The following is a 288,358-nucleotide window of genomic DNA, read 5'->3' as shown; positions in this document are numbered from 1 at the left end:
CCCTCTGTTTGCTTCAGTTCATGCATGTTCAGTCCCTCAGTTGTGTCCGACTCTTTTGTGGCCCCATGGATTGTAACCTGCCAGGCCCTTCTGTCTGTGGGATTTCCCACACAAGAATACTGGGAGTGAGTTCCCATTTCCTCCTCTAGGGGATCTTCCCAACCCAGGGATCGAACCGTGTCTCCTGCATTGGAAGGTGAATTCTTTACCACTGAGCCACCTGGGAAAACCCTCTGCTTACTTAACTTCAACCCTTCCTGCTCCATCCTCTGAGTTCCCTATCTCAGTAAATGGCGCCATCCTCCGCCTGTTTGCTTATGTTGGAACTTGGGAATAGTGTTGCATCAATCCTTTTGGGAGGGTTCGGCACAAAAATGTGCTTAACTCTATTTTGAAATAAAAAACAAACTAAAGCATATCATAACTGAAGTAACTCTTTTAAATTCTGCTTTTCCCATAGGGACTATTCTGATGCTTTTAAAACAGAATATCAGATCCTTTCCAAAATAATTTTGGGCCCTTCTTTTGCTGTTGCTATAAGAGCCCCTGGCCTGCCTAGGAGTCAATAGTCAGACACCATTTCCTGTTGATTCTCCTTCTTAAAATATTTTTGAACCTGTCTTCTCCTCTCAGGTGCCAATGTGCTGTATTTCAAGGCTGCATGACGATTATCTAAATTTCTGCAATAACTCCGAATCCTCCTCCCTGCTCCAAATTATTTTCTACAAAGCAGCTGGGTAAGGTGATAGCAGGAATTTATATACCTGATTCCATCAATTCACTGTTTACAAACCCTCAGTGGCTTCCCATTGTCCTCAGGATAAAATCTCAGATTTGCAACAGGCCCAAGATCTTGCCACTTTGCCATGGGCCAGTGTCACCTCTTTGAGCTCCTGGAAAGAGCCAAGCTCCTTATACATCTTTGTAGCTGATTTACTGTTTGCTGCGGAGCTCCCTCACCCCTCCCAGCTTCTCCTTCCTCAGTTCTTAGAGTCAATGTCCTTGCTTCAGGTAAGTTTTTCTTAACCTCTTGCTGCTGCTGCTGCTAAGTTACTTCAGTCGTGTCCGACTCTGTGTGACCCCATAGATGGAAGCCCAGCAGGCTCCCCCGTCCCTGGGATTCTCCAGGCAAGAACACTGGAGTGGCTTGCCATTGCCTTCTCTGTCTTAACCTCTTACTCCAGGTCAATGCTCCTGGTTTAAACACTTTCTTAGTAACCCCCACTTTGCTTTGTAAGTAAACAATTATTTGTATATTGGATAGTTTAATCTCCCCTCCTAATCTACAAACTCTAGAAAACTCAGGCAAACTCCCTGAGAAAGTCAGTACTCACTCCAATACACACAGGAAGTCTAGTATCCTTGAATTCAACCTTGTCTGATTTTAGAGCTCATGCCTAGAAGTTGAGAATTAGGCTTTATTTGGTGGACAAACCCGAGGACTTAAGCCCAGAAGACAGCCTCTCAGCTCTGAGGGACTGTTCCAAAGAGGTAAGGGAGGAGCCAGGATTATATAGGAGTTTTACAACAAAAACCAGATAGTCAAAAGTTTACTGTTAGATAGCTCAAATTAATGTGTGTGTGTGCTTAATCCCTCAGTCATGTCCGACTCTCTGCAGCCCTGTGGACTGTAACCCACCAGGCTCCTCTGTCCATGGGATTCTCCAGGCAGGAATGCTGGAGCAGGTTGCCATTTCCTCCTCCAGGGGATCTTCCCGACCCAGGGATCGAACCTGCACATTGGCAGGTGGATTCTTTACCACTAGAGCCAACCTGGGAAACCCAAGTTTATGAATTTAGCTCTCTTCTTTGTTTGGGTAGATGTAGGAGTCTGTGCTCAGGGAAATCATTCCTTTGATATGCACCTTAGCTCTCTAGGGCCAATATCCTGTTCTTCCCCATCCTGAGGCCCCTCAGGGTGCACCTTTGTGGGTGGCTGCAGTGGAGGGGTGCTTAGCTCTGGGTAACTCCTTTGTCTCCATCCTAAATTCCCTCAGGGCTCACCACTGGGGGCTCTGGTAAGTGCCTGATGGCTTGATGGCTATCCTTTGTTAACACACTGGCAACATTTCTCCTTCACAGGAGAAACTGGAGAAAAATGTTAACATACCTGGGTAATACTAGAACCCTGGTGTTCTAGTGTGGGTGAATCTCTTTGTGCAAGTTCAAGTCAATTGTAGATTTCAGGAAACCTCAGCCCTCTGTGTTTGGGGTGGGTAGGGGTCGGGGTGGAGGAGGTGTTCAGATTACCAGCAGGACTAGCTAAACTGGACCCCAGTTCTCCCACCATATAATCTTCACATCTCTAAACGGGGGTAACATTAACAAGCTTGCAGGGCTGTAGTAGGACTCATTCATCTAATACATATTTAATGAGCATCTAGTATATACCAGGTTTGGGGTTAGATGCTGCTGCTGCTAAGTCACTTCAGTCGCGTCCGACTCTGTGTGACCCCATAGACGGAAGCCCACCAGGCTCCCCCGTCCCTGGGATTCTCCAGGCAAGAACACTGGAGTGGGTTGCCATTTCCTTCTCCAATGTGTGAAAGTGGAAAGTGAAAAGTGAAAGTGAAGTCGCTCAGTCGCGTCCGACCCTTAGCGACCCCACGGACTGCAGCCCACCAGGCTCCTCCATCCATGGGATTTTCTAGGCAATAGTACTGGAGTGGCTTGCCATTGCCTTCTCCGTGGGGTTAGATGACGGGGATACAAATATGATTTAGGATGTTGGGCAGAGTGCCTATCTCATTTAGTTATACATGATCACAGGTACTAGTATTAACACAGCTGTGTGTTGACATTTGCCTGTGTCCCGTAGCTTGAAACGGGGTGTGACATTTGTGACGCTGGTCTCTATCCGGAGGCAGGCCTGAAGGATCCGCGTCTTCACCAACGTCAGCGCTCACTCTCCAGATTACCGCGCGGTGCGACCACACCTCCACTCCGGCCACCAGAGGGCGCGCGGCCTCTACCTTAATCGTCCACTGCGTCTGCGCCTGCGCAGTGCTGGCTGCCCGCCCTCCACTCCCCTCCCCCCGACGCCCACCCCGCCTCGCGCCGTAACGCCCCGCCCCCGTTGCCCCTAGCGGCCGTTTGTTGACTTCCGGGAACGCGGGAGTAGCGGATGCCCGGCGTGTCGCTATGGGGGCCCAAAGGTCTCCCGGCGCCCGCTTCGGAGCTGAGGCACTGCCTTAGGCCCAGCCGAGTCGACCCCGCCGACTTTCTGGCCGAGTAGCAGGCTTTCCATAGCGCCATTACCATGGAGGAACCCGATGAGACGGTGCCCGGTGAGTGGCGCCCGCGGCGGTGGCGGCGGGCCGAGAGGGAGGGTCAGCGGGCGGGCGGACGCCCAGGCTCCGCCTCTGGGCCGGCCCCGTCGGGGGACAGGCCTGGACCGCGGCCACCCGACTACGATCGGAGTCTGGCCGCACCCCTGCGGTTGACTGAGAGGAGAAAGAAAGGAGGGAGAGGGGGGGGACTACGGGGAAGGGGAGTGCCGGTCTTTCTTCTTCTAATTCTTTTAAAATAAGTTTTCGATGAGTTTCTTGAAGGCAGGGGCAGTTTTCACCTCCCTATGATCTTCCCAAAGTCCTTCCTGAGGTCCTCAGAACCCGGTTGTGTACTGAACGCAGTAAAGAGTGGCTGAACCGGGGACGTGCGGTAAAAGAGGTGGGAAACAAGTTGGAGAAAGGAGGGAGCCATTAGCGAGTGGTTTTTTGAGACTTTACCCCTGACCTCCAGAAATAACCTTTGGCGTTGCGACCGGGTACCATGTACGTTCTGTGTAACAGAAATAGACGTTTCAGGAAGCAGTACTTATTCTAGCCACTTGGGATGTGCTCAGATCTTTCCTGTAATACTTTGCTTTTTTAAAATGGTCATTATGACCCACTAAGTGGTTTTTCCCGTGGTCATGTATGGATGTGAGAGTTGGACTATGAAGAAGGCTGATCGCCGAAGAATTGATGCTTTTGAACTGTGGTGCTGGAGAGGACTCTTGAGAGTCCCTTGTACTGCAAGAAGATCCAACCAGTCCATTCTAAAGGAGATCAATCCTGGTTGTTCATTGGAAGGACTGATGCTAAAGCTGAAACTGCAATACTTTGGCCACCTCATGCGAAGAGTTGACTCACTGGAAAAGACTCTGATGCTGGGAAGAATTGGGGGCGGGAGGAGAAGGGGACGACAGAGAATGAGATGGCTGGATGGCATCACCGACTCTGTGGACATAAGTTTGAGTGAACTCCGGGATTTGGTGATGGACAGGGAGGCCTGGCGTGCTGTGATTCATGGGGTCGCAAAGAGTCGGACATGACTGAGCGACTGAACTGAGGTTGATTTGCTGACCCGCTCCTCATAACTCAGTTGGTTAAGAATCCGCCTGCAATGCGGGAGACTCCGGTTCGATTCCTGGGGTCGGGAAGATCTGGAGAAGAGCTAGGCTGCCCACTCTAGTATTCTTGGGCCTCCCTTGTGGCTCAGCTGGTAAAGAATACGCCTGCAATGCAGGAGACCTGGGTTCGAATCTTGGGAAGATCCCCTGGAGAAGGGAAAGGCTACCCACTCCAGTGTTATGCCTTGGAGAATTCCATGGACTGTATAGTCCATAGGGTCAGCAAACAGTTGGACACCACTGAGCGACTTTCACTTGTATGGGTCACGACCTACAGTTTGAAAAAAAAACACTAGAGCAGAATCGTTCCCTTTCTGCCAGGCTCTTAGGTTCAAACGTGATTCAGTTCCTGCCTCGAATTCACAAGGTAGTGAGACATACAAGAGACTAAACAAAATGACAGTATCGATTGACAGAAGATGCCACCAGGCCAGCACAGAGCCACTGGCCCCGTAGCTTGGGGTGAGGGTAGCTGGGGTAGGCTTCTTGGGGAGCCAGAGCAGGACAAAACAGTTGTAATTATTCATGCTATTAAAAACTCAGAGCCTGTTCTAGAACCTGGCCTCCTAAATCTGTCGTTATCAGTTTGAACTTGCACACCTCACTGCTGCTGCTGCTGCTGCTAAGTTGCTTCAGTCGTGTCCAACTCTGTGCGACCCCATGATTTCCCAGGCAAGAATACTGGAGTGGGGTGCCATTGCCTTCTCCTGCACACCTCACAGTTGTTCTCAAATGGTTTTTCCACAGTGGCAAGTCTCTTGAGCATTAGTATTTATTATTAATACTTAGGTTTGCTATGTCTTTCTTTCTGATACCTGTTTAGTTTCTTTGTGTGTAGTCATCCTCCTTGAGGTTTCCTCAAAAGCTGAATCTGGTCTCCTGTGTGTGTGTTTAGATAGTAATAGCTTTGGGATCTCATAGAAGTTTTTGGTCTCTCTCCAAAATGGTACTGGAGTAAACCAGTTTGTGAATACTCCTCTTATCAGGTAGTATTTAATGACTTCATTTAAGAATGTCCAAATCTCAACATCCTGCGTCCTCACGATGTTACTGATGAAACTCAATGCTGTCCTGTTTCTGTGTGTGGAGAAAAGCCTTCAGTCAGAGGCTAAGCTATGCGGCATTCACCAATGTGAGTGAGAGGGTATCAGCTTATTTCCAAGGAGTAGATAGTCTGCCTAGTGGCAGCAGGACTCTTAGTCATGTGACAGTATATTTCTTACTTTATACCAGTAAGCAGTTAATATATACTTGATTTATTAGATCTTATAAGTAAAATTAGAATGACGTCTGAGGAGTAAAACTGAGTTAAGTTGGAAGAAGGAGGGTGTAGGCTGTGTGGAGCAGATAAAGTACTGGAAAAATATTTTAGTTAACAGGCAACATAATAAAACTTGTGAAATCAAAACTCTCATTTATTTGCAGATTCGGGTGCTGTGTTTACATTTGGAAAAACTAAATTTGCTGAAAATATTCCCAGCAAATTCTGGTTTAGAAATGATACACCTATATCTCTTTCATGTGGAGATGAACATACTGCTATTATTACAGGTTGGTGTTAAAATCTTAAGTGAAGATAGTAATACTTAGAGAATCCTAAGTATTATAGAAGTGTTGTTTGAAACATGTTGAAGATATACAGAAAGTGAATTTTTTTTTTTTTACTTTGCCAGAGAATTCTTGACAAATTGATATATCAGGGAAGACTTTTAAGTTCCCTTAGTATACTGACAGGTGATTTTCTATGCATATTGATTTCTTAGAATAAATCTATTTGAATATATTCATAACATCAAAAAACTGTTACTGTATAATCTTAGAAACTCTTCACAACTAACAGAATATAGCTATAGGTAGATGGGCAAGGTAACCTATAAAACGATAACATTGTTTACAGCTTTTTTATTGTTTTCTGATGACTTCATCTCACATTATGTTGAAGTGCTTCAGTTTATTATTTCTGTTTCTTTCCCACCAGAAAATAATAAGCTTTTCATGTTTGGCAGTAACAACTGGGGACAGTTAGGATTAGGATCCAAAGCAGCTGTTAACAAGCCAACATGTGTCAAAGGTTTGGGGTCTTTTCTTATCACTTTAAATACTTAAATTATATAAGGTACTTTTCTATTGATTGTGTAATTCTTTAATATAAATAATAAAGCCTTTAGTTCTTTATTCACTGAGATTTAGTTGAATATTATTGGCATTTAACTTTATTTTTCATGTGATATTCAGAACTACTTCTATATGTTATGATTTAAAAATCGCATTGATTTTAAACCCAGAGACCACAAAGGAAATCATGATTCTATAGTACTGTGCACTTGAGCATCGTTTTTTGTTTTCGCCTGTTTTGTGAACCTACTTAAATATTACTGTTATTGTATATATAGAGAACAAACAATATGATAGGATTTTGAGCTGTGTCTCACTTAGAGTTGTGAACATCATGGTTCTATGTAGTTGCAGGTTTTATAAAACACACTTTACCCTGCTGTATGTAGTTAGCAGATGTGCTGAAGAAAACATCAGGCCTAGGAGTTAGTACTAGTGTTCTTACAAGAACAACAGGGCAAAATGTTTCAAATCAGAATTGTCCGAGAAAATATAATACCTTTACAAAGCTTTCTCACCATTATGTGCAAAAGTTTCTGTTTGGTTTAACCCATGAACATCAGCTATACTTGAATGGTGATAGAGACTCCTTGGGATATGGCAGGAGCAGGATTCTTTATCTTTGTAGCCAGATTTTTAATTTGAGCTCAGAATTTCAGTGTAATTTGTCATATCCATGCTTCCGTGGTGGCTTAGATGGTAAAGAATCTGCCTGCAGTGCAGGAGACCCAGGTTCAATCCCTGGGTCAGGAAGATCCCCTGGAGAAGGGAATGGCAGCCCATTTCAGTATTCCTGCCTAGAGAATCCCATGGACAGAGGAGCCTGGTGGGTTCTATGGGGTTGCAAAGAGTCGGACATGACTGGGCGACTAACACACATATATACACACATGCTATTTGTAGATATTGTTGTGGAACTTGTAAAGTATTCCACTAAGTCAAAAAATATTTATTGAGCACAGGCAACTAAACCCTTGGGTTTATTTACAGTGCTTACTATGCTTAGTGTTCAAAATCTAATGAAAATGAACGTGTTAGTTGCTCAGTTGTGTCTGACTCTTTGTGACCGCTTGGACTGTAGCCCACCAGGCTCTTCTGTCCATGGAATTCTCCAGGCAGGATTTCTGGAGTGAGTTGACATTTCCTTCTCCAAGGGATCTTCTCGACCAGGGGTTGAACCCGGGTCTCCTGCACTGAAGGCACATTCTTTACCATCTGAACCACTAGGGAAGTCCAATATCTAATAGACAAGCCAACAAGATTGGACTGTGAGATCTTTGAGCAAGGGACTCTGTCTTAGTGATATTTGCAGCCCCTATGCTGAGCACTTAGGAGATGTTCTGTAAATGTTTTTAATATGTAAATGAATGAATGAAGAACTTTACTGTAGGTGTATGACTAAACAACAACAATAAATGCCTCTGAATGTTGAACTTAGTGTTTTGTTGTGTGAGGTAGAAAGTAAACTTGATGATGGTAATGCCAGATTAATAGATCAGGTTGGAGAAAAGGCAGCATAACAGTGAGGTGGACCTCAGCACATACTAATTACTTGTGGAGTTTTAAATAATACATAGATGCCTAGGTCTTACCTTAGACCTACTGACTTAGATTCTCCAGGGGTCAGGTTAAGCTATCTGTATTTTTTTTTCAGAACACCATTGGTTATTATGATGCACAACTACCTCCAAAAACTTTTGATTTATTAGTTATGAAAATCAACTTAGAAGTCAGAAAGGCCTGGGTTTAAATCTGTTCTACAACTTGATCATCATTTGACCTGGATTATTTAACATTTCCATATAATCATAAAATATCTTACTTGTCATATTTTTATATTTTTAGTTTTAAAACCGGAAAAAGTGAAATTTGTTGCTTGCGGAAGGAACCACACCCTAGTTTTAACAGGTATAGTATTCAATCTGTGGGCTTCCCTGGTGACTCAGCTGGTAAAGAATCTGACTGCAATGCAGGAGACCTGGGTTCGATCCCTGGGTTGGGAATATCCTCTGGAGAAGGGAAGGGCTACTCACTCCAGTATTCTGGTCTGGAGAATTCCACGGACTGTATAGTCCGTGGGATCACAAAGAGTCGGACACAACTGAGCAACTTTCACTTCACTTCACTTCATTCAATCTGTATGACTTCCTGTCCAATCTGAGGACAGAGGTCTCACTCCAGTCACATTTGTGACTTTGTAAAATTAATAGAAATGGTACCTTGGTAACAGTAAGATTAGGATTTTTAAAAAATGTAAATGGATAGTACACTTGTTTGCCTATGAAAATATGCAGATAAATATTAAGTGGATGAAGGAGAAGCTTCTTTTTTTGGATGACGTCAAGGGACAGCATCTCTTTACCTGTGTGCACACCTTCAGGGGCCGCATGCTCCTGATCTTGCTCTTCCCTCTTCTTTTCAGAGGGTGAGTGGAAGCCCTTCCTCAAAGACTTTTGATGTGAGTTAGCACAGTTCCAATCAAAATCCAAATAGGACATGTGTGTGTATGAGTGTGTGTGTAGAAATTCACAAGGTTATTCTAAAGTTTATATGGAAAAGCCAAGGACCTCGAATAGCCAAAACAGTTCTGAAAAGATAAAAATGGAGGACTACCTGATTTTAAGACCTACTGTGGAGCTACAGTGGGGCTTCCCTGGTGGCTCAGGAATCTGCCTACAGTGTGGGAGACCAGGGTTCAGTCCCTGGATTGGGAAGATCCAGGGATTGGAAAAGGGCATGGCAACCCACTCCAGTATTCTTGTCTGGAGAATTCCTTGGACAGTGGAGCCTGGTGGGCTACAGTCCATGGGGTCTCAGAGAGTCAGAAATGACTGAGCGACTAGCACACACACAAAGCTACAATGATCAAGACAGTGTGCGGTTAGTAAGTAGATAGACAAAGATTAATGGAGTGGAGTCCAGATATAAAGCCACATGTTTATGCCCAAGTAATATTTGACAAAGGTCCCAGGACAATTCCGTGAGGAAAGGTAATCTTCCAACAAATCCTGCTGGAGCAATCAGATATCCAGGCCCTGACCACCCAGCAGTCTTTGCCACCTCCATCCCCCACACAAAGCTTCTGTCTTCAGGCTGCTCTCACTGCTTCAGCCCCCACCTCACCTCTCTGCCCTCACTCAATACTTTCCCTTTGCTAAAGTGTCTTTTCTTTTTCTCTTATTCAGATTTTTGTCTTTTAAGATCCAGTGTATGTCTTCCTTCTTCCATAGAGCTTTTTGTGACTATTCAACTTTTTCCTTGTGTCATTCTCTGAACTGCTTCAGCATTCCACCAACTCTGATATGCTCCATATGTTTTAAATTGGTTCAATTTCATGTGGCCTTGGAACATCTTCCATTTGAAAGCTAGTCTTGTTTCCTCAATTAGGTTTCATTTCTTTCTAAAATAGTATCTAATTTAAAATTTTTACTGATACAGAATGATTTTGTCCTCAGTTTCCCCTATAATTTAGTGAGGTTTTAGTGTGTATTTTTATGACAGATTTGTCATTTTAATATGTATATCTTTATGTTTCATTACTTTAGAGTTACTGGCAGTGTTTATTATCTAGGAATGATACACTATGTGATTAAGAAAATTACTAGCATTTATGCAGTGCTTATAGTGTCCCAAATTCTATTCTAAGAATTTCATAAATGTTATTTCATTTACTCTTCATAACACCTCTATGAAGTAAACACTGTTATTATCTTGTTTTACGGATGAGGAAAATGAGACACTGAGACGTTAAGGATAGCTTGCCCAAAGTTACACAGCTGATAAGTGGCAAGCCAGAATTTGCACCCAGGAAGTCTGGTTCTGAGTACTCTTGCCTAGACACAATGCTGGACCACCTTCCTATTTAGGAAGGCAGAAAATTAAAATAATTTTGCAACATAGAGTTTCCACATTTCTAATTAAATTCTTCTTGTATTTGCCTTATTTTATTGTTACCTATTATATCTTAGCCTTAATGGTATGGAAGTTAAAATTAATGAACCACATCTCTTTTAAAAAGGTTTGATTTGAATTAGAAACTAATTTGGAAATTACTTTCCTCTCTTTTGCTCTGAATTAATAGTTCTGCATTTCGATTGCTACCTAAACCCTAGAATAATTTATAAAATCTCACAGAAATGTAGAGCCTTGCTTGTTTTGCGGTATTTTTGACACCAAAAGGAAGCTATTCATCAAATTTTAGAATAATGCCTGCTTTCAACTTTCTTCACTAGTAATAGTGAGATCTAGTATACACTGGACTATCTCCTAACAGTGACGACGGTGGTATATTGATGTTTTCTTTTCCATGTGCAGGAGATGGCAAAGTATATGCCACTGGAGGAAATAATGAAGGGCAGCTTGGACTTGGTGATACTGATGAAAGAAGTGCCTTCCATCTAATTAGTTTCTTTACATCCCAGCATAAGATTAAACAACTGTCTGCTGGGTCTAACACTTCAGCTGCACTGACTGGTAAGACTCTTTTCCATTTCAAACTGGGACATAGCTCTTTTTTTCAGACCAGGATATACAGAATCAGTAAACTGAAGACAGCAGTCCTGTTTCATTTTCTTTCATTGACCATGTGTTTTCAGAAGACATTTAAAATAGAACTGAAAATCATGGCAAATATTACAACTTTATGCTTACATACATTTAGAAGGTAATCGTTAAGTAACTTCTAAGCTGTACTATCCATCCGTTTCTTTAGATATTCTTAAATAGTACCTTCATTGCATGTTCTGAAAGTTATATTTCAGCTTTAGTGAAGTTGCTGTCAGAAACATCCCAGAAATCTGTGGGATATATGTTACTAAAATACAGTTTGTAATGGTCATTGCATTGCTCTGCTCTGCCTATCAAAAGCCCATATGAGAAATTTCTTTAAAATTTGGAGCCGAGATTAACATGTCTCACTGAAGAAGCTGCCAGTGTACTTCTTTGTTCCAGTCTAGAGAGGTGTGTCGGAGAAGGCAATGGCACCCCACTCCAGTACTCTTGCCTGGGAAATCCCATGGACGGAGGTGCCTGGTAGGCTATAGTCCATGGGGTCGCTAAGAGTCGGACATGACTGAGCGACTTCACTTTCACTTTTCACTTTCATGCATTGGAGAAGGAAATGGCAACCCACTCCAGTGTTCTTGCCTAGAGAATCCCAGGGACAGGGGAGCCTAGTGGGCTGCTGTCTATGGGGTCGCACAGAGTCAGACACGACTGAAGCGACTTAGCAGCAGCAGCAGAGAAGTGTGTGAGGTGTGCTGTCACTCTGGCCAGAGAGCCAGAGTCGGATCTGCAGGTCCATCCCTTCAGCTCTCTCACCCACACAGTTAGCATTTAGATCTCCTCCTTTTGGTTCTTATTTTCATATTTCCTTTTATTTGCTTTATCATGAAACACTTCAGATTTAAAAACTTTTAATTAAACGATACAAGTAAATAAGTCTTGGTCATTCTTTTCTAGAATATTTCCCTTAGGTTTTTTTTCCCCCTAACAACACAACCTTTATCAGAAAGCACAGAAGTTAGCCTGGTTTTGAGATGTTAGGTATGCTAATGTATCTCCTAGTCTCTGAAGTTAGATTATATATTTTCAACTGTAAAAAAAAAGTTAGCAAAATAAATTTATTTAATTTTTTCTTCCTCTAAAGCATCGTTCCCACAGTGTTCTCAGAGCAAAGTAGTCCCAGTCCTTCTGACCTGGGACTTGTCTGGGAGATGTGCAGTGTGTGACTCATGCCGGCATTCAGTTCAGTTACAAGTAGACTGCTTGAAAGGAGGGAACCATCTTCTGTTTAGAGACTTTAGAATAAGGAAAGGTTATTATAGGAAAGGACATTCTGTCTTTGCTATTGAGGTAGAAATATGTGCATGACTAATCCACTACTTTGGCCACCTCATGCGACAAGTTGACTCACTGGAAAAGACTCTGATGCTGGGAAGGATTGGGGGCGGGAGGAGAAGGGGACGACAGAGAATGAGATGGCTGGATGGCATCATCAACTCGATGGACATGAGTTTGAGTGAACTCCGGGAGTTGGTATTGGACAGGGAGGCCTGGCGTGCTGTGATTCATGGGGTCGCGGAGAGTCGGACACGACTGAGCGACTGAACTGAACTGACTAAAAGTGATATACTTTAGGTTATTCTCTATCCTTTATCATTATAGAAACATTTCATAATAGAAATAGTACTATTAAGTAGTTCCCTGGTATAAATGTCTTTAGTACCTTTCTTTCAAGATACATCATTTTTCTAAATTAAAAAATAACTTTTTTGTTGGGAATATAATAACTCGCTATGCCTGCTACCTCTTAAAATGTTTTTTCCTCTTCATGTTTTATCTATAGAGGATGGCGAGCTTTTCATGTGGGGTGACAATTCCGAAGGGCAAATTGGTTTACAAAATATAACTAATATATGTGTCCCACATCAAGTGACCATTGGAAAACCTATCTCCTGGATCTCTTGCGGATATTACCATTCAGCTTTTGTAACAAGTAAGACAGAACAGTTGAATTTCTTATGTTATCTCTCATGTTTAAGTTGTTACTAAATTAATAATAAAATGACATAACATTCTGCATTTCTATAGCGCTATCGCCATGGTACTCCATGTCATGAAATTATTGTGGTCTGGTTTAGGTCACAGTGTTTCTTCATTTTAATAATGAGTGTTTATAATTTCAAACTATCTGACATGTTAACTGATTTTAATGAATTAGATCTATTAGGAAAACAAATCTTATATATAAAAAACCCTTCTAAATGTTGGTCCTCAAATTTCTTTGGCATTAAAAACAAGTCCTATGAGCCTCTTTTCTCTGGATCTGCTTGGTTCTGTACTTTGACCTATTCTGATCTTGTCCTGACAATTTGCTTTTCAGCACATAAGTCATAGGTTTTCATTGTAGGAATAGGGTTGAAGATTTGATGGAAAAGGAGGAGAGTTCAGTATGGGATATGCTTTCCTTCAGTGGGACTTTTCTCAGTATCCCCAATTTCTCCTTTTCCTGGCCTCATTGGCAACCTTCTCTACCTTAATTAAAATATTTTAAATGCTGGACTCTATTATAGCCTACATCCACTCTAGTAGTAACAGCAAAAGTATGATCTTGGTTTTCCATCCTATTGATGGTTTTTCTAACGGTAAAGACACCTAGCAGAAAACAGTTTTATGAACCCTGTTAGATATCTAAGTATTTGTTATACATTCACTTCTTATTCTGTACACCTCAGATTCAGGTTTAGAAAATGCTTATTGTCCCATCTTAGTGCCCCCCAGGTTTACCAATGACTTGATAGTAGTTTGGTTCTAAGAAGGGGCAAACTCTGACTTGGCTAGTTTTGTTCACTACTGTGTCAGTTTGTGTCTTGAAGAAACTGACAATAAATAAGTCTTGCTGAAAGAGGAGGTAAGTGAATGAATGATAAATTGTTTTCCTTGGGCCAATACCACATACCAACTTATTTCCAACTTTAGGGCTTCTGGGATTGGTATAGTCTGTGCTCAGTTTGTTTATGAAACAAAAAATAGAAAAAAAAATATGGAAAAACAAATAAAGCATTGTCTTATATTTAGGCCTTAATAAAATTGCCAATATCAATTTTTATTTACTACTGCTTTAGCCAGTGGAGAAACAAGTGCAATTAATCATTTTAACTGATAAGGCATTACATTGAACTTTTTTGTTTTGTTTTGTGTTTTATGCCTTTAAAAAAATAGCTATATTGATGTATAGTTCACATACCATGCAATTCATCCATTGAAGGTGTGGGGAGCAGCAGGAATTTATAGACAGCAGTAGAAAGAGACTTGTCTGGACTTAGAAATTCCTTTCATATGAGAAGCAAGAAGCATGGGGAAAGGGGGAGGCGTGCTGACTTACTGAGCACTTCTGTGCTGAGTACTTCAGAAAAAATTGTGGTACAGAAAACTTCACTTTTGTACAAATCCATCTAGAAAATGAGTTTGGCTGTGTTTGCAGTATTTGAGTTTTAAGTGGCACCTACTCTGTGTCTTAGATGTCACACAACTTCCCTAAGTTCTGATTTGCTAGAAGGGATCTGTCCTCGACAGCTCGTTATACTCATAGCTAAGATTTATTACAGCAAAGGAAAGATCTGTATTCTTCAGAGAGGTCCCGTATGCACTTCCCAGTCCTTCCTCTTCCAGGGCCACACGAGATGTGTTTTCTCTTTGGCATTGAACTACAGGGATGTGTGTGTGATGTCTCTGCCCAGGGAAGCCCTGTTCTGTTCTCAGGGTTCGTGGCTTTTCTGTGGGTGGCTTGTCATGTAGGCACATCCTGCCGGCAACTCGTCATGGCACCTGCAACTCAGGCCCTTCAACAGTGAAACCAGGTGTACATCATCAGTGTTGAAGTTTGTGCACAGCAACCCTTTCTGAGCTTCTGGCTAAGCTGGCATAATTCATTTCTCCAGGTGTGTGTAACAGAATCACCTATCACCAGCTTAAAGAACACTCCCAAGGGCCGCATTCCCAGGGGTTAGTCAGCAGTCAGTCGTGGGGTGGTTCTTTTGGAGACCTGTGAGTAATACAACAAGATGTGCTGTGTTATCTCTTCTACATGAGTGATGTAGAAGCTTATGATTAGATTATGTATTTACTACAGTTTTTAAATTCCTCTCTATAAGACTCACTTCAGTTCATAGAAAATAGTTCCTGATTTCATGAAGCTCATTGTATACGGTGCTAAGTGTGGTAACAGAAGCAAATCAATAGTATTGGTATGGACAAGGCAGCAATTAAATGACATGAGTTCCTTAGTCAGAGCGTCTGTCTGGAAAAAGTGCCATCTGAGTAAAACCTGCCGTCTTTAGGCTCACTCTCCATATTTGCCTCACACATAAATAAGTTTTCTACAGAAAGTTTCATGAAAAGCAATTATTTATGCAATAAGTATTATATTTAATGTACTAGACACACTGCTAGGTTCTTGCAAATACTGTAGTGAGCAAGACAAAATCCATGTCCTTTTGGGGGTTTAATGTCTAGTGATTTTGCTTTATTAAAAGTAGGTGGAAGAAGTAAGATAATCTTGTCTATGTATTGTGAAACAGATAATAATTTTCTAGTTGTTACTGGTAGTGATAGTCATGAATTCTTCATGAAGATTTTGGATTAGAATAATCAAGAGGAAGGGAAAATCTACCTTTATTCCTTACTATTCAGTAAAAGTATCTCAAGAAATGTCAGATTTATTAAGTTTATATTTCTAAATTTTTTATCAAACGTAAGAACATGTACCAAAAAGACCAGTATTTGTTCATGTCTCTGTCATCATTGATCCCTCTTTTTCTTCTTCAATAGCTGAGGGAGAATTGTACACCTTTGGAGAACCGGAGAGTGGGAAGTTAGGTCTTCCTGAAAAGCTCCTGGTCAATCACAGAGTGCCCCAGCTAGTGCCTGGAATTTCTGAGAAGGTGATCCAAGTTGCTTGTGGTGGAGGGCACACAGTTGTTCTTACAGGTATGGGTGCGGCTCCATTCCCTGCTTTCTGTGGTACCTAACGAAAACCTTTTTTAACATTCGCTTATTTTTATTGTAGCAAGAACACGTAACATCTGATCCACCATCTTAACAGAATTTTAAGTGTATAATGCAGTAATGTTATCTGTAGGCACAATCTGGTATGACAGGTCTGTAGAACTTTCACCTTTGCATAGCTGAAGTCCATTAATTAGCAGCTCCCCTCTCCATCACCCTAGTCCCTGGCAACCATCATTCCAGTCTCTGCTTCAGTGAGTTTACAGGTACTTCCTGTAAGTTGACTTTGCATCTTTTTCCATTAAGATCTCTACTTTTTGTTCCTATAGTTAGTACATATTTCTGGCCTATGGAAGATATGTTAAGTAGAAAAAAATGGATCTTGTTGAATCGTTTTTGCTTACATAATTGACATTTTCATGACCTTAACACCTTTAATGGCAGCAAATAACTTTTTTAGCTCATTTTCAAGAACACTTTGTTTTCCTCATGTATATGTATTCCATATTTATTTAAAATTGACATTAATTTTTCTGAAATACTTTATTTTGAAGAAGCTCCTTGTTAATAGTCTTTTCCACTTGTCATTGATAATTCTTTTCTTTGATATTCACAATATCTAACTTGGTGATTTCTTTGTGATTTTTATGTCTGTTATAGTAATTCATTAAAGGGGGTTAAGATTTTAAATTACAGATAAGAATACAGAGTTAGAACCTTAATGATAATGTCCCTTTTGGCTTCTGAATTTTGTTTTTGGTATGACATGTGACTTCTTAGGATGCTAGTCAATATAATTAAAATATACTGCCTATTAATATGCTTACATTGATGCTCCCAGATTTGTTCAGCATTAGATTTATTTTAGATGAGTAGTATAGAGGTAATGCAGTTAGGTAGTGAATAATTATGATACTTTTTAGTAAAAAGAAACAGTTTTTGAAGTCACCATTTAATCTTCAGTAACCCAAAGCTAGAAGTGTTCTAGACAAATTTTTAAATAACATCTAATTCTTAGATGATAATGCTTAAATATTGCAAGGTGATTAAGCTGTATATTATCTTTAGATTTTCCTCTCTTACATCACTTTTCCTTGACTTCCTATTCTAGTCCTAGTCATGCTTATAAAGCTGTGGTTTCCCAGAATTGCAATTTCCAGATGGAATATTTTCAAAGTGAGAAATATTTTTTTCCAGGTCCTCCACTCTAAATTTGGAAATAATTCTGAAGTTTAAGATTTTTTTTTAAACTTCTGCTGATAAAGTGAATTTTTATATAATTTCTGAAAGATTTATTCTAGAAATTAAGCTTTAATCTTTATAAATTATTTGAAAACTTATTCTGTAGGCAGAAATGCAATTTATTCTTGTGTCATGTATCTTCTCTGGTTTATACAAAGATTATAGAAAGAGTTAATTTATTAGGTGATTGAAGGTTATTCTGAAGGACGCAATGTTGACTATATAATAATGTGTCATTAAACCATATATTATAAAATATTTTCAAGATCATCTTTTAATTATACTTAAAATTTTAAAAGTGCACATAAGTGCACATTAGTATGATATTTTCTTATAGTATAATAGACATTTAGCTTTCTGTGAACTTTGTTTTGAAGTTAAAAACCATGTTGCCAGAAACTGATTGTTTTCTCCAGATTTTTGGAGACTTTCAAATCTCACAGACCGTTAAAGTTTTTATATTTTAAGTTTTTTATTTTCTAAGAGAATATGAGGACCTGGAGAAGATTGCCAACTTCCAGTTTGCATTTGGCTAAATATGGACATTGCAAGAAAAATGCAATCTGTTTTCACCATTATATCATAAAATAAGGGTCATTTTCAAAACAAAAATGTAAAAGCTCTTAGTTTTATAATAAAAGACATCCCCTTAAATTGTATAAATTTATCTGTATGGAAAATTCACTACTTTGCCTATTTTTTTAAATTTATCCATGGACCTTTGAAGGCTTTATTATGAGCCAGTCCTGGTGAGAAACCTGTGTTCTGAAGCAGTATGGATAGAAATATTAAATATTTAGTCCTAATTGATAAAGAAATGGACCTAAAGACTGTATGATCATCAGTTTGAGTAAGTACTAAGTTAAATACCTAAGAGTTATTGATACTTTGCAAGACCATAAAGCCAAGAATAGCTGTTCTAAATGGTTCTCTTAACTAAAGGGAAGGGCTTGGATTAGATGATTCTCTAGGGGCCCTCCCCAGCTTTGTTTTTTCTTGTGTCTGTAATTCTGATCTTAAAGTTTATTTAGATCAGACTTTATTGATCTTAAAGTCAATAAAATACTTTAAAGGTAATATTAATTAGTTCATTGTTGATATTTATTTAAAACTTGATATTTTGGTATAACTGCGATAGACTACACAATACAGCTACTGGTTGTAGCGATAGTCAGGGAAACAATTGCTGTTGAGAAAGTATCAGACTGGAACTGGGACAAACTAAGTGAGACTGAGTGATCCATGTCATTTTGTATGTCATCCACAGCAGTTATCAGAAGACAAGAAAGGCTTGGTTATTAGATTGGGTCCACAATGAAGCCTGGGCCCCAAAGAAGATAAGAACTTAACTTCTCCAGATTATATTTAGACACACTTAAGATCTTTACAGGGCTACACAAGTATCTAGTTGTGAAATGAAATATATTCTGTGAAATTAAGAGTAATATTTATCTGAAGCCAACTAATCAAATCTGTTTTCCTAAGACAGTATTGTTTATTAACATTGAATTACATTGTTAAAAATGTTACAAAGGTGGGATGACTAAAAGTTATATTGATTTTTGTATATAATGTCCTTAGATAAGAGTCTTCAATCATTTAAAAATAATAGAAACTATTATCATTACTAATCATTCAAGCACACAAGGGAATAGAATAAGGGCAAAACTTTTGTAACTTGATTCAGTCTCCCTGAATGGCCTAATTTCACAGGCTACTGTCAGACAACCCAAGAAACTTGGAGTGATTGTTGGCCAGATTGAGATAGACAGTTTTTTCACTTACCCAACATCCTCCTATTAAGCTGAACATTCAAAATTGGAAATATGCTGTGTGATTATTAGTTTTACTAGAGATAGTGTTTTTTACACTAAAATAAAGGTCTGTTTGCCGATGCTTCAGTGTGGCTTCATATCCTGACACACTGTGTTGTCTTTAAGAAATAATATCTTTGTGTCCTTCATGAAGTAAACATTAGAAAGAAAAATGTAAAACTATATGACAATAGTTATGTGTTCATCAGTATCCTGTGTTGTCACAATAAGGTGAGTTGATTAATTACTTTTTAGAAAAATGTTCTTTTACGACTGACTGTCCCATTGTGTTTTTAAACCTTCCTGTATGTTTTCTCATTTAATCCTCGCAGCAGCTCTTTTAGATAGGGATCATAGCATTAGGGAATTTAAGTAGCTTGTCAGCTTGCCGCAACTAGTAATAATGAAGGTTTGGGCTTCTCCCTGAATCTGAAACTTTTGCTTCTATAACTGCAGCAGGAGAGGCAATGTGTTGCACTGCAGAGAAGCACACAAATGCAGTAGACACTGTGCTTCCTAAGGCAGGGGCCCGGAAACATTGGGTGTCTAAAAGGACACTTACATCACCACTTGTTTATCCTGTTCTTGTGCTTTTCCATTTCTCAAGACTATATGAGCTAATACTTACTAAATTATTGGAGTCCATTTGGAATCACTTCAAAACTACTAATATCGCATAGGATGGATAAACAGCAAGGTCGTATTTTAAATTCAGTATCCTATGATAAACCATAATGGAAAAGAATATGAAAAGAATATATGTATATGTATAACTGAGTCACTTTGTTATATAGCAGTAATTAGCACAACATTGTAAATCAACTATACTTCAATAAAATTTTTTTAAAAATTTAAATAATATAGAGGAAAGGCTTTTCCCCTCCTCTGATTATTATTGCACTTCCTAATAAATGAGCTTTGTGCTGTGCTTAGTAGCTCAGTCGTGTCCAGGTCTTTGCAACCGCATGGACTGTAGCCCACCAGGCTCCTCTGTCCAGTGGGATTCTCCAGGCAAGAATACTGAAGTGGGTGGTGATGCCCTCCTCCAGGGGATCTTCCCAACCCAGAGATCGAACCCAGATCTCCCGCATTGCAGGTAGATGCTTTACCATGTGAGGCACCAGGGAAGCCCAAGAACACTGGAGTGGGTAGCCTATCCCTTTTCCAGTGGATCTTCCCAACCCAGGAATCAAACTGGGGTCTCCTGCATTGCAGGTGGATTCTTTACCAGCTGAGCTACCAGGGAAGCCCTAAATGAACTTTCAGTTCAGTTCAGTTCAGTTCAGTCGCTCAGTCGTGTCCGACTCTTTGCAACCCCATGAATCACAGCACGCCAGGCCTCCCTGTCCATCACCAACTTCCAAAGAATAGCTAGGAGAGATAAGAAGGCCTTCCTCAGCGATCAATGCAAAGAAATAGAGGAAAACAACAGAATAGGAAAAACAAGAGATCTTTTCAAGAAAATTAGAGATATCAAGGGAACATTTCATGCAAAGATGGGCTCGATAAAGAACAGAAATGGTATGGACCTAACAGAAGCAGAAGATATTAAGAAGAGGTGGCAAGAATACACAGAAGAACTGTACAAAAAAGATCTTCACGACCAAGATAATCACAATGGCGTGATCACTCACCTGGAACCAGACATCTTGGAATGTGAAGTCAAGTGTGCCTTAGAGAGCATCACTACGAACAAAGCTAGTGGAGGTGATGGAATTCCAGTTGAGCTATTTCAAATCCTGAAAGATGATGCTGTGAAAGTGCTGCACTCAATATGCCAGCACATTTGGAAAACTCAGCAGTGGCCACAGGACTGGAAAAGGTCAGTCTGCATTCCAATCCCAAAGAAAGGGAATGCCAAAGAATACTCAAACTACCGCACAATTGCACTCATCTCACACGCTAGTAAAGTCATGCTCAAAATTCTCCAAGCCAGGCTTCAGCAATATGTGAACCGTGAACTCCCAGATGTTCAAGCAGGTTTTAGAAAAGGCAGAGGCACCAGAGATCAAATTGCCAACATCCGCTGGATCATGGAGAAAGCAAGAGAGTTCCAGAAATTAACTTTACCTGTGAATAAATGTAGCATATCTGCTGTAAGTTTTAATTCTCATGCAAATTTTCCTCTGAGATTGTTTTCTAAAATAGGTTATTCCATTAAACGACTGTTAAAAGTAAGGACTTTTTCTGTGGGAAACACTATTCATTTATTTAAGTCAGTGAAATGAATTAGCTTAATGAAAATTGATGCTTTTTGCCTGAGTGGTAATTATAGGGACTTTTCCGGTTTCACTGACTTTTGTGTATTTAGCAGTTCCTTCTATCATTAATGTAAGAGATATAATTAGGCCCATGACATAATTGTTACAACTGTGTACCTTGTCATTTTTCTCTTCCTTTATCGAAGGTATAGGTAAGTATTGGGTAATCTTACATGAGTGTTTCTTTGAGAGACCCTTAACGTACTTTATAGCAGAGGGAATATCACCGTTTTTCCAGATATAATGATGACAGTGTCTGTATCTCTGAAATCCTTTTCTTGTTTTTGCCTCTCCCCTTTCAGAGAAAGCCGTGTACACCTTTGGGCTGGGACAGTTTGGTCAACTGGGTCTTGGCACTCTTACTTTTGAAACTTCAGAACCTAAAGTCATCGAGAGTGTTAAGGATAAGAAAATAAGTCATGTTTGCTGTGGAGAAAGTCACACAGCTTTGATAACAGGTACAGATCAAATTTCTGTTAATATACTTAATGGAACTGGGTATATTTGATTACAAAATAAATACTATATAGAATGAATGTATCTAACTTAAGCAAAGGAATTAATAAGTGAGAAAATGTAATTCCTTGTTTAATATACCAGTGTATAAAGTTGTGAACTCCTTGTTCATATTTTAGTTCAATTTAAAATCAGTGTAAATGATCCGAAGATTTAGAGACTCAAAATACGTCAGTGCTCTCAGAGGTGAGACCATAGTATTATACTTTGGCAGAAAGCTGGAGTCTTTTTGAAACTATTGATTTGAAGGCTCTGAACTCTGCTCATGCCAAGGGGAAAAATCTCCTAAGAAGGAACTTATTTTAAAAAAATTCTCTGTATTCAGTCTGACAGTACCATTCAGGATGAATAAATTCTTAGAATGCTTCTGCCACTAGGAGGTGTTTTCAGGAGTAACTTTCATACTTTCTCCACAGTGCTAGCAGTGCTCGCTCTTCTGCTTAATAGTTTCTCCTTTTATCTGGGAAGATGCTGCTTTGAGCCTACTTCTCAACCTCAGAAACTAGGTGCTGCCAGTGTAGGACTCAGTAAAGGTGCTTCCCTAAAATGACTGACTCACCCATAGATAATTAATACACTGCACAATTTTAATTGCTTTGGAATAAAAGGCTCTGTAATTTTTGTATTTGTAGCTCACATTTCTATCAAAAAAGCAAAGCATTAGAAAGTCGTAACTCATATAATATTTTGAAATAATCCAGATACTGGTATTTCTGTGTTTTCCTCCTTCTTTTACAAAAGTTTCTGCTACGATCGAGCTCTTCTAATGGTATCTGGTTAGGGGAAGTAGGGATCAGCAAATACAAGGTACTACCATGTGCTGGCCCTTCTTCCCCAAAGAACCTTTCAGAGAGCACTGGGTGCCCATTTTCTAGTATCAGTGTCTTTGTTAAAAGTTTAGTCGAAAGTGTAGTCACTCAGTCATGTCCAACTCTTTGTGACCCCATGGACTGTAGCCCACCAGGCTCCTCTGTCTATGGGATTCCCTAGGCAAGAATACTGCAGTGGATTGCCATTTCCTTCTCCAGGGGATCTTCCTAACCCAGGGATCAAGCCTGGGTCTTTTGTATTACAGGTAGATTCTTTACCATCTGAGCCACAAGGGAAGCCCATTATATTAAAGTCCTTGTTAATGTACATTCTTGCTACTACATTAAAGTCCTTGTTAATGTAGCATGAAATTGAACTATATAGAATGTAAAGAATTATTCATTCATAGTCCCAGAAAACTTGTTGATATGTATGCCTTACTGCTGGGCCCTTAAGCTCAGTTTATCTGTCCTTACTGTCATTTTCCATCAACTCTTTAAATTGCCACTGATAGTTGTTGTGGTCCGGGCGCAGGCTGGAAAAGAATTTCCAGATGTGAGACAGAATGAGAGGAAAATAAAGTTTATTAGAGTAGGAGACACTGTTAGAACAGTGGGCCAGCTCAAGGAAGAACCGACGTTGAACAGGGATCTTCAGTACACTTTTATACCCAGTGTACAAGGAGTGGGATAGGAAATCTTGTGGGTCATTTGCTGATTGGATGAGGCATGTATACTGGGTGGGAGAAGTGTATGGATGTGAGAGTTGGACTATAAAGAAAGTTGAGCACCGAAAAAGTGATGCTTTTGAACTGTGGTGCTGGAGAAGACTCTTGAGAGTCCCTTGGACCACAAGGAGATCCGACCAGTCCATCCTAAAGGAAATCAGTCCTGAATATACATTGGAAGGACTGATGTTGAAGCTGAAACTCCAGCACTTTGGCCACCTGATGCAAAGAACTGACTTAAAAGACCCTGATGCTGGGAGAAATTGAAGGTGTCAGGAGAAGGGGATGACAGAGGATGAGATGGTTGGATGGCATCACCGACTCAATGGACATGAGTTTGAGCAAATTCCAGGAGTTGGTGATGGACAGGGAGGCCTGGCGTGCTGTGGCTCATGGGGTCGCAAAGAGTTGGACACGACTGAGCGACTGAACTGAACTGAATGGGGTAGGAGGGGAGACAGGTTATACTGTTCCATTAATAGTTACAACATGGGGGAGGGAAGGATGATAAGGGTCTGGTTTTTCCATTCTTGCATTACAAGACCCTCCTTGGTTGTATCTGCTCTTTCGTCCTTGGGTCACCACAATAGTAAATATACACTTTTTACAGATCTTCTAACATATATTTAGGTTATTTGGTTAAAATTTTGTAATACCTTTCCTCCTGATGAAAGAAATTATAGCGCAAATAATTGAATTTTAATTTTGTTTGACTTTTTTGGTCATGAATCCTCTGCTGGGGTAGGTGTTATGAATTTTTTTGTTGCTGTTGTTCAGGACCAATGAGAGATATGTAGTGAGTTAGCAGTAAGTTCTTACCAGTTCCCAATTATAGACAGTGGTTCATGTTTTTAAAAAGCTCTCTGAGGTTGGAAGTGTGATCAGGCAGCTTGATCAGAGCTTACTTTTTCTGGCTAAAGACACTCAAGTTTAAAAAAATAAACCTTAACATTTTGAACAAGGGAAGTGAAAGTCAGTCATGTCTGACTGTTTGCAACCCTATGGACTACAAAATCCATGGAATTCTACAGGCCAGAATACTGGAGTGGGTAGCCATTCCCTTCTCCAGGGGATCTTCCCAACCCAGGGATCGAACCCACGTCTTCCGCATTACAGGTGGATTCTTTTCCCACTGAGCCACCAGGGAAGCCCTGGTGAATAAGGAAGTCAGGGTCAAAAAGAGGAGGAGGAAAGCAACAAAAATAGGGAGTACACATAAAGAAAGGAAACAAATATCTAGTAGTAAGAATTATAACAATCTAAATTGAGAATCTAAATGCTGGTTTATTGATTATTTATAGGGAATCTATTTGTTTTTAGTATATTAAGTTTTGAACTTGCCACTTCAGTGAACTATGGTTATTTTTTCAGATAATTCTCTTGGCTTTTTTTTAGTATACAGTTACTTTTCCATCTTAATGTGCAAGTTCCCAAATATGATCTTGTCATTTCCCAGCTTAAAACCATTCATTTAAGTTATTGGTGTTCTTAATATCTGCCTTAGAATCCACCTGCAAATGCAGGAGACCTGGGTTCGATCCCTGGGTTGGGAAAATCCCCTGGAAAAGGGAAAGGCTACCCACTCCAGTATTCTGGCCTGGAGAATTCCATGGATTGTATAGTCCATGGGGTCACAAAGAGTTGGACATGAGTGAGCAACTTTCACTTGTTCTTAATATAGAGTTCAAGAATTCTTAATATGAGCTAATAAGATACTCTGTGGTGTGGCTCCTTCTTACCTCTTCAGACTCATCTCATACCACTCTCCCCTTTGTGCTCCAGACATACTGATTACCTCTCGGCTTCTTGACTGTGTTATGCTTTCTATGCTTGATATGTACTGCTGGCCTCTGCCTGAAAAATTCTTTGCTCCCTCCTTCTTGTAGCTAAACCCTAATCCTTTCAGCTTTGGTTTGAAAGCCTTTCCTAATCACTGGATTAGAGGGGAGCCCTCCTCTGTACCTGTGCTGGCACCATTTCCTTTATTTCTGCTTCCATGGCTCTTACCTCACTTGAGATGGAGAGTATGAAGGAAAGGCTTGAGGAGTAAAGGTTCAGACTAGCTGCTATGGCCGCAGACAAAAAGATTAACTGGCGAGGTGACAAAATTACTCATCATTATCTTGGGCCTAGCTGTGCAGGGGACCCCCCCCCAATATTGGTATCCCCAAAAAGCAGCTTGGTTGGTTTATGGTATTTCCTTCAGGAGCTTTCCAGAATCCTGAAGCAGAAGTAAGAGAGAGGACTGATCTAGTCTAGTGGTGTTTTGGTCTCCCCAGGGGACACATGGCAATATCGGAGATATTTTTGATTGTCACAGTTGCAGAGGCGGGGTATTGTATGGGCATTTAATAGATAGAAGCCATGGATATTGCTGAATATTCCACAAGGCACAGGACAAACCCATACAGTTGGGAATTATCCAACTTTAAATGTCTGTAGTGCCAGAGTTGATAAACCCTCACCTAATCAATGACCTGAGGAAAAAAGAAAATAAATTGGGATGTAGAAGGTCAGGGTACAAAAATTTCCTTCTCTTTAAAAAGGTGGTATTTACCATGAGAGCTCATGCTGGATTGCTGCTACTCCATACAATACCTCGCAGGACTGGGTCTCAGCTTCACAAGCCACCAAGGGCTAGTTATTTATTCTCGCGGTATCTATTGCCTAATGTTATGTGTGGACAACAGAAACCATAGAGAGTGTGGAAACATCAATGGACCAGAGTAAATTCAATGCAGAATACGAGGGGGAAATTGCAATGTCAGTTAATATATTTGCTGTTTACAAATAGATCCATCAAAGTAACACTTTGATAATTCTCTGTTTTTTTCATTTTAGAATCAGGCCTTTTGTATACTTTTGGAGATGGTCGACATGGAAAACTCGGACTTGGAATGGAGAATTTTACCAATCAGTTTGTTCCCACTTTGTGTTCTAATTTTTTGAAGTATAAAGTATGTTTGGTAAGGGCTTCACATTTCCCTGTTTACATGTTCATATTCCTATATTCGATTCTTTTGGGATTTCGTAGAAAATGAGTCCTTTTTCATTTAGATGAAATCATATCATGGCCCTATCTAGTGAATACACTTGTGTCCTAAAGGCCAAATGTCAGACATCACAGCAGTCTGAAAATCTGTCCTTTTCCTAGTGTTTTTCCTCACTCGTAGTAGTCATCTGTAAATGTCTGTTGGGTTAGATACCATTCAGACCCTCAGATCCTGCTGATAATAAATGATGAGTTTTGAAAATACTTTTGTTTAGCTAAGTGCTATTTGGATAAAGTGTTGTTTCAGTATTGTCTGCATCAGGCACCATATCTCTGTTGTTTCTAACACTTGCCAATTAAGAACTATAGATGAAAATTTTGTTTAGTCTGTGATGATAATAAGGGCTTCCCAGGTGGCACAGTGGTAAAGAATCCACCTGCAATGCAGGAGATGCAAGAGACTTGAGTTCAATCCCTGAGTCAGGAATATCCCCTGGAAGAGGAAATGACAATCCACTCCAGTATTTTTGCCTAGAAAATCCCACAGACAGAGGAGCCTGGCAGGCTACAGTTCATGGGGTTGCAAAGAGTTGGACACGACTGAGCAACAGAGTGTGCACACACCGCAGACACATACACATGCACACACACACTGATGATAATATTGTTGCAGGAAGGGGGACCCCTTCTAGGGCCCAAAACTGGGCTCTTGTCTAACACTCTGAAATGAATTGTCCGAGGAGACACATGTGCTGACAAAGCAAGAGGTTTTATTGGGAGAGGGTGCCCAGGCAGAGAGCAGTAGGGTAGGGGAACCCAGGAGAACTGCTCTGCCATGTGGCTCTCAGTCTCGGCTTTTATGGTGATGGGGTTAGTTCCTCGGTTGTCTTTAGCCAATCATTCTAATTCAGAGTCCTTCCTGGTGGTGGACGCCTTGTTCAGCCAAGATGGATGCCAGCGAGAAGGATTCTGGGAGGTGGTCAGACATGTGGTGTCTCGTTTTGACCTTTCCCGAACTCTTCCGGTTGGTGGTAGCTTATTAGTTCCTTGTTCCTTACCAGGACCTCCTGTCGTAAAACAACTCATGCAAATGGTTACTATGGTGCCTGGCCAGGGTGGGCAGTTTCAGTCAGTGTGCTTCTCCTAAAAATATCACTTGAAATTTGTTCCCCAAAGGCTCAGAGCATCATACTGTGGAACACTTCCCGTTCCTTGATTTGACACTTATTTGGTACAAGATACTGAACTGAGGATGAGAAATACAGAGCATGCAATGATGAACACTGAGACCAGATTCTCACTCACTGAGCTTATAATCTTTGTGTGTGTGTGTGTGTATGTGTTGGTTGCTCAGTTGTTTCCGACTCTTTGCAACCCCATGGACTGTAGCCTGCCAGGCTCCTCTGTCCATTGGACTCTCTAGGCAAGAATACTGGTGTGGGTTGCCATTCCCTTCTCCAGGGGAATCTTCCCAACCCAGGGATTGAATCCGGGTCTCCCGCATTTCAGACAGATTCTTTATAATCTAGCCACCAGAGAAGCCCCTATATAATCTTATGGGGAAGATATTTTTTTTAATGCTATACATAAAACAGATCAGTTTTAACTTTGGAAATATTATGAAGGAAAGGTTCAAAGTATGCTATTCTATTGTGCAATGTAGAACTCTATGAAGATACCAGAAGTCTCTTTATTGTAAACACTACACAATGTTTTTTTAAGCATTTTATTGAAAATTACTTATTTCTTAAAGTCCTTAAGATGTTGATTACGTTTTTCATTCTTTCACTATTGTGCATGCTTGCATTTTGCTCTTGGGACTTTTAAGCATTAAACTTAACAAACATTCACATAAAGAGAAAGGCTTGAGGTCATGTTTATCCCAAGAGACTGATGTATTCTTGGGTCCCTTATTTTTATTTATTTATTAATGTGTTTATTTTAATTGGAGGATAATTACTTTACAATATTGTGATGGTTTTTGCCATACATCGACATGACCCATGGGTCCCTTATTTTTAAGTAGAACTTCTCTGATTTTTTTCAAGTTGTTAGTGTTGCTCCCAGATTAAAATAGCATTTTCTAACTTTTAGAGAGAAATATAATGTGCCAGATAGTTTTTTCTCTATACTATATATTCAGTTGAAAGTAAAATGATGTAATAAATTTGGTCTAATTTTCAGTACTAGTTTTTAAAGAATATATATTGTAATTCATGTGTTTTGTGTGTGTGTATGGAGGGAGAGAGGGAGAAAGAGAGATTCAATCATTCAGTCTAGGAAGTCTACTGCTAAGTTAATGTTTTGTAGCTAAAAACTGTTAAAAACCCATTTGTGTTTGAAGCCAATGTCGATTAATTTATCCATGAATTTATGCTGCAGGTTGCTTGTGGTGGATGTCACATGCTAGTTTTTGCCACTCCACGACTTGGTGTCTCAGAAGACGTTGAGTCAGATGAAATAAATGATTATTCCTTCCGTTCATCTATATCTGTGCCCGTCAGTGATCTGCCTTTAGAAAATGCACTGCAGAGATCTTTATCAGCACGCTTGCGCCGTAGAGAGAGGGTGCGTTTGTGGCCTTTTCTATATAATAACACTGTCTAGTGCTGCAAAGAAAACTGGAAGAAAACAAATTTATTTTCTTTTTAAACCAAAGAAGGGTCTTAGATAAATTTACTATATAAAATGATTAGAATTAATGGCTTACAAACTTTTAAAGAAGACTCAGAATTAAACTGTTAAACAAATTAGAAAATTGAAATGATCATAGATAACCTGTGTAGACAGTGATACTGCTAAAGTGTTGTCTCAGCCGTATGTGAATTGACTTCTATTTTGCTTTTGTCTTTTAAAGCTAATACCTCATGAGCAGTGAAAGGTTATATATTATAAATAATGAAAGGTTGAAAACAAAAAATAAGGACTTTGGGTTGAAAGGCAATGTTCTTTCTTAATTAAATTTAGGGATTCTCATTCTGTGCTTTAAAATGATCATTACAATGACACTTATATTTTAAAAAGTAAAATCCCAAGTAATTTTTAAAGGAGACATTCCTTTTTTAATAAGAATTACTTTAAATTCCCAAATGTATACCTTTAGAGGTAAAAAGTTACGTTTGGCTTTTTATTATGAAAAAGTATATATGGAAAAATTAAGAAATATCCTGTAAGTATTTTGTAGTTGGTTTGTGTTTCCTGAGTAACTGTTTTTTTCAGGGAAGGCAGAGAAAACACACATATACTTTTCCCCATCTTGTGAAAAATATACCTCCAGATTGATGATTTAGAGCAACTTAGATACAGAGTCAACAAAACGAAACATTTTTGAGCCCTTGGGGATTATTAAAGAGTGAACATTGTAGGACATTGGCCAATTTGAAGTCTCTCTCTTCAATAGTTTTTGCAACCTCAGGGTAGTTTACATCGATATTAAATATATAACATCATCTAACAGTTTATTTAACCTGTTTGCTTTAAAGGAGAAATCCCCAGACTCTATTCGAAGCATAGGAACACTGCCTCCAGTTGAAGGGACTTCCCCACAACCCATTCGTGCTTTGCCTCGTTTCATTCCTTTCTCTATGTCTGCAAGTAATCTGCTAGAGAAAATGATGCCTGAAAATGAGAACTCTATGCCCCCAATGGAACCAGGTAACATTTGATACTCTGCTTGCTCTCAGAAGAAATGTACCATTTATTCCTTCTGTTTTCATGTTCATCTTCAGATGTTTTCTCCACTTGAGTTGTTTTCTTCCTAGTTAGAGAATGACATCTCATTTGAACTCAAATCCAGGAATACTCTGACTAATAGAAAGCATCTCTGATGACCTTAAAAATCCCATGTGATGACAGCAGCGTATCTTTATAGAGCAGTATATAACATACAGATCACCTTCTCTTACATTATCACCTTTAAACCCAGAAGCAACCCAAAATAGGTGGGAGTTAGAGTCTTCATTTTTACATATGAGAAAAACAAGTCTTGAAGAGATTGAGTGACTTGCCCACGGTTACTCAGTTTTATAAATGAAATGAACAGGATTTGCATACAGGTCTTCTGGCCCTATGTGAAGTTATGTATTTAGGCAATATAGCATCATGGTTAGGAGTATGGATGTAGAGTCCAATTGATCTGGGAGCAGATGCCAGCTCCAACGTTTATTAACTATATGTATCTTAGGAATGTGTTTATGTTGCCACATGGCACGTGCTCAGACGATAGGGACGGGGCAGGAAGTTAGGACTAGGAGACCAGAGTAAGCAGTAGGTTTGGAATTAAGATAATCTGGGCATCTGGGATTAAAAACAGTGGGACAGATCATTTTAATATCTTTGGGCTCAGGAACCTACAGAAAAGTTGAGGTAACAAAGGATCAGGAACTCAGGCAAGAACTGTGGACCATGGGAATGGAATATTCCCTACATCTAGGACCTTGATAAGGAGCAGGGTTTCTTACATCTCACCACAACTTTTGTGTTTCCTTTGAAGATAAGAATCACTGGTACTCTTCAGCCCTGTACATGGGAAAAGTAGATTCTGACAACTGTGTGTGCAAGGAAAAGAGAAGTTTATGGTTTGGGGCAAGTTGTTTGCCACTTCCAGAGATTAGAATGTGAAGATAGAATTTTTTAGAGTAAAAGGAAAAGCCATCCCTTATCTTCTTGTGACTGTTTACTAAAACAAACTTAATAAGAAGTATTTTGAAAGTTGTATCCCTGGAGGAAGGAATGGCAACCCACTCCAGTATTCTTGCTTACAAAATTACATGGACAGAGGAGCCTGACAGTCTACAGTCCTTGGGGTCACATTGAATCAGACATGACTGACTGAGCACACATCCAACATATAATGTGACTTTTTCTAAATTATTTGCAGACTTCAGTGTTTCTTATGGAGATAAGGAGGTTAGGGAAGACATGGATGAGAAGGTGACATTTAAGCTAAAACAAAGGATAAGAAAATAACCACACAAAGAGAGAGGATGTGTCTATTCCAGGCAAAGAAAATAATGTAGTTTAAGGCAGTCTATAGGAAAAGGAAAAAAGATCATTGGGGTTGAAGAGAAAGTGAGTGAAGGAAAATCAAGAGTGAAGAAAAAGACAGGACAAGATGATGTTGGGAAAAGAGACAGCAAAAAAATATTCATGGTTCTATAGGCCATGAGAGGCCTAAGTGATTTGAGTGTTTTTCTTAAGTGTAATAGAAAGTCATTAAAGGATTTTAAACAGTGGAGTAATGTGCTCCAATCCCATTTATGGTTTAAGATGATCATTTTTACCTACACGTGGATGCAGGGATACCAGACTAGAGGTGGGAAGAAAACTTCAGAGCCTTTTGCAAGAGATGATGGTGTGCAGACCTGAGGTGTTCACAGTGGATATAAAAGGGAGCCCATAGGAAATACATTTTAGACATAGAACCAGGGAACTGGTTAAACTTGTTAATAAATGACACACAGATGTGTAGGCAGGAGGATGGTTGACTGCTTTGAAGGAAAAAAGTTAAAAACTGAGTTTGAGATCCCTGTGAGGCATCCAAGCAGACATATCAAGCAGGCTGTTGAAAAAGAAAGTGTAACATTCAGAATAGAGGTCTGGACATAGAAATAGAAATAGAAATTTGGAAACCATCAACATGGAGATGGTATTTATAATTCATGGAAGTTGGTGAAATCACTATAGAGAATAGAGCAGGAAGAAAAGAGTGCTCAGCATTTTGCCTCGAGACTGTCTGATGCTTAGAGGGTAGGAGAGGGAGGACCAGGAAAGCCACTTTTCTCAACCTTATCAGCCAGTAGGGCAGGAGGAGGGAAATGAGAGAGTAGGGTCACGAATTCAAAGTACTGCTCAAACCTCAAGAAAAAGGAGTGCAAAGAAGCATCCCATGGATCTGGCATCATGGACATTTTGGTGATCCAGACAAGAGTAGTTCCAGGGAAGATCAGGACAGAAGGCAGAGTGTTAAAAATTGAGGCATGAAGGGGAAATGAGGAAGTGAAGGGGAGATAAAGTGTGTAGATAGTTCTTTTGCCTATTTTGGTCATGAAGAGGAACAGAGAAATGGGGCGGCTAGAGGGAGCTAGAGGGAGATGTGGAGGGAGTGGGAAATATGAGAGCGTATTTGTATGCTAATAGACATGAACCAGTAGTTCCAGAGAGACTGGCAGCACATGAGAGAGAGAGTGTAACCAAAGGTGCAAAGGTCTTGAGAAGACAGGAGGGGCTGGCATACAGAACAGTCTTTGTTAAGAGGAAAGACACATCCTACATTTTAACAGGAAAATATAGGTAAATGTGTATGTTTGTTGGTGAGAAGATAAAACAGATCAGGTCTGATGACAACTGTTTTCTCAGTCAAGCGTAAGGCCAAGACCATGAGCTTAAACAATATACTATTTTCTAAACTTCCTCTCTGCCATCTCCAGTCTGTCCTGGTTCATACTTTTCTACGTTAATCTCCTTCTGGTGCCATTTAGTTCCCATCTGCTCCAGTGTCTTCAGAGGATCCCTAATATTTTTTTTTTAATAAATGTAAATTTCCCATGTAACTCCCACCTGCTTTTCCAGCTTCATCTCTCTGTAGCCTTTTTCTTAAAACCATTCATTTATGTATTGTCTGTGGCTACTTTCACACTTCAGTTGCAGAGTTTGATTATTAGGACAGAGGCCATATGGCCACAAAGCCTAAAACACTTGCTGTGTGGCCTTTTACCAAAAAAGTTTACTGAGCCCTGATGTTGATCAGACTGAAGCTCTTCATAGTCAGACCAAGTGGAAAACCTATAAAGTCCAGGCAGACTTGAGATTGACACTTGATACCAAAGCAGTCACTGAACCTTAATGTATTCATTTGTGAAATGGGGATATAACACTTACCTCTCTTATTATCATGGAATTAACCTGACATATATAAAAGCCTTTGTTCCAAGCACATGGTAAGCTTTCAGGGCAGCTGTTCCACAGCTTCGGTTAGCACTAGACTTATTTTCTTTCCCATTTACCTCCATCCCTACCTCTCAGAATTCTACTCATCCATCATTCCCTGTAACTCCTTAGTGAAAAATTTCCTGAATGAATTTGTAAAGGAGAGAGCACTGTGGACTGGCATTTTCAGTGAAGACTTCATTAAGGAGCTCTTCTCAAATACGTATATATGTACTAAATAGGGATATGGTAATTGAGAAAAATGTAAGGTCAGATGAAGCTTGTAACTTTTCATCATCTGCTTTATGATGTAATAATCTTATGGTTTTCTGTGAAAGTTTCTAGGTCTTTGTACTATTTTTCTGTTGCTACATAAGCAATGACCCTAAAGGCTAAAACAACAAACATTTACTATCTCACACAGTTTCTAAGGGTCAAGAATCTAGGACCAGTCTAGCTGAGTGATTCTGGTTCAGGATGTTTCATGCTCCTCTTGCAGGAGGCTGGACTTCTTCATCACGTGGGCTTCTCCTTGGGTATACTCACAGCATGGCTTCCCCCAGAGCGAGTGATCCGAGAGAGAGAGAGGACTGAGACATAAGCCACAGTAACATCAGATTGATCTGCTTATTTTATTGGCCATACAGACCAACCTGGTAAAATGTGGAAGGGAACTACACAAGTGTATGCATAGCAGGAGGGTATAAGTTGATGGGGATCTTTTGGGCACTGGCCATCAGAGTACTTGATACCTGGTAGTATTTACCCCAAAGGAATAATGTTTCTCTGTTCATATGAATGAAGCGGTTGTTATCTTATCAGTGTCAGGATCTTTAAATTTTCAGAAAAATTTTAAAACCTGCTATCACTGAATGAATTCTGTTCAGTTCCCTTAATATGAGGTTAAAGGACCTTTGAAAGTGAAAGAAAGTGAAGGTCACTCAGTTGTGTCCGACTCTTTGTGACCCCATGGACTATATATATAGTCCATGGAATTCTCCAGGTCAGAATACCAGAGTGGGTAGCCTATCCCTTCTCTAGCAGATCTTCTACACCCAGGAATCGAACTAGGGTCTCCTGCATTGCAAGCGGATTCTTTGCCAACTGACCTATTAGTAAAATTATAACTGTACTTTTATATTACAGAGTAATTTCTGTGTATTGTCTAGTTGTCTTTCACTTTTCTGTTGAAACCTGGTTCTATCTTTTCTCTGTTAATCATTCAGATTATTTTCAACATAAAATGATCAAAGAGAAAGAGACAGACAGTCTTTCATCAGAGGATTCAGAAAGCCTTGGAGAAACTGCTGATGTCTTAAATATGGTACTGGTTTTCCTATTTGTGCAATATAGATACAAATTTGAGTTTTAGTTCTTCATGTATTTGTATGTGTACGTCTGTGTATATGTGTACTTCCTAAGCCATTCTATACATAGAAAAAAGCTTTTTGTTTTTGTCTTGGTTTCATTTATTATTTTAAACTTAGATTTAGTGAAGTATAGATTAAGTACTGTAAAATTAATTTCAGCCCTCACATTATTATTATGCAATTGAAAGTTGATTATATGATTGTCTGAACTGTTTTGTATTAATTTTATTTATATGTATTTTAAATCAACATATAATGATATATAAATATATAATCATATATATGAGTATATAATCAGTTATATAGTCTTTATTTTTTTAGAACATATTTTTAAAAATTTATTTCAGACACATATGTTGCACCTGAATTCCAACGAAAAACTAAAATTATCACCAATTCAAAAGCAAAAGGTATGATACAGAGAGTTATTTTCACTATGGTGGGAAGAACAGTTTAAATTATTTATATTTTTCTTGAAAGGTTTCTGGAAAGATCTCAAGAAAGGTAAGTATTCACTTACTTTAGGATTTAAAAGATGGGGATACAACATGTATAGTCTCCATTTGGGCTTATTCTGTTGGTATGTATTTTCTGTGATACAAGAAGACTGGCACTATTTCACTGCTGAAATTTGCTCTTTGGAGTCATTAATAAGTGACAATATCCATACTTTATTACAAGACAAAGGATATTTATTTATTACCGTGTTGGAAGAGGCTACAGTTGTTTATGAGTGCCTCTCACACTTTGTTTGAGTGTGACTTTGGGTGAGTTACCTTGCTGACCTTACAGGATGATATTAACCTCTTTTCCATTTCTAAAGTTTTGTGATTTTTAGTTAAAATATTTGATAATTGCTCTTACAATGTTTGGAATAGGCTTTAATTTATCAAGGAATTGGTAGCAAGATTAAACATTTGGAAATTAATCAGAAACCATGCATGAGTGATAGAGACTTTTAATGAATAGCAAATGAATAGAAGAGGAAGGAATATTCTGGTTTTTCACAACCCTGGAGAGATAAAAGCCTGTCCTGAAATTATTTGTATTTTCTGGCTTGAAGGACCAGTGAGGTGAAATGATGAAGGGTTCAGGATTAGAAATATAATTGGAGAAATGCAAATTGAAGGACAAAGGCTACAGAAAACATTCCATTCATATTTCTAGTACCTCTGCCACATTGTTAAACTAAAAATTCTTAAAATCAAAGTCACTGAAATGCAAGAGAATCTGGGTAAATTATAAAAATTTAGTGCCAATCCTCATTAGTCATATCTATATCTTACTGAGAGGCATATTGAGTAACAGCATTCTTTTTGAATATGGGAGAGCTTTTTTCCTAACACAGTTGTCGAAGCTCAGTGACTGATTTGTTGACTTGACTGTACTTCCAAGCAGACATCTTTTGTGTGTCTTTTCTTCCTCTTAGACTCTGGGCTTTGCCTCTTCTGTGCTGCTTTTTTGTGCTAAGGAAATAAAGGCACATGCATTTATAAATCATTTCTGGCATCTGGGCCTCTGTCTGTCTTAGGGCTATTGAAAGAATTGTGACTTTTTAAGAAGAGACCGAGAACAAACAGAAAACGAAAGCACTTTCTTTTAAACTAATATATATTTTATATTTCACGTAGTCCTTTTACGTAGAGGCCCTACCAAGCCTACTTTAGTGAATAAAAAAGATTTATTATCGTATTTCTATATATTTTTAACTTGTGCTGTTTTAATAATTTGTTTAGCAAAAAATGACCTCTTCCTAGGTCTAGCATTCTTCACAATTTATAAAACTTGATTTAGTGAGCTTTTACTATCTAAAGACTCAAATTCATCAACTATTTCAGTCTGTTAGCTTATAGAATTTGGATCAACAATTTGATTTGCCTTATTTTGTCCAGAAAGAAATTAATTTCATATTCTTAATGTATCATTGAAACCTCAATGGTTCATTATATAAGTTTTTATAGAAGTTTATAAAATTTTAGTAAAATTTTATATTTTATGTTAAATATTTTTCTCAGTTTTTTAGGTATGCAAATTATTATAATTAAAGAATATAGTAAATAAAAGGAAGAGGGTCAAAAATTTGAAAACTCAAATATTTTGTTTGAAAATATATTCATTATTATGTGGTGTATTGATAAAAATATTTCATTGTAATTTTCAGATTTTTTCTTCTAGAAATAAGCTTTTTCTTATTTCAAGTTTTTAAAAAATGCATATTTTCATTTAGTTTCTGTCATTTTGAGAATTTTGTGGACTCAAAAGACCAATCAAAATTTGACAAAACAATAGGGAAAGTAGAAAAGTGTGCATTTTTTAACAGTATTTTTCAAAATCAGTCTGGAAACATATTTAAGAGTTGATTCAGATTAAGAAAAGGGGCAGAGAATAAATATTGGTACTGTGAGTAATGGCAAAGTTAAGGCAGGTGGTAAATTTGAAAGTTAAACACAGATTCATGTTACTGAATCAAAATTAGGTGCTCCACAGACAGAGAATGGCATAAATTATCCCCCGCCAAAAAAAAAAAAAAAAAACTGAGGAAAATGTCTGCTAAACTTGGGCATTTTAATTTTCCAAGTGAAATGTATGATAATGGAAAATCTTGGTATTTTATAATAAATAAGTTACCTTTATCAACTAATAGTAGTATGACGATTACTTCAAAAAATTTACAGAAACAAGAAATAATTGAGAAACCGAAGCAGCATACAACTTATACTGAAAATGATGATAATAATGAATATGAAAATGAAGAGATGTCCCCAAAAGTGACAGAAGGGAGAGTATATAAACAAGTTTTGGCACAAGGAATGTACGCAATACCAGCGGCTGTATCTGTGGAAGCATTTTCAGATGAGGACGTAGGTAATAACTCAGACCAGCAAAGTCCTCAGATCAGCACCAGTGCAGAGGCCTTTAGACATGAAAATAAGTGTGGTGTCTATTCATTTAATAGTGAGGAAATAGAAAAGGAAAGTGATGAAGGACAAAGTCAGAAGGATTCAGAAGCAAGAGAAATAGTCTCTGAGATGGAAACTGATCTGGTGAAAATGACAGATCTGAAGGATATAAGAAAAACTGAAGAGAATAGAAAAAATATTGATTTTTTTGACGACTTAGCAAATAGAGACATGAATATTGAGGATGAAGAAGATAAAGATTTTGTTAAGGAAAGTAAAGGGAACAAGCAAGATACGATCTTTGACAGTGAACAAGGATCTATAGAGGAGGAAGACAGTTATTTTGAAGGTGAAAATGAAAGTCAGCAAAGTATAACTGATGGTTTTGAGCAGCCTGAGTCAATAGAATTTAGCAATGACGAGAAAGAGGATGATGAAGTAGAAACTGATCAAAATTTCTGGTATAGCAGAAAATTTATTGAACAAGGACATGAAGAGGCCAAACACAAGATATCCAAAATCATGGCAAAATTTGAGTTTAAGTGTGATCGCTTATCAAGGATCCCAGAGGAACAGGAAGGAGAAGAAGATTCAGAAGGAGGTGGAATAGAGGAGAAAGAGATAGAGGCAAATGAGGAGGAGTGTGGAGAAAAAGAGGAGGAGGAAGCAGAGCTCCTGTCAGATGACCTTACAGACAGAGCTGAGGTGAGTGAAGGCAAGGGAAAGCTAGGGGGAGAGGCAGAATACATGCCTGAAGGTGAAGGTGAGGGAATCAGGAAGGAAGGTAATTCAGGAGTGGAACAGAGAAGTAGAACAGGAAGTGAGGAAGGAGAAGAGGGGGAAGACATGGGAGAGGGAGTAATAGAGAGCCTGGGTAAGGGAGAGAAAGACCTGGAGGAGAAGGAACGACAGCAAAAGGAAAGGGAACAGGGCCACCAGGAGCAAAGAAGCCCAGGGAGGAAAGAAGCAGAAGAGAGGAAGCACGGAGGCTGGGAGGGAGAGGAGGAGGTAGGTGAGGAAGAAGGTGAAGAAGAGAAAGACAGGGAGAAAGAAGAAGGAAAAGAGAAAGAAGAGGAGGAAGAGCAGGAGGGGAAGGGAGAGGAGTTAGAAGAGGGGAGATGGCAGGAAGGAGAGGGGAAAGGAGATGAGGAGGGGCAGGAAGGAGGGGGAGAGGAGGAAGGAGATGGGGAGGGGCAGGAGGGAGAGGAGGAAGGGGAGGAAAAGGAGGAAGAGGATGGGGAGGAGCAGGAAGGAGAGGAAGAAGAAGAGGAAGGGGATGGGGAGGGAGAGGAGGAAGGGGATGAGGAGGAGAAGGAAGGAGAGGGGGGAGAGGAGGAAGGGGATGGAGAGGGAGAAGGCAGAAAGGGGGAAGGGGATGGGGAGGAACAGAAAGGAAAGGAGGAAGAGGAAGGGGATGGGGAGGGAGAGGAGGAAGGGGATGGGGAGGGAGAGGAGGAAGGGGATGGGGAGGAGCAGGAAGGAGAGGAGGGAGAGGAGGAAGGGGATGGGGAGGGAGAGGAGGAAGGGGATGGGGAGGGAGAGGAGGAAGGGGATGGGGAGGAAGAAGGGGGGAAAGGGGAAGGGGATGGGGAGGAACAGAAAGGAGAAGAGGAAGGGGATGGGGAGGGAGAGGAGGAAGGGGATGGGGAGGGAGAGGAGGAAGGGGATGGGGAGGGAGAGGAGGAAGGGGATGGGGAGGAGCAGGAAGGAGAGAGGGGAGAGGAGGAAGAAGATGGGGAGGGAGAGGAGGAAGAAGATGGGGAGGGAGAGGAGGAAGGGGATGGGGAGCAGGAAGGAGAGGAACAAGAGGAGGGGGGAGGGGATGAGGAAGAGGAAGAAGAAGGAGAAGAAGAAGAAGAGTTAGAAGAGGGAGAAGGAGAGGAGGAGGGAGAGGCGGAAGGAGAAGACCGGGAAGGAGAGGAAGAGGAGGGAGAAGACGAAGGAGAAGGAGAGAAAGAGGGGGAGGGGCTGGGGGGAGAGGGAGAAGAGGAGGGGGAAGACAGAGTGGAGGAAGGAGAGGAGGAGAGAGAGAGGGAAGGCGTGGAAAGGAGAGAGAAGGAGGGGGCAGTGGGGAAGAGGAAAGAGAAAGAGAATGGGAGAGAAGAGAAGGAAGAAGATGAGAACGATGAGGAAGAGAAGGGAAAGTGCCAGGAGACAGGCAGTGAAGAAAGTGGAAGGCAGGGAAGAAAGGGTGGGGGAAGGGAATCCAAAGTGAGCAAAATCAGAGGATCTGGGAAATATGATAAAGACAGAACACATCCAAAAACGTTTACTACTAACAGGGAGGGAAAGAGGAAAGGGCATGAAGTACAGAGGTTCAAAATACCAGTGCAGTCAAAACAACTTTTAGAAAATGGGCCACCAGATTCCAAAAAATTCTGGAATAATGTATTACCACATTATTTGAAATTGAAGTAACCAATTTTAAATTTGACCGGATTATGTCCAGCCAAACAATTTTAACATCTCACGCATAACAGGCACTTATTCTATTACATTGATTTTTGTGTCATGGTTACTTTACATGTGGTACAGTATAAATTCATAAAGATAACTTGAGGCACTGGTAAATTTTGGCTTCTCTTAAACTAATATTTTGGTGTCCCCCCAAATTATATAGCTAAAAATATCAAAAGGTCATAGTATATAGTTAATATTCTAATTCCTCACTGAAGACTGTTAGGAAGGAGTATATTATAAAAGTATTTTGTTTGTGTATATAAGTCCCTTTAAAAATGGCACAGATCTTTAAGGGTTATAAAAATGTTTAATCTCTTATGTTAGTATAGTTTTTTCAGTCTATGACTACAGTTTGCCTACCATAGAGAATGATTTTATAAGAATGGGTGTTATTTTAAAGCTAAATGAGGAATTCACATTTTTTTTAAAGTAGTGCTTTTTGCCTTTAATGTGTCCCTTTTGCAACAATCTACAAAGTGACAGCTGGGTTCAGAGTTTAGACTCTAATGTCTCTTTTAGTTACTGTTTGGTAAATGACAGAATATAAAATGAAATGAAAATGAATATATATTCTAGAAGTATGAAAATCTTTTAAGTGGTTACTGGCCAGGCAGAGCTACTTACTGGGCTTTGGTTTCCTTATCTGTAAAATAGATTAGATTTTAAAATGGATTAGATGGTATAATTAAAGCCCTTTGTAACTCTTAGATTCTTTCATTCTAACATGTTTGTTATTTGCTTAAGAAAATTTTTAAGGAAGAAAAATCATGTTTTACAATTAAGCCAGTTTTCTATAAAATGTTATTTACTCTTAAATTATGACAGCTTTAATATCTTTTGTCTTCTGTAATTCTGTATTTCCATCTCCTATAATTTCTGAGCTTTCACTGTACTGTCAGACCTTCGTTTCCAGTACTGCCATTCCCAATGTCTATTATTTACCTTCAATGTATTCTTGATTCACTATTCTGTAATTCTCTGTTTGCTGTTTGTCAGAATGTTTCAAGTAAAATAAAAATTAAATGTATACAGTCAGTAGTTGTTTGTGAAAAGGGAAACTTTTAGATACTGAATTTTAGAGAGGCTAGATTTCCACTAGAGTAATTCCATTGTATATAATGCAGCCAGTTGTTTCTTCATGGCTTTCCTTTCCCAGCCCCTTCAATATCTTAGGCATGATGGATTTCTTATACTTTCCTTTTATCAAGGAGGATTGTGATGGTAGACATCCTGTGAATTTTGTGTAGGTTGAATTCTTTACACATTTGATTTTCCATGAGGAGAAAGACTCAGATAGAAAGTGGAAAAATTCCTGAAGGTAGTTGTAAATCTTCTTTTAGCTGAGAGACTCTCTGGTAGCTTCCACTAACTAACCAAATATGTGGGTTTGGCATTGCAGTGTTCTACAACATTCATTAGTGTTAGGATTGAATTAATACCTAGATTAAAATGTATGTGTTGTGTTGATTCTAGTGCCAAACGTGGTTGCTTTAGAAGTAGACTTAGGATTAAATAGGATGGATGATAGAAGTGGAGCTCATAGAAGAATAACCTCCAAGGAGATGAGAAACTCTTAAGCTCAAGTACAGTGGTAAAGGTCTGGGTGTTCATCTTCCACTCAAGAGATAATCAGCCATCAATGCTGAAATGATGCTCTTAAAATATGTCCATCTCAGTATTTGAACCAGTTGAGATAACCATTTGTAAACAGCATTTCTTATCCTTTTCTTTACCTTTCTCTAGCCAAAGACAATGGAGAAGGCAATGGCACCCCTCTCCAGTACTCTTGCCTGGAAAATCCCATGGACAGAGGAGCCTGGTAGGCTGCAGTCCATGGGGTCGTGAAGAGTCAGACACGACTGAGTGACTTCACTTTCACTTTCACGCATTGGAGAAGGAAATGGCAACCCACTCCAGTGTTCTTGCCTGGAAAATCCCAGGGACAGGGGAGCCTGGTGGGCTGCCGTCTATGGGGTCGCACAGAGTCGGACACGACTGAAGCGACTTAGCAGCAGCAGCAGCCAAAGACAAAAAAATTGTGCTCTTTTAGAAGCAGTCATTCATGCAGGCCTAGTGCTCTGGTTAAAAGAGCACTGGCCTAGTCATCTTCAGACCTGAATTAATACTTGGCTAAGTAGATTGGAGTAACTAGTTCCCTCTTTATTGTCCACATCTGCTGGTTGATCAGGCTTTTAGTGTACTTTATCAGTGATCATTTCTGAGGCAATATCAGTGATCATTTCTGAGGCAAGTATGAGTTGTGTATGTAGAATCCGTTGAATTACAGTTTCAAATGAGCACTCTGGCAGAAAAATAAGGTAAGATACAAAGGAGGACCACAGAAACATCTGCCGCTGCGGACCAGCAGCACTCCAGGTGAGTGTAATTGAAATGTTCTCTATTATTTCACTATAGAAATCATTGATTTCTATATTGTATTTCTATTACTGTATACATGTAGGTTAAAAATAAAATGCTACCACTGAGGAAGGTGATGTAATTCCGTCCTTTCCTTCTTTCCATTGTGAAAGTTAAATGTGATATTATATGCCCAGTACCTGACACATAACTTCTATTTGGTGCATATTATTCAGTCAACAAATATTTATGTACCAAGCACCAAAAAGAGGACAGAAGCTACCCCAAATCAGGTGGATCTCAGGAAGTGAGGGCTGCTCTCAGTTAACCTCCTGTGGCCCTCCAACCTATCAGGGACTTTAGGTAAGTATCGATTTCTTGAAGGAACACCAGGGAGAAAGAGTTCCTATAACTCTGCCTGAACTGTTGCTTAACAGTGCCCTTGTATTTGCCGATACGCCTGTGTTCTTGGGCAGATAGTTTTCTATCTGCCCAATGATAAAAATATGATTTGAAGATGAATCTCTGGCTTTCCTCCATTAAATCCCTTAATTAATAAGAAAGACATGGTTTTTATACTCTAAGCTATTTCTACAGATTGACCAGAAAATTTATCAGCATAATAGAGTGCTTCAAGCGTGGCACTTCAGCTGCCACTGAGAAAGACAAGGCAAGGGCTTCCCGGGAGTGATAGTGAAATGGGAAATGAGTCATGAAAAGTAAAGCCTATCCAGGCAAAGAGTGGGCTGGGTGATGGAAGCCAGGAGAGTGTTTCAGTGTGACTGCAGCCTAGGATACCTTTGGACTAGATAGAGAGGCGTGAGACCTTCTGTGTTTGTAAAAGATGTTAAACAGGAGTAAGGTTGATCACACTTGGGCTTTTGTGGGATCCTTCTGTCAACAGGATGGAGGGTGGAATAGAAAGGGAGAGGACCAGAGTCAGGGATTGCAGTCAGAAGGCAGTTACAGTTGAAGAGGCAGAGACTGAAGGGGGGCTGGACTAGGACAGTAGGATGGAGAGTTGGAAATGTGTCATTACGAAAGATTAAGGGATAGAATTGGAGGGCTTAGAATTAGGTAAAGATACGGAGCTTGGAGGGAGGGAAAAGGCCAAGCTTTTCCTGTTTCTGACTTGGAGAATTGGGAAGAAAGACTGTCAGACATGGAGGCTGAGAACTGAGGAGTAGGGGCAAATCGAGGAGACTGCTTGTGGTTTTTTCATCCAGGAGATGTTCAATAGACAAATATACATCTGGGTCTGGCACCCAGGGAAGATGGTGAGTATCACCAGCTTATGCATGTAGTTAAAACTGTGGATTTGAATGAGAGGCAGCATTCAGAATGTGAAAAGAAAAGAGAACTGCAGAGAGAATTCAGGGAAACATGAGTAGGTAAGGGCAGGTTGAGAAAGGGAAGTCTGAGAAGGAGCAAGGGTAAGAACACTTTCTAGGAGACAGGGGTCCCCAAAGCCAAGGAATAAGGAGCAGTGGAGTGCCACAGGTCTGGGGCAGAGCCCACGTTGCATCAAAGAGTGAACTCCAAGAAGTCTGCCTTGCAGAGACATAGAATCAGAACTAGATTTTGAGAAATAAATATCAAAGCGCTCTGTTGGCATATTTCTCAATTCAGGAAGGGAGATGTATATTCCAGAGACTTTGGAGCTCTGGGGTGAAAAATTCTCAATTTTTATTTGCTATTACTATATATGATGATACATAAGAATAGGATATTACTGATGTGAGCTTATCAACAAAAAAGTCTGCAATGCTTTAAATACCAGTAAGGGTTTTTTAAAAAGAAAACAAAAACAACTCTGAGGGCAGCCATTACAGTCTGCAAATTATTTGGGCAGAGTTGGTTCAGAGCATGGGCTCTATAGTCCAATAGGCCTGAGTTCCTGTCCCAGCCCTTACTGATTAGCTGAGTGGACACCTGAAAAAGTTTTTTTTTTAATCTTTCTGAGTTTTACTTCCTTCTTTTAGTAAAGGAAGGGGGGTCTTTTAATAGTTAACATATGGAACATGTTAGGAATACTCAGCAAATGCTAATCTGTATCACTCTTATTATCCTCTCTGATCACATTGGGTTAGGTACAATGCTATTGTCACGAATCTCCAAGTCACTGGCTGATGTACATGAATATAGTTTCATGTGCCTGTAAGCCTTACTTTAATTTAAACACAACATAGCAACCGCTCAAAAATTAGCTTATGGAGGTAGATCCATGGGAATGAAATAGACTACAATAATGATAACCCTTAACTATGGGGTGGAGTGAAACTCCTGTTACACACCATAAATGAGTCAAATGCCGCCCCTCAGCATGTGAACCATGATGAAAGACTGATGGCATTCACATGGTTAGCCTCAGCCTAAAATTTAGATATTAGTGCTGTCAGGGGACCAGAGTTCCCTCTGTATCCTAATTTTTTATCAAATAGTTAAAAAATAAGGCACATAAATTTCAATCATGGATCATGTATTTGTTTAATGTAAAGAGGAAGATAAATCTTCTAAAGAAAAACAGGGGGAAGTAATAGAGTAAAGCTGAGAACAAGAATAAGACTACATTCCTTTTTTCAGGCCTCTTTTCAGAGTCTTACTGTAATGTATTTGCTGCTGAAAATATAGTATTAGCAATGAAGTAACAGGCACATAGCAAGAAGGGGAAGTTTAGAGATTATGGTGTCATTAGAAGCAAAGAACTGGGAAGTCACAACTGGTAGCCTGTGGGTGCACTCCAGCCTATAGACTTGTTTGGTATACATAGTGATTTTATAAACATTTGAATCAGATGCCAACATTGAAATATCAGATTTTACATTGAAAACACTGTTTTGTGGGCTTCGCTTTTAAAATCTGAGTGTCTAAGAGTATCATGCCCATTGGCAACACAGGCCTATAGCCCAGTGGAGACCTCCCTGACAGGCCTTCTTTCCTCTCTTGCCCTGGCTGCCAGGCACCTGGCAGAGAATAAAGGAATGTGTTACAAGAGGGTTGAACAGAGAATTGTACACTTTAAATGAACTACTTTCTATTGATAAGATCTGGGACATGGCAAAAAGTGTCCAAGCTTCTTGTTTTGTGACAATCCTCCATGTACACTTGGGATTCTATCTTACTTTTTATAGAATGAACTTCACAAAATCACTTCTGTTTGCATACAAATACTTATTTGCTCAAGTTATTTTCTCTGTAAACAGTCTTTTTCATCTTGATACAGACCCTCCTAGATAGGTGGCGATAAATGTCATTTTTCCATTTTATAGATAGACATTAAGTAGGTGCCTTGCTCAGGCTAAGAGTGGTGGAGCAAGGCTTAGAAAATAGTGTTTAGATATTTCTAGTGTAGTTAAAACATGCACTTATATGTCAGCTCTTCTTGTCCTAAAAAAAAAAAAATACCTTGAAACTGAGATTTTAAAATATGCACTTACCACCTGATGACTTAGGTATAAAGTTCTATGCTGTATTTTATTTTGTTGTTTGGAAAATATTTTCTATCCTCTGTGACACTGAGGCAAGTCATGAATCCAGAATTGTAGAGCAAAATTTTACACATTGTAGCCTTTTTTTTTAACTTAAAAAAACTCTTTTGAAATTAATACATAGGCAAGTATATATCTCATGCATATATAGTTCAATGTATTTTCTACAAACTGCACACACCTATACAGTCAACATCCAGATCAAGGAAAAGCACAGTGTCAGCTCCCTAGAAGCGCCTCTTCAATGCCCTCCCATCTGCCACCCGCTCCAGGGTGACCACTTGGCCAACTTCTGATTGCAATCTCTAGTTTTTAAAGCATACAATATATTCATTTCTTAAGGAAACTGAAACCTTTTGAGAAACATTTGGTTTCTTAGTATTTCCCCTAAGAAATGTAAAAACTATTGCCCTGATCTAGACCAAAGCCTGCAGGTACCCTCGCTGTGTCTGACCAATGAAATAAGGGTTCTTTTGTGGGAGCCAGGCCCAGTCACTTCTTCACTGGGGTCCTAGCACAAAGATGATTTCCCCTGATCACCCCAGAATACCTCTTTACATCTAATGTGGTTCTGGTGACAAGAATGTATTTAAACTTTATCCTTTCTTTTTATAAAATGACAGTATTCTGCCAGTCTCTCCTAAATTGTTTCAGTTTGAAGGTAAGTGCTGTATGTGACTTAAAGTAGTTGTCCAGATGCGTATAGATTAATTTTAAACGTGCTTAATTAAGTGCAAAGTGCTACAATTGATGATGTGATTTCAATCGCAAATGCATTTTCTAAGAGCTTTCTCAAACTTAGAAAATGATATAGTTCCAACAGTTCTTCATTGTTATAGATTTACATAAAGTTAATGAGTAAAATTGTATTGGGTTGGCCCAAAAGTTCTTTTGGTTTTTAAGGTATAAATAAAAGACACATTTTTCATTTTCACCAAGAACTTTACTGAACAACGTGTTCACCGATTTGTTCCACTACCTTCTGCCATTTTCCAGACAACTTAGTAATTCCATCTTCCCCAAATTTTGTATCTTTTTGATCAAAAAACTGTTCTATGTACCTTTTATAGTTTTTCAGGGAATTGAAATTTTTTTCCATTAAGAGAATTTTGTAAAGACCAAAAGGGCATCTGAAAGTGCAATGTCTGTTGAATACAGTGGATGAATCAGAACTTCCTAGCCAAGCTGAACAGTTTTTATGTGGTCATCAAAGAAATATGTGGTCTTGCATTATCCTGATAGAAGATTATGCGTTCTCTGTTGACTGATTTCAGACACTTTTCGTAGAGAACTGCTTTCAGTTGGTCTAATTGGGAGCAGTACTGGTTGGAATTAATCATTTGGTTTTCTGGAAGGAGCTCATAATAGAGGACTCCCTTCCAATCCCATCACATACACAACATCACTTTCTTTGGATGAAAATCAGCCTTTGGTGTGGTTGGTGGTCTCTTCCATTCCACATTATCGTACAGTATCCACTTTTAATTGCTTATAATTTTTTAAAAAACGGAATGTTTTTGTTTTTCATTGAGAATGGGATGCAGAAATACAGTCAAGAAGGTTTTTTTTCCCCACTTATGTACAACCCAAACATCAAAGCGATGAACATAACCAAATGGGTGCAAGTGATTTTCAACACTTGATTTGATTATTTTGAGTATGTCAGCTATCTCTCACATGGTATAACTGATTGTTTTCAATGTTTCGATTTGATCACTATCAACTTCAACTGGTCTGCCTGACTGGGGAGCATCATCCAGCAAGAAATCTCCAGCATGAAACTTTGCAAACCACTTTTGACACATTCAATCAATCACTTCTCCATACACTTCTCCATACCTTCTCCATACACTGCACAAATCTTTTTTTTTTTACATTTTTGTTGTAATTTTACCTTTCTTGAAATAATACAGCATAATATGTTGCTTTTTTCTTCCATCTTCAATATCAAAGTGGCTACACAAAAATTCACCAATTTTGATGTTTTTTTAATGTATGCTGATATGACAGCCATCACAATACAATCTAACAAAATTGTTTTGAATGAAGTTAAAGACAACTAAGTGCTACTAGAGCCATCTTACAGGGAGAAAGAAAGAACCTTTTGGCCAACCCAATAGTTAATTATAAAAAAAAGCAAGATGTCTTGCTTCTAAAATCAGGTCAAACTCCATGTTTCTTTTCATAATAGCGTGATATTCTATGGTTACATTAATACCTTAGTAGACTAGCACAGTTACAATTGACCCAGGTCCTAGATTATCCAAACTGTCTAAGAAATGAGGACTTTGATGGGACACAGCTCACTGCCCCTCCCTCTGGGAGATAAGTGGGCAGAATCTGAAGTTCTCTGTCTCGAGAGCTCTGTTCCTTTCTAGTTGGCCTTCAGATAATGCACATTTATGAATACATATACTTATCAGACCTAAGTCTTAACTTTAGTAATCTTGTTTCCCATTCTCTTCCAAGGTAAAGTGATCTCTGATTATTTTATTTACTGTCATGTGCATTTGGCTAGCCATAATATGTAAGTCACTTAGAGGGGAAAGCATGCAGAAGAATCAGAAAGCTTTAGGAGTCCTTGGTAAAGGGTAGCTACCTTGTCGTGAACCCTACCCAACCTAAACGTGTAGCACACCCTTCAGTGTAACCCTCTACCCTGTCGCCTTCTCCTGTATTCTCCTCCTGAGTGCACTACCTCATGACCTTGATTAACTGAAATTAAGCCCTCCCACAGTAACTTCTGAAACTCTTTCTTACAATCTCAAGACTTCACTTCTGGATTGCTTGTCCTCAGTGGGAGTGCTATCAGGCCATACCCTTAATGCTACTGGTCTGAGGATGCCACTTATATATGTTACTGAGGTGTGAAATACATTCTTTCCCTAGCCTGAACTCTCACAATTTATATTTTTTGCCTGGAAAAAAAAAAGGTGAGTTAATTATTAGAGACATTCTTTTCTAACCACCCAATACAAATTCTGTTGGCCAAATAGCCACTAGGAAGGTGACTGTGAGCAGCTAGTTACAGTGTTGAAGGGATAAAAAGGGCCTCTATGGTCTCAGGCAAATATGGCTAAGGTGAACTTTGTAAAAACATTCTTCAAAGGAGTGAATGGCACAAATCACTTACTGTGTCACCTGCTTTAGGGGCCATTGTGCCTTTAGTGAAGAGCATAAATGAAAAGCATAGGTAAAAATGTCCAATGAAGAGTCCAGTCTCTTAATGACAATAAATAAGCAGTTTTCCACCCAAAACGTGAAATGGCAAAAAATATGTAATCAATATTGAATAAACGGTAAAACTAATATTTTCTGCCTTTAACGAGCATTACATGATTTATTATCAGTCTACCAAATCCATAGACAGGCTATTTTATAATTTAGATTAACTGGACAGAAGCCAGATGGACAAAGTTCTGCCTCTGTTTGGTTTCCCATCTGCTTCAAATAACCAAGAGCAAACCACTTAAACTGCCTATGTCTCTTTATCTTTTTCCCAGAATGTAAGTAATTATAGTTACCTCTCTCTTGGATACTGGTGAATTGTACTTCTGAAGTGATTTTAAATCCCTGTGTTTTGGGAAATGAACATAGTATATACATATGATTATGTTATAATGCTACAGTAGCTAGAAAGCTTTTGAATTTCTCTAATATTTAAAACGGAGAAGGCAATGGCAAACCACTCCAGTACTCTTGCCTAGAAAATCCCATGGATGGGGGAGCCTGGTAGGCTGCAGTCCGTGGGGTAAGCATTCTTTTGAGGCAGCCCAGAAAGCATTTTGTTCTTCCATTTTAACTTTAACGATAGGTGCGGAAAAGAACTTTGGGAACCCTAGTCATTGAAAATGTTGAAATAGAGTAACTAACATGTAGAAAATCCTTGGTAATATAGTAACTTGATATGGGGCATGGATTATTCAGTATTTTACTTCTTTGACTTTAGTATTTAAATTCATAGTCTGTGTGTTCTTTGAAATGGTATAAATTATTTATGACAGCAATATCACATCTCTTATTTTTTTTAAAAAAAGAAAATTTTAACTCTTCCTGGATTATCAATTTTGTCACAGGATCATGAACTTTCCAATACTGAAGACCTGGTTCAGGAAACTGATGAATATACAGAAGGCAAGAAGAAAGATACAGGAGACAATGAAAGTGTTCCTGAAGACGATCACAGTGACACCGACAACTCAGTTAAAGAGGTATTGACAGCTGTTGAAAACGTATGACAATATGTGCTTAAATCCTGGGATCCTGCTCAAGAAAAAGCTTATAGGTCTCCTGGTCTCTGCAGAGGGCAGATTCCAAATTCCATGGAGAACAGAAATACTTCTGTGAATGACTTTGTTCACATGCTGTAGGACAAAACTTAGGCAGATTTATGAATCAGGCACCCTTTTTTCCCCCTCTAGCATTCTTTCCACACTTCTTGGTAGCATTCTGTTCTTCAGATGAGTGGAAGTAAATGAATATGGCCAGTATAGTACACTCTTGAGAAATTAACCAAGAGATTCAGCACCAGGTCCTTGAAATGATAAAATTGCAACATTAACAGCCCAGTACTAGTGGCAGAAAATGGGATGTGTATGTGCACACATACACGTGTATTTTTACATGGCCATGGACAAATGAAAGTTGTTCACAGCAGTGTTTGAGGTTGTGATTGGTTCTGCACAGATGTGGACTGGGAGAAAGTATTTATAGGAGGAATGGGAGGAGGCCTCCATGAGGAAAAGGAAGTCATCCTGAAAGTGGAACTAGAGATGTCGAAACCATCTCTTCCAATTGGCAGATTTCCCCAAGTGATCCTGCTAGGAGACAGGTGGTAGGTTTAAAATCATTCATTTTCAAGCACTACTCTGGATTCATTTCAGAGGTATGGAATTCAGAAACCCAAACCTAGTGATACTGTATTGATTCATTTTCATTTCATTTTTTAGATCGGTTGCAAAGAGTTCTGAGTTAATCATGCCATCTCATTAATGAAACACTACCATCACTTGTCTGTGAGAGGCTCTTCTCTCTTTATTTAAATTGATTCCCTTTGAACCCCACATTCCCCTTTTCCGTAACATAGACAAGCATTAAAACATGCTTTCCTTTTATTTGAGTGTGTACTTGTAAAACATGTATTGTTTCGTGTGTACGTATTTATAACTTACGAAATGGTATTGTGCTCTAGAGGTCATTCTCTCCCTTACTTCCTTCTCTTTCCAAGACTCCTTTCACTGAGGGAAAAATACATTCTAGAAGTTATTGTTTTCTTTCAGAATAAGGGGAAAATTCTGTTTTATAAGGAATATTTATGAGTTCTAGTTATGGTGGTCCCTGAAATTATTTAGCATAGAATTCATTAAACTCCAATTGACATTATAAAATGTTGAGCTAATTCATATACCAATCAATGTTCCTGAATCTTCTTTGAGTAGAATTCTTGAAAATACAGTTCTTGTTAATCATACAGTTTTATGCTAGCGAAAGACATTAACAATTATCTAAGGCAAGAGTCCAGCAAAGAGAAGTAATTGTCACACGTTTATGTTATTAGCTAGAGACCGACTCTAGAACTCTGCTTAAAACCAAGACTAGGTTTTCTAGCCCAGCACAAATATGTTTTTTTTATATTGTTTCTTTATTGTTTATAGGATGAAAAAGTCAACCGAGAGGAACGAGCCATTCATGAATACAATGAAAATCCAAAAGGTGTGAGCATATTTAACTTCGAAAGCATACTTTTAAAAAGGCTAGATACATAGCATACTACGTTCATATGTACCTACAGATATATATACATATATGTACTGTGTAACTAAGCACATAGCTTTCACACATGTATTCTATTGTACGCTTTTTATTGTCATATGACCCTCATAAGCTATGAAATATGTGGCACAGTATTACGTGTCCGCATTGATCACCACCATAGCTTCTTTACATGGAAATATTCCCATCGCTCATGGCTGCTCGTGTGTCAGTGTTAAGTGATTTAGAACAGCCTTTTTACTACTTTTTTTCAATCAGTACTATGAAGTTGGGCATTTGTCCCAGATCCCCATTTATATGTCTGGTGAGCACTGCCAGACCCTGTCACCAATGTCCATGCTGGCCTCAAGCCACAGCAGGCCATCCAGTTATTTCCCCCAGAGCCTAGACCTGAGTCTTTGATGGTACCACAGGCATTTCAGAGTAATCCTTTCCCAAGCCTTGCTGCTGGTGTCAGAGAACAGGTGCCACAGAACAGAACAGACTGTGACTGCCCTTGAGACCTGCAGTTTCTACACCCAAACCCTTGGTGTTTTTGCTTTATGAGCCCTATATTATTTTCCACACCATAGCATCACAGTGTGCTTTTGCTGCAATGTCATTACAAATAACTCTCCATAGTAGTGCATATCTCATCTGAATTTAAGCAAAAGAAGGAATAGTTCCCCTAATACTTTTTTCCTTCTAACTTCTGCAGAAAGATAGTAAGTTTTAGAATATTTTCAGCAAAATGTTAAAATATTTGTCATTGCTAAGTATTCTGCACCCTATAACCTAAAATGTTAAAAAGAAATTAAATTTAAGATTTAGGCTGTTGATAATATACAATTAGAAGAATGCACATGCTTCATGAATATACTTGCAAGATCATTATTCAGCTATGTAACATATGGATTAATTTGAAACACCAAAGGATATAACATGTCCATTTGGGTACAGATAATTTCATCACAACTAAGTTTATTATTTTCAAAGGTACTTTATATTTTACAAAAGTCTTCCCTAACATTTACAGTTATCTTTGCTATATTTGGGTACTGATCATCTGAACATTTACAGCATTGGTTAGGTCATTCTGATAATTTTGCCTTAACTTTTTAAGAAATATGCAGTTACCCACTACTCTTTAGTATTATCCCATAATTCATGGTTGATAGCGTTTCACAGAACGCAGCAGGACTTTTCTTTTTCTCATTTGTTAGAAAAAAATATTTCATAATATATCCTATCATAGGAAATATGTGTGATCACGCAAAGAGTAGTTCTTCAGAAATCCTGGGAGACAGTGAATCAACACCAACTAAAGACATTAAAAAATCGAAGGTAAGTGGAATGAATTTTTCATTTAGTGTTAAGGCCAAAGTATTGAATTGCTTCTTCTACTTTTATATAATGATCCACATAATTTAACTCCCTTAATATTTTTGGTGGCCCAAGAACATGTGATGAATTCCAGGTGATGTTTCACATTTTTAACGTGCTTATTTACTTACTGGACATTATGATTCAAGATTATGATTCAAGTTGCTCTGCCAAAATGTAATGGCATGTTCCTTTCAGTCATCCCATGCATACTGATTTATCATACAGGAAAAGATACGTTAAAGAACTCTATTGCTTAATTATAAGAGTATAATATCCTGAGAGTCTAGAAGAGAGTAAGGCTAAGACAAGAAATAGGATGGATAAAAAAAATTGATGATTGTGCTTAGAAGACAACATGCTACTTCAGTGTCTCCTGACATACTTGTTTTGGAGTTTTTACAAGTCTGATAGATACATTTCTTCTTCTTAGAAGGAAATTAGTCTTTCCACTTGAAGAGGAACTTTATTTAATCATGAGACCACATTTCCAGGTAGAAGTGTTAGAAGGAAACGTGGAAGACAAGAAAAATGAAAAGCTTTGTTAAATTCTTATTCAACCTTAGGTCTCAGCTTAAATGTCATTTCCACAGAGGCCTTTTGTGACCAACAGCACTTATATTAATTATGTCTCATTATTATTCTCTTACATAGCACCCTTTTTTTAATACTTCTTAGTGTTTGTCACAGTTTACAATTACATAGTAATTTGTATATTTGTTTACTTTATGTCTCTATCTCCCCACTGGCCTTCAGCTCCATGGGGACAGAAACTATTTTCTATTTTGCTTTCTAGTGGCGCACATCACAGTTCCTGGTATATGGTAAATGCTCAGTAAATATTTTTGTTTGACAATGAATTGGAAAATGTAAGGGGGTAAGAAAGAGGAAAGAATGAAGGTAAAGCCAGGAGCCATCCTTAGGGTAGTAAACAGTCGTCTTTTGCCATCTTTGTGGGTAATATGCCACTCTGAAATTTCTTTCATAATTACTTCAGAAATGTCAACAGTTATTTTAGCCCAAATATCCATATTGTTATCTTTTACTAAAAATTTCTTCATGACCATTTTTATCTTTCTAGAAGTATCTTATAAGTTTGGATTACTGTACCTAAAGATGTCTTTGACCTGGCTCAAAGGACACTTCAGAATTATTATCCTTTTTAGAATCATACTGAGCATTGCTAGAACATTTCATCAGGATTTAGGAACTTTATAGGTTTTCTGTCCAGTAGAAGAGAACATTTAACAGATATTCCACCACTACACTTTGTAGCTTTCCTGTGAAAACTTTTTTCAGTTATAAAGAGCTCAGGGAGAGAGTCTGGCAAAGAAAATCAAATATGAGGGAGAAGGATGAAAAGTAAGAGTCAGGAGACATGAGAACCCAAGGAGAGGAAAAGTGAAACAAACAGCAGAAAAAAAAAAAATAACTGAAACACACCTCTGATCAAGTGAAAATGCTTATTTTAGAATACGTGGTCAAGTTTAGGGAACGTTTCAGGATCTCCAGTCTTCAGCATTGTCGATAGATGGTAGCATTTGAATACACGGGACAGGGGAAGCCTGAGCCAGAGAAGGAACATTGTGTGGCAGGCACCTGTAACAGCAGGCCAAGTAGGGAGCCCTGCCAGCCCACACGACAAAGGTGAGGCCAGACCAGGATACAGAGTGCCGGGCTGACGAATTTAGTCTCAAACTTTGATTCTGCTTAATTTCTCATTTATACCTAACGGAAAAATATAATTCAGTAAGTATACATGTCCTTGGTTAAAGAAAAGAAACAAAAAGTAATGAAAATTATATTTTTAAAAGTCAAGCAGTAATAAATATACTTCCAACTTAAAGAATAGGCTGTTATTCTATATATTTTAAAAAGTAATAAATGATTTGGATGAGATTTTTTCCAATCCTTCCCACATGATATATTTTAATTTACAATGTCTCTAACCTATTTATACCATCTAAGCCAAACAAATCAAGCTGTTTTTAAAACTTGGGAAGTAAATGATGTATTAACTCATATCAAAATAATTATGTGTTTGAAATTTTACATCCCTTCCCTTAATTAGATAGCCACTCCAAAGATAATCTAAAAAACAAAAAAGAAAAGAAATAATTACACTCTTGGTGTCTGCAAGACAGAATTCACCATTGAATTTTGTTTTCATGATTTAAATGTTTTGGATAGCCAGGTTAGAACCCATGATTTTAATTGGTGGCAGAGATTTTTGATGATTGTTATATCTGGAAATTGCCAGATACTGCTTTTCCAAACTGTAGCAAATTTGGATCCACAGTTAGCCACTAAGAAAAATGTGTTATTGGCTTAATTTCCACCTAAGTAAGCTAATGAAAAATGCAGGAAGCTTCTTAGCCATTAATAATAATTTCTTCCCATCATGAAATTATTTTATTTATGTATTTATTTAGCATATATTTACTGGAAGCCTCTTATGTGCCAGGCACAAGGCTGAAAGCTGCAGATATACAGAGGTTAAAACACCACTGCTGTCCCTCAGAAACTAGCTAGAACATGGCAGATTCCTGGATAATTCCCCATACCAGTGTACAGTCAATTGATTTCTTATTCATTGTCATGACCATAAATACAAGAAGCTGAGATTAGAATTTCACCACCAAAAATTATGTATGTGGGATCTTACCTTTCCTGATGGCTTCCTTTTCTCTGATACTGTGCTTTATTCACCATGGCAGCACAACTCAGCACGTTTGCCCCAAGTACACAGCTTTACTGTGTTGTGAAGAAAATCTTAGGTCAGTTACACTTACAGTTTCCTGCTACTATCAGTTTTCTCAGGCTTAATACATAAGAGGATCTCTTTCATACCACCCGATAATTACTCCCATGCTTTTTAAAAATAGCTTTATTTAGATATAATTGACCTAAAATGAACTATGCATTTTTGAAGTATATAGTATGATTAATTTTAACATAATATACACCTGTGAAAGCATAATCACAATCAAGAGCGTGAACAGTGCCATTATGAGCAGACGGTTCTTTGTGCCTCTTTGTAATCTCTGTCTACACCCCACATCCCCCTGCCATACTCAGCAAATCACTGATAACTGTTTTGAGATTCATCCATGCATGTATCAATAGTTCATTCCTTTATATTGCTGAGTGGTATTCCATTTTGAGTTAATTTCTTATTGTGGTAAAGGTATGGCTTGAAGTTCTTTTTTTTTTTTTGCATACGGACAATTATTCTAGCATCATCTGTTGAAAAAAAGAAGCCTATCCCTTCTCTACTGAATTGCCTTCATACCTTTTTCAGAAAGCAGTTAATTTTTTATGTGTGAACTGATTTCTAGACTCTGTATTCTGTTCCTTTGATCTGTTTATCTTGTGCCAGTACCACACTGTCTGGGTGACTATAGCTTTAATATAAGTCTTGAAATCAGAAAGTTAGTCCTCCAGTTTTGTGCCTTTTCAGACATATTTTGGCTATTCTAGACCTTTTGTACTTAAAAATGTGAATTTTTACAATCAGTTTGTTAATGACTGAAAAAAAATGCCTGCTAAGATTTTGATTTGAAATTATTTTTGAATCTGTAGATAAATTTGGGGAGAATTAATATTTTAAGTCTCCTAATTCATGAACATGACATTTCTCTTATTGATGTTTATTCAAATTTCCTTTTGCAATATTTTGTTTAATTTTTCTTAACATGGAAGTTGAGGTCACTGATTTGAGACCCTTCTTCTTTTCTCTTTTAGGCTTTTTGTGCTGTAAATTTCCCCTGAACTACTTGATATGTTGTGTTTTCATTTTTATCCAGTTCAAAATACTTTCTGAGTTCCCTTTAGATTTCTTCTTTGACTCATGGGTTATTTAATTTCTATGTATTTAGGAATTTTTCTGGGCTTCCCAGGTGGTACTAGTGGTAAAGAATCTGCCTGCTAATGCAGGAGGCGTAAGAAACTCAGGTTCAATCCCTGGGTGGAGAAGATCCCCTGGAGGAGGAAATGGCAACCCACTCCAGTGTTCTTGATTGGAGAATCTATGGACCAAGGAGCCTGGTGGGCTACAGTCCATGGGGTCACAAAGAATTGGACACGACTGAAGTGTCTTAGCAAGGCAAGGGATTTTTCTAGTCATCTTTTTGTCATTAATTTCTAATTACATTGTGACTGGAGAATGTATGAATTGATTCCTTCTAAATGTATGAGACGTGTTTTGTCACCCAGAATCAGGTTTATCTTGGTAAATGTTCATTTGAGAAGAAGATTGAGAAGAATACTGTTGTTGGGAGGAGTGTTATGTCAATGGCAATTAGGTCAAGTTGGTTGATAGTGTTGTTCAAGTTTCTTTCCTTCCTGATTTTTCTGTCTACTTGTTCTATTATTGAAAGAAAAGTATTAAAATCCCTTACTATAGTTGTGGATTTGCTACTTTTCCTTGTGCTTCTATTAATTTTTGCTTGATGTATCTTAAAGCTGTTATTTGGTTGTATTCTATATAATGTTTATTTTTTTATATTTTTTAACTTTTTATTTTGTATTGGAGTATAGCCAATTAACAATGTTATGATAGTTTCAGGTGAACAGTAAAGGGACTCAGCCTTTATATATATACATGTATTAATTCTCCCCCAAATAATGTACATCCTCTGAATTGACTCCGTCATCATCATGAAATGACTTTCTTTATCCCTAATAATATTCTTTGCTCTAAAATCTACTTGATCTGATATTATATAGCCACTTTATAACTTTCTTTGAATTAGAGTTATCTTTTGACATACTTTACTTTTAAACCATTTGTGATTTAACATTTGAAGTACATTTGATTTAGGCAACATGTAGATGGGTCTTGCTTTTTTATTTAATGTGAAAATCTCTGCCTTTTAATTGGAGCTTTTAGACCCCAGTAGCACTAGTGGTAAAGAACCCATCTGCCAATACAGGAGACATCAGAAATGGTAAAGAATCCACTTGCCAGTGCAGTCGTTGTAAGAGATGCTGGTTTGATCTCTGGGTTGAGAAGATCCCCTGGAAGAGGGCATGATAACCCACTCCAGTATTCTTGCCTGGAGAATCCCATTGGACAGAGGAGCCTGGAGGGCTATAGTCCATAGGGTAGCAATGAGTCAGACATGACTGAAGCAACTTAGCACGCACATACATAGATGGGTCCTGCTTTTTTATCTTATTTAAAAATCTCTTCCTTTTAGTTGGAGTATTTAGACCATTTATATTTAACCTTTATTTAATATTTAATCTGATTATTAATGCCATTAGGTTTAAGTCTATTTTCTTACCATTGGTAGTATTTTTCTTTGTCCCTAAAAAAAAAATGATACTTTATTTTATCAGATATATCTTTTTTCATTCTTATGTTTTTACTTGTAGTTTAGATGCGTCTCTTGTAAATGCCTATAAGCTGGATTCTGACTTTAAAAATGTTAACATATACAGTACCTAAAATCTAATGCTAATGAATGTTCCTTTTCCCCAAATATTACCAGGATCTTAGAAGAGTTTTCTATCACCCCTTTCTTCCCATTTTACATATTATTGTATCAAGTTTTTTAATTTTTTAACCTCATCAATCAAATAACGTTATTATACTGCTTTCTTTATTCACCACTCCTTTTCACTCCTTTTCTTTAATGTTTTTATTCTTCCTGAAGAAATCGTTTGGAAGTTACTGTCATAAATTTCTTTCTGTAGTTAACTTTTTCAGTTTCTTTCACTTGAAAATTAATGGTAGTATGGCTGGTTGACAGTTATTTTCTTTTAATATCTGCTCCCATTGTTGCTATTAAGACATTTGCTTGAGTATATTGGCTGATAATTTAACATATACTCTGTCATTTCTCTCTGGCTGGTTTTTACATTGTCTTTGATGTGCTTCATTTCACTATATGATGCCTAGATGTGAGGTTTGTTTTTTTTTTTTACTTTAACTTTCTTCTAATTCATTATGACTCTTGAATCTGAAAATTCATGTCATTCGTCATTTTAAGAAAATTCTCATCCATTATATTTTTGAATATTTCCTCTCTTGTCTTTGCAAGTCAAATATAATAAAACTTCATTCTGTTATCTGTGTCTTTTAAACGTTATTTTAATATTTTCTATATCTAAATGATATTTGGGGAATTTCAGGGCTTGTCTTTTTCATAGTTATCTTTTCATCTAAAGACTAATCTGCTATTTAACCTCCCTATTGAGTTTTTTTTTTTGTACAAGAATCACCTCTGTTTTATTTATTTTACAGAGTAATGGTTTAAATTGAATACACTTGGGCACAGTAAATATTTTGACATAAAAAGCATCAGAATGGGCATCAGAAAAATAGCAACTCATCTTACACAGAATAACTAGAAAATATTTTTGTCTGATCATTTAAGGGTTACAGATCCTGAGAATGTTAGACATTGAACAAACTGAGTACTACCTTATAATTAAATCTTGCTTGGAAACCATCGTTTAAAAAAATGCTCTGAGGTACAAATCACCTGTGTATTAAACATGAATCTTTTACATTTTACAAAGACTTTAAACAAATATATCAAATGATTGTACTTCAGTGACTCTAACACAGCTATCAGTCAGGTTCTAGGACACACTGTTCCACGATTTGGGGTTCTCCACGGCAGCCACCACTCGCTCTTTGTCATTTATCTGCTTGTTGATATCTTCCTCTGTTGAGTGGGTTCCTTCAGAAATGTAGATTTCCAACTTATGTTTAAACGGTAAACACCGCTGAAGTTTTACTCTTAAGCACAGCCCAATAAGAGTCGCCAAAGAGCAATGAGGTACCGTTGGCGTGAACCTTATAATAACCAAAAAATAGTCATCTTCATTTATCTCCTGAACCTCCACACAACTTTCTGTTACCACTTGCAGTTCTTCTAAAGTATTGGGTTTCTCTGGGTCCCAGATGGTTCAAATCAAATCATAAACTTCTAGTGATTTCTCTTCCATGATCCGGGGCTGCTGGGCAGCTCCCTGCTCAGAGAGGCCCGAGAGCCACAGGAATCTGCTCAGAGTCCAGGAGAGCAGTCCGGACACCCGCTCCATCCTTACATTCTGCCATCCCTGGCGACTGTCCCATCCGAGCCACCCCTATTGAGTTTTAATTTCAGTTATCTTTCACATTTTGAAGTGAGATATTCTATTTCAACTCTTTTTCAAATTTATCTGATACTGTAAAAACTAATACCTTGTTTTATGTTTGTGTTTTTTATTATAGTCCTCTAAGTAATGTAAGCATACTTATTTTATATTCTGTTTGTAGTTATTCCAATGTCAGACATCCTCCAGAGTCTAAATCTGTTTGTTGCTTTGACTCACTTGCTAATGGTGTCTTGTTTCCTTCTTTGAAATTTGGATTGTGAGTTCATGTTTAACCAAGACTTTTTGTAGAAATGCTTTAAAGCTTAGATTAGGGTAAGTTGATCCATAGAGAATTTGTTTAAAATTCTGTTAACTCCCCTTGGTGTTACCATTCCAGGACCATTTTCAGTTAATGTCTCAGTTAAGGGTTTCCCATGATTACTGTACATGTGAACCACAAACTCACATTAGGAAAACACTGTTAAGCTGAGAGAGATGTTATTTTGTTATCTTCCAATATTTGTAGATAGACTTACACTAAAGGCCTAGTCCTTAGAGGGCCCCCACTTTACACATGAGTCTCAGTTCTAGTTCTCCACATTTTGTGAGATCAAATAATTAAAATCCAAGAGTTATGAGATCAATAAATACCATTTCAATACTCAACTTATCTCTGAGGCTTCCTGCTCCCTCTTCATTTTTTGGCCCATGGTAATTTCCCTTCATTTTTATGTGAGCTTGCCTACACATTATAAAATTATATTTTGTATACTTCTTCAGCATTTCTTAGTTATTTTGTAGTGGCAGAATTTTTCAAGATGTGTATTCCTACACAATAACAGGAACAGAGGTTGTTGCATTTTAGTTCATAGACTCTTTTTCTAGACTCTTGACTTTTTGAGTTAGAACTTTTCATTCTCGTTCCTCCATTCTTTAAGACTAAAGGTAAGCTATTATTTGTTGCTGTTGATCAGTGTCTCCATCGTGTCTGACTCTGCGACCTCATGGACTGCAGCACGCCAGGCTTCCCTGTCCTTCACCATCTCCTAGAGTTTGCTCAAACTCATGTCCATTGAGTCAGTGATGCCATCCATCTCATCCTCTGTTTCTGCCTTCTCCTGCCCTCAATCTTTCCCAGCGAGTCAGCTCTTTGCATCAGGTGGTGAAAGTATTGGAGCTTCAGCTTCAAGCATCAATCCTAAAATGAATATTCAGGGTTCATTTCATTTTGGATTGATTGGTTTGATGTCCTTGCTATCCAGGGAATCTTAAGAGTCTTCCCCAGCACCACAGTTCAAAAGCATCAATTCTTTGGCACTCAGCCTTCTTTATGGTCTGGAAACAGTGATAGACTTTATTTTCTTGGGTTCCAAAATCACCGTGGATGATGACTGTAGCTATGAAATTAAAAGACGCTTGCTCCTTGGAAGAAAAGCTATGACAAACCTAGACAGCATATTAAAAAGCAGAGATATCACTTTGCCAACAAAGGTCTGTGTAGTCAAAGCTATGATTTTTCCAGTAGTCATGTACAGATGTGAGATTTGGACCATAAAGAAGACTGAGCTATTATTTTTAGCACCATTTTAATTTCATAAAGAGCCAGATCTTCAGGTGCTTTTTTGGTTTTGGCATCATGTCAAAACCATTATTTGGATTGCCATTCTTTAGGAATCCTGTTTTCTCTCTGGCTAAATCCTCAAAGACCTTGAATCATTTGGTACTTTTCAGTTATCATCTTCCTTAATGTGTCTTGTGTGTGCCTTGATGGCCACTCTCTTCTTGGTATTCTCCTCCTCTGATTTCTGAGATCCTTCTTTATCCTGATTTTGTTCCTAGAAAACTCAGTTCCCAATGCTGACTCCTCTTCCTCTGCTTCCCTTTACACTAGGCATTTCCTCCGTTTCTTTTCTTCTTCTGTCTTTTCTGCCCACTTGGAGTCCCTGGGTTATGAGGTACTTTCATCTCTTCAGCTATTATCTGCATTCTGCCTGTCTGTAGCCCAGGCCCTGCCTGGGCAGCAGGTCCATATGTTGAACTGCCTACTCAGACCCCTGGGGCTCCCACTCATTTGGCAGCATTAACATTTTGCCAGAAATTCTGATTTATAGGAACGGGGAGGTATGTCGTCCTGTAGAATATCTCAGTTTTCATCTTTTTTCCTCTTAAAACAAAACAAAATAAATTCTTTGAAGAAAAATGACTTAAAACAAATAGCAAATATCAATACTACTGATAGTGTTGAAGTGTAAACACCGAAAGGTCTTGTTTTAGGGGAGAATCACGATAGCAATTGGTAAAAGAAAAAAGGCTGGTGGATGCTGAGAATGTACCATTGTGGTGCCTCATAAAAATGTGATGAAATAATGTTAAGACTTATTGAAAATTATACCCTCTAAATACTATTAAGTAACTGTTTCATTTACTGAAGTGAATTCTCTGCGTGTGTTTTTTTCCTAGATTTTCCTCTTTAAAAGAATGTCATTGATGAGTCAGAAAATTGTGCAAATTAATAATGAGCCACTCCCAGAGATAAAACCAATAGGAGACCAAATAGCTTTTAAAAGAAATAAGAAAGATGCCAACCAGAACCACGTGGGGCAAAATCATCAGGATGCCTCACCCCCCAATATGGAGAGAAGGTCAAAATCTTGTACACTACTTTAAATATATGTTTATGTCTTCATGGTCACCAAGCACATTGTAATTTATACTTGAAAAACTTTTTGAGTTATGAAAGAAAGTTTCTGATAACAAACTTTTCAAGATATAACTTAATGATATGTTTTATCTGGTTTGAATAGTATGACCAGTTTTGATGTTTATTTAAATACTGACAGTTTTGACAAGCAATTTCAGAATATGTTTATCTCAAGCTCTCCTTCAAGTGTTGTGGCCTTAACTGTTCAGTGTTGCAATATAAAATATATTTTTATATGTGAAAGTTAAATTATAATATTTCATAGTTTTGCTAAACAACTTTATTATAATTTCATAAGACAATATTTGCAACCTCATGACACTGTAACAGTTTTGAATGTATTTGCAATTTTCAAAAACTGAGTCAAAATTGTTTTGAATGAACATATTTTAATAAACTACATCTGGTCAGTTCCACTGTTTAAATGGATGAATATAAATAAAATTTGGGGGTACTTGGAGGTATCAGAATACAAAACAGGGGCAAAAATATTAATTTTAAAATATTGAAAGACATAAAATGCATTTAAGTTTGAGTAAAGAAAATAGGAGGGCAACTGTGTAAACAGGACATCTTTGTGGAGAAACTGTTGAGGTTTGACACGAACACACTGCAGGTTATGTGGTGTGATCTGCATTGTTTGACCATGCCACAGATTACCAACCTAGGAGCACCAGACACAGCCCAGCCGGTTCATTCCAGCTGTCTCTAGCACTGACAGTGGTAACTAGGGTTGGCTCTGCCACAAGGAATAGGAAGGGTAAGGCTGTAAGTCAGGTTGAATAGAAACATTGCTTCCCTGTGCTCACAGATGCTACTTTGAGCAACTCAAAAAAAAAATTGAGCAACTGCCTTCATTTTTCCCATTCTAGCTTCTGACTAAAATATTTTCTTATTCAATCACAGCAACCATTGCTCCATTTGAATAGATAAACTCCATCTTTGTGTTTCATGCCCAAGGGCTGAAAGGATGTTAGTCTAGAATAGACCTGATTTTGAAATCTTGCAAAACAGTCTCATACTACATTTAGTATAATTCTAATATTATTAAAGATAAATTTAATAAAAAATGTTTGCTATTGCCACTATAGTATAGTATTATAAGAATACTTCGCCAAAAATATAAACTATAGAAGCCAAGTGGAAGTGAAACTCACAGATAATACTAAGACATGCCAAGTGTGATAGGCAAGATATCCTAAAATGTCCCCTGAGGTTCCCACCTGCTGGTATATGTGCCCTGAATAATCCCTTCCCCTTGAGTATAGCGGGCAAACAGTGAATATGATGAGGTAGCACTCCATTGTTTATGTTATATTATGTGGAGAAGGTGAAATATTTTTCAGATATAATTAAAATTCCTAATCAGTTAACTTTAAGCAAAAGAGAGATAATCCTAGGTGGGCCTGACCTAATCGAATTAGCCCTTTCAAAAAAGCTCTAGATATCAGAGTTGGACAAAGTCACAGCAATTCAAAGCAGTAGAGATGATCTCCTGTTGGCCTTGAAGAAGCAGCCTTGTGTGTGTGTGTGTGTGTGTGTGTGTGTGTGAAAGTCACTCAGTTGTGTTCGACTCTTTGTGACTCCGTAAACTGTAGCGTGCACTCTGTCTACATTCAATAGTCTACTGATTTAAAGAAAAAAAACACTATACTTTTTAATTTCTTTGAGGCAAAAATATCTTGTTTTTCTTGATTTCTCATGAGATTTACATTCTCAGTGCATTTGCCATTTCTTTTGATGTGTCTGTTTATTTTATTTTAATTTTTTAGTCCCCTATAGATTCTTTTTAGTCATAGAGGCTTAATTATTTGAAGTCTTAGAGATATTAAAAGTTTTACTATTAACTACTGAACTATTAACATTTTAAATGTTCCTTTCTTTGAGCATATAAATACACCAATGGTTATTCTAGGCAGTAAGATATTTGTATTTTATATACTTCTCAGTTTTTCTTTCGGAGAAGGCAATGGCAAGCTACTCCAGTACTCTTGCCTAGAAAATCCTATGGATGGAGGATCCTGGTAGGCTGCAGTCCATGGGGTCGCTAAGGGTCGGACACGACTGAGCGACTTCACTTTCACTTTTCACTTTCACACATTGGAGAAGGAAATGGCATCCCACTCCAGTGTTCTTGCCTGGAGAATCCCAGGGACTGGAGAGCCTGGTGGGCTTCCGTCATGGGGTCACACAGAGTCGGACACTGAAGTGACTTAGCAGCAGCAGTAGCAGCAGCAAACTGTAGCCTGCCAGGCTCCTCTGTGCATGGAATTCTTCAGGCCAGAATACTGGAGTGAGTAGCTATTCCCTTCTCCAAGGGATCTTCCCAACCCAGGGATCAAACCCTGGTCTCCCTCATTGCAGGCTAATTCTTTACTGTCTGAGCCACCAGGGAAGCCCTGAAGAAGCAAACTACCATGTTATACAGAGAGTTATGTGCCAGAGTGAGATGCCTCTAGGATCTGAAGGTCCTATGTATTCTATAACTGCAAGGCACTGAATTTTTCCAGCAACCACTGAGCAGAAGAGGAATTTAATGCTTATATTTGACCGTAGCCCTGGCTGATCCTGATTGCAACTTTGTGAGGCCCTGAAGAGAGGACCTAGCTAAGTAGTACCCAGGCTCCTGATCTATGAAAACTACAAAATAATATATGTCGTTTTAATCCCCTAAGTTTATGGTAAATTGTTATGCAGCAGTGAAAGCTAATATCAGTTTTATTCTGGGAAAGGGCCTCAAATTAGAAAGTTGGAAAGTCTTCATCTCGGGAATGAAGGAATATTTTATTAAATTGAACAAAAAGTGCATTTAAACCAGGGATCACATAACTGAAGTATTTTCAGAAGCTAAACAGATAAGCATATTGGAGCTGCTGCCAATCTGTTCTAGCTGGTAATTGCTGTTTCTCAATACTGGGCCCTGTATTGCCAGACTCTCAGCTGTTTTCAAAAGAAGCTGGAAATGTGGGGTTTTTTAAAATTTATTTCTTTTTCAATTGAGGGATGATTGCTTTACAGAATTTGTTGGTTTCTGCCAAACATCTACATAAATCAGCCATAGGTGTACATATGTGTCCTGCCTCTTGAACCTCCTTGCACCTCCCACCCCATCCCACTCCTCTAGGTTGTTACAGAGCCCCTGTTTGAGTTCCTTGAGCCATACAGCAAATTCCCATTGGCTATCTCTTTTACATATGGTAATGTAAGTTTCCATGTTACTCTCTACATACATCTCACCCTGGAAATGCGGGGTTTTATATAGGCAATTCATTCGTGTGCATGTCCATGCGTGCATGTATGTGTATATAAACAGGGAAAGCCAAACCGTAGCTGCAGGCCCAATTTTGGCCACAAAGGGCAAATTGTGACCTCAGTTTTAAACAAAGTACATTATTTTGGCAAGAGAATTTTGTTTTCAAGGAAAAATACGTTGAAATAATTGAGTCCTGGATTTATCTCAATTGTAATCTTCCCTTGTTTGGCCTCTGGAAATGAGAGTTAAAGAATTACTTAGAAAAGTGATCATTCTGCTAAGAAGGTAATTTTTTGTCGCATACAAATGTGTACTGAGCCTTCTTGGGAGTGTGGGGAGTTGAGGGAGAATGATGGAATATTATTATATTGAATATAATGAAGTAAGATATTTCTCCTGGAAGAATCTACATTAAAGTTAAAAGACAAGAAACAAGCTTAATAGTAAGCAGTTCCTCCAACAATTGTGATGGATGACTACTTTGTAGTATTAATACACAATCCTAGTCACCGAAACGTCAGGAAATGGTATCCTAACTCTAAAAGTATTTACAAAAGCTACAGCAGGAAGTCTTTATCTGACCAGGCCAAGCTGCATTCCCAAATAGTTCCATTTGCTTTTATTTTCATCTGGTATGTATAAATATGTATGTTATGATAGATGAAATGTCTTAAAGGTAGGGTTAGCAGTGGATTAGACAGCTATACCTAAATTTAAATGATGGTACTATTTTTATTTTAAGAAAACTTGTCTGATTCAGTGATAAACATCTATCCCAAGGTGAAAAAAAGTTTTATATTCTAGAAAAGCTTTTGAAGTTTATCAGAAGTAATCTTCACATGTAATTTGTTAGAATATATCAAAATATTAGCACAGTACTTCTAAAGTTTTACAGAATTTTCCCTATGAGCTTTTTTGTTATAAGAAAAGTTTTCTTTTATAATTTCTGTCTATCAATTGCTTAAAATCATTAAAATTCTGTACATAGAAATATTTGACTTCATATTTTTAGGTAGCTTATAATTTCCAACTTGGCGTCAGATTTATATTAACTCCTTAATTGGTATAATTATTTAACTTACTGTATATAGTAATTAAGAATTAACAAAAGTTATATAAAAATATAAACTAATTTGGGAAAACTTTTTAAATTGAATTGAAACTTTCATATTTGAATTTAATATTGATTTATAGTAGTATGTTAGTTTCAGGTCTGCATCAAAGTGATTCAGCTATGTGTGTGTGTATGTGTGTGTGTGTGTGTGTATTTTAGATTATTTTCCAATATAGGTTACTACAGTATGTTGACTATAGTTCTCTGTGCTGTATAGTAAATCCTTGTTGCTTAATCTATTTTATGTACAGTACTTTGTATCTCTTAATCCCATACTCCTAACTTATCCCTCCCGCCTTCTCTTTCCCCTTTGGTATAACCATAAGTTTGTCTTCAAGGTCCATGAGTCTGTTTCTCTTTTGTATGTAGGTTCATTTGTATTATTTTTTAGATTCCATGTATTGTTTAGTCACTAAGTTGTGTCCGACTATGTAACCCCATGGACTGTAGCCCACCAGGCTCCTCTGTCCGTGGGATTTTCTAGGCAAGAATACTGGAGTGGGTTGCCATTTCCTTCTCCAGGGGATCTTCCTGACCCAGGGATCAAACCTGTGTCTCCTGCAGTGGCAGGCATCAGAAGGCGGATTCTTTACCTCTGAGCCCCCCATGTAGTGTTTGTCTTTCTCTGTCTGACTTCATTTTAGTGTGATATTCTTTTAGGTTCGTCCATGTTGCTGCAGTGGTATCTTTCATTATTTTTTACGGCTGAGTATATATCTCCATTGTTGTTGTTGTTCAGTTGCCCAGTCATGTCCAACTCTTTGCAATCCCATGGATTGCAGCACGCCAGGCCTCCCTGTCTCTCACCATCTCCTGAAGTTTGCCTAAGTTCCTATCCATTGCATTGGTGATGCCATCCAGCCATCTCATCCTCTGATTCCCTCTTCTTCTTCTGCCCTCAATCTTTCCCAGCATCAGAGACTTTTCCAGTGAGTCAGCTGTTCGCATCAGATGACCAAAATACTTGGCCTTCAGTTTCAGCATCAGTCCTTCCAATGAGTATTCAGGGTTGATTTCCCTTAAGATTGACTTGTTTGATCTCCTCCTAAGGGACTTTGAGGAGTCTTCTCTAGCACCACAGTTTGAAGGCATCACTTCTTTGGTGCTCTGCCTTCTTTCCAGTCCAGCTCTCACAACTGTACGTGACCACTGGGATGACCATAGCCTTGGCTATATGGACCTTTGTCAGCAAAGTGATGTCTTTGCTTTTTAACACACTGTCTAGGTTTGTCATAGCTTTTTAACACACTGTCTAGGTTTGTCATAGTTTTCCTGTCAAGAAGCAACTGTCTTCTAATTTCATATCTGCAGTCACCATCCACAGTGATTTTTGAGCCTGGGAAGAGTGAAATCTGTCACTACTTCCACCTTTCCCCCTTCTTTTGCCATGAAGTGATGAGACCAGATGCCATGATCTTAGTTTTTTTTTTTTTAATATTGAATTTTAAGCTGGCTTTTTCACTCTCCTCCACCTTCATCAAGAGGCTCTTTAGTTCCTCTTAGCTTTCTGCCATTAGAGTGGTATTATCCACATATCTGAGGTTATTATTTCTCCTGGCGATCTTGATTCCAGCTTGTAACTCAGCCAGCCTGGCATTTCGCATGATGTGCTCTGAATATAAGTTAAATAAACAGGATGACTATAAATAGGCTTGTTGTTCTCCTCTCTCAATCCTGAACCAGTCAGTTGTTCCATTCAGGGTTCTAACTGTTGCTTCTTGACCTGCATACAGGTTTCTCAGAAGACAGGTAAGATGGTCTGGTATTCCCATATCTCTGAGTGTTTTCCACAGTTTGTTATGATCCACACAGTCAAAGACTTTTTAGAATAGTCAATGACACATAGGTAGAAGTTTTTCTGGAATTCCTTGATTTCTCTATGATCCAGAGAATATTGGCAATTTGATCTCTGGTTCCTCTGCTATGTCTAAACCCAGCTTGATCATCTGGAAGTTCTCAGTTCATGTAATGCTAAAGCCTAGCTTGGAGGATTTTGAGCATAACCTTACTAGCATGGGAGATGAGTGCAATTGTCCGGTGGTTTGAATATTCTTTAGTACTGCACTTCTTGGAAATTGGGATGAGGATTGACTTTCCAGTCTTCTGGCCACTGCTGAGTTTTCCAAATTTGCTGACATATTGAATGCATCACATAATAAAATAGCATCATCTTTTGATTTTAAATAGCTCTGCTGGAATTCCATCACCTCCACTAACTTTATTGATCTTCTTGATGGAAAGAATATACAGAAGAACTATACTAAAAAGATCTTAATGATGTGGCTAGCCACGATGGTCAACCCACTCCAGTGTTCTTGCCTGGAGAATCCCAGGGATGGGGGAGCCTGGTGGGCTGCCGTCTATGGGGTCTCACAGAGTCGGACACGACTGAAGCGACTTAGCAGCAGCAGCAGCAGCCACAATGGTATAGTCTCTCACTCAGAGCCAGACATTCTGGAGTGTGAAGTCAAGTGGGCCTTAGGAAGCACTGCTTCCAGTATAGCTAGTGGAGGTGATGGAATTCCAGCAGAGTATGTGATGCACTTTTTCCTTTAATTGAAGTATAGTTGATTTGTAATATAGGGCTAATTTCTATTGTACAGCAGTGAAATAGAATCTGCATTAAATCTGTAGATTGCTTTGGGTAGTGTTGCCATTTTAACAACATTAATTATTTCAATCCAAAACATGGGATATATTTCCATTTCTCTTAATCATCTTCAGTTTCCTTCATCAATATTTTATAGTTTTCAGCATATAGGTCTTCCCCCTCCTTGATTAAATTTATTCCTATGTATTTTTTGACTTTTTTTTAACTTGCTTTTTCTGACATTTATTTGTTAGTGTAAGGAGATGTAACTGATTTCTGGATATTAATCTTGGATTCTGCTACCTTGCTGAATTAATTTCTTAGTTCTAATAGATTTTTAGGTTTGTTCTTTGTTTGTGTTTTTGGTTTTTTTGGCTATGCCACACAGCTTGCAAGATCTTAGTTCCCTGACCAGAGATTGAACCTGGGCCACTGCAGTGAAAGCACCAAGTCTTAACCACTGCACCACCAAGGAATTCCCTAGTTCTAATAGTTTTTATATGGAGTCTTTATGATTCTCTATATAGAGTACCATGTCATCTGCAAATAGTAATAGTTTTACCTTTTGCCTTCCAATTTGGATACCTTTTTTTTTTCTTGTCTGATTACTGTGGCTAGGACTTCCATTACTCTGTTGAATAGAAGTAGTGAGAGTGAGCATCCTTGTCTTATTCCTGAATTTAGCAGGAAGGCTTTCAGCTTTTCACTGTTGAGTATTATGTTGGCTGTGGGTTTGTTGTAAATGCCTTCTATTATATTCAGCTATGTTCCCTCTACCACTTTGGTGAAAGTTTTTGTCACAAATGGTTGTTGAATTTTACCAGATGCCTTTTCTGTATCTATTGAGATGATCATGTGGTTCTTTTCTCTTGTTTCTGTGTTATATCACGTTGATTAATTTGCATGTCTTGAACCGTCCTTGTGACCCTGGATTGAATCCAACTTGATCATGGTGTATGATACTTTTTATATATTATTGGATTTGGTTTACTAATATTTTGTTTAATATTTTTGCATCAGTATTTATCAAGGTATTGCCCTGTAATTTTCTTTTTTTGTAGTGTCCTTGTCTAGTTTTGGTATCAGGGTGATGGCTTCATAGAATGAATTTGAAATTTTTCTTTCTTCAATCTTTTGGAATAGTTTAAGAAGCAAGTATAAGTTTGTATGTTTGGTGGGATTTCACAGTGTATCCATCTGTTCCTGGACTCTTGTTTTCAGAGAGTTTTTTTTTTTTTATTATAGTTTCTATTTTACTTCTAGTGATCAGCCTGTTCAAATTATCTGTTTCTTCTTGACTCAGTTTTAGCAGGCTGTATATTTCTAGAAATTTTTTCATTTCTTCTAGATTGTCCAATTTATTGGCATAAGTTAATAGTATTCTTTTATGATTTTTTTTATTTCTGTGGTATTGTTATTTCTCCTCTTTCAGTTATTATTTTGTTTGTTTGAATCCTCCTTCTTTGCTTTTTGATAAGCCTGCCTAGAGGTTTGTTGGTTTTATCTCTTCAGAAAAATACAGCTTTTGGGTTTATTGATCTTTTCTATTGCTTTTTATCTGTTTTATTCCCTCTGTAATCTATATTATTTTCTTCCTTCCGCTGACCTTGGGAGATTGCAGTGGGTTGTAGTAGGAGAAGAGCATGACTACAGAGTGATAGTAGGAAGCAGTGTTTTTGGAGTGATGGAAACATTCTATATCTTGATTTTGGTGGTATTGCCTAAAACTATACATTATAAAAACTGTACACCCAATAAAGGTCAATTTTATTATATTGACTTTTTACAGTAACATCAAATAGACTTTTTAAAAAACCTAATTCAGTCAAATAAATTCAGTTCAGTTCAGTTGCTTAGTAGTGTCCGACTCTTTGCGACCCCATGAATCGCAGCACACCAGGCCTCCCTGTCCATCGCCAACTCCCAGAGTTCACCCAAACTTTCATGTCCATCGAGTTGGTGATGCCATCCAGCAATCTCATCTTCTGTCGTCCCCTTCTCCTCCTACCCCCAATCCCTCGCAACATCAGAGTCTTTTCCAGTGAGTCAGCTCTCCGCATCAGGTGGCCAAAGTATTGGAGTTTCAGCTTTAGCATCAGTCCTTCCAATGAACACCCAGGACTGATCTACTTTAGGATGGACTGGTTGGAGCTCCTTGCAGTTCAAGGGACTCACAAGAGTCTTCTCCAACACCACAGTTCAAAAGCATCAATTCTTCGGCGATCAGCTTTCTTCACAGTCCAACTCTCACATCCATACATGCTGCTGCTGCTGCTAAGTCACTTCAGTCGTGTCCGACTCTGTGTGACCCCACAGACGGAAGCCCACCAGGCTCCCCCGACCCTGGGATTCTCCAGGCAAGAACACAGGAGTGGGTTGCCATTTCCTTCTCCAATGTGTGAAAGTGAAAAGTGAAAGTGAAGTCGCTCAGTCGTGTCCAACCCTTAGCGACCCCACGGACTGAAGCCTACCAGGCTCCTCCATCCATGGGATTTTCTAGGCAAGAGTACTGGAGTGGCTTGCCATTGCCTTCTCCGATCCATACATGACCACTGGAAAAACCATAGCCTTGACTAGACGGACCCTGGTAGACAAAGTAATGTCTCTGCTTTTTAATATGCTGTCTAGGTTGGTCATAACTTTCCTTCCAAGGAGTAAGCGTCTGTTAATTTCATGGCTGCAATCACCATCTGCAGTGATTTTGGAGCCCAGAAGAATAAAGTCTGACACTGTTTCCAGTGTTTCCGCATCTATTTCCCATGAAGTGATGGGACCAGATGCCATGATCTTAGTTTTCTGAATGTTGAGCTTTAAGCCAACTTTTTCAGTCTCCTCCTTCACTTTCATCAAGAGGCCTTTTAGTTCTTCTTCACTTTCTGCCCTAAGGGTGGTATCATCTGCATATCTGAGGTTATTGATATTTCTCCCGGCAATCTTAATTCCAGCTTGTGCTTCCTCTAGCCCAGCATTTCTCATGATGTACTCTGCATAGAAGTTAAATAAGCAGGGTGACAATATACAGCCTTGACGTACTCCTTTTCCTATTTGGAACCAGTCTGTTGTTCCATGTCCAGGTCTAACTGTTGCTTCCTGACCTGCATATATGTTTCTCAAGAGGCAGGTCAGGTGGTCTGGTATTCCCATCTCTTTCAGAATTTTCCACAGTTTTTTGTGATCCACACAGTCAAAGGCTTTGGCATAGTCGATAAAGCAGAAATAGATGTTTTACTGGAACTCTCTTGCTTTTTTGATGATCCAGAGGATGTTGGCAATTTGATCTCTGCCTTTTCTAAAACCAGCTTGAACATCTGGAAGTTCAAGGTTCACGTATTGCTAAAGCATGGCTTGGAGAATTTTGAGCATGACTTTACTAGCATGTGAGATGAGTACAATTGTGCGGTAGTTTGAGCATTCTTTGGCATTGCCTTTCTTTGGGATTGGAATGAAAACTGACCTTTTCCAGTCCTGTGGCCACTGCTGAGTTTTCCAAATTTGCTGGCATATTGAGTGCAGCACTTTCAAAGCATCATCTTTCAGGATTTGAAGTAGCTCAATTGGAATTCCATCACCTCCACTAGCTTTGTTCGTAGTGATGCTTCCTACGGCCCACTTGACTTCACATTCCAGGATGTCTGGCTCTAGGTGAGTGATCACAACATCGTGATTATCTGGGTTGTGAAACTCTTTTTTGTATAGTTCTCCTGTGTATTCTTGCCACTTCTTCTTATCTCCTGCTTCTGTTAGGTCCATACCATTTCTGTCCTTTATCGAGCCCAACTTTGCATGAAATGTTCCCTTGATATCTCTAATTTTCTTGAAGAGATCTCTGTTCTTTCCCATTCTGTTGTTTTCCTCTATTTCTTTCATTGATCCCTGAGGAAGACTTTCTTACCTCTCCTTGCTATTCTTTGGAACTCTGCATTCAGATGCTTATTTCTTTCCTTTTCTCCTTTGTTTTTCACTTCTCTTCTTTTCACAGCTATTTGTAAGGCCACCCCAAACAGCCATTTTGCTCTTTTTCATTTCTTTTCCATGGGGATGGTCTTCATCCCTGTCTCCTGTACAATATCAGGAACCTCCGTCCATAGTTCATCAGGCATGCTATCTATCAGATCTAGTCCCTTAAATCTATTTCTCACTTCCACTGTATAATCATAAGGGATTTGATTTAGGTCATATCTGAATGGTCTAGTGGTTTTCCCTATTTTCTTCAATTTAAGTCTGAATATGGCAATAAGGAGTTCATGATCTGAGCCACAGTCAGCTCCCGGTCTTGTTTTTGCTGACTGTATGGAGCTTTTCCATCTTTGGCTGCAAAGAATATAATCAATCTGATTTCGGTGTTGACCATCTGGTGATGTCCATGTGTAGAGTCATCTCTTGTGTTGTTGGAAGAGGGTGTTTTCGGACCTTAAATAATGAGACTTGAAAATCTAACTTTTGATCTAAAGGTAAAATTTAGGTTATCTTAGAGTAGTAGTTCTCAGCCAAGGGTATATGTAAAACACAGGGAAGTTTTTCAAATGTGACTGCCTGTGATCTACCTGGTTCTGATTCACTAGGTCAAGGCTAGGACTGGTTATATCTCTTTAAAATAGTTTCCAAGGTAATTATGATCTAACATCTAGTGGAGAATAATTTATTTGAACTCATAAATTGTTGTAAAACTTCAGAATGTTATCTCTCATAGTCAAACTACTATAATAATTAGAAGAAAATTCCACATCGTTTTCTCTGAAAGATCCTAGTTGTATTAGTCTAGGTAGTTGAACTTCTGTAACAAAGACTCTCCAAATCTGAGTTAACACTGAGTGTTTATTTCTTGGTCATGTCAAAATACACCAGCGGTGTGTAGATGACCTTGTTCCACACAGTATTTCAGGAACCTTGTCTCTTATCATTTGGTGGCTTTAGTATTCCCTTGGAGTCTTGCCATCCTCCGGGCCTGGAAATTGTATATATCACTTAGGCCCAGATACCACTGGCATTCAATGGCGTGGGCCCAACTTTCTTTAAGGGAAACTGAAAAATGTTGGCTAATTGTGAGCCTAGGAAAACAAGGGCTCTACACAATGGAATATACTTAATCTATGTGCCAATGGAGGGCATAGCCATGTATTTTCACAAAGAATGAAGGACTATGGAATACTTTATAATTTTTATAATTTAAAACTCATTACTAAGATGTTGCCAACAGCATAAAAAGCCAAGTTTCCAAAGCATAGTTGTGTGTTACTAAGAATACTGGAAAACACATAAAAGTTTAATTTGGGCTTTGGAGGCCTCCTACCCTATTTCTCACCCTATTATTGCTTTTGATCACAAGGACCTGCTGACAACGCCCCTGATTGTGTCCCTTGTACCCTAGTGAATGGTTTTGTCCTCTAGGTTTTGTTTATCACCTCTGTTCTTCTCCAGTGTATTCAGTGAAGATCCACACAGATGTGTTTCCTCCCTCCTACTTCCCGTGCCATCATAGGGACTTGAGAAAAATTCACTTATTACACATTCATTATTAGAGTATATAAAACTTTTCTATATCCACAACACGTGTACTGTATGTCTTAGCACATATGATAAATAGGATGTGGTCAGTGAGATGAACATCACAGAGGTACTCCAAGAAGAATGTACATGTGGAATGTAACCTTATCCCATTTTTCATTAAGAAAAATGCTAGGAAAGTGATTCTTTGGCTTGTGTGGTAGTGATGGCAACAGCATTTGTACATGTGGGAAGAGGTAGAAAGAGGAAGAAATAGAAAAGTAGAAAATATCTATGATCTACTGAAATAGGAGTTTATCCCCTATTTTTGTATAAGGGCCTAAACAACAAAGAAATGAAATAATCAATACATTTTGTCTGTTTCCTGTGTTTGTAACAGACTGCATTTGCATTGATTTGAAAGCAAGTTTTGTTTCCAAGAAGAGATGGCTTACAAGGGATTTTATGCCTCCTTCCCGCAAAGCTGAATAGAGTAACATAATTGCATGGTATTTGGGCCATCTTTCACAATCATTAATAAAGAGATTACTCCAGCCACAAATATATCAAAGTAAGTATTTTCAAGGGTCAGAAGAGAAAGTACTCCAAAAGACCACACCACAGAGTCTTCAGCATGAGGTCAGTGTCAGAACTCTGTCATAGGGTTATGACTTCACAGTGGCAGGATTTTTATTTAGAAAGCCAGCAAAGTTTACTTCCATAAAGAATTGAAATATTAAGACACAGGGTTCAGAGAGTGTGTGGGAGAAGCAATAAAAAAAAAGGAATAAGAAGTATATGTAAACTGATAAAATCGGTGTCAATTAGGCAGTGGGTGTTTGATTTGCAAGCCTATATGTCGCTTTTCCCCTAAAGTTCCCAATTCTGTAGATTTTGAATTCTCAAAAAGAGGCCTAGTTTTTGTCAGGATTGGTATCTAATACTAAGGGGAATGGTCATAAAAGAGAAAATTGAGAAGTTGGAAGAAATGTGACATTTTGTAAACTATAGGCAGTAAAAAGAGGCCTTGAAGGGATTGAAATAGCCATAGTTAAAAGAGAAATGGAAAACCAAATAACACAAAAAAACATGGACCTCCCTTCCCCTGAACCATTTGGATTTAAGCATAGCTGAAGAAACTTAAGGAGTTTGGTTGTGTAATACAAGCACAGTACATTTTCCTTTGAGCAACTACCTGCTGTGCCCGTTTCTGAAAATAATACAAATGGTTTTATCAATGATAAAATAGCCTACCAAATGCTCTAAGTCTTGGGGCAAAAATCTGACCTCTCAGAAACTACTGCAGGAAAATTTCTTCTTATATTTGTGTAAGGCTCAGGGTAGTTGGAAAATTGTTTTAATATTTCAACAATTAGTTATTAATCACCTCAAAAGTTCCCAGAAAAAGAGGAAATAGAAACATAAGCAATATTTGAAAATAATTTTCTGACTTTTAGAAATTGTTTTAGTAGGAAAAGACTAGTAATTTATCCTAACTGCCTTTAAAAAATGGAACTTAAAACAAGTTTTAAACTCTTTGTTAAATATTTTTAACACCTTCTGATATTTAAAAACCTTCGTTAAATTTTTTATTTCAGTTATTATACTTTTCAACTCTAGAATTTTCATTTGGTCCTTTTTTATGATTTTTATTTCTCTATTGAGATTCTCTGTTTATTGACTCATTTTTAACATATTTTCTTTTACTTCATTAAACATAGTTTTCTTTATGTACTTGAACAAATTTATAATACCTACTCTGAAGACATTATCTGCTAAATCTAATATTTAGCTCTACTCAGAGTTGATTTCTATTGACTACTTTTTCCTGATTTTGGGGTACATTTTTCAGTTTCTTTGTTCAGTAATTTTTGGTTTAAAAGTGGACATTTTTTATAATATTTTATAGAATAGTTCTAATAACTTGATTGTTTTATTTTTCTGAAAGTTTTGTTTGTATAGTTGTTTGTTTGATGCTTAATTAGTTGTCTGAACTTAAACCATAGAATCTGTTTCACCTACCTCCAAACCCCATCATGTCACCTCACTCAGCATCTACCTGCTGATGTCTCTATTCAGATTTTTAATTAGTTTTACATTTTAGCCCAACTTCCTTAAGGTTGCCCATATGTCTAAATAGCTCAGTTGGTTAGCCAGTTAATTTGGCAGAAGTTGTGTTCAAACAGTTGTGCTCGTCAGACTTCTACCCTCTGCCGATTGAACTGTGCATGGTTAAGGAATGCATTCCAACTTGCAGCCAGTTCTTGTATTTGCCTTGGCTTTTACTTTTCCCCAGGATCTTTTGGATCTCCCCCATATTTTTAGTTTAGCAGTCCATGTGTTGGTGTGGACTTATCTCAGCACTGCTGTGGTTCACTGATTTTAGGATCTCCCCATTAAATATCTGACTGTAATCAGCCCCAAACTAGGACCTCAGCCTTGGAGTAGCAAAGCTGGGAAGATTTCCCCCTCTGTTACAAACCAAATTCATCACCTCTGTCTGGCAAATCTGTGGGTTTTCATCCTCTTCCCTTTATCCTTTACAGGTGGTACCCCCAATAAATCTCTTCTACATTTAATTCACATTGGCAGTTGCTTTCTGGAGGACCTAAACTGATACCATGGGTGGCATAGTTAAATGGGCCATCCACTTCACAGTTTTCATTGAGGAGGTGTGTAAATTAGAATTGGATGACTCAGACCATCCTCACTCATAAAACTGAGACTGCTCTGGAACTAACAACTGGTCTGTATCCAGGTCTACTAGCTGAAATACTGCTCGATGCCTGAAGGAACCCAGGGGTTAAATTCCTTCTGTAGAAAGGAATGAGGCAATCATTTAGGAGAAGATTCAGTGACCATTGGAATTTAGTCAGTTGTCACCAACCTGAGGTGGGAAAGCTAGATTAGAAGTTGAAGGAGGATCCACAGAGGGTACCATCCTGGCAAAGACCTGAACCAGGAGATAAATAACCCAAGTTTTCCTAACTGTTTCAATAATTGCATTGAGAAACTAGTATGTATTATAGAGACCTGAATATAGTAGCTAAAAATGCAATGGTTTATTTTCTTGCATAAGACAAGTTCACAGGTAGACAGTCTTCGATTGTTATGACAACTCCATAAAATCCATCAGTAATTTACAATCATCCTCACTTTTGCTCAGCCATTTTCACCATGTGGCTTCTTCTGTCCTTAAGGTCAACCCATGTCCCAATGTCCAGCCATTACTTATATGTAGTCTAGGAAAGAGAATAAAGAAAAACAAAAAGCCCTCCCCCACCCCCAACTGATTCAGCTCCTTTAAACAACTTTTCCCAAAGTTGCACTTCTACTAAATCCCATTGGCTAGAACTTGATCATGTTTCCACAACAGGGGGTCAGAGGCAGAAGATATAGTCATTTATTCTGGGAAGCAGTGTGCCTTAGCTAAAAATCAGGCTTCTGTTATCAAACAAATATTTTCCACAATGATCCCTCGGTTTTAAAAAATCCATTAAATAAAAAAATAATTGTTTTTAATTTTTTTAAAAATTAAAATTTTTTTAAAGTATGGATTTATTTTTTCAAGTTGAACAGTGGACAGAGGTAGACGGGAACTTGAGGCAATATTTCTTCTTGTGGGCTCCACTAGAAACCAGAGGACAGATTTGACCCCTTTTGTGAACCATGGCATGGAATTGTCCACAACCACCAGGTACTAGAGAAGAGCCCTGCTCACTCCTCTGGAGACCCTGGAAAGACCCCAGACATGACATTCATTAGGATGCAACTCCATGATATTTTATATATCGTTAAAGACTTCTTTTCTTTAGGCTAACAGAAATTTGAAAGGCTCAGCCACATCTAGGTTACAAAAAAGAGATGCTTTTATATAAACTTTCTTAACCAGTTTGGTCTTGCATAATCATGGCTCCCCAGGCCTTCCTCCCAAAAGGTATTGGCTGTTTTAAAATAGCAAAATACATTCAACCAAATTGGCTGTGAAAATCTACTAAATACAAACTCTCGTTTGGTAACAACCTGTCTTACACACACACGTGTGCATGTGCAAGCACATGTGCACGAGTACACACATTCTAGTGAAAAATCACCCCAGGTCCAGAATTGAGTCTGATGAGCTACAGTACACTTAGTTAAATACTTTGACTTTACCTGAGAAGAAGTCTTCACTGAACAAACAGGGCAGCTTTTAGAAGAGATTTTTAAAAGCTAAACAGTTTTTGCCTTCTCTCTGATCATTCATGGAATGAATATATCATTTTCCTATGTCAGAACTCTTGTATTGATGAGACATATAAATATGTAGAAGTGATAATAATTCATGTTAATGAGGTATATAAGAGATACCTTCTAAAATGGAAGCATTTAGCAAGAGAGACTTAACTTGACTTTCCCCATTCTGGACACCAGAGTCTTGCCTACAACTGTCAGGCAGAAACTCCCATTCCAAGTATCTACCTACCGTAACACATGGAAGAAGCATTTCATTCAGAACTTCATGAAGACAACCCATAAATTTACCAAGAATCATACATGTATATATCTCATTACAAAGTTAAAGCATGACTATATACAGTAATTATTACAATAGCACTTAATAAGCACTGCTGCATCACATGCTGTTATAAGTGCTTTCTTTTTATTAAGTCAGTTAATCTTCACAACATGCCTATGAGAAGAGATTTATTTTCCCAATTTTCAATGTATACTTGAGTCACAGAGAAGATAATGAACTTGCATAAGAACACACAGCTTTTAAACGGATTTCTAACTTTATAAAACCTGTGTTCTTAATCACAAAGCTTTACATTGTGTACAGTCATTTCCACATGAATTTCCTTTGTTTTCCTCTGAAGAATTGATGAATATCCTTAGCCAGGTGTGGCTAATAAAATGTTCATTTTGATCCTGTATTGTTTTATTTTGTTGTGTTATTTAAGTTCTGTTGACAAGTCCTCTTCTGGGTGTCATGTTGCCATCTCTGCTGGGGTCTGTATTGAGTTAGGCTACATGTATTGACTTCGTACTATATCAGCTTAGCTAACTCCAGAACTATGTTTCTCAGAATTTCCTTCTTTGTATGGTGCTGGTTTCTGGCTGGCCACAAGAGATTTTAGAAGGTAAAGATTCAGGTTAGTGTAAGGTGCCAGGCAATACTGCAGAGCATGGACATTGCCACTGATACGCTGGCTTACCTTGTTAGCACCACATGTCAGTTGGACACACAGGTTCTTCAGCTTCTACCTGACCTCCTTCAGCTTCTTCAAGTTCTGAGCCACACACATGTGCAGCTGCGTAACAAATGATGCCAATTTCTGAAGGTCAACCACATCACTGAAGCTGGAGATGGTAAAATTTCCACTTTGTCCTTGCATGTTCTGGTTTCCACTTGTTCTCTCCCACTTCACATTCAGCTTTCCTTTCTGACAGCTACCCCTGCTATCTACAGGGAGTCCAGGCTCATCACCAGGTGTAGAGAAAACATCATTTCATAGAGTTCTCACCAGTTCCCACAATCTCCTAAGGTCTAATCCTTATGATAAATTTCAAATTCTGTGTGGTTTACAGTGGTTCTGCATTCCTAATCGAACCTGAATGGGCTCTGATGACAAATTAACTTCAAAGCCAGTAGCTTAACAAAGGTTTATTTTGAGCTCAGATCAGAAATCCAGTGTGAATCAGCAAAGTGGGTTGGCCAACACTTCGTGCACACAGTAAGTTGTTTGAATTTTAGCCATTCTGAATGGTACATAGCATTCTCATGGTTTTAATTTGAATTTCTCTAATGATGTTGAGCATATTTTCTGTGCTTATTTGTCATCTATTTATATACTTTGGATTATCTTTTCCAAATTTGTCAGGTTCTTTATTATTATGGAGTTTTGAGAGTTCTTTATGGATATGTGATTTGCAAATATTTTCTCTCCATCTGTGGCTTGTCTTTTAACTTTCCTAACACTGCTTTTTAAAAAACAGATGTTTTTAGTTTTGATGAAGTCATTTTAATATATTTTTTATGGATTGTGCTTTCGATGTCATATCTAAGAAATCTTTGCCTACCCAAAGGTCGTGAAGATTTTCTCCTATATTTTCTTCTAGATATTTTAGTTTTGTTTTATATTCAGGACTATTATCCTTTTTGAATTGGTGTTTGTCTTTAGTGTGAGGTATTGCTCAAAGTTTTTTGTTGCAATATGAATGTTAAATTGTTACAGCACTAAAGGAAAAGACTATCCTTTCTGTATTGTATTGCTTTTGCACCTTTGTCAGAAATCAGTTGACCTTATATGTGTGGGCCTATTTTTAGACTTTCTGTTCTGTTTCATTGATTTATTTGTCTACCTTTATGCCAATGCCACTCTGTCTTCTTTAATGTAGCTTTTTAGTAAATCTTTGAGTGTTGATCCTACAAGTTTTTTTTAAAAGATTTTTTTTTGTCTTCAAGGCCCTTTACATTTCTATATATATTTTAGAATCAATCTGTAAATTTCTATTTAAGAAGCCTACTGAGATTGTGAAAATTGAGTTAAATTTAATATATAAATCAGTTTGGGGAGAACTGATATTTTAACAATCTTGAGTCTTCTGATCCATGAATTTTAATTTCACTTAGCAATATTTTATTGTTTTGGGTATTCAGATCTTACAAGCTTTTGTCAGATTTATACCTAAACTTTCAATTGTTTGTATAATATATAGTATAGAGAACTCACTTACTAGTTCTAATTTTTTTTTTTTGAAGATTCTGTTTTCTACATAGACAGTCATTTTATTTTTGAATAGACAGTTTTACTTTTTCTCCCCAATCTAAATATCTTTGTTTTCATTTTCTTGCCTGATTGCATTAGTTAGAACTTTGAGTACAATAGTGAATAGGAGCAGCAAGAGTGATTATCATGATCTTAAGGGAAAAAGCATTCAGTCATTCATTATAAATTATAATATCAGCTGTAGTTCTTTTGTAAATAAATGCTTTTTATTGGGCTGAGGAAGTTGCCTTCTAGTTTCAAGTTTGCTGAAAATTTTTATGAGGAATGGATGTTGAATTTTGTTAGATACTTTTTCTGCATGTATTGAGATAAAAAAAAAGTATTGAGATTATCATATAGTTTTTCTTTTATGGTCTGTTAATGTGACATTGATTGAATTTTGAATGTTAAAATATTTGTATTCCTATGCTAAACTCTTTTTGGTCATGATGCATTATACTTTTTATGTTATATATAATTTGATTCAGTTTCCTAAAATTTGAAGAATTTTTACATCTGTGTTCATGAGGGAAATTATCTATAGTTTTCTTCTGTGGATTTTGTCTTTTGGTAATATCTTGGTCTGGTTTTGCTATCAGCATAATGCTGGCCTCATAGAACAAGTTAGGACGTACTTCCTCCTCTTCAATTTTCTCTACAAGTTTATGAGAATTGGTATCTCTTAATGTTAAGTAGAGTTCACCAATGAAGTCAACAGGGCCTGGAATTTTCTTCATAGGGAGGTTTTTAACTATACTTGTTGACTCTTAAATGCTAGAACCTAGGCATGATACATTACACTTGTAACCAGAATCAACCCCACAGTTCTGACTAATTTCAAGAAGGCTGGGAAATGTAGGGGAGCACATAAATATATAGCAGTCAGTAAATATCTGTGCCATATGGTGTTTGGAAAATTTATAGAAAATTATGTCTACTTTGAGTAATTGTTCAAAATTTACAGTTGTGAGATGTAGCAACTACATTACTAGGCAGGCTTGTCCCCTCCAACCCTGCAAAAAAAACACATGGCTTTTATCGTAAAACTCTGGAAATAAGATCATATTCTCTGTGCTGTGGCTCTGTTCTCTTCAGTGGAAACTCAGTTTTCTCCTCCTATGGCTTCTGCTCCACATTGGTGAAGAGAGGATTTTCTCCAAGTTAGGCTTTGGCAGGAAAAATAATTTCTAGATTGGATCCAAGATGAAAATGGTTCTTTGGCCTTATGGAAACACAAATACCATGACTCTTCCTGTCTTACACTATAAATATTCCAGTGTCTGCAGAAGCTTCTCTTGGCTGCTGAACTATTTAAATATTTCTTATGCACCAATATTTAGGATACAAAACCCCACCAAAGTTTGAATTTTATTAAAACTTTCATATTGCTAACACTAGTTTCTTTTGCATGTCAGATAAATATATTTGATCATAAATTAAGAACTTATTGGAAGTTATATCACTCAGGGCACATGTCAAGATGCTGCAACAGAGAACTACTATTCAGTGGCTTATTCAAGGTGTATGTTTCTCTCTCAGATCACAGTTCAGAAATGTGCAGTCCAAGGCTAGTAAATCTGCTCTGCTATCCTCAGTAGAGGGCTTCCATTTATTTCATGGTTCAAGTTAGCTTGGGTCCAGTTCTCATTGTCTCCCAGCCAAGATTAAAGGGAAAGGCTCATGAGAGCACATGAACCTTCTGTTGTAAGGGAACAAGTTGGAAATATCATTACTTCTGCTTCGCTCCAATGACCAACACTTAACCTCATAAAGACACCAAATTGCAAACAAAGATGAAATATCATCCTGAGCTGGGAATCCAAGTGCCTAGCTAAAGCTCAGGAGTTCTGACAGTGGGGTGTGTCAGTCATTTTTTTAAAATTTGAAGTATAGTTGATTTATAATTATTAATTTCTGCTATCCAGCAGTTATATATATATACACACACACACTCTTTAAAAAAAATTATTTATTTGGCTGCACCAGATCATAGTTGCAGCACTCAGGATATTTTAGTTGCCACATGAGGAATCTAGTTCCCTGACCAGGGATTGAACCTAGGCCCCCAGCATTGGGAGCAAAGAATCTTAACCACTGGACCACTAGAGAAGTCCCTGTGTTCTTTTTTAAAATATTATTTTCCATTATGGCTTATCATAGGATATTGAATATAATTCTCTGTGCTATACAGTAGGACCTTGAGGAGTTCTTTTGTTAAAGAGAGACTAGGTATTGGTGAAAAATGAGTAAGCTTCCAGGAGTGCACAATAGGAACAGGAAGACCGAAGAAAAAGACTTGGAAACAAGCAAAAGGAGGCCAGTGTTGATTGGGGGCATGGTGCACAGGAAACAGGTGTTTTTCCACAAGTTTTACTTTAGTTTTCAGTTCAAAGGATTCATTACCAAAAGAAACCACAAATAAATAATTTCAATTTTTTATAGAAGATTATTTGATTTCATTTCAATATGCAGTCATTAAAAGAAGAGAAATAGAAACAATAGAGAAAAGTAACAGCACATCACTAAATTGGCCAACCAATATCCAGATTAAACAGCACTGGGAAGTCCCTGGTTAACAACAACCTGGAGTCCCAGTTGGAAAAAGTTCTCGGGCAGTGTGTCCATCCCATGGGTTAGACTTCAAATTGGAGTTTTGGGGGCTCCTGCTTATAATACCAGGCTGCGAACTGATTACAATGCTATTTGTTTCACCTTGTGAGTCATAAAACTTGTTAGGCCCGGGGCGGGGGGGCGCGGGGGGGGGTGCTGCTAGCCAGGCCTTCGGGAACTTAAGAGGATTCAAGGCCCACTCTCTTTCTTATGTAAAGTGCTGCCTAACTTGATGTGCTTGAGGGCAGACATGTAATCTGGGCAGTGTCAAGGAAGGTCAGAGGCCTGCTCTCTTGCTTCTGAAACCTGAGCAAGACTTCCTCCATTTTAAGTTCCCTAACAACAGGCATTATAGGAACACTAGGGCACTGCTCCTGGGTTAAAGGAAAAAAAAAAAAACAAACCTCCAACTTTTTTGTCATTTTTCTGTCACTTGTTCTAGATTCAAGGTCCAAATGACCAAGAAAAGATACCTACCTTGCACTGTATTGGGGAAATAAGGAAGAATTTGATGAATGTGACCTGAAATCCCATGGGTGTCCAGGAGTGGGAGTTCCCCAGAAATAAATCAGAGTGCTATTTGGAAGGGGTGTTGGGCTATCACAAAACACGTATTTACCATATCAATCACTTTAAATATTTGCCAGAATACTAGTACCATCTAATTTATTTGACCATTCCAAAAACAAAGTTGTGGCAACTATAAAAAGTCACCATTATTTTTTTTTTTTTTTGGGAAAATGGAAAATCTAGTTTTATTTCTCAGGTAACAGCAACACAGAAACATAAAATTATCTTTTAGTATTTTTTTTTCTAATGTCCCAAGTCCCAAACAACATAAATCTAATGAGAATTAAATCTTAATTTGCTGAGTCCTTTCTTAAGTATTAAAAAGGAGCTTTACTTAATGACTCCTTTGAAACAGTATAAATAAGTAGCCAATTTCAGCTTCTTATTTTAGAATTCAAAAGTCACTTGATTCTGCTAGAAAACCACATTTCTTTTTCTTCCCCCACACAGGGAGTAAAGATGTATCCTTGGGTCAGCTAACAAGCCTCTGTAGTTAAGTAGAGGAATAATCAGAGGTGAGAATACACCCTCAGACGTAAATTTCCCTAAATGCTTTTCAGAACAAACATTTCTCATCCCTCCTTCACAACTTTATCAGAAGATTATGATGTCTGTCCTTTGTGTTTTATCATTTTTGCTAAATTATTTGAAATATTTCAGCACGATCCTCCAAGAAAAGCTTTTATTTATTTATTTATTTTTTTTTTGAACAGAGGAAAATTTATGCGTCGAACCTGGACTGGTCACTTATGATAATATACATGCTACAATTCCATTCTCTCCAATCATTCCACCTTCACCCTCTCCCACAGAGTCCCAAAGACTGTTCTAAATGCCTATGTCTCTTTTGCAGTCTCTTATACAGGGTTTAGGTTACCATTTTTCTAAATTCCATATATATGCGTTAATATACGGTATTGATGTTCTTCTTTCTGGCTTACTTAATTGGCTCCAATTTCATCCACCTCATTAAAACTGATTCAAATGCATTCTTTTTGATGGCTGAGAAATACTCCATTGTGTATATGTACCATTATAAAAGTCACCATTATATCCCGTATTCTGCCAGGACCTCCGTTTTACTGATGCTTTCTTTGTCATGTTTCTTCTACCTATGCCTTCTTTCCCATTCTTTGTGTTTTTCCAAACTTTATTATCTGTTGCTGGAACTACCTCTCCTTGACTAGGATTCTTGGGATGCAAGTAAGAGAAAACCCTAACTCAACTATTATAAACAATAAGGACATGTCTTACCACTAGTATCAAGCATTCCAGAATTCCAGGTAGGCTACAGGCATCCTAGATATGGGCTCTGGGTTTGTTTCTCTTGCAGTTTTCTTTATTTCCCCCCTTCCCGACATGTGTTGGCACCAGTCTCAAGCTGGTTGTGAAATGGCTGATTCATTCGATGCATCTCCTCCATATATAACATTAGTGGAAAAGAGGGACTTCTCTTGTCTGTATGATTCTTTTAGGAGTAAGGTGGATGCTGCCTATATCCCTCTTCAGGCTTAAAGGGTCTCATTTTCCTAGCTGCTGAGATTGTTTCCTTCTGAGAGCCCACAGCTGTCAGCTCGTTTTGGAAATGCTCTTTGCTAAAGATAACTGTCTTCCCAAGTTCATGTTGCCTACCTGGGAGCAGCCCATATTCAATTATCTCAAATGTATAAGGACCCAGGCTCTTCCACCCAGCTCAGAAAAACTCTGTAAGATCATAGAGTTCTTGGTAGATTGACTGAGGCCTTTGTGGAGGCTACATTATAGCTGAACTTTTCCCTCAACCACATCTTGCTGCCTTCTCTTTGATCTCACAGGTATTGACCACAAGTACAGGTGGCACAAGAGAAAACTCTACACATGGACATCACCAGATGGTCAAACCGAAATCGGATTCATTATATTCTTTGCAGCCAAAGATGGAGAAATTCTATACAGTCACACACACAAAAAAAACTCAGGAGCTGACTGTGGCTCAGATCATGAACTCCTTATTGCCAAATTTAGACTTCATTTGAAGAAAGTAGGGAAAACCACTCAACCATTCAGGTATGACCTAAATCACATTCCTTAAGATTATACAGTGGAAGTGACAAATAGATTCAAGGGATTATATGTGACAGAATGCCTGAAGAACTATGGGAGGAGGTTCGTGACATTGTACAGAAGGCAGTGATCAAGACCATCACCAAGAAAAAGAAATGGAAAAAGGCAAAATGGTTGACTGATGAGGCCTTACAAATAGCTGAGGAAAGAGAAACTAAAGGCAAAGGAGAAAAGGAAAAATACACCCATTTGAATGCAGAGTTCCAAAGAATAGCAAGGAGGGATATGAAAGCCTACCTCAGCGATCCATGCAAAGAAATAGAGGAAAAGAATAGAATGGAATTTTCTCTTCAAGAAAATTAGAGATACCAAGGGAATATTTCATGCAAAGATGAGCACAATAAAGGACACAGATGTTATGGACCTAAGAGAAGCAGAAGATATTAAGGAGAGGTGGCAAGAATACACAGAAGAACTATACAAAAAAGATCTTCCTGACACAGATAACCATGATGATGTGCTCACTTACCTAGAGCCAGACATCCTAGAATGCGAAGTCAAGTGGACTTTACGAAACATCACTATGAACAAAGCTCGTGGAGGTGACGGAATTCCAGTTGAGCTGTTTCAGATCCTAAAACATGATGCTGTGAAAGTGCTGCACTCAATATGCCAGCAAATCTGAAAAAACTTAGCAGTGGACACAGGACTGGAAAATGTCACTTTTCATTCCAATCCCAAAGAAAGGCAATGCCAAAGAAAGCTCATACTACCGCACAGTTGCACTTATTTCACACGCTGGCAAAATAATGCTCAAAATTCTCCAAGCCAGGCTTCAACAATATGTGAACCATGAATTCCAGATGTTCAAGCTGGATTTAGAAAAGGCAGAGGAACCAGAGATCAAATTGCCAACATCCGCTGGATCATGGAAAAAGCAAGAGAATTCCAGGAAATATTTACTTTTGCTTTATTGACTATGCCAAAGCCTTTGACTGGATCACAATATACTGTGGAAAATTCTGAAAGAGATGGAAATACCAGACCACCTGACCTGCCTCCTGAGAAATATGTATGTAGGTCAAGAAGCAACAGTTCGAACTGGTCATGGAACAACAGACTGGTTCCAAACTGGGAAAGGAGTACATCAAGGCTGTATATTGTCAGCCTGCTTATTTAACATATATGCAGTGTACATCATGTGAAATGCCAGGCTGGGCGAAGCACAAGCTGGAATCAAGATTGACAGGAGAACTATCAATAACTTCAGATACACGGATGACACCACCCGTATGGCAGAAAGTAAAGAAGAACTGAAGAGTCTCTTGACAAAGGTGAAAGAGGAGTGAAAAAGTTGGCTTAAAACTCAATTTTCAGAAAACTAAGATCATGGCATCTGGTCCCATCACTTCATGGCAAATAGATGGGAAAAGAGTGGAAACAGTGGGAGACTTTATTTTGGGGGGCTACAAAATCACTGCAGATGGTGACTGCAGCCATGAAATTATTTTATTTATTTAATTAATTAATTTATTTATTTTAATTGGAGGCTAATTACTTTACAATATTGTGGTGGTTTTTGCCATACATTCACATGAATCAGCCATGGGTGTACATGTGTTCCCCATCCTGAACCCCCCTCCCACCTCCCTCCCCATCCCATCCCTCTGGGTCATCCCAGTGTACCAGCCCTGAGCACCCTGTCTCATGCATCGAACCTGAACTGGCGATCTGTTTCCCATATGATAATATACGTATTTCAATTCTATTCTCTCAGATCATCCCACCCTCGCCTTCTCCCACAGAGTCCAAAAGACTGTTCTATACGTCTGTGTCTCTTTTGCTGTCTCATATGTAGGGTTATCGTTACCATTTTTCTAAATTCCATATATATGCATTAGTATACTGTATTGGTGTTTTTCTTTCTGGCTTACTTCACTCTGTATAATAGGCTCCAGTTTCATCCACCTCATTAGAACTGATTTAAATGTATTCTTTTTCATGGCTGAATAATATTTCATTGTGTATATGTACCACAGCTTTCTTATCCATCCATCTGCTGATGGACATCTAGGTTGGTTCCTTGTCCTGGCTGTTATAAACAGTGCTGCAATGAACATTGGGGTACTCGTGACTCTATCATTTCCAGTTTCCTCAGTGTGTATGCCCAGCAGTGGGATTGCTGGGTGGTATGGCAGTTCTATTTCCAGTTTTTTAAGGAATCTCCACAGTGTTTCCATAGTGGCTGTACTAGTTTGCATTCCCACCAACAGTATAACAGGGTTCCCTTTTCTCCACACCCTCTCCAGCATTTATTGCATGAAGACTTTTGGATAGCAGTCATTCTGACTGGTGTGAAATGGTATCTAATTGTGGTTTTGATTTGCATTTCTCTGATTATGAGGGATGTTAAGCATTTTTTCATGTGTTTGTGAGCCATCTGTATGTCTTCTTTGGAGAAATGTCTGTTTAGTTCTTAGGCCCATTTTTTGATTGGGTTGTTTATTTTTCTGGAATTGAGCTGCAGGAGTTGCTTGTATATTTTTGAGATTAATTCTTTGTCAGCTGCTTCATTTGCTATTATTTTCTCCCATTCTGAAGGCTGTCTTTTCACCTTGCTTATAGTTTCCTTCGTTGTGCAAAAGCTTTTAAGTTTAATTAGGTCCCATTTGTTTATTTTTGCTTTCATTTCCATTACCCTGGGAGGTGGGTCATAGAGGATCCTGCTGTGATTTATGTCAGAGAGTGTTTTGCCTATGTTTTCCTCTAGGAGTTTTAGAGTTTCTGGTCTTACATTTAGATCCTTATTCCATTTTGAGTTTATTTTTGTGTATGGTGTTAGAAAGTGTTCTAGTTTAATTCTTAAGTTGATTGACCAGTTTTCCCAGCACCACTTGAGAAAGAGATTGTCTTTTCTCCATTGTATATTCTTGCCTCCTTTGTCAAAGATAAGGTGTCCATACGTGCATGGATTTATCTCTGGGCTTTCTGTTTTGTTCCATTGATCTATTTTTCTGTGTTTGTGCCAGTACCATACTGTCTTGATGACTGTAGCTTTGTAGTATAGCCTGAAGTCAGGCAGATTGATTCCTCCAGTTCCATTCTTCCTTCTCAAGATTGCTTTGGCTATTAGAGGTTTTTTGGATTTCCATACAAATTGTGAAATTATTTGTTCTAGTTTTGTGAAAAATACCATTGATAGCTTGAATCTATAGATTGCTTTGGGTAGTATACTCATTTTCACTATATTGATTCCTCCAATCCATGAACATGGTATATTTCTCCATTTATTTGTGTCCTCTTTGATTTCTTTCATCAGTGTTTTATAGTTTTCTATATATAGGTCTTTTGTTTCTTTCAGTTCAGTCGCTCAGTCGTGTCCGACTCTTTGCGACCCCATGAATCACAGCACGCCAGGCCTCCCTGTCCATCACCAACTCCCGGAGTTCACTCAAGCTCATGTCCATCGAGTCGGTGATGCCATCCAGCCATCTCATTCTCTATCGTCCCCATCTCCTCCCACCCCCAATCCCTCCCAGCATCAGACTCTTTTCCATTGAGTCAACTCGTCACATGAGGTGGCCAAAGTATTGGAGTTTCAGCTTTAGCATCAGTCCTTCCAATGAACACCCAGGATTGATCTCCTCCAGAATGGACTGGTTGGATCTCCTTGCAGTCCAGGGGACTCTCAAGAGTCTTTTCCAGCACCACAGTTCAAAAGCATCAATTCTTCGGCGATCAGCTTTCTTCGCAGTCCAACTCTCACATCCATACATGACCACGGGAAAAACCATAGCCTTGACTAGACGGACCTTTGTTGGCAAAGTAATGTCTCTGCTTTTAATATGCTCTCTAGGTTGGTCATAACTTTCCTTCCAATGAGTAAGTGTCTTTTAATTTCACGACTGCAATCAGCATCTGCAGTGATTTTGGAGCCCCCAAAAATAAAGTCTGACACTTTTTCCACTGTTTTTCCATCTATTTCCCATGAAGTGATGGGACCAGATGCCATGATCTTCATTTTCTGAATGTTGTTTCTTTAGGTAGATGTATTCCTACGTATTTTATTCTTTTCGTTGCAATGGTGAATGGAATTGTTTCCTTAATTTCTCTGTTTTCTCATTGTTAGTGTATGGAATGCAAGGGATTTCTGTGTGTTAATTTTATATCCTGCAACTTTACTATATTCATTGATTAGCTCTAGTAATTTTCTGGTGGAGTCTTTAGGGTTTTCTATGTAGAGGATCATGTCATCTGCAAACAGTGAGAGTTTTACTTCTTCTTTTCCAATCTCCATTCCTTTTATTTCTTTTTCTCCTCTGATTGCTGTGGCCAAAACTTCCAAAACTATGTTGAACAGTAGTGGTGAGAGTGAGCACCCTTTCACCATTAAGGATAATGTTTGCTGTGGGTTTGTCATATATAGCTTTTATTATTTTGAGATATGTTCTTTCTATTCCTGATTTCTGGAGGTTTTTTTTTTAAATCATCAATGGATGTTGAATTTTGTCAAATGCTTTCTCTGCATCTATTGAGATAATCATATGCTTTTTATCTTTCAATTTGTTAATGTGATGTATTACATTGATTGATTTGCAGATATTGAAGAATCCTTGCATTCCTGGAATAAAGCCCACATGGTCATGATGTATGATCTTTTTAATATGTTGTTGGATTCTGTTTGCTAGAATTTTGTTAAGGATTTTTGCATCTGTGTCCATCAGTGATATTGGTGTGTAGTTTTCTTTTTTTGTGGCATCTTTGTCTGGTTTTGGTATTAGGGTTATGGTGACCTCATAGAATGAGTTTGGAAATTTACCTTCCTCTGCAATTTTCTGGAAGAGTTTGAGTAGGATAGGTGTTAGCTCTTCTCTAAATTTTCGGTAGAATTCAGCTGTGAAGCCATCTGGACCTGGGCTTTTGTTTGCTGGAAGATTTCTGATTACAGTTTCCATTTCCATGCTTGTGATGGGTCTGTTAAGATTTTCTATTTCTTCCTGGTTCAATTTTGGAAAGTTGTAGTTTTCTAAGAACTTGTCCATTTCTTCCAAGTTGCCCATTTTATTGCCATATAATTGCTGATAGTAGTCTCTTATGATCCTTTGTATTTCTGTGTTGTCTGTTGTGATCTCTCCATTTTAATTTCTAATTTTATTAATTTGATTCTTCTCCCTTTGTTTCTTGATGAGTCTGGCTAATGGTTTGTCAATTTTATTTATCTTCTCAAAGAACCAGCTTTTGGCTTTTTGATTTTTGCTATGGTCTCTTTTGCTTCTTTTGCATATATTTCTGCCCTAATTTTTAAGATTTCTTTCCTTCTACTAACCCTAGGTTTATTCATTTCTTTCTTTTCTAGTTGCCTTAGGTGTAGAGTTAGGTTATTTATTTGATTTTTTTCTTGTTTCTTGAGGTAAGCCTGTATTGCTATGAACCTTCCCCTTAGCACTGCTTTTAACACAGAAAGGGTGTCATAGATTTTCGGTTGTTGTGTTTTCATTTTCATTTGTTTCTATGCATATTTTTATTTCTTTTTTGATTTCTTCTGTGATTTGTTGGTTATTCAGCAGCGTGCTGTTCAGCCGCCATATGTTGGAATTTTTAATAGTTTTTGTCTTGTAATTGACATCTAATCTTACTGCATTGTGGTCAGAAAAGATGCTTGGAATGATTTCAATTTTTTTAAATTTACCAAGGCTAGATTTATGGCCCAGGATGTGATCTATCCTGGAGAAGTTTCCATGTGTACTTGAGAAAAAGGTGAAATTCATTGTTTGGGGGTGAAATGTCCTGTAGATATCAATTAGGTCTAACTGGTTCATTGTATCATTTAAAGTTTGTGTTTCCTTGTTAATTTAATTTTCTGTTTAGTTGATCTATCTATAGGTGTGAGTGGGGTATTAAAGTTTCCCACTAGTATTGTGCTATTTTTAATTTCCCCTTTCGTACTTCTTAGCATTCACCTTATATATTGTGGTGCTCCTATGATGGGTGCATATATATTTATAATTGTTATATCTTCTTCTTAGATTGATCCTTTGATCATTATGTAGTGTCCTTCATTGTCTCTTTTCACAGCCTTTATTTTAAAATTATTTTATCTGATATGAGTATTGTTACTCCTGCTTTATTTTGGTCTCTATTTGCATGGAATATCTTTTTCCAACCCTTCACTTTCAGTCTGTATGTGTCCCTCGATTTGAGGTGGGTCTCTTGTAGACAACATATATAGGGGTCTTGTTTTTGTGTCCATTCAGCCAGTCTTTGTCTTTTGGTTGGGGTGTTCAACCCATTTACATTTAAGGTAATTATTGGTAAGTATGATCCCGTTGCCATTTACTTTGTTGTTTTGGGTTCAAGTTTATACACCCTTTCTGTGTTTCCTGTCTAGAGAAGATCCTTTAGCATTTGTTGGAGAGCTGGTTTGGTGGTGCTGAATTCTCTCAGCTTTTGCTTGTCTGTAAAGCTTTTGATTTCTCCTTCATATTTTAATGAGATCCTTGCTGGGTACAGTAATCTGGGTTGTAGGTTTTTCTCTTTCATCACTTTAAGTATGTCCTGCCATTCCCTTCTGGCCTGAAGAGTTTCTGTTGAAAGATCAGCTGTTATCCTTATTGTAGTCATGAAATTAAAAGATGCTTACTTCTTGGAAGAAAAGCTATGAGCAACCTAGACAGCATATTAAAAAGTAGAGACATTACCAATAAGGTCCGTCTAGTCACAGCTATCGGAGAAGGCAATGGCAAGCCACTCCAGTACTATTGCCTAGAAAATCCCATGGATGGAGGAGCCTGGTAGGCTGCAGTCCGTGGGGTCGCTAAGGGTCGGACACGACTGAGCGACTTCACTTTCACTTTTCACTTTCACACATTGGAGAAGGAAATGGCAACCCACTCCAGTGTTCTTGCCTGGAGAATCCCAGGGACGGGGGAGCCTGGTGGGCTTCCGTCTATGGGGTCACACAGAGTCGGACACGACTGAAGTGACTCAGCAGCAGCAGCAGTCACAGCTATCATTTTTCCAGTAGTCATATATGGATGTGAGAGTTGGACTATAAAGAAAGCTGAGCACCAAAGAATTGATGCTTTTGAACTGTGGTGTTGGAGAAGACTCTTGAGAGTCCCTTGGACTGCAAGGAGATCCAGCCAGTCCATTCTAAAGGAGATCAGTCCTAGGTGTTCATTGGAAGGGCTGATGCTGAAGCGGAAACTCCAATACTTTGGCCACCTGATGCGAAGAAGCGACTCATTGGAAAAGACCCTGTACTGGGAAAGATTGAAGGCAGGAGGAGAAGGGGATGACAGAGGATGAGATGGCTGGATGGCTTCACTGACGCGATGGACGTGAGTTTGAATAGGCTCTGGGAGTTGGTGATGGACAGGGAAGCCTGGAATGCTGCAATCCTGGGGTCACAAAGAGTCAGACACAACTGAGCAACTGAACTGACTGACAGGTGGCACTAGTGGTAAAGACCTCACCTGCCAATGCAGGAAACATAAGAGACATGGGTTCGATCCCTGGGTCAGGAAGATCCCCTGGAGGAGGGCATGGCAACCCACTCCAGAATTCTTGCCTGGAGAACCACATGGACAGAGGAGCCTGGTCGGCTACAGTCCAAAGGTTCACAAAGAGTCTGACACGACTGAGGCTACTTCACACACACGCTCCTTTCATGTATATTCATTGCAATGTTAGAGTCTGCTTTTTAGGAATTTGAACTGCAACAGGATGTGAATAAGTCTTTCTCAGATATCCCCTCAAATCTCAATGTACCACTGTGTCTTAAATACTCCCTTAAGCAGATTCCTGGTAGAGAGAACAGGACTGTCATGATTGACTTGGACCAAATAGGATTTGCCTCTGGAGTGGTGGAAGGGGTCACACTCCCTGTATTCTTATTTATCTATTTTTGGCTACAGTGGGTCTTTGTTGCTTTGTGAGGGCTACTCTTCATTTCAGTGCTCAGGCTTCTCATTGTGGTGGCTTCTCTTGTTGAGGATCATGGGCTCTAGGCACATGGGCTTCAGTAGTTGCAGCAAGCGGGCTCACTAGTTGTGGTTCCCAGGCTCTAGAGCACAGGCTCTGTAGTTGAGGCACACAGGCTAAGTTGCTCTGCAGCATATGGAATCCTTCCAGACTAGGGATCAAAGCAGTGTCCTCCATGTTGGCAGGCAGATTCTTATCCGCTGCACCACCAGGGAAGTCCCTCCCCTAATTCTGTGGGGCATGGATGGGAAATGAATAAAACTGGGGCTCTGCCAGCATTGAAGACGCAAAGGATGGATATTGGGTTGGCAGCCAAGAGCGTCTGAGGCATCATCTTCTGCCTCTAGATTTGCCTTCTTACTCATGGTGCCCTCTGCCATAGTCATCTTCTTCAGAGTCTGTTTTATTTATATGACTTCCATGCTTTTAAAAACTCTAAACATATATCTACAGATCATATTATAGATGTACTCTTTTTATTTTTTTCTTGCTTCAGCATACCTAGAGAAACTACACACCCATCAGCCACAAAGCCTTGTTACTTACTATTTCACTACAGGAGGGATGCTGGAAAAGAAGGAAAGGAGAAAGGCACCCCTGGCGAGGTGGTGCAAATCAGGCTCTCCAGAAGCAGGTATTTTTGACAACCCTAAGAGGCATCACCAGCTCGATGGACATGAGTTTGAGTGAACTCCGGGAGTTGGTGATGGACAGGGAGGCCTGGCGTGCTGTGATTCATGGGGTCGCAAAGAGTTGGACACGACTGAGCGACTGAACTGAACTGAACTGAAGTGAAGAGGCCATATTGCATTCTCCATGAGAATTAATCACCTATAGGTTCTAGGCTTTAGAATCAAGTGCATAGCTTCTCGCCACTCTTCAAGAACCTATATAATTTGGCTCCAGTTTTCCTTTCCAGCTGCCTCTCCCACTGTGTCCCTACATGACCATTCTGCTCCTGGCTTGTTGCAATGCACATACCCACTTCTGTGTTTCTGGTCACGTTGCTCTCTCTCCTTCAAAATCTACCTTAAGCCTTACCTCTTCTATAATGTCTTTCCTGACCCCCACCCCCACCTAAGTCTACTGAGATCTCTCATTGACCACACTATCCATAGTGTCACTCAGGAGACACTTAAAATTAAAAAAGGCTTTCTAAATCACTAAAATGTCAAATACAGATATGTCTATATACATTCCTAGCTTTTTTTTCTGGGCTTCCCTGGTGGCTCAGACAGTAAAGAATCCTCCTGCAATGCGGGAGACTGGGTTTGATCCCTGGATTGGGAAGATCCCCTGGAGGAGGGCATGATCACCCACTCCAGTAGTCTTGCCTGGAGAATCCTCATGGATAGAGGAGCCTGGTGGGCTACAGTCCATGGGGTCACAAAGAGTTGGACAGGACTGAACGACTTAAGTGCAGCTTTTTCTGTAATCACATTTCGATAGAGATGAATGATTCCTGGATGTGGCCACAGTATAATTTACTGCCACAGAGACACCGAGGTTCTATCACTTCAAGAACATCGTTGTTGTTTAGTCACTGCATTGTATCTGACTCCCCTCTGTCCATGGGATTCTCCAGGCAAGAATACTGGAGTGGGTTGCCATTTCCTTCTCCACTGGATCTTCCTGACCCAGGGATCAAACTTGCATCTCCTGCTTAGTAGGCAGATTCTTTACCACTAAGCCACGAGGGAAGCCATCAAGAACATTACCAGATAGAAAACAAAAGTCTGTCGAGATCCTGATGGTGGAAAGCCAGGTCTCATTCAGTTCAGTTCAGTTCAGTCGCTCAGTCGTGTCCGACTCTCCGCGACCCCATGAATCACAGCACGCCAGGCCTCCCTGTCCATCACCAACTCCCGGAGTACACTCAAACTCATGTCCACAGAGTCGGTGATGCCATCCAGCCATCTCATTCTCCGTCGTCCCCTTCTCCTCCCGCCCCCAACCTTTCCCAGCATCAGAGTCTTTTCCAGTGAGTCAACTCGTCTCATGAGGTGGCCAAAGTATTGGAGTTTCAGCTTTAGCATCAGTCCCTCCAATGAACATCCAGGATTGATCTCCTTTAGAATGGACTGGTTGGATCTCCTTGCAGTATAAGGGACTCTCAAGAGTCTTCTCCAACACCACAGTTCAAAAGCATAGATTCTTCGGCGATCAGCTTTCTTCACAGTCCAACTCTCACATCCATACATGACCACGGGAAAAACCATTGCCTTGACTAGACGGACCTTGGTCGGCAAAGTAATGTCTCTGCTTTTTAATATACTATCAAGGTTGGTCATAACTTTCCTTCCAAGGAGCAAGCGTCTTTTAATTTCATGGCTGCAATCAGCATCTGCAGTGATTTTGGAGCCCAAAAAAACAAAGTCTGACACTGTTTCCACTGTTTTTCCATCTATTTCCCATGAAGTGATGGGACCAGATGCCATGATCTTTGTTTTCTGAATGTTGAGCTTCAAGCCAACCTTTTCACTCTCCTCTTTGACTTTCATCAAGAGGCTTTTGAGTTCCTCTTCACTTTCTGCCATAAGGGTAGTGTCATCTGCATATCTGAGGTTATTGATATTTCTCCCAGCAATCTTGATTCCAGCTTGTGCTTCTTCCAGCCCAGCGTTCCTCATGATGTACTCTGCATATAAGTTAAATAAGCAGGGTGACAATATACAACCTTGACGCACTCCTTTTCCTATTTGGAACCAGTCTGTTGTTCCATGACCGGTTCTAACTGTTGCTTCCTGACCTGCATACAGGTTTCTCAAGAGGCAGGTCAGGTGGTCTGGGATTCCCATCTCTTTCAGAATGTTCCACATTTTATTGTGATCCACACAGTCAAAGGCTTTGGCATAGTCAATGAAGCAGAAATAGATGTTTTTCTGAAACTCTCTTGCTTTCTCCATGATCCAGCGGATGTTGGCAATTTGATCTCTGGTGCCTCTGCCTTTTCTAAAACCTGCTTGAACATCTGGGAGTTCACGGTTTACATACTGCTGAAGCCTGGCTTGGAGAATTTTGAGCATGACTTTACTAGCGTGTGAGATGAGTGCAATTGTGCGGTAGTTTGAGCATTCTTTGGCATTGCCTTTCTTTGGGATTGGAATGAAGACTGACCTTTTCCAGTCCTGTGGCCACTGCTGAGTTTTCCAAATCTGCTGGCATATTGAGTGCAGCACTTTCACAGCATCATCTTTCAAGACTTGAAATAGCTCAACTGGAATTCCATCACCACCACTAGCTTTGTTCGTAGTGATGCTTTCTAAGGCCCACTTAACTTCACATTCCAAGATGTCTGGCTCTAGGTCAGTGATCACATTATCGTGACTATCTTGGTCGTGAAGATCTTTTTTGTACAGTTCTTCTGTGTATTCCTGCCACCTCTTCTTAATATCTTCTGCTTCTGTTAGGTCCATACCATTTCTGTCCTTTATCGAGCCCATCTTTGCATGAAAAGTTCCCTTGGAATCTCTAATTTTCTTGAAGAGGTCTCTTGTTTTTCCTATTCTGTTGTTTTCCTCTATTTCTTTGCATTGATCACTGAGGAAGGCTTTCTTATCTCTCCTTGCTATTCTTTGGAACTCTGCATTCAGATGCTTATATCTTTCCTTTTCTCCTTTGCTTTTCGCCTCTCTTCTTTTTACAGCTATTTGTAAGGCCTCCTCGGACAGCCATTTCGCTCTTTTGCATTTCTTTTCCATGGGCATTACTTACCAGCAAAGCATCAGAACTTTTCACATTCAAATAAATGCCTCAGTAATTTCTCACAAAAATAAATACAAAGAATGTGGAGTCCTTGAATGACAATAGTCTCTGGTAAATTCTTGAAGCATTTGATGAATGAATAACTACAGTACAGAACTCCTATGGTATAACTCTTGGTGTTTCCAAATTGCCTTTGCACATCGTCAAATATTTGATGAATGGATATTGAATCATCGTTCATCATACTTCGACTAATTAATTTTATAGTGAGAAATGTCACCTCAAATAAGCATAAGAGATTACACCATTATATATATTGAATAGTTCATTTAAGCTGTTGTGTAAAAGTTATTAAACCTTGTACAAACAATAGAAACTCATTCATTTATTAATTTATTTTAAAAGTTTATTTTAGCACCTACTAGGTGCTATTTGTTGGTGCTATAAATTCAATGATGAAATGAGACACTGTCCCTACTTGTGTCAAAGAAATCATAGTCTGTCAGGGAATACAGATATTGGTAGTGGGATTTATACAAATACATAAATACTATGATGAATTCAAATACTTTACATAAATAAGTATACATATGCTATGTATATGCTATGAATGACTTATCTTATTTTTAAATTTTTTGTTATTTTTAAAAATTTTATTGGAGTATAGTTGATTTACAATGTCGTAAGAGTTTCAGGTGTACACTAAAGTGATTCGGTTAGACATATACGTATATTCATTCTTTTTCAGATTCCTTTCTCTTACAGGCTATCACAGAATATTGAGTAGAGTTCTCTGTGCTATACAATACATCCTTGTTGGTTGTCCATTTTACATATAGTAGTATGTGTATGTTCATCACAATCTCCCAATTTATCCCTCTCCTCCGTATTTCCCCTTTGGTAATCATGTTTGTTTTTAATATCTGTAAGTCTGCTTCTGTTTTATCAGTAACTCCATTTGTATCATTTTGGTTTCTAAATTAGATTCCACATATGTACAATAACATATTTTTCTTTCTCTGTCTGACTTAACTTCACTCAGTATGATAGTCTCTAGATCCATCCATGTTGCTGCAAATGTATTATTTTGTTCTTTTTTATGACTGAGTCATATTCCATTATATATATGTACCATATCTTCTTTATCCATTCCTCTGCTGATAGACATTTAGGTTGCGTCCATGTCTTGGCTAAGGTAAATAGTGCTACAGTGAACATTGGGGTGCATCTATCTGTCCGAATTATGGTTTTCTTCAAGTATATGCCTAGGAATGAGATTGCTGGATCATATGGTAGTTCTATCTTTATTTTTTTAAGGAACCTCCCATACTATTCTCCATAGTGGTTGTACCAACTTACATTCCTACCAACAGTGTAAGAAGGTTCCTTTTTCCTCCACCTCTCCAGCATTTCTTATCTGTAGACTTTTTGATGATAGCCATTATGACTGCTATGAAGTGATATCTCACTGTAGTTTGATTTACATTTCTCTGATAGTAATGTTGAGCATCTTTTCATGTGCTTTTGGGCCATGTATATGTCTTTGGAGAAAATGTCTATTTGGATCTTCTGCCCATTCTTTGATTGAGTTGTTTGGTTTAACCACACGGTTTAGTTATCTATGCAGAGTAATGAATCAGCTCAAAATTCAGTGCCTTAAAACAACGAGATACCATTTATCTTACAGTTCTAGGGTTAACTGGGTTCAGTGGGCAATTCTTGGCCAGGATCTCTCATACAGTTGTGGTCATACAGTGACTTGGGTTGGAGTCATCTTGAAGGCTTCCCTCACTCCTGTGTCTGGCAGTTGATACTCACTCCTGATTGGGATATCAGCTGGGCTTTCAGGTGATTCATAGACACATGACCCCTCCATGTGGATTCTTGCACAGCATGCTTGCTGACTTCCAAGAGCAAGTATCTAGAAAAATAAAAACCAGGCAAAAACTGCATCTCCCCTTGTGTCATAACTTTGGAAGCATACCATGTTGCTTCTGGCATAATCAAAGACCCACCTTGATTCCAGGGGAGACAACACAGAGCTCCCTTGATGAGAAAAGTATTCAGTGTCACATTATAAGAAGAACTTATGGGATAGGACATACTTTGCAGCCATCTTGAAAAATATGGAGCACATAGGACTGAAATTTATCTACTAGGGAGTCTAGGAAAGCTTCCCTGAAGTGGTATTTAAGATAAAACCTGAAATAAGGAGATGTTACCTAGAATAAGCAGTAGAAAAAGTAAGCAGAAGAAAGTATTTGCAAAGGCCCTGAAGCAGAAAGGAACAGCACAGACTGAAAGAAGTCAGAGTGATAGCAGTAGTAAGACTGAAGTAAGGGTGGTGACAGCTGAGGCTGGATAAGTAGACAGTGTCTGGACAAAACAGAGCGTTGTATGTTACGCTCAGAATCTTGTTCTCTTATGTATCAGTACATGTACCAGTAATCCAGCAAAGGGTTTTAAGCCAGTGAGTGATAGTTTGCTCTGACTGCAGCAAATGGAGAGGATATGGAAGTCACAGGAGATACAGGATTAGATGCAAGGGACCACCAAGGAAGTCACTGATAGGGGTCCAGTTGAGAGGTGATAAGATAGAGCATGGGCCAAGTGGGTGACAATGAAGACAGAGCAACATGGCTGGATTCAAGCATCATAAGGAGAAAAATACAGATCTGAGGGATGAGTTGGCTGGAGAGGAAGGAATTCAAAGATGAATAGTGGTGCCAGTCGCAGACACAGAGAATGCTGGAGGACACCAAAGTTCGCAGGTCAGAGGATGTCAATCTATTCAGTATGTGTGGAGCTGATGGTGCATTTGAACAATTGAGAGAAGTTATTAAATATATAGTAAAGTCAGGCACTCACAGGAGAGTCTAAAGATACATATTTATGGATTCTTAATGTTTAGCTGGTAATTGAAGCTCTGAGAGTGGATGAGATCACCTAGGAGAGAGAATAGAGATTCCCATGGAATTCAACATTTAATGGTTCCCTTGAGATGAATGGGTGGCCCAAAACACTAAGAAGCTTCCAGAGATGTTGGAGGTATGATAGTGTGGTGTCCTGGAATCTACAGATTGTCCACGTTACTTGAAGTGTTGTTGTTCAGTCACTAAGTCATGTCTGGTGACAAGTGGTCACTAGTACTGAATGCTGAGAAGCGTATGGAAACGAGAACTAAAACATGTCCATTGGTGCAAACAACATGCAGGTCACAACAGCAAGAGTTATTTAAGAGGACCAGTGTGCACAGACTCAGTTTGGAGTAGGCTGATGGAAGCAGAGAATTTAGGCTACTTTTTTTTTTGAAAGAGAAAGAAAGAGTTGGAGGAAACTGTGTAATATTACGGTCATGCAACAGCATCCATTTGAGAACAAGATATACCAAACATTGGGTTTCATCATACCAGATCACATACTCAAGAGACATGTCACTGTGTGTCCTCCTTTTAAAGAGAAGTGAGCATGAGGCAAATGGGGAAGGTACTTACATGTTCCAGCCAAACAGAAATTGAATCTACCCTGGCAGAGGGAGACAAGGACCAGAGCAGTGTGGGAAAGCGTCACAGCCACTTGAAAAATATTACTGTAGACTCCCAACACTGATAGTTCAGAATCCTTATTCGGCTTTGGTGTGTTCAACTCTTGTGGGTCTTTGTGCAAGTCTTGTATCTTTTCCACATCTCAACTTTTCTTTGGCTGTTGACCAGGGTCAGAGAAAGGCTGATCCCTAAAAGGCAGACAGGACAAAAAGTCCAACAGGATTTGACTAAATGAAGCATTTGATTAGTTATCACTAATAGTATGATGCAATCCAGGAAGGACTATTAACTCATTGTTTCTAAACTTGGCTTGTTTTGTACTTGGCTAGAGCCCTCAGCCCTCTGGCCAAACAACAGGGTTTCTGCATGTGCTCTGGCCTCCCTGAAGCCCTCATAATTGAGCCAGAAACTCTCGGGATCCAAGAGAGGTCTTTAGGAACAGGAGAAAGGCCATGGGGACAGCCACAGGGAGAGGCAGCCTGCACTGTGCCCACACATACAGGGGATGCATGTTAGCTGTTCCCCTTGCAGCTGGAAGCCCTTCTTTAGCCTCCAGGATTCATTTTCCTGTCCAAATCCTTTCTGTGATGCTGACCTTTGGGTTGATTACAAGTGAGTAAATGAAAGCTTTCCCTCTCCTCCAACACGTCCTTCTATGACTTGAAACATGTGACAAGGCTGTTACCTCCAGCAGATGTTTTCTGGATGAATCAGCATCCGAAAAGGCAGAGGCCCCAGGGATGTGCCAACATCAACAGAATTGCAAGGACTAGGGGGAGAGAGGGGAGAGAGTCCGATGGTTGCAACCTTCTGCAGAGGGTCAGCTGCACAAACTTTAAAGAAGGCAGCCCGAGAATCGTGTTCAGAGTAAAGGGTGAAAGGGCAGAACTGTCTCCACAGGGCCTCAAGCGGATCCCACTAGACCAAGGACCAGGGTTGGTCTTCTTTGGGCAATCAATATCATCACATTTGGATGCAGGCACGTGTCTGAGAATAGTCTTTTGGCGAAAACATCCCAGTCTTACACGAATTACACTCGTCTTCAAATGCATGGCCTCTAGAATAGCAACCAATTGTCTCATTTTTACCGCATTAAATTATACCTGTCTCCCAAGAGCTCTGCCTCCTCCTCTCCTCCTCTCTTAGACTGCCACAAACCACATTACCATCCCAGGTGAGGGCTTAGAAGTTAGGGGTTCAATCCTTATGGGTGAGATATTTAACCACAGGATCTAACTGATGTTTCTTCACTTTGTTCTATTTTTTCTCAGCCTTTAGAACTGGGTCATGTTCCCTTGTCCATAATTTCTACAAGTCTTATCTGGAAAAAAAAAAGGGGGTGCCTCTTCTCCCTTGGGACTCAGATGCCCCTTGTCAAGATCCAGAAGCTGGTGTTTGCTATGGCTTCCTTCCTGCTCCCCTGTTTAACTTGTATTCTCCAAGCCTCTTTTTCCTTTTCTTCCTTTTTCTCCAGTGTCCTCAAGGAGCTCATCCACTTCAGTGACTTCAGCTTTCACCTCCATGCAAGCATTTCAAATCTCTACCTCTCTCCTCCTCTCTCCTAAGATCAAATTTCAAATGATCTTAGCACTAGAGGTCCCCACCTTGTTGGTCCACCCACACGGCAATCTTCACATCTTCAAAACTAAACTTACTATCTCCTCACCCTCGCTCCTCACCTGTGTCAGCCCATGTTCATCCAGAGAAGCAGATGTATATTGTGAAAGTTCAGTATGGATTCATTACAGGGAACTGTTCTTAAGCAGTTGTGGCCGCTTTACTAAGCAGTCTCTCTATGGCTGTTATCTCTGAGTCTAAAGCTGGAGCTTGACATTCATGGAATGTCCAGGAGGGAAGATGGATGTTAAGTAGAGCGGGGAGATTGAGAGTAGGTTGGAACCAAAAAGCACAAGTTGGAGCCCCATGAGGAAGAACTGGACTCATGTAAGTTCATGTGACCTTTGACCTTGGTGATGAGGATCTCCAGCAGAAGTAGGGCTCTTCATGACAGAGCTAAACACATCTACACCTGGCCTAGGAGTCGAAGAAGCTGAAGAAGGATTAGAGAAAGGTGGGTGCTTCACACTAGCGAGGTAAGTCAGCAAATCGGCAACATGTGTGAGCTACAGAATGGCCACTGCTTCTCTTCCAGCCTCCAAATCTCCCGAGAATCTCCCCTAACTGGAAACAAGAGAGTGAATTCTGGGAAATGTAGCTCAGCCTAGCCAAGCTGACACATCACGAAGCCATTAAAATTCACCCCTAGTCAACTTGGCATCCATACACATCTCCTTAAAGTATACTGAATATCTGAATCAGGACAAGGCTAAAGTCTTACTTCTGCCTAGTATTATACAACTCTTCCACATACAACCAAAAAATGCTAACCCTTTCCCCAGAAGAGAATACAGAGTTCCTTATTTTGTCCCTGGGTGATGTTCATTCTTTTCCAAGATGATTCACACATTTCCTTTGATATATTTGAGATACAAAGTATTATTAATATATCATGTTAGATGATGAGATGAAAAAAGAAAGAAAACAAAAATATCTAGTTAATATATATACAAATATATCTGTATTAAAATAAGGAAGAAATATTTGTAACTATTACAGTCTCCGTCTCTGCAACAGCCACATGGTCATAATGGATATTTATAAATTTGTTGTAGTTTACTCAGTCATGTCCGACTCTTTGCGACCCCATGGACTGTAGCCTGCCAGGCTCCTCTGTCCATGGGATTTTCCAGGCAAGAATACTGGAGTGGGTTGCCATTTCCTCCTCCAGGGGATCTTCCTGACCCAGAAATGAAACCCAAGTTTCCTGCATCACCTGCATTGGCAGGCAGATTCTTTACCACTAAGCCAGTTGGAACACCCATATTTATAACTGACTTCCCACTGTATATGGCTGCTGCTGCTGCTGCTGCTGCTAAGTCGCTTCAGTTGTGTCTGACTCTGTGCAACCCCTTAGACGGCAGCTCACCAGGCTCCCCCGTCCCTGGGATTCTCCAGGCAAGAACACTGGAGTGGGTTGCCATTTCCTTCTCCAATGCATAAAAGTGAAAAGTGAAAGTGAAGTCGCTCAGTCGTGTCCGACTCTTAGTGACCCCATAGACTGCAGCCTACCAGCCTCCTCCATCCATGGGATTTTCCAAGCAAGAGTACTGGAATGGGATGCCATTGCCTTCTCCGCCTATTGTATACTATTTATATTCATTTTGCTGTCATCCAGCACCTCCGCAGCTCGTCATGGTTCTTTGTTTGGTGAGGTGTGATAAACTTTCAGTCTTGAAGGTTCTGGTATATTAGCATCCCTGCCTGAATTTGCTTGTTGTCCACCCATCGTTGCACCCTTCATTTAAGGGTTCAAATGGCTTCCCAGGTGGCACTAGTGGCAAAGAGCCTGCCTGCCAATGCAAGAGACATAAAAGACAAAGGTTCAATCCCTGGGTGGGAAGATCCCCTGGAGAAGGAAATGGCAACCCACTCCAGTATTCTTGCTTGGGAAATCCCATGGACAGAGGAGCCTGGCGGGCTATAGTTCATGGGGTCACAAACAATTGGACACGACTGAAGTGACTTAGCACACACACGGTTTTCTGTTGACAATAATCATTGGACCTGGGAGTATTAAGAGGGACCCTTAAGGATTTTCACTAGAGGTAATAGCAAACAGTGCCGCTCCCATTTCCCCTGCTGTACTCAGGGATCTATGAATACTGGCTACAGGAGAAACAACCTCATATATTTGATGGCAACTCAAAGCATATACAGCATCCAGGATGACCTTGCCCAGCCCTGCAAGGTGTTACCACTTAGCTGGGCATCAAGTACATCTTCAAAAGGCCATGCCACTTCAATCAAGCTGCTTCTGGATGATAGGGAACATGGTAAGATCAGTAAATTCCATGACTCCGAGTCCATTGCCACATTTCATTTGCTGGGAAGTGCGTTCCTTGATTAGAAGCAGTGCTCTGTGCAGTACCATGATGGTGGTAAGATATTCCATAAGACCATGGATGGGAATTGGGGCAGAAGCATGTGGACAGAGAAGGAAAATCCATATCCAATATCTCTACTCTAGTCACCAGGTGAAAGTAAAGTGTTAGTTGCTCAGTCTTGTCTGACTCTTTGGGACCCCATGGACTGTAGCCTGCCAGGCTCCTCTGTCCAAGATATTTTCCAGGCAAGGATACTGGAGTGGGTTGCCATTTCCTCCTCCAGGGGATCTTCCCAACCTAGGGATCGAACCTGTGTTCCCTGCGTTGGAAGGGTGGATTCTTTACTGTCTGAGCCACCACCAGGTAGACTTCTCAAAACCCTGCCTATTAAGGGGATCCTTCTCAGTGTTGTTGTTCAGGGCTGTAAGCGAGTTGGGCAGTAATGCTGCCACTCTACACTTCCAGGTGCTGCCTACCTGCCCTGCAGAACTCTGAGGTTTTTCTTCCTCAGTTAACTGGCCAGAGGGCTCATTCCATCAGGCCAGAGATGTGGGTTGGAAGAGAGAAGGTAATGTAGCAGAAATAGGGACTATGGATTTTGGGGTCACTTCTTTTTTCTTTCTGTTTTTTGGTTGCATGGGGTCTTTGTTGCTGTGAATGGGCTTTCGCTAGTTGCAGGGAGGGGGAATTCTCATTGCAGTAGCTTCTCTTGTTTTGGAGCACAGGCTCTAGGCACATGGGCTTCAGTTGTCGTGATGCATGGGCTTAGTTGCTGCATGGCATGTAGAATCTTTCTGGAGCAGGGATAAAATCCATGTCCCCTGCCTTGGCAGGTGGTTGTTTATCCACTGTACCACCAGGGAAGTCCTTGAAGCCTTTTCTTAATGCAACGTAGGCCTTCCAGGCCCACACAAGCCTGATTACATATGAATCACTTCCATTTGATGATGGGGTGCCGCAGTGAATACCCTACTTTATGGCTTGGCCAGTTGGACAACACTAGTTCATGATGAGCAGCTCAAGTTACACAGTAACTTGGTGGTCCACAGATAAGCATTTCATCAACCAAAAGTTGATTCCGAAAAGGAGAGTAATTATCCACTAAGGAGGGCAGAGATTTGGCCACAAAGTTTTAAGGGTCAGGTCTTGCTTCATCTAGCAGGGCTTGCCAAAGACTTCACACTGTACCTCTTTCAGCCACTGACACATGGAACACCAGTAGATCTCCTGGGTCACATGGCCCAAGTGACAGAGCAGCTTACAAAGTGGCCCAGACATATGACAGGGTCTTCTCCTGTCCTGTGTGTGTGCATGCTCAGTTGCTCAATCATGTCCAGCTCTTTGCAACCCCATGGACCATAGCCTGCCAGGCTTCTCTGTCCATGAGATCTCCCAGGCAAGAATAATGGAGTGGGTTGCCATTTCCTCTTCCAGGGGATCCTCCCAACTCAGGAATTGAACCCGCATCTCCTATGTCTCTCTGCATTGGTAGGCAGGTTCTTTTCCACTGTGCCAACTGGCAAGCCCTCTCTTGTTCTGAGCCCCACTCAAAACTAGCATGTCTTAGGTCACATTCATACAGTATCTAACCAAAGAGGAAAATAAGAGGGATTCTTTCAACTGGGCTTTGTTTTATAAGTCTCTGAGCAAGCCCCTGGTTGGCCAGCCTGAGGCCTGTGCTGAGCCCTCAAATTCCAGGGAGCTGGGGCTCAAGTTCTGTTGACCCAGCGTGATTCATGGGACCACACCTATGACCGTGATTTGGAGAGTCTGTGGTCAGCAGATCCCTCCAAAACCACACGAGGAGTTCCCCAAATGATATTTTTTTTTCTGGGAGTTCATCATTGAGCCATTCTTAGAGTTGAAATAAGGCTCTGGAAAATTCAGGTAGCCCTCTTCAAGTAGTCCTTTTCTCTGGAGAAGTCTCTGAGCATACTTCAGAAGGATTACTTGTACCTTCTCTCTGCCAGAGCAAGAGGGGAACTTTCTTGGACCTTCACCATGAAAACCTGGTAGGGTTCCTGGAGTTAAAGCCTATGGTAGTGTGGGAATCTCTGCTGTGACGTCACCCCCAGCAGTTTCTCACTCTCCTATTAGTCTGCACTCAGCCCTCAGCCATTTTTCTAAATTGCCATTACGGAGTACCTACCAATGCATGACTCCAGCGTGTCTTCTGTTCCAGGTAAGCAGATATTGGCTGTGACTGTCTGGATCTGCGTGTCTTTCTAGATGGGTGGTGGTTTGCCTGAAAACTCAGTTCTTTATTGACTCCAAGAAAAATCATGAATTTTTGATTACGCAGCTTTCTCTTGTTGTCAGGACAGGAATGATAACTTCCAAGCCTGATCAAAGGCGTTAATTTCATATTTGAATCTTTGCATTCTTATATTTCTCAATTTTCTGTATGTGTGCTCAGTTGTTTCAGTCATGTCCAACTCTTTGTGACCCCATGGGCTGCAGCCCTCCAGGCTCCTCTGTCCATGGTGGTTCTCCAGGCAAGAATACTGGAGTGGGTTGCCATGCCCTCCTCCTTGGGACCTTCCCCACCCAGGGATGGAAACCAGGTTGCAATGCACCTGCAACCCGCATTGTGAAGCCTATATGACGCCCTACTCCTACTATATAAGAGTATTCTTCCTGAATCTTTTGCTGAATACATCAAATAGTTTCTGAAACTGCCTTTCCTTTTTTTTTTTTTGGTAGCTGATTATTTTCATAAATGAGATGTTTTCCTTTGAATCTTTAAGAGTCAAAATATTCCTTTTCCCTTATGCTGCAGAAATATTCATCCCTTAGAGCTTGTGTTGTATCACTCTGAATATTTATTCTAGAAAGAGAAGAAATCTCTTTAAGCCAGGGGATTGTAAACAGACTGCCTGTAGCTTTTTTTGATCTTGACCTGGAGCACTCTGACGTTAACCCTCTCAGATCTAGATTTATAACAGATTCCAGAGAGCAATAGTACCAGCCAAACTTGCCCTGCCCTTCTGGCATTCATTTAGCATGATTCCAATAGACTGCGGTCGCATCTCCTTGTCCTTCGAGTCTTGAGTTCTCAGAAACCTGGCGTCTAGTGTGGTCTGCAGTTTGTATAAGTGCAGGATGGAAACAATTAAACCTACTATAACTGTGCCACTCAAAGTGTGGTCCCTAAACCCATGCTACTCTCTGACTTATTCTCATTTTATTTTTCTAGGGAGTTATATTTGTTGATTTTATAAAAGCCTTGATCAATGATGGACTGGGAATTTTTTTTAATTTATGTAAGTATAGTTGATTTACAATGTTGTGTTAATTTCAAGTGTACAGCAGAATGACTCTGTTATACATACATATATATATATATATATATATATATATACATTCCTTTTCATGTTCTTTTTCTGTTATGGTTTATCAAGGGATATTGATTATAGATAGTTCCCTGTGCTATACAGGACCTTGTTGTTTATTCATCCTATATATAATAGTTTGCCTCTGCTAATCCCAAACTTGGATTGAGAAGTTTGGAAAAATAGTCCTTCACCACAGCTAGTTTCCAGGAGGCTCAATGGGTAAGGAATCTGCCTGCAACGCAGGAGACCTGGGTTTGATCCCTGGGTCAGGAAGATGCTTTAGAGAAGGGCATGGCAACTCACTTCAGTATTCTTGCCTGGAGAATTCCATGGACAGAGGAGCCTGGTGGGCAACAGTTCATGTGTCACAAGTAGTTGGACACGACTGAAGTGACTTAGTGCGCATGCATGCACAGCTAGTTTGAGAAGCACTGTCTTAAGTCTCATCCCTCCTGAGTGTCTCCTTGACTTTGATTCCACTGCCATTTCCTAAGGTACAGTGAGCCATCAATGTTCCCCTTAAGCTTCAGGTCCTTTACTCTGGAAGGATGTGGGGATAGAAGCAATGGTTTGTGATGGTGGGGGATAAGGAGGTGTGGGAAGACGGCAGAGACTCACATGGGAAGGGCCTTGACCAACATGCTCAGAAAAGCTCTCTCCTACCGTAGGTAGGGGGCTGCCAGATTCTGCTTCAATGGTGTCTCTGAGTCTACAAGTTCAAGGAAGAGAGTGGAGGGGTGGGGAATCCTGCGACTCCTTTTCCTTCCTTCTCCACTGTGGGTCATTCTGCTCTAACTCAGGGGACAAGGCTGTGCTGTTTAATCCAGCCTCCTCCACGCTGCAATTGGTGGAAAGACACCTCTCCCCACCCCCCCAACCCCTGCCAGACCTAGGCTATGTTCCCTTCTCCTCACTTTTGGCACTTTGCCCAGCACTCAAGAATGCTTCCGAGGATAGAATAGGCTCTGTCAGCAGCTCCCTGAGGTGCCTGGCAAATCTGTCGTAGCCTGTAGGCAACTAAGTATGGTAGGTACTGCTGAGAAGCCACGTTTCCTGTACTATGAGTCTGTGTGGTTGAATTTTGAGATCTCATCTAGGGCATCATATTTATCTTTATTATCTTATTTATTTGTGACTATGCTGGGTCTTCTTTGCTGCATGCAGGCTTGCTCTAGTTGCAGTGAGTGAGGGCTACTTCTTTGTTGCAGAGAGCAGGCTTCTCATTGTGTTGGCCTCTCTTTTTGTGGAGCACAGGCTCTAGAGCACAGACTTCAGTAGTTGTGGCTCTCGGGCTTAGTTGCTCCGGGGCTTGTGAGATCTTCCCGGACCAGGGATAGAACCCATGTTCCCTGCATTGGCAGGCGGATTTTTGATCCACTGTGCCACCAGGGAAGTCCTATCATTATTTTTTAGCGTTCAGAGTCAATACAACATTCTTGCTTATTTATTAGAGATGCCTGGAACCTATTTCTTACCTATCTCTGTGCCTCATGCCAACAGTGTCTTTTCCCAACTCATTAGTAGCTGTGACCAGCAGGACAGGAAGAGATCAGAGCTCTATGGCACTCCCTGGGTGACTTCTCCTCCTGTTTCCATCCATTCATGACCCTGTCTGCTGGGTTCAGTTGCTTGACAGATTATGAATCTACTTAACCATCCTATTGTCTACCAGGACACTGTGAAGAGGATGAATAATTTCTCCTACGCTTCCCTCTTCCCTCATCCCTTCTGACAGAGAGTCCTGTATATAATAATTATAAATAGTAATACTAGTTATTATAATTATTATTATAAATATGGTTGGAGTTTGTTCTAAAGTAGCAAAGAAAGCAGCTCTTAACAGTGTGGTATTGCTTGTTATCAGCCAGATTCAGGTACTAGGCGAGAGCCAGATGTTCCTTGTCCGTTCAGTAATAAAATGCATGCTGGGTTTTGTGAGCAGAGCTTGTCTCAGAGGTGATAAAGGAAAGGAAAGCCACCGGTCAGACTAACCTGGACCTGGAAATTTGGGGTGCCCATAAACCTTTGCTCATGAGCCTCCAACAGGGGTTCTCGATTGGGGCCAGTTTTTATGCTAGAAGATATCTGACAGCTCCTGGAGACATGTGTTGTCACAACAGAGAAAAATTGAGGGCCTGCTACTTGTTCTTAGGGGCACAGAGGCCAGGGATGCAACTAAAACATCCTTCAGTACACAGAGCGGGCACCCTCCCCAACCAAGAATGGTCCAGTCGCAAATGTCAGTAGTGCTTGGGCTGAGAATTCTTGACTTAGAATTTTTCCCGTTCTAAAACCTGCACCACTGGAGCATGGGGACAAGGGGATGATCCATCTGCTCAAAGGCCAGGCCACATCCCTAAAGATTCTAGTTTCATTGGTCTGGCTGGGGTGGAGCCCAGGTAGGGTGTTTCTGTGAAGCTCCCCTAAGGTTTCTCTCCTGGGTGGACAGGACTGAGAACCACTCCCTGGAGAGTCTGGTGAGATGGAGGCCCAGGAAGAGCCTGACCGCCCTCATTGTCTTGTGATCAGAGGGTTACTGAAGGGTTGTCGGCTCCATGAGGAGGCAGCAGCGATGGAGAGAAGGCTCCCAGGCACCAGAGGGGATAAGATGAAAGTTAAGGCTGAGTCTTTTGTGAGAGAGAACTGGGAAAAGAGCAAGCCATCTAGATTTTAAAAATTGAAAACCTTCTGGATGGATATTCCCAGGGCCCTTCGTCTAGCTAACAGACTAGACTGCTGAGGTGAGGAGAAAGCTTCCTTTCCACAATGAACACGGCCCCTGCCATAGTACAGGGCTCGGTGACCCCAGAGGCGGCTGGAAGGTAGCACCCTTGCCCCTTCCTCCAGGACCTTCGCTCAGTGCGCATGGCACAACTGAATGCAGCAGCCCTAGTTGGAATCTGCCTTAGCTGTGATCTTCTGGCAGGAAAAGGGGCGAGGTCCCTGCCTTCAGTTCAGTTCACTCAGTTGTGTCCGACCCTTTGCGACCCCATGAATCACAGCACGCCAGTCCTCGCTGTCCATCACTAACTCCCGGAGTTCACTCAAACTCATGTCCATCGAGTCGGTGATGCCATCCAGCCATCTCATTTTCTGTCGTCCCCTTCTCCTCCTGCCCCCAATCCCTCCCAGCATCAGAGTCTTTTCCAGTGAGTCAACTCGTCGCATGAGGTGGCCAAAGTATTGGAGTTTCAACTGCCTTAGGTGTTTACAAAAAAAAAAAAAAAAAAGAGAGAGAGGGAGGGAGAGAAAGCCTCGAAGAAGAAACCAGATCTGTCCTGCAGGCAGCCAAGAAACCCTATCCTGACGCCAGCCCACAGGGTGGAGGCTCCAGGCTGATCGTGGTGTCCTAGGGGTGCGAACAATCCAGGAAATGGGGAACTCTGATTGCAAGAAACTACAACAGCTGGATTCCCAGGCTGTGGGTGAGACGGGGAACTTTCTGGGCCTTGTGCTCGCCCATCAGCCAGCCTTGGAAAGAGTACCTCAAGCCTCATCCCAAACCGCAGTGCAGCCGGCACGCACCCGGGCCAGCCCTTGATTCATTCCTTCGCTAAAGAGAAACCAAAAAGCCATAGAATGGACGTTGGCGCCGGCGCAACCACACACCTAAGTTCAAATCTGCTCTGTCCGTAACCGTGAACCCCGGCAGGTTTCTAAGCGGCGTTTCTTTTCGGGGAGGGTGGGCATAATAACAGCAAACTTGGGGCGTGATCGGGAGGGTCAAACTCGCGAACTTGGCCATAATAACCTGCCGCGGTTGTCTCTTCTCTTTCCCTGCGACTCACCCAGCTCTCTGCATAGATGACATGGTGCTAGGGGCCCGGGATCTGGGAGGGGGTCGGGCAACCGGTGTGTGTATTTGGAGTGAAAGGGCGCAAACTGGGAAAGCCCAGAGATACTTTGGGATGGTTCGGTTTACCAGGGCACACCCCTGGCGCGCTCCGGCACCCCGGAGAGGGCGCGGAGGTGTCAGCCCCGCTCCAGAAGAAGCGCTGGCACCAAAGGAGGGGGTGGGTCAGAGCCCCAGCCGCGCCAGCGCTCCGGGGAGGCGGAGGAAGGAGGGTTGGCCGGGGGCGGGAGACAGGCGAGAGGAGGAGTTTTTAAGTTCGGCCTCCGCCGGCCCGCGGCGCAGTCCCTCGGTCCGGTCGATCTCTTCCCGCCCCCGGGACGCGCGCCGCGCAGCCGAGCGGAGCGCAGCGCCGGCGCGCCATGGGGAGCCCCGCACTCCGGCCCGCGCTGCTGCTGCTGCTGCCGCTGCTGCTGCAAGTCCCGCCGAGCCGCGGCTTCCCAGGTAGGGCCAGGGGCGGGCCAACCTCCCCAGCGGGGTGCCGGGGACCACCCCCATCCCCGGCTTGGCCGGAGGGTTGTGCAAGGCGCCCTTTGTTTGCGCCGACTTCGTCTTTTGCCGCCCCGGGATGGGGGGACGCGGAGCGGGGCTAGCGTCCGGGCATCGGGAAGGGGGAATCGATTGTCGGGCGGCCGCTGGGAGCCGACGGACCCTCTGCGCCCGGAGTTCCAGGGGGTCAATCAAACCCACGTAGGCGCTAGAGGCGACCAAGAGACGTTTGACCGCGGGCTACTTTCTCACCCCCAAGAGTTGCCTCTCCTGCGGTTGCTCGCAGCCGGGACCCAGGGGACTGACAGCTTGTCCTGGAAGGAGTACCTACTCCCTCCCACTCGAGGTCCCAGGCCACCCCCTGGGGCTGCAGGGCACTAGTCGTGTAGAAGGACTCTCGTGGACGGCGCAGGCGGGGCCTCTCCCGCATCCCCCAACCCCCCCTGCTGGGGATTCCGAGAAAGTCTGCACCGCTGGGAGAGAGGTGCCAGCTGAGAGTGGTGACATGTGGCAAGCGCTTGGTTAGCACGCGGGCTCTGCTAGACAGGGGGTGGGGCTTCTGGTTTCTGGAAGGCGTGGTCTGTAGCATCTAAGGGGACCCAGGTGTTTATTAGGGCTCTCCTGGTGTTGACAAAATCTTCTTTGGAAATGCCCTTTTAAAAACCACGGCTGAGTCCCTCATCAGAGAGGTTTAAGTTAGCAAAGAGCTTCAGGGGAGCTGGGAAACGTGGATGCATCCGTGTCGCCCTGGAGAGAAGAAATCCATGGGTGCATTTTAATTTAGTGTTAATGGGAAAGTGGATGATGTGGGCTATGGGGTCGGCAGATATCTGGCTTTACTTTCAATGCTGTGGGCAGTTTAAATTTGGGGTCTGAAAAGCGAACCTACAGAGTTGTGGGTGAAGCTTGGAGGGGGAGGGTTCCCAAATAGCATACTGGGGAGATGTAGGGCTGGCTGCTAGACATTGCCTGTGCATCCACTAATGAGTGAATGAGTGATAATCAGGAACTTTTGTTTCCAGCTGACTCTTGTAACAAGTTTTTCAGCTGTTGGGTAGGAACTGATTCAGGGCAAAGTGGAAAGGAGACTTCATCCTCTGTGCCTGGCAAGTGCCATTCCCCTGTCCCCCAGGTGGATTCATCCCCTCCCACCCCCCAAAGTGGGAATCAGGTTAATGTGAAACTAGAAGGGAGGGAGAAGCCCGCACTGGACAGGGAGCAGGGGGAGACGTTGAGAAATTAGAGGTGGCTTTTCCTGCTGAATTGGGAGGCATCTCTAAGCCGCCTGTGCAACTGGTGGAGCCTTTCTTAGCCAAGGGACCTCTTGTCTTTTTCCATCTGACCTTCCTCCCCTCTCTCACCCTGCCCTCCACTCTCCTTCCTTCTACTGCATAGCTTGCTGCCAGAGCCCAGCCACCCACAGAGTCATGGGTTTCCAGCTTGGGCGCTCACTACTTTTGGGAACTGGCCCTGGTTGGCCCGGCTCCTCCCTCCAGCGCCAGCCTGCAGGCTGCCCCCAACTTGGCACATCCCAATGGGATCTTTCAGGAAATGTGCTCTGCTGGGGCTGATGATTCCAAAGGAGCAGATTTCAGTCCAAGCCAGAGGTTTTGGAAGCCGGGGGAGGGGAGACTGTCTAGGCCTGTGGGTCCCAAGGCAAGTCATGTCAGCCAAGTTCACCCTAAGTGCTTGCTGAGTGACAGATTTTGAAGATCATTTCAGAGGCAGTCTCTTAGCAAGTGGACATTGTGTCTCTGGTAAGAGGCCTGGAATCAGGAATCTCTGAAAGAGGGAGATGGGGATTGAGAAGGCCCCATCAGCACTTCTCCCCGTATTGTATAACCATCTGAGATTTAATAGGGAAACTGTCAGAGAGAGAGAAAATCATTCCCAGTCCCACTCCTAGAAGGTCTCTGGAGTTCTTCCATCTTTGAATTTAATGCAGCTTTTCTGGCTCTCTGATTTTTGTAGCCTACCAAGATGCAGTGTCTATAAAAACCCACATGAAGTCCCATGACTAATTTAAAGCTGAAAGTTTATACATTTTGATCGCCTTCACCCATTGCGTCTACTCCTCACTCCCCTTCCCCTCTGGCCACCACAAATCTGTTCTATGTAGCTATGAGCTTAGATTTTGTTTCATTTTTTTAGATGCCACATGTATGTGAGATCATATGGTATTTGTCTTTCTCTGCCTGACTTACCTCACTTAGTAAAATGCCCTCAAGGTCCATCCATGTTGTCACAAATGGCAGCATTCCATCATTTTTTGCTGGCTGGATAATGTTCCATTGTATGTCTATACCACATCTTCTTTATCCATTCTGAGCCACCAGGGAAGCCCTTTCTCTAAATGTAAATTTATATAATTTGGTTTTCATTCCAATAAACTTAGGGATGGGCTTCCCTGGTGGCTCAGACGGTAAAGAATCATCCCTGCAGGAGATGCGGGGTTCAGTCCCTGGGTTGGGAAGATCCCCTGGAGAAGGAAATGGCAACCCACTCCAGTATTCTTGCCTGGAGAATCCCATGGACAGAGGAACCTTGTGAGTTACAGTCCATGGGGTCTCTAAAGAGTCGGATGGAACTTAGCAACTGAGCACACATGATAGTTGTAGTTTTAGTTTTTTAAGGAACCTCCATGCTGTTTTCCATAGGGGCTGCACCAATTTATTTTCTCACCAATCGCACGTAAGGATTCCCTTTTCTCCATATCCTTGCCAGCACTTGGTGTTTCTTGTCTTTTGGTGAATAGCCATTCTGACAGGTATCTCTTTGTGGTTTTGCTTTGCATTTCCATTTTATTCTGTTTGTAATGAACTCTTGAAAACACATTTACATCTGAGATTTTTGAGGTTCAGTGTACCTACTTTTGCAAGCAAGGCTGAAGATAGAGAACAAGCGCTGTGGCCACTAAGAAAGGCTCCCTGAACCTGACGCCTGGTGAAAACTGGTAAAATGTGTGGTTTCACCAGCCAGGAAAACCAAGTGAGGATGGCTGAAAGCCAAACCAGACCTCACCAGCCAAAGCAGTCTTAAAATGCCACATTTGGAGATAAGTATTAGGAGCTGAACACCTGGCTCAGGATATACAATTAAAGTCTCATCGCGAGCGGATTGGGCTAGAAATTTCTATTTGGGTTTAAAACATATAATCAGATATGATAGAATTCCTCTGCATTCAAAAGGAGAATGCTAATGAGAAATGGCATATTTTCTGCCCTAACAGTAAGCATGGATGTCACAGCCATGCGTGATTGCAGCCCTCCAGTGTGAGCTGGCAAGCCCTGAGGAAACTCAGGAAAGAAAAGAATTCCTGCATCTTGACTGTAGCCATTCCCTACAGTGAACCCTGAGGAAACCCAGGATGTAAAAACACAGGATACTGGCCCCAGACAGCTGAGGTGCATATCAAAGGAATGATTTCAGTGAGCCCAGACTTGCATCTTCCCATAGATAGAAAAGCACTGAGTTTCTAACATGGGTTATCTAGTTTTCTTTAATTAATGATAATCTTTTGATGTTCAGACTACCTGCCCTTTGGTGTTTTTAATATTTATTTTCATTTATTTATATGCCCTGTGAGAACTCTTAGTTGCAGCATGCAGGATCATAGTTCCCTTACCAGGGATGGAACCTGAGCTGCCTGCTCAGGTTGGGAGCATGGAATCTTAGCCACTGGACCACCTGGGAAGTCCCTATCTGCTCTGTGTTGCAAAACTCCTACATAACCTGGCTCCTCCCCTCACCCCTCAGGGCAGTTCTCTCAGGGTTATTGGAGATGCTGTCTCCCAGCTTGAAGTCCTAAAAATTCCCACCAAATAAAACATACTCTCAGGTTGTGAATATTTTTTAAGTCGACACTGGGACAAGCAGGACCTTTTCATCTGGCATTTTCTTATTGATAACACTTTCAGTACAGTATCCTGCTGTTGTTGTTTAGTCGCTAAGTCATGTCTGACTCTTGCATCTCCATGAACTGTAGCCCACCAGGCTCCTCTGTGCATAGAATTCTCCAGGCAAGGATGCTGGAGTGGGTTGCCATTTCCTTCTCCAGGGGGATCTTCCCGATCCAGGGATCGAACCTATGTCTCCTGCATTGTAGGCGGATTCTTTACCACTGAACCACTGGGGAAGCCCATGTCCAATTCTTGCGACCCTGTGGCTTTTCCATCCGTGGAGTTCTCCAGGCAAGAATACTGGAGTGGGTTGCCATTCCTTTCTCCAGATCCTGCTATTATTGCTACTCATTTCCTAGATTTGTGAGCTGAAAGAGACACCAGAACCCATCACTAAAGCACCGTCTTCAAACCTTCCTCACACAGAGATTGAAATATTGCCCTTCTCTTTTTAGTGATTTCTAGAAAATTCTCACTTTTAGTCTCTCATATAACAACTCATCCTACTTTATTTGGCCCGATACTGCTCTTTTATATACAGTTTTACTTCATTTTTATTTTACTTCTAATTTTTAAAGTTGAAGTATCACTTGTTTTGATCACATTGCTCTCTCACTCAAAAAGCTAGAGCAGCTGCTCCCTGTCCTCTTAAATTAGCTAGAGAGTTCTCTGCTGTTGATAGGGGACTCTGCAGTTTGCCTGCAGCTGAATTTTCCAGTCCTTCTCTCCTGGCTTCCTAAAATCCAGCCAAAGTTGACTCTATGCTTTTATAGACCTGGAGTCCCACGTTCCCTCTTCTTGTTGGTTATTGCTTCCTGCACCTGGAATGCTTCCCTGAAGCCTCCATTTGTCAAAATTCTGCCCATCGTCCAACAACACTCCCACTTGGATGAAACTTTTCTTTGATCTTTTGATAAGGAAGCTCCTGCCTTCCTGTAAACACCCACAGCGTTTCCTATGTCTTGTGGTATTTATCATACGTGCCATACATTACAATGAGCTATGCATTCCTTTACGCTTCTCCTAGATTCTGAGGCTGTGAAAGCAGGGCACTACTCTGTCTTAGCCCTCTGTATTTCCCACGGAGCCTAGCCACGATCTTGGAAGCCAACAGGATGTTTGTGCTTATTGAGTTAATGCGTGCATGTGTGCTAAGTCGCTTCAGTCGTGTCCGACTCTGTGCAACCCCATGGACTGTAGCATGCCAGTCTTTTCCAGGCAAGAATGCTGGAGCGGGTTGCCATGCTCTCCTCCAGGGGATCTTCCCAAGCCAGGGATAGAACCTGTGTCTCTTACATCTCTTGCACTGGCAGATAAGTTCTTTGCCGCCTGATAGTTTTCCTGCAGTTCGGCTGATGAACTACTGGCCAGAGAAGCTAAGAGAAACATGTGGGCAAACAGTACACGTGCCACCGCTAACCTCCATACATAGAGATGATGCCTTGCTGGCTGTAGAGGTTGGTTTTTTTAAATCTGTGAACACCCTCCATTTGAGCAATAACCTTCTCTGTTGGGGGTTGTAAGATGAGACACTTACTGCAGCCACAGGCTGGAATTTGCATTTATTATTTTTGTTGGCCACTTTGCTACAGTCCCTTCCAAAGTGGTTGAATGGTTTCCTTAGTCAACGCAAATGTGTGTGCTGCATCAATTCCCCTTTCAGAGAATGCAACTCAAATGAGTAATTGAAAGTGAAGATTGAAGTGAGTTTCAAGAGCAGAAGGTTGACTTGCCAGGTTGTACCATAGTCTGAAATTGTAGCAGCCAAGTTATGATCAATACCCAGGTTAAAGATTCATTTCAAAAACAGCAGTGTGAAGAATCACTTCATTGGAGTTCCAGTTCATAGAGAACTTCTCAAGCCAGCCCCCTCAGTTCTTTTTGTCATTTTTAAATTTTTATTGGCGTACAGTTGATTTTCCATGTTGTGTTAGCCCTCAGTTCTTGATTGTGTCATTTCTTGACTGTCAGCTTTTATGGGCCATTGTTTATGGGGTCTTTTAAGCCTGGCTCTTTCTCTTGGATGTTTGAATTCTGCCTTATTCTCATGGAACCTGGGCTCTACTCAGAGACTTTGTTTTTAAAGTGGCATTGGGTTTTTTTTCTTTTTGCAGCTTGAGTCAGTTGTAAAATAATATAGCTTTTTGCAACTGTGTATTCTATAGTATTTTTTTCATTTGGTGAAATTTTAACTGTTAATGTTTATGGCATTGTGCTTTGTACCATTTATTAAATAAAAATTAAAAAAAAAATAAAGTGGACATAGAAGGATGGAATGCTAGAATACCAGGATGGGGAAGATAGGGAATTCCTTCTGTCAGTAGCTCTCTGTCTTATGGTGAAATAGATACCAAGTTATCTAAGGTGGTAACTATTAGAACACAGATGGGAGCCATGTAGGAACCCTGGACCTGGGGATTAAAGAACGATGTTGAGTAATGCTGGTGCCAATAGTGTTGACCCTACAGGCCCAAGGAAGGTTAACATAGGATGTGTCTGGGCTTCCTTCTCGAACAACATTTTGAAATTGGAAACAAAAATCTATGTGAGTTATCTTTTTCTGGGGAGAAGGCCCTATTCTAAATCAAAACCACAACTTACCAGATAGATTTGTGAATGCTATATAAGTATGTGCACTTAATGGGCACAAAAGTCAGCAGAGAAAGTAAGATGAAATTGCCAGAGTAGGGAAACTGAACCAATGATCGGGTAGCTTCTTGGGTTATAACCAGCAGTACAGTTTCCCATTCTCCTCATTTAAAAATGGACACTAAACAAAACAGTCATAATCCTGGGTTGTAATTACCTTCAGGCCTGGGCTGGCAACTTACTGTATCCCTCACTTAACACAGTATCTGGGACTTGGGGCAAAATCTTTTCATGGCTGTTTGTGGGTTGATTGAACGATTGAGGTAATTGTGACAGGGAATCAACACATTCTATTTCAAATATCCCTGCAGGATTTAAGCAAAGTTTCCAAGCTGCTAATCCCCAAAGAAAAAGAAATTCGAGATAGCAGAGGCAATTTGCAGGACTGAACCAAAGATCCATTTGGACAGGCAACATGTAGGGGCATAGTTAATTGCTGAGGCTCTTGCATCTCAAATCACCTTAGGACACTAGGAGACTTAGAAACACCAGGGAGTTTGCAGGGAGGGAGCAGGGTTTTTCAGATAAAAGATTTAAGGATAAAGCTTGTTGGAGATGATAATTGGTTGCACCTGGGTCTTATGGGCTCACAGCGCACTATGGCCTCAGAAACTTCTGGAGCTGTCATTCCTGAGGTGAGTGATTCACGGCCCCGTAATCCTTAGCTCATACTTCGTGCCTCTTGATGCATTGTTCTCCAGGGAGAAGATAAATGGGTTTGGACGTAGTGCCCTGGATTATCCCAAAGGTTTGGGGTTGTGAATTGAGTGTATTGGTTTTAAAACTTTTTTTTTTTTAATGAGTAATAGTTGGACAGATCCAAACATAGTATTTGGGGGTGGACTTTCAGCCTTGGCATTGAAAGATCCTTGTCCTGTTGCTTCTGCCCTGCTCTGACAGTGACCTGTTCAGTGACAGGGCCTCGCTGTTTCCTCTGTTGTCACTCATTGGCTCTTGGCGGCATCCACCCAGTTATGTCAGGTGAGCTTCTCTGTCTCTTCTGTAGCCAGCGCAGCCCAGGACCCTCTTCTGGAGGCCTCTGGCCTGCTCCTGGCTGTGTGGGTGGCTGGGCTAATGACGCTGCCAGCTCCAGGGATTCAAGAATGTTCAAAAACACTGGTTGAATGAGGGCCACGGGGCGAGTGAGAATTGAGCTGAGCATTGGCAGGCCCCTGGTGGAGTGGTGAGGAAGTGGTGGCCTGGCCACATCCCTCATCTTCTGAGACTCTGCCTCCAGGGTGGCTGCTCTGTAGAGGGACTCTGACAGACTTGTTGCCACTGAGTCAGCATTTGTCAGACAAAAGCTCCAGTTCCTTTAAATATCCAGTGTTGAAATCCTGTCTCCACTTCGAGTCTAACTCAACTTTCCAAAGTAGTAGAATTGGTCTCACCAGGAACTACTCATGGACCGGATGCCCCCAGCCACATGAGCAGGCCTTGGAGTCTTGCTCATTCTGTGTTGTTGTGGCTGACCAGGAAACCTGGTCCTTGGCGGGGGTGGGGTCTTGTCTCAGTGGAACTGACCTGCTGGTGGGTGTCTCGAGCTCTGTCTAGAGGCTCGGGAGTTTCTCACCCACATCCAAGCTCCCCGCACGGGCCACTTGATTCATGTGGCACCTCAGCCTGAGAGGGCGCCTGAGACAGAACTCCTCATGTCTTAGTGATGATCCTCTAAGGTTCAACGAGGGAAAGGAGTTTGTCTGGGGTCACATAGGGAGTGAGAAACAGGGCTGGCCTTAGAACTCAATCTAGTGACTCCAGGATTCCCTTTCCTCCATGCTGCTGCTGCTGCTAAGTCGCTTCAGTCGTGTCCGACTCTGTGCGACCCCATAGACGGCAGCCCACCAGGCTCCCCCGTCCCTGGGATTCTCCAGGCAAGAACACTGGAGTGGGTTGCCATTTCCTTCTCCAATGCATGAAAGTGAAAAGTGAAAGTGAAGTCACTCAGTCGTGTCTGACTCTTTGCAACCCCATGGATTGCAGCCTACCAGGCTCCTCCGCCCATGGGATTCTCCAGGCAAGAGTACTGGAGTGGGGTGCCATTGCCTTCTCTGTTTCCTCCATGGGCAGGAACTAAATTCAGTTTTTGAATGGCTGCCACATGTTAGGCACTGCCCCAGCACCAGGGATTGGCAGGCAGGGATCAGTGGTGCCCTGGGCACTCCCAGAGACCTACCTTCATGTATTTCTGCATGGTTGTTTGTATCAACACTTGGCTGCAATCTGAGACTCTCACACCCAAGACTGCTTGGGTGTTCCTCAAGGGTTCTGAGAAGTTGCTGCCCTAAAGCTGGTCCTTGCCCATGTTTGTCGAGGTCCGAAGGCTCCCTCTCTCTGCCCCTTGCCTTGAGCTCCCCAACTGACAGGTCATGATATTTTTTAACAGCTTTCTTGTGATGTAATTCACATACCACATCATTTACCCATATTTGTATTCAAAGTTGTGTATCCATCACAATTTTAGAATGTTTTCATTACCTCTAAAAGAAACCCCACACCCCTTAATCATCACTTCCTACCCTCTTCCCCACAGCTCTAGGCAACCCCTGAAGTATTTTCTGTCTCTCTATATTTTTCTCTTTTCAACATTCTGTACAAATGGAATCACACAATATTTGTCCTTTTGTGTCTGGCTTCTTTGGCTTAGCATGATGTTTTTCAAGCCTCATCCATTTTGGAGCAGGTGTCAGCTCTTGACTCCTGTTTATGGCTGAATTATATTCCATTGTGTGGATACACCACATTTTATCCATTCATCAGTTGATAGACATTTGAGCTCTTTCTATTTTTTGATTATTATGAGTAATGCTGCAGTGAATATTCATGTATAAATATATATGTTCATTTCTCTTAAGTAGATCCCTAGGAGTGGAATGGCAAGGTCATATGATAACTCGTTTAACCATTTGAGGACCTGCCAGACTGTTTTTCCCAAGGTGACTGAACCCTTTTACACACCCATCGGCAGTGTGTAATGGTCCTGATTTCTCTGCAATTTCACCAACTCTTGAGATTATATGTCTTTTTGGTTGAGTGATATCATTATAGCTCAGTTCATGAACAGCATCCACTCAAGGGTTGAGTGACAAAGCAGTGTCTGTGCTGTCAACTGGCAGCACCTTGGCAAGCATCACCTAGGGGTGCTTGCCACCCTCTCACTGCTGGCTTCAGGGCATTGCATAGTCCATAAGTTACCTTTGGGCAGGTTAGAAAAAGATGCCCTGTCTGGGCACAAGTGGGCACAGAGCTTGATCAGGAGATATATTTTGTGCTAAGTAGGAAAAGGATAGAGGCAGGCCCAGGACTCAAGACTTAAAGAGTGGAGGGTGGGAATTTCCTGGCCGTCCAGTAGTTAAGATTCCAGGCTTTCATTGCCAAGGGTGCAGGTTGGATCACTGGTTGGGGAACTAAGATCCCACAAACCATGTGGTGCAGCCATAAAGTAAATAAATAAATGAATCTCATACAAAAATAAAGAATGGAGGGCAGCACAGTTTGAGACCCCACCTGGTCTTTGGTTGGGTGTGAAGGTGGGTGCTGTGATGTAGACAACTTCCTGAATGCCCATATATGCAGCAGTCCTGGGTGTCAGTAGCTCAGCTCCAGGTGGGACAAAGCTGTGGGCTCTATGTACTTTTGACAACTTGCATCTATTAAAAAGGCAAACTCAACAGAGAAAGTGAGTCAGAAGCTCAGGCCCCACCCGAGACCTATTAAATCTGCCTGTGCTTTTCAACAAGAACCCTCTGAGGATTCTTCTACACAATGAAGTTTGAGAAGGCCAGGTCTGCTGGGTGAGTTCAGTCCTTGACCAGGACAGGGTGGCGGGTCTGTTTCTAAGGCCTGCATAGTAACACTCTTCCCCTCCTCTTCCCCTTTCTCTCCCGGGCTTGGTCTTCCTCATGGCCTCCTCTAACTTCTTAAGTCCCCGACATTCCTGAGATAAGCATGTGTAGCCTTTCCTTGTCTGCTCCCACTTCTGACTTCAAAACAAACCCAAATCTTCAGGCAGGGGGGCCCTCAACTGCATCTCCTTTGAAGTCCTCCTTCATGGAGCACAGCTCCCATCTGGCCTGATTGCCAGCCATGGCAGAACATATATCGGGTGATAGCTAACAGGGTGTTTGCCTGTCTTTGCCCTGCAGCTCAGCTGCAGCTTAGACATAACTTCAGCTCTTGAAGAAAGGCCGGCTGCATGAGTCTAATTAGGACGGCTCTGCCTCTCTGACAAGACCTTGTCCTGGGATTGAGAATTTCTGCACCTGATCCACTCTTAAAGTCATGGGGGCTCCACATCTTTGTGCCAGAGATGGATGGTGCTGGGCTTCGGTTGCAGGCAGCCCTTTGGAGGATGGGTGAGATTGACACCAGTGAGGAAGATAGGAACACACACCCCGCCCCTCACATGAAGCCTCTCCAGAGCCCCCAAGCTGGGCAAGTCAGGAAGACTGAACTGTGAGCAGCACAAAAAGGTTTCAGGGCTCTGAGTGGGTAAGTGGTACCCAACCCACTTACAGGGTAGGTTGGTGTGACTGGGGGCAGTCTGATGAAATGAGGTTTCCTTGACCCCCTACCTCTGTGGGTTCTGCTCTGTCAGATCTGGAGTGGGGACCTAGGGCAGGTGTCTGCAAACTCTTAGGTTGGCCAAAAAGTTCATTCAGGGTTTTCTGTAACTGCGAGTGACAATCCTGAATGAACTTTTTGACCAACCCAATAAATCTGGGCAGGCCAAACAGCATGTCCCACCCCAACCCCCCTCCCCTGGTTTTGTAGGACCAGGGAGCTAAGAATGGTGGTTATATTTTCAAGTGATTGAAAAAAATCACAAGGAGAAGACTAGTTTGTAATACGTGACATGTATATGAAATTCAGCTATCAGTCTATCAGTGTCACTGGAACCCGGCCACACTCATTTGTTTGGGTGTTGTCTGTGGCTACTTGGAGATATGTGGCAGGGTGGAGTAGCTGTGACAGAGACCATATGGCCCACAAAGCTGTAAGTAGTATTCTCTAGCTCTTTACAGAAAAACTTTGCCAACCCCTCAACTATGGTCTTGGTACTCAGAATCTAACCTGAGACCTGCCTGGCCTGGAGCTCTATAGAAGCCTAGCAATCACACCTATGAAATCAGAGCCTCCATGTAACAAGATCCCTCTGTGTTGGGGGCTTCTGCTCCTTTACCACGAGGCTCAGCTCAGGACTCATCTTGGTCTTAGTTAGGGGATGTTTTAAGCCATGGGAACCAAGGTGGCTCAGAGGATAAAACGTCTGCCTGCAATGCAGGAGGCCTGGGGTCGATCCCTGGGTTGGGAAGATCCCCTGGAGAAGGAAATGGCAATCCACTCCAATATTCTTGCCTGGAGAATTCTATGGACATGGGAGCCTAGCGGGCACAGTCCATGGGGTCGCAAAGAGTTGGACACGACTGAGCGTCTTCACTTCACTTTAAGCCATATAGGCTAGCATGCTGTAACTAGCCCTGTACACACTTTAAAAAGATATTTGTTTATTTGTTTATTTTTGGCTGTGTTGGGTCTTCGTTGCTGTTTTGCAGGCTTTCTCTAGTTGCGATCAGGGGCTGTTGTCTGGTTTCGGTGCACAGCTTCTCATTGCAGTGACTTCTCTTGTTGTGGAGCGCGGGCTTAGTAGTTGTGGCGCACAGGCTTAATTTCCCAGCGGCATGGGAGATCTTCCCAGAGCAGGTATGGAACCCGTGTGCCCTGGCAGGCAGATTCTTAACCACTGGACCACCAGGGAAGCCCACCCTGTTGTACACATTTATCTGATGAAAAACGACTGTCTCATTCTCTTTGTTGGAGGCTTGGTAACCTCCTGTTGGTCTCTAGAAACTAGGACCCTATTGTATTCTCCACCAGTTCTTAAGACCTGGTGTCTTGATCCAAAGCTGGAGGCAGACTGGCCTTGGCTGCCTCCTGACAGACTTCCTGGATGCTGTGAGCATTTCTGGACCACGGGCTCGGGGCTGTCCAGACCGCCTGCCCTGCCAGGATCCTGCCTCAGGGTGTGGCCCAAAGCCCTTTGCTACCCCTTACCCGGCTCACTGCCAAGGCCTTGACTTGGACATCTGTCTTTTTTGGTGGCTGTTCCCTCTGGAGCCTGTGATGTTTCTGCTGGTCAAGACCATCCCTAGTAGAAATTTTCCCAAAGTGGCTTCCTCGAAGCACTGCTTTCCAGAGAGATTCATACATATTGTCTGGGTAGCAGACTACATTTTAAACAAGTTCTGTAGGTTTCTTTAGTGGACTTTCCTGGTGGTTCAGTGGTGAAAAATCTGCCTCACAAGCAGGAGACTTGGGGTTGATCCCTGGGTCAGGAAGATCCGCTGGATAAGGAAATGGCAACCCATTCCAGTATTCTTGCCTGGAAAATCTCACGGACAGAGGAGCCCGGCGGGCTACAGTCCATGGGGTCACAGGGTTGGACACAACTTAGCAACTAAAGAACAACAAAGGTTTCTTGACTGCTGGACAGCTCAGGGTCGTGATATGCTACTGTAATTGCTCCCCTATGGGAGAGAACAAACAGTGAGGACCTCCAAATCTCAAGTTGTATTCCCCAGACCACCAATAGCAGCAGCACCTGTGAACTTACTAGATTCCTAAATTCTCAGGCCCCGCCCCAGAACTGTTGAATCAGAAGCTGGATGTGGGGGAAGGTGGGCCCAGCAACCGTATTGTAACAACCCTCCAGGTGCTTCTGATGCCCACTCAAGCGTGAGAACCACTTGTGTGGACATTTCCAAGTTATTTTCTCACAGCATCTCAATAGACCGCATGCTAAGTTGCTTCAGGCGTGACCTACTCTTTGCAACCCCACAGACTGTAGCCCACCAGGCTCCTCTGTCCACGGGATTTCCCAGGCAAGAATACTGGAGTAGGTTGCCATGCCCTCCTCCAGGGGATCTTCCCGACCCAGGGATTGAACCCATGCCTCTTACAGCTCCTGCATTGGTAGGTGGATCCTTTACCACTAGCACCACCTGGGAAGCCCCTCTCAATAGACTGCTGCTGCTGCTAAGTCACTTCAGTCGTGCCCGATTCTGTGTGACCCCATAGACAGCAGCCACCAGGCTCCCCCTTCCCTGGGATTCTCCAGGCAAGAACACTGGAGTGGGTTGCCATTTCCTTCTCCAGTGCATAAAAGGGAAAAGTGAAGATGAAGTTGCTCAGTCGTGCCCGACTCTTAGCGACCCCATGGACTGCAGCCTACCAGGCTCCTCTGTCCATGGGATTTTCCAGGCGAGAGTACTGGAGTGAGGTGCCATTGCCTTCTCCGTCTCAGTAGACTAGTGTTTCTATTTGTTGTTTTTCAAGGAAACTGCGTTTTGGGTTTCAGAACAGGGAAGATGGCATTGAATTCCATGAAGCATTTACTGGTGACAGTGACCATTGCAGGTTCAAGGGGAAAAGGAAAAACACCTTTGGGTAACACCATCTGCCTCACATCTGGCATGCTAGGCGGCTGTGTGCATACTTGAGAAGTTTCCTCCAGCTGAAGGCCACCAGTGTTTGGTTGTTGCAAATGTGTTCTTTGAAGTGTTTTTGTGTGTTAAAATGTGAAGAAAGCTTGATGCATAATATAGCCTTTGGGATATATCTCTCTCCTTCTCTAAACGTTGTCTCCTTTTAGAATATTCTTCTTTCTTCTTCTGCAGAATTTCCTCATGCAAATCCAAAACCAGCCAGTCAGGTCCAAGTGGCTTTTGCTGGTGCCTTTGTCTACAGTGAGTGGCCCTCTTTCTGTCCATGAAAAAGCCTCGGGAAGCTTTCAGATCTGAAGAGATGGTATGTCCTCTGACAGTGCCTCTTAGCCCAGGGCAGCTGTACATTCCTTGTCAAGGCTCAGCGCTCCCCTTCTTGTTCTAGAACTTTCTCTTTTGCTGTCAGGGTCAGTGGTGTCACAGCCTTGGGCCCTCAGGTGAACACTTTTCATTCTTTGCCATCAGAGAGTTTATAAATGTTGTATTGTCACTTAGTTTGAAAATCGCAGTGACAGTGAGGCTTGAGGGTGAGGTGAGAGGAATCCCCAGTCCTCTTGCCCAAGTCTTGGCTGTGTCTTTGTTTAAAATGAGGTGAGGCCTCAGGACCTCATGAGCTGATATGGATGGGCAGGTTCTTCATGTGGGTTTGCCTTCTGAACAGAATTGTGAAGAAGTAGAATCACCTCATTTGCCTGGAGACAGAGGTGATTTGATGGCCGCCTGAAATGAATCTGCAGCAAGGGAGAACTTGAATCCACCTCAGAGTCTCCATCAGTCACTACCTTTATCTGGAACCTTCTGCTGAAGGGCTTGCTGCAGCCTCCCTCCTTTCTTGGATTTTCTCTGTGTCTCTGTTGACCTCTGTGGAGAACAGTTGAGCCTTTGGAAGACCATAGGCCGTTGCTGTTGTTCCGCTGTCTGGTTTTACTTTATAGGCCAGACCTTTTTTGGTTCTGTCTGTGTTGAGTGCCAACAGTCATCCTCCAGGGCTTCAGGAATTCCCTTGGTAGGAACTGGAGCTGGCATTTGTGGAGGGCCTCTGCTTTGTGCCAATCTCTTCAGAGTTAGGTGCCTGTCTTTTTCCTGTCTTGCCTCTTTCCCAGCTTTAGGCGATGGGCCAAAAATTAAACGATAGAAGGAGACTTAACTGGAAAAAAATATTTTTCCCTTGGATGAGAGTAATGCCTTCATTTATAAAGTTATCCTTTTAACTTTCTTTTTGTTAGCTGTAAGAATATGGTCACAATTAAAATTGCACAAGCCACATGCTGTCTTAATTGTCTCTCCTAATTCAAGGCAGAGTGCCTGGGGACCCCGGGTACCATCAACTCTCCTAAAGTTGTCCTTTGGGGGTCTTGTACAAAAGAGTTTGACTGGAGGATGGAGCATTCTCTCAGATAAAGAGCTGTGGAAGCAAGGCCATCTCTGAGGTCTCTGCCTGGCAGGAGTCACAGTCTGTATACAGATCTGATACTTTTTTCTTATCAGTTCCTCGTGTTACCACTACTATTATTTTTTTTCTTTGATGAAATAAAGTTGAAGAGCAGCCTTAATGGGGAAAGAAATTACATAAAGCTGAGGTTTGGGTGTAAGAGAGGGAAGAAGGGTGCTTAGTAGGATGGAGCCACAGTTGCCCAGCAAGCGGTCCATTTATTGCATTTCCTCCCTTCCCTCTCTTCCCCAGTCCGTCATTATGATTGTGCCTTCTGGGAGGCCTCCCAAATGAACCACCTGCACCTTACCTTAGAGTCTTCTGGGGACATTCACATGAACAATGGCTCAGCTGGATCTTAACCCGAGATTCACAGTTCTTTCTACTGGTGAACGGATTCCTGCCAAATAGAGCTGTCTAGCTTAGAAAGTGAACTGTAATTCACACTTTTAGGAGGAAGCTTGAGGAGTGTTTCCGCTAGCTATTGCTGTGTAAGAAACTCCCCTAAAACTTACTGGCACTTCATCTGGGATGGCGGGGCCTCTCTCTCTACGTCTTTACAGTCTCCTATTCTCAATATTCTTTCTCTTTCTTCCATGTTGTCTTTATCCCCAGCAGAGTAAGTGTACTTTTGAACATGTAGATGGTTTCCCAGGGGATGAAAGCCAAAGCTGCTAGGGCCCTGAAGGTCTAGGCATATTACTTCTGTCACATTCTATCCATCAGAGCAAATTGCAAAGCAAGCATACTTTCAGGGTGGTGGTGGTAGTAAATGGACTCCACCTCTTAAGAGGGCAACAGTATTATACATGTGCAGGGTGGGAGGAATTGTTGCTGGCGAACTTTGCAAGCAATCCACTATAGGGCTGGTCTGGAAGAGCATATTGGAAATGTGAGCTTAATTTCCCAGGATGTTTGCTGGGTGCATTCTGATAAAATGCTGGACCCCAGGTTAGCTATATAAATGTGTTAGACTGTTTAGCTACAGAAGGTGGCAAGCCCAAATTCACTGCAATCCATAGAAATGAATAAATCTGTAGTCCTGGGAAAATCCAAGGTTTTCCCCAATGCTGACTGGTACTAGAATCATTTCTGTTTATCCCCTAGTACTTCTCTCTCTTACTTTCATCAAAGGCAGATTTTATCACAGAAAAGGTAACTCAAAATAAATCATAAGCTGAAATATAAAAGCCATGTGTGTGTGTTCACTCAGTCGTGTCTGACTCTTTGCGACCCCATGGACTGTAGCCTGTCAGGCTCCTTTGTCCCTGGGATTTCTCAGGCAAGAATACTGGAGTGGGTGCCCATTCTCTTCTCCAGGGGATCTTCATGACCCAGGGATAAAACCCGAATCTCCTGTGTCTCATGCATTGACAAGCAGATTCTTTGCCACTGAGCCATTTGGGAAGGCCACATATAAAACCTACAACTGTAAAACTTCATGATGATAATATGAGAGGAAATCTTTGTGAGCTTCAGTTATACAAGACTTTCTTAGTTATGATACCAAAAGCATAACCTATAAAATTGAAAAGTATTTCATCCAGATTTAAAACTTCTGTTCTTTGAAAGACACAGTTAAGAGAATGAAAAGACAAGCCACAGACTGGAGAACATACTTGCAAAAGATGTAGCTGATAAAGAATTTTTATCCAGAATATATTAAGAGTTCTCTAAATTCAATAATAAGATAACAAGTAACCCAACTTAAAGAGTGGGCAAAATATTTTAACAGACACTTCAGCAAAGAAAGTATGTGAAAAGATATTTAACATCTTTATCCACCTACTAGCTGGATGAACTTGACCAGCATGTTTTTTGCTTGCATCTGCCAACTGTGAACAATGCCACCTGCTCTCCTACGGAAGTAATCTGTGATGTACTGTGCATATATAAGTTATGGTTATAACTCCCAAAAAACAACTTGCTCACATTCTCTTCCTTGTAGAGGGCTGACTAGCCATTTTCTCTCTATCCCTCACTGGACTTTACGTGACAGACATCCACAAATTGCTGGCCATGACTGTTAGGTAACCACTAGCCACTAGCAATTTGAGACAGGTCATTTACTGTAAGTCAAATGGACGTGGGTGTCTCCCACCATGCTTTTCCAAGCCAGCCTGGTTTTTAGGTCTCCCTAAAAAATCTCTCAATGCCTACTGTTTCTGCCCTCAAGTGTCCTTATGTCCTTTCATTTCAAGGAACTTGCATCATTTGTGCCCAATAACAAAGGGCTTTAGTTGTTCCTTGGTACTATCAATACCTAAGAGATTTGCTTTGACCTTAAGTTTTTCTTTGAATTCATTTGTAATCTGAAATGGATTATTTTATATTTTCATATGTTATTTTTTTTCTCCATGACCTAATGTTAAATGCTGAATGCTTAATAAGGACACTTATTACATGAGGAGTAAGTGACAGAATATTTTTTTCATCTAGTTTCTAAATTTGGATGAAGAAGCTAGGATGAACAGCTGCAGTAACCCAAATAATTTTCCACCATGAATCCCAAAGGCCCCCTTCATGTATTTAACATTCCTGAAATCCCTAATATTAAAAAATGTAAATACACAGTTCTTTTATTTTTTTTAATAACAGCTTTATTGAGGTATAGGTGCATGAGGTGCGTGCTCAGTTGTGTCTGACTCTTAGCAATCACATGGATTGTAGCCCACAAGGCTCCCCAGTTCATGGAATTTCCCAGGCAAGAATACTGGAGTGGGTTGCCATTTCCTTCTCCAGGAGATCTCCCCAACCCAGGGATCGAGCCTGTGTCTCTGGCGTTTCCCGCATTGGCAGCCAAGTTCTTTACCACTGCACCTCCTGGAAGGCCCATTTTTTGAGGTATACTCGGCATATAATAAACTCCATTGAATTTCCTTTGCACTTTTAAAAATAATTAATTGGCAGGTTTTTTGCTGATCTGTTTCTTCTTTATTCTGATCCACTGATCTTTGTGCCTATTCCTTCAATAATGTCATGTTATTTTAATTATTGTAGCTTTGTAAATAGTCATAAAGTTGGGTAGTGTGCTTCTTCCATATTTATTCTTCTTTTTCAAAATTGTTATGGTTATACATTCCATATAAACTTTAGAATAAGCTTGCCTCCATTGACCTAAAAAGCTTGCTAGAATTCTGATTGGAATTATGTTAAATCTGTTAATCAATTTGGGGAGAATTGGCATCCTTACTATTTTGAATCTTCTAATCCACCAACAGGATTATCTTTCCATTCATATAGATCCTTTTTTATTTCTTTAATCTGCATTTCAAGGTTTTCTGCATACAGATCTGGTACTTTTCTAATTTAAGATTTATACAGTCATCCCTTGGTATCTGTGTGAGACTAGTTTCCAGGACCTGCTGTTGATACCAAAATCCACAGATGCTCATGGTACACCCTATACATGCTATACACCATGTACATGCTATAGTACACCCTCCGTATTTGCAGAATATATATCCGTGGATTCAACCAACCACAAATCAGAAACAGCGTACATGAGATGGAGTTGGTTGAATCAGACAATGCAGAACCTGCAGATGGAGAGGGCTGACCATATATTTACTGAAAAAAAAATCTGCATAAGTGGACCTGCACAGTTCAAACCCATGTTGTTTAAAGGTTAACTATACTTAAGAATTTTGTTTTCTGGAGCTATTTTAGAAATGGTTATTTTTTTAATTCATTTTCTAACTATTTTTTAGCATATAGAAATACATGTGATTTTGGGATTTTGACTTTATATCCTGCAACCTTGCTAACCTCAAGAGTTATCTGTAGGTTGTTTAGGAGTTTCTATATAAATAATAATGCCATCTGTGAATGGGGACTTCTTTCTTTCCACTCTGCCTTCCTCCCTCCTTCCCTCCCCCTCCCCTTTCTTTGTTTCATCTTATTGCACAATGGCAACCCACTCCCATACTCTTGCCTGGAAAATCCCATGGATGGAGGAGCCTGGTAGGCTGCAGTCCATGGGGTCGCTAAGAGTTGGACACGACAGAGCAACTTCACTTTCACTTTTCACTTTCATGCATTGGAGAAGGAAATGGCAACCCACTCCAGTGTTCTTGCCTGGAGAATCCCAGGGACAGGGGAGCCTGGTGGGCTGCCGTCTGTGGGGTCACAAAGAGCTGGACACGACTGAAGCGACTTAGCAGCAGCATCAGGACTACTAGTATAATGTTGAATAAGAGTGGTGCAAGTGGACGTCTTTGCATTATTCCCTATCACTGGTGGAAAGCATTTAGTCTTTCACCGTGAAGTATAATGTTAATTGTAGGCTTTTTGTAGATTTTCTTCATCAGGTTGAGGAAGTTCTCTTTTCTTCCTAGTCTGCTGGGAGTTTTTGTCATGGTGTTAAAATTCGATAAATGTTTTTTTCTGTGTCAATTATATGATCATGTGAATTTTCTTCTTTAGTCTGTTAATGTGGTAGATTACATTTTTTTTTGATTGATTGATTTTTTAAAGTATTAAGCCAGCCTTACATTCCCAGTATATATGTCAATTGATACTGGTATAGTATTCTTTTTATATATTACTGAGTTTTGTCTGTTAATATCACTTCGGGGACTTTTGCATCCTATGCTGATGACAGATATTGTCCTGTAGTTTTATTTTCTTGTGATTTCCTTGTCTCGTTTTGGCATCAGCTTAATGCTGGCCTCGTAAAGTCTATTTGGACATGTTTTCTCTTCATCTACTTTCTGGAATAGATTCCATAGAATTGATATTATTTTTTCTATAAATATTTAGTAGAATTCACCAGCAAAATCATCTGAACCTAGAAACTTTAACTATAAGTTTAATTTCTTTAATATCTCGGAGACTATTCAGGTTATTGATTCATCCTGGGTGAGTCTTAGTAGTTTGTAATTTTTGAGGAATTGGTCTACTTCATCCAGGTTGTTAAAGTTATGTGTAGTGTTGTGCATAGTATCTGAAGGGATATCCCCTGCATTATTCCTGATATTGGTAATTGCTTTCTTTGTCAGTCTTGCCAGAGTTGTATCAATTATATGAATATTTTCAAAGGATCAAAGGACCAACATTTCATTTGATTGATTTTTCTCTATTCTATATTGTGTTGTTTTATTGATTTCTGCTTTTATATTTTTATTTCTTCTTCCCTTAGCTTTATTTTATTCTTCTTTATCTAATTTGTTAAGGTAGAAGCTGAGATTATTGTTTTGAGACCTTTTCTTTTTCCTAATATGAGTGTCCAGTGCTATAAATTTCCCTCTAAGCACCACTTTAGCTGCATCCCACTGCACTCTTTCTTGTCTCCTTCTTGAACTCAGATGCCTTGAATGTTAGACCTTTTGATCTTGTCCTGTAGGCTCCTGAGCAATAGGAAAAACTAAACCAAGGTATGGAAAGACAGAGGACAAATATGACCCAGCAATCCCACTATTGAGCGTGTACTGAGTAAGCCATAATTGAAAAAGACACATGTACCCCAATGTTCATTGCAGCACTATTTACAATAGCTGGGACATGGAAGCAACATAGACGTCTATTGACAGATGAATGGTTAAGGAAATTGTGGTACATATACACAATGGAATATTAGCCAGCTATAAAAGGGAACTCATTTGAGTCAGTTCTAATAAGGTGGGTGAACCTAGAGCCTGTTATACAGAGTAAAGTAAGTCAGAAACAGAAAGACAAATACCGTATATTAATGAATATATATGGAATCTAGAAAGATGGTACTGATGAACCTATTTGCAGGGCAGCAAAGGAAAAACAAAAAGAACAGACTTGGACACAGTTGGGGAAGGAGACAGAGGGATGATTTAAGAGAATAGCATTAAAACATATACATTACCACATGTGAAATAGATAGCCAGTGGGAGTTTGATGTATGATGCAGGGAACCCAAAGCCAGTGCTCTGTGACAACCTAGCGGGGTGGTAGGGGGTTGAGGGGGTTCAAGAGGGAGGGGACATATGTATACCTATGGCTGATTCATGTTGATATATGGCAAAACCATCACAGTATTGTAATTATCCTCTGATTAAAAAAAAAAAAACAAGGATGATCTCCCTACCCTCTTGAGACCACAGCGTCTCCATTGAGAAAGTTTCCCTTACCCAGAGTCTCAGGTGCCTGCTGGCCCATGTTGCTACTGCTATAGCTGCTGCTGCCATCTCTCCTGCCTATTGCTACAAGATTACTTAGGAACTGGGACCCAAGAGAACAAAGAAAGGAAATAAGCAAGCAAAAACTGGAGAATTTTCTCCATTCTCTGAGCATTAGGAATCATCTTCCCCACTCTTTGAGCCAGAGCTAGAGAGATTCTTCTAGAACTCTCTCTGCATCCAGTGTCCACTCATGTATTCAGACTGACTTGAGTTCAGCCCAGTGAAACATCACCACCAATTCAGTGGCACTTCAAATTCTGCCTTCTTCTCCAGTCTACCCGCTGATGTTTCCTTTTCAGAGTCCTTAGTCAAGGCTATGGTTTTTCCAGTGGTCATGTATGGATGTGAGAGTTGAACTGTGAAGAAAGCTGATTGCCGAAGAATTGATGCTTTTGAACTGTGGTGTTGGAGAAGGCTCTTGAGAGTCCCTTGGACTGCAAGGAGATTCAAACAGTCCATCCTAAAGGAGATCAGTCCTGGGTGTTCATTGGAAGGACTGATGCTAAAGCTGAAGCTCCAATATTTTGGCCACCTCATGTGGAGAGTTGACTGACTGGAAAAGACTCTGATGCTGGGAGGGATTGGGGGCAGGAGGAGACGGGGACGATAGAGAATGAGATGGCTGGATGGCATCACCAACTCGATGGACATGAGTTTGAGTGAACTCCAGGAGTTGGTGATGGACAGGGAGGCCTGGCGTACTGTGATTCATGGGGTCGCAAAGAGTCGGACACGACTGAGCGACTGAACTGAACTGAGATAGCTATTCAGTGCATTTTATTCAGGTTTTTAGTCACACTCAGAAGGAAAGAAGAGGTGTGGAGTATGATTACTCCAGCTTACCCAGAATTGTAATCATGTGACCTGTTTTTCTAAAATTCCATGAGCTTTTTGATGCTGGCCACATAGACAATTTGCTTTCTTCTTTCTTTTTCTCTTTTGTTTCTTCTTTCTTTCCTGCGTTTTCTTGACTGTGGTACCAAGTAGATCATTAGACCTTGATAAGTAACTTTTGACTTGACTTTGTTGCAGATGGTGAAACTTCTTTTGTATGAAGTTTTATAAAAATTATGATTTAGAGAAATGGTTGGAATACTTATTGGAAAACACTTTCTGCTTTCCAAAGATATATTTAATAGGATGAGAGAAGAAAATAATCATAATTTAAAGAGTAGAGAATACTGATCTTATGGAGCCACCCTGAAAGCACAATAGGATCATATATCTGTATCTGACATAGGTATAAGTAATTTTTGTCCCTTTAAGCAAACCCAGTTCCATCCAAAGATGTTTTCTCATGAGGTCATGACAACAAGTATATGTTATTAATTAAAGGAACATAACCATCAGGGTGACTTTGCATTAAATTGTGTGTGTCCTCATTTGGTTTATTAAATAGTTCATTGGAGCAGTGATTGAGCAATGCTGCCTTCAGTCTGAGTAATGGAAATTGTGGAATTGGGACAGAGTTAGTAAAACGTAATCTTTCATGTAGATGGGGCTTTTGGTAAACTTTTCAATTAATTGCTTTCCTTTGGGCACTTGTATTGGTGTCCTAAAACACTAAGCAGCTTTAAAACACAGTTATCTATACCTTATCTCAAAGTAGAGACAATTATCTCTAAAAGACTGAAGTGTGAAGAAGTGTATGGCTTCTCTGTATGGGTCATGCACAAGGGTCCTAGCACAATGATTAGCTCAGCTCTTTCTTTTTTTGGCTGTGCCACACAGCATGCAGGATCTTAGTTCCCTGACCAGGGATCAAACCAGTGCCCCATGCAGTGGAAGTGTGGCGTCTTAACCACTGGACTGCCAGGGAAGTCCCTGCCCAAACTATTTCTAATCACACATGAACTCATCACACATCCTTATTTTGAATGGACATCTGAAATTGCCTGCAGCACAATTCCTCAGTGACAGCCGAGACTCAGAAAACAACCTTCATGTTAACATCCAAGTTCTGTTCAAAACATCCAGAAAAGAGCCAAATCCTCCAATTTGATGAACTCTTTTGAAGTCTTGTGAACCAACAATGTTGACATGTAATTCATCATTAGCTTAGAAAAACACTTTCAGAGTATAAATCAGGCTTGAAGTCTAAGATGGGATGATGCTCCTTTCCATCAGAGCATCTCACCCTGCTGTTTCAGATCCTCTCTTCTTTTCTCCAGCAACTGCCGTAAATCAGTCCCATCTCCCTCCTCATCTGTGTTCTTTTGCTCACACTCTTGAATCAAGTCTTTCTCTCTGATGCAATGCCTGTGTCTTAATTTGAAAATCTTAGATAGAATGCACTGACTCCATGCTTAAACAGGAAGAAACTAAAGCTGTGAGAGGTGGTGGGTCTGGCCATAGGCACACAGGTGGGTGGGAGCAGGGCTGGACGAGGCTTCCTAGCATGCCATTCCATTGTTTTACTCTGAATCTTCTAGAAAGGCACTTTTCTGATCGCAGAACCTCACCTCTGAAGACACCGCATTAGATTTTTAATCCACTCACAACTAAAGATACCACATCTAGTTTATCATCTGCTCACAACTTTCCACACATTTTTCTTTCTTTTTTGGGGGGGTCCACACTGTATAGCATGCAGGATCTTAGTTCCATGACCAGGGATTGAACCCATGCCCGGTGCAGTGGAAATGTGGAGTCCTAAGCACTGGACTGCCAGCGACATCCCTGTTTCCACATTAAAAATAATGTATTTAGTTATTTTTGGCTGTGCTAGATCTTGGTTGCTGTGCAGGCTCTTTTTCTCTAGTTGCAGAGAGCGGTGGCTTCTCTCTAGTTGCGGTGTGCAGGCTTCCCATTGCGGTGGCTTCTCTTGTTGTGGAGCATGGGCTCTAGGGCACTCAGGCTTCAGTAGTTTGCAGCACTCAGTGGTTGCAGCTCCCAGGCTCTAGAGCATAGGCTCAATTAGTTGGTCCGCAGCAGGTGGGATCTTCCTGGACCAGGGATCAAACCCATGTCTCCTGCATTGGCAAGTAGATTCTTTACCACTGAGCCATCAGGAGAGCCCTACACTCTTTAAGTATATGAAAGGAAGTCACCTTGTGATGGTGTCAGAAGTCACGATCCTGCTCGTGATCCATTCCTTAATCTGAGTGCTTTGACCTGCGTGTGTTCAGTTTGAGACAAGTCATTGAACGATATACTTTTTTCTTTAAATAAGACATTTGTAGAAAGTCTACAGGAGACCAGTGACTGGTGGTGGACAGGTTGGGAAAAGCGTAAGAGGAGACCAGTAGCATAGGGCAGGAGCCCTAATTTTGTGTCTGGGCTTCCAAACTGAATATTCTGCTAATGCCCTTTATTGTGCAACAAGTCACCGCTCTCATCCTTCTTAAAAAATTCATTTTCCCCTTAAAGCCCTTTTATCCTGCTCTCCAGGGTACTTTGGCTTCCTGGCGCCTGCATAATCTTTGTACCATCAGCGTTGCCGAATCCTACTTTAAAAGAGCCATTTGCTGTAGCTGAAAATCAGAGTGATAATCATGCAGGGATCTTGGCCCCCACCCCAGGGTTCTTGCTTGTTTAATATTTGCTAACAAGCCAGGGCACATCTGGATTTATAGTTTCCCTGCACGCCTGTGCTCTAAGGCTCCAACGTATATGTGTGAGAGGCTGTAGTTTATTTTCTAAATGGCAGCTCTGAGACCTCTTGTTTCTCTGCTTTTACATTGAATCTGAGATAGAGGAAATGCTTATTTGTTGAGGCTTCTTTCTCTCCTATCCCCCACATTTCTTTTCCAGCAGAAAGGGCAGGAGACCAAGTGTGTAACCAACAGTGGATTGAAAGCCACAGCTCCCTCCCTCCTCCTCAGGACTGATGGAATGATCCTTGTAGGTGTTCAACACTCTTGCCTTTTTAGTCTTCCTCTCTCTAATGTTTAGAGTCATCTTTTGTCTCTTCCTCCATCTTTCTGCCCATCCCCCCTCCCCACACGTTGTTCTTCAATGATATCGGTTGATCTGGGGTCAGTGTGGGAGGCATTATTTAGTAGTCTAATTGCACTGAACCCTAGACTCTTAACCTTGGAAAGGGCCTTTAGGTCCCCAGCCCTCTCCCCAGAGCAGGAACCCCCATCTCACTCACCGTGCCAGCATCCTCCACCCTTGTGGGAACACGTCCAGGCTCAGTGAGTTTTGATGGTATCTCAAGATGGTCTCGATGCCTTAGAAAACCCTGCTTCAAATGGAGCTGAAACCAGCCTCTGGATAACTTCCAGACATTGTCTCTGGTTTTCACTTTTGGAATTACACAGAGTGAGTCTCCTTGTCTCTATGTTGATCCAGGAGAAATCAAAACATAGGGATTCTATTTCCCTGAAGTCTCATTTTCTTCAGACTATATATAAATCTAAAGTTTCCTCACCTTTTAACAACCTTTATACTTTTTTGGTTACTTATTTACTTGCTATGAAAGGTTGCCCACATTGGTCATTTTGGGGGTTCTTCTTTCTAGCATCTTCTAGCATGTCAGTATCATTCTCAAGTGGCCCCAAGAATGAGGCTAAATGGTATCCCCAGGTGCAGCTGGTTCAGTCTTCTGTGATTTAGTGTCTCTTGTCCTCTTCCTGGTCACTGTCTCTTTTGTTTTCTTGGGTTGGCCAAAAAATTCATTTGGGTTTTTCTGTAAGAAGTTACTTCACCTGTTAGCTCACAATCTGGGCAGCTAGCTGACCATTCTCTCCCAAGTCAGTCAGTTCTGCCCATACTGGGTCTGAAGAGCTTAAAGGGAAGAAGAATATAAGACTTCATAATCTTCTGGGTATCCAACTGGCTATTGCCTCTGATGATTTCTTCATCTGTACTTTTGTGTCCATTCATAGCCAGTACTCCCCGCCCCCGAGCCCACCTCTGCATCCTCCTGCAGCCCAAGTGGACAGTTCCCACTTCTGGTGGCAGCTCTTCACCTCACATGTCCCTTTGTCTCAGAGACTCTGCCAGCAGACTTTCTCCAGTGTTGTGGAACCTGGCTTGGCAGAAGGTTCTAGAAAAATAGGTTTACCACCACTGGGGCCAGCCCTCTGCCTAGGCAGGGCAGGTGTCAGTAGACAAAGGCCTGAACTGCCGAGTCCCATTGCAGTTCCCTAGAGGGTCCCCCATGGGAGTGTGTCCCCATCAATCACCCCTGGAAGCAGCCTGCACCTTAGCACATCTTCATGGACTTTTCTCTTTTTCTCCTTTGTCAATTTCCCTACTTCCACACCAAACTTACTGGGATCACCTCCCCAGTGACCTACCTACATCATTATCTCAGGGCCTGTTTTGGGGGGAACACAACTAAGATCCTGTCCTCTGCAGCTCTGTATCATCTCCAAATTGTTGACCAAAAAAAAAAAAAAAGCACCACCTAAAAGTTGAGAATTATGCTTTACTTGGTGGATTTTCTTTCTTTCTTTTTTTTTCAAGGGTAAGCCCAGATGACAGCTTGTTAGATTGCACTGAGCTCTTGTTAGATTGCTCTAACAAGAAAAATCTTGTTAGATTTTTCCCACGAGGTAAGGGAGGAACCAGGATAAAGAAGAGTGTTTGCAACAAAAACCAAGTAGTTGAAACATCAAAAGATGAAAGAAACCAGATATCTCCAGGTAATGAATTTAGCACTTTTCTGTGTTTGGGAAGATGTGAGAGTCTGGACTCATGAAAATCATTCCTTAGATATGCACCTTATTTCTAGGGGCAGTATCCTGCTTTTCTCCTTCTTGAGTCCCCTTAGGATGCACCGATGGTGGCACCTGCAGGGACTGAGGGTTTGATGGCTGCAACATCTTTTGTTTACTGATAAGGCAGGTGACATTTTTCATCCACAAAATCTATTCTTCTTAATTCTTCTCTCACTCATAGTTTACACAGAGCCCTATAGCACATCTCCTGACTGTTAGACATTTGTGGCTTGTGAAATCTATTTAGTGGGTCGTGTCTGCACTTTTGTATCACTTGAATATATGAGGGCATCACACCTTAAACATTGCCTTGCAGAACTTATTTTTCAGTCATATGAAGGTATGTGTATAGTAACTTACAAGATAACATTTCTTTCTTAATGTGGGTTGTGGTCAAAAAATTGTAAAATCCCTACTTTTACAAGCACAATGTATAAATCAGTATTTTTTAGGGTATTTACAACCACTGAAGATATTACCATCCAGTCACAGGGATGTCAAGTGAGGGTGTATGGGTCTTGATGCAGACAAGATGCCCTGTATCGGGGAGACATTCTCTTCAGTAAATGAAGGAAATAAGGCTAACCAAAGCTGATTCCAAAGTATCACCATTCAAAAAAAATTAAGACGATACATGTACCCCAATGTTCATAGCAGCACTATTTACAATAGCCAAGACATGGAAGCGTTTAAATGTCCATTGACAGATGAATGGATAAAGAATATGTGGTACATATATACAATGGGATATCACTCAGCCATTAAGAATGAAATAATGTCATTTACAGCAACATGAGTGGACCTAGAGATTATCAAACTAAGTGAAGTAAGACAGACAAAGACAAATATCATATGATATCACTTATATGTAGAATCTTAAAAAATGATACAAATGAACTTATATGCAAAACAGACCCACCTACACAGCAAATATATGGTTGCCAAAGGGGAAAGGGGAGGGGGAGGGATAAATTAGAAGTTTGGGATTAGCAGATACAAACTGTTATATATAAAATACATAACCAACAAGGACATACTACATAGTACCAGGAACTCTACTCAATATCTTGTAATAACCTATAAAGGAAAAGAATCTGAAAAAGAAATATATATAACTGAATCGCTGTGCTGTACATCTGAAATTAACATGATGCTGTGAATCAACTATACTTCAAAAAGAACCAAAAACCTCCCTCCCAAATTCTTCCTATTTTTCTGTTTAGTGATATGTTCTAAAATAAAGCCTAGGTTGAAGTTAGAATTTTCCCATCTGTAGCTTCCATAGTTCTATCTGTTTGAAAATTGCCCACCCTTCATCTTTGACATTTCTTTGGTTTTCTTTAATATTTCCGTGATTACGCGGAATAATTGCAGTTGGCCCAATACATATTTTCAGACCCCGAAATGTAGTTTTCCTGAATCTGGACATTTGAGCTCAGCTGGGATCTCACTGACCTTGTTTCAAGGCCCTTCTCTTAATGCTTGGCTTTTCCTGGCTGGTGATGGTTCATCTGCATGGAGGTGACAGTAACTGAGAAAATCTGGTTTTTGTCTGCATATCTGTCCATGTATACACAGCTTCTCAGTTCAGTTCAGTTCAGTCGCTCAGTTGTTTCCGACTCTTTGCGACCCCATGAATCACAGCCCGCCAGGCCTCCCTGTCCATCACCAACTCCAGGAGTTCACTCAAACTCATGTCCATCGAGTTGGTGATGCCATCCAGCCATCTCATCCTCTGTCGTCCCCTTCTCCTCCCACCCCCAATCCTTCCCAGCATCAGAGTCTTTTCCAGTGAGTCAACTCGTCGCATGAGGTGGCCAAAGTATTGGAGTTTCAGCTTTAGCATCAGTCCTTCCAATGAACACCCAGGATTGATCTCCTTTAGAATGGACTGGTTGGATCTCCTTGCAGTCCAAGCGACTCTCAAGAGTCTTCTCCAGCACCACAGTTCACAGCTTCTCAAGTAGTGTCAAATTCATCTTGATACTCTCATCACTTTGAAACTCCTCACTTAGATGAAAATCTATAGAATCTGGGCAGTTTGTGTCCTCATAGGATGAACAAGATGTTGTCCTAGTCTAGTCATTCTTTCATCAACTCTGCCATATGATCATGTTTCAGGCCGGGATCCTGAGAGCCCACCTTAGTAGCAGCAGGTAGGGTCCACCCACCTACCTGGGCTCTGGGTTTGTCCCGCTCTCTGCCTCATTCCCAAACTCATCTACTTCCTGCTTTCCATTCTTGACACTCTAGTTCTTTTCTCTATTGCTTTTTTGGGAAATAACTTCATGAAATAGTTGTAAAGTTAGCACTGGGCCATTGAAAAAAATCTGAGAAGACTGAAAAGCATAAAATAAAAAAAGGAAAATCAGATCTCCTCTCATCTACTATCTGGAGATAACCACTTTGAATATTGCTGTTTAGCTTTCTAGGCTCTTCTGCACATTTGTTCAGTTACTACATCATGGCAGACTCTTTGCAAACCCATGGACTGCAGCACACCAGGCTTCCCTGCCCTTCACCATCTCCCGGAGCTTGCTCAAACTCATGTCCATTGGATCAGTGATGCTATCTAACCGTCTCATCCTCTGTTGCCCTCTTCTCCTTCTGCCTTCAACGTTTCCCAGCATCAGGGGCTTTTCCACTGAGTTGGCTCTTCGCATCCGGTGGCCAAAATGTTGGAAGGTCAGCTTCAGCATCAGTCCTTCCAGTGAATATTCAGGGTTGATTTCCTTTAGGATGACTGGTTTGATCTCGTTGCAGTCCAAGGGACTCTCAAGAGTCTTCTCCAGCACCACAATTCAAAAGCATCAATTCTTCAGCGCTCAGCTTTCTTTATGGTGCAACTCTCACAATTAAAATGATGTTATTTATCCATCTATTTTGGGGTCTTTTTGAAATCTTAAAATTTGTGGTGGACATCTTTTCTTTTCAATTAGCATTGTGTCAGCAAAATGTTGACAGAAATTTCAAACACTCTGAGAAGTTGAAAGCATTCTTATCGTGAACCGTCATATGGTACAAACTAGGTTCTACAATGAACATTTTACTGTACATGCTGCATTGCATATGTATCTACCCTCCACCCACCAATACGTGTAGTTCTGTTTGGTTTGGTTTTGTTTCGTGGTACCTTGCAGCTTGCCGGATCTTAGTTTCCTGACCAGGGATCAAGCCTGGGTCCTCAGCAGTGAAAGCGCCAAGTCTTAACCACTGGACTGCCAGGGAAGTCCCTTAATACATCTAGTTTTTAAATAAACTTCAGATTATAGACATGTGAACCCCCATGCTTTAATCTGCATACCAACCAGGCTCATATCAATTACTAATTTTTAAATCATTTTTTAAAAAAAATTTTATTTATTTTTGGCTGTGCTGAGTCTTCACTGCTCTGTGGACTTTAGTTGCAGAGAGCAGGCGCTACTCTTTGTTGCAGTGCATGGGCTTCTCTTGTAGAGTACAAGCTCTAGGGTGTGCAGGTTTAATAGTTGTGGCACACAGGCTTAGTTGCTCCATGCCATGTTGAATTTTCTTGGACCAGGGGTCAAACCTATGTCTCCTGCATTGGCAGGTGGACTCTTTACTACTGAACCACTAGGGGAGCCCCTTATCATCATTTTTAATAACTTATATCACAATTTAACTAGCCCCCTTTTGGTGGACTAGTACTTTCAACTTTTTGTTAGTATAAACACCATCACAACAAACATCCTTGTTTATGTACACTTACCTAATTGTTTCCTTAGGATGACTTCTGGAAGGGGCTGCCTCAAGGTATATGTGTATTTTTAAAGATTTTTATGTGTATTACCAGTTTGCTTTCTGGAAAGAGTCTTCCCAATTGTCCATCAGTAAGCAATATATATGAGTATTTCCCCATACTCACCAACACTAGATATTATCAATGTTTTAAAGTTTTTCTAGAGGAATTTCACTAGTGGTCCAATCGTTAAGACTGTATGCTTCTAATGCAGGGGGCCCAGTTTTGATTCCTGGTCAAGGAACTACGATCTCACATGCCATACGGTGTGGTCAAAACCAGAAAAAAGAAAGGAAAAGTTTTCAAATCTGTTTGGGAAAACATAGTTATGAATTTAATTTATAAGCCTTTTCTGCTTTTATTCTTTCCCATATTTCACATCCCTTCTCATTTTGCCATGGTGGTCAGTACTTCCCTGACCTCCTCTCCTGGCCAGTCTAGATTCAGAGCCCCCATCTTCCCACTGCAGAGATGGGAAGTTCCATTGTCTGCTCGGGTGGCTTCATGGATTAGGCCCTGCCTCCATTTGATTCAGGGGGCTCCCCTGGTGGCTTAGATGGTAAAGAATCTGCCTGCAATGCAGGAGACCCAGGTTCAATCCCTGGGCCTGGAGAAGGATATGGCTACCCACTCCAAAATTCTTGCTTGGAAAATCCCATGGACAGAGGAGCCTGGCGGGCTATAGTCAGTGGGGTCACAAAGAGTCAGACGTGACTGAGGGACTAATATCCACCTGCCCATTTGACCCAGTTCTGTTGCTTGAGCCCCAAAAGGGCTTTTCTGTCCACATGGGTATACTGTCATTCCCCCTTGCCCAGGTTTATTGGACCCACACAGAAAGTTTCTCCTGAGCATTGATCATGGCAGTGGTAGGATGTTGGCTTACGTACAAACCAAGAAAAATTTTAAGTGGACTTTATGGAAGAACTTCAGACTGTCCTAGAGATAAAAGTTGAAAGCTGCTTGAGACTAGGCTGGGATGTCTACATCTTCAAACTTTCAGTTTTCATAGGGACACTCTGAGTCCTTGCTGTCTGCATCAGAGTATCTTCCCAGACCATTTCCAGATCTTAAGATTCTCTCATTTTATTGACAAAACATGCCTTTTAGTTGAGGTCCAAATGGTCGTTCTTAAGAACTTCAAGGGTAAACAAATTCTTAAAATTGCAAACAAATGAGAAACCAATGTAACAAACTTTTTGCATTGAAGACATTATAATTGCTCCAGTTTAAAAAGATGTTTGTTTTTAAATGAAACATTGAGAAGAACATTTATCTAATATGGATAAAGTAATAAAAAACCAAATCCTTCTGTGTTTACCAGCCAGTTTAATAAAAAGAACATTACCAACACGAACATTAAGTGTTACCTTGAAGTCCTTGTTATGCTTCTCTTGGATTCGAATCCTTCTGTCTCTTAAAAAGTAACCAATATCTAACTCGGGGTTTATCATTCCTCTGGTGTTCTTTGTAGTATTACTCAGTTCAGTTCAGTCGCTCAGTCGTGTCTGACTCTCCGTGACCCCATGAATCACAGCACGCCAGGCCTCCCTGTCCATCACCAACTCCCGGAGTTCACTCAAACTCATGTCCACAGAGTCGGTGATGCCATCCAGCCATCTCATTCTCTGTTGTCCCCTTCTCCTCCCGCCCCCAACCTTTCCTAGCATCAGAGTCTTTTCCAGTGAGTCAACTCGTCCCATGAGGTGGCCAAAGTATTGCAGCTTCAGCTTTAGCATCAGTCCTTCCAATGAACACCCAGGATCGATCTCCCTTAGAATGGACTGGTTGGATCTCCTTGCGGTACAAGGGACTCTCAAGAGTCTTCTCCAACACCACAGTTCAAAAGCATCAATTCTTCAGTGATCAGCTTTCTTCACAGTCCAACTCTCACATCCATACATGACCACGGGAAAAACCATAGCCTTGACTAGACGGACCTTTGTTGGCAAAGTAATGTCTCTGCTTTTTAATATACTATCAAGGTTGGTCATAACTTTCCTTCCAAGGAGTAAGCGTCTTTTAATTTCATGGCTGCAATCAGCATCCGCAGTGATTTTGGAGCCCAAAAAAATAAAGTCTGACACTGTTTCCACTGTTTTTCCATCTATTCCCATGAAGTGATGGGACCAGATGCCATGATCTTTGTTTTCTGAATGTTGAGCTTCAAGCCAAACTTTTCACCCTCCTCTTTCACTTTCATCAAGAGGCTTTTGAGTTCCTCTTCACTTTCTGCCATAAGGGTAGTGTCTTCTGCATATCTGAGGTTATTGATATTTCTCCCGGCAATCTTGATTCCAGCTTGTGCTTCTTCCAGCCCAGCGTTCCTCATGATGTACTCTGCATATAAGTTAAATAAGCAGGGTGACAATATACAGCCATGACGTACTCCTTTTCCTATTTGGAACCAGTCTGTTATTCCATGTCCAGTTCTGACTGTTGCTTCCTGACCTGCATACAGGTTCCTCAAGAGGCAGGTCAGGTGGTCTGGTATTCCCATCTCTTTCAGAATGTTCCACAGTTTATTGTGATCGACACAGTCAAAGGCTTTGGCATAGTCAATGAAGCAGAAATAGATGTTTTTCTGGAACTCTCTTGCTTTCTCCATGATCCAGCGGATGTTGGCAATTTGATCTCTGGTATTACTAGAATATGTTTATATCTTTAAAATGTATTATTTACATTTGAAAGCTTTTGACCTTTGTGTAAATGAAATCACACTGAATGCATTCTTTTGTGCCTTGCTTTTTTCACTCAATATTAGGTTCTTGAGATGTGTTCACATTGTTGCCTGTAGTTGTAGTTTGTTTAGTCAAGTTGCTATATAAAATCCCATTGTATAAATATGCCATAGTTTATTCATGTTACTCTTGGTGTGCATTTGGCTTGTTGCTAGTTTTATAGGAAGCAGTGCTGTTGGGAAAATCTTCATTCATTTCTCTGCAATGATGTGCATGAATATCTCTAGAATAAATACTTGGGAGTGGAATAGCTGGATCATAATACATATATAACTTTGACTTTTCTTCAATAATATCAAATAATTTACTAAGGAGATTGTACCCATTTAAACCACTGTTGTGTGTTTTTACTGCTCAACATCCTTATCAGCACTTGATCATAGATTATCAAGTGTTTACCAACTTAGTTTGATATGAAATGGTATCCCAGTAGTTTTCATTATTTATTATTATTGAGATTTTTAGTAATAATAGCCATAATAATGTGCTTATGAATTCTCATGGGAGAATCTTTTTTTTGTCTTCCACTCAATACCAGTGTACAAGACAAAATCTTTTCTTTGTAGCCCCACTACACGAGGTAGATTTATTTCTAGTTCACTCTTTACACTGAGTGTATAGACCTTTGATATATTAGCTTTATGTAAGAATTGATGCTTTTGAACTGTGGTGCTGGAGAAGACTCTTGAGAGTCCCTTGAACTGCAAGGAGATCCAACCAGTCCATTCTAAAGGAGATCAATCCTGGGTGTTCATTGGAAGGACTGATGCTGAAGCTGAAACTCCAATACTTTGGCCACCTCATGCAACGAGTTGACTCACTGCAAAAGAGTCTGATGCTGGGAGGGATTGGGGGCGGGAGGAGAAGGGGACGACAGAGAATGAGATGGCTGGATGGCATCACCGACTCGATGGACATGAGTTTGAGTGAACTCCGGGAGTTGGTGATGGACTGGGAGGCCTGGCGTGCTGTGATTCATGGGGACACGACTGAGCGACTGAACTGAACTGAACTGAGGGGGTGGTGAGGGGAGGTGGGAGGTCTCCTTTGAAACTGCCAATCTTGAGTGGTCCCTGGAGTTTGTTTTCTGAACCTAAATCTTCACTGGTCTCTGGGTATCAAAGCTCAGTTTTGGTAGTTTCCCTTAAAAGGGAAAGTGAACCTCAGTAACTGCTTACCCCCGGTTCCCACTTCTGCAATGATTTTGGCCTCTGAGTATTTGTTACTTTCTTGACCTCTGAGTATTTGTTACTTTCCTGAAAACTCAAAGGGGGTGCTCCCCAAATTTTTGTTTAATTTCTCCAGAATTTTTAGCTGACTTTTGTGTGAGCACAGTCAGGTTACAGTGGCTCCCATTTTGCCTGAAATCGAGTCCTAATTGTTTGACTTTGAAATTGCTTCTCTTTCCAAACAGTAGTTATTTCTTAAATGTATTCATGGAATTAGACTAGAGCAATCTAGTCATTTAATGAGTTGAAGGACACTCGTACCTCCTCAACCCTCATTCCCCCCCCCCAGATTGAGAAACTAGAAAATTCTCAGTGAGGATAGCTACCCCATCACTTGTTCAAGATTTTACAATAAAACAAAGAGCTGTCTTTTGCTAACATTTGAGAATTTCTGCATGTGTTCATCAAGGGAAGAGAGTAACAGACTGTCTGCGCTGTTTCCTATTTTCTGCTTGCATTAATTTTTCATTTGCAATTCCTTCCTCAGCAGTTCGTGGAAGAGCAATAGTTCTCAGAGACTTCAGTTTCATGCTCTAAAAATGCTCCTGGTTTACTCTATCTACCTGGGCATCCTTAATAATGAAAACGATCCACACCCAATTTGATTTTGCTGTGTAGACTTTGAATATGACATTACTGCTAGGCATCAAGAAAAGCTTTCAAAGACCAATACCAATCAAAACTTTTGTAAGGGATGCATAATAGTGTGTTTGTATTTTTCCTTTTTTTTGGATAGAGTACATGGATTAAATGAAATCTTTTGTTTGTTTGTTCTTTTTTTTTTTAAATTGAACAATTGAGGAAGTATAGTTGATTTACAGTGTTGTGTTAATTTCTGGTGTACAGCAAAGTGATTTGGTTATACATATAGGCATTCTTTTCTATATTCTTTTCCATTATGGTTTATCACACGATATTGAATATAGTTCCTTGTGCTATACACACACAAGGAATATAGTTCCTTGTTGTTTATCCACTCTTGCATATAATAGTTTGCGTCTGGTAATCCATAACTCCCACTTCATCCCTCCTCCACCCCCTCCATTGGCAATCACAAGTCTGTTCTCTGTCTGTGAGTCTGTTTCTGTTTCGTAAATAAATTCATTTGTGTTATATTTTAGATTCTATACAGAATTGATAGCATTTGGTATTTGTCTTTCTTTGTCTGACTTCGCTTAGTTTAGGTCCATCCCTGTTGTTGCAAATGGCAGTCTTTTTATTCTTTTTTATGGCTGAGTATTGTTCCATTGTATACATGTACCACCGGAGAAGGCAATGGCAAGCCACTCCAGTACTCTTGCCTAGAAAATCCCACGGATGGAGGAGCCTGGTAGGCTGCAGTCCATGGGGGTCACTCAGTCGGAGACGACTGAGCGACCTCACTTTCACTTTTCACTTTCATGCATTGGAGAAGGAAATGGCAACCCACTCCAGTGTTCTTGCCTGGAGAATCCCAAGGACGGTGGAGCCTGGTGGGCTGCTATCTATGGGGTCACACAGAGTCGGACACGACTGAAGCGACATAGCAGCAGCAGCAGCATACATGTACCACACCTTCTTTATTCATTCATCTGTCAGTGGACATTCAGATTGCTTCCATGTTTTGGCTATTGTGGATAGTGCTGCTATGAATATAGGGATGCATGTATCTTTTTAAAAAAAAATTTTTATTTACCTATGCTGGATCTTAGTTGCAGCATGTGGGATCTAGTTCCTTGATGAGGCTTGAGCCTGCACCCCCTGCATTGGGAGCTCAGAGTCTTAACCACTAGACTACCAGGGAAGTCCCGTGTGTCTCTTTATGAATTAAATTTTCTCTGGCTATATTCCCAGGAGTGGGATTGCTGGATCATATGGTAGCTGTATATTTAGATTTTTAAGGAACATCCATACTGTTTTCCATGCTGGCTGCACCAACTTATATTCCCATCACCAGTGTAGGAAGATTCCCTTTCCTCCACATCCTTTCTAGCATTACGTGAAATCCTTCATGGAAATCGCCCAGGGTAGCGCCTGGGGCAGTATCTGTCCACTAAGCAGGAAGTCCTGTTTCCCCCTTACAAGCCATCGACCCCTGCCTTGGGACTCAAGGGTGTCTACTTTAGCCAGTAAAATCAAATAAAGGGATGCTGCCCAGAGCTTCTGCATGATGAAAGGTCGAAGAAGTCACTGCGACTTCATTTACCTTTTATTTGACTGTTTTCTTCTTACCCTGGACTTGTGTCTGCTCATTGGAGTGCTGGAAAATTGCACAGAAAGACATGGCTTGGCCAAGTTCACTTAAGGGTGTATACTTCCTTTTCTACTGGCCCAGGGTTTCTGAGAATTGGCCTCAACCCTGCAAATAGTGACTTGACCAGCTCCACCAGTCCGCATTCTCCACACAGTCTTGCTTTGACCCTGGGGCTTACTGGTGTTTTGAGGTTCTGGAGGAAGAACAAAGGGAGCTTGTCACTCCAGGCCCTTTTCCAGCAAGAAGCTGGGCAGGGGCCAGTGTGCCTGCAGTCTCCTTTATTGACAAGTTGCAGCATCCTTGAGAGCAGCCAAGACATAAAAAAAATGGTAATTTGTGTTTGCATCTGGAATTTCTGAGCTTTCAGTTCTTGGACCAGAGGACTCTCAATAAGAGAAACCAGGATACACATATAAATACCCATATCCGTATTAGTCTCTTTGTTAGACTCTAGGTCAGCAGATCAAGACCGTCAAGTAGCTGGATGACTGTACTAGGAAGAGAAGGAGCCTGAATGCCATGTCCCAGAGTGGGGGTGGGGAGCAGCAGATGTGGGATATAGCAGGCGCTGTGGAGAGAGAATGCCCTTCCCTTTTAGTGTGTACTGAGTCACCCCCAGGCACACCTAGGGTTTGACTACATAATGACTTGAAAGGGCTCTTATGGACTCTCCAGGGGATCTGATTACCAATTAGAAGACGATTTCCAAGGGAAAGCCAAGTTCAAGTTACAAGCAACTAATTTACAAATGCACATTTGGGACACTGCCAGCTATGTGTGAGAGGCATTTGGGCTTCCCTGTCGTCATTGCCTTGAAATCCTGGCAGGGGTACCAGATACCCCGTGCTTCTCTGGCCTCTCTGTGGGCAAGGAGCTGCATAAGGTACTTGTTGAGTAACACTAAAAGTTCCTTGATCCAGTGTACCACCCCAATTGCCTGTTCTGCTATCTGACGTTTTCCCCATGAGAATCTGGAGTTTCCACAATGAAAAGGAAGCCATTTGGGGAACCCTTTATATAATTGATTGTGTTAAGGCATTATGTAAATATGAGAATGGATCCATGCCTTAATTGATATGGATAGCAAAGATTACTTTATAAGCTTTTAAAAAAATTTCTGTAATTAAATCAGTTGATGATTCATTTGGAATTCCTAGATAAGGCATGTTATGCAGTTATTTTCAACTTCTTTTGAGTGCTACCAGCAGTAAGAAATATATTTTACAACACAGTCCAGAACACACACACACACACACACACACACAGTGTGTCATCAAATCTAAAACTCCATTGGTTGTCAGTGGCATCCTTGTTTTAGGTACCACTAAGAAAGATAGAAGTAGTACCAATTAAATTACACCATTCCATTAAATTATAAAGGTCATCGTGAGTTCAGAGAAATTAAAATATAAAACTGCTTTTAAGGAATCTCCACACTGTTCTCCACAGTGGCTGTACTAGTTTGCGTTCAAACCAACAGTGTAACAGGTTCCCTTTTCTCCACACCCTCTCCAGCATTTATTGCTGGTAGACTTTTGGATAGCAGCCATTCTGACTGGCGTGAAATGGTACCTCATTGTGGTTTTGATTTACATTTTTCTGGTAATGAGTGATGTTGAGCATCTTTTCATTTGTTTGTTAGCCATCTGTATGTCTTCTTTGGAGAAATGTCTGTTTAGTTCTTTGGCCCATTTTTTGATTGGGTCGTTTATTTTTCTGGAATTGAGCTGCAGGAGTTGTTTGTATATTTTTGAGCTGCAGGAGTTGCTTGTATATTTTTGAGATTAATTCTTTGTCAGTTGCTTCACTGGAAATAGAACTGCCATACGACCCAGCAGTCCCACTCCTGGTCATACACACCAAGGAAACCAGAATTGAAAGAGACACATGTACTCCAATGTTCATCGCAGCACTGTTTATAATAGCCAGGACATGGAAGCAACCTAGATGTCCGTCTGCAGACGAATGGATAAGAAAGCTGTGGTACATATACACAACGGAGTATTACTCCGCAATTAAAAAGAATACATTTGAATTGGTTCTAATGAGGTGGATGAAACTGGAGCCTATTATACAGAGTGAAGTAAGCCAGAAAGAAAAACACCAATACAGTATACTAACACATATATATGGAATTTAGAAAGATGGTAATGATAACCCTGTATACGAGACAGCAAAAGAGACACAGATGTATAAAACAGTCTTTAGGACTCTGTGGGAGAGGGCGAGGGTGGGATGATTTGGGAGAATGGCATTGAACCATGTAGATCATCATATGTGAAACAAATCGCCAATCCAGGTTCAATGAATGATACAGGATGCTCGGGGCTGGTGCACTGGGATGACCCTGAGGGGTGGGATGGGGAGGGGGGGTGGGAGGGGGGTTCAAGATGGGGAACACATGTACATCCGGGGCGGATTCATGTCAATGTATGGCAAAACCAATACAATATTGTAAAGTAATTAGCCTCCAATTAAAATAAATTTTAAAAATAATAAAAATTAAATAAAAATTAAAAATAAATAAAATGTAAAACTGCTTTTTTAGATCAATGAAATATTTATACCTATATATAATTATATTACTGAACCAGAAGTTTTGTAAACTTTTATATGTAGTAACTGTTTTTTTTTTCTCATTCTGATCTAATGTAGTTTATTTGTACACCCGGGGTGGATTCATGTCAATGTATGGTAAAACCAACCAATATAATATTGTAAAATAATTAGCCTCCAATTTAAAAAAAAAGGAAAAAAAAAATAAAGCTGGCACTTCCCTTGTGATCCAGTGGCTGAGGCTCCACAATTTAATGCAGGGAGCCTGGGTTCTAGTGGTCTAGTTCCGTGGTCAGGGAACTAGATCCCACATGCCACAACTAAAACAGAGATCCCACGTGCTACAGTGAGGATTGAAAATCCCGAGTGCCGCAACTAAGACCTGGTGCAGCCAAATAAATAATTAAAAGAAATATTTAATAAAATAAAACTGATCCCACTAAATTTTTTGAACAGCACACTGAAAATGAAAGTGTTAGTCACTCAGTTGTGTTCAACTCATTGCAACACCATGAACCGGGCTCCTCTGTCCATGGAATTCTCTAGGCAAGAATACTGGAGTGGGTAGCCGTGCCCTCCTCCAGGGGATCTTCCAAACCTAGGGATCAAACCCGGGCCTCCTGCACTTTAGGCAGATTCCTTACTGTCTGAGCCACCAGAGAACAGCACACTAAGGTATTTTAAATCTGAGCTATGCTATTGTTTTGAAATAAGGAATCGGAGGTGATATTCTGAGGCTGATTTCTTATCCCAGACTGGATGTTGTGATGCATCTTTTGGTCATTCATTTCATTCAAATGTGAATTGATGACCTACTGTTTAAGTCAACCCTCTTGATGGTAAGTGACAGAAACCCATCTTGAACTAGTTTTGGCAGAAGGGAGATTTTGTTTTCTGTCAGGGCAGGGGTATGCTGGTGGGCCCAAGTTATAGTGGAACCAAGGGCTCAAGAACTATGAGGTCACACTTTCTATCTTCCACCTGTCCCTTCTTTTCTGTAATGATTTGATTTCCTTGAATAAGCATTGTCTATAAGACTTAACCTTTGTCATTGACAGGCTCATAGCTTCCTTTAACTACTAAATTTTACTTTTACTGGATTTTACCACCAGAAGAAAAATCCCCTGAAGGATCTGATTGTCCCAGCTTGATTCCCGTGATTGTCTCTATGGTCAGGGGATGGGATCAAGCCATCTCCACTAGGAGCATGTGAGTAGTATGCGGGAATGTTACAGTTCCCCAAAAGGAGGGGGCCTGTTTCCTTCAGAAGAACACAGGGGATGTCCATCACACCTAGAGAAAGGGTAGCACCAGGCACTGTGTACTGGGGTTTAGCCTCTCCCCAGAGGTATTACACAAGGCCTGTAGATGATAATTTTGGAACCCAGAATTGCCATCAGTTCAGTTCCACCTTCTTTTTTCCCCAGAGCTTGAGCCTCCCCATGAATGTAATAATAACTGAAAGCATCCAGTATGTGACTGTCAGTTCAAGGACACTGGGCAGAAAATCATGCTTTCAAAATTCAAGAGGGAAATTATCCCTGAAAGAAACCTTTCTATTAATACTTCCCATCACAGCTGCTGCTGCTGCTGCTAAATCACTTCAGTCGTGTCCGACTCTGTGTGACCCCATAGAGGGCAGCCCATCAGGCTCCCCCGTCCCTGGGATTCTCCAGGCAAGAACACTGGAGTGGGTTGCCATTTCCTTCTCCAGTGTGTGAAAGTGAAAAGGGAAAGTGAAGTCGCTCAGTCATGTCTGACTCGTAGTGACCCCACGGACTGCAGCCTACCAGGCTCCTCCATCCATGGGATTTTCTAGGCAAGAGTACTGGAGTGGCTTGCCATTGCCTTCTCCGTCCCATCACAGCAGGGCTGGCTAAATATACAGTGCATGGAAGTCTTCAAGTGAAGTCCAGGTATTCATCCTTGGATGCTGGTGTTCATCCTCTGTCAGGGAACCAGAGAATGTTCCAGAAGGATGAAGCCTCATGTTTCAGCTGAATAGGCTACAGCCTATCACAGGCAATCCTGTGATGTTCACTGAAGGACTATTTTCTAGCAGTGTTTTTCCTCACATCTCTTTTTCTCTCTCCCTCTCCCTGCCCACCTCCAGTCTTATCTGTCTCCCCTTAATCTACATTTTATCATTCTACAGCCATGCAGTTAAAAGGCTTGCTGCCTAGTATCCTCAATACACGCTGCTGCAGTTTTCTCTTCTTTTCTTAGTATCTCTCTTAACTTAATCTTGTTCTTTTCAGTTTTGCTACAATGCACCGGAATTTTGTAAATTATACCACCAGTTTACTGCCAAGAATGATATGCCCATTGCAACTTTATTTGGGCAGCTTTTCTGAATCTTAAATACAGTATCTGTTTCTGTAAGTACAGCCTTCACTCAGGGAGATGGCGTTTCACTTTGATGCTGGTGGAACAGCTCCAGCAGATCAGGGGTGTGTAGACAAATGTCTCGAGGGAAAAAGCCTTTTGAGGAACTCTCGATGGAGTGGCACTTTGTTCACTGAGGCTGTAAGAGAGTAAGGATATGTCTTCCAGATCCTCTCAATGAAACAGCAGAGAAGAGTTTATGTCTATGAGATTTGTGGATGTAGCTTTTGTCTAATGGAGTGAATTCCAAGAAGATTCACAGGAGACCCACAAATTTCTTGATAACTTTTATATTTGGAAATATTACCAACATAACTTCCCAGAGAAGTTTCATGTCTGCTTGGGAAGATAGAACTTATACCCAACTGAAATAACTTCTGAAAAATCAAACCCAAATAAGATCATTGCTCATTCAAAAATTGGAACAGGGCATATTGATGTGAAAAGACTTTAACGTGAAAATTAGAAAAGACCAACTAGAGGGGCTAGGCTTCAAAATAGTTTTTAAATCAGGAAAGGGGCTGAGAGGAGACGGAGGGCTTTTCAAGTGGATCGTGTAAAGGCATGAAGATAGAAATAAGAAGCTGTGAAATGGCACAAAATTTATGGTCATAGGAGTTCGTTCAATCCCGTGTGCCTTGCAATTGACATTCACTTCATTCTGAGCTGAGAGCAGAGTCATGAACAAGGTAGTGAAGGGTTGCTGCCCTCCTGACCTATATATTCTAGTCCCTGAATGATATCTCCCTCATGGGAGGCAATGGAAATGAAAGAATCTGGTGAAGTTGAGTCATGTGCCATGCTCCTTGTTTATTACCAGTTGGAGGAGGTCATCTCAATTGCCTCTACTGGACAACCTGCCCATTTCAGGCTACACCCATGACTGCCATCTGCAATAGAAGGCCCTACACCCATCTCAGCCCTACTCAACTCAAGCAAAATTGCTTGACTACTGTGATTGCAACTAGAGGTTGACTACAGGAATGTTTGGACGAAGCATACTTTAAAAATGTGTACTGCACTCTTCTCCCCAATCCTGTCACTCCATTTTACAGGTGAGAAAACTGAGGCTGAGGAAAGGACACATTGCTTCCCCAGTTAAGACCATACAGTGAGTGGAGGAGCTAGAACTTAATCTCGGGGCTCTTTCAATTGCATCCTACCAGAGAGGATCTTAGTGTTAGTGTTAGCCGCTCAGTCGTGCCCGACTCTTTGCGACCCCAGGACTGAAGCCCACCAGGCTCCTCTGTCCATGAGATTTTCCAGGCAAGGATACTGGAGTGGGTTGCCATTTCCTTCTCCAGAGAGGATAGCCATGAGCAAATGAGGAAACTCTGTCCCTGCTTGGCTTTTTATGGGCTAGAACATCCATGTCCTGAGCAAATTGGGGCAAAACAAAGGCTTCCATCACTGCCCTCAGTAGCCTTTCTTGGATGGTCAGATATTTTCATCTGGAGGGAAGGAAGAAAGAATTAACTAGATAAGGCTATAATTACCTATGGGTTTTCCTAAAAATTCTGAATCTGTTTTTCCAATTATTTTGACTAAGACCCATAGGAAGAAATACATACTGTGACTATTTGGGAGAATACAGTATTTATTGTCCATCAGAACACTTGAAAGTGAGCTAATGATAATCATGCCAGGACAACAGACATAAAATCTAACTGTCTCATGCAAACTGGGGACACCCTCCTACAGCACACCTAGATAATTGAAACAGAAATTGCACAAAGTAGTATTTAGTCTTAATATGTGCAATGAACCCTGACATTTTCAATTCTAGTCTATTTCACTATAAAAACACTAATTATGACCCATTAAATTGAGTCAGAAGTTTGAAACATGTTACTCTAGTTGATTGTTGATACATGTGAGGGGTTTGGGATGGTGATGGAGAGGGGAAAAGGGGATGTGGTGAAGTGAATATCTGAGACGGACCATGAACTTGTCCTTTCTGAGTATTTTGGTGAACGTTCTCCTCCAGGACAAATACTGGTAATAAACATTGCCTCCAACTTATTCCCCGTGATTAGCAAAAAGCTTATTTAGATCGATCTTTCTGGCTCTCCTTGTTCCACTCAGAACAAGCATCTTCTCTGTGTACTTCCCCTACCCCCTTTTCTTACCCTTGGGCTTCAAAAATTTTTTTATTTGACTGCGCTGAGTCTTGGTTGTGGCATGTGGAACCTTTAGTTGTGGCGTGTGGGATCTAGTTCCCTGACCAGGGATCAAACCCAGGCCCCCTGCACTGTTGAGTGTGGAGTTTTAGCCACTGGACCACCAGGGAAGTCCCACCCTTGGGCTTTTATCTGTTGGTCTGCCCCTGATTTAGAAGTGTAAACTTCCAAGAAAGAGTTTCTCATTTACAGTGTCTGGCCCCTCTGTGTACTTGCTCCTATGTCTTGGAGTTGAATGATCTTGAAAAGCTAAATTTTCTCCTCTGCTCCCTTCCTTCAAAAATACATTTATACACAACTCCTGGACATCTCTCCTCTGTCTCGAGACTTTGCCATGACATAACAGAGCAAGTCTTGCCTGCCAGTGGGGCATGAGACTCACACCTGGGCTTCTTCAATCAATGGTCCCCGATATATTAGGACTTTCTGGAGAAGAAGCCCTTGGAAATTACACATGGAGGAGAGAAGGGTTACCACTCTACCCTCTGTCCACTCTTCTTCAGGTCTCCTGAAATGTTTGAACACCTGTATGTGTCAATAAGAGCCATAGAATGTGAGAGACTCAGGAGTAATATTTCACAGAAGTAAAAAGAACTTTCTGTAAACCCCCATTTTGTAAAGATCTTTAGGATGTGGAGATGCACAGGGGTTTTCCTGCCTTGCAGGCTAAACTCTGATAATATCTTGAAACTAAGAGTCACTTTTTCCTAAAGCAGATTTTATCATCTGATCATACGAATTCATAAACTAAACTTGACAGCAGTTTATTTTACTAGAGAGGATTGAGTATGTGACTTTTCCTGGTATTATTAAATTGAATGTATATATACATATATTGTTTCTAAATCATAAGTCATTCAAGATGGTTTAGACATAGGAATTTAAAAACACAAAACTTTGGTGGCATTAGGATTCCTAACTATGCTTAATGCTTTAAAAAAAATTCTTGAAAAACATACCAGCCCAGATATGTTTGTCTTATTTTATTTTTATTTTTTTACCAGAAGCTCATTTACATGTGTAGCAGCTCAAGGTGTGTGTGTGTGTGTGTGTGTGTGTGTGTGTGTGTTAATCACTCAGTTGTGTCCAACTCTTTGTGACCCCATGGACTGTAGCCTGCCAGGCTCCTTTTGTCCATGGAATTGTCCAGGCAAGAATACCAGAGTGGGTTGCCATTCCTTTCTCCAGGGGATCTTCCCGACCAAGGAATCAAACCCAAGTCTCCTGTATTGCAGGCAGATTCTTTACTATCTGAGCTACCAGGGAAGCCCAGTAACTTAAGGTAGTAAAAGCCTAAAATATATATGTACTAAATTAAATAGAAAATGTGATTCAGTTCAGTTCAGTTCAGTCACTCAGTCGTGTCTGACTCTCCGTGACCCCATGAATCACAGCACGCCAGGCCTCCCTGTCCATCACCAACTCCCGGGGTACACTCAAACTCATGTCCACAGAGTCGGTGATGCCATCCAGCCATCCCATTCTCTGTCGTCCCCTTCTCCTCCCGCCCCCAACCTTTCCCAGCATCAGAGTCTTTTCCAGTGACTCAACTCGTCGCATGAGGTGGCCAAAGTATTGGAGTTTCAGCTTCAGCATCAGTCCTTCCAATGAACACCCAGGATCGATCTCCTTTAGAATGGACTGGTTGGATCTCCTTGCAGTATAAGGGACTCTCAAGAGTCTTCTCCAACACCACAGTTCAAAAGCATCAATTCTTCGGCAATCAGCTTTCTTCACAGTCCAACTCTCACATCCATACATGACCACGGGAAAAACGATAGCCTTGACTAGACAGACCTTTGTTAGCAAAGTAATGTCTCTGCTTTTTAATATACTATCAAGGTTGGTCATAACTTTCCTTCCAAGGAGCAAGCGTCTTTTAATTTCATGGCTGCAATCAGCATCTACAGTGATTTTGGAGCCGCAAAAAATAAAGTCTGACACTGTTTCCACTGTTTTTCCATCTATTTCCCATGAAGTGATGGGACCAGATGCCATGATCTTTGTTTTCTGAATGTTGAGCTTCAAGCCAACCTTTTCACTCTCCTCTTTCACTTTCATCAAGAGGCTTTTGAGTTCCTCTTCACTTTCTGCCATAAGGGTAGTGTCATCTGCATATCTGAGGTTATTGATATTTCTGCCGGCAATCTTGATTCCAGCTTGTGCTTCTTCCAGCCCAGTGTTCCTCATGATGTACTCTGCATATAAGTTAAATAAGCAAGGTGACAATATACAACCTTGACGTACACCTTTTCCTATTTGGAACCAGTCTGTTGTTCCATGTCCAGAAAATGTGATTATGAACCATCAAATTAGGAGTTTGTAAAACAAACCAAGAATAATAGTTTGTTTGAGACCAATTTCAGTATTTGAGACGCAGAGCCTGTGACTTGCAGGGGGACTGCTCTCAGAGAAAAGCTGTCAGTGAGGAGGGGAAGGGAAAAAGACCCAAGCAAGGATACAGTCTCAGGTAAAATCTAGCACCACAAGGTGCTCAGGAGCATAAATCCTGCAGGTTTGTACTTCCACCCTCCCACCCCTGCATTTTTTGTTTTTAAACCAAATACTGCTTCTTATATCAGAATTTGTATAGGTTGCAATCTGGTCATGGCTTAGCTGGCTCAAGGTTTCTCAAGAGGTTCCAATCAAGTTGTTGCTTTGTCCTGAGGTTTCATCTGAAGGCTCGATATGTGTTTGTGTGTGTGTGTGTGTGTGTAGATCTTCTTCCACCCTTATTCACATGACTATTGGCAGGCTTTGGTTCCTCACCACATGGGCTTCTCCATATGACTCCATCATGACTTGGCAGCCAGCATACCCTGGGATGAATGACCCAAGAAATACACTGAGAGCATGTCCAAATGAAAACCACAGTCTTTTTATAAGTCAGCTTCAGAAGAGAGATGACATCCCTTCTGCTATATTCTTTTCATTAGAAGCAAAGTCAATAATTCCATTCCACATTTTAAAGGAGGGAGTTATACAAAGGAGTGAGTTCCAGGAGAAAGGGATCACTTGGAGGCTGCATGTCACAGTCTACCCTCTGGCATCCAATGGTCCATGTCCTTCCCACATGTAAAATATGCTCATCCCCTCCCAAGGTCCCTAAAAGTCATTCCATCGCAGCATCAGCTCAAAATCCAGAATTTCATCATCTAACTCTGGTCCAGGGAGGATAAAGCCCCTTAGATTTACTTTCATTTTCTGTTGTTCTAAAGGAGGTGATTTTTAAAATATTCATTATTTGTTTTTGGTTGTGGCGAGTCTTTGTTACTGTGTGCAGGCTTTCTCTAGTTGTGGCAAGCAGGGGCTCCTCTTAGTTGTGGTATATTGGCTTCTTATTGTGGTGGCTTCTCTTGTTGTGGAGCATGGGCTCTAGGCACAAGGACTCAGTAGTTGTGTCGCATGGGCTTTAGTTGCTCTGTGACACATAGAATCTTCTTGGACCTGTGTCTCCTGCATTGGCAGGCAGATTCTTATCCACTGTACCATCAGGGAAATCCTAGATGTACTACTTAACTGTAACTGCTTAAATACAATTCTTCTCTATTTGCAGACCTTCAAAACCAAAGGGGTAAGTTATCAGCTCCCCATATATCTACAGTGATTGAATAGGCATAATATAACTGCTCTAGAGATTCCTGCTAAAAATGGGGTCAAATAGGAGGCATAAGGGAATCACTGTTTCATAGAAATTTTGAAATCTAGCTGGCCAAGTTTTGATAGTTATTTGTTTAGGCCTCACAGTCTGGAAAGAATTCTTTATGGTTCGCTGCTCTACTCTCTGGGCTCTTGATTACACCCTCTGAGAAGTCTTTCCTTTGTCATGCAAGGTAACACCTACTTATAGCTAAGCAGCTGTAAGTGTCTGTTTCCTGAAAGTAGACTTCTATGAGTTCAAAGGTCTCTCCTCAATTTTGTAATGTCTCTATCCCTCTCAGTCATGTTGGTAATATTTCTGAATATATAACTCATTGAAACTTTGTGAGTCCATTGCAACAAAAATAATAAAATACCTAGGAATAAATCTACCAAAAGAAACAAAGACCTATATATAGAAAACTATAAAACACTGATGAAAGAAATCAAAGATGACACAAATAGATGGAGAAATATACCATGTTCATGGATCGGAAGAATCAATATCATGAAAATGAGTATACTACCTAAAGCAGTCTATAGATTCAATGCAATGCCTATCAAGCTACCAATGGTCTTTTTCACAGAACTAGAACAAATAATTTCACAACTTGTATGGAAACACAAAAAACCTCTAATAGCCAAAGCAATCTTGAGAAAGAAGAATGGAACAGGAGGAATCAACCTGCCTGACTTCAGACTATACTACAAAGCTACAGTCATCAAGACAGTATGGTACTGGCACAAAGACAGAAATATAGATGAATGGAACAAAATAGAAAGCCAGAGATAAATCCATGCACCTATGGACACCTTATCTTTGACAAAGGAGGCAAGAATATACAATAGAGAAAAGATAATCTCTTTCACAAGTGGTGCTGGGAAAACTGGTCAATCACTTGTAAAAGAATGAAACTAGAACACTCCCTAATACCATACACAAAAATAAACTCAAAATGGATTAAATCTCTAAATGTAAGACCAGAAACTCTAAAACTCCTAGAGGAAAACAGGCAAAACACTCTCTGACATAGATCACAGCAGGATCCTCTTTGTTCCACCTCCCAGAGTAATGGAAATACAAGCAAATATAAACAAATGGGACCTAATTAAACTTAAAAGCTTTTGCACAACGAAGGAAACTGTAAGCAAGGTGAAAAGACAGCCTTCAGAATAGGAGAAAATAATAGCAAACGAAGCAACTGACAATTAATCTCAAAAAATATACAAGCAGCTCCTGCAGCTCAACACCAGAAAAATAAATGACCCAATCAAAAATTGGGCCAAAGAACTAAACAGACATTTCTCCAAAGAAGACGTACAGATGGCTAACAAACACATGAAAAAATGCTTAACATGACTCATTATCAGACAAATGCAAATCAAAACCACAATGAGGTACCATCTCACACTGGTCAGAATGGCTGCTATCCAAAAGTCTACAAAAAATAAATGCTGGAGAGGGTGCAGAGAAAAGGGAACCCTCTTACACTGTTGGTGGGAATGCAAACTAGTACAGCCACTATAGAGAACAGTGTGGAGAACTGCCATACCACCCAGCAATCCCACTGCTGGGCATACACACTGAGGAAACCAGAACTGAAAGAGACATGTGTCCCCCAATGTTCATCACAGCACAGTTTACAATAACTAGGACATGGAAGCAACCTAGATGTCCATTGGCAGACGAATGGATAAAGCTGTGGTACATATACACAATGGAATACTACTCAGCTATTAAAAAGAATGCATTTGAATCAGTTCTAATGAGGTGTATGAAACTGGAGCCTATTATACACAGTGAAATAAGTCAGAAAAACACCAATACAGTATATTAACACATATATATGGAATTTAGAAAGATGGTAACGATGATCCTATACGTGAGACAAAAAGAGACACAGATATAAACAGACTTTTGGACTCTGTGGGAGAAGGTGAGGGTGGAATGATTTAAGAGACTAGCATTGAAACATGTATATAACCATATGTGAAATAGATCACTAGTCCAGGTTCGATGCCTGAGACAGGGTGCTTAGGACTAGTGTACTGGGATGACCCTGAGGGATGGGATGGGGAGGGGGGTTCAGAATGGGGGACACATGTATACCCATGGCTGATTCATGTCAATGTATAGCAAAAACCACTACAATTTTGTAAAGTAATTAAATTAATAAATTTAATTAAAATAAATAAATTAATTACAAAAAAAAACAACTTTGTTAGTCTCTTGTGAATCTTCTTGGAGTTCACTGCATTAGCAAAAGCTACATCCACAAGTCTCATAGATATAAACTCTTGTTTAATTGAGAGGATATGAGATACATTTTTACTAAAGGGCCTGTTGTATGACTGACAGTACTCTGAAGCTCCACCTTGACCTAACAAAGGATTTGATGGTCATATCCTTGGCTTTATCTGTTCACTGTTTTCCTGGCAGTACCCTGGATTTGATCTTTGTTCTGAAGCTATTCATGTGTCCTTTTGTCTTTACTACAGATGTGGTATAGCCCTTTCGGCAAAATGTTTGCTAGAACTAGATCATCTGGTTCCCATAAATGAATACCCTATGGCTTCCAATAGTGCAAAATATCTTTTTCTAAACTTCCAAATCTCTAGTATCGTCACTGTTTAAACTGATATCCTAGAGCTGTACTGAGTGGGATAAAACCATTCCAGACATACAAGCATAATGGCACATGATTTATGTGTTGTAAGAAACATGAAGCAGCTTTTTCTCTCTTGTTCCAACATTTGTCGACTACCAATTCCCTGGTAGCTCAGACAGTAAAGCGTCTGTCTACAATGCAGGTCGCAAAGAGTCGGACATGACTGAGTGACTTCACTAATTCTGAATCATATTGCTAGGTATAAAAGGCAAATTAGACGGGTCTCATGACTGAGGCATTTAGAGACATGATTTATATCCACAGATTAGACATTTTTAAATTAAATCTAGACCTATGATGTCTAGTATGGCAGTCACTAGTCACATGGGTATGTAAATTTAAATTAAATAAAACTAAATGAAATTTAAAAAATTATTCCCCAGTTGTACTAGCCATATTTCAAGTGCTTAATGATCACACGTGGCTAATGGTTAAAGATATAGAACATGTATATCATTGTAGAAAGTTCTATTGGACAGCAATAATCTAGGGGGGAAAAATAAGGTCTAATAAAGCTAAGCATTTATCCTTGTTTTACATATATTTCTCTGTCCTCTGGCATACTAAAAAGATTCAGATATCAAGGAGGTACTACTTATTTCCTTAGTAAATACTCTAATGTGCTTCATAATAAAGAATAATGGGAAACCATGGTTCTTCATAAATTTTTGCATCACAGAACCTTATTAAATCTACTAAAAGTTAGCAACTTTTCCCCAGAAAGTATATTCATGTACCAGACAATATGTCCAATTACAAGAGGTTCATGGACTCCCCTAAAGCCCTTCCATTGATCCTCTAGCAGGCCATTGACTCAGGTTAAGAAACTCTACTGCAAAGTGAATTTGATTTTCCCATTGAGTTTCAACAAACAGTTGTTGATGAAATTTATATTTACTATTAAATATGACTTCTGATAATAAAATTATATTTAGAGTAAAGATGATGAGAAAACAAAAATTTCTGACAAAACATTAAGAATGTATAGCTATCTTCAAAATAAGTTAAAAAAAAATAAACCCAACCCTTTGAACTAAAACTTTAACACAGAACCAGTAAATCTGTCAACTTGTATCATGTATCACAGTCAATAAAGGAATATGGTTTAGCAGATTGGCCACTTCTTCCATTGGTCTTGAATGCTCCTTTTATTCCCCACTTTCACAATGAAAAAAATTTTAGGGTGATGAGCACTCTAGTAGCCTTTTAAATCTAAATTCCTGGTATAATTCTAATATGTATAATAGATATTTCTTAAAACTGAGTTTGTTGACTCAATGATATTAACTACCTAGCAGGCCAGGAAGACCCTTTTTTGAACTTTGGAAAAAAGGAGTGACTAGTTCTTTGCAAATCTGTTTATTTAGATGAAGTTTCTGCAAGGAGAGCAGAATTATAAATGGAATTGGCTCCAGGTATGGCTAAGGGACAGAATCTGACATGGCACTGAGTTTCTGATTTCTGAGCCAGTGTAGAATTTGTATTTGTGTGGAAGAAGCACTGAAGCATTTTTTCCAAAGAGTGGTCATCTGAACCATATGAGGACTTATTAATAGTTGCCATAATAAAACCTCAATTAACCAGAATTCTAAAGGGAACAGCCTTTTGTAAATAAAGAAGAGTTTGCTAGGAAACCTCCCTCTCTCTCCCCCCCCACCAACCTCTCTCTCTCTCTCCTTTCTATTTTAACCCTGTGGAAAATCTTTTTCTAATATGTGTGAATCTCCTTTGCTATTTTAGTAAGCTTTAGTGAGTACGATCTTCTGAACCTAATTTAGTCAGGGGGCTTCCCTGATAGCTCAGTTGGTAAAGAATCTGCCTGCAATGCAGGAGACCCCGGTTCGATTCCTGGGTCAGGAAGATCCACTGGAGAAGGGATAGGCTACGCACTCCAGTATTCTTGGGCTTCCCTTGTGGCTCAGCTGGTAAAGAATCCACCTGCATTGTGGGAGACATAGGTTCGATCCTTGGGATGGGAAGATCCCCTGGAGAAGGGAAAGGCTACCCACTCCATTGTTCTGGCCTGGAGAATTCCATGGACTGTATAGTCCATGGGGTTGCAAAGAGTTGGATATAACTAAGTGACTTTCACTTTCACTTTGATCTTACTATATCCTTCATGACAACCATTTTGTAGACTGGTCATCATTTTTTATAGAAGTTGATATATGAGTTTAGGCTGAATATAAACTGGGAATTTGGGGGAATATCCATTTGTTTTCTCTGATCTCCTATCAGTAATAGGCAGTAAATTCCCTGTTCGTTTGTGAATCAGTTTGGATGCATTCAGCTTGCAAGTAACAATGCTAGTCATAGCAGTTTAAATTGAAAGGGCATTTAGTATTGACCTAGCAAAAAGTAGGGAATGGCAACCGACTCCAGTATTCTTGTTTAGAAAATCTCATGGACAGAGGAGCCTGGCATGCTACAGTCCATGGGGTTGCAAAGAGTCGGATACAACTGAGCAACTAAACAACAGCAAAGAAGAAGTATGGAGGTAAGATGTCTAGGGTTGATTTAGTAGGCCAGTATAATCATCACAGACCCCAGATTCTTTTTCTCTTCCACTGTGCCATCCTCAGCTGAAAATCTTTAGTCCTGAGACATCTTACCTCATGGTTACAAAGTGGCTGCTATAGCTTTAGGTATTTATCCTTACACAATCGCTCTCAGAGAAGGAAAAGAGAAATGAGGGCAAAAGAATCTTCTCTCTATGCTCTTCTCTTTTTTATCAGGGAGAAAGTCTTTCCCATAAACCTTGTTCTCCTTAAGCAGGCTTCTTTGTGGTTGTCATCTGCCAATGCTACCTTTCATGCCTATCTCTGCAACATTTATTGGCAAAGAGGAATTTCTGACTTACAGTCATCATGGTTTAAGGTAGAAAGAGATTAATTAGTGGGTTGTAATCTAAATGGGGCTTCCAGGTGGCACTGTAGTAAAGAATTTGCCTGCCAGTGCAGGGGACACAGGAGAAGCAAGTTTTATCCCTGGGTCGAGAAGATCCCCTGGAGGAGTACATGGCAACCCACCATAGTATTCTTGCGTGGGAAATCCCATGGACAGAGGAGCCTGGCAGGCTACAGCCCATGGGGTCACAAAGAGTTGGACAGGACTGAACATGTATGCACAATCTAAATGGAGGTGGATGTACCATTATAAGTGAGTTACTAATAATCTCTAATTACTAATAATCCTCTGCCAGGATTCTGAATTGAGATCTTCTGAACTATCTGCCTTGCGGTCTCTAAGTAAAATCAGTAGTGGGAATGCCTGGTTTCGGGTTTGAGTGAGCTATCCAAAGAAACCAATGAACAGAAGAGCTGCTTTACTGTGCCAGGGAGACTGCTTTCTTGTGGGTGATGATGCAAACCATCTTTATATCTCCTTTTAGCTCATTATAAAGACTTGTCTCATGGTGTAACCTAGAGGGCTCCTTTCTCTAGGCAAACATCTACTACCACTTTTCAAATGACACGAGAGTTGAGCTTGTCATCTTAAGTTGAATGTGTAGTTTAACAATACATGTGGTTTATCCCTGACACCCCTGGAGGCAGGGTCAAGGCTCACTGTGGGAGTTATCTGTGCAGGTGAAGGCAAATGGAGAAAACTTAGAACCCAGAGTAGAAAAATCCAGTTTCTGGCAGTTGGCCCTGAACTTGTTTGTGTAGCCGTCCTTTTAGATGTGTAATAAGGCTTTGGGGTGTGAGGACTTGCAGTAGTGTGAAAGGTGGTGCTAGTGGTAAAGAACCCACCTGCCAGTGCAGAAGACATGAGATATGGGTTCAATCCCTGGGTTGGGAAGATCCCTGGAGAAGAGAATGGCAATGCACTCCAGTATTCTTGCCTGGAGAATCCCATGGACAGAGGAGCCTGGTGGTCTATGATTCATAAGGTTGCAAAGAGCCAGACACAACTGAAGCCATTCAGCACAAAATTAATCATACATATTAGATACCACAGTCCACCATTTTTTGCCTTTAAGAGTTATCCTATATATATATATATAAATTTTTTACATAATAATAAAAATCAACCAGTCCATTCTAAAGGAGATCAATCCTGGGTGTTCATTGGAAGGACTGATGCTAAAGCTGAAACTCCAATACTTTGGCCACCTCATGCGACGAGTTGACTCACTGGAAAAGAGTCTGATGCTGGGAGGGATTGGGGGCGGGAGGAGAAGGGGACAACAGAGAATGAGATGGCTGGATGGCATCACCGACTCGATGGACATGAGTTTGAGTGAACTCCGGGAGTTGGTGTTGGACAGGGAGGCCTGACGTGCTGTGATTCATGGGGTCGCAAAGAGTCAGAAACGACTGAGCGACTGAACTGAACTGAACTGAACTGATGCTCAATGAAGAAAATACGATAGAAAAAGAAAGGATGGAAATTTTCACTCTAATTCTACTGCTCCAACATGGAGGTTTATGGTATATTCTTTAAGCCCCCTTTCCCATTTCTCCCATTTCTTTCTTTTCTCCCTCCTTTTCTCTCTCCCTCTCTTCCTTTTAAAACATGGCAAAATATTTCAAAATTAAGCAAAGTTTTCACCTATATTCAACTGATGTTAATATTTTCCCACATTTTTACTTCAGATATTTTATAAGAACTGAGACATCAGTGGCCCCTCGTGTATGCATTTGGCTTCCTTCTCCTTCCTCCCTGCCCAGAGGAAGCCATTAATATAAAGTTGATGTTTATCTTTCCAATCCATTTTAGTGCACATCTCTAGAAAACATATTGTATTATATTCTGCACTTAGAAATTTTGTATACTTAATCTCATGCTTTATTTGTCATGCAACTTGCTTTTTTTTTTTTTACCATACATTGTTTTGAGATTTCATCTTGTTTTGTGTAGATCAAGTTCACTCATTTGAACTTTTACAGCTTCTTATCATATGAATAATACACCTCCATTTATTTCTAGGAATGGTTGTATACATCTGTTTTTACTAATGGCAATGCTGCAGGGAACCTTCTAGCACATGGCTACTCCTGCCTTATGCCATAATTCCTGAGGTATATGTCTAGAAATGGAAGGGCTGATTTGAAGGATAGTTTCAAATGAAGTACAAAGTTTTTCCAGCCTACTTGTACAATTGTATTTCTACCAATGGAACTTGAGAGTGTCTGTTTCATGACAGCCTTGACAGTTAAATTGTTGCCAATCTCCTGAGTATAAATTGGTATCTTGATACATATTATCCTGAATACCAGTGAGCTTGAAGATTTTTTTATATTAACATTCTATGGTATTTGCTTCAAATTCAGGTCACTTTTTTTTCTACAAAACTTCTAATCAATTTTGTCATTTTTTCCCCCATTGGACTATCTTCTGTATATATCCTGGGTAATAATTCTGCATTATATACATTCCAAATATTTTTTCCCAGAATTGGTCTTGTCTTTAAACTTTATTTATGTGTCTTTCATTGCATAGGAGTTTTATATTTTTGTGTAGTGAAATGTAGCCATATTTTTCTTTATGGGTTATGGTTTGTGAGTTTTGTTTGATAGCTTTTCCTACCTCATGTTTATGCAGATATTCCTAATTTTCCTTAAAATTTTGGCTTTCAAATTTAGGTCTATAAACTGTCTGGAAATTATTTTTTGGTTTGGTGTAAGATAGGATTCTAACTTAGTTTTTGTTTTTCTTTGTATATGATTTATAGCCAATTAATCTCAGCATATTTATTGACCTTTCCCCCCACTGATTAGTAATCCCACTTTATCATATTACAAATTTGACATATGTATTTGTCATATGACAAATTTAACATATGTATGTGACATATTCTATATGATATATATATAGAATATATAATGTCATTATATATATTATATATATACATATGTGTATGCTAAGTCACCTCAGTAATGTCTGAGTCTGTGCAACCCTATGGACTGTAGTCCACCAGGCTCCTCTGTCCATGGGAATTCTCCAGGCAAGAATACTGGAATGGGTTGCTGTGCCCTCCTCCAGGGGATTTTCCTGACCAGGGATCAAACCTGCACATCTTACATCTCCTGCACTGGCAGGCAGGTTCTTTACCACTAGCCCACCTGGAAAACCATATATATGTGTGTGTGTATGTGTGTATATTCAGTTTCATACTTCATCCTGTATATAGTTTGCAGTATCTGCTTTCCTGGCTAGTTATATTTCACACACATTTTCCGGACTTGATTACTGGCTATAAAATAGTTTGTTGATATAAGATAATTTGCTCACGCCCCTATTGTAAGATGTTTAATTTTTCACTATATTAAACAACATGCGATGACTCTTGTCTTAGAATGCTGCTGTCCTGGTAAAGTGGAGCTGTGCACCCTAGGTGCCCTTTCTCTCCAGTAGGTCTCAGTCCCGTCCCATCTCTATGGAGGGTCCCTTCTTTGAGTTAACACATCTCCAGTTGATTCTCTGTGAGTGTTTTTGTGATGGTCACGGAGATGCATTGATCAGATATGCCTTCAAAAGGAATGATTGCCTCAGCTGGGGGTAATGCTGTTCTCAGACACTGTCAGCTTTTGGTCCCTTAAGAGCTTGCCTCAGCTGTTGGGAGTGCTTCACCCAAGTTCATACCCTCGAGGTGGGCCATATGCAATGGCTGATGGAAATAGGGATAGAAGGGTACAGCCATTTTAGTCCAACATCAGAAGCTACCAGGCTTCCCCAGTGGCTCAGTGGTAAAGAAACCGCCTGCAATGCAGGAGCCACAGGAGACGTGGGTTTGATCCCTGGGTTGGGAAGATTCCCTAGAGGAGGGCACGGCAACCCACTCCAGTATTCTTGCCTGAAGAATCCCATGGACAGAGGAGCCTGGAGGGCTACAGTCCATGGGGTCACAAAGAGTCAGACACAGCTAAAGCGACTTAGCACCCATTCATACACAGAAGCTGTCACTGGGCTGGCTTTAAAGCTTGACTTCTCCCTCTCTCCAAACATACTTCCTTCTTATCCTTTTCAGAGGTGTGGATCCCTAATAAACACTGCGTGTACTAAACTCCATCTTGTAAGGTATTATACCTCCCAGAGAGCCCAACCTGTAGCAGTTGTCTTTTCTGCTTAGAGCCAGGAATCAGTTCAGATCCTCTTACTGCCTAGATAGATTATATGGAGGCCAGGGTGACTTGGAAAGAGGGAACTGCTCTTAATATGAGACATATCTCGCAACACTGAGAAATGTGCCATATGGAGTTGGAGAATTCACCAGTTCTGGAGGACTTCCAGTTCAACTATGATTCTGGGGGAAGGGGGCAGGGTAGGAGGGGAGGGACAGTAAGTTCTTAAAAGCTTCTGATCCATTCAAAACATATTTTGGAAACTATACTTCTTTGCATTAAGTGAATAATAAATAAAATTTATTTTCTTTAACATATGTTTATAGTGGAACATTTAGAAGAGAAGAAAGAAGAGCATCCAGTGATCAAAGACTCTTTTCCATGCATTGTTTATTTTGAATTTGTTTTACATTATTATAAACCATACCATTTATATAATTTTGTTACAGCACATTTTCCACTTAATATTATAACCTAAGCCTTTTATATTTTATTTAACCCTTTATAAACATTTTAATGACTATATTATATTATATCCAGTGAATGTACTTTGGTTTATTTAACCATAATATTGACTGTTTGGTCAGTTTATAGTCTTTTTCTATTTTAAATGATGTTGCAAAGAAATCTTTATAAATTCTTTTAATTTTTTAAAATTGGAGTATAGTTGATTTACAGTGTTGTGTTAGTTTCAGGTATACAACAAATGCAAATTCTTTTTCTATATTTAATATTATTTCTTTGGGATAGATTCCCAGAAGAGGAATCACTGGATCAAGGGATTTGAATATAGGAATTCATGTTGCTAGATTGCTTTCCTGAAGAGTTTCGTGTTATTTTTTGATATGGAATAAGGACGAGTTTATGTAATTTTATACCTGTCTGGGTGGTCAGAGACCAGGTAAAGAAACCTGAAGCAGAACTGGGCTTCTCCTGTTGGGAAAGTCCTTTCCAAATGGACATGGTCTGGCCCTCATCACTTTTAATTTCCACTCACCATCTCTCATCCAGGATGTAAGTAGAGCAGGACCATTACTCAATTCTCTTTTCCTGTTTGGAGCTTTGAATAAACTCATAAAAGAGAATGTTCTTACCTGTGATGGTTGCAGTCCCTGCTGGTAAATGTGTGATCAAGATGTTGCTAATTCAACAGTCAGCGATCAGAAGAGAAAGGCGAGAGGGAGAGATCTCTAAATTCAAGATTATTGCTTTGAAGTTTGGGGCCTGGTGCTGCTCTAAAGGTTAAGAATCACCATTCACTGGAATTCAACAGTTAACATTTGAAAAATGATTCAGTTCCAACTTCCAAGTGAGTTTAAATTTTTAAATTAAACACAGACTTTCTCTCTGAGGTTGTGGTTTTCAAGGGTAGCAGGACTCATCAAGAAATTTGACTTTAGCCATGCCTGGGTGAGAGTTTTCAAACAAACATCCATGTCATCAGTTTCAGCCCTCATTTCCGACAAATAGACTAAGGCAGCTTTGAACTTTTGTCATTAAGACATTTGATTTGCCTCCTTATCCTCCACCCAAGTTTGTTTCACAAGATGGACTTATTTTCAGATTATTTTTATAAATAAAATAACACCCAGTTCTTTTAATAAACACCCAGTTCTACCAGGTTTTCTTTGACTGCTGGAGAAACTCTGGGCTGTGCTTGAGTCACACACATTTTACTGCATCTCTGCTGGCATGAAATTCATATTCATTGGCCTCTTCTCAGAGTGAAGTTGACTTGCTCTCAATCTCGAGTCCAGAATTCCAGTAGACACATGGTGATTCCCAAACCATTGGAGGCTCATCTTGATGGGCTCTGGCAATCTCAGTCCAGCCGGGTTCACTCTGAGCAGTCCCCTGTCCCTTTGTGAATGGCCACAGAAGCTTTCACTCTTGCTCTGCGTTCTAATAGCCCCTCTTGCATGGACTGTGCCAAAGCAGTGCTTCAAAATATTCGTCCATATCATGTGGCTTTTCTTGCTGCAGTTTCTGTTCTTTTTTATTGTAGGATCTGGAGATTCACCGCTAGAAGATGATGAAGTCGTGTATTCAGACGCTAAATATAAAGGTGAATGCTTTGCTTATATGCTAATGAAGACCTGCTGATGCCAGGAGAACTTTCCCTCTTGCCCTGCAGAACCGATTATAATAAAGTGACCAGACAACACATTTTCACTTGTAATTGCCTGTCCAGAAAAGAAAATGTTTAAAAAGTAACATGCATATGCTCCCATTTGAAAGAAAATACAGAAAAAAACAAATGAAAGAAAACTAAAAGCATTTGAAAATCTCTGAAGTGCTGCCCTTCAGCACCCCAGTGGTCATTTTATTCTCATCAATTTCTTTACTATCCTTACTTCTGCAAAGCCAAGCTCTAGCTGATGAAAGTGAAAATCAAGCCATGAGTTCTACCTAATTCATACATTACAGCCAGACTCATCCTGAGTAAACCTTCCAAGGTCAAATCTGGACCCAGTGCTGCTAATGTACTGAGATGAATGGGGAATGAGAAAACTTGATTTTCATAAGCTCATTTCGTTGTGCTCTTTCTGAGTGTGGCTTGGCTCCTGAAATGATGAGTAAAGTGTGTTGACCAATGAAACTTTAATGATAAAGAATTCCATCTCTACACATTTTCAGCAATCCACCCCTTCCAGCAGGTATAAAAAGCCTAATCAAGAACCTTCTATGCAGGCTCAGGTAAGTATGTCCATAAATATTTTCTACTGGTGAGTTGTTTTTCTGAAACTTAAGGAGTCCCGAGAAAAGTGAAGGTAAATTTAGGTTATTCCTTGCTGAATACAGTTCCTTTTACATTTGAGAAATAACTTGAATAAAATTGCTTAATAAAGTTCCATCATGGCTTTTTGTCCAGGAAATTTGTCTGTATTTCGGCAAGAGCATGCCTCTGCTCTGTCACGATGTAGCTGACTTATAGGAGGATCAGGGTAGTACTGGCCATTCTTTGGTTGGAGAAAGTCCTTCAGTTATTTTCTACACAAGTGAACAACCTTTCTAATATAATGACCGATACCTATGTCCAGGTGTGTTTCCCACCATATTCCATGTTTACTTATAACCTGTGAGTACAAATACTCATTCCTATCCATAGCTCCTGTATTATTGCCTCAGGAATTAACCAATCAAGCAAAGCACAGACTTGTTAATGAGTTGTTTCGAGTAAGGTGGTTTTCCTATTTGTAACACTTGAGAGTTTTTAAAAAAAACTTCCTAAAATACATGCGTGCCCATGTGACCCTTCACATGTATAAGAGGCATTGTATAGTGCCCTTGAATAGTTGTTCCCAGTGTTCATCCTCCCTTCACAGCATTGGACATATGGAAGGTAGACCAGATGGCCAAAATATGTGCCTGCCCTAGAGTTTACCTAGAATGTTTAAGAATATATATATTTCTTAGGAAATTGTTTTCATTGTCAGTTATTTTTAAATTCTAAAACTTAGAGGCAAACCATTATTCACCAGGGGATTAGTTGTAGATCCTCAGGCCCCTACACAGTGTCTGGCACAGAGTATGTACTCAGTGTTTTTGGAATTAAATTTATGATATAAATCATAATTTATAAAAGAAAGAAAATGTGAAATGTAACCAACACTTAATGTGGCAAGCCTTGCTTTTGATTCTTTTACTTGGAATGCCATTCTGTCTTCACATTAATGGAGGGGAGGAGGAAGACATGTAGAGATATGATGTTGTTACTTATTTACAGATGAAGAAACCGCAGATTAGAGAGGGGAAGTGACTTGCCTAGCCTCATACAGCTAGCAAACATTATGTTTGGGTCTAAACTACAAATGTTTTAGCTCAACATCCAGAGTTTACTAGTGGTTTCTCCATAGTCTGCTACATGATACTGCTTACCCCCAGGATCTCAATGGCCCAGGGAGATGGAAAAGCTTTCCAGAAGAATCAATTTAGGTTTCTTCCTAAATAAACTGTCTTAATTGAAGCAGCATAAGAGCTTCCTTTCTGTAAATCTCTATTTTAAACATTTTGCTAATTCACTTTTTTAAACATTTATTTTTAAAATTATTTTAAAAATTAATTCTTATTGGAGCATAGTTAATTTATGATGTTGATTTGTTTTCCACTGTACAGCAGAGTTAATCATTTAATGCGCACGTACTTCGTGGTATTTGCATGCACTTCAAATTCAAGTCACTCAGTGAGACTTTTTTATTACTGTCACTGCAGGGCTGTTAAAATGTCAAAATACCTTCCAAAGATTTGTCTCGGGAAGTAATCCAAAAGAAATTCCTTTTGAAAGAAAATAAAAGCAAGATTCTTTCCCCCACATGTTGACAACAGCACAGCTTTTAGATAGGTAGCCAGTACTGTTTTTTAGCTGTGTGAAGGCTCAGAATATCTTAATTAAAAAAAAAAAAAGAAAACTGCTAATGGCCTGGTTGCACTGAAATATGTGAATTTGTGATACATGTATATGCCCATCATTCTGTAATGTACCTGCTAGCCTTAAATATTTGTCCTGGGCACAGTTGCGGAAAAGACAACCATAATATGTGTGCTAAGCATTGTGGGTCTGCTGCCTGACGTTACTTTACTCTAAGACCCTGTACTTCCTAACCTCACATCAAAGTCCAGAGGTTGGAAGATGTGAGTGCATTCAACATTCGAGCAAAAAAAGTGTAGAGAATTGGATGCCCTTCCAGGTTGTAAATCTGTGGAATTGTGATTGGGACCCATAATGTAAAAAGGATTTGCCTTTAGCTGGAAGGATTACGAGAGACTACCCGAAGTTATCAGTCAGAAGGAGTAAGGAGGTAGGCGTGGGCGTGAGATGGATAGGAGGGCAGAGAGGCATAATTTGAATTTGAATCATACAACTGCAAAGCTAGATGGGACTCTTTTGGGGACATTTTCAAACTGGTATAAAATTTGATCAGAGACCCCAGCATGCTGGGAGGAGGAGACTGGTCCCTCACCCACTCTGGCCCTCCCTGTGGGATGAGAAACTTCTGTGAGGCACAGAACCAGCCTCAGGAATGGGGATGGGCTGCTCTCAGCCTAGCCCTCAGAACCTCTGGGGCCGACAGAAGCTCTTGGTTTCTTCAATAGGACAGTTTTACCGCGTTGATTTGTTTGATTGTTCAGAGACATTCCTGGGTACAGGCTGGTCAGTTACAATTAAAGTTGACTCTTTTTCAGTAAAAAAAAAAAATTTGATCAGAATAAAAATAAACATTGTGTTGGGTTGCCCAAAAAGTTCGTTCAAGTTTTTCTGTACCATCTTAGGGAAAAACCCAAATGAACGTTTTGTCCAATGCAATAGATGGGACTTTTAAAATAATTTCATCAGATTCCTTACTTGTGTAGATTAGGAACCTGAGTCCCTGAAAAGTGTTTTGAATTACTAGGAGATGATAGAGTTAGATAACATGAGCCCAGTCCTCTTGACTTTGCCCAGTATCCACCATATGCTACTAGCTCATGGTTTTCATCAGCTCCCTCTGGGTCTCCCGTATTCCTTCTCACCTCATCACATTTCTGCCCCAATGGGTAATTTCATTTGCTCTCTCTGGAGCCCAGTCCTCAGTCCAGGATTTCAGTTTGGCCTGTGAGATGGTGACAAAAGGGCAGTGAAGGGGACCATTTGGCAGGAGAAGAGGCTGGAACTACAGAAGCACAGAAGCGTTGCAGTCCAGAAGGGGAACTTAGAGGAAGTGAGGTAGTGGGGGAGTTAGGGAAAGGGGGCGGAGAAAAGAGGACAAAGACAAAGAGGTAAGGCCACAGATGACTTTTAAGATCTAACACTGTGGAAGTCATTTGTGGACTATGCAAAGTGCTTCTGTGAGCTTTAAAACACTAAGTACATTTTGGAGTTTCCTTGTGGGTGGTCTTTCTTATTACAGTTGGAAAAAAAAGGCAGAAATAGAGAGGGAGGGAGAAATACACATCAATTCTAGTAGTCCTAGAAACCAATGGGTTCCAAGTCTTGGAGTGGTAGGCATCTATGGATTTTTTCAGAACTTATTGTAAGGACTTTTGATTATAGAAGAAATATTTACAGCTTGGCAGTACTAAGCAAACATTTATCTTCTCGTTTACCTGTGATCTTGAAATCTCTTAACTTTGTGGCTTACCAGGAGCCATCACCAAAGAAAGAACTAGAACATTTAAAATCAGTTCACAAATTCTTTCATACGTAGAAGAAAATACTGGAGATAGTCTGCTGTTTTGTACTTCAGGGTCAGATTTTTCTCATTTTAAAATGCTAGCATATACAGACTGGATGCGTAAACCCCAGAGGAAGGAAACTCCATTCCAGAAAGGGCTGGAGGCCTGGTGTAAGCTCCTGCAAGTCTGTATCCACGTGGTCAAACTGAATCAGCTCTAGACTAAGCCTGGGACAACACTTCTCCCCAGGAAGTCCAGGAAATACTGCTTGAGTCTCGACCTTAGCAACCATTTGCAGCTGCCTGCAAAGCATTATATGATGAAATATTAGCTAAAGGGGATGTCAAAGTACATAAGTTTAAAAAAAAAGGAAAACAGTCTATGCACAAGACCTGGGCAGGAAGGACTGTTGGTTTTCATGGTTGAGAAGCAGCCAGAAACACAAGTCAAATAGGGAGTTTCCTGCATGGCCACATGATGGCGCACAAACCTCACTCACTGACAGCTGAGGTGCTGGGGGAGGCAGTGAGGAGCGTGGCAGCTGCAGGAAGGGGACACCTGTTCAGGGTGTGGAGAACCTGACAGACTTGGGGGAGCTCGTCTCTGGCCCCCATTGATGTGTAGTTGGCACTGTGGAAACTTTCCAGGAGCTAGTCTTGTCCTGCTAATTTTTTAGCTCTCAGTGAGCACCTACTGAAGGCCCAGGGAGAGGTTCTAAAGTATGTGTCGCCCTAAGCTGTACTCTGGGCAACTATGAGACCGAAATCAAAGCACCCTGGAACTTTGCCATTGGAGAAGGGTGTCATCTCTTACCTAAAGGGGGCTTAACTGCAGACATCTGAAAAGGGAGGTTGCTTCCCAGCGGGGAGTCCCTGGTCTGTGACTTTAAGCCCAGATTATATCCTGTGGCAAAACCCTGGAAATTGTTGCTGTATCCACACTCATTAAGATGGGATTACGTGTTTTTTACAGTGACTATGATACAAACTTGGAAAAAAAATCTAAATTGACCAATTATTAACTCCCTGCCGTCATATATGGATGGTTGGGGTTAGAGTTCACAATGGTAATTCTCTTGCTCTCAAGAGAATTCTGTCCCTAGTCAAGGGAAATATTCAAAAGAACAAGCATTCATTGAGCATTTACTATGTGCTAGGCACTGTGCTAGTTGCTTACTATGCATTTTTTTCAGTCCTCATAAGAGTCCTATGACGTAGGTAGGAGTATTCACTCAGAGAGGTTAAGTAATTTGTCCAATATCACACAACCACCAGTGGAGGAACCTGGACCCATACTCAGATATATCTGACACCTAGTCCCTTGATCATAACCTCCCCACCCAGAGATACCTTATAAGACACGGGGCACTATTTGGAGGTCCAACATCTGGAATGCAGCCAGTCAGGGACCTCGAGACTGAAAAAGACACATTTTCTGAAGATGTCATTTTCTATTTCTCCTTTTCCTTTGTTTCTGCTCCCTGTAGACATCCCGTGGTGCTCCCCCATCAAGGTGAAGTACGGGGATGTGTACTGCAGGGCCCCTCAAGGAGGATACTACAAAACAACCCTGGGAACCAGGTGTGACATCCGCTGCCAGAAGGGCTATGAGCTGCAGGGCTCTCCCCAGGTGATCTGCCAGTCAAACAAACGGTGGTCAGACAAGGTCATCTGCAAGCGTGAGTACCCTGACCCCATGTGGAGACCTCAGGGCCAATCAAGGCCAAAGTTCTTTATTTTTGCTTATTTGTTTTAAATATTTTTTTTTAATGTGGACCATTTTTGTTGTTGTTGTTTGGCTTTTTAATTATTTGGTTTTGTTTATTTAGCTGTGTTGCAGTATGTGGGATCGAGTTCCCTGACTAGATCTAGTTCCCAGGGATTGAACCCAGGCCTCCTGCATTGGAAGCATGGAGTCTTAGCCTCTGGACCATCAGGGAAGTCTCTGATGGTGGAGCATTTTTAAAGTCTTTACTGAATTTGCTACAGTATTGCTTCTGTTTTCTGTTTTGGTTTTTTTTGCCCCAAGACATGGGGGATCTTGGCTCCCCACCCAGGGACTGAACCTGCACCCCCTGCATTGGAAGGTGAAGTCTTAACCCCTGGACCACCAGGAAAGTCCTGGGGCCTAAGTTCTTTTGCTCTGAGATCAAGGATTTTTACTGAATGTTTTGTGGGCTGTGATGAGGAAAACTCCTTTGTGAGCAGAAGCCAATGTGTTCCTAAGATGTGTCAGAAGTAAGATGACACATTTCAGACAGAGGGGTGTGATTGGCTGTTTTGAAAGGCGGAGAGAACAGAGGTTTGTTTCACACTATATTATGTCTGTTTAACGAGTGCTGGACCCTGGAAAGATGTTGGGGATTGAGAAACAAGATACATTCTACCGTCAAGGGTCATCTGCCATCAGGAGTCTCACAGAACAGCATCAGAGACAGCAGGCAGAGGAGTAAACCACAGTATAAGTGCAAGAATGGTGCTCTGGCCCACCTCCAAGCTCCTGCTTTATGGGAGGCAGATGGTGATTGCAGCCATGAAATTAAAAGACTCTTGTTCCTTGGAGGAAAAGCTATGACCAACCTAGACAGCATATTAAAAAGCAGAGACATTACTTTGCCGACAAAGGTCTGTCTAGTCAAAGCTGTGGTTTTTCCAGTAGTCATGTATGGATGTGAGAGTTGGACTATGAAGAAAGCTGAGCACCAAAGAATTGATGCTTTTGAACCGTGGTGTTGGAGAAGACTCTTGAGAGTCCCTTGGACTACAAGGAGATCAAACCAGTCAATCCTAAAGAAAATCAATTGTGAATACTCACTTGAAGGACTGATGCTGAAGCTCCAGTACTTTGGCCACCTGATGCTAAGAGCCGACTCATTAGAAACTACTCTGATGCTGGGAAAGATTGAAGGCAGGAGGAGAAGGGTACGACAGAGGATGAGATAATTGGATGGCATCACCGACTCGATGGACATGAGTTTGAACAAGCTCTGGGAGTTGGTGAAGGACAGGGAAGCCTGGCATGCTGCAGTCCATGGGGTCACAAAGAGTTGGACACAACTAAGCGACTTAACAACAACAAATCAGTAAGCAAATGGAAAAAGAAAACACTACAAAAATGGGCAAAAATCAAAACCAGGTGCAACATAAAAGAGAAAATGCAAATGGCCAAAAAACCAGGGAAGAAAAGATTTGCCTCACCAGTGTCAATTAAAATAATCAATGAACAATTTGTAATAGAAGAGAATTTTATCTGAACCAAACTGAGGACTCTGTGGTGACCCAAGGATGAAAGAGCAGATAAAACCAAGGAGGACCTTGGAATGCAGGAATGGAAAAACCAGACGCTTAACATCCTTCTCTCCCCCATGTTGTAATTATTAATGGATTTCAGGTCCTTCTGAGCAATAGAACCAGTCTCCCTTCCTACCCCGTAGGGAGAAGGTATTTGCCTTACTCTTCCCTTCACCCAGTATACATGCCTTGTCCAATCAGCAAATGACCCGCAAGACCCCTATCCCACTCCTTGTACCCTGGCTATAAAAGTGGACTAAATTCCCCTGTTCAACATTGGTTCTCCCTTGAGTTGGCCCGCTGTTCTGTCAGCATCTCCCACTCTGCTGCTGCTAAGTCACTTCAGTCGTGTCTGACTCTGTGCGACCCCTTAGACGGCAGCCCACCAGGCTCCCCCGTCCCTGGGATTCTCCAGGCAAGAACACTGGAGTGGGTTGCCATTTCCTTCTCCAATGTGTGAAAGTGAAAAGTGAAAGGGAAGTCGCTCAGTTGTGTCCGACTCTTAGCGACCCCATGGACTGCAGCCTACCAGGCTCCTCCATCCATGGGATTTTCTAGGCAAGAGTACTGGAGTGGCTTGCCATTGCCTTCTCCAATCTCCCACTCTAATAAACTTTATTTCCCTCTCAAAAAAAAAAAAATGTTGCTCAGCCCTGGAGAGAAAAGTGCTCCTCCAAGAGGTAGAACTTAGGGAGGCAGGGAAGAATTACCCCCTGAATGATGCTCATTCCCTGAAAGGCACCAGGCCTCAGGGGAGAAGACTATAAGCACATTTCAGGGGCTGACTTTGAGCTTCCTGAAAAGTTCTACTTCACTTGGGAAACTGCACATTGCGTGGTTGAAGCACATTTCAGGTGCCATTGCTTTTCCAGACCGCTGTCATGAATGGAGCACTTTTATACCAAGCGTTTCACATACATGCAATTTTTGCAACAACACTGTTGATATGGGTACCTTTAACTATTGGGGAGACTGGGGTTGGGGGCTGCAGCCGTGTGATCCAGTCTATGTAGATGACTATACCGTTGGGGTGACTATCCTGGACAGTATCTGCTTCTCTCAGGTGTCCTGGATGCCCTGCTACCTGTTGCTCTTCATGACTTGTACCATTGATTGACCTTCCTCCAAGGAAGAAGAGGCTCTGCTCCTTCAGAGCACTGTTTTCTCCTAACAGGGAGAGCATCCGCTGTGGGCAGCCTCTAGCTGCCCAGTACTACTGACGGGTAAAGGATTCTGAAAGCCCAGCTACCATGCCCAGAGGCAGGGCAGACTCAGGTGTCAATCATGCTCCAGGGCTCCCCTGCGAGATCAGGCTGAGGCTCACCTGGCCAGAGATACCACCTTGCCCCCCTTCCTCCTCTTCCCATCCTGCCTCCCCTACCCTTCACTGGTCTCCCCTGGAAGCACATTCTTACTCCAAATCAGAGTTTTGGACAAAGCAAGGAGAATCAGTGGCTCGAGCCCAAACTCACCCTGCCTCCCAACTGCCCGAAGGGTTTTAGCACAGCCTGCTTAAAGGCCAAATGTGTGTGTGGAGGGGGTGTGGGTCTCAGGATACATGAAAAGTTCATGCACAGTTCTTTGATTGGTTGATGGTGAGGTAACAGGGCGGTTAACATTGTAGGCACCAGGGGTCTAGGGTCATCAAGTAGTTCATTGCACCCACTTGGTGGTGGTTTTAACATTTGGAAAACTCAGAGTGTGTGCATCAGATACTATTATCTGGGTCTTAAGAGAGGAGTTAGCGTGGAGGATATGGGAAGAGGTCTGCCTCCCCAAAGCCCCCATGGTGTCCTGCTTGGTGACACCATCCATCTTTTCTCAGACTTCTGTCTGCTTTATTTCAGTTAACTTCCCCCTATGCTTTCAGTTTCTGGACTCTGAAACTCCGTGACAAAAACTAAGACATGCTGAATCTCTGGTTTTCTCTTTTTCAGAAAAACGATGTCCTACCCTTGCCATGCCAGTGAATGGAGGGTTTAAGTGCGTCGACGGTGCCTACTTTAACTCCCAGTGTGAGTACTATTGCTCGCCAGGATATACGCTGAAAGGGGAGCGGACAGTCAGGTGTCTGGACAACAAGGCCTGGAGCGGCCAACCAGCCACCTGTGTTGGTAAGAAAATATTGCCAGTCCTCAGGAGGCACCTACTTTGGGAGGAGCAGGGGGTGTCCATACAGTGGATTTAAAATTTTTATTTATGTATCTATCTCCACTCAGTCTTAGTTGCAGCATTCAGGATCCCTAAATTGGTGCATGCAAGCTCTTAGTTGCAGCACGTGGGATCTAGTTCCCCAATCACGGATAGAACCTGGGCCCCCTGTATTGGGAGCACAGCATCTTAGCCACTGGACCACTAGGGAAGTCCCCGTAAAGTGGGTTTTAAAGGAAACACCTATGTTCCATGTGTAAAGCCTAAGGGCCCAGTTTTGCTTTCTGTGGTTCTCTTCATCCCTATTTCTCTGGCTAAGCACAGACCTAGCCTCAGTCTCTTTGCTTGAGTTGACTTCACAGCTCATGGCTTTCCCGTGACTTGTTTCTCTCTTGGATTGCGAGCGAGGCAGCTGGAGGCTGGCAGAGAGAGGTGCGGGGCAATCCTGCTATTTCAGTTCCGGGATGTGCCCTGTAGCGTTGAGCAGAGTTGTTGACATTTGGCCGGATGGTCCTGCGGGGAGCAGCTCTGTATCTTTCAGCCCACAGACACAGTTCCTTTGTTAGCAACTCTGGGAATCAGCAAATGCTCAGTGTGCTAAACTGGCAGGGATTTGGCTGTCTTACCTGACTCTGGATTTGTTGGCAGTAGTTCTTAGTTGTGGTTTGGGGGAGCCTTGGCCACAGCCTCGCTGGAACTCTTTTTTTTTTTTTTAATTAATTATTTTTGGCTGCACTTGGTCATCATTGCCTCTCTTGGGCTTTGCTCTAGTTGCGGTGAGCGGGGCTACCCTTGGTTGACAGTGTGCGGGCTTCTCTTGATGCAAAGCACAGGCTCTAGGGCACACATACTTTGGTAGTTGCAGTGTGTGGGCTCAGTTGTGGCATATGGGCTTAGTTACTCTGTGGCATGTGGAGTCTTGCTGGATCAGGGCTCGAACCCGTGTCCCCTGCATTGGCATGTGGATTCCTATCCACTGTGCCACCAGGGAAGTCCTCACTGGAACTCTTTACACATGCAAATTCAGGGCCCCACTCCAGACCTGCTGAATCACAAACTCTGGGCATGGGCCCAGCACTTGGCACTTTAAGGAACCTTCCAGGGCGTTCAGAAGAGTTAAAGAGAGAGCCACTCCAGCTTGGGGATCACCTGGGAACCGAGGTAAAAATGTAGTTTCTGCTTCAGGAGATCTGGGGTGGATTCTGGGGTTCTGCTAGACCCCACCCTAGACAAGGTTTCTGAATCTTGGAACAATAGACATCTGGTGTCCAATAATTATTTGTCATGGGGTCCTGTCCTTTGCACTCTAGAATGCTTAGAGCCTTGGCTTTTACCCGCTAAATGCCAATGACATCTTTCTCCAGCTCCCACGTGTGACAACCAAAAATGTCTTCAAACATTGTCCAATGTCCTCTGGAGGGAGGAGGAGAGGGAGGAGAAATATCACCCCTCCTTTGAGAATTGCCTATCTCTGAGCAGTGGATACCCACTCTGGCTACTTACTGGAATCACCTGAGTATCTTTTAGAACCTAGCCATGCCTTGATCCTGGGGCTTCCCCAGTAGCTCAGTGGCAAAGAATCCACCTGCAATGAAGGAGACCTGAGTTCAGTTCCTGGGTTGGGAAGATCCCCTGGAGAAGGGCATAGCAACCCATTCCAGTATTCTTGCCTGGGAAATCCCATGGGCAGAGGAGCCTGGCGGGTTGCAGTCCATGGGGTTGCAAAAGTGTCAGACATGACTTAGTGACTGAACAACAACACACCTTGGTTTTACCCTAGAGATTCTGATTCAGTTAGCCTGATGTGGGATAGCTGGAGGAGGCGAGTGGCGTTATAAAAGCTTCCCAGGTGGTTTTCATACACAGCCAGACTCAGGACCATCATCTGAGAGCAGTGGATCTCAGAGAGTGTGGGCTTCTGACCAGAAGCATTAGAAATGCACAGTTCTAGACCTGCAGGATTGTCGATGTTGGGGTGGGGCTTAGCAATCTGCATTTTCACAGGCCCTCCAGGACATTCTGATGCTCTAAAGGTTGAGAACCTGCCTTGGAAGATCAAATTTGGGAAGAACTTTCGTACCTTTTGGAGAAGGAAATGGCAACCCACTCCAGTATTCTTCCCTGGAGAATCCCATGGACAGAGGAGTCTGGCGGGCTACAGTCTATAAGGTCTCAAAGCGTCAGACACGACTGAGAAACTAACACAACACTTAGTACCTTTTAACTCAAAATAGTGCCCAGCAGTTTGAGCACCAGCAGGAAGCTTGTTAGAAATATAGACTCTTGGAACCTCTCCAGACCCAACAGATCAAAATCCACGTTGTAAGAAGATCCCCAGGGGATTCCTATGTCCTTTTAAAGTTGAGGCTGACTGCTCTGGGACAGTGGTTTTTAACTGTAGCTGCAGTTTAAATCTGAGTCTGTGGGGCCCTGGAGTTTTTCCAAAACTAATCCAGGTGATTGAAAACTACTATGCCAGGAGACTGTTGACTCATAACATGTTAGAACTGCCAGGACCCAGCCTAAGAGAACATTCTAGTCCAATCCCCCTTCTGCGGATAAGGCCTTGACTTTGTTGATGTTGCATAGAGCCAAGCCTATGTCTCTGGGCTTTTAGGCTCAAAGTCCCTGAATCCAGAGACAGCTCTGGCACAGAGGTGGCAAGGCAGCTGACCACAGGAGCCTGGCTCCTACCCTGCTTGGGTCTGCCCATCCTACAGAGAACCATTCAGCTCAGTCTGCGCCTGCCCATTCCCCCAAGGACTCCTTCCTGACAGCTCAGCGTCTGGGCAGACAATTCAGGGATGTGACTGAAACTGGATGCTGCCCTCTGGGGGCAGTTGTACAACAGCTTCTCTGGCCTCGGTCCTACGGGTGTCTTCATGATGGTGCCACTGTCCACTGACTCCCTTGGCAGCATCGGTCATCCTTATTCTTCAGTTATAGCCAGGGGACTGACCCAAGATGTGAACCTTCTACATCTTCTACATCACAGCCCGGACCTTACCTTATATCCATCTTACAGGAGCACCAGATCCAAGTCATTTCTCAGATAACTGACTCAGATTTATTCCTGGCTTCTCTTTTTCTACGATTTAGGTGGGAGTTTGAATTGATCAGTAATTGGGAAGACAGAAACCATTATAGGTGTTTCCAACAGAAGAGACGTTAATACAGGGCAGTGGTTACAAACATATAGGAAAGACTGGAGGAACGAAAGAGGGAAAAGACTGTTACCAGACATTGTGTGTGTGTGCACTCGGTCGTGTCCACCTCTTTGCGACTCCATGGACTGTAGCCTGCCAGGCTCCTCTGTCCATGGGATTTCCTAGGCAAGAATACTAGAATGGGTAGATTCTCCAGGCAACCTTCCTGACCCAGGAAAGCGTCTCCTGAATTGGCAGGCAGATTCTTTAGCACTGCACCACCTAGAGATTAGTTAGGGCAGAAATCCATCCCACCCAAGGGCTGGGGGGAGCAAAAGTGACCTAGTGGTGTTACCCAAAGTCCATAAACTCACCCTGAGGCTGACATGTCTGCAGATGACACCATCATGGATGAGAATGAAGTCAGGAGCCCAGGAAACCTTCATGAAAGCCCCTACCAGAAGCTCTCTTCCTCCTGCCCTCTGTCCTCATGGGAGTGCCTCTCATTGTCAAACCTAGCTGGCACCCAGCTGGCAGAAGGAGTCCAAGACATGTCAATCTGAGAATTTCAGTATAGCCAGTAAAGATTTCAGTGCAGGTGATGATTTAAAAAAAAAAAAACACAAAACTGAGTGCCAACAGAATCTGTGCCACAGAAGCCTTTTTCTTTCTTTTATTATTATTATTTTTTTTTTTTTTGGTGGTCCTGTGTCTTTGTTGCTGTATGTGGACTTTCTCTAGTTGTGCTGAGTGGAGGGCTACTCTCTAGTTGTGATGTGCGGGCTTCTCATTGCGGTGGCTTCTCTTGTTGTGGAACACGGGCTCTAGGCACACAGGTTTAGTTGCCCCAAGGCATGTGGAATCTTCCCGGACCAGGGATCGAACCCGTCTACCCTGTACTGACAAGCGGATTCCCAACTACTAGACCACCAGGGAAGTCCTCAGCAGCCTTGCTCTGAGGTCTTAGACATCTCCCTGTAAATCACTGTAGTTCTCAGTGAGGAGGAGCCTGCAAAGCAGGCCTGCTCAGCCCATGCATGTAGGATAGTGCTCAGGCTGCGAGCTCCAGGCACTCTTCTAGAAGGACATGACCTGAGGCCAGATGTTGAGGTCAGAAGAGCCCCTCCCCGATGTTGCTTTCACTCGCTGCCCGGTGACTTGGAATGTGCAAGCTAGCTCTTCAGAACACTCCTCTCCACCGCGCCCCCCCACCCCGCTTTGAATGTCTGTTCCCTCATATTGGAAGGGGCAGAGGTAATGGGAGGGGAGGAGATGCTCGAAAATCTCCCTGCTGAGCAAGCACTGGCAGAATCCTCCAGGGATCACAGTGTTCAGATGTCCAGATTGTGTGTAACAATGGAAAGAAATTGCTGATTGTTCTCAAAAAGCAACAAGCATGTCTTAAGCTGGACCAGATGGGCCTGGAACCTTCCCAGAGGGAGAGAGAAAAAACTAAGAAATGAACCCCAATTCCAGGGGATCTTAGAGTGGGACAGGGCAAGGTTCAGGCATCTTTGGGGTTAGGGGAATTTGTGTATGCAATGTGGGGGGTGAAAAGGAGATCAGTGATCAATGAGCTCCCAGGAAAAAAAAGAGAAATAAGACACAGCAAGCAGGCAAATCTTTCTTTGATTCTCTGACAGAGAAGCTGGAGTTTGTACCCTGTGAATTTTACTCCAGGGATGTCATGGACTCTGGCTTTCAATGTATTATTAAATGAGTTTATTGACTTGATGTGTTGGCAGGGCTCAGGGGTCTGTGAGCACAGCTCGGAGCCTCAGCCTAGTTTAGGAGCTGACACATGGTGGCCAAGGAATTCTCAGATTTCCACACCGCTTTGAGCAATGCCTCTAGGCCCAGCTGTGCTGAGTGCTAAGGAAATCCTCGCAGTTCTCCTTCAGATCTGGAGGGAAGAGAGAACCCTAGGCTGGCTTTTGATGCTGAGGTGGTCAGTTCTGTGGTCTGGCTAATTTGAAAGGACCACAAGTCAAAATTCATTCTCTTAGGCAGCCTACACTCTGGCAGTAGACTCAATGTCCATGGTTATTTCAAAAACAGATATAGATAGAAATAAGTCAATGTAGGAGGAAAAAAAAACATACTGAAAATTGCAGGAGGGTAAAATATTTAGAGAGCCACAACTTCCATGATATATATATATATAAAATAACCAAACCCATAGACTGTAACAACTATTGTTTGGGGGTATATTTTTTTCTTTCTTTCCATTTTCAGTCCTTTCCAGTTACATTGGCATGTAGATATAACAATGGACAGTTACAATTACAGGTCTTCTCCTTTGGACCAACACTTTCCCCTAGGCCAACAGGAAGAGAAAAAAAATTCAAGTAAATTTAAAACCCATGGACAATGAAAACTGAGCAAGTATCTTCAGATACACAGGGAGCCCCATTGAGATGTTTTAACAAAAGACCATGTACAAACCAACTTGCTTCCTGAAATTACTCTCTGCTTATTTTATATTTCCTGCAGAATAGAATAGTTGGAGAGTTAACACAAACGGAAATCTGGAATAAAAAAAAAAATCTCTGCAGTTTTAGATATGCAAATTGATGGACTACTTTTCCAGCTTCCCAATTATCGGATGGCTCGGTTGACCCAGTGACCCACAAGGAAGTTTGCTGGGAAGAATGGTATTATTTCTAGAGATTCAGTTGAGGATACAAACGTCATGGGACTGAGAACAAATATATCAGGGCATTGCTGTAATGCTCTGAAATCATACAAAATTTTTCCCAGGTTGACAAATACACAAAGATGTATAAACTATCAGGAAGCTAGTTTCAGCTTTGCAACAAGTTGCTTGATTGTACTCCACTTTTTTAATTTTTTTGGCCCCACTGCATGGCATGTAGAACTTGCCCAACCAGGGCATGCAAAATCTAGCTCTGTGATCAGGAATCAAACCCGTGTCCCCTGCATTGGAAACATGATGTCTCCAGTGGTTACACTACCACCTTGGAAGTCCGAGATACTGCTCCACTTTTTAACCTGGCATGATTTTTAGCACAAACTAAACAGGTAAACTGTTATTGCACCGCTGTAGTATATCCCCAATGAATTTTTAGTTTGGCATCTTTCTGATGAAGATAGTGACTTCCAGTTGTGGAGTTCTTTGCTTCTCAACTCTTTGGTCCATTGGGAAAGTTTCCTAATATCTCATATGGTGCCAAAGAAGTGGAAACCCTGTTCAGGGACATGCACATGGATTACAATCTCGCTGGGGGAAGCAAGCAATGAGGGAAGTTTTCAGTGGCCAGATTTGTTCTGCCTTGGTTAGTCACTCTCTCCCTGTGCCAGGAAATGACCACTTCTTCCCTCCATCAACAACCTCCAACTATTTTATGTTTGTGTCAGTTATCTATTGCTACACAACCAATCACCCAAAACTTAGTGGCTTCAATCAACTATGTATGGCTCATGGTAGTTTGGGTTGGCAATTTGGGCAGGACTTGGTGGAGACAGCTCACCTTTGTTGCACATAGTAATGGCCAAGGTGCATGTCTGGGGCTGGAGGATCCAAAACGGCTTCACTCCCATGTGCAGCATCTCACTCAGAGGTCACTATACTGGCTAACATTTGAGTCCCTTTTTTCTCTCTCCCTTCATTTCCCATCTTCTCCACTTGGCCTCTCAAGTCAGATAATTGGGCTTCCTTAGATGGCAGCTGGCTTCTGAGATGGTAAACACAGAAGGTGCCAGACTCTTTAAGGGCCTATGCCGGGGACTGGCATAGAATCACTTCCCTTGCATTCTGTCAGTCAAAGTAAGTTACAAGCCAGGCACAGATTCAAATGGAGGAGAGGCAGACTCTACTTCTTGGTAGAAGGTTGCTGTTGTTCAGTTGCTAAGTTGTGTCCAGCTTTTTGCAACCCCATGGACTGCAGCATGCCAGGCCTCCTTGTCCCCCACCATCTCCTGGAGTTTGCCCAAGTTCACGTCTATTGCATCAGTGATGCCATCCAACCATCTCATCCTCTGTTGCCCCTTCTCCTGCCTTCAATCTTTCCCAGCATCAGGATCTTTTCCAATGAATCAGCTGTACGCATCAGGTGGCCAAAGTATTGGAGCCTCAGCATCAGTCCTTCCAATGAATATTCAGGACTGATCTCCTTTAGGATGGATTGGTTGGATCTCCTTGCAGTCCAAGGGACTCTCAAGAGTCTTCTCCAACACCACAGTTTGAAAGCATCAATTCTTCGGCGCTCAACCTTCTTTATGATCCAGCTCTCACATCCGTACATGACTACTGGAAAAACCATAACTTTGACTAGATGAAATTTTGTTGGCAAAGTGATATCTCTGCTTTTTAATATGCTGTCTAGGTTTGTCATAGCTTTTCTTCCAAGGAGCATGCATCTTTTAATTTTGAGGTCACAGTCACCATCCACAGTGATTGTGGAGCCCAAGAAAATTAAGTCTGTTTCTGTTTCCATTTTTTCCTCTATCAATTTGCCATGAAGTGATGAGACTGGATGCCATGATCTTAGTTTTTTGAATATTGAGTTTTAAGTCAGCTGTTTTACTCTCCTCTTTCACTTTCATCAAGAGGCTCTTTAGTTCCTCTTCACTTTCTGCCATAAGGGTGGTGTCATCTGCATATCTAAGGTTATTGATATCTCCCTGCAATCTTGATTCCAGCTTGTGCTTTATCCAGCCCAGCATTTCACATGAAATACTTTGAATATAAGTTAAATAAGCAGGGTGACAATATACAGCCTTGATGTACCCCTTTCCCAATTTGGAATCAGTCCATTGTTCAATGTCCAGTTCTTCTACCTCTTGCTTCTAACTGTTGCTTCTTGACCTGCATACAGGTTTATCAGGAGGCAGTTAAGGTGGTCTGGTATTTCATCACTTTAAGAATTTTCCCCAGTTTGTTGTGATCCACACAGTCAAAGTTTCATTTTCTGTAGTCAATGAAACATAAGTAGATGTTTTTATGGAATTCCCTTGCCTTTTCTATGATCCAACAGATGTTGGCAATTTGATCTCTGGTTCCTCTGCCTTTTCTAAATCCAGCTTACATCTGGAAGTTCTTGGTTCATGTACTTTTGAAGCCTAGCTTAAAGTATTTTGAGCGTTACCTTGCCTAGCATGTGAAATGAGCATGATTGTGCAGTATTTTGAATATTCTTTGGCATTGCTCATCTTTGGAATTGGAATGAAAACAATTTTTAGTCCTGTGGCCACTGCTGAGTTTTCCAAATTTGCTGACATATTGAGTTCAGCACTTTCACAGCATAAGTTTTAAATTGCTGGAATTCTGTCACCTCCAGTAACTTTGTTCCTAGTAATGCTTCCAAAGCCCACTTGACTTCACACTCCAGGATGTCTGGCTCTAGGTGAGTGATCACATCATCACGGATGTACAGGTCAGTAAGACCTTTTTTGTATAGTTCTTCTATGTATTCTTACCACCTCTTCTTAATCTCTTCTGCTTCTGTTAGGTCCTTGCCATTCTGTCCTTTATTGTGCCCATCTTAGCATGAAATGTTCCCTTGGTATTTCTTATTTTCTTGAAGAGACTCTAGTCTTTCCCATTCTATTGTTGGTAGGAGGAACTGCATGTATATAAGGGGATTATGGGTAGCTACCTTCCCAGGAAATTCACCAGAGTATTCTTTGTTAGAAATCAGAGCTTAGAAATCATTAGTGAAGTACATCTTGGAGGATGTCATACTAAATTTGAAAAAAACAGGTGTGATTGCTTATATCCTATTTCCAGGTATATTAATAAGGCCAAAATCATAATACTTTAAACAAGTTAGAACTTCCATTCTCATATAAATGTCTGGGCAGTGTCCTAGACCCAACCTCCTCCTCATTTGTTCTTCCACTCTCAACTTGCAGCTTTCATCTGCAATCGAAGATGGCTGTTCACAGCTCACCACTTCATACACATTCAAACCAGGGTGGAGGAAAAAGAAAGAGGAGAGTACCTCCCGCCACAATCACACACATACCTTTTTAAAGCACAACCCAGAAGTTGCACATGTCACTTTTTCTCACAGCTCACTGGTGGAACCCATCCCATGGCCACAGATAACTTGAAACAAGGCTTGAAATAGAATCTTTATTCTGGAGGGTCACAGGCCCAGGAAAATTTCTTTTCTTCTAAAGAAATGGACATACATGGGCTTTTCTCCAGTTGCAGAGAACGGGAGATACTCTTTACTTGTGGTGTGTGGGCTTCTCATCTTGCTGGCTTCTCTTGTTGCAGAGCATGGGCTCTAGGGTAAATGGGCTTCAGTAGTTGTGGCTCCTGGGCTCCGGAGCACAGGCTCAGTAGTTGTGGCACATGGGTTTACTTGCTCCACAGCATGTGGAATCTTCCTGGACCAGTGATCAAACCTGTGTCTTCTGCATTGGCAGGCAAATTCTTAACCATTGGACCACCAGGGAAGCCCTCACCCTCTTTTTTATTTCCACCATCTATCTGGTTAGACATAGTAAATATTCCCAAGTATGTAGTATAGCTTCGCAGATAAAGAGTGGTTGATACAGTGCTACATGTTTGTTTCTGGTATTTTATATGCAGAGAAGAAACTAGAGCACAGAGGCAGGGGACAGTTGGTCAGATGTCTCCAGTGAGTGGGCAGAGGCCAGGATGTTCGTGAGAGTTGCCAGGTTGCCACACGGTAACAGACCCTGCGGGCACTCTGACTCAATAAGGAATTGTGATCAGGTTTCTATAGTAACTTTGTTTATTTAATTCATGGAAATTTATAATAATGTAGAAATAGCAGTGATGGCCATGGCTGTGTAATAATAGGCTTCAGTTTCTGGAGCATCTGCTGAAGAGCAGGCCAGCTAGTCTCATCAGCTGAAAAAGAGGGCGTGATGCTTGAGAATGTGACAGGAGTCTGCTCTGCTGCTGCTTTTCCAGGGTTTATGGGGAAGGTGGATGCAATGACCAGGAAAGAATGTGTATGGAGGAAGAAGAGGATGGAGGGAAATAACTAGCTCAGTAGTAGGCAGACACACAGAAGTCTTTGACTGATTAAAATAATTTAAAAGTATGTGATCATATCTTAAAATACCAGACTGCAAAGAAGTTCCCAAAGAAAGGAAAGGCTTCCCAGACTATAAATGGGAATGATAATAACAAGACTTAGTCTAGTGGGTGGTGGCAAGAATTCAGTGAAATAATGCAGGGAGGGTACCTTGCCTGGGCTGGGCAAGTAGGGGAGAGTCAGTAAATAAATATTAGCTATTATTGTTAGTGCTTTATTTCCTCTTGTTTGGAAGGACACCACTTCTGAAAAAGTAGGCCAAATTCGACTGATCATTGTTAGCTGTCAGAAGCTGGCTTAGGGAAGCTGAGACCCTTCACCCAGATAACCTAATTTGGAGCTATGTTTGCTCAGTGTCAATATGTCTAGTTTATAGGGAAAACAACCCAGCCAGCATATCATCCAGATGTTTAGTTTACATGACACAAAGGGTAGAATATCTTTTCACTCTGACAGGGTTGCTCCAAGAAAACATGGTAACACTAAGCCATTTTATATTGAAATCTATTTCCCTTCCTCCTCCCCTCCTTTATGGCTTTAATTTTTTTTCTAGATTCAGTATTGTTGTTCAGTCACTCTGTCATGCCTGACTCTTTTGCAACACCATGGGCTGTAACCCACCAGGTTCCTCTGTCCATGGGATTTCCCAGGCAAGAATACTAGAGTGGGTTGCCATTTCCTTCTCCAGGGGATCTTCCCTATCAAGGGATCAAATCCATGTCTCCTGCATTGTCAGGTAGGCTCTTTATCACTGGGCCACAGTACAGCATTTTTAATTGAGATATAATTGATTTTCATACACCCTCTTTTAAAAAATATTTTTGCCCATGCCATGCAGCATGTGGGATCCTAGTCCCCTGATCAGGGATTGAACCTGCACCCCATGCAGTGGAAGAACAGAATCCTAACCATGGACCACCAGGGGAGTCCCTTGGCTTCAATTTTTTAAAAAATAAATATGCTTTCTATTATGAGCTTGCTGACTATATTTGGCCAGCAGGTGGCAGCTATTATATACATATCTTTCTGATTCACCCAAAGCTGAAAAATGTTCGTCTGAACTATAAAAGTATGTCTTCTAGCACCTATCATAGTAAAAACAAAAAAGGATTGTTTTTAACATCTCCAGTTCAGCCGCTCAGTCATGTCCGACTCTTTGCGACCCCATGAATCACAGCACACCAGGCCTTCCTGTCCATCACCAAATCCCGGAGTTCACTCAAACTCATGTCCACAGAGTCGGTGATGCCATCCAGCCATCTCATTCTCTGTTGTCCCCTTCTCCTCCTGCCCCCAATCCCTTCCAGCATCAGAGTCTTTTCCAGTGAGTCAACTCTTTGCATGAGGTGGTCAAAGTATTGGAGTTTCAGCTTTAGCATCAGTCCTTCCAATGAACAACCAGGATCGATCTCCTTTAGAATGGACTGGTTGGATCTCCTTGCAGTCCAAGGGACTCTCAAGAGTCTTCTCCAGCACCACAGTTCAAAAGCATCAGTTCTTCGGCGATCAGCTTTCTTCACAGTCCAACTCTCACATCCATACATGAACACGGGAAAAACCATAGCCTTGACTAGACGGACCTTTGTTGGCAAAGTAATGTCTCTGCTTTTTAATATACTATCAAGGTTGGTCATAACTTTCCTTCCAAGGAGTAAGCGTCTTTTAATTTCCTGGCTGCAATCAGCATCCGCAGTGATTTTGGAGCGCCCAAAAATAAAGTCTGACACTGTTTCCACTGTTTCCCCATCTATTTCCCATGAAGTGATGGGACCAGATGCCATGATCTTTGTTTTCTGAATGTTGAGCTTCAAGCCAACCTTTTCACTCTCCTCTTTCACTTTCATCAAGAGGCTTTTGAGTTCCTCTTCACTCTGCCATAAGGGTGGTGTCATCTGCATATCTGAGGTTATTGATATTTCTCCCAGCAATCTTGATTCCAGCTTGTGCTTCTTCCAGCCCAGCGTTCCTCATGATGTACTCTGCATATAAGTTAAATAAGCAGGGTGGCAATATACAGCCTTGCTGTACTCCTTTTCCTATTTGGAACCAGTCTGTTGTTCCATGTCCAGTTCTGACTGTTGCTTCCTGACCTGCATACAGGTTTCTCAAGAGGAACACCTCTAACTCATTTAAAGAAGCTTTCATTTCACCATCACGTTGATAAACTATAAATTCTAAGAAGCATACTTTTTTTCAGTTACTATCCCTGAAATTAGCAAACATCTCACAATTGGTAACTTAGATTCAATAAAATGTAGTTATTCACTTTAGTATTAGCATATTATGGCTGTAAATTCACACTCCACTGAAGCATGGCATTGAATGAAAATGAACTTGGATCGCTGAAGACACTACTGTTTAACAAATTATTCGTGATTTCTTACCCTAAGTAAAATGAGTTATTGGACAAGACACAAGAGAAAGTATATGGTGCATTTAGTCTCTCAGAAATGTTTGTGATTCAGAATCAAATGACATTTCATTTTCATTCAGGCTATTTTAGTAGTTGACATGTAAAATAATGCAAATCAAAATGTTAATTTACTCTGCCTTCTTAAAAATACAGAATCTGCTGGTTGAAAATCATCAAGTAGAACTTGTAAAAGTTTGAATTTCCCCTTCTTGTGATTTCACGCTGAGTGTGCGTGTGTTAGTCACTCAGTCATGTCTGACTCTTTGCGACCTCTTGGACTGCAGCTCGCCAGGCTCCTCTATCCATGGAATTCCCCAGGCAAGAATACTGGAGTAGGTTGCCATTCCCTTTTCCAGGGGATCTTCCCAACCCAGGGATTGAACCTGGGTCTGCCACATTTCAGGAAGGTTCCTTACCATCTGAGCCACCAGGGATAAGTGAGCCACCAGGGATTAGCCACTGTTCTAAGGATAAGTGTTCTAATTTGGGTTATAATTCATATTCTCATTATTTCCATGCCTGGCCTTAAATAAATCAATTATGCTGTCTGAGGCTCCGTTTCCTGATCTGTAAAATGAGAGCATTGGGTAACTCCTTTAAGCCTCCATAGCATTTACTTTTATGTAGCCTAGAGCAGTGTTAATTTTCTATCTCATGTCATATTTCACATATGGTGACATAATCCCCTCAACAGACTGTCAACTCTGAGAATAACATGATTCTCTTGCTTTTGCATGCCCAAGCCCAGCAGCTGAAATGATGCCTTGGGGAAGGCTGGTACTCATTAAAGATTTGTTGCCTTGAATTGAATTAAACTAGATGATACCTAGGAGAAGGCAATGGCAACCCACTCCAGTACTCTTGCCTGGCGAACCCCATGGACAGAGGAACCTGGTAGACTGCAGTCCATGGGATCGCTAAGGAGTCAGACACAAGTGAGCGACTTCACTTTCACTTTTCACTTTCATGCATTGGAGAAGGAAATGGCAACCGACTCCAGTATCCTTGCCTGGAGGATCCCAGGGACGGGGGAGCCTGGTGGGCTGCCGTCTATGGGGTCGCACAGAGTCGGACACGACTGAAGCGACTTAGCAGTAGCAGCAGTAGATAGATGCCTAAGGCACTTTTCTCTAGTATCCGATGATACTGTCTTTAAAGCAGGAAGGACTCACTATGGCTGAATGATTTCTAGTTGGGTAACTGCTATGTTGCCAAGTCAACAGGCAGAGTTTAGAAGCATGGGGAAGAAGTTGCTGTAGGTGATAAATTACCCTGCAAGACACAAACAAGGCCAGCTGATTTAACCATACACAGGTAAGTACTCACACAGTCTTTAAAACTCAGCAGGCGTATCATTGGGAACTCTGTTCAGTGTGATGTGGTAGCCTGGGTAGGAGGGGAGTTGGGGGAGAATGGATACATATATATGTGTATACACACACACACGCATATATATATATAGCTGAGTCACTCTGCTGTGCACCTGTAACTATCACAATCATTGTTAATCGGCTATATCCCAATATGGTCTTTCCTGGTGGCTGAGTGGTAAAGAACCCACCTGCGATGCAGAAGACACAGGAGGCACTGGGTTTGATCCCTGGCTTGGTAAGATCCCCTGGAGGAGGGCACGGCAACCCACTCCAGTATTCTTGTCTGGAGAATCCCATGGACAAAGGAGCCTGATGAGCTACAGTCCATAGGGTCGCAAACAGTCGGACATAACTGAAGCGACTGAACACGCATGCATATCTCAATACAAAATAAAAAGTTGATCTCGGCAGACAAGAAGGGGCAAGATGAAGGGAAAGAAGATAAATACAGAAGGGGTGAAGAAGCCCTTCAAAAATAGGGAGCACCTAGAGCTTTGGGCACTTGCGAAGATGGTGCCGTGGTAAACAACCTGCCTGCCAATGCAGGAGATACAAGAGACGAGGGTCCAATCCCTGGGTCAGGAAGATCCCCTGTAGAAGGAAATGCCAACCCACTTTAGTATTCTTGCCTGGGAAATCTCATGGACAGAGGAGCCTGGTGAGCCACAGTCCATGGGGTCAGAAAGAGTCGGACACAGCACAGAGCTTCGGGCATGTCCACTGGTGGGTTGGATGTCAAACCTCAGGTTGATATTTCCTAATGATGGTGAGAATATTCTGGTTATATTTTCAGATCTTGAACCTCCTAGAATCAAGTGCCCAAGTGTGAAGGAACGCGTTGCAGAACCCAACAAACTGACAGTCCGAGTGTCCTGGGAGACGCCCGAGGGAAGAGACACAGCAGATGGCATTCTGACTGAGTAAGTGCAACTTGGCAGCTGGAATGAGGTGGCCTGTTTATGTGAGAAGTTCACTACCAAGAATAAGGAAGCGTGTATCTGCTGGTCAGTGTATGCTCTTGGACTCGGTACAGCACTCTTTCAGCCACACCTCATTCATTTCTTTATTTTTCTTCACTGTCTGGCATACTACATTCTTCACTTATGTATCCGTTTATTGCCTGTCTCAACTGCAGTATGTTTGCAGCCATATCCATAATGCCTAGAACCATGCCTAGCACATAGTTAATAGTAACTATTTGTTGAAGGAAAGAAAGGAGGTCAGAAGGAGTGATGGGGAGAAGGGAGGAAATGGGACAGAAGAAGGAAGAGGAAGTCAAGTGGTTAATTCACCGAAAGACTCACTGCCATTGTCTGCTGGCCCCCTACCCAGGCCTTCCTCAGCCATAGCCTCCCTGGGAACCTATGTCTCCCAGGTGGAGCTCAGTGTCGCCCCCTTGTGCTCGGGGAGTATGTTTTAGGGCAGAACTCCAAAATCTCTTGTCTTTTGGCACCTGTTTCTTTCACAACTTTTGATTTTTAATTTTTTAAATATATGACCATTAAACACTTAAACCACTTGTAAATAAAAGAGAAGGAGTCCTTCTGCCCTCTTCCCCACCCCAACCCCCTTCTCCAGGACCAACTGCACAAATAGTTTGAAATAAAATCTTTAAAAATGGGTGGTTCCCTTCAGTGAAGTTCAGCCACATGTTGTTTTAATCTAGCAGCTGTGCCTGTGCCCCTGCAGCTATAGATGGGCCCTCATGTTCGCTGAAGGCCACTACTTCATGTCAGCATATTCACACCCATGCCTTAGAATACACGGTCCTATTAGACCTCCCCACCAAGTTTCCATCTGTGGACAAAGAACACCTCTGACTTACCCCTTGCGAGCCATACAGCAGGGCAAGGCTTTCTAGAATTCTGTCAACCCAGGCTGGGCAAGAGGAAATGTTTCTAAGCCAATATTAGCCATAACAGAACATTTTCTTCTAGGAAGAGACTCAGTCTTTCACCCCTAGGACATTTTGTTCTGACAGCCTGATAATTTTTCCCACCATTTAGCTTAGATCATATTTGTTATGTTTCCCCTTGTAATTCCTCAAAGATAAAGTGTGAGTATTAAGAAATTATTTATTTGCTGTCGCATACATATGGTCCCCCTTAAGGAGAAACTTTAGGCAATGGGGATTAAAAATATAAGTCACAGTTGATATAACCATGTCATGCATCGTGTGTGTGTGTTCAGTCATGTCCAACTGTTTGTGACCCCATGGACTGTAGCCTGCCAGGCTTCTCTGGCTATGGGATTCTCCAGGGAGAATATTGGAGTAGGTTTCCATTTCTTCCTCCAGGGGATCTTCCTGACCCAGGGATCAAACCCAGGTCTCCTACATTGGCAGGCAGGCGGGTTCTTTACCACTGAGCCACCTGGGAAGCCCTTGATATCATCAGGGATTGGCTTTTAACAATTGTTAAATCTTTTGGGACCCAGCACAATGCCTAGCCCTGCCCCTAGGCCATAACAGATTCTTAGATTCTCACAACTGTGATTGTTATTGAAATCTGGTATAATATACACACAATATCAGGTCATCAGATGACTCTAGTTATCTAACAAGGATATTCACCTTGGCATTTTTGTGTAATCTGTGTGTTACAATTAGAAATGTGACATTTTGAAAGAGCATCTTAGTAACCCAAACCCTCTGTTCAGAGCAGCTATTGGCTTCCTAAATTCTAAAGCCCAGCACCATCAGAGGTGTGGAGGAGAATGAGGAGTTCAGATAAGGCTGTCTTTTCCTCTTTTTCAGCTCTTGTTTGGCCTCCTTGCCTCTCTGGCATTTCTCTTCTTTTCCTCATGTCTTTTACAAGCTTCTGTTCTGTAGTCCCCTTCTTGGGGGGGAAGGTTCTAGTGTCAGGCTGAGACAAGTGCTTTCTGTGAGCTCCATATTTATGCCCTATGACTTATTTGCATGTCACACATGAAAGAGAGTCTCCAAGAGGTGAGCGGCCATTCATGTTTGAAGTCTAATTCCTCTCAGGTTTACCTGCTTTTAAATTGTGCTTCCTGATGAGGACCTTAAAGCACCTAAGGCCCAAAGTGACACGTCTGTAATGCTGGGATGTCTGGCACTCTCATAACACCCCTCACTGCATACTTGTAAACAACTGCCTTGTCCACCTGTGTGGAAGGTTCTCCTCAATGGTAACAGTGAGAATTTCACATGCACATTGTCAGTCAATATTCTTTTCATTCCTCAGACATGTAGAGAGAAGGGAAATTATCTATTGAAAAACAATTTATCATATTGTACCTACTGATGTTCTTATCAGACAACTAAGAAGAAAGATGTGGGAGTCACCCTTGCTCTGTGACCTTGGGTGGGTTCCTTGATCTTTTGGTGGCTCAGTTTCCTCATCTGTGAAATGGGTATAATAATGTCTACGTCATAGGGTTGTTGAGAGGATTAAATACTATATATGTGTGTGTGTGTGTGTATAATGTCTAGAACCACGCCAGACATGTGTAAGGTTTATATACTGGCTTCCTTGGTAGCTCAGAAGGTAAAGAATCTGCCTGCAATGCAAGAGACCTGGGTTCGATCCCTGGGTTGGGAAGATCCCCTGGAGGAGGGAATGGCAACCCACTCCAGTATTCTTGCCTGGAGAATCCCCACAGAGAGAGGAGCCTGGAGGGCTACAGTTCACGGGGTTGAAAAGAGTCAGACATGACTGAGTGACTCAGCACACACAGCACAAAGAATAATTATAATGATAATAATAATAACAACTAATAATAAAGATAATAATAACTTGAGTTATTATTCTGATCATCATGAAATCACAGTGAATTTGCATTTTGCTCAGGAAAGGTCTCCACTGAGATAGAAAAAGCAAAGAAAGTTCTAGCGCCCCCTGCAGGCCCAAATTGCCAGTGACTGCTGGGACTACCCTCTCAAATGATTTCCCTCAAAGAAAATTCCCTCATCCTCCCAGTTGGGTGGCACTTCAGGTCTCCCTTGGACCAAAGGAAGGAAGACTTGGGCTCTGGGTTCTCAGTGTCTCCCATCCTCTGTTCTACATCCCAACAAGAAAAACCAGTCTGATCTTCCCAGGAACTGGTGACTTCCATTTTCTGGTCTCAAACTGCATTTCCAAAACAGAGTAAAGCTCAGGAAATTCTCTTCCTTGAGAATTCAACTAGTAAAACTGGCCTAATGGCAGTCCCTTGGAGTCTCTGTATCTTGAACAGAATGGGTGCTCAACAAACACCCATGATGGTCCTCTTTGATCCTTAGGCCATCATGGCCCGATTGTTGTTAGGGCCTACAACGATCATCTTTGGTGTTTCTGATTTTTTTCCCCCTTTAAGTGTTATTCTAAAAGGCCCACCCCCAGGCTCGCATTTTCCAGAAGGAGACCACAAGATCCAGTACACGGTCTATGACAGAGCCGAGAACAAGGGCACTTGCAAATTTCGAGTTAAAGTAAGAGGTAAGATGACTGCTTCTTGGCTTTATTTTCTCTCTCTTTTTAAGAACAAAGGGAAGCAGAGACTCAAGCTAGAACCTTCTGTGAGTGCCCATTGTCAGAGGGAGACTTGCCAGCTCTGGATTTGCCTCTGATCATGAGATTAGGGGAAGGGTGCCACCTCACTGCCTAAATTTCACAATTCAAATCCGGATGAGGTCGAATGCTGGCAGATGATTGAAGGAGTCCAAGAGAGCAGTAAGCTCGTCTCACATGAGCCCATCGCTGGCTGTCCCAGAACAATAGTATTTAATAGCTTTTCCACTCCTGGGCTTCAGTGACCAGCCAAAGCTTATATAAGTCCTTCTATGAAGGAGGTTAAGAGCTCCTTAGGTAGCCCACCAGCCGACTGTGTTCTTGGTATTCCAGAACCTTTGTGAAAAAAAGGTTTTTAAGGTTTACTTTGAGCTTCATGGTTTGGGTAGCTAATAACTAGCCATCTTTACTCCTTCCTCTTCTGGGTTCAACCTCCTCATCTAGACCACAGGGAGCTGAATCAGTTCATCTCAGTGGTCTTGTTGGTTTGAACAGTGACCCTCCCAAGGCTTACCCACTGGCAGATAGCTACACCTGACCCTCCCTACACACCTGCCCAGTTTAGAAGCTGGTGTTTCTAACTCCTCCTCTTCCCTGCTTACTTTTTGTGGGGGTAGCACTCAGCACTGAGCACCCTCTGGGCTTGTGTCCCACACAGTGAGACGCTGCGGCAAGCTCCATGCCCCGGAGAACGGCTACATGAAGTGCTCCAGTGACGGTGATAATTATGGGGCCGTGTGTGAATTCTCCTGCGTTGGAGGCTTCGAGCTCCAGGGGAGCTCTGCCCGAGTATGTCAGTCCAACCTGGCTTGGTCTGGCACTGAGCCCACCTGCACAGGTATGAGGGCAGCTCTCTCTCCAGCCAGCAGCAGACCCTGAAGCCCCTTTGGTTCCGGTTTCCAGGACAGGGAGGCTTTTGTTCTATATACTTTGAAGGATTCAGCGCCAGCCATCTTCATCTGTTGGGTGAAAACAGTCCTCCAATAACTGGGCAGCCCATCTTGCCCACTCTCTTCCTTTACCTCTGCTCATCTGCTGATTCTCTGGCATATCCTCTAAGGAGGAAGCTGGAGTAGGAGCCCAGGGTTCATTATAAATCAGTGGCATTATGAATTAGCAGAAGGCAATGGCAAGCCACTCCAGTACTATTGCCTAGAAAATCCCATGGATGGAGGAGGCTGGTAGGCTGCAGTCCGTGGGGTCGCTAAGGGTCGGACACGACTGAGTGACTTCACTTTCACTTTTTGCTTTCACACATTGGAGAAGGAAATGGCAACCCACTCCAGTGTTCTTGCCTGGAGAATCCCAGGGATGGGGGAGCCTGGTGGGCTTCCGTCTATGGGGTAACACAGAGTCGGACATGACTGAAGTGACTTAGCAACAGCAGCAGCAGCAGCACCCTTGGGACCTCCCTGGCAGTCCAATGGCTAAGACTCTGCACTCCCAATACAGGGTGCCAGGGTTAGATCCCTGATCAGGGAACTAGATCCCACATGCCACAATGAGGAGTCGTTTGCCACCACTAAAACCTCGTGTAACCCAAACAAAAAAAAAACATCTGTACCCTTGTTCCTCTCTTCAAAGCCAGTACGCTACTATGTACAGATGATAGAGCCCCTGCTTTGCAGCACTAGCTGGAAAGTTCCGCAGATCTTGGACCTTCAGGATCTTTCCTCCTAATGTTAAATGAGGAAGCAAATACTCTACCTTCTCCTGGAGCTGTTGAAAGGATGAAGTGAGGTCATCTATTGAACAGTGGAATTGAATAAGGCTTGGCATATGGCCCCAGGGTTGGGAAGATCCCTGGAGAAGAGAATAGCAACCCACTCCAGTATTTTAGCCTGGATAACAGCAACAATAACGAAACTAAAACTTTCAATACCTGTCATCTGTTATTACTGAGGAAGAAAAATTGGGCTGGGTAGCGATCTGAATGCAGAGTTCCAAAGAATAGCAAGGAGAGATAAGAAAGCCTTCCTCAGTGATCAATGCAAAGAAATAGAGGAAAACAACAGAATAGGAAAAACAAGAGACCTCTTCAAGAAAATTAGAGATTCCAAGGGAACATTTCATGCAAAGATGGGCTCGATAAAGGACAGAAATGGTATGGACCTAACAGAAGCAGAAGATATTAAGACGAGGTGGCAGGAATACACAGAAGAACTGTACAAAAAAGATCTTCCCGACCAAGATAGTCACGATAATGTGATCACTGACCTAGAGCCAGACATCTTGGAATGTGAAGTCAAGTGGGCCTTAGAAAGCATCACTACGAACAAAGCTAGTGGAGGTGATGGAATTCCAGTTGAGCTATTTCAAGTCTTGAAAGATGATGCTGTGAAAGTGCTGCACTCAATATGCCAGCAGATTTGGAAAACTCAGCAGTGGCCACAGGACTGGAAGAGGTCAGTCTTCATTCCAATCCCAAAGAAAGGCAATGCCAAAGAATGCTCAAACTACCGCACAATTGCACTCATCTCACACGCTAGTAAAGTCATGCTCAAAATTCTCCAAGCCAGGCTTCAGCAGTATGTAAACCGTGAACTCCCAGATGTTCAAGCAGGTTTTAGAAAAGGCAGAGGCACCAGAGATCAAATTGCCAACATCCGCTGGATCATGGAGAAAGCAAGAGAGTTCCAGAAAAACATCTATTTCTGCTTCATTGACTATGCCAAAGCCTTTGACTGTGTGGATCACAATAAACTGTGGAACATTCTGAAAGAGATGGGAATCCCAGACCACCTGACCTGCCTCTTGAGAAACCTGTATGCAGGTCAGGAAGCAACAGTTAGAACCGGTCATGGAACAACAGACTGGTTCCAGATAGGAAAAGGTGTACGTCAAGGTTGTATATTGTCACCTTGCTTATTTAACTTATATGCAGAGTACATCATGAGGAACGCTGGGCTGGAAGAAGCACAAGCTGGAATCAAGATTGCTGGGAGAAATATCAATAACCTCAGATATGCAGATGACACCACCCTTATGGCAGAAAGTGAAGAGGAACTCAAAAGCCTCTTGATGAAAGTGAAAGAGGAGAGTGAAAAGGTTGGCTTGAAGCTCAACATTCAGAAAACAAAGATCATGGCATCTGGTCCCATCACTTCATGGGAAATAGATGGAAAAACAATGGAAACAGTGTCAGACTTTGTTTTTTTGGGCTCCAAAATCACTGCAGATGCTGATTGCAGCCATGAAATTAAAAGACGCTTGCTCCTTGGCAGGAAAGTTATGACCAACCTTGATAGTATATTAAAAAGCAGAGACATTACTTTGCCGACCAAGGTCCGTCTAGTCAAGGCAATGGTTTTTCCCGTGGTCATGTATGGATGTGAGAGTTGGACTGTGAAGAAAGCTGATCGCCGAAGAATCGATGCTTTTGAACTGTGGTGTTGGAGAAGACTCTTGAGAGTCCCTTATACTGCAAGGAGATCCAACCAGTCCATTCTAAAGGAGATCAATCCTGGATGTTCATTGGAGGGACTGATGCTAAAGCTGAAACTGCAATACTTTGGCCACCTCATGCGACGAGTTGACTCACTGGAAAAGACTCTGATGCTGGGAAAGGTTGGGGGCGGGAGGAGAAGGGGACGACGGAGAATGAGATGGCTGGATGGCATCACCGACTCTGTGGACATGAGTTTGAGTGTACTCCGGGAGTTGGTGATGGACAGGGAGGCCTGGCGTGCTGTGATTCATGGGGTCGCGGAGAGTCGGACACGACTGAGCGACTGAACTGAACTGAACTGAACTGAAGCGATCATAGTGTGACATTTGGACTAGCCAGAAAATTCTGGACATGGCTTCTATTTCTGTACTCCACTTTTTCTCATTTCCTAGTACTTTCTCATCTTTATGCTTTCCCTTTAATCTTAGCCACTCAGAATTAGCTTAGATAGAGACACACACACAGATACATACACCAACAGCTAAATGCCTGAGGCTCTTAGATTTCATTAAAATACAAAGACCATCCCTCTTTCCTTCCCTGTCTTATTTCCTGGGGTAGGAGAGTAATGCCCCTCACCTCCAGTGCCCTGCAAACATATTCACATTGTAATACCCAGAACCTGTGAATGTATTACCTTACGTAGCCAAAGGGACTTTGAAGTTATAAATTAAGGATTTTGAGAAGGGGAAAAGCAGTGTATTATCCAGGTGGGCTCACTGGAATCCCAAGCATCCTTAATAAGAGAGAGGTGGAACTGCTCTCAGAGAGGAGTGAGGTTGGAAGCTGCTATGCTGCTGGCTTTGAAGGTGGAGGAAAGGCTAGGAGCCAAGGAATGCAGGCGGCCTCTAGATTCTGGAAAAAGGCAAGGAAACAGATGTTCCCCCAGGGCATGTGGGTTGGGGGCGGTGGGGGAGGGGGCACAGACCTGCCAGCAGCCTTGACTTGACCCCAGTGAAACCTGTTCCAAACTTCGCACTGCCAGAATTGTAAGAGAAAGTGTGTTAAGCCACTAGGTTTGTGGTGATGCGTTGACCACAAGCAAGAGGAAACTAACCCGTGTCCCCACTCCCCAACTGAGTGCTTTTTGGGACCACCTCCTGAATAAACTGAAGACTTCTCTTGGGGTTTACTTCTTACACATATGTTTCTGTGTCTCATCACAGGCTGTATGTATTGAGCCAGAAGCAGTAGAGGGTTTCTGACCTACCTGACTGTTTCTGATTACAGCCATGAATGTCAATGTCGGCGTGAGAACAGCAGCTGCACTTTTGGATCAGTTTTATGAGAAAAGGAGACTGTTCATTGTGTCCACCCCCACAGCCCGAAACCTCCTCTACCGGCTGCAGCTGGGGATGCTGCAGGTGAGTCCTGGCAGCAGGGCCGAGGCAGGAGGGAGACCTCTGAACAGGAAGGGCCTGACCATTTCATTAAAAAGCAAAGGCTAGATTCAGTTCTTAATCCATTTCCCGGGAACTTTAGGAACTGGCACTTCAGAACTCCCACCATGCATTTCTGGGTCTGGGCTATAACCTGATTAGCATTGATACCCCAGAGCTAACACAGTTGTTTTCCAAATAATGAGGTTTGTTTGTCTTCACTAATAAGCCTAACTGACATATTGTCCAGGTTCAGCTAAAGAACAAATTGTCTTTGCTGAACCCGCAGGTGTATGCCTGGGAGGGAGGCCATCTATCTGTAGTTTACCCAGAAGGCTGACTCAAGAACTGAGAAGAGTCCAGGGGCCCTTAGGCCCCACATGCCACCACAGGGAGCCTCCCCAGCTCCCACAGCTCTTCAGAGGGGGGTGAGCATCTTTCAGAAAAGCAGTTCTCTGAGCCGTGGTCCATGGACTAGCTGTGTCAGCCTGGGAGCTTGTTAGGAATGCAAATTCTCAACACACACTGGATCAGAAACTACCTGTTAGCAAGACCTCCAGGTGACTCCGAAGAACTTCAGAGTTGGGGGGATGGCTCTTCTAGGAAATGTGCCTTCTTAGCTGTGTAAGTTTTGTAGCTACAAAATGAGGCAACCAATGTCTTTGGGGAGGGAAAAAAAGCCAGAAACTGAAAGGATTGAATTAGAACTTGCTTGATTTTTGTCCTGAATCATGTTGTCAATAAGAGTGGCCAATCTGATTGAAGAGGTGGGATGCTATGCTGTGTCATAGATGTGGTGGCGCATATTTTGGGAGGAATGTTTCACCCAGGTAGCGCTAGTGGTAAAGAATCCGCCTGCCAATGCAGGAGACACAAGAGACGCGGGTTCAGTCCCTGGGTTGGGAAGATCCCCTGGAAAAGGAAATGGCAACCCACTCCAGCATCCTTGCCTAGAGAATCCCATGGACAGAAGAGTCTGGCAGGCTCTTGGTTCATGGGGTCTCAGAGTCCCGTGATTAATCTTGGTTTAATCAAAGGTTACAATTTAACTTTTCAGCTTTAAGACATTGAATAATAAAACTGTTTTTTCTCCATGTGTACTTGGACTTCCCATGAACTCTAAAAAGTTTGGGGCTCCCTTGATAGGAACCTAATTTATCTCTTTACTTCCAATCCCTGCCACCTGACCTCCACCTGGTGTACCCTTGTCCCAGCTAGGGGCTTGCTCTTGGGGTAACACAAGGCCACAATACTCCATCATGTGGGGAACTGGCCTTGCAGGCTCTATTCCATAACTAGACATTTCCTGACCTCTTCTTATTTCCATGGAAAAATAAAAAAGACAAACAACTTGATTTTTCTCTGTTGGGCAAACTATGGCATTTGTAAGTAAAATTGTATTGATGCGCAGCCAAGGCTTGCTCATTTGTGCATTCTTTATGGCTGCTTTAGCATCACAGTGGCACCATGGAATAGCCTCTAGTGGCACCATTAGAACAGAGACCAGCCAGCCCCGTGGAACCTACAATCTTTACTCTCTGGCCCTGTACACAAAATGTTTGCTGACCCCTGCCCTAGTCTAGCCCGCTCCTTCAGGTACTTGCTAAGTTACTAATCAACTAGTTGGTTAGGACACTTGATATCAAGGTATTGATATGTGACCTCCCCCTTCCAACATATTTACATTGGCATTTTAAGCAGAGCCTTCAAAGAAAGGTTTGATTGGCTTATGTGATTGTTAGAATAATAAAAATGTATATTTCTACCTTCTTTTTACACTCTTCTACCACTTCTATCATCCCATACAGAGATATTTCAGTGGAACTATAATAAAAACTTGGTGTTCTCATACCTAAGGAATTTAAACTTTCTTTCTCCCATTTAGTCATCATTCATCTTAAATTACCTTTTTGTCTCTTTATTGCCACTGCCGCTACTGATGAGACTTCCTGGCATGTGGTTGAGCAGGTCATGGTTCTTGCCAAGGACCAGCTCAGAGGACTGGAACGTTTTCTTTTTTAAAAAAAAAAAGAGGTATGATGGACATCTAACATACTAGTTTCAGGTGGATAACATAATGACTCAATATTTGTATATACTGCAAAATGATCATAACAGTAGTCCATTTAACATCCATCACCATACAGTTACTAAAAATGATTTTCTTGTGATAAGACATTTCAGGATCCACTCCCCTAGATACTCTCAAATATACAGTATAGTTTCATTAACTAGAGTCACCAAGCTGTATATTATATCCCCATAATTTTTTCATTTTATTACTAGAAATTTGTACCTTTTGACCACCTTCACGCATTTTGCCCAACCCCCAGCCCCCACTTTTGGAAAACAATCTGTTCTCTATATTCATGAGCTCAGTTTGTTTTAGTTCTTTGGGTTTTTAAGATTCCACATGTAAGAGAGATCATATGATATTTATCTTTTTCTCTTTGACTTACTTAACATAATGCCCTCAAGGAACATCCACATTGCAAATGGCAAGAGTTCATTCCTTTTTGTGGCAGCAGAGATACACTTCCTCGGTCTGGGTAGTGAACTTCTCACATAAAAAGGGCAGCCTCATTCCAGCTGCCAAGTTGTGCTTACTCAGTGAGAATGCCATCTGCTAAGGACCTACAGATCTTTTTTATTTGTGACTGTCCAACTAAATCAAATCAAAGAGGAGCAGCCTTTCCAAATGATCAATCAAAAATAAAATGCACCTTCTTAGCCTGGTATTTCCCCTGGTCTCATTTGTTTTGCATTTCAGTGAACATTTATTGGGGCTTCCCTGGTGGCTCAGTGGTAAAGAATCTCCCTGCCAATGCAGAAGACGTGGTTCGATCCCTGGGTTGGGAAGATCCCCTGAAGAAGGAAATGGCAATCCACTCCAGTATTCTTGCCTGGAGAATCCTATGGACAGAGGAGTCTGGCAAGCTATAGTCCATGTGGGAGTCAAAAGAGTCAGACAACTTAGTGTCTTAGCCTTAGTGACTAAACAACAAGAACAAATATTGCATTTTATATATTACATTTTCTTCATCCATTTATCCATCAGGGAACATTGAGGTTGTTTCCATAGCTTGACTATTGTAAATAATGCTGCAGAGAACATGGGGGTGCTTATATCTGTTCAAGTTAGTGTTTTTCTTTTGATAAATATGCAGAAGTAGAATTGCTGGATCATATGGTAGTTCCGTTTTTAATTTTTTTGAGGAACAGCCTTACTGTTTGCCCTAGTGGCTGCACCCATTTACATCCCAACCAACAGTACATCAGTTCAGTTTAGTTGCTCGGTCGTGTCCAACTCTTTGACAGCCTGTGGACTGCAGCACGCCAGGCCTCCCTGTCCATCGCCAACTCCCAGAGTTTACTCAAACTCATGTCCATTGAGTCAGTGATACCATCCAAACATCTCATCCTCTGTCATCCCCTTCTCCTCCCGCCTTCAGTCTTTCCCAGCATCAGGGTCTTTTCCAATGAGTCAGTTCTTCGCATCAGGTGGCCAAAGTATTGGAGTTTCAGCTTCAGCATCAGTCCTTCCAATGAATATTCAGGACTGATTGCCTTTGTGATGGACTGGTTGGATCTCATTGCTGTCCAAGGGACTCTCAAGAGTCTTCTCCAACACCACAGTTCAAAAGCATCAATTCTTCAGTGCTCAGTTTTCTTTATAGTCCAACTCTCACATCCACACATGACTACTGGAAAAACCAAAGCTTTGACTACATGGACCTTTGTTGGCAAAGTAATGTCTCTGCTTTTTAATATGCTGTCTAGGTTGGTCATAACTTTTCTTCCAAGGAGCAAGCAGCTTTTAATTTCATGGCTACAGTTACTATCTTCAGTGATTTTGGAGCCCCCCAAAATAAAGTCTGTCACTGTTTCCGTTGTTTCCCCATCTACTTGCCATGAACTGATGGGACCAGGTGCCATGATCTTAGTTTTCTGAATGCTCAGTTTTAAGCCATTTTCCACTCTCCTCTTTCACTTTCATTAAGAGGCTCTTTAGTTCTTCTTCGCTTTCTGCCATAAGGGTGATGTCATCTGCATATCTGAGGTTATTGATATTTCTCCCCACAGTCTTGATTCCAGCTTGTACTTCATCCAGCCCAGCATTTCTCATGATGTACTCTGCATATGTTAAATAAGCAAGGTGACACTATATAGCCTTGATGTACACCTTTCCCGATTTGGAACCTGTCATTCCATGTCCAGTTCTGTTTCTTCCTGACCTGCATACAGATTTCTCAGGAGGCAGGTCAGGTGGTCTGGTATTCCTATCTCTTGAAGAATTTTCCACAGTTTGTTGTGATCCACACAGTCAAAGGCTTTGGCATAGTCAATAAAACAGAAGTAGATGTTTTTCTTGGAACTCTCTTGCTTTTTTGATGATCAAACAGATGTTGGCAATTTGTTCACTGGTTCCTCTGCCTTTTCTAAATCCAGATTGAACATCTGGAAGTTCACGTACTGTTGAAGCCTGGCTTGGAGAATTTTGAGCACTACTTTGCTAGTGTGTGAGATGAGTACAATTGTTCAGTAGTTTGAGAATTTTCTTGGGCATTGCCTTTCTTTGGAATTGGAATGAAAACTGACCTTTTCCAGTCCTGTGGCCACTGCTGAGTTTTCCAAATTTGCTGGTATATTGAGTACAGCACTTTCACAGCATCATCTTTTAGGATTTGAAATAGTTCAGCTGGAATTCCATCACCTCCACTAGCTTTGTTTTCTAGTGATGGTTCCTAAGGCCCACTTGGCTTCACATTCCAGGATGTCTGGCTCTAGGTGAGTGATCAAACCATCATGATTATCAGTACATAAGCTTTCCCTTTTCTGTATGTCCTCAACAGCATTTGTTACGTGTCTTTTTCTTTCCCCCTTTTGTAGTGCTGGTTTATTAAGACTGAATCCCTGTCAGTTATTTGTAGACTGTCAGTAGTCATGTATGGTTGTGAGAGTTGGACTATAAAGAAAACTGAGCACCGAAGAATTAATGCTTTTGAACTGTGGTGTTGGAGAAGACTCTTGAGAGTCCCTTGGACAGCAAGGAGATCCAACCAGTCCATCATAAAGGCAATCAGTCCTGAAGGACTGATGCTGAAGCTGAAACTCCAATACTTTGGCTACCTGATGTGAAGAACTGACTTAATGGAAAAGACCCTGATGCTGGGAAAGACTGAAGGCGGGAGGAGAAGGGGACGACAGAGGATGAGATGGTTGGATGGCATCACTGACTCAGCGGACATGAGTTTGAGTAAGCTCCGGGAGTTGGTGATGGACAGGGAGGCCTGGTGTGCTGCAGTTCATGGTGTCACCAAGAGTCAGACATGACTCTCGGACTGAACTGAAACAGTGGGGAACTGAAGCATCAAAGCAAACACATTAAGGATCATACATAATAGACAAAACCCTTAAATTTTCTTATTCCCTATATTATTATTCCCCTTATTATTTATTTGCTTAAGTAATTCAATGCATACTGATAACTTAAGGTGAAAGGTGTCAGATTCGTGATCTCCAAAGATGATTTAGCTTTGGGACCAGGGACCAGGCTTGATCAATCAAGAGCTTTTGTGTAGCAGAGTTTTATTAAAGTATGAAAAGAAACAGAAAGCTTCTGACATAGACATCAGAGGGGAACAGAGAGTGCCCTCCTTGCTAGTCTTAGCAAGGGTTATATAATTTTTTGATTGGTTATTGCAGTAAATCAAAAGAATGTCTCAAGGTTATAAATGTCTTATCAGACCCACTCCCAGGATATACATTTTAAGATAACAGGATTAGAACTAACAATAGAAAGATCTTACCAGTTCAGTTCAGTTCAGTCGCTCATTCCTGTCCCACTCTTTGCGACCCCATGAATCACAGCACGCCAGGCCTCCCTGTCCATCACCAACTCCTGGAGTTCACTCAAACTCATGTCCACAGAGTCGGTGATGCCTTCCAGCAATCTCATTCTCCGTCGTCCCCGTCTCCTCCCACCCCCAATCCCTCCAAGCATCAGACTCTTTTCCACTGAGTCAACTCGTCACATGACGTGGCCAAAGTATTGGAGTTACAGCTTCAGTATCAGTCCTTCCAATGAACACCCAGGATTGATCTCCTTTAGAATGGACTGGTTGGCTCTCCTCGCAGTCCAAGGAACTCTCAAGAGTCTTCTCCAGCACCACAGTTCAAAAGCATCAATTCTTCGGCGATCAGCTTTCTTCACAGTCCAGCTCTCACATCCATACATGACCACGGAAAAAACCATAGCCTTGACTAGATGGATCTTGGTTGGCAAAATAATGTCTCTGCTTTTTAATATGCTATCTAGGTTGGTCATAACTTTCCTTCCAAGGAGTAAGCATCTTTTAATTTCATGGCTGCAATCAGCATCTGCAGTGATTTTGGAGCCCAAAAATAAAGTCTGACACTGTTTCCAATGTTTCCCCATCTATTTCCCATGAAGTGATGGGACCAGATGCCATGATCTTCGTTTTCTGAATGTTGAGCTTCAAGCCAAATTTTTCACTCTCCTCTTTCACTTTCATCAAGAGTCTTTTGAGTTCCTCTTCACTTTCTGCCATAAGGGTGGTGTCATCTGCATATCTGAGATTATTGATATTTCTCCCAGCAATCTTGATTCCAGCTTGTGCTTCTTCCAGCCCAGCGTTCCTCATGATATACTCTGCATATAAGTTAAATAAACAGGGTGACAATATACAGCCTTGACGTACTCCTTTTCCTATTTGGAACCAGTCTGTTGTTCCATGTCCAGTTCTAACTGTTGCTTCCTGACCTGCATACAGGTTTCTCAAGAGGCAGGTCAGGTGGTCTGGTATTCCCATCTCTTTCAGAATGTTCCACAGTTTATTGTGATCCACACAGTCAAAGGCTTTGGCATAGTCAATGAAGCAGAAATAGATGTTTTTCTGGAACTCTCTTGCTTTCTCCATGATCCAGCGGATGTTGGCAATTTGATCTCTGGTGCCACTGCCCTTTCTAAAACCTGCTTGAACATCTGGAAGTTCACGGTTCACATATTGCTGAAGCCTGGCTTGGAGAATTTTGAGCATGACTTTACTAGCCTGTGAGATGAGTGCGATTGTGCAGTAGTGGTAGTTTGAACATTCTTTGGCATTCCCTTTCTTTGGGATTGAAATGAAGACTGACCTTTTCCAGGCTTTCTTATCTCTCCTAGCTATTCTTTGGAACTCTGCCTTCAGATGCTTCTTTCCTTTTCTCCTTTGCTTTTCGCTTCTCTTCTTTTCACAGCTATTTGTAAGGCCTCCTCATACATTTTAAGATAACAGGATTAGAACTAACAATAGAAAGATCTTACCAGAGCTACTCCCATAATAAACATTTTTAAATGATAGGATTAGTCAGAAGGTTCTCAAAAGGGAGAAACATATCCTCAAGCAGGATACACTGTTGTTATATAATCATTGATACAGAGTTTAAGGGGAAACATCCTTGAGCAAGATGAGTTGTTTTGTCCTGTAATCATCTGCTCTGGGCTTAAAGGAAAAAACCCTTTGTCCTTTTCTCCTCCTTGAGAATTCCAGACCCCTTTCTCCTCCTCAGGACTTCTTATCAGCTGGCCTAGGAACTGACTGAAGCCTGGCTTGGAGAATTTTGAGCATGACTTTATTAGCCTGTGAGATGAGTGCAATTGTGCGGTAGTTTGAACATTCTTTGGCATTGCCTTTCTTTGGGATTGGAATGAAGACTGACCTTTTCCAGTCCTGTGGCCACTGCTGAGTTTTCCAAATGTGCTGGCATATTGAGTGCAGCACTTTCACAGCATCATCTTTCAGGATTTGAAATAGCTCAACTGGAAGTCCATCACCTCCACTAGCTTTGTTCATAGTGATGCTCTCTAAGGCCCACTTGACTTCACATTCCAAGATGTCTGGCTCCAGATGACTGATCATGTCATCGTGATTATCTTCATCGTGAAGATCTTTTTTGTACAGTTCTTCTGTGTATTCTTGCCACCTCTTCTTAATATCTTCTGCTTCTGTTAGGTCCATACCATTTCTGTCCTTTATCGAGCCCATCTTTGCATGAAATGTTCCCTTGGAATCTCTAATTTTTTTGAAGAGATCTCTTGTTTTTCCTATTCTGTTGTTTTCCTCCATTTCTTTGCATTGATCGCTGAGGAAGGCTTTCTTATCTCTCCTTGCTATTCTTTGGAACTCTGCATTCAGATGCTTATATCTTTCCTTTTCTCCTTTGCTTTTCGCTTCTCTTCTTTTCACAGCTATTTGTAAGGCCTCCTCAGACAGCCATTTTGCTTTTTTGCATTTCTTTTCCATGGGGATGGTCTTGGTCCCTGTCTGCTGTACAATGTCACGAACCTCCATCCATAGTTCATCAGGCACTCTATCTATCAGATCTAGACCCTTAAATCTATTTCTTACTTCCACTGTATAATCATAAGGGATTTGATTTAGGTCATATCTGAATGGCCTAGTGGTTTTCCCTACTTTCTTCAATTTAAGTCTGAATTTGGCAATAAGGAGTTCATAATCTGAGCCACAGTCAGCTCCTGGTCTTGTTTTTGCTAACTGTATAGAGCTTCTCCATCTTTGGCTGCAAAGAATATAATCAATCTGATTTCGGTGTTGACCATCTGGTGATGTCCATGTGTAGAGTCTTCTCTTGTGTTGTTGGAAGAGGGTGTTTGCTATGACCAGTGCGTTCTCTTGGCAAAACTCGATTAGCCTTTGCCCTGCTTCATTCCGTGCTCCAAGGCCAAATTTGCCTGTTACTCCAGGTGTTTCTTTTTTTTTTTTTTTTTTTACAGAAAAATGTTTTATTTTTTAAATGCCAATAAATACAACATGTGTACAGTATGATAACAAAAGCTCCCCTCAAATATCCCAATCCCTTCCCCAAATATACACACCATGCCTCCCTCCTTGCTGATAACAGCAGTTAGCAAATGTGGAGCGTATTTTACAGACTTTTATCTATGCATCTACAAACATACACACACATACACAACTGTAATGGAGGATAGTGTTTTTGAATAAGATTATACAATGGCAAGCCACTCCAGTACTCTTTTTTTTTTTTTTTTTTTGAACAGAGGAAAATTTATGCGTCGAACCTGGACTGGTCACTTATGATAATATACATGCTACAATTCCATTCTCCCCAATCATTCCACCTTCACCCTCTCCCACAGAGTCCCAAAGACTGTTCTAAATGCCTATGTCTCTTTTGCAGTCTCTTATACAGTGTTCAGGTTACCATTTTTCTAAATTCCATATATATGCGTTAATATACAGTATTGATGTTCTTCTTTCTGGCTTACTTCACTCTGTATAATTGGCTCCAATTTCATCCACCTCATTAAAACTGATTCAAATGCATTCTTTTTGATGGCTGAGAAATACTCCATTGTGTATATGTACCAAAGCTTTCTTATCCATTCATCTGCAGATGGACATCTAGGTTGCTTCCATGTCCTGGCTATTATAAACAGTGCTGCAATGAACATTGGAGTACATGTGTCTCTTTCAATTCTGGTTTCCTCGGTGTGTATGCCCAGGAGTGCGATCGCTGGATCATATGGCAGTTCTATTTCCAGTTTTCTGAGGAATCTCCACACTGTTCTCCATAGTGGCTGTACTAGTTTGCATTCCCACCAACAGTGTAAGAGGGTTCCCTTCTCTCCACACCCTCTCCAGAGCCAGACATCTTGGAATGTGAAGTCAAGTGGGCCTTAGAAAGCATCACTACGAACAAAGCTAGTGGAGGTGATGGAATTCCAGTGGAGCTATTTCAAGTCTTGAAAGATGATGCTGTGAAAGTGCTGCACTCAATATGCCAGCAGATTTGGAAAACTCAGCAGTGGCCACAGGACTGGAAGAGGTCAGTCTTCATTCCAATCCCAAAGAAAGGCAATGCCAAAGAATGCTCAAACTACCGCACAATTGCACTCATCTCACACGCTAGTAAAGTCATGCTCAAAATTCTCCAAGCCAGGCTTCAGCAGTATATAAACCGTGAACTCCCAGATGTTCAAGCAGGTTTTAGAAAAGGCAGAGGCACCAGAGATCAAATTGCCAACATCCGCTGGATCATGGAGAAAGCAAGAGAGTTTCAGAAAAACATCTATTTCTGCTTCATTGACTATGCCAAAGCCTTTGACTGTGTCAATCACAATAAACTGTGGAACATTCTGAAAGAGATGGGAATACCAGACCACCTGACCTGCCTCTTGAGAAACCTGTATGCAGGTCAGGAAGCAACTGTTAGAACTGGACATGGAACAACAGACTGGTTCCAAATAGGAAAAGGTGTACGTCAAGGTTGTATATTGTCACCTTGCTTATTTAACTTATATGCAGAGTACATCATGAGGAACGCTGGGCTGGAAGAAGCACAAGCTGGAATCAAGATTGCCGGGAGAAATATCAATAACCTTAGATATGCAGATGACACTACCCTTATGGCAGAAAGTGAAGAGGAACTCAAAAGACGCTTGATGAAAGTGAAAGAGGAGAGTGAAAAGGTTGGCTTGAAGCTCAACATTCAGAAAACAAAGATCATGGCATCTGGTCCCATCACTTCATGGGAAATAGATGGAAAAACAGTGGAAACAGTGTCAGACTTCGTTTTTTTGGGCTCCAAAATCACTGCAGATGCTGATTGCAGCCATGAAATTAAAAGACGCTTGCTCCTTGGAAGGAAAGTTATGACCAACCTTGATAGTATATTAAAAAGCAGAGACATTACTTTGCCAACCAAGGTCCGTCTAGTCAAGGCAATGGTTTTTCCCGTGGTCACGTATGGATGTGAGAGTTGGACTGTGAAGAAGGCTGATCGCCGAAGAATCGATGCTTTTGAACTGTGGTGTTGGAGAAGACTCTTGAGAGTCCCTTATACTGCAAGGAGATCCAACCAGTCCATTCTAGAGGAGATCAATCCTGGATGTTCATTGGAGGGACTGATGCTAAAGCTGAAACTGCAATACTTTGGCCACCTCATGCGACGAGTTGACTCACTGGAAAAGACTCTGATGCTGGGAAAGGTTGGGGGCGGGAGGAGAAGGGGACGACGGAGAATGAGATGGCTGGATGGCATCACCGACTCGATGGACATGAGTTTGAGTGAACTCCGGGAGTTGGTGATGGACAGGGAGGCCTGGCGTGCTGTGATTCATGGGGTCGCGGAGAGTCGGACACGACTGAGCGACTGAACTGAACTGAACTGAGACTTTTGGATAGCAGCCATTCTGACTGGTGTGAAATGGTATCTCATTGTGGTTTTGATTTGCATTTCTCTGATGATCCAGGTGTTTTTTGACTTCCTACTTTTGCATCCCAGTCCCCTATAGTGAAAGGGACATCTTTTCTTGGTGTTAGTTCTAAAAGGACTTGTAGGTCTTCATAGAACCGTTCAACTTTGGCTTCTTCAGCATTACTGGTTGGGGCATAGACTTGGATTACTGTAATATTGAATGGTTTGCCTTGGAAACGAACAGAAATCATTCTGTCATTTTTAAGATTGCATCCAAGTACTGCATTTTGGAAGGACTGATGCTCAAGCTGAAACTCCAATACTTTGGCCACCTCATGCGACGAGTTGACTCAGTAGAAAAGAGTCTGATGCTAGGAGGGATTGGGGGTGGGAGGAGACAGGGACGCCAGAGAATGAGATGGCTAGATGGCATCACCGACTCGATGGACATAAGTTTGAGTGAACTCCAGGAGTTAGTGATGGACAGGGAGGCCTGGCGTGCTATGATTCATGGGGTCGCAAAGAGTCGGACAGGACTGAGCGACTTAAATTAACTGAACTGCATTTTGGAAGCCAGGCTTCAACAATATGTGAACCGTGAACTTCCAGATGTTTAGGCAGGTTTTAGAAAAGGCAGAGGAACGAGAGATCAAATTGCTAACATCTGCTGGATCATGGAGAAAGCAAGAGAGTTCCAGAAAAACATCTATTTCTGCTTCATTGACCATGCCAAAGCCTTTGACTGTGTGGATCACAATAAACTGTGGAACATTCTGAAAGAGATGGGAATACCAGACCACCTGACCTGCCTGTTGAGAAACCTGTATGCAGGTCAGGAAGCAACAGTTAGAACTGGACATGGAACAACAGAGTGGTTCCAATTAGGAAAAGGTATGCGTCAAGGTTGTATACTGTCACCCTGTTTATTTAACTTATATGCAGAGTACATCATGAGGAACGCTGGGCTGCAAGAAGCACAAGCTGAAATCATGATTGCTGGGAGAAATATCAATAACCTCAGATATGCAGATGACACCACCCTTATGGCAGAAAGTGAAGAGGAACTCAAAAGACTCTTGATGAAAGTGAAAGAGGAGAGTGAAAAGGTTGGCTTGAAGCTCAACATTCAGAAGACAAAGATCATGGCATCTGGTCTCATCACTTCATGGGAAATAGATGGGGAAACAGTGGAAGCAGTGTCAGACTTTATTTTGGGGGGCTCCAAAATCACTGCGGATGCTGATTGCAGCCATGAAATTAAAAGACGCTTCCTCCTTGGATGGAAAGTTATGACCAACCTAGATAGCATATTAAAAAGCAGAGACATTACTTTGCCTACCAGGGTCCGTCTAGTCAAGGCTATGGTTTTTCCCGTGGTCATGTATGGATGTGAGAGTTGGACTGTGAAGAAAGCTGATCGCCGAAGAATTGATGCTTTTGAACTGTGGTGTTGGAGAAGACTCTTGAGAGTCCCTTGGACTGCAAGGAGATCCAACCAGTCCATTCTAGAGGAGATCAATCCTGGGTGTTCATTGGAAGGACTGATGCTAAAGCTGAAACTGCAATACTTTGGCCACATCATGCGACGAGTTGACTCACTGGAAAAGAATCTCATGCTAGGAGGGATTGGGGGTGGGAGGAGACGGGGACGACAGAGATGGCCACCTCATGCGACGAGTTGACTCACTGGAAAAGAATCTCATGCTAGGAGGGATTGGGGGTGGGAGGCGATGGGGACGACAGAGAATGAGATGGCTGGATGGCATCACCGACTCGATGGACATGAGTTTGAATAAACTCCAGGAGTTGGTGATGGACAGGGAGGCCTGGCGTGCTGTGATTCATGGGGTCACAGAGAGTTGGACACGACTGAGCGACTGAACTGAACTGAACTGACTGAGGAACTGACTCTCTCAATACTTAACCAAAACTGAATTCCTTATGAAACATTTCTGCATAGGCTGCAGGGCAGCGTATCTTTCTGTGCCTTTATCTTTTGTTTGACTTCCAGCAATTCTGCCTGAATGACTCTATCTTCTGGTGCCATCTCCTAGGCTTTTTTATAGTCAGTCAATGCTTTATCATATTCTTTGAATCCTGGCCACCTTTGGGCTCAATGGTACAGTGCCTTGGTGTTTGCCAAATCTGTTTCAAGGACCTCCAAGCAACTGTCAACCACTCCCTGCCAATCAGACATTTTCAGTGGACATCTTCAGTTTGCAAGCTCCAATATTCAGCACACATTTTAAAGCAACAGGCTGTAGCTTTGATCCATGTGCTTTCTCAGTTGCAACCTTCGTGCCTTCCACATACCTTAAAACTTCAGTGTATATTTTTTAATGGCCATATCTCAGTTCTGGGATTTGAATAAAGAATTTCCAATGTTTTTTAAGTCTTCTGTTACTGATAAAATTTCATCTACATCTTTTAAATCTACATCTACATCCTCAGAAATCTCGATGACTGTCACCAGAGCTATCTTGGGGGAATATTCCCTAATCATCCCCTTCCTTCAATTCTCTGCATTCTGCAATAATGCACAATTTGGCAGTTTTTTCACCTTTCATCCCCACATTTTCCCAAATCCTTGCCACACCCATTCTTTCATCACCTGCCCAAACACCACGTGTTTCCATGAGTGAGGAGTCGGAACTGTCATGATAAAGAACTGAGAATCGCTTGTCTTGCAGCCTGCATTCGCCAGGCTCAGTAATTCCCCCTCATTATGCTGATAATGGAAGCTTTCATCTTCAAATTTTTCATCATAAATATTTTCTCCACCTGTCCCATTCTAATTGGAGAAGTCTTCACCCTGAATCATAAATTTCTTGATTTGATGAAAAGGGCATCCTTTCAAATAGAAAGGGCATTCTTTCAATTTCACCACTTCCCTGGTGGCTCAGATGGTATAGCATCTGCCTACAATCTGGGAGACCCAGGTTCGATCCCCGGGTCGGGAAGATCCCCTGGGGAAGAAAATGGCAACCCACTCCAGTACTCTTGCCTGAAAAATCCCATGGATGAAGGAGCCTGGTGGGCTACAGTCCATGGGGTCACAAAGAGTCAGACACGACTGAGCGACATTTTTTTTTTTTTCAAATAGAGAGGTTTCCCAGTAGTGAGTCCAGTGCCTGTTTCTCCTGTACCTGACTGCTAAGTCACTTCAGTCATGTCCAACTCTGCGACCCCATGGACTGTAGCCCATCAGGCTCCTCTGTCCATGGGATTTTCCAGGCAAGAGTACTGGAGTAGGTTGCCATTTCCTTCTCCAGGGGAATCTTCATGACCCAGGGATTGAACTCACATCTCTTATGTCTCCTGCACTGGCAGGAGTTCTTTACCACTACCACCACCTGGGTTACTGTTCTGTACACAATTTTCCTGTACACAATGCTGGAAAAATTCCTGCAGTTTTGGGCATAATATCTGCAAGCAATTTCAAGGCAATTAGACCATCTTGTTCCCCTCCAATATCCAGATTGAAGAAGACAAGAGGGTTCGGAGAAGGCAATGGCAACCCACTCCAGTACTCTTGCCTGGAAAACCCCATGGATTGAGGAGCCTGGTAGGCTGCAGTCCATGGGGTCGCTAAGAGTCAGGCACGACTGAGCAACTTCACTTTCACTTTTCACTTTCCTGCACTGGAGAAGGAAATGGCAACCCACTCCGGTGTTCTTGCCTGGAGAATCCCAGGGACAGAGGAGCCTGGTGGGCTGCCATTTATGGGGTCACACAGAGTCAGACACGACTGAAGCGACTTAGCAGTAGCAGCAGAGGGTTAGTGGGGTTGGAGTGCTTAACTGGGGTGAGGAGGAGACAAGTGCAACATTGTGGCCCAAAGACACCATTTGCAAGTGACTCAGAGCACTGCATGGCCACAGCACACTGCATCCATGTAGACCAGCTGTGCTGTTATATGTTTCTTTAATGATGGTCCTTCTAATAGGCATTTGGTATTGTCTTATGATTTTGATTTGCTTTTTAATGACTAGTGATATTTAGCATCGTTTCATGTATCTGTTGGCCTTTCATATATTTTCCTTGGAGAAATGTCTATTCAGGCCTTTTGACCATTTTAAAATTGAATTATTTATTTGCTGTTGAGTTAAATGAGTTCTTTAGAGATTCTGGGTATTAATCCCTTATCAGATAAACGACTTGCAAGTTTTATTCCCATTTTGTAGGTTGTCTTTATATTTGTTGATAGTTTCTCTTACTGTGCAGAAGCTTCTTAGTTTTATATAATCCCACTTGTTTTTTTTTTGTTTGTTTTTGTTTTTTTCATTTTGTTGCTAGTGCTTAAGGTGTCATATCCAAAAATCATTGCCAAGAGCTATATCAAGGAGCTCTTTTCCTGTTTTTTCATCTAGGAATTTCATAGTTTCATATCTTCTATTTAAGTCTGTAATTCATTTCAAGTTCATTTTTGTAAGTAGTATGACCTAAGGTGTTAGTTTCATTTTTTATATGTGAATATCCAGTTTCTTCAGCACTATTTGTTAAAAAGACTGACTTTTCTCTATTGAGTATTCTTGACTCTTTTGTCAAATACAAGTTGACTATATATCCTTGAATTTATTTCTGGGCTCCCAATTCTGTCCCAGTTTATTTTTTTTGGGGGGGATGTGTTTTTATGCCAGTACTATACTGTTTGAATTACCATAGCTTTATAGTAAGCTTGAAATCAGAACATGTGATGCCTCCTGCATTGTTCTATTCTCTGAGAATTGCTTGGCTATTTAGGGGTCTTTCATAGTTCTATACAAACTTCAGGATTGTTCTCCCCTCCCCCACTTGTGTAAAAGTGCTATTATGCTATTAGATTCTTTCAGCCTTCTATCACTGAGTATGATGTTAGCTGTAGGCTAGTCATATATGACCTTTATTATGTTTAGGTACTTTGTTTCTATACCAAAAACTTTTTTAAAAAATCATGAACATAAGTTGAATTTTGTCAAATGCTTTTTCTCCATCTATTGGGGTGATTTTTTCGTTCTATTAATCTGATGTATCACATTGATTTTGTGTCTATTGAGCCATCCTGCATTCTAGGTGAAATTCTACTTGGTCATGCTGAGTTATCCTTGTAATGTGCTGCTGAATTTACTTTGCTAGTATTTTGAGAAATTTTGCATCCATATTAATCAGGGATATTGATCTGTATTTTTCTGATAGTGTCTTTTTCTGTCTTTGCTATAAGGATAATGCTGACCTCATAAAATGAGTTTGGAAATGTTTCTTCCTTTTCTACTTTTTTTGGAAGGGTTTCAAGGTTACCGTCAATTCTTTACAAACATTCTTTAAATGTTTGGTAACATTCATTAGTGAAGCTATCTGGTCCTGGGCTTTACGTCATTGGGAGATTTTTAAATTTTTTTTTATTATTTTATTGATTTAATCTCCTTACTAGTAATTGATCTATTCAGATTTTCCATTCCTTCATGATTCACTCTTGATTATTTTTATGTTTCTAAGAATTTTTCCACTTCTGGGTTGTCGAATTATTGGCATGGAGCTATTCATAATAGCCTCTTATGAACTTCGTATTTCTGTTGTATCAGTTGTAATGTCTCCTTTGACATTCACAATTTTGTTGATTTAGTTTTTTCCTTAGTTTAACTAAAGGGGTGTCAATTTTGTTTATCTTTCAAAGAACCAACTCTCAGTTTGGTTAATCTTTTCTACTGTTTTTCTGTTCTCAGTTTCATTTATTTCTGCTCTAATCTTTATTTCCTTCCCTCTGCTAATTATGGGTTCAGTTTCTTTCTCTAGCTCCTTAAGGCATAATTAGGTTGTTAATTTGAGCAATTTCTTGCTTTTTAATGTTGATTTTTATTGTTGTGCAGTTAAGTTTTCGTATGTTGTCTTCATTTTTGTGTCAAGATACTTTATTTCACCTTTAATTTCTTCCTGATTCATGTGTTATTCAGGAGAGTATTGTTTAATTTCCATGTATTCATGAATTTTCAGTTTCCTCTTGTTATTGATTTCTTATTTTGTACCACTATGGTCAGAGAAGATAATTGGTATAATGTCAGTCTTCTTAAATTTTCTAAGACTTGTTTATTTAGTGGCCTAACATATGGTCTGGAGAAGGAAATGGCAACTCACTCCAGTATTCTTGCCTGGAGAATCCTGTGGACGGAGGAGCCTGGTGGGCTGCTGTCCATGGGGTTTCACAGAGTCATACATGACTGAGGCGACTTAGCATGCGTGCCTTGGAGAAGAAAATGGCAACCCACTCCAGTGTTCTTGCCTGGAGAATTCCAGGGAGCCTGGTGGGCTGCTGTTCATGGGGTCACACAGAGTCGTACACGACTGGAGCGACTTAGCAGCAGCAGCAGCAACATATGGTCTGTTCTAGAAAATGTTTCATGTGCACTTGAGAAGAATGTGTATTCTGCTGATGTTGAATAGACTATTCTTTGTATGTTTGTTTTGTATATTTGGTCTATGCGTGCTAACTCTCTTCAGTCATGTCTGACTCTTTGCAAACCTATGGACTATAGCCTGCCAGGATCCTCTGTCCATGGGATTCTCCAGGTGAAAATACTGGAGTGGGTTGCCATGCCCTCTTCCAGGGGATCTTCCTGACCAGGCATCAAACCCATGTCTCTTATGTCTCCTGCATTGGCAGATGAGTTCTTATCACTAATGCCAGCTGGGAAGCCCCTTTTGGTCTATAGAGTTGTTCAAATTTGCTGTTTCTTTATTGATTCTGTCTAGATGATCTATCCATCGTTGAGAGTGGTATATTAAAGTCCTGTTTATTTCTCCTTTTAGGTCTGTCAGTTTTTGCTTTATGAATTTCAGTTTTCCAATGTTGGGCACATAAATATGATCATTGTAACTTTTTGATGTATTGATCCTATCATCATTATATAATGACCTTATTTATTTCCTTTTACCATTTTAAAAATTAAAGCCTATTTTGTCTGATATAACTACTCCTAACTTTTTTGGGTTGTTTGCTTAAAATATTTTTCCATCCCTTTACATTGCCTTTGTATGTCTTGAAGGCCAAAATGATTCTTGCAATGAGCATATCATTGGATCTTTTATAAAAATCCATTTAGCCATTTGGTTTCTCATTTGGAGAACTGGATCCATTTACATTTAAAGTTATTATTGATAAATAAGAAGATACTGCCATTTTGTTAATTGTTTTCTGGTTGTTTTATAGATCAGCTGTTTCTTCTTTTCTTTTATTGTGTTTTGATGTTGTGTGGTATTAGTATGCTTTGACTTTATCGTACTTTTTTGTAATTCAGGTTTTTCCCTTCTTGTTACCATATGAGCATGCGCTTTAAGTCACTTCAGTCATGTCCAATTCTTTGTAACCCTTTAGACCATAGCCCATCAGGCTCCTCTGTCCATGGGATTCTCCAGGCAAAAATACTGGAGTGGGTTCCATGCCCTCCTTTAGGGGATCTTCCCAACCCAGGGATCGAACCCACATCTCTACTATGTCTCCTGCATTGGCAGGTGGTTTCTTTACCACTAGCACCACCTGAGAAGCCGTTACCATGAGGCTTACATTTAAAAAAAAAAAACTTAAAATTATAACACACTATTTCAAACTAATACCAACTTAATTTCAATCAAGTCCTAAGCTTTACACTTTAAATTATACTCCCTTCCCATTTTAGGTTATTGATGTTACAATTTACATAGTTTTAATATTGTATACTTCATAACTTTAATGTTGTATACCTCAGATTATTGTAATTTTAGTTATTTTTATGTTAGGTATTTTTTAACTAAGTTACTGTATCTTTAAAAATTGTTTTATTTTGGATTATAGTTGATTAACAATGTTAGTTTCAGATGTACAGCAAAATAATGCAGTTATATATATATATATACATATACATGTATCTACTCTTTTTCAAATTCTTTTCCCACTTAGGTTATTACAGAAAATTGAGCACAGTTCCCTGTGCTATACAATAGGTCTTTGTTGATTATATATTTTAAATATAGCAGTGTGTACCTGTCAAACCCCACTCTCTCCCCTCCCCACCCTTTACCCTGATAACCATAACTTCATTCTCTGAGTCTGTTTCTGCTTTGTATATTGAGTTCATTTGTGTCATTTTTTAAGATTCTGCATATTAGTGATGTTATGTATTTGTCTTTCTCTTTCTGACTTACTATGATAAACTCCAGGTCCATCCATGTTTCCGCAAATGGCATTATTTCATTCTTTTTATGCCTGAATAATATTCCGTTGTATATATGTGCCACATCTTCTTTATCCATTCATCAGTGGACATTTAGGGTACTTCCATGTCTTGGATATTGTAGACAGTGCTGCAGTGAACATTGTGGTGTGTGTATCCTTTTAAACCATGTTTTTCTTTGGATGTATGCCCAAGAGTATCACTATTTTTAGTTTTTTAAGAAACCTCTACACTGTTCTCCATAATCCCTGTACCAATTTAAATTCCCACCAACAGTGTAGGAAGGTTCCATTTTCTCCACACTCTCTCTAGCATTTATTATTTGTAGACATTTTATTCCTAGATTTGTTTTAAGAGCCTCCATACAGTTCTCTATAGTGGCTGTATCAATTTACATTCCCACCAACAGTACAAGATGGTTCCCTTTTCTCTACATCTTCTCTAGCATTTATTGTTTGTAGATTTTTTTGATGATGGCCATTCTGATCAGTGTGAGGTGATAACCTCATTGTAGTTTTGATTTGCATTTTTATAGTAATGACCAATGTTGAGCATCTTTTCATGTGTTTATCGACCATCTGTATGTCTTCTTTGGAGAAATGTCTGTTTATGTCTTCTGCCCATTTTTTGATTGTGCTGTTTGTTTTTTCTATATTGAGTTGTATGAGCTGTTTGCTATTTTGAATATTAACCCCTTGTCACTTGGCCTTGTTTGCAAATATTTTCTCCCATTCTGTAGGTTGTCTTTTCATTTTGCTGATGTTTTCCTTTGCTGCACAAAAGCTTATAAATTGGATTAGGTTCCATTTGTTTATTTTTGCTTTTATTTCTTTTGCCTTGGGAGACTGATCTAAGAAAACATTGCTATGCTATGATCTATGTTGAAGAAGGTGCACTTGAGAAGAATGTGTTTTCTGCTGCTTTTGGATGAAATGCTACATGAATATCAATTCCATCTGGTCTAATGTGTCATCCATTGATGAAAGTGGGGTGTGAAAGTCTGCCACTATTATTGTGTTACTGTCAATTTCTCCTTTTATGTCTATTAGTATTTGCCTTATATATTCAGGTGCTCTCTCTCTGTGCATCCATTCTTTTTCTGAGATCTTGGATTATCTTTACCATCATTACTCTGAATTGTTTTTCAGGCAGATTGCCTATCTCTATTTCACTTATTTGTTCTTCTGGGGTTTTATCTTATTCCTTCATCTGGGGCATATATCTCTGCTGTCTCATTTTGTCTAATTTTCTGATTGCAGTTTCCACTCTGCAGGCTACAGGCTGTAGTTCTTGCTTCTGTCTGTCCGCTTATGAATGAGGCAGTCTAAGAGGCTTGTGCAGGCTTCCTGGCGGGTGGGATTAGTTCCTGCCCACTGGTAGGTGGAGCTGGGTCTTGTCCATCTCCTAGGCAGGGTTGTGTCAAGGGGTGTGTTTAGTAGGCAGCTGTGTGCTCAGGATGACTTAAAGCTGTCTCATGAGTGGGGCTGTTTTCCTGTCCTGTTGGTTGTTTAGCTTGAGGCATCTCAGCACTAGAGCCTACAGGCTGTTGGGTGGGTCCAGGTCTTGATGAGAAAATGGTGGCCTCCAGCAGGGCTCATGCCGATGTGTATTCCCCAGAACTACTGGTGTGACTGTCCCAACAGTGAGCCACAGCTGCCTCCCCTAACCTTTGCAGGTGACCCTCCAATACTAGCAGGTAGGTCTGGCCCAGTCTCTTATGAGGTTACTGATTTCTTTTCCCTGGTTCCTGGTGTGCCGAAGATCTTGCATGTGCCCTCCAAAGTGGAGTTTCTGTTTTCCCCAGTCCTATGGAATTCCTGTGATTAAACCCCACTGCCTTCAAAGCTAGAGGATTTGGAGGCTCCTCTTCCTGTTGCCAGACCCCCTAGCTGGGGAGCCTGATGTGGGGCTCAGAACTTCCACTCCTATGTACAACTTCTGTGGCATAATTATTTTCCAGTTTGTGGCCTGCCCACCTGATGGCCAGGAGTTGATTTAATCACTTTTGCGCCCCCCCCCCACCATCTTGTAGCTCCTTCTTTGTCTTTGGATATAAGGTATCTTTTTTGATAGGTTCTAGCTTTTTTTGTTGTTGGTTGTTCAGAAGTTAGTTATTTTGATGGTTTCATCAGAAGAGGTGAGCTCACATCCTTCTACTCTGCCATCTTGTCTCTGTCTACCATGGTTGTTTTTAAACTTTTAAATTAGAGCTGTAAGTGAATTACATACTACTATTACCATATTACAGAATCCAACTTTGACTAAGTTTCCCCCTTTCCAGTGAGTTTTACACTGCCTTCTTATGTTCTTATGATGTTAGTTATTGTCCTTTTATAGTTATTCCTCAGTACTTGCAGGGCATAGGTTGCAAGACTCACTGTGGACCCCAAAATCCCTGGATGCTTACATCCCATTGTCAGTGCTCTGTATCTATGGGTTCCATATACATTGATCTTCTGGTTCTACACGCAGTATGTGGTCCATGGTTGGTTGAATTTGTGGATCTGTAACTTGTGGATATGGAGGGCTGACTGTACTTCCACTCAAAGAAGTCTTATAAAGCAGGTCTAATGGTGATGAACTCTCTCAGCTTTTGTTTTTTCAGAAAAGTATTTGTCTCTCTTTCATTTCTGTAGGGGAGCTTTACCGGATATGGAATTTCTAGGGTTGACAGTTTTTCCTCCAAATATTTTGGATATGTCATACCATTCTCCTCTGGTCTGAAAAATTTCCATTATTAAACCACTGGTAGTCTTATGGAGGTTCCCTTGTATGTAACTTCTCTCTTTTCTCTTGTTGCTTTAAAAATTCATTTTTGTCTTTTGACAATTTAATTATAATATGTCCTGGTATAGCCTATTTGGGTTCAATCTATTTGGCATCCTTTTTGGATCTAGATGTCTAGTTCTTTCCCAAGGATTGGGAATTTTTCAGCCATTATTTACTGAAATACACTTTTTGTCCCTTTACTCCTTCTAGAATTCCCAGAATGCAAATATTTTTCATTGTGTCCTGTAAGTCCCTTAGGCTTTCTTCAATCTTTTTCATTATTTTTCCTTTTTGTTCCTCTGACTGGATAATTTCAAATAATATGTTTCCCAGGTTTCTTATTCTTCTGCATAGTTGAGTCTGCTTTTGAGGCTCTCTATTGAATTTGTCAGTTATTTTATTATTCAGCTGTATGATTTTTTTTCATGGTTTATATTTCTTTGTCGAACTCCTCTTCATTTTTCTAATTTCATTTAGTTGTCTGTTCTTATAGCTCACAAAACCTCTTTAAGAGAATTTTTCTGAATTCTTTGAAAGTTCATAGCTATCCAGTTTCTTAGGGTCAGTTATTGGCCCTTTATTAATTACATTTGGTGGTATCAGACATACTTGCTTTTTCATGATCCTTGATTCTTTTTATCGGTATCTGTTCATTTGAGTAAGTGATCTCCTTTTCTAGACAGTTCAGGTTTACTTTGGCAGAGACAATTCTTCACCAGTCAGCTCTGTTAGGTTTCTGGACCTATCTGCTGGTAACGTCCTTGGGAAGGTGGGGCTTGCTACTAGGGTCTGGTTGGCTGAAGCATCTGTTCAAGCTCTGAGCTTGGTGGTGGGGGTGTGCCGTTGACTGAGAACAGCTGGGTAGGTCTGCCATCTTAGTTCCCTGCCCAAATGCAGCTGTAGGATGTGCTTCATGAATTCTAGATTCTCCTCAGGCTTACTCAATGCTTTAGACTGGGTAATATGCCCAGCTGTAAGTATGGCTATGAATTAGCTTACCTCCTCTGGCAAAGCAGCAGGAAGGGACCCAGAGTTGGCAGGGCTCATGGTCTGGGAACCCAAGTCAAATAAGAGTGTGCACTGAATATTTTGCCTAGGTGAGGACACCAGTTTTGCTCTGCAGACAGAGAAAGCTGCAGTCTGTGCTCTGTTCCAATGCACCATAAGCAGGGCTGTTGGATGGATGATACAGCTTCAGTTCCTTGGTCAGGTGGTCTGAAGGTAGTATTCAGTTATAAGTGAGGTTGTGAATGGTTTTCCATTCCTGGGCACAGTGGGAAAAGCACCTTCAATGCCACGGATGTTCTTAGTTTGTGACCTTGACTCAAGCCGACTCATACGTCAAGTTCCCTGGCTGAACAGGGCCACTTTCTTTGCTCTGGCAGCCATCAGCTCTGCTCACCCGCCTCTCAGTTAAGAGTTGCTGGGTTGTACAGCTTCCAGGTATTCTCACCAACTCTTCCTGTCAGCTCTGGTCACACTCCACAGCAGGTAGGGCAGTGACTCGGGCCATGCCTGGGTGGTACTGGGAGGGCCCGTTTCAGGCAACTCTCAAATTTTCCCAAATAGGCTTTCTGGTCTGGAAGGGACAGGAGCCTCAGTCTGTAGTGGGTGAGGCTATGTATCACCTTCCCTGCCTGAGCATAGCAGGGGGACTGTCCAGAGGGAGAGCACAAAAATGGCGTCCCTGGCCTGTTATTCCCTGAGAGCCTCCCTGTAGGTCTCAAGATGTGTCCCAAGCCTGAAACCTGTCCTTAAGGCTGAAGATCCAGGAGAAAAAATGAGACCTCTTTCACAGAAACTGGGGGTGTATTTTAGTTTGCTGTCTCTGCGATGACCTGGAGGTGGTAGCCCAGCAAAAACTATTACAGTCACGTGTGACCCAGCATTGTAATCCCTTCCAGCCACCAGAGCCAGGTCATTAAGTGGTGTCCACTGGGTGCAGGCATGCATATGTGCTAAGTCACTTCAGTTGTGTGTGACTCTTTGCAACCCCATGGACTGTAGCTCACCAGGCTCCTCTGTCCATGCAGCTTCCCAGGCAAGAATACTGGAGTGGGTAGCCATGCCCTCCTCTAGGGTATCTCCCCAATCCAGGGATCGAACCTGCATCTCTGTCTCTTAGGTCTACGTGCATTGGCAGGTTGGTTCTTTACCACTAGTGCCACCTGGGAATTAGGTGGCAACCACCAAACCCAGGTCACCAATTGTTACAAAAAGAAAGAAAGCATGGCATCAAATGAGGGTCGGAATGGATTATCCTAGTTTCTTCACCATGTTAGTGTGGGGCAGGGGGAGCTTTGGGCTGGTGTGTGAGGGGTGGAAGAATGGGCAGATAAGGGGACACTAGAAGTAATCTTTTGTCCTTGAAAATACAAATGAAAATCCTCTGGAGGTGGTCTTTGATACTTGTTAGGAAATTTGGCTCATGCAAAGTCTCACCCCATCTGGAAATACGCTGCCATTTTGCTTAGGTTTTCAAAATCTCATTGCCAAGTCATTTCTGAATGATTCCTTTCGGAAGGTATTTGGGTTTTATAGCCATTAATTTAACCCCAGTTTCTCAACTATCTTCAGGACAGTATGGAGTGGGCAGAGAAATTTCCCCAAAAAGAACAGCACTGCTTCTGTCAGCCTGTAGTTTGACATGGATTTTCTTTAGCTACACTTACACCTCCTATCTTGGATTATTTTTTTCCAGCAAGCACAGTGTGGCCTGGATCTTCGACACATCACTGTAGTAGAGCTGGTAGGGGTGTTCCCGACCCTCATCGGCAGGATAGGAGCAAAGGTGATGCCTCCAGCCCTCGCCCTGCAGCTCAGGTAGGGGGAAGTTCTCTTCTTAAATGTTATTACCTATAAATGTATTTTTTTCTGATCAGGGTCCCTGATTTCTGTCTATTGAGTCTTGATTCCAGGCAATGTTTCAGTACTTTTGTTCTGGGAGTATTATAACCATGTTAATTGCCATGTGACTGCTTATCCAAATATATGATGCAGAGGGTAATCACCAGGGTTCTTCCCCACCCGATCCCAGGTGTTTTTGCTTTGTCTTTGTGTTTATTTTTCCCTTGGTTGGAGAGGGATGGAAAGGGGAGAGAATACAAAAAGGACCTTAAGCAATCTTTGGTCTTATTAAGGGGGCAGGCATCCAGTTTAGCCTTTCCAGGCTTGGCGTCCTTTTCCTTCATGCTTCCAGGGCACTTATCCATAGCCCCATTTTAACAACTATTTTATTTTGGTAACGTATAATGCCAGAATCATGGTGTTCAGACTCTGAGTAATGGTGTGTTAAAAAAGCAAAAATTAGCAGCCAAAAGGTAATTTCAGAGTGACCCAAACTTTTACTTGTGTCTTTTGACCACTGTGAAAAGAATAATTAGCAAAAGCAAAGCTCCTTAAAAACCTTCCTTCCTCATCTATCTTTTTCTCTCATGCTCTGCAAAGGAGGAGGTAGATCTCTCTTCTTATGGTCCCTAGCTATTGGTAGTTCCACTGTCTTGTAGCATCCACATCCCAGGAGGTTGTACAAAGAAGGGGAAAGAGTGAAAAAAGAATGCCATTTGTGTGTATGTGTGTGTGTGTGTGTGTGTGTGTGTGTGTGTGATGTTGGAAGCATAAAATTGCTGACTCCAAATCCATTGGCCAGAACTTATCACATGATTGTGATCAGAGTTCAAGGGAGACTGGGAAATGTGGTCTTTGTTTATACCCAGGAAGAAGAAAATGAAATAAAACTTGGTGAACCATATCATAGATTTTCAAAAAAGTTCACAGAAATTCCTTATCATGATGGAAATATCTTTAGGAAGTGTTGTTATATAGTGACATAACAATTTATTTTTTCTAATTTCCTTATTTTCCATCTGCCTTTAAAAAAATAATTTTACTTATTTTTTGCTTTGCTGGGTCTTCATTGCTCCCCAGGCTTTTCTTTAGTTGCAGCGAGCAGGGGCTACTCTCTAGTTGTGGTGTGCAAGCTTCTCATTGCAGTGGTTTCTCTTGTTATGGAGCTTGGGCTCTAGGTACGTGGGCTTCAGTAGTTGTGGCTCCTGGATTCAAGAGCACAGGTTCAATAGTTGTGGCACACGGGCTTAGTTTCTCAGCAGCATTCCATCTGCCTTTTGACCCAACAGACATTTGATTTATACCTGTCTCCTCGCAGAGTCTGGCCCATCCACAACAGGATCAAAAATTCAGAAGGCCAGGGATGGAAAATGATAAATAAGCCTGAATTCTCTTTAGTTGGCTAAAGGAGAAGCCGCGGAACACTCATCAACTTTTATGCATTCGTTTTTGTCCTCCTGCATTTGTATCTAGTACCTCCATAGGGGTGACACTTGTGAAGTCAGAACCAGATCTTTTCAAATTTGCTCAGTTATGCAGATGACACCACCCTTATGGCAGAAAGTGAAGAGGAACTCAAAAGCCTCTTGATGAAAGTGAAAGAGGAGAGTGAAAAGGTTGGCTTGAAGCTCAACATTCAGAAAACAAAGATCATGGCATCTGGTCCCATCACTTCATGGGAAATAGATGGAAAAACAGTGGAAACAGTGTCAGACTTTATTTTTTGGGGCTCCAAAATCACTGCAGATGCTGATTGCAGCCATGAAATTAAAAGACGCTTACTCCTTGGAAGGAAAGTTATGACCAACCTTGATAGTATATTAAAAAGCAGAGACATTACTTTGCCAACAAAAGTCCGTCTAGTCAAGGCTGTGGTTTTTCCCGTGGTCATGTATGAATGTGAGAGTTGGACTGTGAAGAAAGCTGAGCGCTGAAGAATTGATGCTTTTGAACTGTGGTGCTGGAGAAGACTCTTGAGAGTCCCTTGGACTGCAAGGAGATCCAACCAGTCCATTCTAAAGGAGATCGATCCTGGGTGTTCATTGGAAGGACTGATGCTAAAGCTGAAACTGCAATACTTTGGCCACCTAATGCGACGAGTTGACTCACTGGAAAAGACTCTGATGCTGGGAAAGGTTGGGGGCGGGAGGAGAAGGGGACGACAGAGAATGAGATGGCTGGATGGCATCACCGACTCTGTGGACATGAGTCTGAGTGTACTCCGGGAGTTGGTGATGGACAGGGAGGCCTGGCGTGCTGTGATTCATGGGGTCGCGGAGAGTCGGACACGACTGAGCGACTGAACTGAACTGAACTGAACCTAGCACAGTGGCTGATGCCATGTTGGTGCTAAGTAAGTAAGTGACTCAAAGGGAATTAGCTTTACTATTTCCAGGAGTGATAGTACTCTTTAAGAGTATTTGTATCATTCTTAACACTTCAAATTGAAGATAAGAAAACATGAGAGGACTGTTGCCATCTGAAAAATTTTATTGAAAATTCTCAAAGTAGATTTCATGAAGCAATTGCACATTTAGAACTACCTATACATATGCTATGTCAGTGATTATTTTTTTCCTAAAAAACTGCTGCAGAATTTACCAAAGAGTTTTTCTGGATTGCAAATATACAGAGAGAATCTTTAAAGGATAGAAAAATCTGATTTAAGAAAATTTCTATGATTCAGGTTGTATATGTTGGGGCTACTATAGACCTCTGTAGGCTAATGCTGATAATTTAAACAATAAATAAGCTGCATAAATGAATTGTACAAGCTTTACCCTGCCTCAGAATCTCTGGGAGGGCTGATAAAGAGTGCAGGGCCCCAGCCCCAGAGTTTCTGACTCATTTGGTCTATAGTGGGGCCTGAGAACTTGCATTCCTAGAAGTTTCCAGTTGCTGATGCTGCTGGTCTGGGGATCACAGTCAGTGAACCACTGCCTTGTGCTTTTACCAGACGCTTCACAGTTTTGAAATGGAATGTCTATTGTTTTCAATGTAAAAGTCCTCAAACTTCTTGGTTAAGTTTACTCCTAAGTATTTATTCATTTTGATACAATTATAAAAGTGATTTTTCTATTTCTGGTGCTTTCTTGTTGTTGTTCAGTCGCTCAGTTGTGTCTGACTTATTGCAACCCCATGGACTGCAGCACGACAGGCTTCCCTGTCCTTCACCATCTCCTAGAGTTTGCTCAAATTCATGTCCATTGAGTCAGTGATACCATCCAACTATCTCATCCTCTGTTGCCACCTTCTCCTCCTGCCTTCAATCTTTCCTAGCATCAAGGTCTTTTCCTAAGAGTCGGTTCTTCACATCAGGTGGCCAAACTATTGGAGCTTCAGCATCAGTCCTTCCAATGACTATTCAGGGTTGATTTCCTTTAGGATTGACTGCTTTGGTCTCTTTCTGTCCAAGGGACTCTCAAGAGACTTCTCCAACAACACAGTTCAAAAGCATCAATTCTTTGGAACTCAGCCTTCTTTATGGTCCAACTCTCACATCCATACATGACTACTGGAAAAGCCATAGCTTTCACTGAAGACCTTAGTTGGCACAATGATGCCTGTTAATATGCTTGTTAATATGCTGTTAATATGCTGTCTAGGTTTGTCATAGCTTTTCTTCCATGGAGCAAGCATCTTTTGAGGCTGCAGTCACTGTCCACAATGCTTTTGGAGCCCAAGAAAATAAAGTCTGTCACTGTTTCCATTGTTTCCCCATCTATTTGCCATGAAGTGATGGGACCAGATGCCATGTTTTGAATGTTGAGTTTTAAGCCAGGTTTGTAACTCTCCTATTTCACCTTCATCATGCGACTCTAGTTCATCTTTGCTTTCTGCCATTAGGGTTGTGTCTTCTACATATCTGAGGTTACTGATATTTCTCCCGTAAATCTTGATTCCAGCTTAAAATTCATCCAGCCCAGCCTTTCACGTGATGTACTTTGCATAGAAGTTAAATAAGCAGGGTGAAAATATACAGCCTTAACGTACTCCTTCCCCAATTTTGAACCAGTCTGTTGTTCCATTTCTGGTTCTAACTGTTGCTTCTTGACCTGCATATAGGTTTCTCAGGAGGCAGGTAAGGCGATCTGGTATTCCCATCTTTTTAAGAATTTTCCACATTTTATTGTGATCTACATAGTCAAAGGCTTTAGACTACTCAATGAAGCACAAGTAGATGTTTTTTTCTGGAATTCCATTGCTTTTTCAATGATCCAACTGATGTTGGCTTTTTGATCCCTGTTTCCTCTGCCTTTTCTAACTCCAGCTTGTACATCTGGAAGTTCTTGGTTCATGTACTATTGAAGCCTAGCCTGAAGGATTTTGAGCATTACTTCGCTAGCATGTGAAACAAGCATAGCTGTGCAGTAGTTTGAACATTCTTTGGCATTGCCCTTCTTTGGGATTGGAATGAAAACTGGCCTTTTCTGGTCCTGTGGCCACTGCTGAGTTTTCTAAATTTGCTGGCATGTTGAGTGCAGACTTTACCAGCATCATCTTTTAGGATTTGAAATAGCTCAGCTGGAATTCCATCACCTCCACTAGCTTTGTTCATAGTGATGCTTTCTAAGGCCCACTTGACTTCACGTTCCAGGATGTCTGGCTCTAGGTGAGTGATCACACCATCATGATTACCTGGGTCGTGAAGATCTCTTTGTATAGTTCTGTGTATTCTTGCCACCTCTTCTTAATATCTTCTGTTTCTGTTAGGTCCATATCATTTCTTTCCTTTATTGTGCCCATCTTTGTATGAAGTGTTCCCTTGGTATCTCTAATTTTCTTGAAGAGATTCCTGAAAGTGAAAGTGAAGTCACTCAGTTGTGTCTGACTCTTTGCAATGCCATGGACTGTAGTCTATCAGGCTCCTCCGTCCATGCGATTTTCCAGGCAATAGTACTGGAGTGGGTTGCCATTTCCTTCTAGAAGAGATTCCTAGTCTTTCCCATTTTCTTGTTTTCCTCTATGTCTTTGCATTGTTTATTTACAAGGAGGCTTTCTTATCTCTCCTTGCTATTCTTTGGAACTCTGCTTTCAGATAGATATATCTTTCTTTTCCCCTTTGCCTTTGACTTCTTTTCTCAGCTATTTGTCAGGTCTCCTCAAGACAACCATTTTGCCTTATTGCATTTCTTTTTCTTTGGGATAATTTTGATCACCGCCTCCTGCACAATGTTATGAATCTCCATCATAGTACTTCAGGCACTTTGTTCTAGATTAAATCCCTTGAATCTATTTGACTTCCAGTGTATCTTCAAGAGAATTTTGATTTAGGTTATATATGCATAGCCTAGTTTTCCCTACTGTGTTCTATTTAAGTCTGAATTTTGCAATAAGAAGCTCATGATTTGAGCCCCAGTCAGCTCCATGTCTTGTTTATTTCAAATATACTACTTAAGAAGAGCAGAGAACTAGCTCCAGAAGGAATGAAAAGACTGAACCAAAGTGGAAACGATGCCCAGTTGTGGATGTGTCTGGTGGTGAAAGTAAACTCTGATGCTGTTAAGGACCATATTGCATAGGAATGTGGAATGTTAGGTCCAAGAATCAAGGTAAATTGGACCTGGTCAAACAGGAGATAACAAGAGTGAACATCAACATTTTAGGTATCAATGAACTAAAATGGGTGAGAATGGGCAAATTAAATTCAAATGACCATTATATCTACTACTGTGGGCATGAATCCCTTAGAAGAATTGGAGTCACCCTCACAGTCAACAGAAAGAGTCTAAAATGTCATTCTTGGTTTCAGTCTCACAAACAACAGAATGATCTCAGTTCACTTCCAAGGCAAACCATTCAGCAACACAGTAATCCAACTCTATGCCCCAACCACTAATATTGTGGAAGGTAAAGTTGCACGGTTGTATGAAGACCTACATGACTTTCTAGAACTAACACCAAAAAAGATGCCTTTTCATCATAGGAGGCTGGAAAGCAAAAGTAGGAAGTCAAGAGATACCAGGAGTAACAGGCAAGTTTGGCCTTGGAGTACAAAATGAAGCAGGGCAAAGGCTAACAGACTTTTGCCAAGAGAACACACTGGTCGTAGCAAACACCCTCTTCCAACAACACAAGAGGTGACTCTGCACATGGACATCAGCAGATGGTCAATATCGAAGTCAGATTGATCATATTCTTTGCAGCTGAAGATGAAGTTCTATACAGTCAGCAAAGCAAGACAGGCAGCTGCCTGGCTCTGATTATGAGCTACTTATTGTGAAATTCCAACTTTATTATTCATGTATAAAAATGCCTGGGATTTTTGTATGTTCATTTTGTAGTCAGAAACTTGATTGAATTGACTTATTAATCTAAAACTGTTTTGATGGAGTCTATAGGGTTTTCTTGGAGAAGGCAATGGCACCCCACTCCAGTCCTCTTGCCTGGAAAATCCCATGGGAGGAGGAGCCTGGTGGGCTGCAGTCCATGGGGTCGCAAAGAGTCGGACACGACTGCGTGACATCACTTTTCACTTTCACACATTGGAGAAGGAAATGGCAACCCACTCCAGTGTTCTTGCCTGGAAAATCCCAGGGACGGGGGAGCCTGGTGAGCTGCTGTCTATGGGGTCGCACAGAGTCAGACACGACTGAAGCGACTTAGCAGCAGCAGCAGCATAGGGTTTTCTATAAATTACATCATGACATCTACAAATAAAGACAGTTTAACTTTATTTTCCAATTTGGATGTCTTTTTTTCTCTTTTTCTTGCTTACTAAGTCTGGCTAGGACTAACAATACCATGTAGAATACAAATAGCGAGGGTGTGCATCCATGTCTTGTTTCTGATCTTAGAGGAAAAGCTTTTAGCTTTACACAATTGAGTATGAACTTAGCCGTGGCCTTGTTTATATATATGGCCTTGATGATGCCGAGTTATGTTTCCTCTATACCCACATTGTTGAGAGGTGTTTATCATAAATGGATGTTGAATTTTGTCAAAAACTTTTTCTAAATCTATTGGGATAATATGATTTTTATCATTCATTCTGTTAAAATGGTATAACATGATCTGTAGATGTTGAACCATCTTTGCATCTCTTGTATAAATCTAACGTGTACTCTTGCCTAGAAAATCCCATGGATGGAGGAGCCTGGTAGGCTGTAGTCCATGGGGTCGCTAAGGGTTGGACACGACTGAGCGACTTCACTTTCACTTTTCACTTTCACACATTGGAGAAGGAAATGGCAACCCACTCCAGTGTTCTTGCCTGGAGAATCCCAGGGACGGGGGACCCTGGTGGGCTTCTGTCTATGGGGTCACACAGAGTCGGACACGACTGAAGTGACTCAGCAGCAGCAGCAGCAGCAGTATGATCCTCTTAACATACTAATATGTTGAATTCTGTTTACAAATATATTGTTGAGGATATGTGCATTTGTGTTCACCAGGGATATTGCCATGCACTTTTCTTTTGTCCTTGTCTGGTTTGGGTTATCAGCTAATGGTGGCCTTATATATGAGTTTTAAAATGGTACCTCCTCTTCTAGGTTTTGGTAGAGTTTGAGAAGGATTAGTATTAATTCTTCTTTGAAAGTAGGTAGAATTCAGTTGTGAAACCATCTGGTCATGGACTTTTGTTTGGAGATTTTTGATTAGTGATTCAGTCTTCTTAATAGTAATCTGTTCAGACTTTCTGTTCGTTATTCATTCTTAGAAGGTTGTATTTTTCTAAGAGTTTATCCACTACTTCTCAGTCAGTCAGTTCAGTCGCTCAGTTGTGTCTGACTCTGTGACCCCATGAACCACAGCACGCCAGGCCTCCCTGTCCATCACCAACTCCCAGAGTTCACTCAAACCAATGTCCATTGAGTCGGTGATGCCATCCAAGCATCTTATCCTCTGTCATCCCCTTCTCCTCCTGCCGTCAATTTTTCCCAGCATCAGGGTCTTTTCAAATGAGTCAGCTCTTTGCATGAGGTGGCCAAAGGATTGGAGTTTCAGCTTCAGCATCAGTCCTTCCAATGAACACTCAGGACTGATCTCCTTTAGGATGGACTGGTTGGATCTCCTTGCAGTCCAAGGGACTCTCAAGAGTCTTCTCCAACACCACAGTTCAAAAGCATCAATTCTTCGGCGCTCAGCTTTCTTTATAGTCCAACTCTCACATCCATACATGACCACTGGAAAAACCACAGCCTTGACTAGACGGACCTTTATTGACAAAGTAATGTCTCTGCTTTTTAATATGCTGTCTAGATGGGTCATAACTTTCCTTCCAAGGAGTAAGCATCTTTTAATTTCTTGGCTGCAATCACCATCTGCAGTGATTCTGGAGCCCAGAAAAATAAAGTCAGCCACTGTTTCCACTGTTTCCCCATCTATTTCCCATGAAGTGATGGGACCAGATGCCATGATCTTAGTTTTCTGAATGTTGAGCTTTAAGCCAACTTTCTCACTCTCTTCTTTCACTTTCATCAAGAGGCTCTTTAGTTATTCTTTGCTTTCTGCCATAAGGGTAGTGTCATCTGCATATCTGAGGTTATTGATATTTCTCCCAGCAATCTTGATTCCAGCTTGTGCTTCCCCCAGCCCAGTGTTTCTCATGAGGAACCCTTCATATAAGTTAAATAAGCAGGGTGACAATATACAGCCTTGACGTACTCCTTTTCCTATTTGGAACTGTAGACTGTCAAATTTCTTGGCATATGTTTTCTCATAATAGACACTTATCCTTTGTATGTCTGTGGCAGCATGTGTGAGTCTCCTCTTTCTTTTCTGTCCTGGTGAGTCCAGCTAAAGTTTTATGAATTTTACCTTTGTGCAAAGAACAATCTTTTTTTTTTTTTTGCTTTGCAATGCTTTATATTTTATACATCAAGCACATTTCCTCATGTGATCAAATATCTTCTTATAATGTGATTCTGAACAGTCTCACAGTATACAACAAGAAATATCCATGTAATTCAGTTAACCAACCTCCTACTGTATGGTATTTCTAGTGTTTTCTGCTTTTTATTTTTTTGAAATTGTAGTTTATTTTCTTATATATATATATATAATTTATTTATTTTACTGGTGTTTTCTATTGTTTTTCTCGACTCTCCTTCATCTATTTCTTCTCTCATCCTTATTATTTCCTTACTTCTACTAACTTTGGGCACTGTTTGGTCTTTTTCTAGTTCTTTCAGGTGTAAAGTTATGTTGTTTTAGAGACTTTTTTTCTTGATAAGTATTTTTGCCCTGAAATTCTTGTTTAGAACTGATTTTTCAGCATTTCATAAGTTTTAGAATATTTTATTTCAATTCTCATTTGACTGAATGTATTTTTTGATTTCTCTTTGACCTGCAGGTTTTCCAATAACACACTGTTTACTGGCTACATTATTTGTATGTTTCCAGTTTTCATATCTTTGATTTCTAAGTTTGATATATTATGATCTCAAAAGATGCTGGATATTATTTCAATCATCTTGAATCAATGCTTGTTTTAAGCCTAACATCCAATCCTAGAAATAGGATCTATCTCTATCCTAGAGAATGTTCTGTGTGCACATGAGAATATATATTCTATTGCTTTGGATGGGATGTTCTGTATTTCTCTATTAAACCCATGGTTTAATGTGTTTAAGGCTGTTTTGTTTATGAGTTTCCATCTGGATGATCTATCCATTGTTGTAAGCTGCATATTAAAGTCCTCTACTATCATTGTCCTTGTATTTCTCCTTGTAGGTATGTTATATTTGCTTTATATATTTAAGCGCTCCTATGCAGCAGCAGCAGCATCCTGGTTGTATATGTATTTACAAATATTATATCCTCTTTTTGGATTGAACTCTTTATGATTATGTATCACCCTTCTATAGCTTATTGTAGTCTTTGTCTTAAAGTCTATTTTGTCTGATATAAGAATAGCTATCCAGCTTACTTTTGGTTTCTACTTCCATACAATATGTGCTTCCCTTGTGACTCAGCTGGTAAAGATTCGCCTGCAATGTGGGAGACCTGGGTTCGATCCCTGGTTTGGGAAGATCCCCTGGAGAAGGGAAAGGCTACCCACTCCAGTATTCTGGCCTGGATAATTCCATGGACTGTATAGTCCATGGGGTTGCAAATAGTCGGACACCACTGAGTGACGTTCACATTCACGTCCATACAATATATTTCTCCATTCCTTCACTTTCAGTTTGTTTGTGTCCTCACATCTAGATTGAGTCCCTTGTAGTCAACATATAGATAGACCTTGTTTGTTTCAATCCATTCAACTACACTTTTTTTTTGATTAGATAATTTAGTCAACTTAAATTATTTATAGGTATATACTTACTTACTCTGGCTTTGTTAATTGTGTTTTGGCTGTTTTGTAGTTCCTCTCTTACATTCTTCTCTTATTCTCTGTGATTTGATGACTTTAGCTGTACACTTAAATTCCTTTCTCATTATCATTTCTTTTTTTATTAATTTATTTATTTTAATTGGAGGCTAATTACATTATTGTATTGGTTTTGCCATACAATGACATGCATCTGCCCTGGCTGTACATGTGTTCCCCATCTTGAACCCCCCTCCCACCTCCCTCCCCATCCCATCCCTCTGGTTCATCCCAGTACACCAGCCCCGAGCATCCTGTATCATGCATGAAACCTGGACTGGCGATTCGTTTCACATATGATAATATACACGTTTCAATGCCATTCTCCTAGATCATCCCACCCTCGCCCTCTCCCACAGAGTCCAAAAGACTGTTCTATACATCTGTGTCTCTTTTGCTGTCTTGTATACAGGGTTCTCATTATCATCTTTCTAAAGTCATTATCATTTCTGTGTCTATGTTTCTGGTTTCTGGTCACCATGAAGCTTATATATAACATATATTTATAATGGTTTATTTTTAAGTTGATAGCAACTTAAGTTTAAATGCATTTTAAAGCTCCACAAATATTTTTAAAAAACAAAACTGGACTCACAAACATAGAAAACAAACATGGTTACCAAAGAGGATAGTGGGGGATTGAGCAAGAGTGGGAGAAATTAGGAATTTCAGGTTAACATATACATACTATTGTAAATAAAAGAGAAATAACAAAGACCTCTTGTATACCACAGGAAACAATATTCAATAACCTGTAATGGTAAAGAATCTGAAAAATAATATATATTTCTATGTATAACTACCAAGGTCCGTCTAGTCAAGGCTATAGTTTTTCCCGTGGTCATGTATGGATATGAGAGTTGGACTGTGAAGAAAGCTGATTGCCGAAGAATTGATGCTTTTGAACTGTGGTGCTGGAGAAGACTCTTGAGAGTCCCTTGGACTGCAAGGAGATCCAACCAGTCCATTCTAAAGGAGATCAGTCCTGGGTGTTCATTGGAAGGACTGATGCTAAAGCTGAAATTCCAATACTTTGGTCACCTCATGCGACGAGTTGACTCACTGGAAAAGACTCTGATGCTGGGAGGGATTGGGGGTGGGAGGAGAAGGGGACGACATAGAATGAGATGGCTATATGGCATCACCGACTAGATGGACATGAGTGTTTGAGTGAACTCCGGGAGTTGGTGATGGACAGGGAGGCCTGGCGTGCTGTGATTCATGGGGTTGCAAAGAGTCGGACACGACTGAGCAACTGAACTGAACTGATCACAAACAAAATTTAAATTAACTACTTACACTGTAAAATGATTAAAATAAGATATTTAAAATGATAAAAATGTAGATATATTTATAAAAGTAGTGGATCTATAAAGCTAGTATAAAGGTTGAAAGACAAAAATAGTAAAATAACTACAATAACTGCTTAAGTGATACACATGATTAAAAGGTATTAAATGTGACATCAAAAACAAGTTCATTTAAATCATATTTCAGATTCTGCATATAACTGATGTCATATGATATTTGTCCTTCTTTGCCATTCTTCACTTAATAAGATAATTTCTAATTCCACCCAAATGCCATTTTTTTTTACAGCTAAGTAATATTCCATTCTGTCAGACCTCTCCACCATGACTCGTCTGTCTTGGGTGGCCCCACATGGCATGGCCTAGTTTCATTGAGTTAGACAAGGCTGTGGTCCATGTGATCAGATTGGCCTGTTGTCTATGATTACGGTTTCCGTCAGTCTGCCCTCTGATACCCTCTCTCAGTGCCTACCATCTTATTTGGGTTTCTCTTACCTTGGATGTAGGGTATCTCTTTGCGGCTAAGTGAGAAATAGATTTAAGGGACTAGATCTGATAGACAGAATGCCTGGTGAACTATGGACGGAGGTTCGTGACAGTGTACAGGAGACAGGGATCAAGACCATCCCCTTGGAAAAGAAATGAAAAAAAGCAAAATGGCTGTCTGAGGAGGCCTTACAAATAGCTGTGAAAGGAAGGGAAGTGAAAAGCAAAGGAGAAAAGGAAACATACCCTTTGAATGCAGAGTTCCAAAGAATAGCAAGGAGAAATAAGAAAGACTTCCTCAGTGATCAATGCAAAGAAATAGAGGAAAACAACAGAATAGGAAAGACCAGAAATCTCTTCAAGAAAATTAGAGATACCAAGGGAACATTTCATGCAAAGATGGGCTCGATAAAGGACAGAAATGGTATGGACCTAACAGAAGCAAAAGATATTAAGAAGAGGTGGCAAGAATACACAGAACTATCCGAAAAAGATCTTCATGACCCAGATAATCATGATGGTGTGATCACTCACCTAGAGCCAGACATCCTGGAATGTGAAGTCAAGTGGGCCTTAGGAAGCATCACTACGAACAAAGCTAGTGAAGGTAATGGAATTCCAATTGAGCTATTTCAAATCCTGAAAGATGATGCTGTGAAAGTGCTGCACTCAATATGCCAGCAAATTTAGAAAACTCAGCAGTGGCCACAGGACTGGAAAAGGTCAGTTTTCATTCCAATCGCAAAGAAAGGCAATGCCAAAAATTGCTCAAATGACCGCACAATTGCACTCATCTCACATGCTAGTAAAGTCATGCTCAAAATTCTTCAAGCCAGGCTTCAGCAATACGTGAACCGTGAACTTCCAGATGTTCAAGCAGTTTTAGAAAAGGCAGATGAACCAGAGATTAAATTGCCAACATCCGCTGGATCAAATAAAAAGCAAGAGAGTTCCAGAAAAACATCTATTTCTGCTTTATTGACTATGCCAAAGCCTTTAACTGTGTGGATCACAATTAACTGTGGAAAATTCTGAAAGAGATGGGAATACCAGACCACCTGACCTGCCTCTTGAGAAACCTATATGCAGGTCAGGAAGTAACAGTTAGAACTGGACATGGAACAACAGACTGGTTCCAAATAGGAAAAGGAGTACATCAAGGCTGTATATTGTCACCCTGCTTATTTAATTTATATGCAGAGTACATCATGAGGAACGCTGGGCTGGAAGAAGCACAAGCTGGAATCAAGATTGCTGGGAGAAATATCAATAACCTCAGATATGCAGATGACACCACCCTTATGACAGAAAGCAAAGAATAACTAAAGAGCCTCTTGATGAAAGTGAAAGAGGAGAGTGAAAAAGTTGGCTTCAAGCTCAGTATTCAGAAAACTAAGATCATGGCATCTGGTCCCATCACTTCATGGGAAATAGATGGGGAAACAGTGGAAACAGTGGCTGACTTAATTTTTCTGAGCTCCAAAACCACTGCAGATGGTGATTGCAGCCATGAAATTAAAAGACGCTTACTCCTTGGAAGGAAAGTTATAACCAACCTAGACAGCATATTAAAAAGCAGAGACATTATTTTGTCAACAAAGGTCTGTCTAGTCAAGGCTATGGTTTTTCCTGTAGTCATGTATGGATGTGAGAGTTGGACTATAAAGAAAGCTGAGCACCGAAGAATTGATGCTTTTGAACCGCGGTATTGGAGAAGACTCTTGAGAGTCCCTTGGACTGCAAGGAGATCCAACCAGTTCATCCAGAAGGAGATCAGTTCTCGGTGTTCATTGGAAGGACTAATGTCGAAGCTGAAACTCCAATCCTTTGGCCACCTCATGCGGAGCGCTGACTCATTTGAAAAGACCCTGATGCTTGGAAAGATTGAGGGCAGGAGGAGAAAGGGACGACAGAGGATAAGATGGTTGGATGACATCACTGACTCAGTGGACATGGGTTTGGGTGGACTCCGGGATTTGGTGATGGACAGGGAGGCCTGGCATGCTACAGTTCATGGGGTCGCAAAGAGTCGGACACAACTGAGCGACTAAACTGAACGGAATATTCCATTGTGTATATATACCACATCTTCTTTACACATTCATTTGCGAATGGACACTTAGGTTGCTTCCATGTCTTGGCTGTTTTAAATAGTGCTGCTGTGAAGATTGAGGAACATGTTCGTTTTCTTTCTGTTTTATTTTATTGTAGTAGAGGTGTTTACAGTGTTGTGTTAGTTTCATGTGTACAGCAAATTGATTCAGTTGTACATATACTCATTCTTTCTCAGATGGTTTTCTCATATAGGTTATCAAAGAATATTGAGTAGAGTTCCCTGTGATATACAGTAAGTCCTTCTTGGTTATCAATCTTATATGTAGTAGTGAGTATATGTTAATCCAAAGCTCTTGATTTATGCCTTCCCTTCCAAGTTTCCCCTTTCATAACTATATGTTTGTTTTCTGTAAGTCTGTTCCCATGTTACAAATAAGTTCATTTGTATAATTTTTAAAACATTAGATTCCACATATGAGTGATGTCATATATTTATCTTTCTGTCTGACTCACTTGACTTAGTATCACAGTCTCTTGGTCCATTCATGTTGCTGCAAATGGCATTATGTGATTCCTTTTTATTGGTGAGTAATTTTCCATGGTACATATGTGTGTGTCTGTGTATGTACACACACACTCACACACACACATCAATTTATCCATTCCTCTGTTGATGGACACTTGGTTACTTCCATGTCCTGGCTGTTGTAAGTAGTGCTGCTTTGAACGTTGGAGTGCACATATCTTTTTGAATTATTGTTTTCTACAGCTGTATGCAGAGGAGTGGGATTGCTGGATCATATGTTAACTTTATTTTTAAAATGCTGTTTCTTTATTTAATTTTTGGTTGCAGTGACTCTTCATTACTGCCCTGGCTTTCACTAGTTGCAATGAGGGGGCCAACGTTTTGGTGCAGAGGCTTCTCATTGCAGTGGCTTCTCATGTTTTGGAGCACAGGCTGTAGGGTGGGCAGGCTTCAGTAGTTGTCGCACATGGGTTCAATTGTTGAGGTTCCTGGGCTCTGGAGCACAGGCTCAATAGCTGTGGCACATGGGCTTGGTTGCTCAGCGGCATTCCATCTATCTTTTGACCCACCACATGTTTGATTTATATCTGTCTCTTTGCATAGAGTCTACCCCATCCGCATCAGGATCAAAAACTCAGAAGGCCAGGGATGGAAAATGATAAATAGGCCTGAATTCTCTTTAATTGGATGAAAGAGAAGCCTGTGGACATGCATAAGCTTTCATTTATTCATTTTTTGTTCTGCTGCTTTTGCATCTAGTACCTCCCTAGGGGTGACACTTTTGAGATCTCTTCAACATTTGCTACCTACTACCTAGCACAGTGCCTGCTTCCATGTTGATGCTAAGTAAGTAAATGACTCTAAATGGAATCAGCTTTACTATTTCCACGGGTGATAGTAGCCTTTAAGAGTGTATTTATAATTACTTGGACATGACTTTGAGTGAACTCCGGGAGTTGACGATAGACTGGGAGGCCTGGCATGCTGTGATTCATGGGGTCACAAAGAGTCGGACCCGACTGAACGACTGAACTGAACTGAACACTTCAATTAAGATAAGAAAACTTGAGAGGACTGTTGAGATCTGAAAAATTTTTATTGAAAATTCTCACGGTAGGTTCTATGAATCTGTTGCTTGTTTAGCACTAACTGCTCATATGCTGTGTCAATGATTTTTTAAAAATCTGGTTGCATAATTTACTAAAGGGTTTTTTTTTCTGGATTGCACATATATTGAGAAAGTCCATATAATATCTTGATGATTTTAAATTGTTTAAATTTGAAGGATTAAAAAACTCTGATTTACGAAAACGTCTATGACTCAGGTTTTACATGTTGGAGCTATTGAAAACTTCTGTAGGCTACTGATGATGGTGTAAAAAGTAAGTAAGCAGCATAAAGGAATTATCCAGTGGTTCTCAAGCTTTGCCCTATCTCAGAATCTCCGGGAGAGCTGTTAAAATAGTATGGGGTCCCGGCCCCAGAGTTTTTGATGGGCTAGGTCTATGGTGGGGCCTGAAACTTGCATTTCTAGTAAGTTTCCAGATGTTGCTAATGCTGCTGGTCTGGGGATCACAGTGAGTGAACCACTGCCTTGTGCTTTTACCAAAGGGGTCACAGTTTTGAAATGAAATGTCCTATTGTTTTCAATGTACAGTTCTCTCAACTTCTTGGTTAAGTTTACTCCTAGGTATTTATTCATATTCAAAGAATTATAAAAGTGATTTTTCTATTTCTGTTGCTTTCTTATTGTTGTTCAGTCACTCAGTCATGTCTGACACTTTGCAACTGCATGAATGGCAGGACACCAGACCTCCCTGTCCTTCACTGTCTCCCAGAGTTTGCTCAAACTAATGTCCATTGAGCTGGTGATACCATCCAACCATCATCCTCTGTTGCTCCCTTCTCCTGCCCTTAATACTTCCCAATATCAAGGTCTTTTCCAGTGAGCCGGCTCTTCACATTAGATGGCCAAAGCGTTGGAACAGCAGCTTCAGCATGTTGCTGAAGCTTCCAGTGAATATTCAGGATTGATTTCCTTTAGGATTGACTGATTTGATCTCTTTGTTGTCCAAGAGACTCTCAAGAGTCTTCTCCAGCACCACAGTTGGAAAGCATCGATTCTTCTGTGCTTAGTCTTCTTTATGATCCAACTGTCACATCCATACATGGCTACTGGAAAAACCATAGCTTTGATATCTCTGTTTTTTAATACTCTGTCTAGGTTTGTCATGACTTTTCTTCCAAAGAGCAAGTGTCTTTTAATTCCATGGCTGCAGTAACCGTCCACAGTGATTTTGGAGCCCAATAAAATAAAGTCTGTCACTGTTTCCATTTTTCCCCACCTAATTGCCATGAAGTCATGGGACTGGATGCCATGATCTTAGTTTTTGAATGTCAAGTTTTAAGCCAGCTTTTTCATTTTCCTCCTTCACCTTCTTCAAGAAGCTCTTTAGTTCCTAAGGGTGGTATCTTCTGCATATTTGAGTTATTGATATTACTCCTGGCAATATTGATTCTAGATTGAGCTTCAATGAGCCCAGCTTTTTGTATATTGTACTCTGTATAAAAGTTAAGCACAGTGACAATATACAGCCTTGACTTTCTCCTTTTCCAATTTTGAACCAGTCTGTTTTTGCATGTCAGATTCTAACTATTGCTTCTTGACCAGCATACAGATTTCTCAGGACGCAGGTAAGGTAGTCTGTTATTGCCGTCTCTTTCAGAACTTTTCAGTTTTGTGATTCAGATAGTCAAAGACTTTAGCATAGTCAGTGATGCAGATGTAGATATTTTTGTGGAATTCCCTTTCTTTTTCTATGACCCAACAGATATTGGCAATTTGATCTCTGGTTCCTTTTCCTTTTCTAAATGCAGTTCTGGCAGTTCTCTGTTCATGTACTGTTGAAGCCTAGCTCGAAGAATTTTGAACATTTCCTTGCTAGCATGAGAAATGAGCACAGTTGTGCAATAGTTTGAACTGTCTTTGGCATTGCCTTTCTTTGGGAATGGAATGAAAACTGACATTTTTTATTCCCGTGGCCACTGCTAGTTTTCCAAACTTGCTGGCTTATTGAGTGCAGCACTTTGTCAGCATTCTCTTTTAGCACTTGTAATAGCTCAGCTGTAATTCCATCACCTCCACCAGTTTTGCTTCTAGTAATGCAAAGAAATAGAGAAAAACAACAGAATAGGAAAAACAAGAGATCTCTTCAAGAAAATTAGAGATATCAAGGGAACATTTCATGCAAAGATAGGCTTGATAAAGGACTGAAATGGGATGGACCTAACAGAAGCAGAAGATATTAAGAAGAGGTGGCAAGAATACACAGAAGAACTGTACAAAAAAGATCTTCATGACCAAGATAATCACAATGGCGTGATCACTCACCTGGAGCCAGACATCTTGGAATGTGAAGTCAAGTGGCCCTTAGAGAGCATCACTATGAACAAAGCTAGTGGAGGTGATGGAATTCCAATTAAGCTATTTCAAATCCTGAAAGATGATGCTGTGAAAGTGCTGCACTCAATATGCCAGCAAATTTGGAAAACTCAGCAGTGGCCACAGGACTGGAAAAGGTCAGTCTTCATTCCAATCCCAAAGAAAGGCAATGCCAAAGAATGCTCAAATGACCGCACAATTGCACTCATCTCACATGCTAGTAAAGTCATGCTCAAAATTCTCCAAGCCAGGCTTCAGCAATATGTGAACCGTGAAATTCCAGATGTTCAAGCTGGTTTTAGAAAAGGCAGTGGCACCAGAGATCAAATTGCCAACATCCGCTGGATCATGGAGAAAGCAAGAGAGTTCCAGAAAAACATCTATTTCTGCTTCATTGACTATGCCAAAGCCTTTGACTGTGTGGATCACAATTAACTGTGGAACATTCTGAAAGAGATGGGAATCCCAGACCACCTGACCTGCCTCTTGAGAAACCTGTATGCAGGTCAAGAAGCAACAGTTAGAACTGGACATGGAACAACAGACTGGTTCCAAATAGGAAAAGGAGTGTGTCAAGGTTGTATATTGTCACCCTGCTTATTTAACTTCTATGCAGAGTACATCATGAGGAACGCTGGGCTGGAAGACGCACAAGCTGGAATCAAGAATGCTGGGAGAAATATCAATAACCTCAGATATGCAGATGACACCACCCTTATGGCAGAAAGTGAAGAGGAACTCAAAAGCCTTTTGATGAAAGTGAAAGAGGAGAGTGAAAAGGTTGGCTTGAAGCTCAACATTGAGAAAACAAAGATCATGGTATCTGGTCCCATCACTTCATGGGAAATAGATGGGGAAACAGTGGAAACAGTGTCAGACTTTATTTCGGGGGGCTCCAAAATCACTGTGGATGCTGATTGCAGCCATGAAATTAAAAGACGCTTACTCCTTGGAAGGAAAGTTATGACCAACCTAGATAGCGTATTAAAAAGCAGAGACATTACTTTGCCAACAAAGGTCCGTTTTGTCAAGGCTATGGTTTTTCCTGTGGTCATGTATGGATGTGAGAGTTGGACTGTGAAGAAAGCTGATCGCCGAAGAATTGATGCTTTTGAACTGTGGTGTTGGAGAAGACTCTTGAGAGTCCCTTGGACTGCAAGGAGATCCAATCAGTCCATTCTAAAGGAGATCAATCCTGGGTGTCCATTGGAAGGACTGATGCTAAAACTGAAACTCCAATACTTTGGTCACCTCATGCGACGAGTTGACTCACTGGAAAAGAGTCTGATGCTGGGAGGGATTGGGGGCAGGAAGAGAAGGGGACGACAGAGAAGGAGATGGCTGGATGGCATCACCGACTCGATGGACATGAGTTTGAGTGAACTCCAGGAGTTGGTGATGGACAGGGAGGCCTGGCGTGCTGTGATTCATGGGGTCGCAAAGAGTCAGACACGACTGAGCGATTGAACTGAACTGAACTGAATGCTTCCTAAGACCCTCGGCTCTAAGTGAGTGAGTGAGCTCACCATTTTGGTTATTCGGGTCATTAAGTCCTTTTTTGTACAGTTCTTCTGTGTATTCTTGCCATCTCTTCTTACTGCCTTTTGCTTCTGTTAGAGTCATGTTGTTTCTGTCCTAATTGTGCCCATTTTTGCAGGAAATATTCCCTTGATATCTCTAATTTTCTTCAAGAGATCTCTAGTCTTTCTCATTCTGTTGTTTTCCTCTATTTGTTTGCATTGTTAATTTCAATAAAGCTTTCTTATCTCTCCTTGCTATTCTTTGCAAGTCTGCATTAAGATGGGTATATCTTTGTTTTCTCCTTTGCCTTTTGCTTCTCTTCTTTCCTCAGCTATTTGTAAGGCCTCCCCACGCAATCATTTTGCCTTGTTGCATTTCTTTTTCTTGGGGATGCTTTTGGCCACCACCTCCTACACAATGTTTCGAACCTCTATCCATAGTTCTTCCATCACTCTATCAGATATAATCCCTTGAATCTTTTCAAAGTATTTGATAATACCTATATAATGATAAGGGATTTGATTTAGGTCATACCTAAATGACCAAAATTGGTTTTTCCTGCTTTCTTCAATTTAAGTCTGAATTTTACAATACGGAGCTCATTATCTGAGCCATAGTCAGCTCCTGGACTTGGATTTGTCCAATACACTACTGTAGAGGAGTAGAGAAATGCCTCCAGAAAGAATGAAAAGGCTGAGCCAAAGCAGAAATGATGCCCAGTTGTGCATGTGTCTGGTAGTGAAAGTAAAGTCGGATGCTGTAAAGAACCATATTGCATAGAAACCTGGAATGGTAGGTCAATGAATCAAGTAAATTGGAGGTAGTCAAAGAGGAGATGGCAAGAGGGAGCATTGACATTTTAGGACTCAGTGAACTAAAATGAACGAGAGTAGGCTAATTTAATTCAGAATAATGATTATATCTTATTGTGGGTAAGACTCCCTTAAAGAAATGGCATAGCCCTCATAGTCAACTAAAGTGTCCAAAATGCAGTACTTGGGTGCAGTCTCACAAACAACAGAATGATCTCGGTTCGAATCCAGGACAATCCATCCAAAATCACAGTAAACCAAGTCTATGCCCCAACTAGTAATGTCAAAGCTGAAGTTGAATGGTTTTTGAAAACCTACCAGACCTTCTACAGCTAACAACAAAGAAAGATGTCCTTTTCATCATCGGGGCCTGGAATGCAAAAATAGGAAGTCAAGAGATACCAGGAATAGCAGGCAAGTTTGGTCTTGGAGTACAAAAAGAAGCTGGGCAATGTTTAACAGAGTTTTGCCAAGAGAATGCACTGTTCATAGCAAACACCCTCTTCAAACAAAACAAGAGACGACTCTACACATAACATGAGCCCCTTTTTGCAAAATTTAGACTTTCTTATTCTTGTATTAGAAATTCCCGAGATTTTTGTATATTCATTTTGTATGCAACAGCCTTACTGAATTGGTTTATTAATCTAAAAGTATTTTGATGGTGCCTTTAGTGTTTTCTTTTTTTTTTTAATTTATTTATTTTAATTGGAGGCTAATTAGTGGTTTTTGCCATACATTGACATGAATCAGCCACGGGTGTACATGTGTTCCACATCCTGAACCCCCCTCCCACCTCCCTCCCCATCCCCTCCCTCAGGATCATCCCAGTGCACCAGCCCTGAGCACCCTGTCTCATGCATTGAACCTGGACTGGTGATCTATTTCACATATGCTGATATACATGATTCAATGCTATTCTCTCAAATCATCCCACCCTCGCCTTCTCCCACAGAGTCCAAAAGTTTGTTATTTACATCTGTGTTTCTTTTGCTGTGTCGCATATAGGGTCATCATTACCATCTTTCTAAATTCCATATATATAAGTGTTAATATGCTGTATTGGTGTTTTTCTTTCTGATTTACTATACTCTATATAATAGGCTCCAGTTTCATCCACCTCATTAGAAGTGATTCAAATGCATTCTTTCTAATAGCTGAGTAATATTCCATTGTGTATATGTACCACAGCTTTCTTATCCATTCGTCTGCCAATGGACATCTAGGTTGCCTCCATGTCCTAGCTATTGTAAACAGTGCTGTGATGAACATTGGGGTACATGGGTCTCTTTCAAATCTGGTTTTCTCAGTGTGTATGCCCAGCAGTGGGACTGCTGGGTGGTATGGCAGTTTTAATTCCAATTTTTTAAGGAATCTCCGCATGGTTCTCCATAGTGGCTGTATGAGTTTGCATTCCCACCAACAGTGTAAGAGGGTTCCCTTTTCTCTGCACCCTCTCCAGCATTTATTGTTTGTAGACGTTTGGATAGCAGTCATTCTGACTGGCGTGAGATGGGTTTGATTTGCATTTGTCTGATAATGAGTGATGTTGAGCATCTTTTAATGTGTTTGTTAGCCATCTGTATGTCTTCTTTGGAGAAATGTCTGTTTAGTTCTTTGGCCCATGTTTTGATTGGGTCGTTTATTTTTCTGGAATTGAGCTGCTGGAGGTGCTTGTATATTTTTGAGATTAATTCTTTGTCAGTTGCTTCGTTTGCTATTATTTTCTCCCATTCTGAAGGCTGTCTTTTCACCTTGCTTATAGTTTCCTTCGTTGTGCAAAAGCTTTTAAGTTTAATTAGGTCCCGTTTGTTTATTTTTGCTTGTATTTCCATTACTCTGGGAGGTGGGTCATAGAGAATCCTGCTGTGATCTATGTCAGAGAGTGTTTTGCCTATGTTTTCCTCTAGGAGTTTTATAGTTTCTGGTCTTACGTTTAGATCTTTAACCCATTTTGAGTTTATTTTTGTGTATGGTGTTAGAAAGTGTTCTAGTTTCATTCTTTTACAAGTGGTTGACCAGTTTCCCCAGCACCACTTGAGAAAGAGATTGTCTTTTCTCCATTGTGTATTCTTGCCTTTTTTGTCAGTGATAAGGTGTCCATAGGTGTGTGGATTTATCTCTGGGCTTTCTATTTTGTTCCATTGATCTATTTTTCTGTCTTTGTGCCAGTACCATACTGTCTTGATGACTGTAGCTTTGTAGTATAGTCTGAAATCAGGCAGGTTGATTCCTGCAATTCCATTCTTCTTTCTCAAGATTGCTTTGGCTATTTGAGATTTTTTTGTATTTCCGTACAAATTGTGAAATTATTTGCTCTAGTTCTCTGAAAAATACCATTGCTAGCTTGATAGGGATTGCATTGAATCTATAGATTGCTTTGGGTAGTGTACTCATTTTCACTATATTGATTCTTCTGATCCATGAACATGGTATATTTCTCCATCTATTTGTGTCATCTTTGATTTCTTTCATCAGTGTTTTATAGTTTTCTATATATAGGTCTTTGTTTCTTTAGGTAGATTTATCCCTAAGTATTTTATTCTTTTCGATGTAATGGTGAATGGAATTGTTTCCTTAATTTCTCTTTCTGTTTTCTAATTGTTAGTGTATAGGAATGCAAGGGATTTCTGTGTGTTAATTTTATATCCTGCAACTTTACTATATTCATTGATTAGCTCTAGCAATTTTCTGGTGGAGTCTTTAGGGTTTTCTATGTAGAAGATCATGTCATCTGCAAACAGTGAGAGTTTTACTTCTTTTCCAATCTGGATTCCTTTTATTTCTTTTTCTGCTCTGATGGCTGTGGCTAAAACTTCCAAAACTATGTTGAATAGTGGTGGTGATAGTGGACACCCTTGTTTTGTTCCTGACTTAGGGTTTTCTATATATAGCATTGGGGCTTCCCTGGTGGCTCAGATGGTAAAGCATCTGCCTGCAATGCAGGAGACCTGGGTTCGATCCCTGGGTCAGGAAGATCCCCTGGAGAAGGAAATGGCAACCCACTCCAGCATTCTTGCCTGGAAAATCCCATGGTCAGAGTAGCCTGATAGGTTACAGTCCATGGCGTCACAAAGAGTCAGACACGACTAAGAGACTTCACATATATAGCATTATGACATCTACAAATAATGAGTTTCACTTTATTTTCACATTTGGATGTCTCTTTTCCCTTTTTCTTTCCTACTAAGTCTGGCTATGACTGACAATACCATGTTGAATCCTAGTGGCAAGAGTGATCATCCTTGTCTTCTTTCTGATCTTAGAGGAAAACCTTTTAGCTTTTCAGAGTTAAGTATAAACTTGGCCATGGTCTTTTTTATATATGGCCATTATGATGTCAAGATATGTTCCCTCTATACCCACCTTGTTGAGAAGTTTTTCTTTTTTATCATAAATTGATGTTGATTTTTGTCTGATGCTTTTTCTGAATCTATTGGAAGTATATGATTTTTATCATTGATTTTGTTAATATGCTATAACATGGTGATTGGTAGATATTGAATAATCTTTTCATCTCTGGTATAAAACTCACTTGTGTGATCCTTTTTACATAGTAACATGTTGAATTCTGTTTACAAATATTTGGTTGAGGATATTTGCATTTGTGTTCACCAGCGACACTGGTATGTAATTTTCTGGTGTCCTTGTCCAATCTGGGTTACCAGCTAATGGTGGACTTATATGTGAGTTTTAAAATGGTACCTCCTCTTCCAGTTTTTGGAAGAGTTTGAGAAGGATTAGTATTAATTCATCTTTGAAAATAGGTAGAATTCACTTGTGAAACCATCTGGTCCTGGACTTTTGTTTGTTGGGAGGTTCTTGATTAGTGATTCAATCTTAATAGTAATTTGTTCTGACTTTCTATTCGTTCATAAGTCTGTCTTGGAAGGTTGTATTTTTCTAGGAATTGATCCACTACTTCTAGGCTGTCAAATTTCTTGGCATATAATTTTTCATAAGAGTGTCTTATCCCTTGTATATCTTTGGTATCATGTTTGAGTCTCCTCTTTCATTTCTGATTTGTATTTGAGCCCTCTCTGTCCTGGTGAGTTTACCTAAGGGCATACGAATTTTACCTTTGCACAAAGAATCAGTTCTTATTATACTGGTCTTTTCTATTATCTTTTTATTAATTTATTTTTAATTGAAGGATAATAGCTTTACAGTATTGCATTGATTTCTACCAAATATCAACATGAATCAGCCATAGTTTTACCCATGTCATATCTCCTTCATTTATTTCTCTGATAAATATTTCTTCTTCATTTATTTATTCTGATCCTTATTATTTCCTAACTTCTACTAACTTTGGGCTTTGCTTGGTCTTTTTCTAGATCTTTCAGGTGTAAAGGTAGGTTGTTTTGAGATTTCTGTTTCTTAAGGAGTATTTATTGCCCTGAACCTCTCTCTCAGAAATGCTTTTGCTGCATTTCATACATCTTCAGTTCAGTTGTTCAGTCATGCCCGACTCTTTGCAACCCCATGGACCACAGCACACCAGGCCTCCCTGTTCATCACCAACTCCCAGAGTTTACCAAACTCATGTCCATTGAGTCAGTGATGCCATCCAACCATCTCATCCTCTGTCGTCCCCTTCTCCTCCCACCTTCAATCTTTCCCAGCATCATGGTCTTTTCAAATGAGTCAGCCCTACACATCAGGTGGCCAAAGTATTGGAGTTTCAGCTTCGACATCAGTCCTTTCAATGAACACTCAGGACTGATCTCCTTTAGGATGGACTGGTTGGATCTCCTTGCAGTCCAAGGGACTCTCAGGAGTCTTCTCCATCACCACAGTTAAAAAGCATCCATTCTTTGGTGCTCAGCTTTCTTTATAGTCCAACTCTCACATCTATACATGACTACTGGAAAAATCATAGCCTTGACTAGACGGACCTTTCTTGGCAAAGTAATGTCTCTCCTTTTTCATATGCTGTCTAGGTTGGTCATAACTTTTCTTCCAAGGAATAAGCGTCTTTTAATTTCATGGCTGCAATCACCATCTGCAGTGATTTTGGAGCCCCCCAAAATAAAGTTTGCCACTGTTTCCCCATCTATTTGCCATGAAGTGATGGGACCCGCTGCCATGATCTTAGTTTTCTGAATGTTGAGCTTTAAGCCAACTTTTTCACTCTCTTTCACTTTCCTCAAGAGACTCTTTAGTTCTTCACTTTCTGCCATGAGGGTGGTGTCATCTGCATATCTGAGGTTATTGATATTTCTCCCCACAATCTTGATGCCAGCTTGCTGTTCATTCAGCCCAGCGTTTCTCATGATGTACTCTGCATATCAGTTAAATAAGCAGGGTGACAATATACAGCCTTGACATACTCCTTTTCCTATTTGGAACCAGTCTGTTGTTCGATTTTCAGTTCTAACTGTTGTTTCCTGACCTGCATACAGATATCTCAAAAGGCAGGTCAGGTGGCCTGGTATTCCCATCTCTTTCAGAATTTTCCATAGTTTTTCAAAGGCTTTGGCATAGTCAATAAAGCAGAAATAGATGTTTTTCCGAAACTCTCTTGCTTTTTCTGTGATCCAACAGATGTTAGCAATTTGATCTCTGGTTCCTCTGCCTTTTCTAAAACCAGCTTGAACATCTGGAAGTTCATGGTTAACATATTGCTGAAGCCTGGCTTAGAGAATTTTGAGCATTACTTTACTAGTGTGTGAGATGAGTACATTCTTTGGCATTGCCTTTCTTTGGGATTGGAAAGAAAACTGACCTTTTCCAGTCCTGTGGCCACTGCTGAGTTTTCCAGATTTGCTGGCATTTGAGTGCAGCACTTTCACAGCATCATCTTTTAGGATTTGAAATAGCTCAGCTGGAATTCCATCACCTCCACTAGCTTTGTTCATATTGATGCTTCCTAAGGCCCACTTGACTTCACATTCCAGGATGTCTGGCTCTAGGTGAGTGATCACACCATCGTGATTATCTTGGTCATGAAGATCTTTTTTGTACAGTTCTTCTGTGTATTCTTGCCACCTTGTCTTCTGCTTCTGTTAGGTCCATACCATTTCTGTCCTTCATTGTGCCCATCTTTGCATGAAATGTTCCCTTGAATCTAATTTTCTTGAAGAGATCTCCAGTCTTTCCCATCCTATTATTTTCCTCTATTTCTTTGCATTGATCGCTGAGGAAGGCTTTCTTATCTCTCTTTGCCATTCTTTGGAACTCTGCATTCAAATGGGTATATCTTTCCTTTTCTCCTTTGCTTTTCACTTCTCTTCTTTTCGCAGCTATTTGTCAGACCTCCTCAGACGGCCATTTTGCCTTTTTGCATTTCTTTTTCTTGGGGATGGTCTTGATCCCTGTCTCCTGTACAGTGTCACAAACCTCTGTCCATAGTTCATCAGGCACCCTATCAGATCCAGTCCCTTAAATCTATTTGTCACTCCCACTGTATAATCATAAGGGATTTGATTTAGGTCATACCTGAATGGTCTAGTGGTTTTCCCTACTTTCTTCAATTTAAGTTTGAATTTGGTAATTAGGAATTCATGATCTGAGCCACAGTCAGCTCCCGGTCTTGTTTTTGTTAACTGTATAGAGCTTCAATGTATAAGGCAATGGCAAACCACTCCAGTACTATTGCCTAGAATATCCCATGGATGGAGGAGCCTGGTAGGCTGCAGTCCGTGGGGTCACTGAGGGTCGGACACGACTGAGCGACTTCACTTTCACACATTGGAGGAGGAAATGGCAACCCACTCCAGTCTTCTTGCCTGGAGAATCTCAGGGACGGGGGAGCCTGGTGGGCTTACGTCTATGGGGTCACACATAGTCGGACACAACTGACGTGACTTAGCAGCAGCAGCACAGAGCTTCAATCTGATTTCGGTGTTGGCCATCTGGTGATGTCCATGTGTAGAGTCCTCTCTTGTGTTTTTGGAAGAGGGTGTTTGCTATGACCAGTGTGTTCTCTCAGCAAAACTCTATTAGCCTTTGCCCTGCTTCATTCTGTACTCCAAGGCCAAATTTGCCTGTTACCTCAGGTGTTTCTTGACTTCCTACTTTTGCATTCCAGTCCCCTGTAATGTAAAGGACATGTTTTTTGGGTGTTAGTTCTAAAAGGTCTTGTAGGTCTTCATAGAACTGTTTAACTTCAGCTTCTTCAGCATTACTGGTTGGGGCATAGACTTGGATTACCGTGATATTGAAAGGTTTGTCTTGGAAACAAACAGAGATCATTCTGTCATTTTTGAGATTGCATCTGAGTACTGCATTTTGGACTCTTTTGTTGACTATGATGGCTACTCCATTTCTTCAAAGGGATTCTTGCTCACAGTAGTAGATATAATGATCATCTGAGTTAAATTCACCCATTCCAGTCCATTTTAGTTCACTGATTCTTAAAATGTCAACGTTCACTCTTTCCATCTGTTGACCACTTCCAATTTGCCTTGATTCATACGTCTTAGAATATTTTGTTTCCATTTTACTGAATGTATTTTTTAATTTCTCTTTGAGTCACTCATTGTCCAATAACACAGTTTAATTGCCACATTACTTGTAAATGTTTCTACTTTTCTACTTATATTTGATTTCTAAGTTTGATACATTATGATCTAAAAAGATCATATGATTTCAGTCATCTTGAGTTGATTAAGGCTTGGTTTATGGCCTAACCTGATCTATCCTAGAGAATGTTCTGTGTGCACATGAGGAATATATATTCTGTTGCTTTGGATGGGATGTTCTGTATTTCTCTATTAAATCCACAGTTTAATGTGTTTAAGACTGTTTTGTTATTGAGCTTCTGTTTGGATGATCTATCCATGTTGTAAGCTAGAGATTATTGTCCTCGTAGTTCTCCTTTTAGGTCCGTTAATGTGTTAATATTTGCCTTGTATATATATAAGTGCTTCCATGCTGCTTTTATATATAGATATACATCTATCTATCTCTATATATATTTACAACCATTTATCTTCTTTCTGGATTGCAGACTTTATCATTATGTATTGCCCTTCTTTAGCTGATCACAGTCTTGTTTTAAAGTCTATTTTGTCTGATACAGGAAAAGTTATCCAGCTTTTGGTTTGCACTTGCATTGAATATGTTTGTCCGTTCCTTCACTTTCACCTTTTGTGTGCCTTCAAATCTGAATTCAGTCCCTTGTAGGCAGCATATAGATAGGTCGTTTTTTCCCCATTCAGCTACCCTTTCTTTTGATTAGATAATTTAGTCCACTTAAATTATTGATAGGTATATTCTTACTGACACTTTCATAATTGTTTTATGTCTGTTTTATAGCTCCTCTGTTACATTCTTCTCTTGTTATCTTTGTGTAATTTAAAGAATCAGTGGTATGCTTAGGTTCCTCTCTTTTGTTTGTGTATCTACTGTAGTTTTATGGTTTCTGGTCAACATGAAGCTTGTATATTACTTATGTTTATCATGTTTTTTTATTTTGAAAACAAGTTTGAATACATTCTAAAGGACCACAAAGATTTTTACAAAACAAAAATAGGCTCATAGACATAGAAAACAAACTTATGGTTACCAAAGAGTATAGTGGGGGATTCAGGGAGACTGGAAAAAATTAGGAATTTCAGGTAAACATATATACACTAGTATAAAAGAGAAGTTACAAAGACCTCCTGTATAGCACAGGGAATAATATTCAGTAATCTATAGTGGAAAAGAATCTGATAAACAATATGCATATTTATGTATAATTCTCACTTTGTTGTACACCTAAAACAAAATTAAAATTACTTCCATTTTAAAATGATTAAAATAGTATTTTTAAAATTTTTAAAATGTAGATATATTAGTTAACAGTAGTGGATATATAAAACAGTATAAAGGTGTAAAGACAAAAGTAGTAAAATAGCTATAATAACTAATTATACACAGGATTAAAAGATATTAAATGGGACTTCAAAAACAAAACAAGTTCATTTAAATCATTTTCCTAGATTCCACATATAAGTGATGTTACAGGATATTTGTCCTTTGTCTTTCTTCACTTGATATGGTAATCTAATTCCATTCATGTTGCAAATGGCATTCTTTTTTTTTCTTTTTTTAAATTCATTTTAATTGGACGCTAATTACTTTACAATATTGTATTGGTTTTGCCATACATTGACATGAATCCGCCCTGGGTGTACATGTGTTCTCCATCTTGAACCCACCTCCCACCACCCTCCCCATATCATCCCCCTGGGTCATCCCAGTGCACCAGCCCCGAGCATCCTGTATCATGCATCGAACCTGGACTGGCGATTCGTTTCACATATGATAATATATATGTTTCAATGCCATTCTCCCAAATCATCACACCCTCGCCCTCTCCTACGGAGTCCAAAAGACTGTTCTATACATCTGTGTCTCTTTTGCTGTCTCGTATACTGGGTTATCATTACCATCTTTCTAAATTCCATATATATGCATTAGTATCCTGTATTGGTATTTTTCTTTCTGGATTACTTCACTGTGTATAATAGGCTTCAGTTTCATCCACCTCATTAGAACTGATTCAAATGTATTCTTTTTAATTGCTGAGTAATACTTCATTGTGTATATGTACCACAGCTTTCTTATCCATTCATCTGCAGATGGACATCTAGGTTGCTTCCATGTCCTGGCTATCATAAACAGTGCTGCAATGAACATTGGAGTACCTGTGTCTCTTTCAATTCTGGTTTCCTTGGTGTGTTTGCCCAGCAGTGGGATAGCTGGGTCATATGGCAGTTATATTTCCAGTTTTTTAAGGAATCTCCACACTGTTCTCCATAGTGGATGTACTAGTTTGCCTTCCCACCAACAGTGTAAGAGGGTTCCCTTTTCTCCACACCCTCTCCAGCATTTATTGCTTGTAGACTTTTGGATAGCAGCCATTCTGACTGGCATGAAATGGTACCTCATTGTGGTTTTGATTTGCATTTCCTGATTATGAGTGATGTTGAGCATCTTTTCATGTGTTTGTTAGCCATCTGTATGTCTTCTTTGGAGAAATGTCTGTTTAGTTCTTTGGCCCATTTTTTGATTGGGTCATTTATTTTTCTAAAATTGAGCTGCAGGAGGTGCTTGTATATATTTGAGATTAATTCTTTGTCAGTTGCTTCGTTTGCTATTATTTTCTCCCATTCTGAAGGCTGTCTCTTCACCTTGCTTATAGTTTCCTTTGCTATACAGAAGCTTTTAATTTTATTTAGGTCCAATTTATTTATTTTTGCTTCTATTTCCATTACTCTGGGAGGTGGGTCATGGAGGATCCTGCTGCGATTTATGTTGGAGAGTGTTTTGCCTATGTTCTCCTCTAGGAGTTTTGTAGTTTCCGGTATTACATTTAGATCTTTAATCCATTTTGAGTTTATTTTTGTATGGTGTTAGGGAGTGTTCTAGTTTCATTCTTTTACAAGTGGTTGACCAGTTTTCCCAGCACCACTTGTTAAAGAGATTGTCTTTTCTCCATTTTATATTCTTGCCTCCTTTGTCAAAGATAAGGTGTCCATAGGTGCGTGGATTTATCCCTGGGCTTTCTATTTTGTTCCATTGATCTATATTTCTGTCTTTATGCCAGTACCATACTGTCTTGATGACTGTGGCTTTGTAGTAGAGCCTGAAGTTTGGCAGATTGATTCCCCCAGTTCCATTCTTCTTTCTCAAGATTGCTTTGACTATCTATTCCCACATTCTGGAGGGTTTTTTATCATAAATGGATGTTGAATTTTGTCAAAGGCTTTCTCTGCGTCTATTGAGATAATCATATGGTTTTTATTTTTCATTTTGTTAATGTGGTGTATTACATTGATTGATTTGTGGATATTGAAGAATCCTTGCATTCCTGGGATAAAGCCCACTTGGTCACGATGAATGATCTTTTTAATGTGTTGTTGGATTCTGATTGTTAGAATTTTGTTGAGGATTTTTTCCATCTATGTTCATCAGTGATATTGGCCCGTAGTTCTCTTTTTTTGTGGCATCTTTGTCAGGTTTAGTGATTAGGGAGATGGTGGCCTCATAGAATAAGTTTGGAAGTTTACCTTCCTCTGCAATTTTCTGGAAGAGTTTGAGTAGGATAGGTGTTAGCTCTTCTCTAAATTTTTGCTAGAATTCAGCTGTGAAGCCGTCTGGACCTGGGCTTTTGTTTGCTGGAAGATTTCTGATTACAGTTTCAATTTCCGTGCTTGTGATGGGTCTGTTAAGATTTTCTATTTCTTCCTGGTTCAGTTTTGGAAAGTTGTACTTTTCTAAGAATTTGTCCATTTCTTCCAAGGTGTCCATTTTATTGCCATATAATTGCTGATCGTAGTCTCTTATGATCCTTTGTATTTCTGTGTTGTCTGTTGTGATCTCTCCATTTTCATTTCTAATTTTATTGATTTGGTTTTTCTCCCTTTGTTTCTTGATGAGTCTGGCTAGTGGTTTGTCAATTTTATCTACCCTCTCAGAGAACCAGCTTTTGGCTTTGTTGATTTTTGCTATGGTCTCTTTTATTTCTTTTGCATTTATTTCTGCCCTAATTTTTATGATTTCTTTCCTTCTACTAACCCTGGGGTTCTTAATTTCTTCCTTTTCTAGTTGCTTAAATGTAGAGTTAGGTTATTTAGTTGACTTTTTTCTTGTTTCTTGAGGTAAGCCTGTATTGCTATGAACCTTCCCCTTAGTACTGTTTTTACATGTCCCACAGGTTTTGGGTTGTTGTGTTTTCATTTTCATTCGTTTCTATGCATATTTTGATTTCTTTTTTGATTTCTTCTGTGATTTGTTGATTATTCAGCAGCATGTTGTTCAGTCTCCATATGTTGAAATTTTTAATAGTTTTTCTCCTGTAATCGAGATCTAATCTTACTGCATTGTGATCAGAAAAGATGCTTGGAATGACTTCAATTTTTTTGAATTTACCAAAGCTAGATTTATGGCCCAGGAAGTGATCTATCCTGGAGAAGGTTCTGTGTGCACTTGAAAAAAAGGTGAAATTCATTGTTTGGGGGTGAAATGTCCTATAGATATCAATCAGGTTTAACTGGTCTATTGTATCAATTTACATTTGTATTTCCTTGTTAATTTTCTGTTTAGTTGATCTATCCATAGGTGTGAGTGGGGTATTAAAGTCTCCCACTATTATTGTGTTATTGTTAATTTCCTCTTTCATACTTGTTAGCATTTGTCTTACATATTGTGGTGCTCCTATGTTGGGTGCATATATATTTATAATTGTTATATCTTCTTCTTGGATTGATCCTTTGATCGTTATGTAGTGTCCTTCTTTGTCTCTTTTCACAGCCTTTGTTTTAAAGTTTATTTTATCTGATATGAATATTGCTACTCCTGCTTTCTTTTGGTCTCTATTTGTGTGGAATATCTTTTTCCAGCCCTTCACTTTCAGTCTGTATGTGTCCCTCGTTTCGAGGTGGGTCTCTTGGAGACAACATATATAGGGGTCTTGTTTTTGCATCCATTCACCCAGTCTTTGTCTATTGGTTGGGATATTCAACCCATTTACATTTAAAGTAATTATTGATAAGTATGATCCCATTGCCATTTACTTTATTCTTTTGGGTTCAAGTTTATACACTCTTTCTGTGTTTCCTGTCTAGAGAAGGTGCTTTAGCATTTGTTGGAGAGCTGGTTTGGTGATGCTGAATTCTCTCAGCTTTTGCTTGACTGTAAAGCTTTTGATTTCTCCTTCATATTTGAATGAGATCCTTGCTGTATAATCTGGGCTGTGGGTTGTTCTCTTTCAACACTTTAAGTATGCCCTGCCATTCCTGATCTGAAGAGTTTCTATTGAAAGATCATCTGTTATCCTTGTGGGAATCCCCTTGTGTGTTATTTGTTGTTTTTCCCTTGCTGCTTTTAATATTTGTTCTTTGTGTTTGATCTTTGTTAATTTGATTAATATGTGTCTTGGAGTATTTCACCTTGGGTTTATCCTGTTTGGGACTCTCTGGGTTTCTTGGACTTGGGTGATTATTTCTTTCCCCATTTTAGGGAAATTTTCAACTATTATCTCCTCAAGTATTTTCTCATGGTCTTTCTTCTTGTCTTCTTCTTCTGGGATTCCTATGATTCGAATGTTGGGGCGTTTAACATTGTCCCCAAGGTCTCTGAGATTGTCCTCATTTCTTTTAATTCGTTTTTCTTTTTTCCTCTCTGTTTCATTTATTTCTACCATTCTATCTTCTAACTCACTTATCCTATCTTCTGCCTACGTTATTCTGCTGTTGGTTTCCTCCAGAGTGTTTTTTATCTCATCTATTGCTTTATTCATTGTATATTGACTCTTTTTTATTTCTTCTAGATCCTTGTTAAAACTTTTTTGCATCTTCTCGATCCTTGTCTCCAGGTTATTTATCTGTAACTCCAATTTGTTTTCAAGATTTTGGATCATTTTCACTATCATTATTCGGAATTCTTTATCAGGTAGGTTCCCTGTCTCTTCCTCTTTTGTTTGGGTTGGTGGGCATTTATCCTGTTCCTTTACTTGCTGGGTACTTCTCTGCCTCTTCATCTTGCTTATATTGCTGTGTTTGGGGTGGGCTTTCCGTCTTCTGGCAGTTTGTGGAGTTCTCTTTATTGTGGAGTTTCCTTGCTGCAGGTAGGGTTGGATGGGTGGCTTGCCAAGGTTCCCTGGTTAGGGAAGCTTGTGTCAGTGTTCTGGTGAGTGGAGCTGGATTTCTTCTCTCTGGAATACAATTAAGTGTCCAGTAATGAGTTATGAAATGTCATTGGGTTTGAAGTGACTTTGGGCAGCCTGTATATTGAAATTCAGGGCTATGTTCCTGTGTTGCTGGAGAATTTGCATGGTATGTCTTGCTCTGGAACTTGTTGACCCGTGGGTGGTGCTTGGTTTCAGTGTAGGTATGGAGGCGTTTGACGAGCTCCTATTGATTAATGTTCCCTGCAGTAAGGAGTTCTCTGGTGTTCTCAGGATTTGCACTTAAGCCTCCTGCCTCTGGTTTTCAGTCTTATTCTTGCAGTAGCCTCAAGACTTCTCCATCTGTCAGTGCCAAGGTGGTTCCCTCTGTTTTAGCTTCTTCTGTTTGCTGGTCTCTTCAGTGTCTAATTTCCGCCCTGACACAGGGGGGCGGTGGTGGACACTTTTCTAAGGCTCACTTGTTCAGTCGTGCTGTGGGGTGGGGAAGGGAGGAATGCTGCAAACAAACAACACTGGCATCTGTGGGGAGTGCTCGCAGTGTCTCGGCCATACTGGGTTTGCCACCGCTCATGGCGTGTGTCCTTTCCCTGTCCTCACTGCACAGGCTCTAGGTTGCTCTGCCAGGAACTGTCTGAGGCCAGCGATGGGTTGCATGCACTTCCCAAGTCTAAGCTGCTCAGGTTCAGGTACTTGGGTCCTCCACAAAGGCGCAGACTTGGTTGGGCCAGCATTTTGTGCCCTTCCCCAGTCCAAGCAGCTCAGGTGACCAGGTATTTGGCGAGCATGGTTGCTGCGACTTATCACCTCCCTGGTCCCTGCCGCTCAGTTTTCTGGGTGTACAACTGGCGCACCTTCTCAGGCGGATGTCCCCCGGCCAGAATCCCAAGAAGTCTTGGTTAGCGATGAAGCCTGCTTGCAGTTTGGTATCAGATGCCTCTCTGGGGCCGCAATTGCCCCTTTCTGGCTCTGGCTGCCCTCCTCTGCTTGTCTCGGCATGGGATGGGGGATGAGCCATCCTCAGCCAGGAGCTCTTTACAGTACTTTGTTCTGTGAGCGGGTCTGGCGGTGTCTTAGGTTAAGGCTTTTCGTCATTTTGTGAGGTAGCTATCGCACCGTCTGCTTTGCTCTCTCAAGTTAGTTCCCTTAGATTGCCCTCGGGGCATTCAGGCCCAGTCCTTACTCTAAGCAATGCAGCCTGTGCCTCCCTGCCCAGCCCCCACTTGCAAGTGGGGGATGCGCGTGTCTGCGCTGCTTCTCCGCTGGGAGTTACCATTGGGCACGTAATCTGTGGGTTTTAATCATTTCTTTGCTTTTCCTCCTGGTTATGTTGCCCTCTGAGGTTCCAAGGCTCGCCACAGGCTTACCAGTGAGTGTTTCCTGGTGTTTTGAAACCTCTCTCTCTTTTTTTTAAGCCTCCCTTCCCGGGACGGATCTCCGTCCCTACCTCTTTTGTCTCTCTTTTTGTCTTTTATATTATTTCCTACTTCCTTTCGAAGACAATGGGCTGCTTTTCTGGGTGTCTGATATGCTCTGCTGGCATTCAGAAGTTGTTTTGTGGAATTTACTCAGCGTTCAAATGTTCTTTTGATGAATTTGTGAGGGAGAAAGTGGTCTCCCCATCCTATTCCTCTGCCATCTTCCTCCCTCCCTGCAAAACTCGAAATTCTTTTTTATAGTTAAGTAATTTTCCATTGTATATATATTCTACATCTTCTTTATACATTAATTTGTCGATGAACACTTAGTTTGCTTCCATGTCTTGGCTGTTGTAAATAGTGCTGCTGTGAACTTGTACATGAATGATTTCTTTTTTGTTTTATTGTAGCAGAGTTGCTTTACAGTGTTTTGTTAGTTTCAGGTATACAGCAAAGTGATTCAGTTATATATATATTCATTCTTTTTTAGATTGTTTTTTCATATAGGTTATCACAGAATATTGAGTAGATTTCCCTGTGCTATACATAGATTCTTCTTGGTTATCAATCAAATATACAGTAGTGTATGCTATGCATGCTAAGTTGCTTCAGTCGTGTCCGACTCTGTGCGACTCCATAGATGGCAGCCCACCAGGCTCCCCCGTCCCTGGGATTCTCCAGGCAAGAACACTGGAGTGGGTTGCCATTTCCTTCTCCAATGCATGAAAGTGAAAAGTGAAAGTAAAGTCGCTCAGTCGTGTCTGACTCTTAGCGACCCCATGGACTACAGCCTACCAGCCTCCTCCGCCCATGGGATATTTCAGTCAAGAGGACTGGAGTGGGGTGCCATTGCCTTCTCCATATAGTAGTGTGTGTATATATATATCTCAGCTCAGCTCAGCTCAGTCGCTCAGTTATGTCTGACTCTCCACGACCCCATGAATCACAGCATGCCAGGCCTCCCTGTCCATCACCAACTCCCGGAGTTCACTCAAACTCATGTCCACAGAGTCGGTGATGCCATCTAGCCATCTCATTCTCAGTCGTCCTCTTCTCCTCCCGCCCCCAACTTTTCCCAGCATCAGACTCTTTTCCAGTGAGTCAACTCGTCGCATGAGGTGGCCAAAGTATTGCAGTTTCAGCTTTAGCATCAATCCTTCCAATGAACACCCAGGATCGATCTCCCTTAGAATGGACTGGTTGGATCTCCTTGCGGTACAAGGGACTCTCAAGAGTCTTCTCCAACACCACAGTTCAAAAGCATCGATTCTTCGGCGATCAGCTTTCTTCACAGTCCAACTCTCACATCCATACATGACCACGGGAAAAAACATAGCCTTGACTAGATGGACCTTTGTTGGCAAAGTAATGTCTCTGCTTTTTAATATATTATCAAGGTTGATCATAACTTTCCTTCCAAGGAGTAAGCGTCTTTTAATTTCATGGCTGCAATCAGCATCTGCAGTGATTTTAGAGCCCCCAAAATATAAAGTCTGACACTGTTTCCACTGTTTTTCCATCTATTTCCCATGAAGTGATGGGACCAGATGCCATGATCTTTGTTTTCTGAATGTTGAGCTTCAAGCCAACCTTTTCACTCTCCTCTTTCACTTTCATCAAGAGGCTTTTTAGTTCTTCTTCACTTTCTGCCATAAGGGTAGTGTCATCTGCATATCTGAGATTATTGATATTTCTCCTAGCATTCTTGATTCCAGCTTGTGCTTCTTCCAGCCCAGCGTTCCTCATGATGTACTCTGCATATAAGTTAAATAAGCAGGGTGACAATATACAGCCTTGACGCACTTCTTTTCCTATTTGCAACCAGTCTGTTGTTCCATATACAGTTCTGACTGTTGCTTCCTGACCTGCATACAGGTTTCTCAAGAGGCAGGTCAGGTGGTCTGGGATTCCCATCTCTTTCAGAATGTTCCACAGTTTATTGTGATCCAAATCCAAAGCTCTTGATTTATGCTTCCCCTCTCCATGTTTGCTAACCATGTTTGTTTTCCATATCTGTAAGTCTGTTTCTGTGTTTTAAATAACTTCATTTGTATCATATTTTTAAATTTAGATTCTACACCTCAGTGATATATTTGTCTTTGTCTGACTTGCTTGATTTACTATGACAGTATTTTGGTCCATCCATGTTATTACCAGTGACATTATTTCATTCCTTTTTTTATGGCTGGATTGGGCTCCAAAATCACTGTGGATGCTGATTGCAGCCATGAAATTAAAAGACACTTACTCCTTGGAAGGAAAGTTATGACCAACCTAGATAGTATATTAAAAAGCAGAGACATTACTTTGCCAACCAAGGTCCGTCTAGTCAAGGCTATGGTTTTTCCTGTGGTCATGTATGGATGTGAGAGTTGGACTGTGAAGAAAGCTGATCGCGAAAGAGGACAGAGAAAGACAAAAGACTCCTGTCTAGAAGCCGGGAACTAGGATAATTATGGGCATTGGTTTTTTTTTTTTCAAAACGAGAAGATTGATGCTTAGAGAGATTACCATTTACCCAAGTTCTGGAAAGTGATGGAGGCAGCCTTCAGATCCAGTGGGAGTTCTGAGCTTTCCTGGTGGCTCAGTGGTAAAGAATCCACCTGCCAATACAAGGGACGTGGTTCGATCCCTGGTCTGGGAAGATCGCACATGCCAAGGAGCCACTAAGCCCACGCACCACAACTACTGAGCCTGTGCGCTAGAGCCTGAGAGCCACGACTACTGAAGCCTGAGCGCCTAGAGCCCCTGCCCTGCAACAAGAGAAGCCGTCGCAGTGAGAAGCCTGCACACTGTACTAGAGCAGCCCCCACTCTGCACAACTAGAGAGCCCACAACTAGGGCAAGCCCACAAAGCAATGAAGCCCCAGTACAGCCAAAAATAAATAAATCATAAATTTTTTAAAAATGGGGGTTCTGACCCCAGGGTTAAGCAATATTACACAATGTATGAATTCATTCTCCGTGTAAAAATTGAAATAAACACAAAAATATTGAGTTAAAAAAAAAAGAAAGCTGATCGCCGAAGAATTGATGCTTTTGAACTGTGGTGTTGGAGATGACTCTTGAGAGTCCCTTGGACTCTCAGTCCATTCTAAAGGAGATCGATCCTGGGTGTTCATTGGAAGGACTGATGCTGAAGCTGAAACTCCAATACTTTGGCCACCTCATGCGAAGAGTTGACTCACTGGAAAAGACTCTGATGCTGGGAAGGATTGGGGGTGGGAGGAGAAGGGGACGACAAAGAATGAGATGACTGGATGGCATCACCGACTCGATGCACATGAGTTTGAGTGAACTCTGGGAGTTGGTGATGGACAGGGAGGCCTGGCGTGCTGTGATTCATGGGTTCACAACGAGTCTGTCAGGACTGAGCGACTGAACTGAACTGATTTTTATATGGCACGTGTCTGTGTGTGTGTGTGTGTGTATGCATACACACACATCTTTATGTATTCCTCTGTCGATGGAGACGTGGTTACTTTCATATCCTGGCTATTGTAAATACTGTTGCTATGAACATTGGCATGCACATATCTTTTTGAATTACGGTTTTCTGCAGATGTATGCCCAGGACTGGGATTGCTGGGCATCCCAGCAATCCATTGTTGCTATTGCTCAGTTTTAGTTTTTAAATTTTTTTAATCTTTTGTTACACTGGTGCTTCATTGCTGTGCGGGTGTTCTCTACTTGCAGTGAGTAGGGGATACTCTCTCGTTGTTGTGCACAAGGTTATCATTCCAGTCGCTTCTTTTGTTTTGGAGCACACGGTCTACGGTTGGCAGGCTTCAGTAGTTACAGAACACAGGTTCAATAGTTGAGGTTCCTGGGCTCTAGAGCCACAGGCTCAGTAGTTGTGACACACAGGCTTAGTTGCTCTGCAGCATTCCATCTGCCTTTTGACCTGCCACACTTTGGCAGAGAATCTTCACCATCCATACCAGGATCAAAAACTCAGAAGGCCAGGGATATAGAACAATAAACAGTCCTGAATTCTCTTTAGTTGGAGGAGAAGCCTGGGAACACTCATAACCTTTTATTTATTCATTATTTGTCCTGCTGCATTAGCATCTAGTACCTAGCACAGTGCCTGGTGCCATGTTGGTGCTAAGTAAGTAAATGACTCTAAATGGAATCAGCTTTACTCTTTGCAGGGGTGACAGTACCCTTTAAGAATATATTTATAATTACCAATAGTCCAATTTAAAGATAAGAAAACCTGAGAAGATTGTTGACATCTGAAACATTTTATTAAAAAATTTCCCAGTAGGTTTCATGAAGCTATTGCTCATTTAGAACTGTGTCAATGATTTTTTAAAAAACCTGTTGTAGAATTTACCAAAGGGTTTTTATCTGGATTGCAGATAGAGAGAATCTTTATAAAATCTTGATGTGATTTTAAATTGTTTAAATTTGAAGGATAGAAAAATTTCATCGCAGCACTGTTTATAATAGCCAGGACACGGAAGCAACCTAGATGTCCATCTGCAGATGAATGGATAAGAAAGCTTTGGTACATATACACGATGGAGTATTACTCAGCCATTTAAAAGAATGCATGTTATAGGATGCTCGGGGTTGGCATGCTGGGATGACCCAGAGGGAGGATAAAGGGAGGAGGGAGGGGGGAGGGGGGTTCAGGAGGGGGAACTTATGTAAACCCGGGGCGAATTCATGTCAATGTATGGCAAAACCAACCAATAGAATATTGTAAAATAATTTGCCTCCAATAAAAATTAAATTAATTACCAAAAAAAAAAGAATGCATTTGAATCAGTTCTAATGAGGTGGATGAAACTGGAGCCTATTATACAGAGTGAAGTAAGACAGAAAGAAATGCACCAATACAGTATCAGTTCAGTTCAGTTCAGTCGCTCAGTCGTGTCCGACTCTCCGTGACCCCATGAACCACAGCACTCCAGGTTTCCCTGTCCATCACCAACTCCCGGAGTTCACTCAAACTCATGTCCACAGAGTCGGTGATGCCATCCAGCCATCTCATTCTCCGTCGTCCCCTTCTACTCCCACCCCCAACCTTTCCCAGCATCAGAGTCTTTTCCAGTGAGTCAACTTGTCGCATGAGGTGGCCAAAGTATTGCAGCTTCAGCTTTAGCATCAGTCCCTCCAATGAACATCCAGGATTGATCTCCTTTAGAATGGACTGGTTGGATCTCCTTGCAGTATAAGGGACTCTCAAGAGTCTTCTCCAACACCACAGTTCAAAAGCATCGATTCTTCGGCGATCAGCTTTCTTCACAGTCCAACTCTCACATCCATACATGACCACGAGAAAAACCATTGCCTTGACTAGACGGACCTTGGTTGGCAAAGTAATGTCTCTGCTTTTTAATATACTATCAAGGTTGGTCATAACTTTCCTTCCAAGGAGCAAGCGTCTTTTAATTTCATGGCTGCAATCAGCATCTGCAGTGATTTTGGAGCCCCAAAATATAAAGTCTGACACTGTTTCCACTGTTTTTCCATCTATTTCCCATGAAGGGATGGGACCAGATGCCATGATCTTTGTTTTCTGAATGTTGAGCTTCAAGCCAACCTTTTCACTCTCCTCTTTCACTTTCATCAAGAGGCTTTTGAGTTCCTCTTCACTTTCTGCCATAAGGGTAGTGTCATCTGCATATCTGAGGTTATTGATATTTCTCCCAGCAATCTTGATTCCAGCTTGTGCTTCTTCCAGCCCAGCGTTCCTCATGATGTACTCTGCATATAAGTTAAATAAGCAAGGTGACAATATACAACCTTGACGTACACCTTATCCTATTTGGAACCAGTATGTTGTTCCATGTCCAGTTCTAACTGTTGCTTCCTGACCTGCATACAGGTTTCTCAAGAGGCAGGTCAGGTGGTCTGGGATTCCCATCTCTTTCAGAATGTTCCACAGTTTATTGTGATCGACACAGTCAAAGGCTTTGGCATAGTCAATGAAGCAGAAATAGATGTTTTTCTGAAACTCTCTTGCTTTCTCCATGGTCAAGCGGATGTTGCCAATTTGATCTCTTGTGCCTCTGCCTTTTCTAAAACCTGCTTGAACATCTGGGAGTTCACGGTTTACATACTGCTGAAGCCTGGCTTGGAGAATTTTGAGCATGACTTTACTAGCGTGTGAGATGAGTGCAATTGTGCGGTAGTTTGAGCATTCTTTGGCATTGCCTTTCTTTGGGATTGGAATGAAGACTGACCTCTTCCAGTCCTGTGGCCAGCGCTGAGTTTTCCAAATCTGCTGGCATATTGAGTGCAGCACTTTCACAGCATCATCTTTCAAGACTTGAAATAGCTCAACTGGAATTCCATCACCTCCACTAGCTTTGTTCATAGTGATGCTTTCTAAGGCCCACTTGACTTCACATTCCAAGATGTCTGGCTCTAGGTCAGTGATCACGTTATCGTGACTATCTTGGTCGTGAAGATCTTTTTTGTACAGTTCTTCTGTGTATTCCTGCCACCTCTTCTTAATATCTTCTGCTTCTGTTAGGTCCATACCATTTCTGTCCTTTATCGAGCCCATCTTTGCATGAAATGTTCCCTTGGAATCTCTAATTTTCTTGAAGAGGTCTCTTGTTTTTCCTATTCTGTTGTTTTCCTCTATTTCTTTGCATTGATCACTGAGGAAGGCTTTCTTATCTCTCCTTGATATTCTTTGGAACTCTGCATTCAGATGCTTATATCTTTCCTTTTCTCCTTTGCTTTTCGCCTCTCTTCTTTTCACAGCTATTTGTAAGGCCTCCTCAGACAGCCATTTCGCTCTTCTGCATTTCTTTTCCATGGGGATGGTCTTGGTCCCTGTCTCCTGTTACAATGTCACAAACCTCCGTCCAGAGTTCATCAGGCACTCTATCAATCAGATCTAGTCCCTTAAATCTATTTCTCACTTCCACTGTATAATCATAAGGGATTTGATTGAGGTCATATCTGAATGGTCTAGTGGTTTTCCCTACTTTCTTCAATTTAAGTCTGAATTTCGCAATAAGGAGTTCATGATCTGAGCCACAGTCAGCTCCTGGTCTTGTTTTCGCTAACTGTATACAGCTTCTCCATCTTTGGTTGCAAAGAATATAATCAATCTGATTTCGGTGTTGGCCATCTGGTGATGTCCATGTGTAGAGTCTTCTCTTGTGTTGTTGGAAGAGGGTGTTTGCTATGACCAGTGCATTCTCTTGACAAAACTCTATTAGCCTTTTCCCTGCTTCATTCCGTGCTCCAAGGCCAAATTTGCCTGTTACTCCAGGTGTTTCTTGACTTCCTACTTTTGCATTCCAGTCCCCTATAATGAAAAGGACATCTTTTTTGGGTGTTAGTTCTAAAAGGTCTTGTAGGTCTTCATAGAACCGATTAACTTCGGCTTCTTCAGCATTACTGGTTGGGGCATAGGCCTGGATTACTCTAATATTGAATGGTTTGCCTTGGAAACGAACAGAAATCATTCTGTCATTTTTAAGATTGCATCCAAGTACTGCATTTCGGACTCTTTTGTTGACCATGATGGCTACTCCATTTCTTCTAAGGGTTTCCTGCCCACAGTAGTAGATATAATGGTCATCCGAGTTAAATTCACCCATTCCAGTCCATTTTAATTCACTGATTCCTAGAATGTCGACGTTCACTCTTGCCATCTCCCGTTTGACCACTTCCAATTTGCCTTGATTCATGGATCTAATATTCCAGGTTCCTATGCAATATTGCTCTTTACAGCACCGGACCTTGCTTCTATCACTGGTCACATCCACAGCTGGGTATTGGTTTTGCTTTTGCTCCATCCCTTTATTCCTTCTATAGTTATTTCTCCACTGAGCTGCAGTAGCATACTGGGCACCTACCGACCTGGGGAATTCCTCATTCAGTATCCTATCATTTTGCCCTTTGTTACTGTTCATGGGGTTCTCAAGGCAAGTATACTGAAGTGGTTTGCCATTCCCTTCTCCAGTGGACCACATTCGGCTGTGGTCCATGTGATCAGGTCGACTAGTTTCCTGTGATTATGATTTCAGTGTGTCTGCCCTCTGATGCCCCCTAGCAATACCTACTGTCTTATTTGGGTTTCTCTTACCTTGGTCGTGGAAAATCTCTTCACAGCCACTCTAGCAAAGTGCAGCCGCTGTACCTTACCTTGGACGAGGGGTATCTCCTCAAGGCCGACCCTCCTGACCTTGAACGCAGAGTAACTCCTCTCGGCCCTTCTGCGCCCGCGCAGCCACCACCTGTTGGACGTGGGGTAGCTCCTCTCGGCTGCCGGCCCTGCCCTCAGGCGTGGGGTAGCTCCTCACGGCCGCACTTCTTTGCGTGGTTCGTTGCGCTGGGGCCGGCGTCTCTCGCGTCGCGTCTGCGCCGCCGGGCCAGCGTCTCTCGCGTCGCGTCTGTGCCGCCGGGCCGGCGTCTCTCGCGTCGCGTCTGTACTAACACATATATATGGAATTTCAGTTCAGTTCAGTCGCTCAGTCATGTCCGACTCTCCGCGACCCCATGAATCACAGCACGCCAGGCCTCCCTGTCCATCACCAACTCCCGGAGTACACTCAAACTCATGTCCACAGAGTCGGTGATGCCATCCAGCCATCTCATTCTCCGTCGTCCCCTTCTCCTCCCGCCCCCAACTTTTCCCAGCATCAGAGTCTTTTCCAGTTAGTCAACTCGTCGCATGAGGTGGCCAAAGTATTGCAGTTTCAGCTTTAGCATCAGTCCCTCCAATGAACATCCAGGATTGATCTCCTTTAGAATGGACTGGTTGGATCTCCTTGCAGTATAAGGGACTCTCAAGAGTCTTCTCCAACACCACAGTTCAAAAGCATCGATTCTTCGGCGATCAGCCTTCTTCACAGTCCAACTCTCACATCCATACGTGACCACGAGAGAAACCATTGCCTTGACTAGACGGACCTTGGTTGGCAAAGTAATGTCTCTGCTTTTTAATATACTATCAAGGTTGGTCATAACTTTCCTTCCAAGGAGCAAGCGTCTTTTAATTTCATGGCTGCAATCAGCATCTGCAGTGATTTTGGAGCCCAAAAAAACAAAGTCTGACACTGTTTCCACTGTTTTTCCATCTATTTCCCATGAAGGGATGGGACCAGATGCCATGATCTTTGTTTTCTGAATGTTGAGCTTCAAACCAACCTTTCCACTCTCCTCTTTCACTTTCATCAAGAGGCTTTTGAGTTCCTCTTCACTTTCTGCCATAAGGGTAGTGTCATCTGCATATCTGAGGTTATTGATATTTCTCCCGGCAATCTTGATTCCAGCTTGTGCTTCTTCCAGCCCAGCGTTCCTCATGATGTACTCTGCATATAAGTTAAATAAGCAAGGTGACAATATACACCCTTGACGTACACTTTTTCCTATTTGGAACCAGTCTTTTGTTCCATGTCCAGTTCTAACTGTTGCTTCCTGACCTGCATACAGGTTTCTCAAGAGGCAGGTCAGGTGGTCTGGGATTCCCATCTCTTTCAGAATGTTCCACAGTTTATTGTGATCAACACAGTCAAAGGCTTTGGCATAGTCAATGAAGCAGAAATAGATGTTTTTCTGAAACTCTCTTGCTTTCTCCATGGTCCAGCGGATGTTGGCAATTTGATCTCTGGTGCCTCTGCCTTTTCTAAAACCTGCTTGAACATCTGGGAGTTCACGGTTTACATACTGCTGAAGCCTGGCTTGGAGAATCTTGAGCATGACTTTACTAGCGTGTGAGATGAGTGCAATTGTGCGGTAGTTTGAGCATTCTTTGGCATTGCCTTTCTTTGGGATTTAGAAAGATGGAAATATAACCCTGTATACGAGACAGCAAAAGAGACACAGTTGTATCAAACAGTCTTTGGGACTTGGTGGGAGAGTGTGAGGGTGGGATGATTTGAGAGAATGACATTGAAACATGTATGTTGTCATATGTGAAATGAATCAGCAGTTCAGGGTCAGTGCATGTTACAGGATACTCGGGGCTGGTGTGCGGGGATGACCCAGAGGGAGGATAAAGGGAGGAGGGAGGTGAGAGGGGGGTTCAGGAGGGGGAACTCATGTACACTTGGGTCGAATTCATGTCAATGTATGGCAAAACCAAAATATAATATTGTAAAATTAAAAAAAAATAAATAAATAAAGAAAACATCTGATTCAGGTTGTATCTGTTGGGGCTACTGTAGACCTCTGTAGGCTAATGATGATAGTGTAAAAAGTAAATAAGCAGTATAAAGGAATTATCCAGTGGTTCTCAAGCTTTGCCCTATCTCAGAATCTCTGGGAGAGCTGTTAAAACAGTATGGGGCCCCTGCCCCAGAGTTTTTGATGGGCTAGGTCTATGGTGGGGCCTGAGAACTTGCATTTCTAGGAAGTTTCCAGATGTTGCTAATGCTGCTGGTCTGGGGATCACAGTGAGTGAACCACTGCCTTGTGCTTTTACCAAAGGCTTCATAGTTTTGAAATGGAATGTGTATTGCTTTCAATGTACAAGTCCTTCGAATTCTTTGTAAAGTTTACTCTAGGTATTTATTGATTTTCATACAACTAGAAAAGTGATTTTTCTATTTTTGGTACTTTATTATTCTTGTTTTTCTTTATTCCCTCACTCTTGTCCAAATCGTTGTGACCCCCATTGACTGCAGCACACCAGGCTTCTCTCTTTCACTCTTTCCCAGAGTTTGCTCAAACTCACATCCATTGAGTCAGTGATGCCATCTAACCATCTCATCATCTGTCGCCCCATTCTCCTTCTTCCCTCAATCTTTCCCAACTTCAAGGTCTTTTCCAAAGACATGATTCTTTCCCTCTGGTGGCCAAAGTATTGGAGCTTCAGCATCAGTCCTTCCAATAAATATTCAGGGTTGATTTCCTTTAGGATTGACTGGTTTGATTTCTTTGCTGTCCAAGGACTCTCAAGAGTCTTCACCACCACCACACTTCCAAAGCATCAATTCTTTGATCAACCTTCTTTATGGTCCAACTCTCACATTCGTACATGATTACTGGAAAAGTGATAGCTTTTTCTAAACGAACCTTTGTCAGCAAAATGATGTCTCTGCTTTTTAATACGCTGTCTCGGTTTGTCATAGCTTTTTTTTTTTTTTTTCTTCCAAGGAGCAAGTGTATTTGATTTCTGAGGCTGATGTCACCATACACAGTTATTTTGGAGCTCAAGAAAACAAAGTCTGCTACTGTTTCCACCTTTTCTGTATCGATATGCCATGAAGTGATGGAACCAGATGCCAGGATCTTAGTTTTTTGAATGTTGAATTTTAACACAGGTTTTTCACTCTCCTCTTTCACCATCAGCCAGTCTCTTTAGTTCCTCTTCGCTTTCTGCCATTAGGTTGGTGTTACCTGAGGTTATTGATCTTTTTCCTGGCAATCTTGATACCAGCTTGAGCTTCATCTAGCCTAGCATTTCGCATGATGTACTCTGCATAGAAGTTAAATAAACAGGGTGACAGTATATAGCCTTGATGTATTCCTTTCCCAATTTTGAACCAGTCTATCATTCCATGTCCAGTTCTAATGGTTGCTTCTTGACCTGCATACAGGTTTCTCAGGAGGCAGGCACGATGATCTGGTATACCCATCTCTCTGAGAATTTTCCCCAGTTTGTCGTGATCCACACAGTCAAAGGCTTAGAATAGTCAATGAAGCAAAAATACACGTTTTTCTTGAATTTCCTTGGTTTTTGTATGATCCAAGCAATGTTGGAAATTTGATATCTGGTCTTGTTTTCTAAACAAAGCTTCTATGTCTGTAAGTTCATGGTTCACATACTGTGGAAGCCTAGCTTGAAGGATTTTGAGGATTATCTTGCTAGCATGTGAAATGAGTGCAGTTGGACGGTAGTTTGAACATTCTTTGCCCGTTTTTGGATTAGAATGAAAACTGAACTTTTGCAGTTCTGTGACCACTGCTGAGTTTTGCAAATTTGCTGGCATGTTGAGTGCCGCACTTTCACAGCATCACCTTTTAGAATTTGAAATAGCTCAACTGGAATTCTATCACATCCACTAGCTTTATTCATAGTAATGATTCCTACGGCCCACTGGACTTCACACTCCAGGATATCTGGCTCTAGGTGAGTGACCACACCCGTGTGGTTATCCGGGTCATTAAGACCTTTTTTTTTTTTTTTTTTTTTTTTTACAGTTCTTCTGTATATTCTTGCCATGTCTTCTTAATATTTTCTGCTTCTCTAATGTCCATACCGTTTCTGTCCTTTATTGTGCCCATCTTTGTATGAAATGTTCCCCTGGTATCTCTAATTTTCTTAAAGAGATCTCTAGTCTTTCCCACTCTATTCTTTTCCTCTATTTCTTTGCAGTGTTAGTTTAAGAAGGCTTTTTTTTTTTAAATCTCTCCTAGCTATTATTTGGAACTCTGCTTTCAGATGGGTATATCTTTCATTTTATCCTTTGCCTTTTGCTTGTCTTTCCTTCAAAGCTATTTTTAAGGCCTCCTCATGAGACCATTTTGTCTTGTTGCATATCTTTACTGGAGGATAGTTTTGGTCACTGCCTCCTGTACAATGTTATGAACATCCATTTGCAGTTCTTCAGGCACTCTGTCTACCAGATCTAATCCCTTGAATCTGTCACTTCCACTGTATAATCATAAGGGATTTAAGTCATATCTGAATGGCCTAGTGGTTTTCCTTCCTTTCTTCAATTTGAGTCTGTATTTTGCAATAAGCAGCTCATGATCTGAGCCACAGTCAGCTCCCTGTCTTGATTTTTGTACAATATACTACCGGAGAAAAGCAGAGAAATAGCTCTAGAAGAAATGAAAAGGCTGAGCCAAAGCGGAAACAATGCCCAGTTGTGGATGTGTCTGGTACTGAAATTAAAGTCGGATGCAGTAAAGAACCATATTGCATAGGAACCTGGAATGGTAGTTCCACGAATCATCGTAAATTTAATGTGGTCAAACAGGAGGTGGCAAGACTGCGCATCAACATTTTAGGAATCAGTGATCTAAACTGGATGAGAATGTGCAAATTAGATAACCATTATATCTACTACTGTTGGAAAGACTTTAAGATTTGCTTATTAGTGTGTAGAAATGCCCAAGAGTTTTGTATGTCCATTTTGTATTCAGAAGTTTTACTGAATTTGGTTTATTAATCTAACAGTATTTTTGTTGGAGTCTTTAGGGTTTTCTATATATAACATCATGAAATCCAGAAATGATGACAGTTTTATTTTCCAATTTGGATGTCTTTTTTTCTCTTTTTGTTGTGTACCAAGTCTGGCTAGGACTAACAATAGCATGTTGAATCCAAGGGGCAAGAATGGGCATCCTTATCGTGTTTCTGATCTTAGACAAAAAGCTTTTAGCTTTTTACCATCGAGTATAAACTTAGCTGTGGCCTTGTTTATATATGGGCTTTATAATGTCAAGGTTTGTTCCCACTATACCCACGTTGTTGAGAAAGTTTTTATCATAAATGGATGGTGAGTTTTGTCGAATGCTTTGTCTGAAACTATTGGGATTATATGATTTTTATCATTCATTTTATTAATATGGCATAACATGATGATTGGTAGATGCTGAATCATCTTTGCATCTTGGAAATGTATAAATATGTTAAATTGCTTTACAAATGTTGGGTATATTTGCATTTGCGTTCATCAGGGATGTTCAGTTCAGTTCAGTTCAGTCGCTCAGTCATGTCCGACTCTCCGCGACCCCATGAATCACAGCATGCCAGGCCTCCCTGTCCATCACCAACTCCCGGAGTTCACTCAAACTCATGTCCACAGAGTCGGTGATGCCATCCAGCCATCTCATTCTCCGTCGTCCCCTTCTCCTCCCGCCCCCAACCTTTCCCAGCATCAGAGTCTTTTCCAGTGAGTCAACTCGTCGCATGAGGTGGCCAAAGTATTGCAGTTTCAGCTTTAGCATCAGTCCCTCCAATGAACACCCAGGATTGATCTCCTTTAGAATGGACTGGTTGGATCTCCTGGCAGTATAAGGGACTCTCAAGAATCTTCTCCAACACCACAGTTCAAAAGCATCAATTCTTCGGCGTTCAGCTTTCTTCACAGTCCAACTCTCACATCCATACATGACCACGGGAAAAACCATTGCCTTGACTAGACGGACCTTGGTTGGCAAAGTAATGTCTCTGCTTTTTAATATACTATCAAGGTTGGTCATAACTTTCCTTCCAAGGAGCAAGCGTCTTTTAATTTCATGGCTGCAGTCAGCATCTGCAGTGATTTTGGAGCCCCAAAAAATAAAGTCTGACACTGTTTCCACTATTTTTCCATCTATTTCCCATGAAGTGATGTTGGCATGTAATTTTCTGGTGTCCTTGTCTGGTTTGGGTTACCAGCAAATGTTGGCCTTGTAAACTGAGTTTTAAAATGGAACCTCCTCTCCTAAGAGTTTGAGAAGGTTTAGTATTAATTCTTCTTTGAATGAAAGTAGAATTCAGTTGTGTAACCATCCGGTTCTGGACTTTTATTTGTTGGGAGGTTTTTGATTAGTGATTCAATCCTCTTAATAGTAATTTGTTAAAGAGTTTCTATTTGTTCATAATTCAGTCTTGGAGGGTTCAATTTTTCTAGGAATTTATCCACTACTTCTAGGCTGTCAAATTTCTTGGCATATAAGTTTTCACAGTAGTCTCTTGTTCTTTGCATATCTGTGATATCAGTTGTGAGTCTCTTTCGTTTCTGATTTATGTTTGAATCCAAACTGTCCTGGTGGGTCTATGTAAAGTTTTATGAATTTTACCTTTGGAAAGACCCATCTCTTGTTGCAGTGGTCTTTTCTTTTGTCTTTCCACTTATTTCTTCTCTGATCCTTATTATTTCCTAACTTTGGTTCTTTCTAGTTGTTTCAGATGTCAAGTTAGGTTTCTTTTGAGATTTTTGTTTTGATAAGTATTTATTGCCCTGAACTTCTCTCTCAGAACTGCTTTTGGTGGATTTCATAAGTTTTAGGATATTTTATTTCCATTTTCATTTGACTAAATATATTTTATTTCTATTTGAGTCACTTCCCCACTAACACACTGTTTAATTGCCACATTATTCGTAAATGTTTCCAGTTTTATTCTTATATTTGATTTCTAAGTTTGATACATTATGATCAAAAAAGATGCTGGCTGTGATTTTAATTGTCTTGATTAAGGATCTATCCTGTAGAATGTTCCATATGCACATGAAGAATAGATATGCTCTTGCTTTGGATGGGATGTTGTGTATTTCTCTATTAAATCCACAGTTTAATGTGTTTAAGGCTGTTCTGTTACTGAGCTTCCATCTGGATATCTGTCCATTGTTGTAAGCTGCATATTGATGTCCCCTACTATCATTGTCCTTGTGCTTATCCTTTTATGTCTGTTAATATTTGCTATATATATATATATGTATGTATATATAAATATATGTATATATTTAAGTGTTGCTATACTGGTTATATACATTTACAAATGTATAAATTCCCTCCTCTCTCCTGGAATCAAACCCATGACCCCTGCATTGGGAACCAAACTCCTAACCACTACACCACCTAGGGCTTCCCAAACATTAAGCTCCTTCTTTCATCCTTGCTCTGAGAAACAGAGGTATAAAACTAAAGAAGCTGCTTTGAATGATGGTTGACAGTATAGAGGGCAGGATAAGGTTGGGTAATAGAAATCTCCTCGCATTAGGCATTGTAATTACCTATTCTTGGACTGTCCTGTCCTGGAACACAAGGTTGGGTTAGTATGTTTTCACTGTTAGGAAAGATTTGGTGGACTGAGAGACACAGAGCCAGTTTCATGGGTGTCTGACCTATGCAACCACACAGGTCTCCACACTGAAAAGGGTCTTGTTTTTGGTGTAATGCTATGATGTTACCATCTTGACCTTCTTAATTTTGTCTGGCTTCCATTTCAACCTAAGTTTTTATTTAGCCTAAGTTTTTTTGCACTAGAGCCACTGGTTATCAGCAGGGGTGATTTTGGCCCCCAGGGGACATTTGGTTCTGTATGAACAGTTTTGGTGTTCACCATGTGTGACGGGTGCGACTGGCCTCTAACAGTAGGAAGCCAGGGCTGCTGCCTGCCATCCTACAATGCACAGAACAGCCCGCTGTCCATAGTGCTGTGGTTGAACAATCCTGGCCTGGTGGTGGTGTAGTTGCCAAGTCTAGGTAAAGCTAATTGAAATTATGTTCCAAACATTCCAGCTGTGGCCCATCTAACTCATAACTGCATAAGAGGGGACAGAACTTGCTCTTCACCCTAGTTTTAGTCACTTGGTTGATTAGTTTTTTTTTTTAAATACATCAAGTAATTTCAAAAAGCATTTGAAGTGGTTTCAAGGGCCTGTTTTTTTCTGTTATACCCCATTAGAATTTCAAATGTATAAAATAATGTATTTCATTAGAAACCTGTTTAGATGAAAAAGCCAGGGAAAGCAAACAGATGAGTTTGGGGCAGGGGGAGGAGCCCACTCAGCTACACAACAAAATCTGGAGAAGAGACTGTCTCACACACAATCTCAAGATAGAGTACATACTGCCATCTGGATTTAAAATGACTATTATTTTTCCTCACACAAATAATTAAGGAAAAAAAATCATTATTCAAAATCCGAGCTGATTGTTCTGCTCTATTTTTTTTTTACTGAGCCATACAGGATCTCCGTTCATCAACCAGGGACTGAACCGGTGCTCCCTGCAGTGGAAGTACGGAGTCCTAACCACTGGACCACCAGGGAAGTCCCTGTTCTGGCTTTTAATAGTTGCAGGAGAGATGAGAATAATTTCTATTTTATCCCAGTGGGAAACTAAATTGTTCATCCACTTGCTTAGTCATGTTCAACTCTTTGTGGCCCCATGGACTGTGGCTCTCCAGGCTCCTCTGTCCACTTCTAGTGAGTAGAAATAAAAGACAGCATTACCATATCTCCCATGGTTTCTCGTGGTGGTAAGAGGGGAACTCGGGAGTAGATGACCTCAAGAAGTACATTAATGAGTTTTGCAACATTTAAGTCTTGAGCATGAAAGTGTTGTTAGAATGGAGAACTAAACTTCTCTGCATCTTAAAAAGACTAATTAGTGGTTTCCCAGGTGATGCTAGTGGTAAAGAACACACCTGCCAATGCAGGAGACATAAGAAACATGGGTTCAATCCCTGGGTCGGGAAGATCCCCCAGAGATGGAAATAGCAACCCACTCCAGTATTCTTGCCTGGACAATTCCATGGACAGAGGAGGCTGGGGGCTACAGTCCATGGGGTCTCAAAGAGTTGGACACAAAGTGATGCATACCTACCTGTCTTTTTCTCCCCATACATGCACATAGGTATATAGGTACACACAGCAGCTAAACTGCTAACAGTAAAGGGAGATTTAAAAAGAAGAACAGAATAGGAAATTAGAGGAGTACATTTGGAAGGAAAAAGGAACTAGGCAATGTTATGGTGGCTGAAGCCAATGGGAAAGGGTGACCAATATAGAATTGGAGTATTTGCTGTTACAGTACTTAAGTTAGGACAGAAATCCCCCATGGTGCCACTATCTGCTGCTACCACACACATTTCCTCCCGTGGGCCTTGTGCCTTGATTGACACAGAATATTAAGAGTGAACTGCCATGGGAAGAGAGGAGTTGTCAGATCAGCAGGCTACCAACAGGTATGGAAATGCATCCCACCATGGCTAAGAAACCACAGAAATTTTGGAGATAAGACATCCTACAGGATGAGGGATGGTACCAGCAATATTTCAGAATTACTCAAATATCGGGTTGATATAAATTTCAGAACAAGTTCTAGAGAACTAGTCAAAACACTAAGGGAGGTTTCAGTTCAAAATCCTAGTGTAGGAAGAGTCTGAACTTACCTCTTCCCATTGACACACCAAATCTACATACAGAGCAATTTCCCCAGAAAAAAACCTAAAAGCTAGGAGAGTGACTTTTGCATATCAGGAAAATGAGAAGGAAATCACATCAAAGTAGACATAAAAGGCTGAGAGACAATCTTGGCCAAAACCCTAGCAATATCTCCAGTCACAGTCCCCACCCATGTCTGGGGACCAACAGTCAGGAGGGCACTCATAACTTGGAATTTCTCCCTGAGTAGTAGACAGTTACTTTCCCACAGCAGGCTCTCCAGCACTTAAGACCTGCTGCAGAGAAACAACCCCCCAGATATCTCTCCAAACCAGTGGGGCTCATACCCACGAGAGCTGCTGAGCTGTCACAAACTCAGAAACAGTTCTTGAAGGGAAGACTAATGCACCCCAAGACACGGTGTAGAAGCATCCATTTAAAAGTACCCAGACTTTATGTGAATAGGCTTATTTGATAATCTTAAGTAAGCAGACTGAGGGGCCAGCAGTATGTTGGTGTGAGCAATTTTCAAACTCCATCTACCCGGTAAAAGCCAGCAGAAACCATCTCTTACCTCTTTTTCTGGCCGACTGCCACCTCCATCGGAGAAGGCAATGGCAAGCCACTCTAGTACTCTTGCCTAGAAAATCCCATGGATGGAGGAGCCTGGTAGGCTGCAGTCCGTGGGGTCGCTAAGGGTCGGACACAACTGAGCGACTTTACTTTCACACATTGGAAAAGGAAATGGCAACCCACTCCAGTGTTCTTGCCTGGAGAATCCCAGGGATGGGGGAGCCTGGTGGGCTTCCGTCTATGGGGTCACACAGAGTCGGACACGACTGAAGTGACTCAGCAGCAGCAGCCACCTCCATGGTCCACTGAGGATAGACATTTTCCTGCGTTCTTTCTGCCTTACTAAAGACAGCAGGTACCTTCTACCACTCCTTCACCCCCGTGGCTCTGGTGGCCAACAGGTCTTTTGCTTGCAGTCCCTCAGGACTGTATCTGCATACTTTAAAATCTGCTGCCTGCAGGTCTGCCTTCCAATCAGCCTGAATCTAGGTTCTCAATGATCCTCTCCACTGGAGCATTAACAGGTCTGGGCACACCTTCAAACACTGGGAACTACTGGAAATTAAAATAAGCTCCTTGGACAATCACAAAGGTTTGCGAGAGAAACTAGGATTCATCTACCTGGGGCCAGTCCTTCAAGACTAGAAGTGCCCATTGCAGCTAATGCATAGAAAGCAACAGAGAGCCAACTAAAATGAAGAAACAAAGGAACATATGTTCTTCTATATCTACTCAATATTCTGTGATAACCTGTATGAGAAAATATCCCTTGAATAAATATATATTTATATTTTTATATGTATAAGTGAATCACTTTTCTGTACACATGAAACATACAACATTGTAAATCAACTATATTCTACTAAAATTAAAATATAAAACAGACAATTGCCAAAAAAAAAACTTAGGCTAAATAAAAACTTAGGTTGAAATGGAAGCCAGACAAAATTAAGAAGGTCAAGATGGTAACATCATAGCATTACACCAAAAACAAGACCCTTTTCAGTGTGGAGACCTGTGTGGTTGCATAGGTCAGACACCCATGAAACTGGCTCTGTGTCTCTCAGTCCACCAAATCTTTCCTAACAGTGAAAACATACTAACCCAACCTTGTGTTCCAGGACAGGACAGTCCAAGAATAGGTAATTACAATGCCTAATGCGAGGAGATTTCTATTACCCAACCTTATCCTGCCCTCTATACTGTCAACCATCATTCAAAGCAGCTTCTTTAGTTTTATACCTCTGTTTCTCAGAGCAAGGATGAAAGAAGGAGCTTAATGTTTGGGAAGCCCTAGGTGGTGTAGTGGTTAGGAGTTTGGTTCCCAATGCAGGGGTCATGGGTTTGATTCCAGGAGAGAGGAGGGAATTTATACATTTGTAAATGTAATGGGGTTGACTCCACTATAATACAAAAAATTGTTAGCATTGTTGATCGTGCCTTGGAGCAACTACTGGTACATAGCACCATTGCAGGTCTAAAGTCTTCCTGCCCAATACAGTCTAAAGCTGTCCTACTCAACCTGTCGAGTGAATGCAGCTTCTAATTCAGTAGGTTTGGTGTGGGTGTGGGGGGTGGTGCCTGGGATTCTCCATTGTTAAGAAGTTCCCATGCGATGTACCACACGTTGAGAGGAAAAAGTCTAAAGGATAATTGAGTCCTTTGTGATATTAAGCCTTTCTGTGCACACGGGTTCACTCTAGGACTCTAGTTGGTTCACCAGTCCTTGGGAAGACAATTCTGACCTAGTCTTCTCTTTGTCCTAGGCTGTTGCTGCGAATTCCACTCTATTCCTTCAGCATAGTGGTACTGGATAAGCATGGCGTGGACAAGGAGCGCTACGTCTCCCTGGTGACACCTGTGGCCCTCTTCAACCTGATCGACACTTTCCCCTTGAGAAAAGAAGAGATGGTCCTACAAGCAGAAATGGGCCAGGCCTGTGCCACCTGATGGGCTGTGTCCTCTCTCAGTAGTGCCTCTTCTCTCTACATCGAGCTACATGCACAGAAAGGCCTGAAAAATATCCTTGATGTACAGATTTTTATTTGTAATTTTTAAAGTCTATTTTATTATTATAAGCTTTCTTGGCACTTAACAATTTTACACCGCTTTTTGTACCTTGTACCAAAAACTGAATATACTTACTCTCTAAATTCCATCATGGCTGGTTACTTTGGTAGAGAAACTAGAAACTACAACTATATACAAGCTTCCCATGCATTTATACTGTGTGACACGTATGTATCTTCTGTTTTATATAAAACTTACTAATAAAATATTTTAGAGCAAATGTACTAAAAATCATTTTTTTCAAGCACTAGCCATACTTGCTTAGTGTGGTCACAGGTCTTCAGATTGCGATTATTGGTATTTTAGGAATGGAAAAATTAGTGTCAGGAGGCGCTCAGTTGAGCTGAGAGCTGAACTTTCAAGTGTCAGAGGAGCCCCTGAAGCAACAAGCTGGCAGTGAAAGAGGTAAGGCTTTTATCACTTACTGTGCTGCTATAACCAAGAAGCTAAAACTGGAGCTTCCATCTTCTATTTTTCCATCTGCATTCTCTCCAGTGGACCAGTGTTCACCAGATGAAAGTGCAGGTGGGTTACAAAGACATGAGGTTGGTCACATTGTTGAGGGAGACCCAGCTCTGAAAGTTTTATGGACTCTGGGGTCATGGAAGGACGAGCAGCTAGGAGCGGG

The 288,358-nt window shown here is 41.2% G+C and overlaps 2 protein-coding genes and 2 pseudogenes across 6 annotated transcripts; 2 read left to right on the top strand and 2 right to left on the bottom strand.

Annotated features, from left to right (window-relative positions):
- The first annotated feature begins 3,244 nt into the window (after positions 1 to 3,244).
- Positions 3,245 to 76,669, top strand: RPGR (retinitis pigmentosa GTPase regulator). 4 transcript variants are annotated; one of them, XM_088833714.1, is made up of 18 exons: positions 3,245 to 3,287; positions 5,819 to 5,944; positions 6,372 to 6,464; positions 8,354 to 8,416; positions 10,823 to 10,981; positions 12,855 to 13,004; positions 15,839 to 15,997; positions 21,635 to 21,790; positions 26,227 to 26,351; positions 28,760 to 28,945; positions 29,860 to 30,031; positions 34,531 to 34,628; positions 35,022 to 35,084; positions 37,350 to 38,279; positions 49,957 to 50,091; positions 51,535 to 51,592; positions 52,887 to 52,975; positions 75,649 to 76,669. In XM_088833714.1, the coding sequence occupies exons 1-18, from the start codon at positions 3,260 to 3,262 to the stop codon at positions 75,667 to 75,669; spliced, it is 2,811 nt and encodes a 936-aa protein (XP_088689840.1). In that variant the 5' UTR covers positions 3,245 to 3,259; the 3' UTR covers positions 75,670 to 76,669. The 4 variants fall into 4 exon arrangements, with proteins under 4 accessions (XP_088689840.1, XP_055293962.2, XP_088689839.1 ...); XM_055437987.2 differs by lacking the exon at positions 75,649 to 76,669 and adding an exon at positions 62,567 to 63,352; XM_088833713.1 differs by lacking the exon at positions 75,649 to 76,669 and adding an exon at positions 56,759 to 56,849.
- Positions 59,595 to 60,070, bottom strand: LOC129564233 (cytosolic iron-sulfur assembly component 2A pseudogene; annotated as a pseudogene).
- A 37,180-nt stretch (positions 76,670 to 113,849) lies between the features above and the next one.
- On the top strand, positions 113,850 to 287,943 carry SRPX (sushi repeat containing protein X-linked). 2 transcript variants are annotated; one of them, XM_055437990.2, is made up of 10 exons: positions 113,850 to 114,029; positions 173,842 to 173,901; positions 179,476 to 179,667; positions 183,217 to 183,393; positions 198,193 to 198,319; positions 201,717 to 201,838; positions 202,569 to 202,748; positions 206,589 to 206,722; positions 231,632 to 231,753; positions 287,427 to 287,943. In XM_055437990.2, exons 1-10 carry the CDS (start codon positions 113,948 to 113,950, stop codon positions 287,608 to 287,610), a joined length of 1,380 nt encoding a protein of 459 aa, XP_055293965.2. In that variant the 5' UTR covers positions 113,850 to 113,947; the 3' UTR covers positions 287,611 to 287,943. The 2 variants fall into 2 exon arrangements, with proteins under 2 accessions (XP_055293965.2, XP_055293966.2); XM_055437991.2 differs by lacking the exon at positions 173,842 to 173,901.
- Positions 219,899 to 221,528, bottom strand: LOC148773264 (peptidyl-prolyl cis-trans isomerase D pseudogene; annotated as a pseudogene).
- Positions 287,944 to 288,358: the final 415 nt, after the last annotated feature.

The sequence above is a fragment of the Moschus berezovskii genome, chromosome X (assembly GCF_049115385.1).
Source record: "Moschus berezovskii isolate FMDL1 chromosome X, NW_MosBer_1.0, whole genome shotgun sequence".
Taxonomy (NCBI): domain Eukaryota; kingdom Metazoa; phylum Chordata; class Mammalia; order Artiodactyla; family Moschidae; genus Moschus; species Moschus berezovskii.
The sequence above is the reverse complement of the archived record's forward strand: the minus strand, read 5'-3'. Positions and strand labels throughout refer to the sequence as shown.

Bases quoted from the DNA above. Each gene is read 5' to 3' on its own strand.
- RPGR (XM_088833712.1), top strand. From the start codon at position 3,260: ATGGAGGAACCCGATGAGACGGTGCCCG. The intron at 5,945-6,371 runs GTTGGTGTTAAA...CTTTCCCACCAG, and splicing joins ACATACTGCTATTATTACAG to AAAATAATAAGCTTTTCATG. The intron at 10,982-12,854 runs GTAAGACTCTTT...TTTTATCTATAG, and splicing joins CACTTCAGCTGCACTGACTG to AGGATGGCGAGCTTTTCATG.
- SRPX (XM_055437990.2), top strand. From the start codon at position 113,948: ATGGGGAGCCCCGCACTCCGGCCCGCGCTGCTGCTGCTGCTGCCGCTG. The intron at 183,394-198,192 runs GTAAGAAAATAT...TTATATTTTCAG, and splicing joins CCAACCAGCCACCTGTGTTG to ATCTTGAACCTCCTAGAATC. The intron at 231,754-287,426 runs GTAGGGGGAAGT...TCTTTGTCCTAG, and splicing joins GCCCTCGCCCTGCAGCTCAG to GCTGTTGCTGCGAATTCCAC.